Source organism: Pieris napi, chromosome 6 (assembly GCF_905475465.1).
Source record: "Pieris napi chromosome 6, ilPieNapi1.2, whole genome shotgun sequence".
Classification (NCBI taxonomy): Eukaryota; Metazoa; Arthropoda; class Insecta; order Lepidoptera; family Pieridae; genus Pieris; species Pieris napi.
Window position 1 is genome coordinate 10,931,155 of NC_062239.1, and position 288,358 is coordinate 11,219,512.

General features: G+C 34.6%; 8 protein-coding genes and 1 non-coding gene across 15 annotated transcripts; 4 read left to right on the forward strand and 5 right to left on the reverse strand.

Annotated features, from left to right (window-relative positions):
* The first annotated feature begins 856 nt into the window (after window positions 1-856).
* On the forward strand, window positions 857-8,813 carry LOC125050718. Of its 5 annotated transcripts, none has more exons than XM_047650754.1 (8): window positions 857-978; window positions 1,445-1,786; window positions 3,883-3,948; window positions 4,616-4,759; window positions 5,081-5,173; window positions 5,449-5,595; window positions 5,678-8,020; window positions 8,607-8,813. In XM_047650754.1, exons 1-8 carry the CDS (start codon window positions 918-920, stop codon window positions 8,729-8,731), a joined length of 3,321 nt encoding a protein of 1,106 aa, XP_047506710.1. In that variant the 5' UTR covers window positions 857-917; the 3' UTR covers window positions 8,732-8,813. The 5 variants fall into 5 exon arrangements, 4 of the variants coding, with proteins under 4 accessions (XP_047506710.1, XP_047506709.1, XP_047506711.1 ...); XM_047650753.1 differs by lacking the exon at window positions 1,445-1,786 and adding an exon at window positions 1,925-2,296 and having other exon boundaries at window positions 891-978; XM_047650755.1 differs by lacking the exon at window positions 1,445-1,786 and having other exon boundaries at window positions 891-978; window positions 8,607-8,812.
* A 1,602-nt stretch (window positions 8,814-10,415) lies between these two features.
* LOC125050039 lies at window positions 10,416-17,760 on the forward strand. The gene is made up of 8 exons (XM_047649592.1): window positions 10,416-10,538; window positions 11,122-11,326; window positions 11,902-11,966; window positions 13,499-13,567; window positions 13,928-14,011; window positions 14,089-14,775; window positions 15,008-16,423; window positions 16,502-17,760. Exons 1-8 carry the CDS (start codon window positions 10,496-10,498, stop codon window positions 17,428-17,430), a joined length of 3,498 nt encoding a protein of 1,165 aa, XP_047505548.1. The 5' UTR covers window positions 10,416-10,495; the 3' UTR covers window positions 17,431-17,760.
* A 2,586-nt stretch (window positions 17,761-20,346) lies between these two features.
* LOC125050465 lies at window positions 20,347-39,543 on the forward strand. The gene is made up of 6 exons (XM_047650349.1): window positions 20,347-20,530; window positions 26,815-27,828; window positions 28,320-28,526; window positions 29,023-29,185; window positions 37,221-37,373; window positions 38,552-39,543. The coding sequence occupies exons 2-6, from the start codon at window positions 26,826-26,828 to the stop codon at window positions 38,634-38,636; spliced, it is 1,611 nt and encodes a 536-aa protein (XP_047506305.1). The 5' UTR covers window positions 20,347-20,530; window positions 26,815-26,825; the 3' UTR covers window positions 38,637-39,543.
* Window positions 39,544-41,254: 1,711 nt separating this feature from the next.
* Window positions 41,255-168,948, reverse strand: LOC125050094. 3 transcript variants are annotated; one of them, XM_047649692.1, is made up of 15 exons: window positions 168,825-168,948; window positions 141,397-141,485; window positions 124,116-124,179; window positions 119,521-119,651; window positions 69,002-69,361; window positions 66,009-66,318; window positions 64,887-65,121; window positions 57,510-57,676; window positions 55,008-55,140; window positions 54,297-54,421; window positions 52,618-52,709; window positions 51,729-51,906; window positions 46,842-46,977; window positions 46,126-46,258; window positions 41,255-45,638 (listed from the first exon to the last, which is right to left on the reverse strand). In XM_047649692.1, exons 4-15 carry the CDS (start codon window positions 119,641-119,643, stop codon window positions 45,564-45,566), a joined length of 2,067 nt encoding a protein of 688 aa, XP_047505648.1. In that variant the 5' UTR covers window positions 119,644-119,651; window positions 124,116-124,179; window positions 141,397-141,485; window positions 168,825-168,948; the 3' UTR covers window positions 41,255-45,563. The 3 variants fall into 3 exon arrangements, with proteins under 3 accessions (XP_047505648.1, XP_047505646.1, XP_047505647.1); XM_047649690.1 differs by having other exon boundaries at window positions 64,887-65,124; XM_047649691.1 differs by lacking the exon at window positions 168,825-168,948 and having other exon boundaries at window positions 64,887-65,124; window positions 141,397-141,605.
* Window positions 93,132-94,526, reverse strand: LOC125050095 (gastric triacylglycerol lipase-like). The gene has a single exon (XM_047649693.1). It carries the CDS (start codon window positions 94,503-94,505, stop codon window positions 93,252-93,254), a length of 1,254 nt encoding a protein of 417 aa, XP_047505649.1. The 5' UTR covers window positions 94,506-94,526; the 3' UTR covers window positions 93,132-93,251.
* Window positions 99,648-99,766, reverse strand: LOC125050735. Its single transcript, XR_007117189.1, has one exon. It is a non-coding gene; the product is annotated as a 5S ribosomal RNA (ribosomal RNA).
* A 6,380-nt stretch (window positions 168,949-175,328) lies between the features above and the next one.
* Window positions 175,329-197,024, reverse strand: LOC125050212 (non-canonical poly(A) RNA polymerase protein Trf4-1-like). The gene is made up of 9 exons (XM_047649902.1): window positions 196,494-197,024; window positions 189,666-189,859; window positions 183,271-183,410; window positions 181,309-181,371; window positions 179,435-179,722; window positions 178,874-178,978; window positions 177,280-177,522; window positions 176,531-176,714; window positions 175,329-176,130 (listed from the first exon to the last, which is right to left on the reverse strand). The coding sequence occupies exons 1-9, from the start codon at window positions 196,829-196,831 to the stop codon at window positions 175,913-175,915; spliced, it is 1,773 nt and encodes a 590-aa protein (XP_047505858.1). The 5' UTR covers window positions 196,832-197,024; the 3' UTR covers window positions 175,329-175,912.
* Window positions 197,025-197,530: 506 nt separating this feature from the next.
* LOC125050211 (DNA ligase 1) lies at window positions 197,531-210,692 on the forward strand. Its single transcript, XM_047649901.1, has 16 exons — window positions 197,531-197,859; window positions 197,932-197,985; window positions 198,120-198,197; window positions 198,338-198,707; window positions 199,133-199,387; window positions 199,791-199,994; window positions 201,032-201,116; window positions 202,358-202,502; window positions 203,379-203,569; window positions 204,182-204,313; window positions 205,159-205,279; window positions 205,831-205,993; window positions 207,117-207,280; window positions 207,570-207,811; window positions 208,534-208,680; window positions 210,496-210,692. The coding sequence occupies exons 1-16, from the start codon at window positions 197,650-197,652 to the stop codon at window positions 210,629-210,631; spliced, it is 2,697 nt and encodes an 898-aa protein (XP_047505857.1). The 5' UTR covers window positions 197,531-197,649; the 3' UTR covers window positions 210,632-210,692.
* An 845-nt stretch (window positions 210,693-211,537) lies between these two features.
* Window positions 211,538-287,761, reverse strand: LOC125050270 (prolow-density lipoprotein receptor-related protein 1). The gene is made up of 62 exons (XM_047649997.1): window positions 287,233-287,761; window positions 282,146-282,409; window positions 281,114-281,260; window positions 279,197-279,307; window positions 278,819-278,947; window positions 277,958-278,099; window positions 267,437-267,552; window positions 265,941-266,103; window positions 265,026-265,251; window positions 263,876-264,050; window positions 262,929-263,241; window positions 262,411-262,508; window positions 261,278-261,413; window positions 260,119-260,280; window positions 259,181-259,323; window positions 258,665-258,793; window positions 258,156-258,336; window positions 257,506-257,594; window positions 256,887-256,973; window positions 256,321-256,485; window positions 255,227-255,477; window positions 254,315-254,552; window positions 253,417-253,662; window positions 252,051-252,460; window positions 251,284-251,673; window positions 250,397-250,553; window positions 249,210-249,820; window positions 247,648-247,789; window positions 247,177-247,353; window positions 246,399-246,527; window positions 245,831-246,091; window positions 244,969-245,105; window positions 244,168-244,322; window positions 243,867-243,966; window positions 243,496-243,655; window positions 242,847-242,949; window positions 242,532-242,662; window positions 241,599-241,803; window positions 240,526-240,730; window positions 239,935-240,121; window positions 239,321-239,584; window positions 238,424-238,565; window positions 236,891-237,276; window positions 236,236-236,330; window positions 235,850-236,141; window positions 235,225-235,386; window positions 233,060-233,231; window positions 232,667-232,749; window positions 231,901-232,596; window positions 231,345-231,472; window positions 230,773-231,111; window positions 229,591-230,642; window positions 229,422-229,507; window positions 229,126-229,215; window positions 228,861-228,995; window positions 228,299-228,767; window positions 227,199-228,225; window positions 226,756-226,933; window positions 215,708-215,923; window positions 215,268-215,463; window positions 214,875-215,049; window positions 211,538-214,161 (listed from the first exon to the last, which is right to left on the reverse strand). The coding sequence occupies exons 1-62, from the start codon at window positions 287,324-287,326 to the stop codon at window positions 214,093-214,095; spliced, it is 13,917 nt and encodes a 4,638-aa protein (XP_047505953.1). The 5' UTR covers window positions 287,327-287,761; the 3' UTR covers window positions 211,538-214,092.
* Window positions 287,762-288,358: the final 597 nt, after the last annotated feature.

A 288,358-nucleotide genomic window follows, 5' to 3' on the forward strand; every position in this document is an offset into this window, starting at 1 on the left:
ATTTTACAAAATATCAGTATAGGAATTTGTAAAGGCCAGACTTTAAAGGCCGGCAAAGCACCCACTAAAAATGGGTGTCTATGGGCTGCGTAGACTGCCCTTTTTGGTCGTCCCGCAAGCTCGTTTGCCCCCCTATTATATAAAAAAAAAAATAATTTAGAAAACAAATTTACTTTTATTAATCAAATGGATTTTTATAGACTGTAACAGTTTTAGATTTCCTGTAAGTTATCATAATTGTTTTTTGGGTATTGCAGGAGATAGGTTGATGCAACTAATAGTAATTTGCGTTTTTTGACATTGCGACAGGTATATCCCCTTATGCCAAATGGCATTCAGTCTTAACAAAAATGTTCGACACAAATACTAGTACTTTATCATCAGATTGATGTCGAAAAGGCGATCAAAAAAATATTTTTAATTGATCTGCATCACTCAAACTTAACGAATCACAGTGAAAACTTAAAAATTCAATGATCCGTTGGATAAGAAAAGCATATCAACATGGGGTGATAAAAACAAGAAGATAGCGAATGCTACCTAGCTTCGTGACCATCATGAGAAAAACATGAGACAGCATCTCCGAGATTATTTGATGACTTAATTATATGCCTTTTTGTAATGTATCTGCCATGAGACAGCTATTTCCGAACATTTACTACTTGGGGGCCTTTAAGAGAAGGGTTACTTTAAAGGCCGACAACGCACTTGCAAGCCACTTAGTGTTGCAGGTATCTAAGGGCGGAGGTTAGTTAATTTTATGTGACCCACCTGCTGCTTTGCCTCCTGTCATAAAAAACTAAGATTTTTCATAAATTTACTTAAGTTCGTCCCTGTCTTAAAAATAAAAATTCATCAAATCAATACATGCGAGTCATATAAAGTGCACAATTCTTAACATAAAATAGTGTTTAACCATGGACAAGAGAGTGCTATTGATCTTTGCATTACTAGCTTTGCTTGGATTGGCACAATGCGGTAAGTTTATCTTATAATCTATCCTTACGTAGGTATATTTTGAAAAAGTGAGTTTCATTAAGCATCTATTATTAAAGTATAAACCAGTTTAATTTTAGTTATCGTAGTGGACACAAATACGAAAACAATAATATATTGTTACGAAATCTACGTAGGTACATAAATGCTTATAACAAAGACATGCTTAGAAAACCAAATAATATAAATTTCTTTTCAATTATTGTTGTTCCTACTCGGAATAACAACGTTGCTATTAAAGTACGACAGGCTGTAACTTTTTAGATTATTTGTTATTTAAGGTCTCGAATTTCAGGAGTTTGCATAATGTTTTATGCTGCGCTGTAGAAAATTACGAAGTTAAAAAGTGCGATTTTGTGGCTGTTTCACAGATAATGACTTAGTAGACAACAATTTGCGCCTTCAAAATAAAATTATTAGCTTAAGATATTCTGTAACGGCTTTATAGATGATACTTACAAAGAACCGCCTTCTGAGATAGACGAATCCAAACATGAAGTTCTAAAATGCAAGCCCGGTAGGACAGTAATTAGAATAGAGCAACCCAAAAACAAGACCTATTATTCTGATGAAGAATATGAAGAAATGAGACGAACACACATGAATACAGGCGTAAAAGATGAGACCTGCCAGATTTGTGTGTGTTCTGCTGAAGGGAAAGACGAGTACTGCTCTCAAAGACCAGCTAAAAATATAAATGAATGCCTTCGACTAGCTCTAATAAGAGAAGATATGGCTAAAGGGCTGCCGTACGCTCATGACAGAACTTTGGCTTATCGGATTAGGCGAGGTTTGTGGTCATGGACAGTGCAGTTGAAATGTTTCTCGGATTACAGAAAAACAGAGTTACATATATTAGAAATATAGCTTAGGGATCTACAATAATGGTTTATAGGTATCTAACTTTACTTCTTTTCTGTGATATTAGATTACATCTGGCATAGAGATGAGATTCCATACGAGGCGAAGTCCAAATGTTTGCGAGGCACTTCATACTACAGTAACAGTTTGACCGCCAACGACACGGATATAGATGTCCCAAGTGAAATCGATTCACTTTTGGACTACGATAATATTGATGTCTGTTTCTACTGCGTGTGTTCCGTTGATGCTAAAGCCGCGAGCTGTATAAATAGAGACCCTTGGTTCTGTGAATATTATAGGGTCATTAAGGAACCGAACGCAATGAGAGACAGATATGCGACGTTGTTTAAACAGGATAGACCTGGCTACTTTCAGCAACTCTCTTATAGACTACGCAGGACGATGGATGATTCAATGTTTTCTTTGCTAGAAAAGGGTAGGATTTGCTTGGGCTAGTTCTTCCATAAACACTTGATATCTCCAATTGACTTTAGTTTTTTCGTGTTCGGTTTCGGTTTTTTTATATTTTCAATTTTGACTTAAGTCGACGTTAGTTATATTAAATTTTACCAAATAGTATTGTATTATAAAAGATACCGATCAAACAAACCTTAGATTGGGTCACGGCATTGTTCTGCACGTTTTCTTTGTATTCGTTTTTTAACGTACTACCCGGGTGTTCACATGGTAGATTTTCATTCGTGTAAAATAAGAATAGCCGCGATCTCCACACAGTTGTCTCAGTGAGCGAGGCAGAACTATATTATGTGACCCTCTATACGAAATTAACGTTAAAGTTCATTCGATTTGCTTGACAAGTCCGTTGAGTATTCGTTTGAACGTATAAACGGTGTACGATATTTTGCAGTACAAACGCCATGTGAATGGGTCTATGTACAATATATGGGCCACTATCTATTTGTTAAGACGTATACTGCAAAAAAACGTGCAGGACAATGCCGTGTAAACCTGGCCTTACTTCACACGCGTGCTTAGCGACAACGTTTCGGGAGAGTTTACAACAATTATAATGTGAATTAGTAATTTTTTTTTGTGTTTATTAACTCCTGTTTCCAATCTTGCAAAACGGTTTCCAGTTTTCGCATGTGTTTTTTTGGTTTCTAAATGTAAGATTGGTTGCAGGAGGAGATACTTTGTGCTGCAACCATCCGGACGGCCACCGAAGGAGTATGCATGCCCATGTAAGAAGCAAAATACGTCAGATGCGAAGAAAGATCCCAAAGGAGAACATTCTTGGAGGCAGTCCGCTTGGGGACTATGCGGACTTTATTGTCAATAATGATTGAATTTGTCGCATTCTGTCGCATTTTATAATTTTGAATAGCGAAAATAAGTGTTGTGTGATTTTTGAAATCTGTGTTTAAATTACCGTGTCTATTGTTGTCTCTGAGATGTATAGTTTCCTTTTTTATTTTTTTATTGAATAAAGTTTTATTACATACAGAATAGTTTTTTTTCCCACTTTCGTCGATTGGAGATATTGCTTTTTCACAAATAGCACTTGATTTAATGAGCACGTTTATTCTCACCGTTTTTATTTATTTTCAACTGCACTGGCACCATCACGATATTTTAAGAGATTTTTTTTAGTATTTTGTTTTATAGTTTATAGCTGTAAGATAATCCAGATTAATTTTGTAACCCGAGAGCAGACCTACCGCTATCGGTATTTATTGGGAGTTGACAGTGTTTAACCAGATACTCCTGAACTGAATGAATTAAATAATCATTTTGAAGAAGTCTAATCTTCTAAACATGAGAAAAATATCAAACAGGCAGAAATATATCTGTTTCACTTTAAGATCGTTATAAAAGACTTTAAATAAGAGCCCACTATTTCTTAAAGTCTCATTTTGTAAGACTGATAGTTTTCTTTTCTGAAGAGCATTAAATATTCTAAAACTAACCAGGTTTTTTAACCATTCTTTAAATCAGTGACAGATACAGGCAATTTATCTTGTAGGAGTCTTTTTGTTTCCTTATAACAATTGATAATTTTAGTTGGAGACAAAGCAGATGAGGATAAGTGTGTTCCGTTTGTGTCACAATACTCGGACTGTTCAGATGGTAAGCTTTTTTTGTACAAGTTACTAATTTTATCTGAAATGTATTCTAAAAAATCTACATAAATTGTTATCAAATTTATTAAAATAATATTAAAAGGCGTATACTTTTATTGCATACATATATTAATAGCAGAATTATTAGTTAATATCTTCTATTTCAATGTATAATTGGATCGTTGATCCCTTGGAGGATGGGACGGGCCTTGGTATAGGATGATACTTGTGTGGACACGTTTACCCCGTCTCGCCTTCCTCGGACAAGCAAAAAAGCTAGGGCGGCTGCAGAAGAGGCCGAAAATGATACGAGTCTTTCCTCCAACTTCGATTTTGTTCCCTTTGGAGTACAGACTCTTGGGCCATAGGGTTGAAGTGCATAGGCGCTAATTAAAGATATAAGTTGGCGCCTGGTAGATACTACTGGTGACCCCAGAGCTGGTGCTTTCCTCGCTCAAAGAATAAGTATCGCAATACAGCGAGGAAAGCCAGAGTTAAAGGTAGACGGGACTAAACTTTTCAAATTTGTATTACTTTTCTATTTATTCATTTCTAATTATTATTATGATTAATATGTATAGGTTAAGAAAATTGTGAATACATACAGTATATTTGTTTAGATAAAATACAAATGATTTATATTTTCGAAGTAATATTGTGTATATTTCAATTAGAAAACATGTGTGGTGGTTGCACAAGATGCAGCTGTACTGCCGAAGGAAAGTGGTCCTGCCAGGAGGTCTTTGAGTGCAATGATGTAGATGATAATGATGATAAAAGCAATACCATCACTGACACGGTCAACATATTGTTTTCAGGTGAGATATAAATGAAACTTTTAATGTATGTGTACTGGGTTATCGGAGTGCTTTAAATTATAGAGGATTTTATTTTCACTCGATATTAACCACTTGCGCACAACAGAATAAATGAAGAAATATATTAATGGATGTAATCTAAATGTTGAAGAGAGTGCTTGCGTCTGGGTATACTCTTGAAGCGTGACTATTTAGGAAATCACTGGGCTTATCAAACTTATAAAATCTGAGTGAACAAAATGTACACGCTTGGCTCGTTAGTAGTAGATCAAAACATATAAGATTATAAGTCATTTAATATTAACCATGTTTGATTTATAGAAGTAAAAGAAAGACAGAGGAAGATGAAGGAAAAACGAAAATTACACCGATTTGCTCCTCCGCCGCCGAAATCTGACTTTGATACTCTGATAGGTAATTATTTTAAGAAGGTTTTTACTTCCAATTTCATTTAAATGTTCTGCAAATATTGACCAAATATTAAACACACGAATCTAAATATTGTACTGTTACTATTGTTATTATTCTTTCAGGGTATTTAATTGCCGTAAAAGATTAGCACTGATGCACTTCTTTAAATAAATATTGCACTTACGCACTTGTGTATTCATTTCCATAATTTTCAAACACCAGGTGAGCTATGTAAAATTGAATTTATGCGGAGATCAATTTTTAATGTTTCTTGATAGTTCCAGATGAGTTTCCTTATGAAGAAACTTTTGAAAAATTCATGGATAGAAACGAGCGACTTAAAAGATCCGTAGATACGGTTTCTGTGAAAAGTGTAGAAAATGAGACTGTCAAATTTCATAACACAGTCGATGAAATAAACGAAGGTATAACCCTAATGTAGGCCCTAATTTAAGGAATATTTTAGTTTTTCTGTAAATTTGTATAGCACTTTCTGTTACCTTTCAGATACATTAAGAAACTCAAATAAATCTGGGACAATTGAGGCAAGGAAAGTAAATGGGAAAGAGTTATCGACAAGGAGGAAAAATGTCGGTTATGACAAAACTGAGTTAAGCTCATTGCATATTGAATATAATCAACCCCAAGACTATGAACATCACATCGCTGAAAATAAAATTGATTCACCTCCTCATAGCAATGATAAATCAAACTTAAGTAACAAAGAGCAGATACGTAACATAATGGGAAATTATTCACAAGCCACAAAAGATCAAAATTTGTCAAAGATAGTAGTAAATGAATTAAAGAAGGGCAAAGAAATAATTGGCGATAAAAATGCTATTCCAATGTCTAATATAACATTTACTCCAGAAAATGATACCCTGACGGCGATGGCATTCATAGCTGGAAATTTATTAAATAAACTTTGGAATATGGATAAAGATTCAAGCGAGTCTTTTGAATCTGATTCATTGAAACACCAAAAAATAAATGATCTCCTTGAATTGTTTAAAGAACCACTAAATGCGAGACAAGAATTGTTTCTGAAAAATGCACTAGAAAAGCTGTCTCATTCTCTTAATAAAAATAAAAATTTGCGTAATATTACTATATGCGAAACTCTGGAGACCGATGATTTAGAAAATAAGTCAAGTAACAATATTTTTGATGTCAACAAAAAGTGCAACAAAAGTACAACAAGCAAGTCTACAGAAAATAATTTCAACAAACCAAAAAAGACTGATTCAAAAACTGTAGATCATTCCGATGTAGCAGAAAAGTTAACAGATGTTTTAAATTTAATAAAAAAGTTCGATAACACACAGAGAGCACTGAACAGTTTGAGAGAAAAGGTAGATGCAGCTTCAAAGCAATCTTCAGATGAGAATTTATCAGATAACAATAACAATAAGTTTAATTTATTCGGAAAAGTTTTAGAAAAGGTAACGAAACTATTATTACCTTATAGGCACTCTAAAAGAATGATTAACAAAATTAATAAACTTCATCAACTGAAAGATGAACAACAGTTAAAGGGCCAACTATTCAGTAGTTTATCAGTCTCTGCTAAAGATAAAATTATTTTAGATTACTTAAATCATATAAAAAATAATCCAAACTGCTTACTTAGCAAAATAGCTGCTAATTCAGAAATTTTCGACGAAAATCTAGTAGGCATAAAAGGAAACGTAATCGAAAGTATTACTAAGTTGCTTAGTGGTAAATCTTTACTTGATATAGAAAAACTAATTGTACCTCAAAAGACTACTGCATCAACTACCATGAAGCCTACAACTACTAAAGGTTTTCAGCTACTAAGAAAATCAAAAGAACTAGAACCCGTAAAACTTGCTTCAGCTAAAGAAAGGCTTAAAACCCACCTACAATCCATTATTTATGATTTAGCTGAACTACAGAATGAACGTGGAAATCATGGAAGGGAAATAAATATTACAGACATCTTACCATGCATAAGTCATTTAATTGGTGACAATAATAAAAATAAAGAATCTTTAGAGATGTCTCCAACTAAGAAGGACGATGGTTTGCCCATAGATAACATTGAAAAGTTAATAGATGCATTACAAATAGAGTTTAGATCTAACTCCTTAACAAGAAGAAGTGACCTGGGAGAGCGATCAACATCAGCTAGAGTTTGGGAGCGTATATTAAAAAACATGGATTTTACAAGAAGTAAATCACGTAGATTTCAGCTGGATAAATCTAAATCTTACGGTGATTTAAAGAAAATAATAGAAAACATAGAAAAACTAAGTGGTACATATAAAAACTATGCGTTGCTATCTGTTATACCCGCCTATAAAAAAAGAATGTTGTTAAAAACCTTGCAAGCAGATGTAACACGGCATAGTAATGTGTTAACTGAAATAGAAAGATCATTTAGTAGTTTGAAACAAATATCTTCTGAAAATTTTAAAGATGTTGTAGAATTTATAGATAATACAGAAACGAATATAAAGTTAAGCAACAACGTACTTAGAAATTTAAATAAAACAGACAATAAGATGGCAAAGCCACTTCCAAAATTGTTAGAATTGAAATCAGAAAGAACGCCTCTAATCCAACATAATTACATTAAACAGCAAACAAATAGAAATATAAAGTTAACTAGAGAACAGATAATGAATCAACTAATGCTTAACCGTATTCAGCTGTACCTAAAAATAAAAGAAGAAGAAGGGATCAACGAGAATGATCTTAATTATAACATTGGAAAACGAGCTTTGATAGCATTACGTAACGGTAATAGTAGACTTGCGAAGGAGCTATATCAAATCTTAGTAGAAAGCAAATTGGTCATAAATGTACCACAGACAAGACGAATGGGTAAGTAAAACAATGCTTTAACAACAATAATAATAATTATTAAGCCTCATTTATTTCTTGAAACATATTTACGAAAATCCATATTTACGAAAGTTACAATTATGTGTATTGTTTTCAATAGAGTATAAGCCTCTTCCAACTGGCTCTATCTCTCACTATCTTGAGCATTTTTCTCCTAATCTTCAGTCAGTCCATCGTGCTAGAAGGTGACCTCTCTTTCTTTTCCCTGATTATTCCACCTTGTTACCGCCATTCCCTCTTAAGTTTCTTGCAATGGAATAGTGCATCAATAATTTTTGTTTCCTTTCTTATTTCTGTACTTCTTATCTTGTCTTTAGTTTTAAATTAGGACTATAAAGGTAGATAATATGTATGACCAGTGTTTGCGGGAAATACATACCTAAAGTCTAAGAATTCGCCTAATAAATGCCGCTTTTCTACCGAATTTATGCTGGGGCTCAGCCGGAACGTCGAGCTTCGTTTGACGCTTGACCATTAGGCTAAAACTGCTGAAGCATTCAATGCTTTACAGAAGCTAAAGTTTGTTTATTAACTAACGAAGGTAATCGTAAGGGACTTTTTTTAGGGAGACGAAAAGTAAATAACGAAAATACAAAGGTTGCTATTCTCAATGCAATGAAGGAACCCTTGCTTAAAATTGGAGGGAAAGGCTTTCAGGGTAACTCTGAAGACATTATCTTTACAAAATAAGAAGCAAGTGACACTAATTTATTGTTTTGTACTTTTTATTACTAAATAAATTTTATAATGAATATATTTTTATTAAATATTCCTTAACTATTTCACATTTGTCGTACTGTTGTCGTTTTTAAGGTTGTATGACGTTTTTGATGGGGTTTTCGTGATCTGCGCCCTGCAATGGAAATTTATAAAATAAAATTTAATATTTTGAATTAATAAGCTTCAGAAAAATAATCAGAAAACACACACCATGGTGCCTTTTAGTGCTTCTCGACACATTTCCTTTCTTTTTATCAACAACGGGTTTTACTTTTCCACGCAAATAACCTGGTATTATATTTTTAATACGATTGAAGAAATTTTGCAGTTCATTTGCTGATCTCTTTTTACGGGGCAAAACATTCAACTTCATTTGCCATTTTTGCATAATTTGTTCATATTTCAAAGAATTTATCCTTGACATTTCATCTAATTGTTGTTTCTTTAAAATTTTCTTCTCTTCTCTCTTTCTTAAAAGTTCTTTAATGCCTTGTTTAGATTTCTTTATTACTTTTTTCAATTTATGAAAGAAATTGTTATCAATCGCTTCGTCATTGCCATGTACTAGTAACAGTTCTGGTTCGTAATTTTGTAAATATCGGCAACTCCATATTCCTTCCTGTTTGGGCATCGCATTTTGCAAGCTTTCTTGAGACAACACGGCAAGCAGAGCTATAAAAATAAACAAGGGTAATGTACCTACGTATAATACTAATACAAAGACAGGTTGAAGAAAACATTTTCCCGATTTTCTAGGTAAAAGTCGAGGTTTAGGGAGGGCGCAAACTGTAACTCAAGTCAAAATCGTATACGTTCTGGATACTTAGCGCATACTGATTTCGTATTGTACACTTAGATATGTCAAGGTACATATTTATAGGGAAAACATATTGTTGCATCGTTTTTGACTTAACAAGGTAACTGTGTGATGCACTATTTGTGACTTCGAACTCAAATTTTTCAAATCGTTTCGATTTTAAATAGCAACAACTGATCGCTTCAATAATTTGACGTAAATATTGAATATGGGACTCAATAAACGGTGGAAAAGACAAGTGCTCATGCTTTTTGCCATTAGTTTAAGCATTTTTACGAGCAAAATCGGGTGAAAATACTTGTAACTTCCTCACCAGAGATCGCAAGCAGCGCTCGAGCGGACGTGGCCATCGGAACAATAGGCATAACGTAATATGAACGTGTTTACACTCGTTTAAAGGGCTGCTACATTGTATAGACTTTAATATAAGGAAAAGAAAAGGGGCCTTATGTTCCAAATAAATGCGGATAGAACCTATTGCCGTAACTTACATCGCGTAAGTATTAGTTTCGATTTGCTTATTTTGTTAAAAAAGACAGGTTATAATAATCTTAATTAGTGATTAAGTCTTTTTTAATGCAATTTATTAAAATGATTATATTATACTGCATTTATGAAATACTATACTGCGTTTTATTATCAATTTACACATAGTGGTTGCTCAACGGCATTTTTAATTAAAATTAAGTCAGGGTACAATTACGCTAAAGTATTTTAATTTAAAAAATTATTGTATTTAATTTATTTTATTTTTAAAGGATATGAATGCAAATTTCTGACATATTCTATGGGAAGTTTATTACGTTATTATTATAATCTAATTTTGGAGAAAGTTCACCCCTGAAGAAACATTAAAATGCAGTGTTTACAAACACGCATTGAGCTATCGATTGGCGTGATTTCAGTTGGTTACAAGTATGTTGCTACTACTGCTCTTGTTCCAGCAATCCACCGCTACTGGTAAGCATATCAAAGAGTAATCAGAATATTAACTAAGCAACTAGAAAGAAATAAAACTACGGCCTGGATTCAATACTCTCAGCCGTAAGCTATCCTTTACGCCATTGTTAGCTCGTCTACTGAAATAGGAGTGAGAATTTGAAAGGCCGGCAACGCACTCGCGGCCCTCTGGCATTGAAAGTGTTCATAGGCCGGTATCACTCAACATGAGGTGAGCCCCCTGCCCGTTTGATGCCTGTTCTATAAAAAAAGCTTCAGTTTTTTTGTGCCCTAACGAAAATTATGGAACGAAAACTAATTCATTAACTCGGCGTGATAAATTAAAAGGAAAGCTAAATATTGTGTGGAAGGGTGGTATAATTGAAACCAAAAGAGAGGATCTTCAACCAGTCTAACCATTGACTGGAGCCTGAATACCTAATGGCTGGTGGCTACGGTCGGTAAGATGTATATTATCCTTAAATCGCAATTTGATATATAATATATATCAAATGATAATAGCGCGGATTGTATGTATCATCGCTATTATGTTATAATCGTATGATGTTTTGATTATTCAGTATGTTTTTTTACTTCTTCAAAGAAGTACCACATCAGGCAAAACATATAATCAAGACCATCGACTCCTGCCCCGATGTTGGCTACTTTTTCCAACGTGATCCGGTGCCAAACGCGCTAGAACCTGGACCCTGTCTGCTCTGCTTCTGCAAGGAGAACACCTCAGCCGTCTGCTGGAGACGAGACAACAGTAGATGTGATCACAAAGACTATCGACATTACGGAAAAAGGTAAATAATAATTAATGTTTTACTTATAAAATTACATAATTATAAATGATTTAGTTATTCAAATGTTTTCGAGTGTTATCTATCGTGTATAATTTTTTTATATTATAATATTATAACTATATAAACTTCATTTTACACCTATAAACATATATTTACATATATTTAAGTACTTAATAATTAGATGGATAAGTAAAAAATTAAATGATTTTAATCCAGGTGTCTATCAAAGAAAACAAGTTAGTAAAATTAGTCGGCGGTACAGCCTCTTTAGGTCTTGGCCTCAGATTTCTGAATCTGTTTCATGATCATTTTTAAATCTAATATGCAAGTAGGTAATCAGTCTCCAGTGCCTGACACACGCCGTCGACTTTTGGGGTCTAAGACATGTCGGTTTCCTTAAGATGTTTTCCTTCACCGTTTGTGCAAATGTTAAATGCGCACATAGAAAGTCCATTGGTGTACAGCCGGGGATCGAACCTATGACCGTATGTATGAGATTCGCGCGCTGAAGTCACTAGGCCAACACTGCTCTTTATTACATGATACTCAAGATTTTGTTATTCCAATTTACTTAGGGAGACAAGACAACGTCGAAGTCCAGGTTTTAGCGACATTTTCTTTCGAGATGCGACCAGAGATGGTAAGTTATTTGATCACACATTAGCCATTAAGCAACCTTCTAGACACAGAGTTTTAAAGAAAAAATAACCTACCTTGACTTTCTATCTTTTAAACACCGCTCAAAGCATTGCAATGTACGTCCTCTCGTTATTTTTGCGCAAGATCCTTGTAAATTAACAATAATTATAAGTTAATTAGCGATTTAACTTCACACCCGTTCTCCATTACGTAAAAAGGATTTACCTTTTGATTATATAATAAACTAGTAGACCGGCCAAGCGTTGCTGTGACTAAGGTTTTAGTTATATTACATAGTAGTAAACTATTCAAGGGAAACGGTAGGAGAACACCAGTCATGGGGACCACCATGCTTCATGGTGGTTATGCCATTAAATTGTAGCATATGTGAAACGTTAGAATTGTGACTATTAAATAAGAAACAAATATTTTGCAATAAAATAACATTGCGGGTATAAATTGAGATGTAAGCTATCCTATCTTTTAAGTTAGATCTAACTGCACACCGTGTGCAAATTTGATTGATATCGGTTCGGTAGTTTAGGAGTCCATAGCGGACAAACAACGTGACACGTAATTTATATATATTTAGATTTCGGCAAAATACAGTATATCTTTTTAAACGTAAATTTATATAAATTGTGTAGTGTGACTTGGCATTAATGGTATGATAAAATTGTAACGAGTAAATACTATATTTGTATAAAACAGCGCTACCGGCTCCCTAAGTTACCTTGAACTCCTTGTGTTAGGCCAGCCTAGGCTTGAATTAAAAATTATAAAACTGTTAAAAAAATATCGGTTGTCTGTAAAGTCGGTTACTGACGATAGTTGAACGTGACAACGTCATAAGAAAATACTGATGGAGTGGTTGCATTCTTTAAAAGAAAATTTTAATTGTTAGATAGATATTTTTTATGGATATAGAGAAGGAAGTAAATGGAAATCACAATTGAATTGATCAAGTTACATTTATTTGTACGCATAAATACAATTATGTCAATTTTTGTGTGCAAGCGAGAGCGCTCTTCAAGCCTTAATGGAACGCCTCAGAGCGAGGTAACGCCGCATGAGTCATGTTTTTACGTGCGTGCAGCCGGCTCCATCGAATTATAAGACGTTGTCACGTCAAAAAAGATAATAATAATCAATTTAGTGTTACAAATTAATTGAATGAATGAGTGTGTGAATGGATGTTTATGCGCATGTATTTGAGAGTGTAGCTGAAAGTTGTTATGATCGTGCACTTTGTCTGTGTTAGTTTTGAGACCTCAAAGTCATACCAAGATATGTAGTAACGCCTCTGTAGATTCGAAATCCAATTTGGCTAGTGTAATTTCCATGTGACTTGCGAGTTTATATCTGGATAGTTTAACGATCTCAGAATCCATAGATTTGGAAATTTTCTTATTTCCCCCTAAATGTAAAAGAGCGTTCACCATCACAGTCCTTATATATCCGGCGAACTTTCCTCTGCCACGCAAAATCTGGCTGTATTATGTACCGAGACTAATGTGTGATTAAAAATTTCAGTGTTTGACAGACGAACGCCGGAACAATGCAAGCCTTACGAGTCGAGTTTCAGTGAAGGATGTCCACCAGGTCCGTTGTTGTACTGCATACTTTTTTTTTTTTAATGGCTCTGGCACGATTTGTGCATTAGCCAGCGTCAGTATATTTCTTTTTTTTATAATTCGTGCTTGCCTTTAGAAATTAGACCGTGTCCTTCTTGTACGGTTTAAGCACTCGCCCGGTACCGCACAACCCTCCCAAAGGCCGAGAACAAATTTAAATTAAATTAAAACTTGCCCTCGAACCGGGAATCGAACCCGGTACCCCTCACCTAGCTGCCACTTAATAAGACCGCTAGGCTATGAGGCCCCCAAAACTGCATACTTACTTACATATAAAGTATATGTTCGTTTTTAAAGCACTTATTGAATACATTTCTCATATTTCTAGCGGACTGGTGCATCGGTTGCACAGTATGTGATTGTGACGCTAATGGGAGGTGGGATTGTCATATTTTAAGCTTCTGCCCTGACAGTAAGTAATATATAGGATATAAAATGATAATATTATTAAACTCACGAAATAAAGTTGTAAATTATATTTATTTACAGAAAAAGGCAATAAGCAATTAAAAAAAAGGAAGAGACCGTATAGAAGCAAAAATATTAAGAGAAATAATATTAAAGAAGAGAAAGCAAAGAAGAAAGATATTTTCAAGAAGATACCACCTGAAAAAATCACACAAAGGGGAAACACAACTAAAAAGTTTATCAATAAAACGCACACAAAGAAATCTTCTAAAAGGTCGCCTAATTTAAATGGAAAGACCATACAAGGAAAACAGCCTACTCAAATTAAGAAAACTACTAAGAAAATCCAGAAAGCAACAACTAAAAAGGCAATCGACTCAAAAATTATAAAAAATAAATCAATAACAAATCAACAAATGAAAAGGAATGCGTATAAAGAGGTTCTTCAGAATGTAAAAGAGAAAAATGATACCTATAAGTTAGCTGAAGCAATTGTGAAAAAAGTTATGTCTAGTGTGGAAAAGCTTATGAATGAAAATCAGAAAATACTGAATACTATGAAACCAAAGATAGTACAAAAACGACAAATGCCTAAACGAAATGATATAAAAATGAAAAAAAGCACAAATAAAACGGACAACAACTTACCAAGGAAACATTGGATAAAAAAAATTAAAGTAAATAAGGAAAAAGATCACCCGAAATACAATACAAGGGATAAAAGAAGCATTACCACATCAGATTCAAATACAACAGTAACTACCGTTGGTAAGTTTAAATCATTCTCACATATTCATATATCTGTAACTGTGAAAAGGGTAAAGATATTTATGCAGATGGGTGTAGTCGGTGATTTCTACTCAATTAAGTAAAATGTATTTAATCTTCACAATAGTGAAGATTAAATACATTTATGTTTTTTGTATGTTTGTTGTAATAACAAGAAACATACATTTAGCTACATCAAAAGAACTATAAAAATGTTTATCTCTATTTACAGATACGACAACTATAACTCTTCAACTTAGAAATGAAACAAAAGTTAACTTGTTGGACGCATCAAATATTACTGCTGCTTCAACCAAAACACTTTATTACAAATATGAGCTTAACAATAGTACTATGGCCCCAAATCAAACTAAAATTGAACCTTTAACCAGTAAAATAGACATTAATCATTCAATGAGAGAGGCCAACGTTAGCTTAAATCACTCAATTTTTAATGACACAGACAAGGATTTTATAAAACAGCTTCATGATTTAAAAATAAAGCACAACAATTTTATTGCTTCAAGAATGAAACTAAATGATAAGTGGAAAGATCTCCACTCGTTACTATCAAGAGAGTATAATAAACGTATGTACAAGAAATATAAAGAGAATGCAACCGAATCTAATATTATCAATGACAAAAATCAAAATACTTCATGTGGTAAAGTATGTACATTCAAAAAGGTATTTAATAAAATTATATATGGGACAGATTCCAACAGTACAGACATAAACAAAGCTAAGATTAAAAAAATTAGTTTGGTAACAACATTGAAAAACTTTTTTAAGCCTTTGTTAACCAAAATTAAACCTCGACCTAAAAAGTTTATACATGCGAGAAATAACAAAAATGTTCTAAGTACTCTTTGCAGGAAATTTGAGTTATGTAAACCTGATTTAAGTGACAAACTGCTACGATTTAAATTAACAGAACTGAATCGTGAGACACAAAATATTTTTAAAATTGTAGGTAGTATTAAAGGCTTGCTACATTTATTAAATACAACTGGAAACTCGTCTGAAACTGAAATACCTGAAGTTGAGAAATTAGATCAGATTTTGAGGGATTTGTACATGATTGATGAGGATAAAACTAATATTACTGAAACTAAACGAATTCAAATAAAATATGTAAAACGAAATACTCAAGAATTCGTTAAATCATTAGAAAAGTTTGCATTCACTCTGAAAGATATAATTCATATTCTTCAAAAACAAAACAAAGCTTCAAAATTACATAATATGAAATACCAAAGAAATATGAGATGTGCGAAGCACTCAATAAACCTAAAACCAAAAATCGACGATAAATTAACGAAATTAAAAAAATTAATACTACATTATAACTTACTTCAAAATAGGTTTATGTCAAAAATGTATGATGTTTTAACAAGTTCGGAAAGTCACGAAGATGGTGTAAAACCAAAAGTAAGTGAAAAAAGGGTATTTAATAATTCTTCTGAAATAGAAACATATTCTAGAAATATAATTGAAAATCTTAGGAAACTTCAAATAATAGGACAAAAACTGAGTTCTAGATCGAGAGTTAAACGTAACGCTATGGGTGATGACGATGCTATTGACTATTTATTAGTACTTATGGAATATTTGTTAAAACAGAACAAACCTGTAGTAAACCCTCAAGGTAAGTGTATATTTTTGCAATTCCGTCAAACTGTATGATTATGAAGATAGTTAATATTAACTCAATATTTTTTCGCAGTGAGTGATGGTATCGATTTATTAATAGACGCAATAAAAAATGCACCTGATATAAAACCTATTACATTTAATGCAGTGCGCTTTACAACATTTAGAACTCCTACAAGAACAACCGATTCTTCAGAAAACATATCATTTAGTAGTAGAGCAAATAATAAGAATAATAAAAGCAAACACTACCAACATACAAAAACAGAATCATTTGATGATACTTTTTACGACCCTGATGAAAAAAATAGTTTAAAAGGAAATGAAATGGATGCTACCCCCTTTAATAATAATAAAATAAAAGAAAATCATATTGAAAATACAGAAATCGTTGGTGAAGAAATTATAAATTCCGCCAATGTTTATTTTAACAAAAACCCAGCCGACACGGCAATAGACACATTTTTAAAGGAAAAATCAGGCAACAAATCCTCTAAAAATAAGTACGAAGTCTATAATGCTGATGATGATGAAGAAGATGATGATATCGATGTCACACCTAAGAAATTACACAGAAATAAAGAAGATGTTTACATGAAAGCTGAAATCGATTTAGAAAAAGAACGTGAAAAAGTTCTTAATCGCCTAACTGATGTAGTTGATGAAGTTAGTGATAGTAAAAACAAAAATGATACAATCTCACACCAAGATTGGGAAATCGATAACATTGATCTAGACTTTAAAGTTGAAACAACTACAAAAGTGACACCTAAACCACAGCAAGTAACACGCACTGCTAGAAGGCATGCAGATAAATACACTAATCCAATAAGTGGTATGTCTAGTGAAGAGTTAGAAAATCATTCGAAGCCAATAATCCAGTCTACTAGAGAATTGAAGAAAATAGACATTTTCAATTCGTTCGATTATAATATAGAGAGAACAGATGTTGACTCTGAATCAAAAGAAGATAAAAACGATGCGTTTTCAGACTTTGTTTAGAACAAGGACATCTTAAATCTAGCATAAGATTAAATTAAAATACGATTGAGATTAATTAGATTTAATACGACTAATTTCGGTCACATAATATTATTTTACTATATAATTATTGTTATGTCATTGTACCTAAACGTTTAGATTGAAAATAGTTATTACGTTTCGCTCATACAATTGTATCAAATAATTATTTTAAATGCTAGTTCACCTTGCTCCTATTTCGTGATCTGACAATCTCTTGGTCCCTTTAGGGTCGCGTTTATGTGAATACATCGTGTGATTAGATTTTTCTAAATTATTGTAAATACAAAACATATGCAGTGTTTACTTTTATTTTCATTTTAATATATCGTAATTTTAATCATAGTTACTGGCATTAAAAGATAAGTCTAAGTGATTTTATTTATTAAAGATCGTACTGAAACAGGAAAGTTATTTTTATCTAACATCTATAAATCCAGTCGTCAAGCAAACAAAGTTGCTTTGAAAATAACCAAATTTTTTGTACTCAAGGATACTTGCTTCGGGAGCTTTGCTTTGGGAGGCTGATAATTACGAATTTACTACAGATACCGGCAAACTTCTTGAGCATTAAACAAGGGAATGTGGAAAAGCTTGCACATCGTATACATACGAGCAAAAAAGTATCTAAAAATTTTTTTTTACGTAGATAACTTTTAAAAATAGTTTACCAATCACGCGATCGACACGTCGAAGTGATACCTAAAAATCGCTTCTGCGCAGGCAAGGACATTTGTTTAAGATGTTTGCCGGTATCTATACTTCGAATTGAATTAAATCAGGCAATTTATTTATAGTGTAACCGTACTATGGCATTGGGTTATGTTTGATTTAAATTAGTGTTTTAAATGTCAATGTCAATTGATAAAGACGTAATGACTTATTAGCACTAACGTAAGGTAAGTATGCAGCACATCCGCAGTGAATGTAATTTCTGTTACATTACATAAGATTTTAATTGGAACTATATATGTCCCCGACTTAGTACTGCTGCTAAGATGAATAAATTTATCATATGAATTAATTAAATTTATCACACAAATCTCCGCAAAAAATATAACCTATTCTAGAACCTATCTTATATCTGTGCTTAGTTATCTATAATACAGTTTCTTGCATTGGAGCTCCAAATATAATTATAGATTGTAAGGAATTGTTCCCTTTTTTAAAGTCTGCATCTGTCCTTTTTTCAGTTGAACAGGTGCAGAAATGTACGACCTAAGCCCAATACACGACTTCACAGAAACGGCTGTGGTAGCCGTAATCTAACCGCTGAACCAATCATACCATGTTCTCTAAAGAATGTTGTTAACGTAATTTAACCCCAATAGAGTCGATTCTGTATTGAACGATCGCAGTTTCTAGATCGTAAGGCCTTCGATGTCGAATCACTGTTAACAAAATCAAACAACGCAACATTCGCTTGGCCCTTGTTAAAAAACCCAGCGATATTCATTTTAAATTATTAATATTAAAAAAAAATATTAATATAATATACATATAATGTAATTTGTATTAATTTTCGACACTTTAATGACAGTTAAATTCCTAACATATCCTCCTTTTTCCCTACCTCTAAGCCTCGGAAATCTAAAGTTTTGGATAAATATGAATAAGACTTAAAAATTAGTTTGCCAAAGAAGTTTCACTGAAATGTGTACTTTGTCGCACGCCCTTTTTTTACATTTTACATATTAAATATGGAAGCATATTCCTCATGAAACAATAAAATAAGAAGACTTTTAAAATTATTTAGTTATTTTAGACAATATAACAAATAGTTATAAAGTATAAACCAAATATTTAATGGCTTCACTATAACATCAGTTTCAATATTGTTTAGTTAACTATTTAAAATGGTTAAATCTTCATACTTTTTTTTTTTTTATAATTTTATGGCCTGGTAACGAAATCTTCATACTCAATTCATTTGATAGACAAAAAAATTTTCCCGCTTCAACTCATAAAATGGAATCTGTGGTAAATAGCTGCCGGCGTCGTTCCGCCCCGCTGCCGCTGCCGCCTATGTTTCCGCTTATAATTACACCAAACGACGCAAGAACCGTAATACTTTATTATTATTTAAATAGTTGTTTTCATGTTTTCTATCAATATACCAACTATTATGAAGCGATTGGTGCCGTTGAAGTTTTCGCAAAATGATTTATGGATAGGAGAAAAGAATATCCTGATAGCTGACTTAACGTAAAACGTTAGTATTAGCAAAGGTCTGTGGTAATTTAAGTGTATTAGAATTTCAATACGTACTATAACTTTATATTCATGGAAAAAATTTATATGATTTTATAATCATGGAAAATGTTATGAAGTTTATCTCTGACAGATTCAATTAAAAGGCTCAGATAACCTAAAACAATTTTTATTTGGTTATTAATTTCGTACATCGAAAACTAGACAAACGCTTGCGGTGATTTTTATCCAATATTCGGTATTCGCTCCAGTTATGTGTCCTTGTAAGTAATGTACAATACCCGATTAAAATTAACTATTCAAGGGCTGTCAGATATCTGTTTTTTGTCAATATTTTTGTTTATAGGAAGTGGCATATTTGTAGTACAAATTGAAAATATGTATTTCCTTAAAGGTCTAAAATGAAATGAGTTAAAGTTAAAAGTCATAAAAATAACAAATATAAGGTAATCGTAGTTACAGCCAAATAAAATTAATTTTTTAAATCGAATTTTTCTATCTCCTTTATAAATCTTGGTAGCTTAGTAAAAAATTTAAATATAATTAATATTACATACTTATTACATAACTTAACAAAATGTTAAGACAAAGTTATAAACGAAATTAAAAACGTGATTGTCAGTTTTGGCAACCCTGCTCCCCGCCAAAGTTCAGTCTCACCTGCAATCTCGTGTTTTGACATTTCACCGGGTTTTGGCGCAAACACCGCTCGCTGCCACAGATAATTTATACAAAAAAGTTACGCGACAGTTAATTTTCTATTATAATATTTTAGTGAAAAGGGGAAAGTTTCGTGACTTTGTGACCTGTGTTAAATCGGTTTATTTTAGTGTTGCGGCGTGACAATCTAATTTTAATACAATTATTACAGGTATTATTAAATTTGATAATTATGGTTATTATTGTCGAGTGTACCATGGTATATAACGTATATTTTTAGGAATTAAGCATTAAGGCTAAATAAGCATTTAAACAATCTTATCGTTTTATCAGTACTAATTTGAAATCGTTGATCAACGTTTCCGAACGATATTTTGGGAAAAATGGGTAAATAAAAATAAACCCAACGTCAAGGATCATAGCGAATTCTGCTATAATATTATATTTATATAATGTCTAATGCTATGAAAAGTAATAATTCCGGTGTCATTTCTAATGCGGAAACGGAAAATGTGGCAAAAAATTACATCTAGAGACGCAATACCATATTATTCTTACGTTAAAATAAATTATTATCTATCATTGTTTGTCTATATTTCGGTTTATTATCTATGTAATATTTTGTTGCTGGTATTTCATAATTAAAAAAGAAAATTTAACTTAAACCAATATGAATGTCGTCGTCTTGTGTACATTAACATTGTACTCTTAATATAGGAACTATTAGGCCTATTCCGAGTACTACTTATAAAAATATGTACTAATTTATTGCGATTTCTTAAACCTGCAAGTGTTAATAATGAAATTGCCCAACTTCATCGCTGCAAGATATTTTAGAGTCCATTGTTCCGAGAATTACAACACGTAAAAGTTGTCTGGAGGTCAAGAATTTTAGATTTTTATCGATAAATATAATTATTCTATAGTAAAAAAAGAATAAAACAGTTTTAACGATTTGTTCTATTTATGCTTCCCTGGGTTCGTTTTCCCGTAAAACAATCATCTCGTTTTAGTTTAATGCGGAGCTAGGAAATGCCTTTAAAGAAAATTATCACTATATGGTAGAAATGTAGAATCAGTACGTCGAATACATTATTAACCTAACAGCTAAGAGTCCTAGGTTCGATTCACGATGGAATATAAATTGCTTCAGGTTCGTAGGACAAAGATATCTGATAAACACTACCATATTACAACAACGGCGGGTTACGTGTTTCATACAACAAAAAATCTTATCATGAGAATTTTTTTAAAATAATTTTTATAATAATGCCAGTCTAAGCTAAAAAAAATAAAAAGGAGCGGACGCAGGTATTGGTACCAAAGCTCTATTTAAAAGAATTGGTTTAAATTAATTTCGCATCTATATACATAGTCTATTTTTAACTGATATAGAAATTGATAATTTAATAAATAATATAGCGAAATAATGGATAATCAGAAAATACGGAGTGTATGTCGAAAATATAAAAACAGGATTAAAAGTAGCCTATCAATTTGATTCCATATAGGCAATTTATGGTTTGATTCATGAATAATTCTTCTATAATAAAATTATGAATTTGTAATCAATCTTAACCACCATGGCCCCAATGTCAATAATTGTCCCCGTCAGTTAAATGTCAAGGCAATCTTGACCATTATTGAGTGATTCTCCTAACTTCGATTGAAAAAATATAGTAAAGTTCAATGGCTCTGCACGAACTTTATGGTAATTTGACCTCGTATAAGGCGCTTCTTTTTTATCATCTACTAGCGGACCCGACAGACGTTGTCCTGCATGATATTTCAATCGATTAGGATATTAAACAAAGTATGAAAGTACCAACTGCAGCGCCATCTGCCGGGCTAATTTATGAATCTAAACCATCCAGGGATCCACCCAAACGCACAAAAAGTCATTCATATTTTAAGTTCCGTTAAAGAGGAGTTCAGTGACATACACATTACACATGTACAGTAGAATTATATATATATATATATGTAAGCTATCTTTTAAGTTAGATCAAACTGCACACGGTGTGCAAATTCGATTTAAATCGGTTAAGTAGTTTAGGAGTCCATAGCGATTTAGATTTCTTGAGATAAGGTTATTGTTTCCTCAGTTAAGGATCTAAAACGCAGTATAAGGTTAGGTTAGTTAGTTAATTAAAAGAAACAAATAAAGTAAAAGTAACGAGGAAACAAAGAACCACAAAAAAGAAGAGAAGCACGATGGAGTTTCACCCCTTCGTTGTTGACATCCGTGGCCGTACTCGATTTGAATCGTCGTTTCTTGTAAAGACAGCAGAGGAGAGAAACTCCTTTCCCCCTTACATCTTCCGTAGAGAGTTTAATATGGGTTCATTCAAAACGTTGAATAGACATCTTCCTGGACAGGCCTCCAATAGGCCGCATCTCACTTAACATCAGGGATTGTGGCCAATCGTCTGACCAGTTCTGTATAAAAAAACAAAATTATTCTACAGACTAATAAATATATTATTTTATATAAAGTATTAACATCGCCTATATTAACAATTGACATATAGAATATAAAAAATGGAAGAAGTAATCGCTCAGATAGAATGTAAAAAAGTGAGAATAATTCCGACGCAAAACGGATTTTGATTTTACAAGTAGCAACCAACGATTTTGTAACTAAACAAACAATATAAAACAAATATATTACCACACTTTGCAAAGGTCGGTTAGTTTTGATTTGTCAATCACCTGCGATAATTTAACAAAAACATAGAGTTATGTTGAAATATATTAACTGCTTTGTTTGGTCATCTTCTAAAGGTCAATATCAGAATCTGGTTTGTTTTTCACCGACTTTATTAATTTGACATCTATTTTTGTAGTTTAGATAGAGGATTATCTCAGAAAAGTTTATAATTTCTAAATCCAATCCTTGGCCCATTAAACCATAGATATACGTCTTTACTGTAATAGTTCCCTTATTAAGTCTTTTTTAAAGTGAAATTTTTAAATTAGCAATCTGCATTGAATAGGGTTTTTTTTAAATTCTCCTGTCACATGCAAGAGTTAAAATAGTTTTTTCTTTTCCCATACAAAAGCTTACATTCGTTCAATCGAAGCGTTTCAAACATTAAGCGTGTTACTTTACTATGAGAATAGTCAATAGAGGAGAGAGATAATTTTTTTTTGTTCCTAAACTAGCGATACTATCTACTGATTAACTAAGGATCTAGTCAATTTGACTACGAGTTACGACTAGAATAAGATGTTATGCCTATTTGAATGTATTTTAACGATGAATAGGTAATGTTGTACTCTATAAAAGCTATAATGCAAGAGAAATAGCTCTAATCTAAAGAATGTTTAATTGAAAATCGCTGTATATTTAGTTGCTGGTGACAACTCAAAGCTGGGTTAAGCCCTTTGGTTAAAGAGATTGTGTTTTTGTTAGGAGAGTACGGCACCAGCCGACCTCTTTACGGACTCCTGTCAGGTCTAATGGTACTCTGTATCTGAGACATACACATAGAAATAAAATTTATTACAAACAAAAACATACACAAAATAACAATAATCAAAGAAAAAATAAAATGAGAGATATCAAAAACAATAAAGAACAATGCCTTATCCCATTCGGTTCGTTTCAAGCGTGTAATGCGTGTGTGATGTGGATGTAATTGGCTCTGGCTCAGCATTTTGCTGATGAGCGTACTGTTCCACAGCGCTGGTAATTCTGCCTGAGAACACAGCAGCTTTTTTGCGCCACAGTCACAAAAAAGAAAGAAAAGGAATGTAATAAATACATAGTAGAAAAAAAAAAGTTACCAGTTTACGTAATGAAGTCTTGTGTAAAGGTGTATAGTAAAATTAATAAAAATGTAAATAAAATAAAATTATAAGTTTTTTAATAAGAATAATTGTTGAGAAGTAGATAATTTTTTTTTGGGCGGATCAAAAACTAGATTTCCTGGTTTTTTTTTTGAGTTAGTAGATGAATCTTATATCTTCCAATAACACAAGCAACAGCTTCTCCGATTATGCAAATTCCCGATGTCCCAAACTACAGAGGCTATTCCCCTCCTTGTCTATACATAAATGTATCAATGAAACAGACATAGAAATGTCTGTGTTATCCCATAGGAGGGTTATGGGAAATACAAAAAACCTTTAGGCTGTAATCTCGGATATATTTTCGTCATACTCCCACATGTATAGCTTTCTTGTTATTCCGACATTACTCGGATTAAGTAAGTATCAAGTTTGTAACTTAAAACAGGTTATTTACGTAAGTTATCTACACATACCCTTACATAAAACTTAGTTATGAAATACAGCCCTTTATAACGGAATGATAATAAAACACACTGCCTGGTTCATTTTATTAATGGCATCAGTATTTAAAAAGCGTTAGTAATTACAGGCATACTAGTGGACCCGACAGACGTTGTCCTGCATGAAATTTCAAGCAATTAGTAAATCAAAGTATGAAAGTACCGACTGCAGCGCCATCTGGCGGGCTGATTTGTGAATCTAAACCATTCCCAGATCCCCTTGAACACACACAAAAAATTTCATCAAAATCGGTCCAGTCGTTTGAGAGAAGTTCAGTGACATACACATTCACAGAAGAATTATATATATAAAGATGTGAGAAATCTCTATTATTGTGATTGCAATGAGACAATTCTCAATAATAGCAATTCCCGGCCCTTTTTTAACACACCTCTGTTGACTTTTCGAACCTGGTTAAACCTGGTAAAACCTTTAAATAAGGTTCGATTCCAGGAATTTCGATGTTTACCTCTATAATTGGGACTTACTAGCTCAATTCTCTGTATAAGACAGCAAATTTATCAGGTTGGGATAGGTTTCGACACGTTTTTTTTACAAACATTTTAATTTCTTTCGCGCCTTCTTTGTTTGTGAGTTCTCTCTCAGTGGTAATAAAAGTGTATAAAATGTCCAAACCAAATATTATCAGTATCTAAAGATTGAAGCTCAATCAGGTTATAATTGTGGAATTCGGTATATTTTGGCCTCTATAAGGGCCTCTGTAAATGAGACAACTATAATGTAAACCGGTCTAATTTGGAAACTGGATACATAACCTATTTAAATGATACGCTTGGACACTAAGATCCATTAAAATCCCTGTTCAATCATGAAGTAAAGACATATTTATATTATTAATAAACAAGTCTTTTTTACCATTTAAACTATGGACAAAAGTACATAATAATATTTTAACGAACATTGACGAAATGAAACATTTGTTTCGTTTCCTGTAATGTTTGGTTCTCTGGACATACGAGGTTATCATTCTACAGCATTGTTATTTCAGTTTTTCATTTTATGTTATTTCAGTTTTTCATTATATTTTTTTAAATCTACTTTTTTCTCTACGTTTCGTTAACAGTTTACAAGTAATTTCTTCCTAAACCTATAATTTAAGTTTCTTAAACTAATATCGAAACTTAATTTCTTAGCAACTCAATTTTATTATAATACATTATTGTATGTTCCATTTGTAAAAAAATTAGGAAGGCTAAGGTGCCATGCTTCCAGGCACAAAATAGGTTGGGAAACACTGGTTTAGATTGTTATTAACGGCAAACATAAGTGTATCAAGGCAACGTTGTATTGTAAAATTTACATTATTAAATAGTAATAAGGACACTATTCACGAGAATTCAATGAAATAATCTTGCTACATGAACCAAACCGGTTTTGTCAATTGTATTTTTGATTTTACGTCATTTAATATTTATAATGATTATGCTAATAGTTATTCTTTTAATTGCATGTAAACACGGAGGGCTAATTATATTCACTAAATTACAATGCAAAATAAATGCTTATGCTCGGTCATTGGACTCTCTTAGTATAGTGTTTTTTTTTTCTTTGATTCAAAGTGGCGTTTGTGCTTTGGATGAGCTTATCAGCTAAACAATAATATTACACAGAAGGATAAAGACGCAAGGAAGAAGTAGCTATTTGATGCTTTCTTCGTTCCTTGCATCTTTGTTGCAATTGCTATAAATTAAACAGAGTCAGTGATTTTAATTTAACAAAATATGTTTGACGTCCTAACCTGTAGTCTCAGTTCAGTAGTAGTACTTAGTTTTTTATTTTTATTTAAAAAAAATGTGTGTATATGTCGCAGCCAACTAGCTTAATTAGCCGTTCAATTAACAGCCTAGCCTTTTAACTTAACGGCGCCATTTAACTTGCCGTAGCGTTTGTTACAACATTTAATAAACTGGCTGGCTAATGCCATTCGTACAATAGAGTCATTATTTGGCAGAAATAAAAAAAGATTAACCCGTTTGATCAACTGGCGCAAAATATTTTACAAAGCAAAATATAATGCTTATTCATATATGTATAAGCATTATATTTAATTTGTATACGTGAAGGTCAGAAACATTAACCAGAATTATAGCACAGATTAACACTAAAAATGCATTTAAGCAACATTAAGTAATCATTCAGTCCAATAGCTTTGTAGTTCAATGACGAAAATATTTTCAGATGGAATCGAGATGTACCACAAGGTGAGGCGAAAAATGTACTACATTTTGGGAGCCATTTTATTTTTAATTGGTCTGTCATTCGCTCTGCCGATAGCTTTAGACATACCTGAGTCTTCGAAAAATGATATTGATAATGATATCATTGATTTCGATGAAGAATATTCAATGAAATATAATAAACAATATGGTATTTTGCCATGGAATTCTGCTGAGTTTAATAAGGAGTCGAATAGATATGACATAGACAATGTGACGAAAGATGAAGACGAAATAAATAAAACAGAACTGATTACAACAACAGGAAAGGATGAATTAAATGTTATACCAATAGAACTAATTAGTACTACTGAAAGTTCACGAGACGAGACAACAACGGAAGACTTGACCGTAATACCTCTATCATCTACTGAAAAAAGTAGTGTTTTCTTTAATGAAACTGAAATCATAGTTGTATCAACTGAAAAGTCCGAAGATTTCAATTCCACAACAGACTTTTATGAATTGACTACAAGTGATAGGCCAGTTATAAATGATAGTTTAAGTTTAAATAATAATCCTGTAGAAATAACCACCGAATTTACATCGACCAATAGTACAGAATTTATAAAAGAATCAATAACAATGACGACAAATACAACAGCTACAAATGCAGAAGATTCCATAACAAGACAAACAAATTTAACTGAAACAAGTAATGCAACAATCACTGACAGAGATATAGAAAGTGCAGAAATACCGGATGTTCCCCTGTTCACAGAATTAGATACCGAAGAACAGGAAGTACCAGAAGATTACTATGACAATAAAGATATTGTGCCAACTCCAACACCGAAGACTGACGCTCTTTCAGTACTCTTTGGATTTGCTGGTAGCGTTGTAGAAGGAGTTGTAGATAGTGTGGCGGAAAGAATTTTCCCCAAGACTTTATATGATCTGTTAAAGCGAATGCAGAAACAGAATGAAGCGCTAGAAGCAGAAAGATTAAGAAGTAGAGAGGAGAATGGTGGAATTGGTAAGTCTACGTATATTTGTTGTAATATTAGATTTTTGATTGCTTGTTTTCTAAGATGTCTGATGTTTTTAGTTTTGGGACTTACATAAGTACAACCTCACGATATTTCCCTTTATAAAAGATAATTTCACACATCAAACATTAATTCAAAAAATTAATAACAAAATTAAATAATAACTAACCTTAAGATATAATAATTAAAATATATTATGAAAAGGAGTCCCTTTAGATAAGGTACCGAAGAACCTGGCAGCGTTCCCCCTTTCAATAGCTAGACTAAATCTTTATCCGAGTTAGCTGCCAGCTCTTCGGTCTTCTGTGATGTTGACTAACCTTTTTGATATTTCCTTAAAAAGCCTAATAGTGCTAGGACCCCACGGACCAAGGGTCTAGACACCGAATGGGACAAAATCATATTCAGAGCTTAGACCCCTGTATTTGCATGCTTTAATAATAATTCACTCTTTGAATGCGCTCATGATCGATTTCAGGTCAATTTACACGGGGCGTCATTAAATCCATATCCAATGGTCTCACTAGGCCGTTGAGTCAGCTGATGGCAGGTGCCAGAGACATAGGGTCTTTGGATAGTGACCGTGGCTTCGTCAGTAGTCTTGCATCTGGTGTAACCAGCGTGGCAGATGCTGCTAATTCTATGCTTGATACGTTCAAGGATCGAGTACAAGCTATTTATCCAGGTAAACATTATTTAAGTCTTTCAAAACTTGCACAGACTATAAAAACTTTAGAGGTGTCAAGTGACACCCGGATGGAACGAAATTCCTTTCGATTAATTTATATGTTAATTGGTATCATAACAGTATGATAGATTTTCTCGACACCAATCTTACGACGAAAAAAAAAGCCAACATCACGAGGTGTTCCCAGGCGGTCACCCATCCAAGTACTGACCTCGCCCGACGTTGCTTAACTTCGGTGATCGGACGAGAACCGGTGTATTACAATAGCAAATAGAAAAAAAGTGTCGTGACAACTTTTCGTAAGAATTTTTTCCGTCTAGCCCCCTTTCACAACGCGCGATAAGGAACTTCGTTCCAATAAATGAAAGATATTTATATCAAACCTCTTTCGTTTAACTTCTAGGGGATACATGACGCTGACTTATTATAAATTACAAAATATACCTAAACGTGACGTTTCATCCAGTCCTAACCAACTTTTGTCCCTTTTCAGGGACTCTTTGGTGCGGAGACGGCCACTCAGCCCAAGCTAGGTCCAGTGATCTGGGGCTGTTCTTCTTTACGGATACCTGCTGTAGACAGCATGATTCCTGTAAGCTATACATTCCTAGTGGAGAGACCAAATTTGGATTGACTAATACTGGTCTATTTACGAGGTCAGTGGAAGATTTTTTTCATATCTATGCTAAGTCATGTTCGTAAGAGGGAAGTTCCATAACTTCCTAATAGGGTAGGCACTGTTTTTTACCATTTCAATGATTCTCTATAATATTGTATGCGTGGTTGTTGTATGAAATAATTATTAAAGTCAAACTTACTTAATTCGAAATTTTTGTTCATTGATGATATCATTGGTTTAAATAATATGTAACCAAATGAATTAATAAAAATTTCAGAAGTTTTTAAAAGATATTTAAATATTCATCAATGGGTCCAACCCTATTCCGAAGAATACAATAGAAGAATATTCCCAACGCATTGGGAACTAGATCGTATGACCAGGTTATGCGCACTGTAAACAACTTGTTACCAACTTCTCCACAAATTTCGTCTATTAGTGATGAGTAATTGAATAATCAGAAAAAATATAGTAAAACAATGAATAAAACGGGTATTGCAATTAAAAGCAATAAGTAATTCTAAATCTTAACGTAATTGCATCTACGTTTTTAAGAAAAAAATATATTTAATTAATTATAGATAACAATATATTTAGAACAAAGTTGATTAAAAAAAGCAGACTTTCGAATAAAATCGCCTAACATTTACTAACAAGGTTAATGACCGCTTCCTAGTAAAAGATTGCAACTTTTAAACCATACATTTTATTGAGCATAAAACTACATTTAAATTTGTTAATATTTTACATCACTTCTTGCATAAAGGTCATTTAACAATGCCCAAATCTCGCTTTTTAATCTAGTGTAATTTACATATGTTTGCTAAACTGACATGATATAACATTGACCCACTTATTTAAGTTTCATTCAAGTTCAAAATTCTTCCACTATTTGGTATTTCCTGATACAATAGACATTTTGTAACTGAGTTGGACCCTCAGGGAACTGCTAAATACAATTTACAGGGCTGTGTGACAAACGTTCGATGACAAACATTTATTAAGTTCTACTTACTGACGCGAACCCTAGATTCGCTTTTGTCTCACTCAGTAGCTGTGTGACAAACGTTCGATGACAAACATTTATTAAGTTCTACTTACTGACGCGAACACTAGATTCGCTTTTGTCTCACTCAGTAGCTGTGTGACAAACGTTCGATGACAAACATTTATTAAGTTCTACTTACTGACGCGAACACTAGATTCGCTTTTGTCTCACTCAGTAGCTGTGTGACAAACGTTCTATGACAAACATTTATTAAGTTCTACTTACTGACGCAACACTAGATTCGCTTTTGTCTCACTCAATAGCTAAGAAATCATTTTTTAACTCAGGACTATATAACACCTATACTATTGTAATATTCATTATACACAATAATTGATATTTATCAACAAGTTTTAATCCAAGAAGATTATCATAGTGTAATGTAACAATGACAACACAACACTATGTTCACGTCGTGAATCAATTAACCTTTGTATCTTTTATTATTTTATTAAAAACTACCTCCATAAAGATCTAAAAGGATTCGAAATAATTATTTATGGCACAATATTCTAACGCAAGTTTTCCGACCTATGTCAAGGATATATAAAATATGTTTAATTAATTTGTTATATAATTAAGCAACACCTTGTTATTTGCAACAGTTGCCAAAAACAAGTAAATGAATTAAATAAGATCAGTTTGGCATACTTTCACTGACGTTACATAAGTTGTTATATAAGTTACAAGCGTTGCACTTCCGAATAACATTGTCAACGAGAAATGCCGGCAGATCTTTGTTTATCGTCGGTTTCTACTGTTATTTAAATATGTTTAATCTTTGAAAATGTTGCGGTGTCAAGCAATATCGAAGTACCTACGCATAATTGTGCTAAAATGATTTGCATAATTGTTATAAATAACATTACATTTACAGAAATAGGTTTATAGATATTTAGTCTCAAAAAAGATTCCAATACACTCTTGTATGAGATTACATTAAAATTTAAAAAGTAGTTATGTTATACCGCGAGCTCGCTCCTATTTTTTTTTTCGTGGGGAAATGCGTTACGCATACCCTCCCGCGGCATGGTTGACCTGGTGGGGAAGGGTTATGTGGGACTCGCTGTTGTGCATACCCACTAAAACCCCACGGCGCCACCAGCAATCTCCCGGGGCAGGACACGGTAACAGGGTAGCCTTGTCCGCATGAGCTCGCGCCTATAGGCCAACCATATATTCTCAATATATAGTCAAGAGCGGAGCGAGTACTCGTGAAGACGTGCTGTCAATCACTCCTGGATTTTTATAAAAAAAAAAAAAAAAAAAAAAATCTACGCGAAAAGTGGAAAATAAAGTGAAATTAGATAGTACTAAATGTAAATAAACGAAACTAATCCTGAGGTTATACAAAGTCATTTCAAAGACAACAGAAATCAAGTGCACCAACAGTGACATATTACGTTAACATACATTGCTCGTTAGATATTCGCGGTACATTGCGCGCTCTGAGAATAGACTACTCAAGGCCCAAGGGTACCAACAATGACATACTGACGCTTTGGCGTACATTGCTCGCCAGATTTTACAGTACACTGCGTGTCGGACCAGAGAAACTGTAGTAATATTGAAAAATGTTTGGGTTGCGCACACCGACAAAACCACACTCCGCGACCATTGTGGAGACTAATAAACAAGATAAGCTTAGTGTGCAGACATCCGTAGTGGCCGCCGGTGTCAGGAAGAGCATTGACCAGTGGGAGGGGGTAACAAATGAGGAAAAGAAGGTCAGAACCTACTCAAACGCAAAAACATATAGAAGCAAAGCTGCTGAGGCAACAGCCGTTCAACAAAGTGCCCTCCTTCAACTAGACGCTGCCCGTACTTTAAAGGGTGAAATTAAAATAGCTGTGACCACTGCTATCAAGCGACTCTGTGAGCTAGTTAAAGAAGCAGAGGCCCAGACAAGGGAGGGAAACGAGAAAAAGAATGACAAAGGAAACGAGGAAGAAACAGGAAAAGACAATGATAAAATAGATAACACACGACAGGTTAAATCAAACGGGATGGAGGAGCAGCTGATAAGACTAGGGAAGGAGACTAAAAAGTTAGAAGAAATTACCAAGCTACTCCAAGAAAATATTAGTGAGCAAAATGGAAAGGAAAAGAGACTAGAAGAAAAAATAGAAGAACAGACAACAATGATGAGACAAGTGTTGGAGGGGAGACGCACCTATGCCAAGGTAACGAGCGGCCAAAGAAGAGATAGGCCACCCAACCCAAAACACGGTGTTATCATGGAAAACAGACGTGTAGAGCTGCACTCCATGATAATAGCACCACGAAATGAAAAGGAAACGGGAGACCAAGTAATAAATAGAATTAGGGAAGCCGCAAATGTTAAAGAGGGAGGCATTAGAGTGGATAGGATTAGAAAGATCAAAAACGGAAAAGTAATAATTGGATGTAGAGATCTAGAAGAAAAGGAGAGACTCAAGCAAAACTTAGTGAGTGTAAATGAGCACCTGGAAGTAAAAGAAGTCGAAAACAAAGACCCACTAATCATCCTAAAGAATTTGCTGAATTACAATACAGAAGAGGATATAAAGCAGGCAATACGAACACAAAACAGGAAAATAGTAGAACACATAAGAGAAGAAGACTGGAGGATAACAGAAAAATACCGTCGCAGAGCGAGGAACCCATATGAGGGTCACGTCATTCTTCAGGTCTCACCAAAATTATGGCAAGCGTTGACTAGCGCAGGAAAAGTGCATGTGGACCTTCAAAGGGTGTGGGTTGGAGATCAGTCCCCTCTGGTGCAGTGTATGAAATGTCTGGGCTATGGCCATGGGCGAAAGCACTGCAAAGAAGAGGACGATCTGGTCTGTTCCTGTGCCCACTGTGGAGGAACCCACATGCGGGAGAAGTGCCTCAAATATAAAGCAGCTGAAAAACCCACCTGTATAAACTGCAAAAGGATGGGTTTCGAGAGACAAGACCACGGAGCCTTTGACGTTCATTGTCCAGTAAGGAAGAGGTGGGATAGCCTGGCCAGAAGCAGAGTAGCTTATTGCTAAGGGCCAGCCAACGGTAAAATCGATAAAAATAGTGCAGATTAACCTGCAAAGGAAAAGACTCGCAATGAGTGAACTTATTTGTGAAGCACAATCGAGGAAAATAACAGTCGCTCTAGTACAGGAGCCATACATTGGAGCCCTGGGTAGGGTGAAAGACTATAGGGGAGTGAGAGTGGTGCAGTGCCAGAATCCTCCGGCGGGTAAAGTAATAAAGGCAGCAGTGTTAATTTTTGACGAGGATATTGGTATTACCCAATACCCCGCACTAACAACAACTAATGTAGTGCCTATCAAACTGAAGACCACGGCACAAACTGGCATTGCACTAATCTCATTCTACATGGAACCAGACCCAGCCTGTATAGAACCCTATCTAAAGCACCTGGAAACGACGGTGAATGAGCTCAATAGTAGAATAGTGCTAGGGGGTGATGCAAACGCCAAAAGTCCGTGGTGGGGAAGCCCAAAAATAGACAATAGAGGACAAGCCTTCGGAAGTCTGGTAACAGAGCTTGGCCTGCACATACTGAATGATGGGAAGCAACCAACATTTGAGGTTATAAGGAGAGGAACCAGAATAGTCAGCCACTTAGACGTAACAGTGTGCACGAGTGACCTACTGGGAAAGATTGAAGATTGGAGAGTAGACATAGGAATGGTTTCATCGGATCACAATGCCATATTATTCAAAATTAATGCAAAAATGCATCAAGGAATCCAGAGAAAGAGTAAAACAAAAATTTACAACAGTAAAAAAGCTGATTGGGTAAAATTCAAGGAAGAAATGTTAGGAAATATAGAAAATTCTCAGTTAACAGAGGACGTCGTAACAAAGACAGATAAAATTGAAGACTTGGAACAAATTGTAGAAAAATTCACAGATGTAGTAATTAAATCAAGTGAAATAGCAATTCCAAAAATTAAAACCGGGAAGAAAACAAAAATGGTTTGGTGGACCGAAGAACTACAGGTGCTCAAGAAACAGGTTGAGACTAGAAAGAGAAGGATAAGATGTGCCGCAGCACGCAGAAGGCAAGAGGTTGTAGGTGAATACCTTGCATTAAAACAAGAGTATGAAAACCGGATCAAACAAGCCCAAACTGAGAGCTGGAAAAAGTTCTGCGAGAAACAGGAAAGAGAGACAATGTGGGAAGGTATATATAGAGTGATAAGAGGGACAGAGACCAGAGTCCAGGATTTACCACTTCGCAGGGACGGTAGATACATTAGCGAAAGGGAGTCAGCGGAGACCTTGGCAAGAACCTTCTTCCCGGAAGACACTAGTGAGGATGAAACTGAAGACCACAAATTGATAAGAAGAAGAGCAAACACAGTAAATAAAGAGGGACATAACTTAGTCTATGATCCCCCTTTTACAATGACTGAACTCGAAACCGCCGCTCTCAGTTTCAACCCGAGGAAGGCCCCCGGAGAAGATGGCATAACGGCGGACATAAGTTGGCACGCGATAAACGCGGCGCCTAACTTATTCCTCACCGTCCTAAATAAATGCCTGGAGCTAGGGTACTTCCCCAAATTGTGGAAAAAGGCTACAATAATTGTATTGCGCAAACCTGGTAAGACAGATTATACAAACCCGAAGTCTTACAGACCCATAGGCTTACTACCTCTTCTAGGCAAAGTATACGAAAAAATGATAATCGCTCGGCTAAAGTGGCATCTAGTCCCGAAAACCTCGAAAATCCAATACGGATTCATGCCCCAGCGGAGCACTGAAGACGCCCTATATGACGCAGTCACACATATACGCGCAAAGCTGAAACAAAAGAAGATACTAACAATCGTATCACTCGATATAGAGGGCGCATTTGACAGCGCTTGGTGGCCGCAAATTAGAGTCCGACTGGCAGAAGAACAATGCCCATTAAAACTAAGGAAAGTAATGGATAGTTACTTACACGAAAGACAAATAAAATTAACCTACGCTGGACAAACGGTTGAAAAAGTAACTAACAAAGGCTGCGTTCAGGGTTCAATAGGGGGACCAACAATGTGGAATCTAATATTGGACCCGCTCCTACAGGACTTGCGAAATGGTGGTGAGTACGTCCAGGCTTTTGCGGATGACGTCGTTTTGATAGCGGAAGGAGAGACCGGTAGTGAGATCCAGCAGAACCTCAACCTAACATTGAACCGGATACATAGATGGGGTATCCTAAACAAACTGAAGTTTGCGCCACACAAGACCAAAGCCATGGTGGTGACGCGCAAACTGAAGTATGATACCCCACGGCTAAATATGAATAATGTACCGATACAGATGGATAACCACATTCGAATTCTTGGAGTTGATGTGGATGCTAGACTCACGTTTAACAGACATGTGGAGAGGGTATGCCGGAAGGCCATCCAGATATATAAGCAGCTGGCCAAAGCCGCGAAGATCGAATGGGGACTAAACCAGCAAGTTATCGCGACCGCGTACACTGCCGTTATTGAACCAATCGTAATGTATGCGGCCGCGGTGTGGGCTCCCGCGACAAATAAAATCTGTGTACGCAGAAAACTAAATCATCTTCAAAGGGGCTTTGCCCAAAAAGTAGCAAAAACTTATAGGACGACATCATTACACGCAGCAACCCTACTGGCCGGGATACTTCCACTAGACCTCCGTATTCAAGAAGCCGCTGCCTTATACGAGATAAGAAGGGGGGTCAGCACGGAAATACTGGAGGGCGAAGAATTAGAGAGGAGAGTGAAATACGTAGATCTCCCACACCCGGCGAAACAAACAAAACTGGACTACAAGATGCTCACCAATCCGGAAGAAATCGAAGGACACGGCGGCACACAAATCTATACGGACGGCAGCAAAACAAGTATAGGAGTGGGTGCCGCTTGGACGGAATGGAAAGATGGAATGGAAATAAATAGCAAGATGATTAAGATGGCGCCCCACTGCACAGTTTTTCAAGCTGAATTGACGGCACTACGAAACGCGACTAGCCACATAAATAAAAATAAGCGTGACGCTAAAATATACAGTGATTCTAGGTCAGCATTAGATGCTATTGTGAGTGGACGATCTCTCGATCCCCAGGTAGCCGAGATCCGCCGGAGCCTGGAAGAGTGCCGCAAAAGAGGAACTCATATAAGCCTCTTCTGGGTAAAGGCTAGAATATTAGCTATTATAAAACAGTGCTTCATTGTAAGTTAGTCAAACTTCTTCGACAACGCTACCAGCAAAGCCAATAATAACAGAAAATGTCAGTCTTCGGGGTTGGAGTTGGCACAATATCTTCTTTATCATAGTAAGGGGGCGTCCATAAATTACGTGAGGTGTTTTTTTCAATTTTCTGACAAAAAGAAACGGTCATTTCATTCAAAAGTTATTGTGGTTTGAAAATTCACAAAATAGTGCATAAAGAGAAATATCTCTTTGAGCTCGGAGAACTCAAAATAACACAGAAATCGTACTTTTGAGCTTGAAGAGCTCAAAAACAATATAAGTGAAATGTTGAGCGTTTAGGTATGGAGTTAGCGGGAAGTTGTAGAGATGGCCTTTAGGGTCAACCGTTTTCCTAATTTTTTTTCAATCAGAAAAAAAATTGCGTGATTTTTGCCGAGACCCCCCCTCTCTCCAACGTAAGATTAAATGAGATTTGGCTTGACCCCCTCCCCCCCTTAAACACCTCACGTAATTTATGGACGCCCCCTAATCTCCGGGTACTTCCTGCTCTTCCGTATCTAATTCGAGAACACGAGAACATCTTTGTCTTTTAACCATAGTTAGTTGTCCTATCTATTCGACAAAATTTAATATTTATCTATATTTATTTATTTATATCTAAAATAACTGTTATTGTAATATAATATGCAAGTCAACGCAGACTATTTCAGAGTAATGAACAATATTAGTCTATATTGATACTGTTATTCTAGGAACGGGGAACGTGGAACTTTGTCTGTACACAATGTGAGAGAGATAAATAGGTTTTTGGACTACATTTTGTCGCTGTTCTATTCTATAAATTATGTTCCAGATCGCACTGTAGCTGCGACGCCAAATTCCGGGAATGCCTAAAAAAGACCAACTCGCTGGTTTCTTCCCAGATTGGACTTACATATTTCAATGTGCTTGGCCCACAATGCTTCAGACGAGCTCATCCCATCGTCAAATGTGTGAGAAGGACCAGGTAGGAACTCTATCATACAATTAGTACTGTGTTCTGTTCCAAGCCTATAACACAATAATATACAGTGTAATCTCTTTATAACGCCATTCGTTATGAGTTAAATTTGTTTGGTTTAACACAAACTCATACATTAATTCATTCTTTATAACGCAACAGCTATACTCTATTACGAAGAAATATTTTCACATTTACACATCAAAAACATACTTAAGTGTAATTGTTTTTATAATCAGCTTACAAAACTAACCTTTTTTGGTCTCAGTTACAAAACGCACCATTGTCACCTATCGACTAGTAATAGAATTAGAAATTATTGTAATTGATTAAATTTGGTTAAGTTTTGTCTGCGCTCCGTATAACGAGAACTCTCTATAACGATAAAAAATTCTCGGTCCCTTGAAATTCGTTATAAAGAGTACATATTCTTTATAGGTTTAAGAAAAAGTTTCATTTCACTTACATCAGATAAAAGTAAAAATATATTATGTACGCTACACTTTATCAAAGCCCATTTACCAAAAGACATTACAGGCGTTTTCGGAACGGTACTGTCTACGAAATCGGAGTCGTGGACACGGCCTAATATGAAAAAAAGGGTGCGTGTACTTATGTACGCGCGTAAGAAGTTATACTTCTTTGGCATTATTAAAAATAGTTTTTGATTGCATGCAAATAATTAATTACAATAAATAATCAAAGACCGGAAAAGGAGTCATTATAGTCAATAAAGTGCAGTTTACATTTGAAAAATTAAATAAACGAATATTTATTATTATTCTCTTACATTAAGTGTAACATAAATTCTATTATTATTCGAATGTTGTTTTTAAATTATGTCCAATGCCGTAGCATCTTCCGTGGGCAACTTCATTCTGTTAATTTTGTGTCATGCGCGCGCACATCGTAAAATTTCACTCTCATATATTTTTCTTAATGCGCCTAAAGAAGTATAACTTCAAAAACAGGCTTTATCGACACTAACCTAATGGGGTCCAGATTGCATGTGTCAATTTGTGGACGAGTAGGTGATCAGCCTTCTATGCCGAACCTATCGTTGGACTGCTATGCTCACGATGTTAACATTACAAGCAAAATTGCAGAGGAAAATTTACAATCAGGCTTTCTTCTGTGTGTTCTGTGTCCATCTTTCGTCTCTCTAATACTGTCTTTGATTATAGATTGACCGGTCAAAAGTGTGAAGAATATGAGTTGGACTTCACCAAACCCAAAATGTGGCAGTGGTTTGACAACGAGAGCTATTAAAAGATACAATTTTTTGTGCATGAAAAATCAAGATAAATATATAATAATCGAGATGGATATAAGGTAAAACACAAACGTTGTAGATTCCAAGGAACTAAATTTAAATATCAGCACAGCAGTTGCTTGGTGTGCAAGCAGTAATATCTATGTTGCATTGGATTCAGTGACCAGTGATAGATATTGCACCACCTTTATGCCAACCTTCCACTGTGAGCGGAACGGACCCATTACGGACTCCGCTATACTCGTGACGATGATTTTCATACATTTTCATTTCCGTGGGAAGAATTCGATTGAATATTAAAGTCGATTAGTGCACAGCCGGGCATCGGACCTACAACCTCAGGGATGAGAGTCGCACGCAGAATGAAAGAAATGTCATTTGCCATATGCTTCCTTAAAACTGTGAATAACTAATCTGGTATCAAATTTCAGAGACATTACTAATATAATAATAATAATAAAGTCCGTTTAATTTCCAATTGAACTCCAACTGACGCTGTCCATGGCAGTCTTTCTCCATTCGCTTCCTGCTATCGCTTCTATCCACCTTTTTTTAGGCACCTTCTTCTCCTTTTCCATACAGTTGTCTTTAAAGTTCACCTTTTATCTGTGTATCTTGCTATATGCCCCGCCTATTTAAGCGCGCAAATAAGATCAAAGTAACTCCAAAACAATTAGATCAAGATATCAAAACAGAAGTCTTGCTATATTAGAACTTTGATCACATTTTTACGTTGTATATGGTTTTCACGTAACCTCTAATGAATTAAAAATGGAAAAGTACATGTATTGAATAATGGGTCAATAAGGCGGACCCATATGAATTTACTTTAACAATATTAATTAGTGTGTATTAAATTTAGTCTTTTTTTAATACTGATTCGTGTACAAACTGTAATTAATAAATAAGAATTTAACTCTTACAAATAGTTTCATTTCAAACTACCTTTATGTAAAGTATAATAATATCAATAACACAATAACACAGAATTAGCTATGATAGCCATTGCTTTAGACGAAGAAGAAGAAGAGAATCGAGGAAAAAAAAGAAAATGGGTACATGAAGCATGGAAGTTAAGAGAAACAGAAGGAGAATTCGTGACATTATACAAATAATTAATTAAAGACGAAAGAAAGTATTTTGAATATTTTAAAATGCATAACATTTTTTATTTCGATGCAGCGGCGTCAGTGATCCGTGATAAAATATCGTCGTCGCCGATCACGTCCGTGATGGCTGGTGCCGGCACTGACACTGACGGTACTGAGACGACACTGACACTGACAAGTGTGAATACATCCATAGAGAATGTTTGAAAGAATAATTATCACTGATGCGGTACTGTGCCGGAACTGTGGGCTCACTGATATGTGTGAATCGACCTTTAGTCGTTACGAACTAATTTAGTATTGCTGAGAGTATAGTATAGAGTTTTTAGTTTGCTATAATTTGATTTGGAACAATATCTGAATCTGACCTGACAATATAGCGAAATGCAAAATAAAGAATATGAAATGATGGTGAAACGAAATGACTGTCGAAGATAACTTAATTTGAACCATAACTACTAATAAAGTGCTGTTAAAGCCAGTAAGGATAGCAAGATTAGGTACTAATTAATAGTTAAATATATACCAATGGCTTTAGGTCTGGGCCTCAGATTTCTGTATCTGTTCCGTGATCATTTCTAATAGGCGAGTAGGTGATCAACCTTCTGTGCCTGACACGCACCGTCGACTTTTTGGGTCTAAGGCATGCCGGTTTCCTCACGATATTTTCCTTCACCGTACAAGCAAGTCCGCACGTAGAAATTCACACAGTCACAAAGATCACACGTTGAAACCACTAGGCCAACACTGCTATTAATAGTTTCACCTTGTCGAATGGATGGCGTTGAATTCAACTTCGTGCTCTATTTGTGGTCAAAATGAAACAACATTTCCGTTTTATATGAAAACATCAGAATATATTTCGAAATGTCACATTAAAATTACAGCGATACACTATAAAAAGGAAATTCTAAAACGAAACTGCTCAAAAACAGAGCGACTGTTCTACAGAAATTGTGCAACTATAAATTTATCAGAATTTGTATAAGATATGTTGTATCAGTTATGATGGATGTATAATATTAATATAACTATTATGGAATGAGTACAAAACTAGACAGTTCATGTATTGACTGTATATAACTTTAGATATTTGTGATAACTAATTTTAATGTTATTTCCAATCATATCTCCGAGCTGATTTTTCATGTCAAAAAACTCTCTTGTCTTTGGTGAGCTTCATATAATGATAAAATTAACTGGTATAGTCAATGAATGAACTGCCGCACGGTTAGTGAGTCAAGCAAATTGGATTTATAATTCTTGGCATAGTGGTAACCAATATTTAGCATACCGATAATGACAGGCAGAGGTTGAATTACGAAATTTAGGTCTTATAAATAAAATAGTTAGACGATCGTAATTTTTTTCACAGAAATAAATGTATTATGTCAATTTTTTGTAAATGATTCTGTCATTATCGATATTTAAATTGTTGTTTTACAACTGCGCACTTAATTTATAATGTAAAATGTACAATGTAATAAAATTTATTATTAGATGATTAATTGAAAATGTTTTAGGACATTACATATAATTAGGACATTACATATAATTATGACTTAGTTCAAATTTATATTTTATTGTTTATTTTACCAAATTGATCAAAGCGCCATCTACAATTGGTAATTAGAACTAGATTTTTCCAAACTCAAAATTAGTCTTTAAACTGATATATTTTGACAGCTCTTGAAACTAGATGATTTCATTTATGTTCTACAAGATGGCAACTCGTTCCATAAGGTATTCTGAGGACCTCAGGTACTTTTGAAAATATAAATTTGTACTCAGCCCGGATACAAAAGTCTAAGGTAAGCTACGCCTACGTTTAAGACAATCTATGCCCTACACTTACAGGTATTGCTTTACATGGTCCAATGGGATTACTTTAGGCTTGAACTTACGTTAGGTTCAGACTTGGGGACCTCGTTTGAAGCTTAGAAAAGCAGCAGTAGTTGGAAAAGATGCTAAAAAACTATGGTGAATTCAAATTTGTCGACGAAGAGATTTTTTATCATAATTCTTAAGAACAACATAAGCTTTGGTCTTGCCTTTGCGCATCACTGCTCTATTTACCATAACTTACGATGATGTGACTGAGGTATTGGGAAGTACCTGCAATGCATTCTTTTATAGTCGGCTGTGACAGGATTGTCACCTCTAAGATGTCCTAATACTGTGAAATTGTCTAGAGCAGTGTTTCCCAACATTTTTGTCCCTTTCTAAAATTCTTATAAGTACTTTTAATATTACAGAATTGGATTGTTTACTTAAGTTACTTAAATTATAGGTATGAGAAAAATGACTAGGAAATTGTTAACGAATCACAGTAAGTAAATTTTCAAAACATAATGAAAACCTTATTAAAATTACTTGAAGTTTCGAAAAGCCAACAATCAAATTGCCATTGGGGCGTGGGCCCAACGTTGGGAAACACTGGTCTACAGATTAAAGTATAGTTTAAGATTATCAAACCGAAATAGCTCCGGTTCTGTGTTCCTACAGTGACTGCAAAAGCCATTTCGACATGTTTATAAGCAATTTCGATTACTAATTTTCGATTTTGATGGATAGTTCTCTGAATATCCGATACCTTCGGTGAAAGGTACGCTATAAGGATCGTTAGTGGGAGTTACAGAATACCGACGCTGTCATAGTTTCTTCTAATGATATGTAGTATCTTAGAAATTTATGTAACCAAGCATTTTAGCATTGGCTATTTTAATGTTCGTAACGTTTGATCGAAATTCCACACACGGATTCACAAATTATAAAGTTCTTGATATACCTCTGTCACATCATACAATCATTATGTCGATTAATGTTTACATTCCAATGTTAGTGAATCGGATAAAAGTACGAAAATCTTTTAAACAATTTGAGTTCTTCTGAAAACCGTTTTTACATTTTTAAACGTTGTTCGATTTCTAATTCTTGAACATTATTGTCTCATCCCTGAATCTCTAACCTTTGCTATCGATAGAACCCGAATTCTAAAACGTGAATAAAGTTATAGTTCCATCTGCCAAATTTGGTTATGGAATGCTTGAAACTAGATTATAGGGTTTTGGAATACGGGTATTCTTGGTATACTACTGCTGATGATAGATGAGCCAGGAAAGTCCAAGGGTGAAAGTGGAATTGGTGTTTAGTTTGGACCCTGGGTTTAAGCTTTTATATGATTAAGGATAAATATTCTTTGATAATTCCTGATCGAATTGAATTAAGGTCTACACTAAAGGACCTTGTTCTTTGTTTTGTTTTGTTGAAATTGTTCAAAAAAAGTGTGCCTTTTTACACATTTTTTGAACAATTTCGTGACATTGAAATCTTAAAGAATTACTGTAGGAACTAAAACTTTATTGATACTTCTTTATACGCCATATGAAGTGCTATGAAATATCAAAGTATATTTATCCTACGTGACTTAATATTAAATTGTTCTTCAATAGACATTTAGATACATTTCAATTTTCAAGCAGCTCATAGCTATTTTAATGTATTAAAAAAAGTGTCAACGGTGGGAAAACACTGGTTAAAATCTCATAATAGAAGAATTTTGGGAACAATATAAGCCAGTATTAAAATGATAATCAAATTAAACAAATACATAATCGGAATAAACTGCTAATTGTCATAAGTATTATTTTGAATGTAAAAGCAAATGTGCTTGTGTACTCAAAACGTCGGTAAATAATTGTAATAATCAGGCGTTTTAAAAATTATTTTACAGTTCGATACTCGCATAAATAGTAGATCATTAGAGCTGCTTAGAAAAATATTAAAATACATTGACACAAATTACTTATATCTACACACATCAATCAAAGCCATTAAAATATACCTCAAGTATATTTTAATATTTTTGGTATTATTCAATCTAGCTTCTATTACACACGCATAAAGGAATTCTATTAAAATAAGGCAAACAGGTATTTCGGAGGGATTAACAAATTCACTAATTGAGGCACTCAAAAATGTCTATTACGAGTACATCTATCCAGATGTTAATGGTGTATTTTATTACTGGTATGGTACAGAATATAGCAAAACCTAATTAAATAGAATATACAAAACCATACATGGGAATCTGCTTCCAAATTTAAAAAAGGTTGAAATAAAAAATAAAACTTGTCAACTTGACAGAGAAAGGGCCAGAATTTTATTCCAATTTTAAAAATTTAAAGAGGTTTTGCTATATAATGTGTATAGGTATTCAAAACATTTATACCCTTCACAAAGGCTTATAACGCCTATAACTAATTCGTTTAATTGTTTTCGTGGACCCAAAACTGGTTTACCAAGAATGAAGCTGAAGGTTTTGGCTAAGATCAAGCAATCACTATTTTATATTTGTCAAACAGTATATAGTGCCACAACCACATTTAATCTGCCTTAACTCTGGCCATAAATTTGACAGTTAGTTGTCAATATCGCTATTCCGTTTGAATAATTGCAGCACTATTTTCGAAAGGTTAATAAACTTGATAAAATTTGTATTAACAAAAAGAGATTATAACGACTCGTAAAATTCCATACATTAATTGTATATTATATTAAATAGGTCCTATTAATACTAATTGGTGTGAATGAACATTACATTTAGGAGACACGGGGATCACATATAATTTCCATAATAATACATTTTATAAAATAGTATTTTTATACTATACAGTGTAAAAATAATTGATTCACGACAAAAAAGGGAAAAATACAAAAATTCAGTTGTATAAAATACGCAATTATTTTCACACTGCAATGATTAGTAACGCATCCACTACTCCTACTAATACTTTCAAATTCCTCTACCAAGCCTATTCATCATTGTATAACCTGTGGTATAAATTTGTTATCTATGGTGACAAATGATATAACCAAAACGAACAATTCTTGAATTTTCAAAATGGGAATTGTGAATTAGATTTTTATAAAAAGAACAGTATCACCATAGATAAGATGCCAGCCGCCATTTTGAATGCATATTTATGTCTTATGTCAACATTGCGCTACAAATGTTAGCAATTAGCATGCAAATTTATTATTTCACTCTTATTTGAAGCTTAAACTGATTTACAATAAGATATCCGTTGCAAGTTGTTTTGAGCTGTTGCGTCGACAGCTTAAACGTTCATGTAACATATAAATATATGCCAAATCATATTTGTGTGTACGGCCAATGTGTGCCAAAGTGCGCCGACACTCTCATAGTACCAAAATTCGTAACTAGATGGCGTTGTAACCATATTTTCGTTCACTAACGATACAAAATTTAAAATTCATCTCTCACCGGCCCGTCTTCCCCCAAGAATACAGCGTGACGCCTCCTCCTGACTATATTAAAGAACTATATTAAAGAAATTAAATTAAAAAATTAAAAAATCTACTCTAAATAAAAATTATTGCATTTGTAAAGAAAATACAATATGGACGCTTAAGTAATTTTGGACGTTAATTAATATTTTTAAATTAAATCACTAATTTGATGGACCTCAATGGGACTTAAAATAGGGGCGATAATTGGAATCATACATTAGTACCAAAATGGAAAAACTTACTAAAAGCTGTCCATTTTAATACGAAATGTATTATGTTTACAAAAACTACTTGTGTATAAAATTGAATATATCGTATATACTCAATTTTAGATATCAATATTGCATAAAATACATATGTTTTTAATGATCTTTTTTCGTAAGAGGTCGCTACGGTTTGATAGGGGTCAAACAGAGGTCACGCTAGGGGGCTATTTCCCTAAGAATAAGTGACAGCGCAGTCAAAGAAGGGGAAACAGGCGACGGGCTCGGCAACCGAATGCTAGAGTACGTGGAGATTCTCGCATGATTTTGATTTTGAGTCGCGCGCCCATACACGACCAAGGAGACCACGGACCTGAAATAAATATAATATTAATATCTGTGGGTATAATAAAATAATAATAAATATAATATAAATACAGAGCCTTTATTATTGCGATGAGGGTGTCGGAGCCAACTAGCTTAATTAGCCGTTCAATAACCAGCCCAGACGTTTAACTAGCGGCCTGAAAGATGTTCAGCCAGTTGATTAAACAGCTACGCAAATTACTTGGATCAATGACGTTTCATTACTTGCCTAGCCTGTTGAGCCTGTGTTTTATTTATTTCTGCCAAATAATGACTATCGTACGAATGGCTAAAGCACTAGCCAGCCAGTTTATTAAATGTTGACACAAACACTACGCCTGAATATCTTTCAGGCCGTCAGTCAAACGGCGCCGTTTAGTTAAAGGCTAGGCTGCTAACTGAACGGCTAATTAAGCTAGTTCGCTGCGACAAGGGCATAAAGACGTCACGATACTCAATAATTTATTGATGTTTATTAAGATTTTTCGCATTACCTTAACACTGGCAGAGAGGCGAGTTCGTTTCCGTGGCGTGCTGGAAGCGGACGAGGGAGCAGCGGCGGGGGCAGCAACATCTTCAAGAGGAGAGCGAGCGCGGCTCCTATTCTTGCGGGAACTGCTTCGCTTTCTGAAGGTTTAATTTTTTTTCATATGCCTCTTTGTCTTTTGTTTCCATCTCCCATGAACGATACATGTTCTTTATAGCAAAACTATTCACAGTATTGCTTCAAAGCAAAGTATTCTTGCAATTTAAGTTTCGTTACGTCTTTTAGGGACAAAGATCTCTTTGTTCTTAAAACCATTTAACCATTAAATAATTTTGTCTATGTTAAACGATGTATAAAATGGTAGTGTGTGTTGAAATGATTAAAATAAAACAGTGGCGCTACAACATTATTAGGTTTGGGCCTCAGATATCTGTATCTGAGGATCATGTTTCATGATCATTTGTCAATCTAAAAGGCAAGTAGGTGATCAGCCTCTTGTTCCTGACACACGCCGCCGCGGCCGTCAACTGTTTGGGTCTAAGCCGGCTCCCACACTGTTTTCCTTCACCGTTAAAGCGAATATTAATGCATAGACAGAATATCCTATTGTGCACAGCTGGAGATCGAACCTACGACCTCATGGATGAGAGTCACACGCTGAAGCCACTAGGACAAAACTGCTTATTTTAGTAGAAAATTACTTGCTTAAAAATTGTCTTGTACCTGACACGTTCGGCGTGTTGCTGTTTCAAACGGATCTGAGTGAGCAGACCCACCAGTAACTCGTCCACATTGTGGTTGATGCCAACAGATGTCTCTATGAACTTGCACTCGTATGACGTAGCTAGAGTTTTGCCCTCTGAAACATTTTAAAGACAGATACAGCTCTCGTTCTGTTACTTGTATGGGTTAATACGTCAGGGTTATAAAAAATGTCAATGGTCTGGACTTCGTAGTGTTGTCAAATAAAATAAAATATGTCTCTATTGCATTTAATTTGACAACACTCTCTATCACAGAGCATAGTTATAATGTAAGCAGATTTATTGCAATTTTTCCCTCCCCCCCTCCTCTTGTCAGCAAAAGTAAGCAAAGCTCTCAATTATGGTAATGATTTACATAATCGTTTTAATTTTTGTAGGAATCCTCGAAAAAGCATTTCGTTTTCAAGCATAGATAATGTGTGGGTAAGGATAAGTATGTGTAAAAGAGTAAATGATCACCAAATAAGAAAATCAAAAACATACACCCAAATAGTGCTTACGTAATACTTGAACGGCCCCATATACTAAAAAAAGCTAGATTTATCACGTTTAATTCATTCATTTAATTGCTTTTTATTTCGGGGATTTTTATATATACCGTCAAAAACCCTAACGCGGTGAGGGTTTTCGACTTTAAAATCAAATAGAAAATAAATCTGGCAAGTACCTACAGACAGTAAACTGAACTGGCAGTACAGTACAGTACCACTGAAGATTTAAAAAAAAAATCAGCGGCCCGCCTAGTTATAGTGTTTCCTTATATCGTCGCTGTAGAATGATAGCTTCGAAAAAAATTTAAAAAATCCTTTCGTCAATCTTCGTTAAAATATTATTATGTGTTTTTGGCCATAGTTTTAGATGGTAAAAAGGACTTATTTATTAATAACATAAAAAAGTCCTAACTTCATGATTTTATCAGTTAAATGACAAAAGGTTTTTTGACATACGAAGTTATCATTCTACAGTGACGATGTTTCAATTTGTACTATAATAAAATTATGCCTAGAACATTCTGTCTATGAGCTGGTCAGCGGAAACTAACAAATGGAAATGCAAATAATAACTGTATAATAATATTTTTTTTCTAATATCGTCAAGACACAAAAGGGCGATTGTATTAGACATCCAAGCCTTTATAAAAGCTAATCAAGGACAGTTCTTTGATTTACAATTCAAATTATTTTCCAAAAATAACTTCGCAATTTAGGATTTTGCATTGAGATCGGTCGCAATGGAATTTGTAAAGTCAAGATATTATTTAAAATGTATTCGTATTTCGTTTCTAATTCAGAAATACATTAAAGATTTGGATAAAGTTTATTACCGTTTTTGTCGTCATGGTAATATAGTTTATAAATCTCCTTAATTCCTATTTTTACAATAACTTAATAATAATACAATAGAAAACTTCTAATATATAAAATCTCGTGTCACAGTGTTCGTTCCCATACTTCTTCGAAACGGCTCGACCGATTCTTATGAAATGTTTTATGCTTATTCAGTAAGTCTGAGTAACCCTTAAGTATAAGGGGGGACCACCCCAAAATTAATTTTATTATTTTTTAGAGAATTATTTTTGTTTTTTATTTTTTTATGATACAGCGTACAAAAATAAATACACCCCTCTACGATCAAACCCTAATTTTTATTTGTTAGTTAAGAACTTATAACTTGAACTCTGAGGTTTATATCGAGAAAAATAACAGAAAAACCTAAAAAGTTTTCATTCCGGAAAACTGAAGAATCTCTGGGGTAGCATATCAAAATGTTCCATGTTGGTATGTACTAAAATGATAGGCATTAAGGAGAAACGAAGTTCGCGGGGGCAGCTAGTCTTTAATATAAAAATTAAACTAAGAACGAAAAAAAACAATATATGTATTATATTGTATAAATACCGAGGGTAGGACGTAAGAATACGTCGATACATGGTTTACCGGGAGCATTTCCACACGGACGAAGTCATAGGAAGCGGTTAGTAAGCAATAAAGTGTCAGAATTGTTCTGTGTAGAAGGAGGTTACGACATTAAAACCTTTCATAAACTTTGTAATTATTTTGTAATAATGGGCTCTTATAACTTCGTCCGTCCATTAAGAAATTAGTTGTAAATTTAATTTTGTTCTTTTGTTTCAGTGTTATTTTTTCGTATTTTAGACACTGACAGTTGTAATACGCTTCTACGATATTTATCAACTTATGCCGGGTTTCCCGGGCATTTGTGCGTCCTCACGATGTTTTCTTGTAACACACGTAGTAGTTGGAGGAAAATGTATATTCGAAAGTTTTAATCTAACGCTATTATTATCAGAGTTTTTTTATGTAATAGGAGGCAAACGGGCAGGAGGCTCATCTGATGTAAAGTGATACCGCCACGCCCATGGACACTCATATTGTCAGACGGCTCGCAAGTGTGTTGTCGGCCTTTCAAGAATTGGTACGCTCTTTCCTGGAATGACTCTAAGTCAAATTGGTACGGAAATACTTCAGTGGGCAGCTGGTTCTACATAGTGGTGGTGCGTGACAAAAACTCTTCTTAAAAAACGCTCAGTTGCGGAACGATAGACGTTGAGGTGATACGGATGGTATTTTCTATTCTGTCTTCACGTCCGATAGTTAAACTCAGCTGCAGGTATTAGTCCGAACAACTCCTCTGAACACTCTCCATGGTAAATGCGGTAGAAGATGCAGAGAGACCCCACATCTCTACGCAACGCCAAGGGATCAAGCCACACGGAAAGTGACTGGTCGAATCGCTCTTCGTTGAATACGATCAAGCGGAAGGAGCTAGTACTGGGGAGCTCCCGCCCAGTGTATGTACCTTTTAACTCTATGTATAAAAAATTGTTGTCTGCAATATAAGTGTGTCTGGAATTTTAGGTCGACCGTAAGGGAAAATTATATGTTAATTGTATTTTATTAAAAATTATATGTCTTTTCTATAGACTGATTCATTTACAAAGCGCCTAAATCAAAGCCTAACTAGCTTTTCAATAATCAGAACTTTATTGACGTAAATGAAAAAACTCAACTCAAAACCCACAATACAGAAATTGTGTGGAGGCTAGCGACTGAAATATTTACAACTTTTTACTAATCAATGTGAAACAAGCTACGGAAGGAATAAATCTCATTTTCAAAGAAAACTTTAACAATGGTGCATTTCTATGTGATTTTTAGACGTAATTATAATAGTCCAGTGGGTAATGCCCTCAGATTGCATCTGTATCTTGATTTTTCATTTCATAGACAACTAGGTGATCAGACAGGAGGATCATGTCTTCGAGCTACGGATTTCACTTAAGATGTTTTCCTTCACCGTACGAGCGAGTGTTAAATGAGTACTTAGACAGAAAGCCCTTCCAGTTTCATTCGTAAACAGTCGGGGTTCGTACTTCAGGGGTGAAAGTCGCATGCTAAAGCCAACACTATTGCTACTGATTTTTTATGAAACAATAAATATGCGCAATTTATTATGGAATTAATTATAAATGTAATTCGAAACCAGTGAATGAGCAATTAATTGATGACGCGTAACTAAACGAAATAATTCATTACATTTTGTTAAATTTGATCGGCATTTTAATTAATTATTTAAGCTCAAACGGCTTAATTTGTTTTTGGGTATTCAACAAATATTTATGCTTAAAATGTATATAAATGTAAATAGAGAAAAGCAATTGATATTTTGATTTGATTAAAAAGTTATTGTGTTTTTTGGTAAATTACTTCTACAAGTAAATATATTACGTCTTCTATTATATAAAAGAAACAAACTTGAAAAGGCGAATAAAAGAAGTAACATAGTATAGTGCAGATAATATATGGATACAGAGAAACTTATAAAAGGGTTCTTGGTTATCAAGGAAAGTATACCATGCACATATATTATGCTCCGACCCAATCATACTCAAATAATAAATACTATTACAGTAAGCAGTTTCTTAAAATTTGTCAGCAATGAAAAAAAATAGCGAACCGTCAAAACATAGACAATAAACGTGTCCGTTTCAGTCCGTGTCTAGAGTCATCAGCCCTGCAATTCTGTAACTCACTTTTCGAACTCACACAGCGGTTTTCGCATCGGCGGTCGCTCTCAAATCAGTCGTGAAGCAGTCATTTTATGATTTGGCATTCTGATAAACAATAAACTACAAGCTCCCACCTTTTCAGAATGCCAAATCATAAAATGACTGCTTCACGACTGATTTGAGAGCGACCGCCGATGCGAAAACCGCTGTGTGAGTTCGAAAAGTGAGTTACAGAATCGCAGGGCAGGTCGCTTTAAATAAAAGCGAAATATTGAAATGTTTATTGCTATGTAAGGAATGAATGCAATGTAACTGTTGAAGAGATAACCTGCGTCTGGCTATACTCTCGGGGCGTAATTCGATGATTTAGGAAATCGCCACGCTTATTAAACTAAGAAAGCCTGAGTGATGAAAATGTACAGCCTTGGCTCGTACAATATTTTTTTAGTATTTTTGAGTCTTATTAAGATTCTTTGGCATTCTTTGCATTTTTCGTACATCTATAAGAATCTCCTAAAACTAGAATGAAATGAAACATTTTATACATAAACTAGTGGACCCGACAGACGTTGTCCTGCATGATATTTCAAGCGATTAGTAAAGCAAAGTATGAAAGTACCGACTGCAGCGCCATCTAGCGGGCTGATTTGTGAATCTAAACCATTCCCAGATCCCCTTGAACACACACCAGTCCAGTCGTTTGAGTGAAGTTCAGTGAAATACCCACTCATAGAAGAATTATATATATAAAGATAGGGCCACCAGTGTTCTAGTTATTTGTCCTTATTTTTAATATAAATATCTGTAAAAGCTTACCGTCCGTGGGCACAACCCGCGAGCGCGCCAGGTCCGCCTTATTCCCGACTAGTATCACAGCCCGGCGTGCCGTATGTCCCGCCGCCCATAATACCTGAAGACGCCGTTCCGCTTCAGCAAAGCTGGCTCGATCCGCAGTCGAATAGACTACGCAGTAGCCATGTGCGCAGCCCTCAGACTGAAAAAACAGTTTCTTTATTTTCTGGCCACACGCCGTAGATTTGTGGGTCTAAGGAGGCGCGGATTTATGGTATAAGGGAGTATCAAAGAAAAATCCATTGGTAACAGCCAGCGTACGAACGACACGTTTTCAGCGTTGAATCTAATATTATTTTTTTTTATGTAAAAGGAGGCAAGCGGGCGGGAGGCTTGCCAGAATTGGATATTGCCAGATTTGGACATTGCCAGAATTGGAACGCTCTTTTCTTGAATGACCCTAAGTCGAATTGGTTCGGAAATGAGGACAACAATGGTTATTAAGTTGCTCTATCCTGCCGATGAATTGATTTTTAAGCCTATATGACCTTTTACTAAAAATATTTTGTTTTCCCACGATCTACATATAATAATATTAAAAAGAAAAGATTTGTATATTTATAACTCAAAGACAGATTTGAAAAATTCCTTCATAGAATGCTACATTATGCCTGAGTAACATAGCTATATTGTTTCCAAAATATTTAAAATATATGCCCACTTGCCAGTCTTGAGATTTATATCAAAGTAAATATATTGGGAGGAGGCCTATGCAAAGCTTGGCAAACTGATGGGTTATCGGTGTCGACTCACTAGAGTTTAAGATTAAATTTATGTAAAAATCTGTCTGGCTAAGTAAAAGCTTATATTATTATATTATATATATATAATAAATTGTTGTTATCAAACTTACAATAAGATTGTCTGGTGGTGAGTCCAAGAATGTGATCTCCGACTCTTCTCCCGCTAGTAGCACACATACTGACTTCTCGCCTGACTCGTCATCTGTAGTTAAGTATTTTTAAATTTTTTAATGTTAGTAAAAGGTATGATTATATATATTTTATGATTCAGCGATGTGACTGCTTAAATAGGTAATCTCTTCTTGGAATTTTCTTGCTTTCTTGCCTTGTTGACTTCGTAATAAGTTTGTTCTAAGCTAAAAGTTCTTGAGTTCAATTCTTGGGAAAAAAACACTTTGTTTGAAATAGCACAGAACAGGCTTGTATAGTATTTAAACTTCATCTACCTCTATGGGAAGTTAAAATAAATGAAACAAATATGTTGTGTACAAAAAGATCGAGAACATTGACAAACATGGGTTTCAGTTCTATTTAAATCGGTAAAATTCCTTAATTGGTTAAAAACTGATTTGTTTATACGAGTATATTTGTATGGTTATTATATATATATATTAGTTTAAATTGGTTTTGGTTGATAGCCTCTACTGGCTATCGGAGTATTGTAGCTCAAACACTGTTTGATCTTTGAGTGAAGGATCGCGTAGCCATGGTAACAGGCCCTTTCCTCAACGTGTTCCAAATTCAAACGTTATTAATTTGCTTTAGGCGGACGTTCTCTGAAGTGAGCACTGAGGGGCGAAATGCTGCGAAAATGGACTAAATTAAAAACATTTTGTCTTCTCGATTTCGTTGGGTTTTGTTAATTGTTTACGGTTCATTAAATTGCGTATCATCTTGGTACTTAGGGTAAGATACAGAGCCGGGACTTAGCGCTCAACATGATTGAAGCCAGCCAGCCAACGTAAACTTAGATTATCTGTTTAAATCACAGCTATTTTTTTTGTTAACTTCCGGAATATTGCATTTCGCTGCATTAAAGGCGTCTTTCGTATGTCAACATGTCAACATTCCAATAGATTCCAATTATATATATCAAATCGTTATTTGTCTCGATGTGGCAGTCTTTCACCGTGGATTGCTAAAGCACTCGAAATGCCGATTTATTTCAGTAATTAATTTAAGAAATATTATTTAAATACTAGATTTGAACACTGTATTTTATATTCCTAAGGTTTCTGTAAGAATAGTTTATTAGAATAAATAAGAAATAAAAGAAAAAACTAAAAGTGCACTATCCCCACATTAGGTATCCCTGTGTCGTGGGCCAGTCTTTTCCATTTAACATATTACCGGTACTTAAGTCAAAGAGTAAATTTAGTTTTTAATAAAGTATTTTTTTAACTTTATTATCGTACAGAATACCCAGGAAAAAGTAAGCATGGTCGCCCTCTTGCACGGTGGGCCGACGAGCTTAAGAAAGTTGGTGGAGAGGATTGGGAGAAAAATGCTCAAAACAGAGAGAGATGGAGTCAATTGGAGGAGGCCTATACTCAATAAGAGGTCCTTGAAAAAACCGAATATATATATATATATATATATATATATATATATATATATATGTATGTATTTTGTGTGTGTGTGTATATTTTGTAACTTTTTGTAAATTTTATTTTGTAAATTTTTCAAGGAATAAATGAGGCTTAATTATTATTATTATTATTATTATCGTACAGAAATGGCTAAAACTTTTATATAAACTCACGTATTTTTATGTGTTGCAATAACTAACCTATACTAGTGTCGTAGGCGTGTAAATACTCCGAGGTCATGAACTGTCCCACAAGGCTTGATTTTCCTACGCCCGGCCCGCCCACCACCACCACTCGGTATGAACTGAGACCAGCAGACGAGTCCCTGTTTACAATACAATTGTATAAACACAATTTATTAAGCAACATTGTATTGATAAATATTCTATTGAACACCGAGTTTAAGCTAGATTTAAAAGTAAATATATTCAACTTTAAGAACTACTCGTACATGGCTACAAATGTATTATAAATAATATTAATAAAATATAACGCTATTAAAAAAATGTGGCGCTATAACCTCTTTAGGTCTGGGCCTTAGATTTTTGAATCTGTTACATAATCATTTTGAATAGTATGTGATCAGCCGCCTGTGCCTGACACACGCCGTCGACTTTTTGGGTCTAAGACATGTTGGTTTCCTCACGATGTTTTCCTTCATCGTTCGAGTGAAAGAAAGTCCAATGGTGCACAAGCGGGGATCGAACCTACGACGCTATTTGAAGGTTAGGTAAAAACATTACTGTAGCTTTCTAAGGCACATAATTAATGAAGAGTTCTTGAATACGATTTTTGCCAAAACAAAATTAAAAATCTCTCAATGGTATGGCTGTTCATTTACCATAATGGTAGTATAATTAAAAATCAAATAATATTATGTTGTTAAACCTAGTTATTTTTTTTTGTTTAACCTGGAAGATGCCAGCGAACAAGGAGCAGACGCTCTGGTTACAGCTTCCGTACTGGAGGCGCTGGATGCTACCGATGTGTTTGACCTGGACCTTCTGGATCGCAGAGAGTCTCCACGATTCACCACTCCCTTACCTGCGAATTTATTTCGTCCTATTGTAATGGCAACACACAATACAAAAAAATTAGTGTCCTATAGTTTTCTGAATATTTCACATAAAAATACAAACTTACAGTGTCCGACTAGCAGTGTGTAATATGTGTTTTCTTATGTGCAAGGATTTAAGTATATACGAGCTCGTATAGCAGGTATTAGGAAAGTTGTCTCAGACCTTTGATTCCATATTAAGGCGTAATATATATTGTAATGGAAGTAAATGAAGAAAAACAGTCGTGGATAGAGATATTTGGAAAAAGCTGGAGGAAGTCATTGAAAAGGTTCCGATTGATGGTACAGAAGGAAGTTAGGATGTGGAGTAGAAAAAAAACCAAATTAAAACTGTATTATTCAACAATTGTAATAGTTGATATAGGAAATTGATTTTTATAAATAATGCTTAAAGTATAAAGGATAGTAAGAATTAAACCGGCTCTATTGTCAATCAACTCGAAAATACTGTTTCTATATCGGTTTTGTATATTATCTTAAAATCTTTTTAACGACAAAACATCTAAATGTTTAATCTATGTATAATATATTAATTTTGAGTGAAAAAACAACTTAAACTTAGACTGTATAATAGAATTGCTAAATTAAAAAAGATGTTAAAAACGGATTAATAAGTTCACTAAGCAAACCTAACCAACAACCAGACATAAAAATTACTGCCCAATAATATCGTAATAACATGCCTCCACTATTTTAGCGTCAACTTGTTTAAGCTATCGCGGTATATGTTTAAAAAAAGTATTAAGATTATCCATAGCGCTAAATCACCTGCAACGCACAACGACCAATTTTGAGTATAAGTGCGGAAACTGAGTCCACCAACCTATAACCTATAACCCTGCATCATGAGCATACCCCTCATACACCTTCACGTACATACACTCACTATTACACCATCACACCACATAGCCGAATTAGGTATTACTTAGTTAAATGTAAATAATATTTTTTACTGATTTTGCCTTTTGTAAATGTGTGAACCTTTTTGCATATACAGTAGAACCTCGATAAGATAAAGTCCAAGGGAAACACAAAATATTTTATGTTATAGAGGTTTTAAGTTATCAAGGTTCCATGTTAGGTAAAGGTTAATATAGAGGTATGTACATGTTTCTATGTACCCTTGCTCCCATTTTTACTTGAATGCATCAGAAGGATGGAAAATTAAATATGTAATCATATTTATTCACATTACTTACATTACATAAAAATAAAACAACAACTAAAGGTTTAGTCTACTTAAAAAAATCTGTGATTTTCGTTTGTTTTAAAAAATTCACTGTTTCTAAATCGATTTGATTTTCAATGACAAATAGAGTGGAGAATACATTAACACATTAACTTATGATGCAAGTAAGTCGTTGTCACAAAGCTAACCGCCGCAAAGCTTTGAAGAATTTAGATAAAGCAAATCCATTACCTATTGTATTGTTTACGTTAACAATACATTAGTAAACACGTGCAAGCAATAAATACCGAAACCATTTGTTTTGACACCCTTTCAAAATGACTCATTCACAAACAATTTTATGTTTTAGAGGTTGTGGAAACATTTCTTTTAGTTACTGAGGGCCTATACAGAGATTATTTATTTAAGTTATAGAGGTTGCGTATTTTAAGTTATAGAGGTTTTGGGCTCTGATGGGAAGGGAACATAGTATTTTTTGAAGTAACAGAGGTTTTTATGTTACCGAGGTTTACGTTATCGAGGTTCTACTGTATTATGTATTCCATGTTTGGCTATATCTTTAGTATAATTGTGTTTTCTTATATTATATTTATACTAGCGACCCGCCCCGGCTTCGCACGGGTGCAATGCTGATACTAAATACACTACAGAAAAACAGTGAACTAAGGGTATTAAATATATAGCACTGAAAGAATGATTAAAATCGATCCAATAATTTTCATTTATTCATTACTGCCCGTGGCCCGCACGCGTTAAATTTGGATATTTTAATAATTCTCGTAGGGCCTGCGTTTGCAATGTGAGCGGAAAAAATTTAATAATTTACGACATCACATTAGAAACCTCAAAAATAACGGTATTTCTCCACTATTTAGTGGATGTTATTATACATAATATAAACCTTCTTCTTCAATCAATCTATCTATTAAAAAGAAACATCGAAATCCGTTGCGTAGTTTTAAAGATTTAAGCATACATAGGGGACATAGAAAGCGACTTTGTTTTATACTATGTAGTGATTATCAGTAGGATTACGAAATAAATAAACGTTTAAAAACTATTTCTACAATAAACGTTTAAGGTGAAATTATTATATTTCAGTCAGAAGTAATATATTTTCGTATCCATTCTGAATTAACGAGTTACCTGTAATACTAAAATGCCGTAACCGATAGTATTCCTCTTCGACACCAGTGTTTGGCATAGATGCAACCCTGGCCCTCTGTTGTGGCAGCCCAAGGAGTTGTCTTTCACCAGTGCGTGACCTTGCTGCTTTGACAGACTGGGATCTTGAGTGGTGGGGACTGCCATACCTAAGGAAAAAATATACTAATTTAAATTTTGATACAACGCCGTTCCAATGGACAAAAAACAATAGATGCTAAAGATATTATATTTAGTTATATGTAGACATGGAAAAATTAATCTGGAATTGTATAGGAAAAACACAATTGTATGGCAATCAAGGCTTATAATAATTTACCAAAAACATTAAAAGATCTTCCTACTAGAGTTTTGTACAAGGTTGTAGTGATGATCTGGTAAACTTTGTATCATCTACATATACTTGTGTCAAAAGTTAATACAAAATTAAAAACAGACCAAGTAACAGTTAATTTCAAAAAAATATGATTTATGATTTTAGAAAATACAAGAATAAATTTCTGAAACACAAAAGATATGCAAACACAAAAATACTTCTTAGTTCGGAACAGTTTTGATTGAAAAATTCAATTTTCGTTTTAACTTAATTATTATTTATATTTCCCATCGATTAAACCTTTCCTGAACTTCCACAAATATTTCAAGATCATAATTAGTTAAATCGATCCCCGATCCCGAGTTTTAGTAAGACAAGCGAACAGCAATTCATTTATATACTCGTATATATATATACATAGATATCCGATATAATACTTATGAAGATGATATTTCTGATAGGTCCAAACATGTCTCGTTTATTTTCCTTTAAGACATTTTAAGGTTATGTATGTATTAATATTTAAATATTGTGTATTAGTACACTTGAAAGGAAATTTAACAAAAATCAAAATTTCTTTGACAAAAATGCAAAAATTTCCACGTATCACGTCGTTTTTAATTTTAATCATATTCCGTCGCTAAGTAGCCCTTAGCTATAAAAAAGGTTATTTTTATACCTACTTATCTTTGACCTATTTTTAAAGATTTCTTGATAGTTCTGATAAGACGTTCATTCTTGACTTTTTGAGACGCTATAAATTGTATTGAAAAAGTGTTTCAGTAGATTCATAATAATAAGGACCGGTAAAGCTGATATTTTATAGGTTTCATCAATAACGTAATGCCTCTTTGTAGAGACTTGTAGGAGTAGACTGTCAAGACGTTTCGAGAGTTCATTTTTAATTTGTTGGTTAAAACTTATAATAATAATGAAACAATATTTACTTTGTAAAGTATTACTTATACTATTTTTAATTATTGTGAATGTGAAGACTACGTGGATCATTGTTTTTTATTTATTTTATCCTTTTCTCAGTTTTAGTCATAGTCTGACAGTTTGAGTAATTTATGCGGCCTACCCAAATGTATTTTCTTTGGCATTGTTCGTCGAATCGTTAAGCTCCTTAAGTTTTGAGTTGAGCTGCACGATTACTGACAAATGCGTGCACTGACTTGACAGGTCCACTCAATCTGTGTGGTTCTTTCCTCAAAAGACCATTTCAGACTGCAGTCTACATGGTCTTCACATAATCTTGTTATGTCTGGACTTTAAAAGAGACTGTGACCTCTGAGTTTGTTTCGGCGTTTCTTCTCAGAGTAGTCAGATAGGAAACATCGATCACATCTAGTTAAAAAAAAAAATATGTTTGACGTGTAAAAGTGTTTGTACAAACCTACTTACAGGAATAAATCATTTATCATTATCATTTAAACGTGCACAGCGTACAGCCGGTGGATCGCCAGTGCCCTGTCTTGAGACCCTTCAGAATAAAGGCACTTAGGTCCCCATTTATAATTTTATAATTATAATTATAGTCTATGTATTATTCGTGTCCTGTCACTGCAGCCCTGCGATTCTGTAACTCACTTCACGAACTCACACAGCGGTTTTCGCATCGGCGGTCTCTCTCAAATCAGTCGTGAAGCAGTCATTTTATGATTTGGAATTCTGATAAACAATAAAGAACAAGCTCCCACCTTTTCAGAATGCCAAATCATAAAATGACTGCTTCACGACTGATTTGAGAGCGACCGCCGATGCGAAAACCGCTGTGTGAGTTCGTGAAGTGAGTTACAGAATCGCAGGGCTGTGGTGTAGTGGTTCGATGTTGGAATACTCCATTAAAGTACTATAAGAAATCCCACACGCGAAAAGTAATCAAGAAGTTTGGGTAAATTGATATATGTAAGAATGTTTCAATTGCCCTAAACGCCATTTTCTTAATGAATGTCTCGAATAAGAATCGCGTGACAGGGGTGAATTTGTATTTGTGAAGGGGTTTATTGGCTATTAAAGTAATATTGCATGTCAACAAGTTTGTTACAACGAGCACGGCAATTCGACACTTGTTCGAATCGTTAGTGTTAGTTTATTTTTGACTTCATTGGAATATTATGGGCGCAAAGTGTAGAAATAGATAAAAATATTTTAAAGTTCTTATTATTATAAGAACTACTTATATTTTGTTTTAAAATAAAATTCTCTCAACTCTAAGGTTAAATGGGGTTAATTTTTTTAAACAAGTAATAATTTATTTGTGTAATTTTTAATTCCGTACAATTGTGACAGCTATAATTTTTTGACATATTAGGTTACAAAACTTTCTGGCCGGGCACATTTTTCAATTTCAATACGAGTCTAAACATCTGAGTCAATACATACATTTTATTTGTTACTGAATGTATCCATTTTATTAAGTGCGGTACTCCACATTAAAAGTGGTTTTACGGCAAATAATAAATAATTACTTCCCTTTTCATCACAAACAGTAAAAAACGCACAAGTAAAGATAACATTTTTTTTAAAGGTTTACTAAACCTGTAATTAGTAGACAGTGATGCAAGCTAAAGAATAAAATAAAGTAACTAAAGTTAATTCGATATCTTGTTTGTGATATTGAAATATTTGTTATTTTTGTATTAGGTCACTTGTGTAAGTTAATATTTAGCTATACCTTTTTGTAGGTAAAACATAAAAAATACGTAGCATTTTATTTTTTATTGTCCTCAAATGGGTCGAATTTGTCCCTTTTTCGGTGAAGAACTTTTTTATTGCAATACCTATGAAATGTCAGAATTCTATGGAATGAAAAATCAGAGTTTAGCATCATCACGTGAACGTTCCTCCCTCCTTATTAAAAAAAAATTGAAAAGGCCTGTAGCAACTCAAAACTATTTAAATAAACATTTTCTTAAACAAGTTTTCGATGTCAGAATAATGCAATATTCTAACAAAATATGTCAAATTACTTTAACTGTATTATACAATTTTCCAATCAATTTTATACAAAAGTTTTACCCTCAATTATGGGACATACTTATGAGTAAGCTTGTATTGCTACGCTTGAATTGAATTAAGCACCGATATACCAAATGATTGATGTGAGACAGATTCTTAATCGAGTTGGGAGTTACACTAAACTCCGAAGCTCTTTGATAAGCTTTTGAGTTAGGGAATTAATGCTGTGCGCCCACGTATGGGATAATACAAGCATTTAGTATATTTTCTTATAGGTAAAAGGCACATAATTCTTAATCCAGATATTGGAAACATTGCAAATTTAATTCGTTTAACAAATGTGGATGTGAAACTCCACCATGAGTCATTATAATATATATGGACTATATAAGGAAATCGTTTATTAAAACCTAAACATAACAATCATATATACAGTATATACAATTTTCTTAACCTACATAGTACTATTAAAAATAATTAAAAATTGATAAATAGAAAATTGTTTTTTTTTTAAATATTGATCCCTGTGCCAGTGTACCTTTAACGCTATACTTATTAATAAATTAGTAGAGTATATTAATTTATTTACTGTTTTTTTTCATATTAAGTCTATATTTATCAGTATATTTCTGTTTGTATTTCTACTATATATTTTTTCGTATCTGTGAAGCAATTTAAGGAATCTAATTTACTTGGACCTTTTATATGTATTGTATTTGTGATACGTATTATCCTTTTTCTTCTTAAATAAATATTAATATAATGAGTTAAAACTCAAACTCAAAAAACTATAAATAGTTAATGATTTTAATTTTTTATACCTACTTTATCTTCCACCATAACACCAACTAAACATTTCGATAGAAAATATGAAAAACAACCTAAAACAAATAATGGACAATGCAACTCTGAATATGTATGGTGTGCAAAGTATTACATCTGTGGGCAAGTCATGTACATAAATCGTACAAACCAAAAGATCATAATTATCACGCAACGAGCTATATTTTTCATTGCAAGCTTTAGTAGGAGACTCCCTAATATAATTTAACACATTATTTCACAATAGAAGTAGATATATATGTAGTACATATATATAAGGCCGTGCTCTCTAATTGAACGAAAGTAAATAACGCCTGCGTAACTCGCAAGTAATTAAATGTTGGGGGAAATAATTACTTCGCAATTACGACGTTAAATGATTTCATTCAACAAATACACATGGGAATAATGGTCTTGTTATTGTGTATATAAGAAAGTACAGCTTTGGAAAAGAAAAACACAGATACAGAATACAATTCAGAGAATAAAGAAACAGGTTGCGCATGGTGATAGAGCGAAGGCGAAGTTTTTGGTCTAGACTAGACTGGACTAGATCCAATTATAGACACGGATGGCACGAATGTAAAATGAAAGGATTTTAAAAAATCAGTTTTTATGGACTAATTAGATAATGTGTCCCAAATATTTGTGCTTATACCAAGGGCGGATTCAGAAGAGATTTACCTCGCACCCTGAACGCCCGCACGACAGACTGATTTATTTAATCGCACACTGGTTGAATTCACAAGGATTGTATCATTTAAAATTTGCTATAAAAAGGTTTAGGTTTTTTATTTTTTGCTTTGGTTATGTTTGTATGTTCTAAGTTTAAATTTTGTATTAATAAGTTTTTTGTTGTATTAAAAAGATTTGTTGTATTAGAAAATGAGCATTCTGATGAACGAGCTAGGTCTGGATGTCCATAGTTGCTCCCCTTACACTTTAAAAAACAATGTCTAGTTTTTGTAATTTTAATTGTTTTGTTTGATATTTGTATTATCTCTTCGTGTATGACATGTTTACCTATAAGTGTTTGTCACATTAAAAATTTAATTTAATTTTCTTATACCAATGTATCAACCTTTGGATAGCTTTTATCAATAATTAAAAGAAAACGTTTGTATACACAATCTAGAAAATCATAAAAAAAGCCTTTTATCCATATCTCCATATTTCCTAAGTATATTAAAAAAAGTGCGTGCGGACAAAGTACACATGTCAGAAGTGAAATTTATTTGGAAAACTATTTGTTTTTTAATTTATTTCTTCGATAATAAAAACACGTGGCGTTTTAATTTACAAATCGTTCACACTAATTTTTCAAAAATTCTCTTCACGAAATTTTAATTTTAAAAATAGAATTTCTATAAGGTAATTCGCCCTTCTCACTCTCTTTCAATCGGTCTCAATCGCTCTTACCCTTTTCTTCGACAAAAACGCTGCACAACTTCGTGACGTTTTCGTCAAAATTTACCCTGATGCGCCTAAAGAAGTTTCACTTCAAAATAATTAGACAGCTGGACGCGCCTATGTCATAGCATGGTTGAGACTACTTCCGTATATCACAATTAAATATTTTGACGTACGTAGTAAGGAAGCGCTGTCTCATATCTGTCATACCCTTAGCACTATGAATCACTCAATATACAGTCGTGTAAAGTATCGACTCTGATACAATACTCCCACAAATCGAAGTGTGTCTCAGAAGTATTTATGTTGCAGCAAAGACAACAAACACTTGCATATAGCAAAGGTAAACGATTACCAATTATAAACTGCCTGCGGTCGTTGTTGTTTATATTAATTGAAATCCTCGCAAAAGCCACTGAAATCAACAATAAACGCTAATTATACCTTTAACAAAAGAGATTAAAGCTTTTATTGAAGAAAATTGTATAAACAATTTTCAGCACATTTTCACGTTGATTAATTTCGTTGGGACCGTAAATTGCGTATATTTAATTCATAGTAAACAAGCAAATTGAATATGGTAAATAAGCTTGTTATGAACAGTGCCTATGGCTAGGTTTCTTGTTTACTACGATTTCTGAAAAGTGTGAAAAACATAAGGAAATTTAATGTAAATTTCGTTGCAGTAATATGAAAATACAGAATCACAGTACAATTAAAATAGTTAAATAAAAAGGAGGGCAACTAGCAGCCTTATCGCTTTAGAGCAATCTCTTCCAGGCCACTTATTATGTTATGTTAACAATGAAATTGAAGGGAAGAGCAGCGTTGGCCTAGTGGCTCCAGCTTTGACTCTCATCTTTGAGGTCGTAGGTTCGATGTGCACTAATGAACACGAACGGCGAAGGAAAACATCGTGAGGAAATCGGCTTGCCTTGAATCCAAAGTTGACGGCGTGTGTCAGGCACACGAGGCGGATCATCTATTTGCCCATTAGATTGACAAATGGTGATGAAATAGATAGATAACTGAGGCCTAAACCTATAAAGGTTGTAGCGCCGCTGACACTGACAATTTTTTTTTACAATGTAACTTAATTCATGTTTTTACGTGTATACGTTAAAAACGTAATGTAATAAATTTTTATCTACGAAACGCAAATTCGAATTACTTACAAAAGGTCTGTTATCTTTTCCTTTTTCTCTTTATCTTTTTCTTTGTTTTATTTAACAATTTGTTTACACCTCTGAAGTATTCAGGATTATGGGGGCGAGATAAAAGGTATTTTAGCCTAATTCAACATATAATTTTTTCGTGAAATTTTTGTGATATATTTTGTGAATTAAAATAAATACTTAAATTTTGTATAGGTATGCCGCGTATGAGTCAACGTATCCAGTTCTTGTGAAGAAAGAAGACAGGTAGATAGAGAGATATTTTTATAGAAGATAAAAGATATAAAAAAAGGCTTTATTATATACTACTAGTTAAATCTTTAACTAATATACTAAATAAATAAGGTGAATTAAAAAAAAACCGCACAATCAGCCATATCAAACTAGCATGCAAGTGTGTTATTATAATTAAAAGCAATTCAATTATTTATTGTGTAAAGTAAGTATATCTAAGTAAGTATTTCAGAACTTTTAATCTAAGAACTCCCTCAAATCATAGAAGCAACGTGACAAGTAATAATAAGAATATATTACTTGATAAGTATTACAACGCAAGTTACAAAGATGAAAAACTTGGGTTGTACAGTTTCTGTCTCCATTCTATCATACCTTTCCCAAATTATGTAATAATTATAGCTGCATTTTCAAAAATAAATTCACATTTACCAAACCTACCTTTTATCAAACTCGTGCAAATCTTCCGAAGTGAACTGACTGGTAACGTCTAACAACTGCTGGATGTGATCACAGGCCCTGCTATTCCGTCTAGCGTCTTCTCCGTCTCTGATGAGGATGGTCGAACATCCACCGTAGTCTAGGGAGAGGGAAGGCTGCTGCACGACGATGGTGGTACGACCAGCCGGCATAGAAGATGCTGAGTCCAAAGGATTTGCCGTAACGTGGACTTGAGCTGCTAGAAAATGATATGTATCTTGTATTAGTAAGATGGAGTAGCATTATTTTTTTAAAATAAATAATACCTATTCTACTCCCCTCTGCCATTGTGTCCAGGAACTTTTTCTATCTCTAAACTTCACGTCACACGTCTCGCGAAATACGCCCCGGCTACATCGGTAATATTTTTATTTACAATATTAGGAGTAGTATTATTATTTAAGCCGAATTTACGAAACTAGTGTTATGCATGTTGGAATGAGTTTCATGAAAATAGTTGCAGCACGTGTGAAACTACTTTAACAAAAAAAATAGTGTCGTGAAATCAACAGTATCACCAACGACATGGCTCTGTCAACATTAAAGCTTCATTTTGCGATGCAGAACGTCGTGGTACAGATGTTAATATATAAAATTCGAAAATTATATTTTTATCAACTGACCAACGTTGGTTTGCCATTTTGGCGGTCATTTAGCTGCACGATGCACTCAAACACACACGTCTGCCCTGTGCAAATGCTTTCGCGACACTAGTTTCGTGTCGCGTTTTCATCGTGAAAGTAGTTGCGTGACATTAGTTTTACAAAAAATATGCGCATGGCACGAAATTTATCCAGTGTCGCGAAACCGATGCATGCATTATGAAACTGTAAATTTACACGTGAAATTGTTGATGAAATTTATGTCATAAAACTAATTCCGAGCCACTAGTTTTGTAATGTAAATTCGGCTTTATTGTATAGTTTTACTTGGATAAAAATGTAAATAAATATTTTTAATATGGCTAAAATATACCAAATAAGTTTTTAGGTAGAAAAAAAAAAATCATTTTAAGTAAATTAAAAAGAATGTCAGCCCAGATGGACTGGCAATGTGCGCCTGAGATTTCTCGACTTAACATACCAGTAGATTGTCGTCTTGAAGATGCTGGTGGAACGGAATGCTGGTGGGTTGATCTCCTTCTGGTAAAGACTTCTGTCCCCTCTAGTTGCTTCCGCAGCCTCGCCACTTCATCCTTATAATATTCCTTGTCTTTCTTGACCCTGGGCTCACTTCCTCTCCTTACAGCTTCGGGTTCAAAATTGAAGTGCGTTTCGTATTTTGTTTGTGTAACTTTTGGACTTTTTGGTGGTTCTATTTTGTCATATTGCATTGACGTAGAGGGCGCTGTTAGGTCGGGATTCGGTTGGCTTACTTGAGTTTTATTACGGGGCTGGGAAAATAAGATAAATGTTAGTTTTGATTTGAATAGTGCAAAGCTAAGAGTGCAATTCTCTATTATGATCCGCGTTTAATTCCAATCTGAATCAATAAATCAAATCAAAGTTTAAAGGTAATGGTATACGAAATATATATAATGTTCTTTAAACGTCAATAAATATACATTTACAGTCAATTGTCAAATAAAGGGGGCGACTTACGAACTTAAGAGAAGAACTGGTAAAAATCTCTCCGTCTCTGTTTTCAATGCTTATTCAAAGGAATTTATTTTATTAGGATATAAAAAAGGAAGGTCTTAGAACCTTTAAGCTAATAAAGCGTCTGCTTAAATACCTACGCTGCTTTAATGAGTACTATTAGAGATTATACTGTCCCATATACTGGCTGAGCTTAGTTTTAAAATTCGGTTATTTTTATGCTCGCTAGAGGCACTGGCCTAGATTCCCACGTAAGCTACCACGTTCGTCTATGAATAATAACACATTATGTATCTTAGGTGATATCAGCCCATTGCTTGGTATAAAGCGAAACATTTAGTTCTTATCTAACGGGCCGAGGGCACGTAGAAAAATCACCTTGATTATTTAAAAGTAACTAAAATCATATTTCGAGTTTTATTATATCTTGCTAAAAACCTCTGAAATACATTTTTTTGAAGACTTAGACCGGTGTATTAAAACAAATATATTTCTGACCTAAATCACGTTTATTTAATATTTTATGATATTTATTTATTTCGTAATCCTAACAAAAAGTATATAAAAAAGGGTGCGTGTACTTATGTACGCGCGTAAGAAGTTATACTTCTTTGGCATTATTAAAAATAGATTTTGATTGCATGCAAATAATTAATTACAATTAAATAATCAAAGACTGGAATAGGAGTCATTATAGTCAATAAAGTTCAGTTTACATTTGAAATATTAAATAAATAAATATTTATTATTATTCTCTTACATTAAGTGTAACATAAATTCTATTAATATTCGAATGTTGTTTTTAAATTATGTCCAATGCCGTAGTATCTTCCGTTGGCAACTTCATTCTGTTAATTTTGTGTCATGGTGCGCGCGCATCGCAAAATTTCACTCTCATCAATTTTTCATAACGCGCCTAAAGAAGTATAACTTCAAAAGCATATAATTACAATAAAAATATAGCCAAAGATGGAATACATAATATTTACGAAAAGGTTCAAACATAAGGGAAAATACAATAAAAATTATTCAATACATTTAACTAAGTAATAACTTATTTGGTTGTGATGTGTGATGGTGTAAAAGTGAGGGTAAGTACGTAAAGGTGTGTATGTGGGATGTGCTCATGTTGCAGGTGATTTTGCGCTATGGATATTCTTAATACTCCTTTTAACCATATTCCGCGATAGCTTAAACAAGTCAAGGCTTAAATATTGGTCGTCGTTTGTCTGGGCTGCGTGATACAAAATTTTTGAATTTTTTGCATAGTTAGTGTTTATGTGATATGATATATGTTATATAATAAACTTTATTTTAATATGGGAATGTATAATTGTTGAAAAACATTCTGTATTGTTAATATTTTATTACAAAATGAAATACGATCAAATTTATCAATTATAGAATATTCTGTTTTCGAATTTAAGTTCCCATTTTCATAGGTTAACCGTAATATGGCCGATGTTATAGGCATTTCGCTCCGACTTTTATAAATTAGAACATTACTGAGCCAAGATCAAAGGGGCTTCTAAGTAGTCATCGTTAGACGCACGCTACAGCTATTTACTTCAGGATCAAGTGACTATGTTCAGATGAAAGCTTCCTAAGGCTTTTTATCTTGTTCTTCGTTACAGACCGAGTATTCTCTTACGAAGTATAATTAATCAATAGGAATTCTTTAAATGAGCTAAGAAATTAATTATTACTGTGCAGAAAAAGGTGAACGGTTTCTCCAACCTAACGAGAGAATATTTTTTATCGCTACAATATTAATAATTAACTTATTGTCTTTTGAGTAACAACTCATAATTACGCCTACACGTGTTGCCTTTTAGAAGGCTATTTTTTGTTTATTTATTTAAAAAAGCTTGCCAACGCTCGGCACACTGACACAAAAAAAATAAAATAAAATATTTCATATGACAAGCAATAGGCAAACATAACAAACACGAGATAAAAAAAATAAACCAAAATATTAAATTATAAAAACTAAAGGATTTCGAAGTGTAAGGGAACTATGGATATCCAGACCTAGCTCGTTTATTATGACGTAAAGATGCGCGATGTATTTTTTAGCACACATGCCATGCTCTATTTCCAGGTAAAGCAAAAATTTGGGCGATGCAGTGTTGGCCTAGTGGCTTCAGCGTGCGACTCTCCCTGAGGTCGTAGGTTCGATCCCCGGCTGTGCACTAATGGACTTTCTTTCTATGTGCGCATTTAACATTCAGAAGGGAAAACATCGTGAGGAAACCAGCTTACCTTAGGCCCAAAAAGTCGACGCCATGCGTCAGGCACAGGAGGCTGATCACCTGCTAACAAATGATCATGAAACAGATACAGAAATCTGAGGCCCAGACCTAAAAAGGTTGTGGCACCACTGATTTATTTTTATTTTTTAACAGATACGCTAAAAAATACTGATAAATAATTGCAACGGTATTAGACAAGATTTTTTACTAACACTCGCGTTCTCACCTTTTCAGGTTTCTTGTGATTCTGATGAGGTTCTGGCATAGGTACATCGAAGATAAACCTCGCTGGTCCAGGCCTAGGTGAATCCAAGGTGTCTGTGGCTGACTGGGGAATAGCGTAGGATGGGGGGTCAAATTCTCCGCTGTCCTGCCCCCTGTGGTAATGTGGGGGTGCTGTAGAGGGAGGGTTTCCTTGGGGGTTGGGTGGAGGGGTGTCGTCTATAAGGTTTTGGAGTTCTGGGGGGTCGGCTTCTGCGTCCATGGAGTCATCGGTCCCGGTGATGGAGGTGAGGGCTGTGGCTGCAGAGTCTGTGCTGGTGTTTATGGTTTTATCGGATGTTGTGCTGCTGCTCATCACCACTACCTGTAATTAAGAGACTAATTTGTTTCTTCTTTATAAAATATTTTTTATGTTACTTTAAGAAACATGACATACAACATATCTGCTAGCCAATAAACTTAAGCAACTCTATCTCTAACTTAAATCAAAATCAAAATTGGTCGCACAATATAAAACTTATAATGTCAGTCAACAAAATCAAATGTTTTTAAACCATTTCTGGTTCAGAAATTATTTCTTATGTACCGTAAGAAATAATTTCTGAACGCAACTTTATTCACTTATTATCAATATCAAGCAAGTGTTGTCTAAGAAGTAATTATATTTTCTTGATAAGCACCAAGTTATTGCGATTTGTATTGATTTGAATTGACTTCAAAGAAGGAAAGAGTTGGATGTTTTTTTCTCCCCTTTAATCTGTCTAATTGAATCTTTTACTACTCTCTCGTCTGTTTCTATTCAATTGTAATTACGCTGTAATGAAAAGAGATAGATAATCACTTAAGTTCAAACCCTGCAAAGCCTGATTAATTTTATATAAATAAGGGGGGAAATGTCTTTGAATATCAGTGATAACATATGATAAAATATCGCCTTAGAATCTCTGTCATTTTTATATATCATAGTTAATACAAAAGTTAAACCGATAGTTATTATTTTTATACATATACATTTGGAAAAAGGCTATTTGTAGGTACATGAAGAAAAATTCGTAAACGTAAAACTCTTTTACTATTTTCTACACCTACTTGACTAAAGAATTTGGGAAAGTTGAATTTATTTAAATAAACGTTTCATTTTAATTCATGCTTACGAAGCACTTAAATACTTTTGAGTTCTTCAAAAACTAAAAGAGTACTTTGAATTAAAATTTGCTAACTAACGCCAAAAACTTTCCGTCAAACGTTAATAGGTTTAGATTTATGTTCGAGTACATAGAGTATAGTACAGTGGCAGAACTTTTTTGCATGTATTCACTTGATAAATATATTTAATTTTAAGATTTTCAGCAAGTGTTCAAAGCGCACATAAATCCATTGCCGGAGTAAGTCGGAAACCAGAGCTGGAGTTCGAGTAATTGTCAATACCATATTTTTAATGAAGTCCATTTTTTTTGTATTAGAAATACCGAAGCATTATAAAGGGAATTGTTAATATGTTTGACATTTGTCAGTACAAGAAGAGGAACCAGAGGAAGAGGAGGAGAGCTTAAATAATGAAAAATTTAATACCAGTTCTATTTATTAGTTTGTCTGATATGATTGTTTTATTACCAAAGAGTACAGTGACACTTTTTTTTTTAGTTAGTTAGTAGAGTTTCTAATATAAATATTAGTATTACTATACAGCAGGAGCAGTGTTGGCCTAGTGGTTTCAGCGTGCAACTCTCACACCTGAGGTCGTAGGTTCGATCCCCGGCTGTGCACTTATGGACTTTCTTTCTATGTGCGCATTTAACATTTGCTCGAACGGAGAAGCAAAACATCGTGAGGCAACCGACATTTCTTAGACCCAAAAAGTCAACGGCGTGTGTCAGGCACTGGAGGCTGATCACCTACTTGCCTATTAGATTTAAAAATGATCATGAAACAGATTCTGAAATCTGAGGCCAAGACCTAAAGAGGTTGTAGCGCCACTGATTTATTTTTTATTTATAAATATTATACAAAAAGTTGGTAAAAGAGACAAGTAGTGCTTGATCATCCTAGTTACTAATGCTATCTACTTAACGTAAGATTTTTAATATCTTAACAATATAGTCGGGGAATTATCTAGAAAATAAATTGAAAAACAAAAGTGACAAAGTCAAACATTTGTTAGCGAAATGCATGTAAACATTTTGAGAGTAATTGCGAAAAAACACAAAGAAAGTTACAAAGCTTTTATTGAATCAGTGAAGTAGTCGTAACCATTAACATCCATTTTTAAAAGCTAAACGTTGCCGAGAGCCAACTCTGTATTGTTCACAGGGAATGTTCCCGATGCACTTTCTCAGTCTGCAGTTTGTTGCAACATTTCATTTTAAACATTCTATATCATAGATCCAGTGCTGTCTTTTTTATTGTCTATAGATTTTAGTGTCATTTATGTTTGGTTATGTTAGTTGCTGCAGAAATCTTAGACACGTAATAGGTATTTACGCTGATAATTCAAATTCAAAATTCATATAGGTAACAAAATCTACACTTATGAATGTTAAAAGATAAATATATATGAAATGCTTCTAATTTTATATTTACTGCCAGTTCTCAAATCAAGGGCGTAGAATGGAAGAGAAGAACTGTCAATAAACTCTCCGCCACTCTTTTTAATCGCCAAATCTTTGTTTTACACAATGTTTGTAAGGAACTGCAACCATTACACCATGTTCTACATGACATCTTAAGTAATTAATAATAATAAAATAAATAAAAAACAAAGATTTGTCCTCTATCAGCAGGAGACATGGTGAAATAGGAGCACGCACTTACATTCTCGTGTGAACAACACGCAAATCATAGTAGAAATAACTAACATCACCGCAAACCCGAATTCAAGTCCGACCAGTCACCACAAATAGCACCCGTTCATGAGTATGACGCATGGTCAGCCATCGGCCAATTAATGAATACTAAAATTAATAAATGGAGTTCAAAGGTTAGATCTTAGATTTTATTATTTAAATTAAGAAGGACTGTGTTTGGCCATCGCTTCTCTGCTTTGGCTCTGTCGGCATGACTCTCTTCAAAAACTAACACAGACACAGCGCACACTTATAACAACTCTCAGCTACACTCTCAAATACATACGCACACACACCCATTCTCGTGAACTCACACATTCACGCATACTTAATGTCTACGACTTGTGTTTGGTAAGTTGTAACACTAAAACTACTTTCATGTACCATGGTACCACGAAATAGTTATCTAGTTACCCACAACAGGGACTCCCTAATTCTGACATGAAGAAAGGTTTTATTATTTATTTTTGAAATATCAATCAAGAGTGTGGTCCGATTCTACAATCAAATCATAAATTTACATACATTACTATGCTTAGTGAGACTTCAGAGCCTGTCTTTGCTTCGGAAGGCCATATTTTTAGAAATATTTTGGCAATAAATGAAGCATTCTAATGATAAAGAATTTTTATAATCGTTCAATTACTCTACGAATCTATTGTATTATTAAATATGGTTTTTGTCTTTATACATTTATCGATCATTTGAAATTCTATGACTAAATATATGAATGGAGCTTTCATATATGCGTCGAATGCCAGTTACATATTACTTTGTAAAATTCGATAGACCATGGAAAATGAGGTAATCAATGACGCGGCAGAAGGGACACACCTTTGTTGCACAAAAGCCGCATTGCGGGACTGACACAAAATTACTATTGACATCACTTGAGGCAATATACTTATGAATGGAGTTACATAGACATAGAACCGTAGAGATCTCCGCAATTTTCTGCTACCAAAGCTTTGGTCGGTACTATTGTTTTATTATGTAAATTTATGGAATAGTAAAATTATTTTGCTATAATTTTTGCCTGTATCATCGTAGCTCATAAATTAATGGACTAATTTTGATGCGTTGTTTTTTGATACAATCTTACGTGATCGAGACTTTTAACTATAATAATTATAATAAGACCTGTTCAGGCGTCTAGGTCATCGGCTCGTTTTTTTTATGTAACAGGAGGACACTCACATTGTCTAAAGGCTCGCAAGTGCGTTGCCGGCCTTTTAAGAATTGGTACGCTTTTTTCTTAAACGTCGAAATGGTTCGGAAATACTCCAGTGGGCAGCTGGTTCCACATAAAAAAATCAGTGGCGCAACAACCTTTTTAAATTTTCGGTCCGGGCCTCAGATTTCCGTATCTGTTTCATGATCATTTGTCAATCTAGTAGGCAAGTAGATGATCAGGCTTTTGTGCCTGACACACGCCGTCGACTTTTTGAGTCTAAGGCAAGCTGGTTTCCTTACGATGTTTTCCTTCACTGTTCGAGCGACTGTTATAAAGTCTATTGCTGCACAGCCGGGAATTGAACCTACGACCTCAGGGATGAGGCCCCCCCTCTCACTTTACATTACACCGTAAACCCCATTTGCCAGAAAGAGACGAATCACTTTACCTAAAAGAGTGGAATTAGATTGATTTATATTTGATTTTTTACAGAGAGGAGTCAATCTTACGACCTGATATGCAAGGATTATTAGCTAAATATATGAAGGACAGAACGCGCATAATTTTGTGTCAAAAATGAAATAAATTATCATTCAATATGTAAGGGTCAAATTTGAATAAAACCTTTTTATTAAACGATAACTAACTTTATGTCACACACAATGATGTCGAAAAACTCTCGAAAAACCTTTTGAATTCCGAACGCAAAACTCTAAACAAATATTTTGTTTAACGTATAACAATGTCAAAGCTAAACCGCTTTAAGCTTAAATTTTGCTGTAATATAGAGACACCTGCCCACGCTTAGTTGCCAACACACAATATACTTAAACCATAACTACCTCTAGAATAAATTAATTTTACAGCTCTGAGTTGAAATTGTTTGTTCTTTGCAACAGTTAAAATGGTTTATTAAAATAACAGGATTGTTAAGATTCGTATAGCCTATACGTTTAAAAAAATCAAAAGTTATTTTTTGTTTTTAATTTTATTAATGTTATTAATTTGAACTTATCGCCCACAACGGCGACTGCTTAAACAATTATTCTTTCACAAGGAATCGTGCACAGGTTTCACACAATCTTGGTAAAACCGTTAACCACCAAGCATTTGATTTTATTCACTTTACAAATTAAAACACCTTTGCAATCAATGTATAGATTTTAGTGCACATTTAAAATCGGGTTAAGCTAGATTCAAAATCAATAAATTAATCCTGAAACTATCAATCAGTTGATATGCCAGCCGATTTAATTTCATGTATAATTGGAATTAATTCACCGACTCTCCATCACTTTAATCACACATTAATGACTGATCAATTTTTATGCGAAAACATACTACGTAGTTTATCAAAGAGACACTTTAATTTGCCTGCATAAATGATGAAAGGCAGAAGTAATAAAATTTACTATATTATGATTTTATAAATAAAATCTTAATTTAAATAAATAAAATCTAAATTGTGCAGCATTATCGCTTATGTGATAAAAAAATCTATAGAATATAAATACATAATTGGGTGTATGGTTGTAATTTATATTTTCCATTTCTATGATACGAAGTCGCTGGTACGACCTAAGAGTGTAATCGCAAGCAATTTCAAAATGCATATCAAGGTATTTCGCTATGCCAAGGCTACGCCGTAGCGTGCTGCTTACAAGGCCCAATAGTTCTTTAGCATAATGCCACTATGCACAGATAATATTATCTTTAATTAAAACTGATGTTCTTCACACATTCCATCCCATATAGTTACGTGTTTTCGAAATAGTTTTGTATATAAGAATGGATTAGTTACTTAAGTACAACAGCCTATACTGGCTAGGAAGAAACTCGAGACTTTCTCCAGACAATAAACTCCGTATACATAAAGTCCATTTGGACACATGGCCTGCAACTGTAGGGGGGGGGGGGGGGCAAGTGATACCAACATAAATAGACTCAACCGAGAACAGAACAAGATCCTAAGAGCAGTTGCAAAAGTACAGTGGTACATAGCCAACGACGAAGTTCACGAACACCTTGAAATGAGAACAATCAAAGAGGAAATCCGGAGACTGGCAGCTAAATACAAAGAGCGGTTAATCTGTCACCCGAACGAACTTGTTCGCCAACTCACCATGGGTCAGTATGTGAGACGACTAAAACGTCACCATATTTTGGAGCTAGAAGAGCGGCAGTAGCTCTTACCAGTAGACGAGTAGATGCTTCCAATAGGAAAGGAGGTTGCAAATCCGCGTAGAAGAAAAAAAAAGAATATGTTAGCAATAATTTCATTACATTTTAAAATTATAAAAAAAACATAATTTTGTTCAAAACTGGTTTGGTCTTAGAGAACTTCCTTCTAGGTAGTGTTAAAAGATCATTTTATTTTAATTTTACTGTATGCATATTTAAGCTAATAAACAGTTAAAGTCTAACAAAAAAAAAACTTACACTAGTTTTGTTTTACTTCATTTTTTAGTTAATTTAAAGTTCACTCACTTACAAAGAACTTATAAACTTAGTAGTAAAGTTCACAGTGTATACTATCTCACATAAATAATAAGAATTTAAAACTCGTCTTTGTCAGATTGAGACAGAACAACCAATGTGTTCAGTATAATTGAATATTGTGTAAAACCTGTCGCAATTCAGTAAATTAAATGATGTACGCCGCTCGAACACATTATTCTTAAAAAGCCTTTCAGCTTTCATTATTCGAAATTGAATAAAAATTTACCTTCGCATACCTTATTTTTTACATATAAGGAACAATAAGAACACAATGGTTTTAAAAAATTGTATTGGTAAGTCGTGTAAAGCTGTCTTTTCGGAGTACGAATAGTTGTGGAATACAGATTTGTCTCTGCGTACAAATTTGCATTTATTACTTCTGCCTCAAGATCCAATAGAGAAAAACCGTGGTCGTAGAGAGACCGTTTTTAACGTACTTCTAATAACTCGAGAGGAGTGTTGGCCTAGTGGCTTCAGCGTGCGACTCTCATCCCTGAGGTTGTAGGTTCTATCTCCGGCTGTGCCCATTGGACTTTCTTCCTATGTGCATTTAACATTTGCTCGAACGGTGAAGGAAACCGACATGTCTTAGACCCAAAAAGTCAAAGACGTGTGTCAGGCACTGGAGGCTGATCACTTACTATTAGATTTAAAAATGATATTTAAACAGGTTCAGAAATCTGAGGTCAAGACCTAAAGAGGTTGTAGCGACACTGATATTTTTTTATAACTCGAAGAAGGCTTAGGCCTCAAAAGAGGAGAACATTCAGACTACATCATAGGATTCTCAAACCCTTAGTAAATATACTAAATATCACTTAAAACATTTAGTAGTACCAATCAATACAATCAAGAAAAACTATATGCATTTTACAGTCGAAGATATCCTTTAAGGAATTTTTCCATATCATTAAATTTCGGTGTAACCGCATTCCGGAACACTTCATTCTGTTTATCTTTCATATAACGTTCACTTTACGAGATCGTAAAGCAGCCATCCATTTCGTAGCTCTCCACTGGTTTATGACCACACATACTACGAATTTAAGTATATTTTTATTCCTTCAACAATCAAAAGCAATTTCTTGTAAAATTAAAAGTTCGTGGTTTATTTGCTAAGAAGATGTTTGGCAAGATCTTTTACATTATTAAAGAACTTCGTGCTCAGAAACTAACAATAGATTTGTACCCAATTTCGATTTAGTATAAATATCCGTAGCGCTGATTTCGTAAGCTTCGGATCGCGTTATACAAAAACTGAATGTTTAAGTCGGTGTTGCGCTGAGCTCGGAGATTTAATACGTTTCGTTTATTGGTACGAGAAATGGGAGTTTAGAAAGACAGTCTTCTCAGAGCTTCTCTTTTATCTAAACTTTATAATAATAATAATAATTTATTTTTTTGCAAGAATATGGTAGGTACAAAATGTTTAGGTGATACAATCATAAATCGTTCGCATATTCTGCCACACACGATGGCGCGCAAATTTGTCTTAAAGTATTTCACATTATTATTCAAAGTCAATTCTTTGTGTGCATCTTGCATCATCTTCAGCGAAGACTTTTTGAAGGTCCTATGTTGTTAAAAAATTATAATAAAAATAAAAATTCATATAGAATTTTTAAATTACAGAAAAATATTTAACAATAAAAAAAATACATAATCGACTTTTTATATAACAATACTTAATATTTATTTAAATAACAATCTTGAACTTTATTATTAATAATTTTCTCAACTAAAACCAATAACTAACCTTAAAATATAATAACTAAATATATCATTAAAAGGAGTCCCTTTAAATATAATATAAAAAGCGTTTTTTGCAGTTAAGCTTAGTTACTAAAGTAAAATAATATTTATTATACTTATTCTATCAACAAACGGTTTTTTATTTATTTACAGATTTTCCCTTGACAAAAGCTTCGTCTAAATTTTTCGAATCGTGGCGTTCTCTAGCGGTTTGAATCCACTTTGGACCCGCTGCCTTTTTATATCGCCCTCCCATCTTCCTATCTACTTAAAAAATTATTCGTGACACAATAAATGTCAAAAGTTAGAATATTTGAATCATACGCTCTTAATATTATCATAATTGTTTTTTTTTAAATTTATTTGCAAGAATATAGTACAAAATTATGGTGGTACAATCTAAAGTTCGCATATTCTGCCACACATGCATGCAAATTTTTCTTAAAAGGATTTTGACGTGATAACGTCTTTAAAATCGTTTTAGTCGGGTGACATGTTCAGAAACTTGTGTCACACCAAAACCTCACGAGCGCGATCGCAGGTATAACGAGAGAGAGACGGACCGATCTCCCGTCTCATCTCGAGCGCTGCCAGTCATTCCGTGAATGTATGAAGAAAAATTTATATCATAGTCGAATAAGTAAACTTGTCATTTTACACCCGAAATTTATCATCAAAAGTGTGAATAAAACGATAGATGTAATTTAAAATTTGAAAAAATTGTTATCTTCATTAATTCCTTACTTCCCAAAAACTTATATCACCAATAAGACGTTATCACGTAAACATCTCGATCGTAAACCTATTTTACAAACAACCAATATTTTTTTTGTTATAATTTAATAACTTGTATATACAAAATACTGAAGCTATAATTAATAATAATTTTATTGGTTACTTAATTAGTTAATTAGCTACCAGATATAAGTCTCCTTTATTATACCTATAGTGATGCTAATTTCTGATGTGAATTCAGGAAACCAACAAAAAAATTACCCTGTATGTTCTAGACAGAGTAAAGTACACTTATGTATAAGATTTTCAGGTGTACCTACCAATCGATTGCCCACTACAATACTTTTGGCATGAAAAAAGAAAATAGTTCAGTCAACGGCTTTTGTCTAATGACATGTATACATGATACAATCCATCTTTCAGTTGGGCCTCACAGGACCAAACGAAACGTAATGTTTCACGTTAACGATTGTGCGCTTCGTCGTAACATGATTGGTCAACAGCATGTCTAGTCAAATACGCGTGGACTCTTTCAGCCAATCACAATTGGACGCAACATTTTGTCTCGAACTTTTGCATTCTCGTAACCAGAACCTTGTTAAATAATTAATGCACATCAAAAGGGCACCTTATAGACATATTGAGTATATATAGATACAAAATTTGTATACCTGCCCTAGTTTCGCGAAAGTTCTGAATACCTGTTATTGCTATGCCAATATACCTAGCAAGAGTTTCTAAAGCTGACGCTGACGTCACTAATTTAACTTTTCCATTCGTATGTTAAACTAGTATTTACTTTTAAGAGGGAAAACGATAAAAGCAAATAAACTAATAAAACAGTATAGCAAAAGTTTAAATACAATATAGATTTCATAATTAACAAGTGGTACGTTCAATGAAAAGTAACGCTCAGGTGTTATGTTATTGTTTATAATTACTAGCGGCATTTATTTTTTAAACATTCATTTTCTATTAGTGTGGAACACAGTACAGGGTCAGTCTATACCAAGCAACATAAGAGTAGAACTCAAGTCGAGACTTAACGCTAAGTAATAGTTCTGTCGTGTCAAACTTGACTCCCGTTTGTCAAGACGTATAAGATTTAGAAGAAGAATATATCGCGAAGTCTAGACTCTGATTCTGGGATAAAGAGACACAAAAACTATACAACTCTACTGTACTCACACGACCAATTTCACCATTAAACATAGCACACATTTTCTTAGACATAAACTAGTATTATAGATGGAACACGGATTTGGAATCCATTAGAAGAGTACCAAAGATGCTGTAATATTAATATATCGGTGTATAAAATAAACGAGATCTAATATTGTTAACACAGTGTAAGTAAAAACTCTGTGTCAATATACATTTTTAAAAGCCTGGAAATATTAAAAGAGAAAATTCCTAAAAGATTTTCTTTTGAACGTCCGAGGTTTTCGAACAAAGGCGATGTTTCCCTCGGACAGTTTTTCCCAATAACAGCGAGCTATTAAAAGCCGACATTATCCCATACTGCTATTCAAGGTACGCGTAACTACTTGCAATGAAATGTAAAAATGAATTCAGGTAAGATAAAGGAACATCTACTGAATGTTACGATAATTATCACTTTATATATTATGAATCCTTTGGAAAATCAATACCATTTATAAATAGTTATTTTTCTCCTTATTTCGTGAATGTTATAAGTATATATTATTTTTATATATATAGTAGGTATGTATACATAGATAAAAGTAAATTAAGTAAAAAATAGGCATTATTAATATTTTTATGAACCGTCGTATACGCGTAAAACTTAGATAAAAACTATGACTTAATAATTATTTCTATCAATGAAATTAGGTTTTTAAATGTACTGAAATTGCCTTAGAAAAGTCGACGCAACTTTGCTACTACGATTCTAAAAGGCGCTTCTGAAAATATAATATAAATAATATTACCAGCAAAGTCGATATTATAAGTTACTAGACATTCAGTTCCCTCCACCACAAATTTAAAGCTCTCAATAGCTACAATTGTATCCAATAGAGGCGCTGTATGACTTGTACCTCAATTTAGAGCTACATAACAAAACATAAAACAACTAAAACAAAAACAGTTATTTTTGTTTTGTGTACAAAAAAATATATCAATTAATTAAAAAACAATTTGCATTACCTAGTATAAGAATTAATATATTAGTTTAGGTACATAGAACTGTCCAAACCAGACTAAATTCATTATAACTTTTCACCCTCAACACTCTATTTCGAATCTACAAACAGAATTTAAAAACTTATAGATTCTTACAGCTTATTTTTCGGTACGACAAAGCTGAATGTATCCGTACACCTGGTGGACGATACTGGTAGCCTCAGAGCGCCAGTACTTACCAATAGCGATTTCAATAAAGAGTGTGTACCACACGATCCCAGTATATCAAAATATGGTTACAGAAAATCAATTATTGTCTATTGGAAGTTACAGAATATCGGTGTAATCCTTTTCTCGTGCAACGTATACCATGAAATGCCAGCATGAAACCTACAGCCATTTGGAACATTTTAGTTTTACAGTAATTACAGCTTAAGTTAAGACTCTACGTCTCATATTAATCATGATTATAAAATATAGAATGTCTGGAATTGACGAATTGACTACATAAAAGGGCTGCGTCGACGGCACCATTTTAATTTATTTAGTTTATTGTATTAGATATGGCAACACTGAAAGGGGCTTTTCTAGGCTTAATTATGTTATAAACGTAGCAACATAGCAACTTAAGTAATATTATAACTCTCAATAACAGTTTACAAGGATTTTTCTGTCCGAAATAATTATTTTTATTAAAATATTACCCGCGACAATAAACTGCACTAATTTCTACAGTTTGACGTGTGTACTAAAGGCGTAATAACAGTGGCGCTACAACCTTTTCAGGTCTGGGCCTCAGACTTCCGTATCTGTTTTATGATCATTTGTGAATTTAATAGGCAAGTAGGATCAGCCTCCTGTGGCTGACACACGCTGTTGACGTTTTGGGTTTAAGGCAAGCCGGTTTGCTCACGATGTTTTCTTCGCCGTTCGAGCAAATTTTAAACGTGCACATAAAAGAAAGTACATTGGTGCTGTGATCGAACCTACTACCTCAGGGATGAGAGTCACACGCTGGAGCCACTAGGCCAACACTGTTCTTTCTTATTTTCACCATATATAGCTATATTTTATTGCTGTATTAAAGGTGTATTGGACAGAAATCTACAGAACATACTATATACTAACCGTAATTATGTTGAGTTGAAAAAAGCCTAATTAATTTTATAATTACCATCATAATACTTTTATTGTTCTTTATCACCCAACCTGTGTTTTAACCTATTTTTAAGGCTGTAACTGAAAAAAGTTAGGTTTAAAGTTAATAAATAAAGTGTCAACGCGGTTTTATTAACACGCGAACGCTGTTTTGTATGAAGTAATTTATCACCTAGTTTAAACTTGGTTCAACACGCAAGCTTAACTAGGGCGGGTTAGGTTCTTTGCGTATAAACCCAAGGCTCGGGATTCAATCCGTGGCGAAATAATTCACGCAAAAGGCCTTGTCTTCAAGATACTGACACGGAAATGTGGAAATTTAGAGTTGGTTATAATTGTGGTTAGATATACTATTTATTAGTTATTTAAGCTACTTGAAATCAATAATATATATTTCGCCAACAACTATATGCCAAGCGCGTTAACTCTGTTTACAAGTAGATCATATTTCAGTAGAATTTTTTCAACCATTTCAAAAAACAAAGTATTTGATTTCAGAAAAAGTGTCAAGAAACTCTTACAAATTCTCTATAATAAAGTGTTTTGTTTTACAAGATGTGTACGGATCCTGTGTCATCAGGGTGCTTTATAATAGAGGATTTTATTTTTACGCTATATTAACCATTCGCGTACAACAATATTCATAAGTGAAATAATGAAATGTTAATTGATATGTAACGAAAGAACGCAATGGAACACTTGAAGTACCTACGTCTGGCTATACTCTCGGGGCGTAACTCCGACGATTTAGGAAATCGCCACGCTTATAAAACTAAAAAAGCCTGAGTGAGCGAAATGTACCGCCTTGGCTCGTACAAGATGCTTGTAATCTGCAACCATAACACCATAATAATAATAATAATTATTATTATTATTATCATTACTTACTCCACATTATTATTAAAGCAATGAATCATAACAAAATAACATTAACAACAGCGTATAGCCTCTAAGAGAATTGAGAAAGGAAACTTCCGAATGTCAAAATCTAATATTTTTGACGTAGGGAGTCTTAGTTCTTAGTTTGCAAAACAAAAAACATTATCAAGGAACTTCTCTAAGAACCCTTTGAAGCAGAGAAAATCCCTTATTCGATTGATATAAATTCTTAAGTACTTAATCTTCAAACTCGTAGAGTTTAATTAAATTTAAATTACTAGATCTAACTCATTTCTGTTTGTCTTTTAACTGAGCGAGAATTTCTAATAACAATTTGAGATGTTTACGCCATCTTGCTTATGTCCGTTGTCATTCACGATTGTCAATACGTCATTTGTAGCTGAATTAGTAAAATTGGTAAGTTACAAAATATATGTTTACTAATAACTTTAGGTTATTAAACTAAAATAATAAACAGAATATTAAATTATTGTTAATTCATAATAACATGTATTACGACAAAATCGAATTACCTGTCAGCAGTATCAATCAAATCAAAATACGTTTATTCAATTTAGATGCTTCTTAGAGAATGCTTATGAATGTCAACAACGTTTACAAAATTCACGAAAGAGCAGGACTACGCCATCCGTTCGCAAAACTACCAGGAGGCCTTGTTCTGAGAAGAACGGGCAAGAAACTCAGCAAGTTTTGCCCTCCCTTTACATTACAATTATTCAAAGGAAAATGTCATAAACCACAACGTCATTAAAGTTACATAACTAAAAAAAATAAAAATCTGTTCTGTGATTTACCACATTCACCATTACACACATATTCATAACACTTCAAAGATAACAAATCAAATTATAAGAATATAATTAGAACTATTGTCAAGTTTTTATCTTCCAGGTAGTCATTGACTGTCTAGTAACCTTTATCAACTAAGACTCTTGTATTTAGAATATGATACAAAAAGAAACAGAATTTTTTCCATCCAAATGGCAGTTGCCCGATCCGTACAGAGGGTTTTGTAATACAATATAGTTTTCGGGATATATACCCAGTATGCCCTAAGGCTCCGACTTGGGAAACCCACGCCCCACAGGGTGGCAATTTAATTGGTGGCTATTCGAAATTTTATTAAAATTATTGGGGGTATGAATTCATGATATGTTCTAAAAATTAACTTACTTAACTAACAATGTCTCAGTAATTTCATCCTAAAAACTACCATTTAAGTTTCTTAAGTGAACAATTAAGTTTTTATAAATATTAAAAATTATCTATGTTACATTGGGGCATAAGAATTTTAGAAAAGCTATGATTGGTCTTGGCGTAAAAAGGTTGGGAAACACTGCCTTAGAACCAAAAATCGTCGGCGTGAGTGACACCTTATTAAGAAGAAAATATCAAGAAACAACACCAAGGGTTGTAGCGCCATGTTTTCATATTAATTACGTGTCAAACTCAAAATATCTTTATTCATATAGGTAAACAAGTACACTTATGAACGTCAAAAATAAGTTAAATGAATTAATAAATAAGTTAAATTAATAATAAAATATAAACAGTTGTCGTTAGTCGTTTATCTTCTTATAAAACCAAAATTACAAAGCAAAGTTTAACGGTATTTACTTAACGCAAAATACAATTAAAACTGGAATAGGAGAATATGGAACGCAATGTGTGAGGAGATTCCTATCGTATTGCGGGACCTGGAATCTAGATATTGCATTTTAAGCTCGACTGCAGTTTATAAAGTCCATTCATATAAAGAGGAATAAAGTATCATTTTATAGTTGCCGTATATATATAGACCAGGGAATGAACTATCTAATATATAAAATTCTCGTGTCGCGGTGTTTGTGGTTAAACTCCTCCGAAACGGCTCGACTGATTCTCATGAAATTTTGTGTGCTTATTGGGTATGTCTGAGAATCGAACAACATCTATTTTTTATCCCCCTAAATGTTAAGGGTACTCCCCCCAAAATATATTTTTTTAATTTTTCGATATTTTTTTCTGTTTTTATTTTTTTATAATAAAACATTAAAAAATACATACAACCCCTAACTTTCATTCCTCCACGATGAACCCCTATTTTTTTATTATAAATGATATACATGGCAAAACGACGTTTGCCCGGTCAGCTAGTATGATATAAATTCCTACTAAAAAATTATACAAGGGGTTATAAATTAATTAAAGTCAATCCAACCCAAAAGTTGACTACTAGTTTGATTTACCAATTGGTAATCCTTGTGGCTAGACTAACATATACAGCTGGTAGTAACGCCATTGCTCCGATATGGTCCGAACAACACAATTTCATAGGCTAAAATAGAAAAATCTTGTTTGGATAGCTTCCATAGTATTTTTTCGCTTTATTAACGCAAAAAAACATTTTTTTAAATAAAAATTCTATATCTCACAAACATATTGTACTACAGTTATCGAATTTATATACGTGTCTTTTGAAGGTTAGGGCTAACTAAAAACCATATTGGTTAATATTATTTCAATCAATATACAACAACCAAATTACAGAATATAAACGTTGTAATACTTAATAATCTTAAAGTATATTATTAAAAGGAGTCCCTTTAGGCAAGGTTCCGAAGATACTGGCAGCGTTTCCCCTTTGAATAGCTAAATTAATTATTTGTTAATTACTAGTAGCGTCTATGTGTCAACCTACGATTTTTTCGGCCCCCCAATATGCATTGATGATTTATAACGAACAGACTTTTTGTACACGCCATGAAATTTATACTATACTTAGCGCAAGATCTGCAATCAAAAGGATGTCTGAGCCTAAGACATGGCGTTCTTCCATGAACATTCCTTTAAACTGCAAGCAAGAGTTAAATGCATATGGATAATAAATTATTAGTTGGCCCTACCAAGATTTAGACGCAGCAATTCGGCCTAATAAAATAATTTCTTTAAATATGAGTAGGTAATTAACCTTTTTTATAGATTACTTTAATTCATAATAGTATATCGTTTGAAATTGTGTTAATTGCCACATTAACACAACAATGTTAGTAGGTTAATCCATAATCTATATTAATAGAATTTATTTTTAACTTTTATTTCCTAGGTATTGTTTGTTATGCATAACAGACTAGGTACATAATACAATAACCGATGATTATATCTCGGTGATTACATAAATCAAGGTAAATCCATACATAAAAAATGCTGATAGATTCTATCTTAAACCTTTTCTGAATTTTTTGTGAAATTAAAACGCTTTTATAAGGATGATAAAAGGCAAAGCAATTAATATAAAGTTTTTCACGTTTTGGCGCATTTTAATGTAAATTTTTATCAGCATTTCTATTGTCTATACTAGCAGTGGTGGCTTTAGCGTGCGACTCCCATTCAGGGGTCGTAGGTTCAAGCTCCGGCTGTGCACCAATGATTTGTCTAAGTGCGTAAATATTTCTAGCTCGTACAGTAAAGAAAATAGCATCTCTTAGACCGAAAAAGTTAACAGCGTGTGTCAGCTATTGCCTATTACAAAAAAATCACGATAGAAATACAGAAATATGACGAAACATGGTTGTAGCGACACTGACGGGTTACATATTCTGTAATTAAATTTAAAAAAAAAACACAGTTATTAATACAGTATTTACATGATCGTACTTGCACGTGAACTATTTATGAGAATTAAACTATTAATTCACTTAATTTATTTCACTTTATTCATTTATGATAAACGCTAAATGGGAATGTTCGAGAACACTCCTTGGTAATAATGTGAAATGGTTGTTGTCGGTAATGTATACTGTATTTTGTGTGCAAAACGGTTGAATGATATTAATTATTTGATTTAATTCTCTAATTAATCCCAAACTTTTAATAGAAAACAATAATGATACAGGATTACTTTTGGTCATTGTAAAATAAACAATGCCCTCTTCATATTGCGGCGTATTTAATTGTACTCAACAACTGACCAGTATGTTAGTTAATTACTATGTAAATTAAGTCATAATATTTGAAACTGAAGATTTTTAAACATATACAATTATATTATTCATAACATATTTAGATTAGCGCACTGGCGTCAGAACTACAGTTTAGGTAGTTTTTTATATCACGGAAGCTGAGTAGATTTTAACAAATTAAATGAAATCAAAATTCATTTATTATTTTAATAACTATATATACTTTAATAAACGAGAATATAAAAGATGAAGGAACTAATCTTTACATTTACTACCAGTCCACAAATTAAGGGGTTCAATGAACTGAAACGAAAATATCCCCCACTCTTTTTGACCAAATTTTTCAATTATTGGTTAATAACAGCATCTATACCACTACGCTATACTTGACATATTGACAATGAGATAATAATAAAATAACAAACGCTTAACACAGCAGACAAATTAGCTCGCACTTACATTACACTTACAAAATATATATTAAAATAATGTTATTAATTAAACCTGACCGTGAAAACTTGTTTCCTGCTTATATTATGTGTCAAATGTCAAAAAGACACAGATTCAAGGCAGCATTAAAGAATCTTTTCGTTTTTTAATTACACCAATTGGACTTTTGCTATTGGAATTCTAAGCGATTTCAAAGTAAAAAATTTCAAATGGCGGAAGGAGATACCGGTATTTTGTCCTTAATTACAGAAACGACATACATACGGAAGTCAGTTCGACGACTCATTGGTCTAGTGGTTAGTACCATGGGTCCCGGGTTCGATCCCCGGCTGAGGCGAACATCGATGTGATGAGCATTTGGTGTTGTTCTTAGGTCTTGGGTGTTTAAATATGTATTTATATGTATATCTATCTATAATATGTATGAATATCCGTTGCCTAGTACCCATAACACAAGCTTCACCAGCTTAGCATGGGACTAGGTCAATTGGTGTGAATTGTCTCTAAAAAAAAAAAAGTGTGTAAGTAAGACTAAATATGCACACTTTCAGTGAAGATTTCTATGAATTATAATTTGCTTGCATCGGAGTTTTGTTATGTATTTATATGCTTGGATGTAAATTGGTCTCAAATTAAATCCCACATCAGTAGACATAAGAACTAATAAGTCAATCGTAACTTGTATAATTCTTATGTTTCCTTTTACATCACTATTCGCTGTTCATGTATTTGTAAGATCAGCTTTAAGTTTTTAGTTTGTTATTAATATTTTTTTTGTATTACTTTAGTTTAAGGATTCTGCACTTCTCGCACGCATGTTTCTTTTTTATTTAATTTTTTAAGTTTTTCTCTTAACTAGGGTTGCCTGGAAGAGATCGCTTATTAGCGATAAGGCCGCCCGTTGCATCCCTTATATTTTTTATGTATTGTGTTTCTTTCATTTGCAACGAACTGTAAATAAATAAAATAATAATAATAATCAACATTATTTGACTGAATGTCCTATGACCCCTAGATGGGCCAGAGGGCGTCCACAGCGAGTCTCCATCGCGTTCGGTCTTAAGCCTCGTATTTCACCTCGCTCCAAGTCTTTCGGGCTCTCTTTGCCTCATCAGTACGACGCCAGGTTTGCCTGGGACGGCCACGCTTAATCCTTGCGGGTTCCAATCAAGCCCCTGCTTGAAGATGTAATTGGAATCTCTTCGGAGTGTATGGTCTATCCATTTCCACTCTTGATCTGCTGGCTAATAAGTGTTTCTCGACTGCGCTCCCAAAGTTATTTGTTAGAGATTTTCGCGGGCTAGTGGATACCCAGAATAGGCCAACCGTTGACGTAGACTTGAAGCAGGTGCAGTGCCCTGGCCTTCCACGTGTTACAACCACACAGATTTGACGTTGGAATATTTTAACCTTAAGTTGACGCGTTAATTTCCGTGACTGCCAACAGCATTGCGATTCTGTAACTCACTTTTCGAACTCTCACAGCGGTTTTCACAGCAGCGGTCGCGCTCAAATCAGTCGTAAAGCAGTCATTTTACGATTTGGCGTTCTGATAAGGAGGGAAATTGTAGTTTATTGTTTATCAGAGCGCGACCGCCGCTGCGAAAACCGCTGTGAGAGTTCGAAAAGTGAGTTGCAGAATCGCAAGGCTGTTAATCTAAATAAAGCGTTTAATCTTCCACGCTTCCATTACAACTCCACGACATCTATGAACATTGTTTTTTTATTAATAAATCAGTAGTGAACGTAAAATGAAAGACGAAACGACGGCGCGTTCTGCTTGATTGTGATCTCAAGTCAATACGCTTCTCCAATCAAAACGCGTTGACAAACATGATACGTCCGTTTGACGAATCAAAAACAAATATATGGTTTCGACTTCCCCCAGTTTTATGAATATGTTCTACGCAGCTACGAAAATCTCCTTAAATTCATGTAGAGATAGCATAACTCTCATACACCGGGAATGTCAGTCACGACCGAAGGAAAAATAAACAAGAATGTTCTGTATTAATTCATAATGAAATTGAAATTTAAATAAATTTCATGTTACATTTTAAATGTTAAAATATCTTCGTCAAAACAATATTTACACATGTATTTGCGAACCGGTAAATCAGGAATTTGATTTTTTCCTTAATAAAAGATCTTGTCCGGGTCTATTCAGATCTGGTCTTAATTAAGAAGTTCGCCTTAATGTTTTATCTATATTATAGCCTCCATCCGCAACCTTGCCAGCGACTTCTAAAGCCAAAATGAATCTCAGCAATCTCAATATCTGGTCTTGTGTGGATGTCCAATGTGTTTATTTTATGTTTTACTTTATTTTATTGTAACTGTATAGAGATGTATCTGTTTAGTTTCTTTAATAAATAAATCTATTAGTAAGAACCTGACTGCTAGACTGAGATTTTTGAAGTTATACTTGTTTTGGCGCGTTAGGGAAAAATTATGAGAGTATTTTTTTACGATGCGCGCGCACACCGTCACAAAAAACTGACAGCCTGAAGTTATAGTCAACATTTTAGTTTTTTGAAGTTATACTTCCTTTGGCGCGTTATTTGAAGTTATACTTCTTTTGGCGCGTTATTTGAAGTTATACTTCCTTTGGCGCGTTATTTGAAGTTATACTTCTTTTGGACGGTTAGGGAAAAATGAGAGTAAATTTTTTATTTTCTATGGTTCGTGTTGTTTTTTCTACAAACACAGAATAAGGCGAAAGATACAATTTTTGAAAAGATTTTTACCTTGTTACTCCAAAGAAGTATAACTTCTAACGCGTGTACAAAAGTAAACACACGTTTTTTTCATAGAGGCGCGACCTTGAACTTGAAGTTGAAACCTTGTTCAGTTGAACGCATCACTCAATTCGGGTTCATATTGAAATTTTGTTTTCGGTTTTGTGCTACAACCTTTTAAGTCTGGCCCTCAGATTTCTGTAACTGTTTCGTATTCATTTGTTTTTCCTATTAGGCAAGTAGGTGATCAGCATTCTGTGACTGACAAACCCCGTCGAGTGTTAAGTGCGTATAGTTCAGTGCACAGCCGGGGTTCGAACCTACAATCTCAGGCATGAGACCACGCTATAACCACTAGGCCAACCTTGCTCTAGTATATAAATGAAGATTAAAATACATTACCCTTTGACCATATTGCGCGTACAGTTAGTCTTTCAAAAACAACGTTAATTCCGATCACTTCTTATAGTTTGCCGTGTAGATCGGTTTTAAATAATTTATAATAAAATTTTACACGATTATAAGTAAACAGACTACGTCAGACAATTAAATTTAATTAACTGAAATCGACCTTGGAACGTTTATTTCCTTAGGTGCACTTTTTTTTGCAAAAGATTTTATGTAGTAACATATTCATCTGAACTTTTTTCTTCTAATACAAATCTGTGTTCTATAGGTCCTTATGTCCAATTCATTATTGACATACGTGATACGAGAGGTTAGTGTCGATTTTCTCTTATGGCCGATTTACATTATCTTAGTGTTTAGGAGAGTGCTTTAGTACAACTTGAAAGGCAAGTTCTTTAGCGTAGCGTTTACTAAAGCAAGTAGCGTTTACATGTTTCAACTAAAGTACTATCCTAAAGCACTCTCCTAAACACTAATGATAATAATGGCCGATTTACATTATCTTAGTGTTTAGGAGAGTGCTTTAGTACAACTTGAAAGGCAAGTTCTTTAGCGTAGCGTTTACTAAAGCAAGTAGCGTTTACATGTTTCAACTAAAGTACTATCCTAAAGCACTCTCCTAAACACTAAGATAATGTAAATCGGCCTTTACTAAAAGACTCTAAAGCAAGTAAGTAGAACCAAAATGTCTCCTTCCGGTTTTTTGGTTATTTGTAACCGATAAATAATCTTGATATCTTTTTATTTATTTAACGGAATAATATAATAAAATCATAATATGTTACATTAGAAAATCGGTGTGGTTTGTATAAATTATTTTGATCTATGGGTTTTACAATTGTAATAATATATGACTAGCGGACCCGACAGATGTTGTCCTGCATGATATTTATTTCAAGCGATTAGGATATTAAACAAAGTATGAAAGTACTGACTGCAGCGCTGTCTGTTGGGCTGATTTGTGAATCTAAACCATCCAGGGTGCCATCCAAACGCATACAAACTGAAAGACAGCCATCAAAATCGGTCCAACCTTTTAATAGGAGATCAGTGACATACATACGTGCAGTAGAATTTTATATATAAAGATTAGTGGAATAGGCATGTGGCGGTAGGTAATTGAAAAAATGTATAGATTTTATACATGTTTGACTACGTAATATCGAATTGTAAATAATTAACAAACATAAGAAAATAAAATCTGAAAAATATACGAATCGAATCGCGCGAACAAGTTCATGGCTTAGGTGAACGGCCGACCACTTCTTCCGACCGCATTTTGACCATGATACAATCTTACACGTTAATTAAATATTAAGAGTTCAAAAATAAATTTCCGTACTTATAATAGGAAAGGAAAAATCTACAGTAAATTTCCGTGGTTAAAAAATAATTTTAATTTAATTTAATTTAAATTCTTCTGTGCAGGAAGTAACCGTTATAGGTATGATGCAGAGTGGAGACTTACCGCTAAGAATGATTTCTAAATGTCAAGTCCAATTGATTATTACGGGTTATACTTAGAGCTAAATCAGATTATTCTACGTCAAAAATGTATGTTGACATTTCACACTTACGGGTGTACGTGGACAGCGCATTTTGACATGTTTAGAAATGATAAGGAAAGAAAGAAAAAAATTATTACACATAATATATTATTCCCTGTGTTGCCAGCCAGTCTCTTTAGTTATGATTTCTACATAAATAAATAAATAAAATAAAATAAATAAAAAGCCTTTTTATTTCTTGCATTCCCTAGTACAGTTTCATTAACAGTGAGCATCCAAAATAAATTAGACAGAAATTAAAATTAATGTGATTATGATTAACAAATAATTTGATTGTAATAATAATATATTCAAATCCATTACATGTTTGTAGTTTCATTTAAAAAATTTAAATAAGATTAATTAGTTATTGATTTAATTTGAAGTTGATGTTGTAATTGACATAACATAGTAACAATATCTAATTTAATATTTTTTAGCAAGAACCCTCTCCATGAAAGGCAAAGGCCTCCTCCAGAGAAGACCAAATATGTTACTCTCTAGTCTCTGTCAACAAAGTTTTATATATGTATAATATTTTGATGACTGTTTTTTTGTACTGTTTGTTTTTTATTTTCTCTGGAGGGTTTTGGTCGTGATCTTCCACGGTGACCGGCCGGCTTGGAAGATGTTTTTATTCTTTATTTGTGTTCGGTAATTGCTATTGATCTCTACATAGCACAAATTTATAATTAAACTATTTTTGCTCAATAACAATATTTTCTGTATCAGCATAGGAGAGATTGACAAGATATTTTTTGTAAATATATGTAGTGAGAGTATTGAAATGTTAGTGATAATTTTGTTTTTAAGTGGTTAAAGATGAAAGGATATAACAATATGGAAATGTACGTATTGTTTAAATCTTGTCTATATAATAAAATAAAAAAGCCCTTCTATATAAAACCCTACCACTTGTAATAATTACGACTGTTATTTTGCAAATAGTACCCGGAAACATATGTGTGCATACTATTCATTTATTTATTGACTCAAATAACAAGTTAAGCTGTAATGTCAGTTTGTCGTTAAAAGTACACGTTAATGTTATCTGCAAACAATCTTCCTCGTGATGTATTTATGTCAATAATTGACTTTTGAAACGAGATATTCTTTAAAACACTTTATTTTACATCATTAAAAAGAATAACTGAGGTATATGTCACAATGAAAATAAATAAAAGAATGGAAATGGGCGAGGTACATGGAGAGAAGAGAAAAGTGAAGCAAAAAAGTATTAATGTGGTGCACGGTAAACGCAAAAGAGGAAGAAAATTTAGAAGTTGGATGGTCCAGATTAAAGAAATAGCAGGTGGTACATGGCAGCGAGTGAGCAGACAGAAATGGCGGGAATCTGCCTATGCCAAAAAAGGCACGCACATATCAAGGAATGAATGAGATGTAATATAAATATATTTAAATGTTATCTAAAATAAAAGGCTTTTAATTTTGCTATTTTACATGCAATAAACAAGACAGCCTCGGACTCAGGGTTGCAGTGTGCATGGATCTTTATTTGTTTGTGAATTACCCTAACAGTCCAAGACAAGACTTAGCCTAAGATCCCGTATGTCAAACCTACGTTTTTGACATTTGGGAGTCATACTTAGCGTTAAGTCTCGACTCTCAATCTTATCTGAATGATAAGGCCGTGTTCACAGAAGATTTTCATGTAAACCTATAAATCATACTGTGCATATGCGGCGAACTAAGATATAAAATAACATATTGATTAGTTAAATATTTATAATTATCACAGACGATAGGCTGTTATCACAATATTTCCTTATTTATCATATATAATATATATATGTATATAAAAATAATATATATATATATAACATAAATCTAACACAAAATATATAAATAGTATATGTGAATCTTACAAACGAAAGGTCCTTTTATTGATATTCCACCTAACAATATGTACACATTTAGGACTAAATTTAAAAGTTTATTAGATTTTATGTGCTAAACTTTGTTAAGTATTTATTCACAGTCGGAAAAATTAACTCACTGGTATACTGACTATATGTCACGTCAAAGTGGTTCCATAGAGGATCAGTCACTTCCATAACATTAGCCACATTCGGTAATTGTTCCACCAACCAAGCTATATCTTTTGGATCAACCAAATGATCATTCTTCCCATATATTATCACTATGGGCGCTGTCATTCGATTCAAGTTATACTCTGGAGGCATTTCACTACCATATTTCACTAAATTAACATCTTTCCCATAGTCAAACTTCTGGAACTTATCCGTGCACATACTCTGGCCGTACCTCGCCATGTTATGAACAGATGTTCCAGCAGGAAAATGTCCAAACATTACTTGTAGAGTCCTATTTGTTATCGACCCCGGATGGAAGGAATCAAACAACTGTTCAGCAGTACCACAGACAGGTTCCGCGATCGCACTCATTTGACAAATAAACCCAAGAGCTTCCTGGCTCAGTTGTCCCTTTGCGAAAATCTCTTGAATACCAGCACCTCTTATGACACCCTCCATTGCTGCGATGCTTGTAGTTGCTAATCTGTAAATCACAGACTTGGTATACGTTTGTCTCGCAGCCGGGGCTAAACCGATTAAAATCTTCACTTTATCACAATACCCAGGTCTTTCAGAACACATGATAAATAAGCTTCCAGAACCCTGGGAATATCCGATGTAGTTTAATTTTTTAACATTAGTCTGATTTAGTACGTAATCAATAGTCGCTGGAATATCGTAAAGTCCAATTTCGTCGACGGAAAAGTTCCAGAATTCGGCGTCATCATCTGGATTATATGTTAGGTGTCGTCTACCATAGTAATTACCTCTTTGATTTCCGACCCACAGGTCATAGCACGCATCTGCTAGGAGATAGGCCAGCCCGGCGGTCGGGCCTGCATCCAGCCACGCGTCAGAGCTTTGTAGCAATCCATGCATGAGGATCACTGGTGGTGTCTTAATTTTCCCTTTACAATTCCTGCCTCGCACAATCCTGAATACGGTTAACAAATATTCGTCTTCAGTGACGACTGTATGTTCCTCAGTCGCATATCCATATTCACTTGCCAGTTCTGTGAAATTCAGAAGGCTGTCTCTAGGATACCCAAGCGAGAGCTTTGTCTCGTTGTTTATGGGCAGAATTTTGAAACGGATCACATTACTAAAAATCACTGCCACGGATATGAAAAGGACATTAAACGTGAGTTTTACTTTTGACGCCATGTTATCAACTGACGATAAAACTCGTTATTAGTCATATAAAGGATAAAATCTTTGTGTATATATAAATACAGTTGTCGCGATGTCTGTATACAAAAGATATAAGTAATATAAATAGTAATAATAATAAGGTTATTATTATTATTTAAAATTTCAAATTCACGACAAAGTTATGATATATACAGCTTAGATTTTTTTTATTTAAAACATTAATTTTATCCTACATATATCCTATATTCTAGCTATCTTTAGTACCATCGATCGGAACCCCTTCACGGGTAAAGGCCTCCTCCAGCTTTTTCCAACTGACTCTGTCCATGCCTTTCTTTCTCCATTCGCTTCCTGCTACCGCTTCTATTTCTTCTATCCACCTTTTTTTGGGGCGCCCTCTTCTCCTTCTTCTTTCCTTCCATACAGTTATATTTAACGTCCACCTTTTATCTGTGTATCTTGCTATATGCCCCGCCCATTGCCACTTCTGTTTTAGGGCATAATAATAAGTGATATAGGAATTTGAATTTTTGTAGGAAAAGGTTTAGCGAAAGCATTATATTATTGGTTTTATAAAGATAAATCCCTTGACTTTAATACAATGAAGATTGTTAAGGCCAACGCAATGTCCCTTGTATGTAAACACAGCATTGTATGTTACGTAATTACGATAAAGACGACGGTCAAGGTTATCTTTGGATCAAAGTTATTAGTTTGGTATTGAACTTTGTTCGCGGAATATATAATGCTTGGTTTTAATATCTTAACTATTAACGAGTCGTAGTTAGTATCAACAAAAACGGCTGTCAAATGGGCAGTAGAGGTATTTTGAATATCGAAACAGGGGCTTAAAGATATAATTTTATTATTGTTGTATTTTAATTATAAATGGCTATCCTTTAGCTTTGACAACGTTTTAATGAAAAAGATTGAAACTAACTTGATACATTTACGACGCGAACTAATCCTTTTAGTGGTTTTGGATATCAACAACACAGACAGATCAATAAACGTTTACGCTGTCTCTCAGACAATACACTATTTTGGATAAATTTACTAAAAATAAAATAAAATATGTTTATTATGAAATATAAGGTTCTTCGACGTCATTAAATTTTTACGGTAGACATCCTTACTCATCGGCAACGTAGAAAGAGGGCCGAGAGAAAAAGCCGGCGTAAAAAAACTCTCGGTACTCTTTTAAAAAAGCAAATCATCAAACAACACTTATTTTAAAACAAGTATCCCAAATTAATTAGAAGTTGTCCGTCTAGCACTAGTTCCAGGCCCTTTTATCAACTAGATAATGGTTAACTTTATAGTAAGCCTTTTTCCATAGCTTTTCTTTTGTAAGAACTTGTAAGGATAAGTTGGTAATGGTGGTGGTGACTGGGAAATAAAGGCAAGTCCTTCTTATAGGCATAGCGTAATAATTTTTCTAATACACCGTGATACAACATGACACGGTCGGATCCCTCGGTAGATACAGGTAAGTTTGTTTTAATGTTTTTAATAATTTTGAATTTTTTATAGTCATAACTACTTCTAGGATATATATACTTATGTTTATATGTTTGAACTCGGTGCGTAAAAAAATTGAATAAATTTACATTATATTATTCAGAATACATTGTTATTGTTATAAACTAGAGTACAGAAACACGGAAGGTTGTTATTTAATTATCTCAGAACAGGTTCTGTTGTACTTTACAAGTAATGCTTACAAGACTGAACTCTTGTTTATACACATAAACAGTGTTGTAATTTTCCACTTTTTCTGTTGTATCTATGGTGACGGACGATCGGGATTGTCAACTGTCAAGTGGCTAGCGCCATCTTATGCCGCGAAGATGTAGTCTATAGTCCCATAAATGAACAACTATAAAGTCTGGCTAATGAAAGAAGATAACAAAAAAGGGCGGCAAATTAAAAAAAAAATAGTATGGTATCCCTAAAAGTTTGATATATTTTGTGGTTTAAACTTACTTGATACTTATTTTTTATATTGATAGTAACGTATTTAGTCTTTTACTATTGATACTTAAAATGACTAACTAGCATTGCATGGACAACTAAAACTATATGTAGTATAAAACACAACTTTATTCGGAAATAATTAAAACCAGAATCCAAAAAATCTAAATGGATAGATTCATCAGAGTCATTGCTGTTATCACTGTCTCTCACATTGATTATGAAACTTTCTAAATGTTTAGGCTATTATACCAGTAAACTATTCGTAAAAAATATATACTAATAGAAATAAAAATGAGAAATTACATGAAGTATCAAGACAATAAATCATACTAACCTAAGAAATTCAATGACATTCTGTGTTGCCATCCGAAAGTATTCAAATAATTGAATTATCTTCTTTCATTAGCCAGACTCTAAATTCTAGTCTTTTTTGACATAAATTTTCTGGTAAATTGTCAACATTACGTAAGTAAACTGTGAAATTAAACTACCGTTCGCTTGTCAACCTGCCTGTAAGTGTTTTACATTTTTTTTATTTTTATCTAATCTCTTTGATTGGTGAACTAAATAAAATGTCAAGTTACAATTCACGGCGTCACAGATAAGTAAAACTGTAATACGCCATAGATATAGATATTTTGTCCTATACCTAAAATAGCCGCCAAAATAGTACTATATTTATTATTCTAGTTTAATCTGTGAACTGTAGCCGCGGCCATTTTCAAATAAAAGAGCCATTCTAATTCTATTAAAAAACAAACATTTGACATAAATTATACGCTATTGAACACCTAATATATTACAGTGGAAGATATGACATCGCGTTTCAAAAATCACGAAGTCCATTAATATATTGAGCCCATGAAATGGCGAATAAAATTCGGGTATCGCGTCAAAGATACGTATTTACGACGCACCTTCAATTACTTTGGCTTTTGGCAAGTTATAGAGCGCGGTTGTGTACCATTTTTTTTTCTTTTACAACACTCCTCATTCAAATGGAATTGTTTCAGAGGGATCCAGATCACATTTTCAAACTGAGCTCACTGAGCTAAAGTTCTTGGAGTCGCAGAAGGGAAGCGTTACTGCCAAAAGTCATGGCAGAGGCAAAGGGATAACCTGGAGCGGGACAGATTATTCTGGTGTTTTCTGTTACATTTTTCTTAAAATTAAACAACATAACTGTCATTATAATAATTATAGTAATAACTAACATTGATGAAAATATTGACATAATTTTCAACAATTTTCCAGCTTACCGTAACTTTGATTATCGTGCTTTTAATGAGGCTTAAGTTTCTGTTTAGTTTATTATACTTTTTATTGTTGCTTGTTTAATTTTGTCCCTTTCTAATTGCTTATTTCTAATATAATTGATGTGTATGTATGTGTGTACAATTTGTTATATCATATTTTCTTGTATAATTTTATGCATTCACGTTGTTATAATATTTCAACTTATAAATAAATAAATTATAATTTAGTAAAATTAAGTAAAAACGACTAAGGCTTGCGAGAATAATTATGGCATGTGTTCCACACAGTGACAACTGTCACACAATTTTGCCATAATTTTTTTTTAATTGTGACAATTTCTATTCGTAAAAATGCCAGAGCCCGGTAATTAGATCGACAATAAAGCATCAATACATTAATATTTCAGTAGCATAGAAATTATTATTCATATTTTACGCATTAGTCGAACATGCTCTCGCTACGCGCTCTATACATAAACAGTAAAGTAAAATGTATTCCACGCATTCTAGATCCTTGGAAATTAATATTTTTTATATTGCGTCATAAAGGTAAGATGTTTTAGTGACTTGATTCAGGGTTCGCTGTGAAAGATTTGGCAGAGTAATAACTCTCTTGGTAATAATTACGATAGCAAGGCATTAAGAGCGTACCAATCTTAATAGGCCGGCAACGCACTTGCGAGCCTTCTGGCAATGTGAGTGTCAATGGGCGGCAGTATCACTTAATATCAGTTGAGCCTCCTGCCCGTTTGCCTCTGTTATATTAAAAAAATACAGAATAAAATATACATTACCAATGAGTCGACTATATAATAATAGCTATAGGAATACAAACAAGGAATTATATATTACAACTAGCTGATCCGGCAAACATCGTTCTGCCATGTTTATCATTTATAATAAAAAATAGGGGTTGATCGTAGAGGGGTGAAAATTAGGGGTTGTATGTATTTTTAATGCTGTATCATAAAAAAAAATATCTAAAAATTAAAAAATAATAATTTAGGGGTGGACTACCCTTAAAATTTAGGGGGATGAAAAATAGATGTTGTCCGATTCTCAGACATATCCAATATGCACACAAAATTTCATGAGAATCGGTCAAGCCGTTTCGGAGGAGTTTAACTATTAGACACGAGAATTTTATATATTAGATTTTACGGTTTGTATTCATATCTGTTGTAATATAATGCGTTAAATTGTGAGTCAAAAAAAATAGTGGTGCTACAACCTTTTAAGGTCATATTTTTGTATCTCTTACGTCATAATTTGTTTTTTCTAATAGGCAAGTTGGTGTCTTCTGTGCCTGACATACGCCGTCGACTGTATTTATCACATTTCATATATCTAAATGAAATATGGGGTACAGCATGCAAAAACAAAATTTCTAACATACAAACACTACAAAATAAATTAATAAAAGCACTATTTAGATACAATTTTTTGACACAGACTAATCAAATCTACCAAGAAACCAAAATTATGACGATTAAACAACTCTATGTTTATAGCACCTGTATCGTAATTAAAAAATTTAAATAACTCTCTCCATAGTTGCTTATCATTAAAAAAAACACACAGTACACACAATAATCGTCGAGCGAGTTTGCTTATCTTGCCGAAGCCGCGTACAAATTATTTGAAGAAGTCTATTAAGTATGAGGGTGTGCAATTATTTAATCAATTAACGTCTAAAGTTCGTAATATTAGCGCGTGTAACCAATTCATCAGATACATATCAGAATGAACCTAGTAGACTAAAATTGGGATGGCTGATGGCGACTTATTTTAATAAAAAACTTTAGAGGTGTCAAGGGACACCCGGATGGAACGAAATTCCTTTCAATTAATTTATATGTTAATTGGTATCAATAACAGTATGATAGATTTTCTCGACACCAATCTTACAACGAAAAAAAAAAGCCAACATCACGAGGTGTTCCCAGGCGGTCACCCATCCAAGTACTGACCTCGCCCGACGTTGCTTAACTTCGGTGATCGGACGAGAACCGGTGTATTCAACGTGGTATGGACGTTGGCGATAGCTAAATCGAAAATGTAAAATATAACAACTATAGCAAAAAAGTGTCGTGACAAGTTTTCGTAAGAATTTTTTCCGTCGAGCCCCCTTTCACAACGCGCGATAAGGAACTTCGTTCCAATAAATAAAAATACATGTTTTGTAATGAGAAATAAAGCTCTTTAAAAATTATCTAAGGCACAGTTTCCTCACGATGTTTTCTAGTGTTAAATGCGCACATAGAAGGTCAATTTGTTTGAGTAGTGGCTTCAGCGTGCGACTCTCATTCCCGAGATCGTAGGTTCGATCCCCGGCTGTGCACCATACTTTCTTTCTATGTGCGCATTTAACATTCGCTCAAATGGTAAAAGAAAACATCGTGAGGAAACCGACAGTCTTAGACCCAAAAAGTCAACGGCGTGTCGCAGGTACAGGAGGCTGATCACCTACTTGCCTATTAGATTGAAAAATGATCATGAAACAGATTCAGATATCTGAGGCCCAGACCTAATGAGTTTGTAGCGCCACAGATTTTTTATTTTATTTTTAGAAGGTCAATTGGCGCACAGCCGGAGTTTGAACCAGGATCTCAGCGTGCAACTCTTCTCTCTGCCTAATTATTAAGATAAATTATAACATGACATAATGCCGCTTTTTATTAATGATTCTAACATCATGTTGGTACATAAGTTAAATTGTAAGCGAAGCTACGCCTGAACGTTGAATAGAATCCCGGTAAGCCTTCTGCGAGGAGGATAATTTATTCAAGCACCCGATTCCTCTTAAGCGCTAGAAGCTTCTTGTAAACTTGAAGAAGGCGCCCAGCCAATCATTTATCAGTCTTTTGTCTTTTATTACGATAATAACAATAAAATTATTTACCTACGCAGCACGATCCCCCCCACCCCCACTGTTTATAATAAATAGTATATATGAGCAATAGATTCATCTGTCTGTCTGTCTTTCCATCACAGCGTAAACAATTCGGCAGAAAGAGATACTCTATAACGAAGAGCGCGAGCGGTTCGAATTGTCGACTACAAGTCATATTCCGAGCGGCTTGATCCCTTGGCGTTGCGTAGATGTGGGGTCTCTCTGCATCTTCTACCGGCAGCTTGGCTATTTTTATTTTATTAATCAGATACAAAAAATGCAAGATCCTAATATTGAAGTGAAACTTCTTTAGAATCGTTGTGATTTCAAACCGGATGCAACGGAAAAAGTGACAGTAAAAAGAGATAGACGCATAAATTCGTAGGATTTGGCGTGGGAGAGAATGAGATGGGAAGTATTGTGCAGTGTACCTATAAACTTTAAATTATGTGTATTTGTTGATTTTCTGAATTAAAAAACATAGATGTGCAAAAAATTCAATAAGTAATAATCAATTTTTATTTTAGTTTTTACCTAATTATCAATATTAATAATATCAATATTTGATATTAAACTTATAAATTAAAATTTAACATAGTCCTGCATTTAGTTAGTGAAAAGTCTAATTTACATATTATTAATTATAAAAACTATGTGTCTGAAGGTTTCACTTCTACCACGTCTAAATTGCACACATGAGTTTTTTTTTATAAATTTAAACAAAAAAGACTTAATTCTCAGGAAAATTCTTAAGTCAGAGGCGGAAAAAAATTAAGGCTTCAAATAAGACCTGAGGATTGACTAGTCAAACCTAGGAGCGCCGGAGCTTCAAGGTTTGACTATAACATACCTACCCTTTTTCCCTTTCTAAGCATTTCCCTTTTCAAATGAATAACGACATTGATATATGTCGTTCTTGACAGCGCATTTATAATTACCGGATATCCGGCCGTCTTTGATGACGCACTTCCGCATAAGGATAGGTATAAATTATAGCAACGTATAATATGTACTGACAATCTAGGCGTAAGTAGCATTGGTTTCCTAAGCAAAAATATTAGAATTTCTATAACATTTTCAGTTCAGATTCGTTTTTATATGCTACACAGTACATGGGTATAGTTGAGATTTATTAATTTACGTGTAAAAAGTAAACTATGGTATCCTTTTAATCTGAATTTGTTATTGTTTCGACACAACCGAACTTAGAGATAATATTCACCGTAGGTATTGTTTTAATCCTACCGAAATAGCAATACGCCGCGTTGCCGTTTTTAGTATGAATGAATTTGTAATGGTGTATCTGTTACTATAAAAGTTCGAACTACGGTTAATCTTAAGATTTAAGTGTAAGTTTTAAGATTTACCGACATGAGTTGGTAAATGTAAGTATTTCTGAAATTACGACGATTTTTTCGAGCTTTTACCATTCGAATTCATTATATGCTAGGTTTTACCACTGTCAGCTGGTAGATGTTGGTTTTAGGAATAAAACAATGAATAATTCTTAATTATTATTTTAATGTACTATTAGACAAAACAGGTACATAGTATTATAAAGGTATCATATGATAGTAATAAGTACAAACTAATACCAACTTATTTAAATTATTTTGAAAAAACACATAACATATATCTCTGAATATCTCAATCTCTATCATATCTATCTAACTGAATCAGTAGTTCTCTATTTGGAATTTAACAACGAAATACAAACATAATACTTACATAAGCTAGTCTAACTTAATAATTATTTTTGTTTTTCACCATTTACCGTGCCATTAATGTAAATCCTAAGATTTACCAACGGAATGGTGGTAAGAGTTCAAATCGCAAACCTTTTGGGACATTTACGATTAGGAGTTGGTAGATCTTAGGTTTTACTGGAATATCTTAGGATTTACTGCAGTTCGAGCTTTTACAGTAACATATCGACCACTTTTATCTCATTTCGTTTGTACGAGAAAATAGGGGTTTTAATTACGTTTTCCTTAAACCGTTACGTTGCACTAAAAACAAATGGCATAACGTTTTTTCTACGTTGTATAAAGATAATTTGTTCGTGTTTTCTTGTCAATAAATAAAATAATTTCACTTAGTCGTCTGGAAGAGATCGCTTATCGATACGGCCGTTGTGCTCAGCCTTTTGATCTTTGTCCGTGTTCTATATTGTTTGCTTGTGCAAAAACAGTTTTGTTATGATAATTATTAGGTTCCCAAGCTACCTAACCCAACCTTTAAAATCAAGTTTCAAGTCTCTTCAGCAGATTCTAGAAATCCACGCAGTTGAAATACACATACACTTACATAATGTTAAGATATTTGAAGTGAATTTAACTCTCATTACTTTTTTATCCGTCTTAATAAAATTAAGACAGGCTGGTATGTCTATAGCACAGACAGCATGAACTCAAAGACCGGCTGACCTAGTTCCACGGATCGATGCAAGTCAATGACCTCAACACGCCCTCCACGTGCTCGCCATTGATAAACGGCATCCATCATAATCTGATGAAATGGGCCAAACGAAGACTCGCTTGATTAACCGATACGCCCATGGATAATCACATTAGTGCAACTATAAAATTAATTAGTCTAGTAATACTTATGTAACACAACAAAGTAACTCTTGCGAACCACCCAGCTCTACGATTGGCTAATGACACAATAATAAAGAGATAAAGTGAGTGAGATACGGGAGTAGTAGTAGAACAACCAATTGAAAAAAATACGCAAAGGGTTTTTTAATAAATCAGTTGATTTTTAATCTGTGTGCATACGTCAAAATATCTGGAGACATAATACTTGTACATTTAGAACAAAAGACGAGCGACTTTTGTAAACTCCGTCCGGCTCTAATATTAGAACTTTCTAATATAAAACGTCGTGTTTCCAAGTTTTTACTGTATTCTGAGAAACATCACTGAAAATCTCTTTCTTTTACTTTTGTTCTGATTTTTAACGTTTCTTATCAATTAACACTATCTCGAAGTTTCATTTTCAAGGAAATGAAACTAAATGAACATCTAGGGCAATCATTGCATACTAGATAAATAAAACTCAAAAAAATGTAATATCCCAACCTACCAATACTAGGTATAGTTTTTTTTGTGAACGGGGCCCAACGGGAAGTGAGCCTCTCACCTAAAGGCCGATTTACATTATCTTAGTGTTTAGGAGAGTGCTTTAGTACAACTTGAAAGACAAGTTCTATGCGTAGCGTTTACTGAAGCAAGTAGCGTTTACATGTTTCAACTAAAGTACTATCCTAAAGCACTCTCCTAAACACTAAGATAATGTAAATCGGCCTTAATATTAAGTAACACTCACATTGCCAGAAGGCTCGTAAGTGCATTGTCAGACTTTTAAGAACATAAATCTTAAAGGTTTCTTGAATTTGGAAATACTGAAGGATTTTTATTGAGATTCTGAAAGCAATCGTAACATATAGGATAGCAACTTAGACAACCTTCAGTCACTACAGTCAATACAGTCACTTTAAATTGTTTGACAGCCATACAGTCACTTTAAATTGTTAATTTCTTAACTTTCTTAAAACACTTAAGGAAAAGCAAAAATCCAAGTTCAACGACTCTTAACCCACTTTACTGTTTCGCTTTTCCCCAATAATTTAAAAAAAGAACTGTCCGACGCAGCGGAAACTAATCGAGTAAAAACCCGGAATCGGTTTTTAGCGGCGTCGTGAATAATGAAATTAAAAACAATTCACCTAACACGGCTTTGACATGCGCCCGTATATGTAACGTCATTTAAAATTTAGATTACATTTGAATATCACTTTGAGCCTTTGGGTATAAGCCATGAATTTGTACATTCTTATACTCTTGTGTGTTGACTAGTACAATTACTAGCGATCTGTGGAATCAGCTTTCAGTGGAGGTCTTCCCTGGGAGATACGACCTCCAATTATTTAAAAAGAACACCTTTGGGGTGTCATTGGGCTTCGGTGGATGCCCTTTATGGCTGCTCTATTATAAAACAAAATATATTTAGTAGCATGGGGTAGTAAAATAAAACTTACAACATTGTTTTTTTATTTACTAGTGTGTCAACAATTGAGGGGGAGAGAGACTCTTGGGCCGTGGGTTTTAACTTGGCGCCTGGTAGTACCGGTGACCCCAGAGCTGGTGCTTTCCTCGCTCAAAAACTATCGCAATACAGCGAGGTAATGCTGCCAGCATTAAAGGTACGGCCACAGGGACCAAACTTTTTAATTTTCTATTTAACTATTTTTAATTATTATTAGTTTGTAGGTTATGAATATTTTAAATGTTGTATATTTGTTTGTTTCTACGCTGTGACAAAGAGACAGGTGACAGGGGGCCAAAAACAACCAAGTCAACCTCTTTACATATACAACCTCTTTATAAATATATAGGAATTCGCGGAATCTATATAATCTGTTAGCGACCTCGATTGTTAATAAGTTAAGAAGAATTAAAAAAAATACGCGACTACTTGTAGTAGTACTTTTCATACTACCTTAAAGCAAATAATTCTACTATTTTTACAGTACAATTATGAATGTGCGTGTTGAGTAGGGGACTAAATAAGCCGCAATTTCATCCCGAGAACGTGGGCTGAGATCTTATTAAAAATTACGTAATAGAGTGAGAAACGTCAACAATAATTTCTAATTTCGGTGCGAAAATGATATAAATCTTCCAGACAAGTTTAATTGTACTAAAGCGGTCTGTGTTTTATCACTTTAGGGTGTTATTTTTACTTACATTTTTTGAAAATTTAATTTATATTGTATTTTTTTATTTATTGCTATTCAAGGTACGTGCAAGTGCAGTGCTGGGATTTGAAGGTTCGACCTCATGCATGAACGATAAACCAAGAGGCCAACACTGCTTTGCTTGGCTTGCTTGGTAATGAATTAAAATCGCTTATTTATACATTTTAAATTCGTTTGTTTCAGCCTGTTGAAGTTACTGGACAAAGGCCTCTTACGCCCGAACCCAATAATCAATCCACAATCTCTGATTGAAAACAATCTGAGATCAGACCGTGACAGTCCATCGATTTCCTATCTGCATCCCAATAACCAAACCATTTTTGGCGACGGATAAAATTATCTTCGTCGTTCCATTTTACCGAGTTTTCACTCATATTTGATAATCAATGTAAACCAAATAATGTAAATAAAACCGTACAAATAACATTTAAATATACATGTGTATGTTTAAAACATAACAAACAGTTTTTTTAATTATTTAAAAAACTGGTGTAAGTTAAAATCTGTTAAAATAATTAACTGTTGAAATCGAGCTTTCGTCAACTGTCTTACGACCTCCCATGGATAGCTTGTATGGACAGATGGCTATTACAATCCGTAGATTGGTTATTGGCACACTTCTTACAACATTTGGATTAAGATTACTATATCAGATGGTGGATTATGGATTGAGATATGTTATTGGGTTCGGGCGTTAATAATCAGCAAATATCCAGTACGAACAATTCCCCGCGCTTTGCATGTCCTTCGACATGATCATCTTGTGGGAGGCCGTACATGCGTCGCCGACAAGAAGTTGTAATACAGCAAGATTTCTAATTATTATGACCTCATATTAACTTTTTTCACACTGCAAATAATTTTATACAAATGAATTCTTATTAGCTTTATTACTGTTATATAAAAACTAGCTAAACCGGCTAACGTTTGTTTTGCCATGTATATTATTTCTAGAAACATTAAGTTCAATAAAAATAACTATCTACTAATAAAAAATAGAGGTTGATCGTAGAGGGGTGATTTTAATTTAAGAAATTAGAATTCGGAATTTAATTTAATAAATTAACATAGATTTACCGATACTGATGAATCATAATACTTTCCTATACTAAATGAATCCAGCTTTCACCTCGTCCAATTTATTTGATCGGATTCCACAGCGCGATAGGGCATGCTCCCAATTACGGCTCTATCGAAATTTAAATATTACCTCGCTCCAAAAAAATACAGCATTGAAAATTTTACATAATTTTAATAAACTTGTCTATGTTTTGAATTATTAATGTGAATTACAGATTCTTTTAAAGTAATTGTTTCTATATTTTTAATTTAGTAAAATAAAGAAATATAAGAACATATGCCATGCGTATTATAATAATCATAAGTGCCTACTGAGACAATTGATTAAAAAGCCTAGACTAAGACACTATTTACAACTTACGTTGCTAATGAAGAATATATATGAAATATATTCTTCATCATTAATGATGCCCTTCAAATGAAACTAATTTTAATAAAACATTTTATATCACTATGAATGCAAATTTATTAAATAATTTATGCAATAGTGGTCAGAGGTAGAGTCCCACATCATATTTACTATATGTAAGTACACCAAAGTGGACACAATAATTCAATTAAGAGTTCAACGAAATAATACCAACCTCAGGTCAACAGATGGGGTTAATTACAATAAGTTCTAATCACATCAAATATTTATCTATCGACTTGATGTGACGTTCTCTAAAAAAATACTCCAAAAGTATATCTACTTACTCAACAAAAATCCCACGAAATCTAGTTATCTATTTCTTATAGTAGTTTTAGAAACAACTAATTTTTTTATTTACTATATACTTTTAGACACAAATCTTCCAAGAATTCTTTACTTAGTTAATTTTTACTATTATTATTTTTTCTACTATTTGTGTTATTACATTCCTTTTCTTTTTTTGCGTCTGAGGCGCAAAATAACTGTTGTGGTCTCTTGCAGAATGACCATCGCTGTGGAACACGTTACACGTCTGCTCCACATAATGCTGAGCCAGGGCCAGTTACAACCACAACACACACACATTACACACTTAAAACTTACCTTATTCCTCTTTTTCTTTCCAAAAATGTTTGTTACTTTTCTCTTTTAATTATTATTATGTGTTTCTGTGTGTGTGTTTCGGTAGTAATAAATGTTATATCTATGTTAAATGTCGAGTACACAAATCCCGTTTTAACTGTTAATGAACTTTCTTTTATTATAAATTTGTGTAAAGACGAACGAAAATGTTCACGTTCTAATCAATAAAGTCAATTATAAAGCTAACAGTCGAATAATCCCGGTCGCCTTCTAAGTTTATCTCATTACAGTAAGACCAAAACCAGAGGGGCTTAAGACCGAATTAAGTGATGTCTCGTATTAGTAATATATATTTTCATTTACATTCAATTGTTCGTGCCAAATAGTTTGATAAAAATATAAGGTACCGCGAGTAATGCAACGAAATGCATAAATAAAATTGCGTCCTCTAACAAATTTTAATGTTCTGTTTGGCCCTCAAATTGCAACATTTCAATGGACTATATGTTTATGTACTATGTATGTGTATTTACTGTATGTTATAGTAAAAAAGTACTAGATGTGAGAATATAATCCCCATTGCGATCATCGCCGGTAATCTGTAGGTTCAGAGGCTTCCCGCTAAGTTTAATTCCCGTGAGTTGACTGACTTGAGATGTATCCCTTAAATAAGTTTGTTTCATTAAAATTATTAGCATGTTTGTTTTATTATTGATGGGATACGTTTAGGCACTTTTTGCCACTCACCACCTCTTTGCAAAACCAGCTGCCCACTGACGTATTTCCATACCAATTCAACATAGGGTCCTTCAAGATTAATACTAATTCTTAAGCCGCTAAGGTGCTTCTAAAAACACAATTGCCTACTGGCAGTGTGTGTCTATGGGTGGCGGTATCATTAATATTAGGTAAGCCTGCCCGTTTGCCCGCTGTTCAAAAAAAATATTACTTTGAATAACCGTTGTAATTGTTGATTTTGTGGTGTATTTTCCAATACACAAATACATATCTATATAAAACAAAGTCGTGTTAGTTACACCACTTATAACTCAAGATCGGCTGGACCGATGTTAGTTATCTCTTTTTTGGTAGATTCTTCTTCGCTTCGAATAGTAAAATACGTAATAAAATATCGGATAAGTTATCGAATAACAATTAATTAATTAATTAATTTTACGAATGCAAACACCATGTGGTGCCATCTATTGACAAAATAAGAAAGTCAAATATGTCACGAAAGGGAGCGATATGGCAATTTTTGGCATCCAAACTTCTAATACCCACGAAATAAAACATTTCTGTATTTGCAAAAAAAGTTTTATTATTGTTTTACCATATTGAAATCCTAAATTAAGTTTAACTAAAGTTAACACGATATTATTAGACTGTTAGGCGGAACAAAGTTCGCCGGGTCAGCTAGTATATATATAAATAAAAGTTAACTTATCAGCCACGGTCAAAGTTCTGTCATCGGCTATATGCAGACAACGCTGAAAATCTTTCTAGATCTCCTAAATAAACGTTTATTCTTTAGCATAAATAGTTCTCTATTCCTAGACCATCTTATAAATTCGGATATTAAGACCGCCGGGATTAACGAATAATAAATATTTCTATAATGTTTCGTTTTGAATAATTTTTTGAAAGTTTTACTCGCTATGTATATTTATTTTCTGTTGTAAAAGTAACTATTTTTAAACCCCGACGCTAAAAGCGGTATGATACACTTTTTTGTTAGAAATCTAACAAGATCATGATGGTTTGGTGACAAGTAGAGCAGTGTTGTCAGTACAGGCATGACTGTCAACTCTGATCAAACGAATCCCGGTTATTGCCTCATAAATTTTTATTTTTGAGTGCTCGTAATAACTCGTAAATAACTGTCGCAAGAGCTGCGTTCAAGCTTGCCATTTTCCACCCTGATATCGTGGGTTCGAACCCTGGCTGTACAGGGATTATTCGTAATTAACATATACGGAATGAACTTTATCTAAAGCTCTGGATTTAGTAAAATATAATTTTTTGATTGTGTAGATTTCAGAATACAATCAAAGCTTGATTTACGCAAATGCAATTTCTGTACTCATATTAGGTTATGTGTATATATTTGTTATATGTGATTTATAAAGATGAAGCCTTTATAAGATAAAAGTGCCCTTTTCCATGTCGCAACTAATCACCGGTTCCCGGGCGTCGGTTTCCGTTTCCGGTCCCCGGATATGACGGCATCTAATGAGTATTTTTATCCAATTCGACTGCCACTATGTATCCTGTAAGCTATCACTCCACTTATGGGTAATGTAGAGGAACTAATACTTTTGACGGTTTATTTTCTTTGTAATGTTTCTTCCTTATTTCTTATTGCATGAAATGCGTTCAGTGATGTTAAAAGGAACTCTTTTATCTTAAATTAGATGTTCGCTTCCGCAATGTAATAACAATATGTCTTGAATTTCTGTTAGGTCAACCTTAATTAGATATGTTATTAAAAAAACACTTTTTTAACGGATTTGAAGTTGTTTTATTATAAATTTACAAATCCGTACTTCAAATCCGTTAAAAAAGTGTTATTCTATGTCTAAAAGTTATGTCAATAAAAGACAATACTAGATATGTTATTATTAAGATATGTTATTTTAGAAATTCCCCAATTCGTAACAAAAAAAAATGAATTTATTGAATCATTGATAACCGCTGATTCGCCAGAACTAGTTATGTAAGAAAGAAAATTTTATTCATGTAACTAAACATAACAATCAAATACACAGTATTTACAATTTTCTTATCCTACATAATAAAAATAATTAAAAATTAATAAAAAGAAAATTAAAACAAATTTAAAAAGTTTGGTCCCTGTGGTTGTTAAAGGTGAAGTACCTGGCAGCATTTCCTCGCTGTATTGCGATACTTATTCGTTGAGCGAGCGAAGCATCAGCTCTGGGGTCACCGGTACTATTTGCCAGGTGCCAACTTAACTCTTTAATTAGCACCTGTGTACTTGAACCCCACGGCCCAAGAGTCTCTACTCCAAATGGAACTAAATCGAAATTGCAGGAAAGATATAACGGCTCAAATATCTGTTATATTTATTATTTTTCGGCTGCTCTGTGACAAGAAAGAAAGTAGTTAGTACCACTTATCATAAGACCGGAATATATAAATTACGTTAAGCGCAAAAATGGTAACGCTGAATCTTCTTCCATATTTACCACGGAGATTCCACCTTTCCACAACTGAGCTTTTTTTAAGGCAGTTTTTGCCGCGCACCACCACTATCTGGAACCAGCTACCCACTGAAGTATTACCGAACCAATTCGACTTAGGGTCCTTCAAGAAAAGAGCGTACCAATTCTTGAAAGGCCGGCAACGCACTTGAGATCCTTCTTGTGAGTATCCATGGGCGTTACCCGTTTGCCTCTTATTGCATAAAAAATCGTAATTCCGAACCATTTGGGCAACGCAATCGCGAGCCCTATAGCATTGAGAGTGTCATTATCACTTAACATGATTAAGCCTCCTGCTTATTTGCCCCGCCCTTTACAAAATATTCATTTAAAACGCAATAATAAATTAGTGACAATAACGTCGGGTCAGTTAGAACAGTGATGCAAAAGTGCTACGCGCGTTAGTGTAGATTCCCACGTAGCAATAAACGAACGCTACGAAGTAACATGGCTAGCAGATATCCTGAAATTAAGCCTTATAAACTGTTCCGATGAAACAAATTTCGTAAAGGATATTTTTTATTCACAAACGAGAATGAATGGATAAGATCGTGTTCGTGAAAATTTTAAATTTGACTGTGTGATTCTCCGTTGTGATATCTGCATTTATTTACATAAATTTGGTCCTTTTCAAAAGGCGCATGTACAGAGCAAGTGACTTTTTGTACACCTTTAGATTATAACTACAATATAACTATTAGTATTATTTCCTTAATTTAATTTCTTTCCATTTGTTTATAGGAATTCCGACACACATACATCGTATACAATGTCTCGTTATAAACTGATAAACCCATTACACATAATATACAAACAATTTAATTAATAACCTTAAAAATATAATAAAATATATTATTAAAAAGATTCCCTTTAGGCAAGCTTCCGACGATACTGGCAGCGTTTTCCCTTTGAATAGCTAGACTAATTCTTTGTCCGAGTTGCCAGCTCTTCGGTCTCCTGTGATGTCGAACCTTTTAGCTAAAAGGTAAAATAAAATAAATATAAACTAACAATATTATATTATATTATAAATCCCAGGCCAAGGCTGTATCGTCCTTTTATAAGTTAAATCATCCACAGATAATAAATTCAATGTTATCAATGGTCCAGTGGTTATAAGGGGTGGCGACTGTGTTCAGTGAGCTGTGAGTTGCCATTTGAGTCCACGACGTGGAAACATCGACCAATCATCCGGTTACCGCGGTATTTAGGACAGATCTATACCATTGCAGCTTGCTCATAGGCACATAAAAAATACCTATTTGTAGTTACTAGTAGACTCGGCCAAGCGTTGCTGTGGCTAAGATTTGTGTTATATTACATAGTAGTAAACTATTCAAGAAAAAAGGCAGGAGAACACCAATCCATTAAATTGTAGCTTATGTGAAACGTTGGTAATTATTTTGATAAGAATCAATACCTAGGTACGAATAAAGAGCCTTTTCTAGCGGTGGTATTTTAATAAAAAAATAATAATAAAAGGACGCTTATTGTGGCGTAACTATAAAAGATAGAGATATGCTGTCGCGACATTTTTTATAGATAGTGATGCGTCCTAAAAAATTGTAATACATCATTTTGTTCTATCATTAATAGTTTTCGCAGCGCACACGATTGAAGGAGCTTGTTGTTTATTTTTTTACACCGCGGTTTAGATTAAAAAAAAAATGAAACATAGCCTATGTCACTCGGGAATAGTGTAGCTTGCCAACGGTGAAAGAATTTTTGAAATCGGTGCAGTAGTTTCGAAGCCTATTCATTTCAAACAAACAAAAAATCAAACCTTTCCTCTTTATCTATCTTCTATTTATATATATATATATAATGAAAATGGTCTTCGTTTGAGGCTCAATCACGCCTAAACCACTGATCGTATCGACATGAAACTACCACCATACCGTTTATGGCTATTTATTTATTAAATTCCAACGTTCCTTCATTTTTTTATTGCTGTTTTACTTTTATAAAAATTTATCCATACGGACTTCACCGCGGAAACATTCGGGGAGGCTTCCTAGAACCTCTAAACGTCAACATCTGTTAAAAACTCGATTTTCGAAATATTTCAATTTTCTTAGCGGGAAGTTAAAAAGAAGAATAATAAAAATATGAAAAAAAATAAAATAATGAAACATAAAATTTATTTTAATTCGTCCAGCAAAGCGGGCGCGAAACGGCTAGCAATGTATAATAGATAAGAGATGTAACAACAATTTCTATTCCTCTTACTGCCAGCCGAATTACGGCTAAAACCGCAGGACACAGAGTACTAAATATACACATATAGACCCTTTAAATTAGTTTGTTCAACAAATGTTTTGTTAGATCAACAATCAACACTGGCGAAATGTTGAAACTTCGGAGACTATAAACAATATCGTGGCTTCAACTAACCAAATAATTGTCTAATAATAAACGCTTATATTTTTATTATATTACTCAAAAATAATGCAGTCAGAATATTATACTAGAATGGTGAAAGAATTTTAAATTTTATGCACAGTAACATACAAACCCTCTGTATAATATTGGTATAGATTTAGAGGTAGAATAAATAGAAATGGTTACACAGACGTAGCTACATCGTCAGTATGGACGTCAAGTTCCGACAAGGCAATAAGATGGGCGGTACCAAGCGGTCTAACGGATCGGTGGACATGATGAATCGGTCTTATATCTGATTGTAATACGCTTATTAAACACGAACGGATATTGTACACCAAATATCCATCCATCAACAATTTGCGGCTTTAAACGGAGTAGGTATAATTTTATTTTTGACAGCTCTATTAAGAAAACTATACAATATAGGTGTAATACAATTTCATTTTAAAAAGGGCAAAGACGTTTGTCTGTTACAACTGCCACGCAGGTTGTATAGCTTTACAATATTATAGTTCGTTTATATTGAACTACAATTATCGTAAATTAAGTCCGCGATAAATTGTCGCGCGGGCATCCTCGCACAGGACAGACAGTTTTTAGCGTCACTGATCTTCTCAAATGGCGGCCAGTTAATTTTATATTTTCCCATCTAGATTTTTTATTTAATTTTAATATTACACAAAACTCCCAGGCGCGAAGTGCAGGAACATACATTTTAGATTTCTCTTGTTACAAAACTCGCGACAGGCGTAGCACGCCAACAATAGTTAATTCTGCTACCATCAGAATAAACTTTTGGGACTCTGTCATTTTCCAGCCGGTCGAAGTTACTAAAGTTGTATGTAAATGTAAGCCTGTTTGTTTTAAGGGTATGATAGCTCCTTAATCTATGGTAAAAGGAGGACCTTTCGATCTTAATCCAGCTGGAGATAAAGCCCTTGTGGCTTCGTAAATAGAAGCTTTCTCTTATACCCTCAAATCCAGGAAGTGTGCCTGAGAGTAGTATGGAGGCGTTCATTGAAACAGTCCGATAGGACCTGCTTTGATAGATTACATATTGACCTGGATGTTGCACTCATTTTCAGCAGTCGGGTAAAATTTTGTATTATAAAAGCAATCATCAGTCATGTTATATCACGTTTATTCAAGCCACGTTACACTCACACAAATTATCATAATCGGCTCATCGTAGCTGCTAACATTCAAATACAGATTTCATAAAAATATTCAACGAAATCAACGAACGATTTGTACCGCGTTCCTGTGTTAAATGCGAGTGAAATTGGAAAAAATATATAAAGGTACGTACATTTTTAAGATATGTGTCACTTCATTCGTCTAGAAAATGTTGAACGAAACTTTTGTATATAGAGGTCTCTGTTTCTCTAGATGTATCATGTAACTTTAAAAAAGACGAAGGTGCATCCTCTAAATAACATCTTTAGGTATTTTGTATGGTCTACAGCGGTAGAGTACAAGTTATTATTTCTTTTGTTTTCTGCGAATATATTTTTCTGTCTTTGATGCTAAACATGCAAGAATGCTTATTGTAGGATGTTGTTTCGTAGAAGTTTTGAAGGAATAGCTGACGTGCAACCGGACATTCAGATTAGAGAACACACTAAGGTTGAAGTATGTCAAAAACGTTATGGATTTTTACATTCGGGAGCCATACTTGGTGTGTGCACTAAAGTTTTTACAATACAATTTCGGTCCCACATTACTACTATCAACTGAGCGCAAGCGTAACGTTAGCATACGTTGTTTTTCTTTGTTTTTTCAAGATTTCATAAAAATAGTTTAAATCGAAGCTTAAAAAGCTGCATAGATTTAAAAGTCCAAGCCTTATAAAAAATCAATCAAATCAAAATTAAAAAAATATTGGTAACACTATACATTAAAAGCTTTTTTCTGTGTAGCGTGTAGAGTGTTAACGGAGCTGCATAACATGTATGAAGGTTGACACATCAAGTATTTATTTAATTTAAAATTAGAAATAAATTTAATTCGGCGTGGTAAGCGGTAGCAATTGCTGGCAGTGCCTCGGGCGCGTACGAATTTACTCAGAGAAGCACCATTTACGCGTGTTTTGCGCACCCTAAACACTATTGCTTGTGAGACAGATATATTTTGTTGCACACTGGCGGAATTCACAAGAATTGCATTATATATAATAATTAGTTATAAAAAGGTTTTGGTTTTAAGTTTTTACTTGTCATGTTTATATTATGTTTTTAGTTCAGTTTTCTATTGTATAAGTATTAAGTTACTGTAAAAATAGGAAATAAGGAAAATAAATAAATTTAATTAGTTTTTAATATATTTAATTGTGCCCTTTTAAAATTAGCAAATAATATATTCGTATGGTAATTTTTATCCAATACCTGCAGAGAATGCTTGCAAACAGGTCAGACAGCGTGTTAATTTGAAAACAACTCTACGAGCACACTTACGAAACTAAACAAACATTTGTGTTTGAAACATCGCACTCTGTGGCACTTGCTCATTAAAATGAATTGAATAGTACCTTCATTACACGTTTTTTACGTACAAACAACACAGTACAGTACAATTTCTAACGTAATATGGTAATATTTTCTTTCACGTTTTTGTCGAGTCAAATTTTAGTGTTTACGCACAAATACAAAATGTAAGCGAAAATGAAACTCCGACTCATTTACCCAACGTGGGTGACGAAAATGGATCCTTCCTGCAATCATTTTGTACTTTTTGTTTATTGAGTTATCTCTGTTTCTCTTACTAAGAAGTTACTAAGAAGGCAAGTTTCTTTATTTTCGCAAATGTGTATAAAGAAAAATGCAATTTCGTTTTATTGTCAAAATTAAATAAATAATTTCAAAAGATATTGGTGGTCTAATAATTAAACTCGTTTAAATTAGGAAAATAATCCTTCGTTCATAAATCATAATATTACTTGAAAGAAGAAATATTCCTTTCATAAATAAAATAATGTTTGTAAGAAAGTTTCTTATTTTACTTTCTGTTTCACAAAATTTCTTATAAATCGATCTCATTTTAGTTGATTACAATATACAAACTTTAGTACGTTCGAAGTTTCAAATGAAGCCCCGACTTAGACGCAATTTGAATTTTCTAAGTCTAATTACTTTTATTTCGACAACTTTTTGAGCTACAAATTGGAGAGGTTTAATTAATTTGAATAATACCTTAAGAGGGTTTTCTATCTTTCTCTTAATCGCTTACCTATATCTGTGTTTTACGGTACCGGCATTTACATGTGTATATTTTTTCTCGTTCATGTTTTGATAGAAAATAGGCGGAAGGCGAAACCAAAAACGTGTGTCTCACTCACGGCATTCTAACTCATTAATTATAGGTGATGGTGCAATCTTACGCATCATAGCAATAAATTACATTGATTGTTTTTTGTTTTTTATTATCTATAACACAATCGCAGAGGAATTCATACACAGTCATGCACGTAGTCCTGGAATGCGCTTCCAAACGAACAGTTTACTCGGAGCTGACCGTGAAGCCTGCGAAGTGACCAGGAAACTTACCAAGTGGGCGTCTAAGTGCAGAAACTGAGTCTAAACTACATACCGTCATGATCGTAGAAAAATGTCGGATTAAAAAAAAATCCAAGATCCACTTTTTATCATATTTGGATACTACATTGCCTAAATATTACGTCTACATTAAAATAAAAATTCTATGTGTTTAAAATTTCAAATTAATCAGTCGGTAAAGTGGTGGTCGGTGGCTTTGATAGAAACATGTGATTTTTTTAGAAAACGATGTAATTGAATGTTATTATTTTTATTTTGTTTCAAAACACTCTTTTGTATGCCAATTTTCATATTGAACACAGACAGAAACAACAAACAATAACAGAATATGAATTAAAATAGTTATGACAAAAACTAAAATGGTTATATTATTTTAAAATGGCTGCCCTGTAAATTTGACTATTTGTCACTATTCTACGACTATGACGATATTTCAAATCCAGTATGTTATGGTCAAAGTGTCTGTAAGACATTTGTGTTGCCATCGACATTATTATTATTTTTTAAATGGCCTCTCATTAAATTTACCTTCCTAAAAGACGTGTTATACTTTTGTACAACCTGAACAATATCCAATCAAGAAACGATTTAAGTATTTTCCTTTCATTAATCACTGAAGGGTATTTTCGTAATTTTCCTTTTAGAGGGAAAATCGCGTAACAAATATATCAATTGACGATCGGTTCTCGCATCCATCACTGAGTTCTAATTGCCAGTGGTGTTGGCTGTTTTGACATTAATAGCCTCATTCATTTAAATACTCAGGAGAGTACTTAAATAGGAGAGCTTTAAAGGGAAGGAAAGTCTATACAAGTCGTAAACCACTAGTGCACGTCGTAAGTGCTATGGATCGTAAATTTCATTATTAAAAACGGTCAATTTTCTGGCTTTGAAGTATATTTAACTTGGCGTTTTAGTGGCGGCGTATTAATTAATAATAATAAAGCCTTTTTTATTTCCATGTCAAATGTTGTTAGTATATATCTTAAATCTAAGTGATACTAAGTAATAATAAATGTAATTACCAAATATTAAGTAAAATTATAAAAATTAAAATTATAAATTACAAATAAATAATATCAAATATAAGAGTCTTTCCTCCAACTTCAATTTTGTTCCCTTTGGAGTAGAGACTCTTGGGCCGTGGGGTTCAAGTGCACAGGCGCTTATTAAAGATTTAAATTGGCGCCTGGTAGATAGTACCGGTGACCGCAGAGCTGGCACTTTCCTGGCTCAAAGAATAAGTCTCGCAATACAGTGAGGAAATGCTGCCAGCGTTAAAAGTACACTGCCACAGGGACCAAACTTTTTAAATTTGTTTTGATTTTGATTTTATTTATTTTTATTATTACTTTATAGGTTAAGAAAATTGTAAATACTGTATTTGTGTATATCAAATCATCTACTAATCAACATATTATCAACAAATCTTAATATGTAGACAAATTATTTACGTTAAATTAATTAGATATATAAACCTCAATAAAAACAATATAATAAATATTTATTTATTTATTTGTTAGTATTGTTGTTCCTATATACTAGCTAAATGTTAGTCGCCTGTGGATCACTCTTGGGTAAAGGCCTCCTCAAACCCTTTCCTGACTCTATCTTTGCCAATAGTCTGCCAGTGCTCTTGCTACTTCCAAGTCAACGGCCCACCTTCTTTTTGGCCTTCTTCCATTGTTTTCTGTTTAATGTCCACTACAAATTACTTTTTTCCCACACGCAACGTAATTTTTTTGTAAATCAAAACACAATTGTTTTGTTTTGTTTATCAGTTTTTATCCAACGTATGTTGTAACTATGGGAATATTTCAACTGAAGAAAAAGTATTCTTATAGATTTATTTTAAAGCGGTTAAAACGTCGTTGGATTGTCTATTATAAATTACGGTTCTAATTCACAGATCCACAAAACACTAGATATAATAATGGCATAATTAAGTTCCTACTCATCCTACTTGTAGTTAAAGGCATGTATAGTAAAAGTATGCAAAGTATTTTAACGCCATTCCAGTAATTTCCGAATCTTCAATATAACAAAAATCGTTCGAGCGTAATTATTTAAACGTCCAAAAACCAATCTGGCTGGTATTAGCTGACTTTTGGACCGTTTAAAAACGATTGAGTGAAAGGGTTTCATCCTTTTCTCTGAAAAACTGTTTGAACGTTGAGATAAAAGATTTTAAATATTTAAACACTGGCGCGGCGGCAAGCATATCTTACCACTAACCACGACATTAGAGTACAAATTACTAAAGTAGTTTATCTTTTTATAATGATAATTAAAAATTGATAAATAGAAAAATAAAACAAATTTAAAAAGCTATGGCAGTGTACCTTTATTGCTGGCAGCATCTCACTGCATTGCGATACTTATTCGTTGAGCGATGAAAGCACCAGCTCTGGAGAGACCAGTACTATCTACCAGGCGCCAACTTAAATCTATAATTAGCGCTACTTGAACCCGCCTTAGTTCTCCAAAGGGAACAAATTTCTAGTTAAAACACTAGAAGTTATGTGATATAAAGGTTTGCCTGGAGTTACGAATTGCAAAGTTGATTCATATATAAGGTACCACATTTCATGTGTATTTATTTTTATAAATAAACTAGCAGACCAGCTAAGCGTTGCTGTGGCTAAGGTTTTTGTTGTATTACATAGTAGCAAACTATTCAAGGGAAACGGTAGGAGAACACCAGTCATAGGGACCACCATGCTTTTTTGGTGGTTATACAATGATATATATTGCGCACGAGGCAAGGCTCGAAGGTTTGATTTCCGGTGAAATAATTCTAGACTTAAGCACTCTCGACGAAGCCGACACAATTCATATGAGCTTTCATTATTTATTTACAGAGGCACGATTGAAGTCGATAATCAATAAGCAAGTGTAAACAGACCTTTGGCGTGTTTGAGTGGTGTCGAGCGGCAGCTGAGTGGGCACGGCGTGTAGCTCTGTAGTGGAGGCGCCGTAGGGCTCCGCCCAGCCGCTCTGGGGATTCCTCACCGCGGGCAACCGTCATACTGTCACCTGGGGTTATCACTAAGATTATTTCCAAGACACTGGACATGCGGTATTTGTCACCGACACTACTCTATAAGTAACCTAAAACATTTGTTTATTAAAAAAAACAAAGTCCTAACAGGTGACCCTAAATCGACAAGAATGCATAACCAATGAAAAAAAATTACACACGAAACAAAAAACAAACATTAGATTTTAATTAGGAAAATAAAAATTACGTACCTACTACGAAAAATTAACTAACTACTAAACTACAATAATGTTTAAAGAACTTTATTTCTCATTACAAAAATTATTTTTTATTTACATGAGAAATTTAATATTAAGTATATACGAACGAGATACACGTCGTCATCAGCTAACCCAATTTTAGTCTAATGGGCCCATTCTGATGTGTGTCTTTAATGCCCTTTTGAACTGATCAAACACGCTAATGTTACGAACCTTAGACGGCAACCGATTAAACAATTGCACACCCTCATACCTAATAGATCTCTTTAAATAATTTGTGCGCGGCTTTGGCAAGATAAGCAAACTCGCTCGACGAGTATTGCGTGAAGTGGTGTATTTGATTTTATTAAATGATAAGTTACTATGTAGAGAGTTATTTAAATTTTTTTTGAATAAGGATACAGGTGCTATAAACATATAGTTGTTTAATCGTCATTATTTTAGTTTCTTGGTAGATTTTATTAGTAGGTGTTAAAAAATTGTATCTGAATAGTGCTTTTATTAATTTATTTTGTAGTGTTTGTATTTTAGAAATTTTGTTTTTGCATGCTGTACCCCATATTTCAATTAGGTATATGAAATGTGGCTTGACTAAACAATTATAGATCAAATGACGTACAGATTGCGGAGTGCATTTAGATATTGACCAAAATCTGCCTATAAGTGATTTTAGTTTGGTAATTATGTGTGATATATGAAAGTTCCATTTTAAATTTGTATCCATTCTAAGACCCAGATATTTCTCCCATTTTTTGTTATTGATTTCAACGTCTTGAACTTTAAGCGGTTGAAAGATAGGAATGAGTTTATTTGTTGCCTTGAATATTACATAAGATGTTTTTGAAACATTAATTGTTAGAAGATTTTGTTGAAACCAAGAAGATAGAACATTTAGGCCTGATTGAGCTTGAGCAACCATAGTCTGGATATTTGAACCAAAGTAAAATAAGCAGGTGTCATCAGCGTAGAGAGTGATTCGGCCGTGTAAACCGAGTTCGTGAATGTTGTTAATATATATTAAAAATAACAACTCGTTCGTATATACTTAATATTAAAAATTTCTCATGTAAATAAAAATAATTTTTGTAATGAGAAATAAAGTTCTTTAAACATTACCATAATAATAATAGCCTTTATTACCAAAACTTAATTATAACGTTTTTCATTTATATGGATCCTAAAAAAAACAGTAGGTAAAATAAAATGTTACATTTAGGAACCATCATGTGCTTGCATTGTCAGATTTTGGTTTGTCCACCATTGGACATAGGCCTACTCCATCAGGTTGCACTTGTGTCTGTCGTGGACCAGGTCAGTGGCGTAACAATAGCGTGGCAGGGCAGGCATAGTGCCACGGGCCCCCGACCCCAGAGGGCCCCTGCCAGAGATTTTTTTGTTCTATGGATGAATGTGAAATCTCCAATATGCATTGGGCTAGAGTGGGGACTACAGACCATTCCCACTCGCCTAAGAGAGGAGGCCTATTGCCATTAGTGGGACATATAAAACGTGTAATTGAGTACGCTGAAAACCTCGAAGTTTATTAAAAACATACTGAGTAGGGACTATTTTTACTGATAGGGCCCCATCAAAAGAATTGCCACGAAAGGAGATTTGCCACGGGCCCCAGGTGGTATAGTTACGCTACTGGGCTAGATGACTTTTCGACACTGGTTTTACTTTGCTGTATTATGTTATTTTATTGTTCTTGGATATTTTTTTCAGTGTGCTGAACCGATAAAAAAATTCTTGAGTGATTCTTGTTCTAGTGGCTATTTAAGTTAGCAAAAAAATATCGATGTCTTGATTTTGCTGTGGGCTTGAATTATGTTAAAGGGCATTTTAAGTTTTGCTACTCTGTTCTATATATAACCTATAGTTACAAATAATACATGATCCTCCTACAATTAGGTAGGTATATAAGCATTGCACGTGTAATGGTATCTTATTCAAACGTACATAATGAAAAATGCCCAAAGTAACAATGTTTCACTACAAAAGCCACTAAGACACGGTGATATAGCAGTTTCGCATAGTGAGTGATTAAGCAGTTTCTAATGAAGTACATGAAGAGTTTACCGACAAAAACAGTTTGTCACAAAACGTTAACTATTAGGGAACACTTCGTTATTCCGAGGCCTACCACGGACTTTTTGATGGCTACATCGAGACGTCAATACGTTAATAAGTTTTTCGGCTCGGTTTTTAATTCAATTTGGCTAATTTCTATAGAAATCTAAATTCAATGAATGTCTTGTAACATTCATTGCTAACCTTGAACAGTAACGGTATTTATAATGGTCAATCTCAGTTAAAAATATTTTTTAACAACGACTTTGTTTAATAGGTTCGAATTCAAAAATATTCGAGCCTCATTACTTAAAAGCTGATTGCTGACGTTGTATATAAAACAAAAGAACTAAAATGGAAATGGGCTGGACATACCATAAGAGGAGCAAATAAATGGAGCAAAATTGTAACATTTTGGCAACCAAAAGGCTTTATTAGAAACAGAGCTAGGCAATTTAAAAGGTGGGCCCATGAAATCATGGAAATGGCTGGAAAGACTAAGACCAGGACGAGATTGGTATACAATAAGGAAAAATGGAGGACTATGGGGGAGGCTTTTGCCCGTAGGCACACAGAATCAGTTATCGTAGATTAAGAAAAACAATCGTTATAATGTATGTATATATTTTGTATTTCTGATATAAGGCTATAAATAAATAAATAAATAAACTTAAAAGCTGACAACCTACTTATCGGAAACTGTAATTGTCTATGGGTTGCGTCACCTATATCGGCTGATATGCTATTTGTGAAACAAAATAATAAAATAAACCAGTCTCATTTCATTCTTTCAACTAAAATACTTTCGTCTCTTTCTGTCAAATTATATTTATGCTGTGATGAAAAGAGCCATGAGTACCTACTGTAGGTAAAACAGTGCAGTGAGAGTTTTGTAATATTTGTGTCGAGTTCAGGAATAGTGATATTGTATGAAATTTCTAGGACAATCTAAGAGGCACTTGAGAAGGGCAAGGTCAGGAGCACGTGCGAGCGTGAATGCATGAAGCGTGACAAGATGGTAGCAGCTGTGATCTCGTGGAGAAACCTTGATTTAATATTAAAAATAAAATATGAAGACATAGTAAGAAACAGCCAATTAAAATGTCTTGATGAATTTTCTGTTAATGGTCACGTCAGTAAGTAAGGACTTACTCAATTTTAAAACTGTTTCTGATAACATTATTTATTTATAAGTAATCTTAAAGCTAAAGAAAGGACTCGGACAATATACAAAGCCAAAACATATTACATTGTTAAACAAAATATATGTAATAGAAAACATAAGTAGATACTTAATATACTAACGACTTATTTATAATTTATAATAATTAAGTATATTTTAAAGAAAAAACTTAATTGTTATTACTGCTAAACAAAGATATTCACGCTTCTTAAAATATTTCTTCACATCCACACACATACACATCTTTGAAAAGGTGGAAAATGTCAACATCTTCATAATTTGTGTTATAGATAGCTAAAACCCGAAACATTGGCGAATTATGCAGATAATTTGTGTTCGTACGAGGCACATGGAACAATTATTGTGAATATCTTGTCCCATTTGAAAACATAATTATTGAAACATTTCGCTTATATAAATTCTAATGTTATATTTGGGCATTTTAATACAAGGTGAACTAATATTCAGTCTATTATAAAAATTCGAAGATCCCTCTGAATAATCGAACACGTTCGGACAAAAAACGTTAAACATGTCTGGACGTGCACAGCTTACATAAAGCAAACATATATTGACAGTTTTATACGAAGTCTCTCATATTAAAGAAAATATCTTTAATGTGGGAGGCTTTCGTATAAATCTTTTTACTTTGGGTAAGTGGTAGGCCTGTTTTGGTTTGTTTTTCCAGACGGAATGCAGATTATATTGTAATATTTCCCACTGCAAATTTCAATGGAAATTAAACTGTCGTGGAAAGGACACAAATCAATGAATTATGAGGCTAACGTCGCAGTCCCTTAGGTATGCCTAGCTTATCCTGAAGGACAATCACACCAAATATCTGAACTATATAATTAGTATTCAAAAGTGTATATGCATGAAGTCATGAAATAAAAATCAAATCTACAAGACGATTGGATGAAATGGCTCTACGCAATAGTGAAGTTAAAAGATAACTTAACTTGTAAAAAATGAAATGATATTACCTGCGGCAAGTTCAGGGGAGGGCCTAGAAGATTGGATTTTGGGAGATTGGTTGCGCCCATCCGCCTGCAACAAAAACATACGTTATCTGTATGTTTATAGGTAACTCCTTAATGTTTATAATAAAATTGTAATGTATTATGTTAGTTTTTCTATAAATGTAACGAAGTGTAAATAAATAAATATTTCTTATATTAAACATTTTTTTGTTTACTTTTTTTTTTTAATATAAATTTTATTTACTCAAATACAGTATTTACAATTTTCTTAACCTATAAAGTAATAATAAAAATAAATATTTCTTATATTAAAAATTTTTTTTGTTTACTTTTTTTTTCTTTTTTTTTGTTTACTTAATTTATACATAAGTAATGATAAATAATAAATAAATAATGTTAAGTTATTTATGTTCTCTTCTGAGTGATATAGTGTATATTATAGTGGAGCGCGATAAGAAATGCAAAATTAAGATTACACCCCGAGATAGATTTGAACATGAAAATAGGCAAGTTTTTTTTTGTAACAGGAGGCTCACACCGGGTGTTAATTGATACCGCCGCCCATGGACACTCAGATTGCCAGTAGGTTCGCAAGTGCTTCGCTGCCTTTTAAAAATTGGTACACTCTTTTCTTGAAGAACCCTAAGTCGAATTGGTTCGGAAATACTTCAGTGGCAGGTGGTTCCACATAGTGGTTGTCCGCGGCAAAAACTGCCTTGAGAAACGCTCAATTGTGGTTCGACGGACGTCGAGGTATTTTGTATTGTGCCTTGACGTCCGATGATGAAACTCAGCTGCAGGTATTAGTCCAAACAACTCCTCTGAACACTCTCCATGGTAAATGAGGTAGAAGATGCAGAGATACCCCACATCTCTACGCAACACCAACGGATCAAGTTTTGTTCGTATACTCATGTGATACGATTATTAAATGGAATAAAAATTTAGATCCCAAATTCATAGAATAAAAAATACTATCTAAAAAGCAATGTATCGAAACCAATTTTATATTATTGTTATGGTTTCGTGTTATTACAGAAATAGGAATAGTAAATGCTTCTAGCCCCCGAAGGGTTAATGTTATCGTTCGCATACAAGGGCGTAGGAATGTTTATTGATAATGATTTTGATAACGATAACAACGATTTAATTTGATACTTTAATACGTTCACAGTAATTTATCTATATTTTTATTATAGTACTTGAAACTGGCATAAAGTTAAAACTATTGCCATAATATTAAAAATAATCAACAAAAAAATAAAGTTCTATATCTCAGTTGCATATATTTTAATTATTTGACACCAGAGTGTCTTTCTTTAATGACCAGGGATGTCACTAAGATATTTGACACAAATTGGTCAATTTCAGTGCCAAAACTGAAGCCTATTTTGAGGCTAAAGACTCAGATAGATAAAAATGGTATCGAAAAATATATGACCGCTATAATTGTTGTATCGAAATAAACTAATATAATCAAATCAAATTTTGTCAAAAAAGTGTTTTTTCTATGAAAGCCTAAAATTTGTCATCGAGACATCGATTATAAGTAATTAAATAGAGCTATTTAAAACAGATTTACGAAAATATTCATATATTTACCAGAATGAAGTTAATTTAATAAATAAATCTTACATCAGTTTCGAATATAATCCGTGTATTGTTAATATTATTGAAGCTAATAATTGAATGCGGTTTAATTCAAGCCAGCCCTGCGATTCTGTAACTCACTTCACGAACTCACACAGCGGTTTTCGCATCGGCGGTCGCTCTCAAATCAGTCGTGAAGCAGTCATTTTATGATTTGGCATTCTGAAAAGGTGAGTTACAGAATCGCAGGGCAGGCATAAATAAATAATAATCATGTTATATTCCCAAAAACTATTGTCAATTTATAAAGTTAATCGATTTTTTTTATCTAACCAGCCAGCTGTATAAAAGCTAAAGAGGTTTTACATAAAAAGGTTACATATATTTCATTAAAACGTATTATTAAAAGACAATCTAACGGGTCAGTGTATCACGAACAGCGCGATGTTATCACTAGTTCAGGAACCCGTCCCGCCCTAAGGCTATCTGATAAGCCTTTTAGCTGCCAGCTTAACCTATATGGATAACATTTATTGCTGTTTATCTATTCTCTCTATAATAGGGTTAGTTTAGAAAAGGCCTTCTACCTCGACTGGTATGTTTGGGTTCGTTCGCAAAAATATAACATTTCAGTATATGATTATTATGATTGAATTATATTCAATGTATGTCTATTGTCTTTCAAAAAAACGCTCACCTGGAAAATCAATATCATTAATTCATATAGGTAACACAATGTACACTCATGAACGTCAAAAAAGAAATATGTATTAAATGCTTCTAATTTTACATTTACTGACAGTTCTCAAATCAAGGAACGGAAGAGAAGAACTGGCAATTAACTCTCCGCCACTCTTTTTAGTTCCCAAGTTTTTTGTTTTAAAGAAAAAAAAATAATAGAAAATTACTTCTAAACACATTACAAGATGTAAGTAATTTTTTGCAGCGAATATAAACTTTATGCTACAGATCTTTGGAGGAGGCCTAAAAAGTTAGTAGTAGTCTCATTTGTTAGTTACGATAGACCAAGGGAAAGTAGCCCAATACCATTGACGAACTAAACTATTCACCATGATGGAGATCGTTGGAGATGGAAGCAGTTCTTGTAAGCCAACTGGGTCGGGAGCATTACGACGCTAGCGGCCTGAGTGAAAGGTATCTTCATAGTTATTTAGTTCTCATTTAAAAAAAAACGTGTGTGTACTTATGTACACGCGTTAGAGGTTATAATTCTTTGGCGTAACAAGATAAAAATCTTTTCAAAAAGTTTGTAGAAAAAACGACACTACAATAGAAAACACTAAAATTTTGTCTATAACAAACTTACTTAGCTAACTTCAGGGTGTCGGTTTTTTTGTGACGGTGTGCGAGCATTGTAAAAATTTACTCTCATCATTTTTCCCTAACGAAAAAGAAGTATAACTTCAAAAAAATGTTCAACGGTAAATCGATTTTTTTTATCTTGTCTTGTATATCTACAGATAAGGTACAATACAATTGCGTCCTGCCTAATCTTGTAGACAATTTTCTTCTGTAATCTTTCTTATATTATCTCTTATTTGGGTAGTGAGTGTGGTAATTTTTTCTTAAACATACTAGCCTATCAGGCACACAATCAGGCAGACATGTGACCGAGTAGCTAAGCAGGAGGGGGAGTGTCGAAATGTCCCCTTTCTTAAAAAGGGATTATTATTTATTAAGTTAAAGTCCAGGGAGTATGGTAATAAATTATCGTTTTAAATAGCGTTCATTAAATTCACTTTCACCCGAGACTTGGACACCCATCCTCTCCCTAACATCAATGGACGTCCCTTAACCGTAGTTCATGTAGGTCAGTGGTCACCATCGATCCAATAAGTGCGTCGTAAACCCGCGCCATTAGCTCAAGATAAAAGGCGTGTTCACTACCGACAATAGCGACGTCATGAAAAATTTCTCTTAACACACTGTTGTATATCTGGGGCCGTTCAAGTATTACGTAAGTAGATTTACTGCAATTTATCCCCCCCCCCCCCCCCCCCTTCCTCTTGTCAACAAAAGTAAGCAAAGCTCTCAAAAATAATCTCCTCTCTAGCTCCCAGAAATAATATATGTTAACAAATCATTCAACATTACATATAAGTAGATTTAAAAAGCAAATATTCATGGTTACTAGCTGATAGAAGATAAAAAGGAATGACCATTTTTTAAATGTCGAGACTAAAGGTATGATGCAGAGTTCAAACTTATTCAAAGAGACTTTATTTCTCAAAGAATGTATCACGTAGTGAGTAAATTTAAATTTAAACTAGGTTAGTTGTGTGAAACCTTTGCGTGTTGTTCCCACGAGAATGTAAGTGGGTGCTCCTATTTCACCATGCCTCCTGCTGATAGAGGACAAATCTTTGTTTTTAATTTATTTTATTATTATTAATAAATACACATGTCATGTGGAACATGGTGTAATTGTTGCAGCTCCTTACAAACATTGTGTAACACAAAAAACTTATCGATTAAAAAGAGTGGCGGAGAGTTTATTGCCAGTTCTTCTTTTGATTTGAACACTGGCAATAAATGTAAACTTAGAAGTATTTCTTTTTTGACGTTCATAAGTGTTCATTGTGAGACATACATGAATAAAAATATTAGTTGCTCTGCATGTCTGTTGCGTATCGCGTCCAAGTTACTGATAAACTTATCGTTAAGTACTCCCGTAAAAGTATAGGATTATGACGATTTATTGTAATATACGTATTACAATACATATTTGACGGTAAAATTCAGAAGGGAGTCCGAAGGTGTGGTGTTCTCAATTATCTTTTTTCGATAACGTAACAAACAGACATGAGGCTCACCTGATGTTTAGTGATACCGCCGCCCATGGACACTCACATTGCCAGAAGGCTCGCAAGTGCGTTGCCGGACCATTAAGAACTCGTACGCTCTTTAGGACCCTAAGTCGAATTGCTTCGGAAATACTTCAGCTGATTTCACATAGTGGTAGTACGCGGCAGAAACTGCCTTAAAAATCGCTCAGTTGTGGAACGACGGACGTAGAAGTGATGGTATTTTGTATTCTGCCTTGACGTCCGATGAAGAAACTTAGCTACAGGTATTATTATACCCGAACAACTCCTCTGAATACACTCCATGAGAAATGCGGTAGAAGATGCAGAAAGATCACATCTGTACCCAACGCCAAGGTTCAAGCCGCTCTGATAGTGACTGGTCGCCGGCGCGATGATTCAATTCGATTTCTGTACTAGCTACACATTTACCTATCAGATAAATTCTATAATCAAATCGGTCGACTTTTTGCCTGGAAATAATATTTATATGAATTTTTTTCGTCTAATCCGACTAGGCATAAAATTATTTTAAATATCTATTTTCGCATTTAAATCTCGTGCTTCCGAAAGTATGTTCCGATTGAATTGGTGTAGTTAGCAAAATAATGAGAGTTGCAAATGATGGGACCTGATATGGGTCGGTCCCTCATCACATACAATCATTACAGACCCTTTTAAGATGTGGCCTACCTGTGATATAATTACTGTATATAGTATATAAAACATTTACTTAATCTTAATTAAATTAAATTTATTTAACCTTTTTGGTAATCAGTTTTCTCTCTCTACGATTTCTGCATTAGATATTTTTATTTACGACCAATTAACCGAATTAAGCGGGCAAAATTTGTTAATAAGTTTATCTTGCGATAAATTAAGTTAGATATCCAAAACTTCGCGTTTATTTTAACATATAAAAAGTAAAAGTAAAAAGTACCAACGAATATTTAAAGTTATAGAAGTAAGACGTATAAGACACAAATTTCAAATCAGGGTTATGGGGAGGGCAACCGGGACTACAGACCCGGGGCCTCCAAAAAAAGAGGGGCCCCCACAATAGAGACTTCGGAAAAAAATATTTTAAATTCCGGCTAGTAAACAACTTTTCTTTTGATATATTTTAATGTTTGTTAAATACTTAAAGAATCTACGTATAGTTGGTTACACAATCAATTATTATTGATTGAAAATCTCGACTGAATTTTTGTTTTCATTTTATTTGGAAAATAATGGGCCAGGCCACTTCTTTGTTGCCCCGAAGTCTCCAAATCCGGCCCTGTTTCAAATATAGAAATAAATGAAACTCGTTCCAACTAAAACAAACAATAAAAAATATTGTTGGTTTTCACACAACTTCTAGCTAGCCTATGGCGTGATACAAACCTATAGTAAGTGATATTTTATAACAGGTACAGCCTGGCATTTACTTTTCAAGCCCCAGTAACTTTGAGTAAGTCAAGTGAAATTAATATAATAATATTCCCGGAATCATTTAAGGCTGACTAATTTTATTAAATTGAAAGGGTTAAATTGAAGGGTCAAATTAAAATCAACAGACCATTACCTTCATTAATAATTAATAAGAATGCTTTTAGTGACTAATTTTTACGCGAACTTTCATTGCGCCTGCAGTAAAAGCATAGCTTTTAGCTAGATAAATTGCTATTAAAATTTTCAAAGGCGCACTTTTTTACCTTTCACGGCTGCAGTTAACTTAAACAAAGAGCTTTTTAACTTAAACATACATTTTGCTTTGAATTTTAATTTACAAACATAATATTTTGTGTCGTACAAGACAAATGTATGTTTACATTTGGCATCTCTTAACATTTTTAATCAATTATAACTACAATAAACAATGAGTAGGTAACGGGATATAGAATCCATTCATATATGGTTTATAAGATCTAATGGCAAATATATTTGTTTTTTAAATATATATAACACAGTATTTTCGTAGTGTTTTCTAAGGAACAGAGTTTTGTTTTTAGTGCTGTCTCAAAACCTCATCTCTAAACACCTTAAAATACTGTCATACATTTGACACTATTAGATCAAAGGCACGCTTCGACGATCATACGATGTACCTACCAGGCTTTTTTAATTATTGTAATATTTAGCATTTTGCATACGGTACTAAAAAAACTATTATATTTTTTTGTGGTAGTGTGTAGTGTACGAGGCTACAGTATACAAAATGGAATTTGCATAAACAACGTGAAAAATTCCCTTGCCATAAAAGGTATACATTCGTTAGCATGTAATTGTACTCTTTTTCTTATTGAAGTGAAGAAAATATTTATACAATTCCGAAACTCGTAGAATGTACTGCCGATATAGCGTTTTGAATAACCGGCAAATACTTTATCCTTATATTTTACCCGTCGCGCCTCTATACAAAAATATGATTTTATTATGATGTCAAAGGATTGCACAAAATAGACAGCAAAAGATATCTTGTCGCTATAGTTAAATCTGTTTGGGAAGTAACTTAAATAGTTCTGTTCCTCCAACGTAAGAAAGGATAAAGGAACAACTGATAGACAGGCCCAAAGGTTCCAGAGGCTCACGTCGAACTATAAGCTTTGCGGCCTTGATAGCGCGATTCAGGAGACACAACATTGTCAGTGTGATTATAGCGTGCGCGAGCGAGATATGGGAATAAGACAATCTACAAGTAAAAAGAAATAGAATATGCGTGAAGTTAGCAGCTGTGGCAAGAATTTTGAATGACCATAATGACATTTACCTTATAATTTTTGCAATAGTGCCAGAGCTACAACATACATCTTAGTGTTTGGTACAGATGTTCTAAATATATAATAACATATACTTTTAACTTAATAGAATTTATGTTACACTTAATGTATGAGAATAATAATAAAGATTTATTAATTTAATTTTTCAAATGTAAACTGAACTTTATTGACTATAATGACTCCTTTTCCAGTCTTTGATTATTTAATTGTAATTAATTATTTGCTTGCAATCAAAAACTATTTTTAATAACGCCAAAGAAGTATAACTTCTTACGCGCGTACATAAGTACACGCACCCTTTTTTTTTATAGAACAGGGGGCAAACGGGCAGGAGGCTCACCTGATGTTAAGTGATACCGCTGCCCATGGACACTCACAATGCCAGAGGGCTCGCGAGTGCGTTGCCGGCCTTTTAAGAATTGGTACGCTCTTTTCTTGAAGGACCCTAAGTCGAATATGCTGTAAAAATATATTATTAGTTATAAGATCTATTTTTTTATGTAAGATAATCGGTGTAGCTTGTGTGTCGTTCTATCGCATTAGCAGTAACTATTAAGATTTTTTTTTTTTTTTTAAACAATTCACACCAATTGACCTAGTCCCATGCTAAGCTGGTGAAGCTTGTGTTATGGGTACTAGGCAACGGATATACATACATATTATAGATAGATATACATATAAATACATATTTAAACACCCAAGACCTAAGAACAACACCAAATGCTCATCACATCGATGTTCGCCTCAGCCGGGGATCGAACCCGGGACCCATGGATTCGCAGTCAGGGGTACTAACCACTAGACCAATGAGTCGTCAAGATAGAATAATGATGTGAAAAAAAAATGGTAAAAAGCCGGCAACGCGCTCGCTAGCCTTCAGGAAGTGTGGTTGTCTATGAGTAGCGGTGAAAGCCGTGTTAAATGTTAAAATATTTTTTTTAAACCTATCAAATATAGTTATTGTAGCGAGAATGTTCGATAAATATGCTACATCGGCGATTTCAGTTTTAATAATCAATATTGTTCAACGAGCTTTATTTACCGTAAAGTGAACAGCTATTGTTTGGTTACCTTTTGTTCTCTATAGAATAACATGGTACGGCATAGTTTATCGCCGAATTGATTCCCAAATCGTGTTAGATCATCTAAGTAAACATCGCTTTACCCTTCTGAGAGAACCTTTGATGATATAATCTTCAGTTCAGAGTAATAGATTTTAAAACCCGTATTCTATACTTATGGTTTAAAGGTAAAAATAATACGCAATGTTTTGCAGTATTTGTACGGCTCATATATATTAGCCTTTTAAAGCTAAGGTAACTTGTAGACAAATAAAAAGTGCGTGCGTACAAAGTACACAATATGTCAGAAGTGAAACTTCTTTAGCAAACTAATTTTTAAGTCTTGTCCATATTTATACAAATCTAAAACTTTAGATATCCGACAGGAAAAAGGAAGATATGTTAGGAATTTAATGAATTTAATTGTCATTAAAATATTAAAGGTGTCGAAAATAAATAATACAAATTATTAATATAATTTTTTTAAATTATTTCTTCGATAATAAAAACACGTGGCATTTTAATTTACAATTCGTCATTTGAGATTTCAATAAATTCTTTTGCATAAAATTTAAAATACTAATCTATATATATATAAATGAAACCCGTTTTCCGTTGTCACGACATAACATGAAAACGGTTTGACCGATTTGTCTGATTTTTTTTTTATAATATTCCTTGAAGTACGAGGATGGTTCTTACGGAGAGAAAAAATAAAAAAATTGAGTGAAAAAGTCTAAAAACAACACTTTTCTATATTCCCATACAAAATATTCGTAATAATATTTAATGGCAATTTAAACTTTAATACCATATCATAAAGTTTAAGTGTTAGTGGAGGGGTTCCGGGAAGGTAAAGTTTTATTTTTTGACATAATGTATTTGTTATCTTATCAACTTTATTTTTTTTATCTTAGCTAGACCGGTGTCCCGAATAGCAGAATAAGTATTTAAATAAAGAATCGACTGTTAGGCGGTACGATGTTCGCCAGGCCAGCTAGTATTTCATAAATTCTCTTTACGAAATTTTAATTTCAAAAATAGAATTTCTATAAGGTAATCCACCCTTCTCACTCTCTCTCAATCGATCTCAATCGCTTTCTCCCTTTTCTACGACAAAAACGCTGTACACCTTCGTGACGTATTATTGCGTTTCATCCGTAAAAGATTACAGATATGCGCCTAAAGAAATTTCACTTCATAAATCCATAAATAAATGTCCAACATTACAGCATCCCACTGCAAGATAGGCTTCTAATAAGAGAGACCATAATCCATGTGACCATTCAATAAATGGCCATCTTGGATTATGGAACACAGTCTGGAATTTGAGAACTGGGCTTACGTTGCTCACTACTTATTAATTCATTACTTCGAAATTAGAATTTCAATGTAGAAAGACTAAATCATCTCATATACAAAATTATATCAGTTCTCGTTACACAGCCAAACAATGAGTGCCTTTAAGAGTGCCTCCCAGTCAAGAGAGGTACCCTTGACTGGAAGGCTTAATTTATAATTCAACACTTCGAAAATTTGCCAAATCAAAACGCCTGCCAAAAATTAAGAGCAATGTTGTCATTAGACTTCACTGCGTAACATGTGCATGTGATTTCAATTTATAATTACGTTAGTCTAAAGTGTATGAATAATATATTATTAACATAACAACGGGGATTGTGACATTTAGCTAGTTTAATATTATTGCGATAAACATTTGGACTAACTGTTTTATTGTGATTTTCAGCATTGTATATGAATGAAATGTTATTTAATTTTACAAGTTATTCGAGACACACTATAATTATCAATTTGTATATCATAATCACAAACGGCTCTAGAAAATAATATCGTGAACTTAATATACACGCTGATGACGAGTAACCGGGACGATTCAGGCCTTAAAAGGCCGGCAACGCACTCGCGAGCCCTCTGGCATTGAGAGGGGCTAAAACTATACCCGCTTCATTAGAATGACATTCGTTTAAGCTTACGTTTAGGTCCTCTAATTTTAGTATTTTACATAAATTTTCGGTGATAAAATCAAATCTTAAATGACATGAAAATAAATGAAATACAATTTCAAAGGTGTTTAGAAAGCTGAATGGTCGCAATCAACTTATATATTGGCACAGATTCAATATCTACATTTTCTAAAGAGTGGAAATTAACTGGTGAAATATTGTGAGTGAATATAGGGTATTTAAATTTTATAAATTCAATTTTGTTGATTAATTAATAGGATATTGGAGTCTCGAAAAGGCCAAATACATTTATAAATCTATGAAAAATAAAAGTAACTTTAATAGTAAACTTGTTTTAGTAAAACTAGCGTGTTATTTCTTGAATTTATTTCTTTATTCAATAAACAAATGACTCATACAAAATACATAAGTGTGATTTTTTTATGAAATTAAATATGTATAATAATTAATTGTACATACATAGAGACATTAACGCACAACGGACCAATCAGGAGTCTCATTGCGGAAAATGAGTCCTACAACCCTACACATAGAATCAACAATGATTTTGAAAGGCGCTTAAATGTAATCGGAAAGCACTAAAACATATTAACATTGAATAAGTAATTATATAAAATTAACAGTGTTATGGAAATTAAATAAAGAATTAAATTTCTTAACAAAACATTAACCGACTGAAAATGCTCTAAAAGTATTCGCAATACTTCTTATGTACTGATTGGTTTTTTTATTTAAATTTTTTAAACGATACTTTCTTCCAACTTCGATTTTGTTCCCATCAGAGACTCTTGGGCCGTGCGGTTCAAGTGCACAGGCGCTAATTAAAGATTTAAGTTGGCGCCTGGTAGATAGTACCGGTGACCCCAGAGCTGGTGCTTTCCTCTCTCAACGATGCTACGGGGACCAATTTTCTTAAATTTGTTAAAAATTACTATTTAACCTACATAGTAATAATAATTATTGTTATTAAGAATATTGCGCTGCTTTCACGAGGACAGTACAACGTTGATGGTAGAGATATTATCTAGTCATAAACGATTCTGTCATTTTTAAAGGAAAAACACAGCTGAATATACAAAAAATATAATTTTTGTAGTGCACCGATGCATAATGTCGCTGGACGCACTCCAAACTCATCGAAATGGAAAAAGGCCGGAAAGCCGAAATAACTATAGGCTCGCTTTTTAATTTGGATACAATTTTAAATCTGTACGAGTTCAAGTAGACTGTGTTAAAATGAACGTTGAATTGAAATGTTTATCATCAGAAAACTCCATGGCCCGTTTAATGTTTATAGACTGTAATAATTGCTTGTCATATGCACAAAAAATGGTTCAAATTCTTAGTAAAACTTATTCTTAACTATATGCTGCCAGAATTTTGCGTTAATATAGGTAATAAGTTAGGAAATAAAGAAATAAGACTGCACATTTGCCCCCAGTTCCATAAAAAAAAAGATTTTACAGACTATGTAGGGTTACATATCTACAAATATTTCCTATATTTATAATATTTAGTAGAAGTTTATTATTTTTGTAAAAGGTAGAAACAAAACAAAGAATTAATAAAGTATACAGTTTGCTTCCTAGGAACAAATACTATTATCAAATTATGCATTAAACGATCAAAACTACAACCTTCTTAGGTTTAGACCTAAGAGAGAGCCCTAGGCCTCATATTTCTATATCTATTTCATGATCATTTATCAATCTAATAGACAGGTAGGTGATCAGCCTGACCTGACACACATCGTCGACTTTTTTCCTTCACCGTTCGATTGAATGTTACGTGTTTCTAATGCACATAGCATTAGAAAGAAAGATCATAGTTGCACGGCCGGGGATCGAACCTATAACCTCAGGCATGAGAGTCGCACGCTGAACCCACTAGGCCAACACTGCTCTCCATAAATCTCCAAACGATACACTACAAGCTAATGTATGGAACAAATTAAATGATAATTCTATGGAAAATTTACGCGGTTAATAATGTTACTAGTTCAACCGGTTCGACATTGATATTAACTAGGTTTTCTTAAAATAGTTCAATAACAACCTTCAGTTAAACGTTATTTTACTAGCTAATGGGAGTGTCTTCGCCCGTGTAATAGGTCAGATTCATAGTTTATTTCCTATTGCGATGTCTGTAATACACCGATCAATAACAAACGCCCAAACACTAATAATATTATAAAGAGGTAAGATTTGTGTATAAGAATGTTCGAACGAATTCTCTCAAAACTTACTGGACAGATTGAAGAATTCTTTCACCATTTGAATGCTACATTATCACTGATTAATATAGATTATATTAAAGAGCATATTAATATCTACAAAAAATATTTAAAAAATAAATGCCTTGCGAAGCCGGGACGAGCCGCTAGTTCTTTATAATTAAAGATGAGAATGAAGGGAATAACATAGGTTTTTTTGTTTGATACTCTAACCAACTATGAAATACATTATTTACTATAGTATCAAGGACAAAATTATATTATTATGGGCGCTACGAAAACAATAGATTTTTCTTGGCTTTGGGCATATCATATGAACAACACCAATATTGTATGCATCGCAACAAACTTTTCCATTCACTACTTTGGAACATTGGAAATATCTTTACTTTAAGAATACACTAAAACACCTTATAACACGGTACTCTTATAACGCGAGTATTCAGTATAATTACATAGTATTATTACATATACAGTATTAAGTATACTGTACTAATGATGAACATGTAAATTTATAACTATTTGTACGCACATTTTATTTTTTTTAAATCCCCTTTAACGAGAAAAGTTATAGCACGTTAGACGAGAATACAACGCGTTTCCTATTACGCGGAACCAATGTACCGTGTGAATTTTTGTTTACTTCTAAGCATCTTTATCTGACATACTATGTAGAGTTCTGAAATAAATCAATACAATTACGACCAATAATGCCCCCGTGACTTAGATAACACAAAGATCATGTGTGAAAGTGTTCTAAGTTTTGATAGAAACCAATGTATAGTGTATACCTATTCGTACGTATAGGAACAAGCTTTAGAAAATACATGAAATTGAACAAGTTCAGTCGTGCGGTTAACTAGATTACACAGCCCACCGCCATTGAGTTCACTGCTTCTACACAATTATTAGTTCAGTCCAGTTTTTTAATAAGCTTTTCAGAGAGCCTTTTCGGAAGCCATCGTATTAGGCATACTCGTGACATGCTGAATAAAACTAATTTGACATCAGCTCTTGTTTTTTTTTCATTAATTAGATACATTCTTGCACCACCGTTCTTGGCAACATTATTAGGTACTTCCATTACTAAAAAATATTTTCCATAACGACAGCCATATAGGGGCTGCCTGATAGCAAATGAAGGGGAATCACGTCATCCAGGACTGCAATCTACGGGCAAACATTCTGGACCATCTCCTGTTTGCCTATGATCGCTCCAGAAGGTTCGCTACATGCCAAATGGACGATTGTTCACTAATTGCCGAATAAATACCAATACCAGACTTTATGTGGTGGCTGGCAAACTGACACTGTATTGCAAATAAAACAGATCGATTTTTGAAAAGAAATCAATCTATTTTAAAATTACTTTAATTATGTATTTTTTTCTGAGCCGATCTTTTTTTACAGAGCAGGCGGGTTACATTAAGTTAAGTGTTTATCGTTGCTCATCACACCCGCAGCTCTAGGAGGTTTGCAAGTGCGTTGCCGGACTTTAAAGTGGTACGCTCTTCTCTTGTTTGGAAATACCTGGAATGGCAGTTAGTTTCATAACGAGGCGATGTACGGCAAGAAGTACCCTAATAAATAACTAACAATAAGGTTATTTTTTTACGCTTATCCGATAAATAAACGGAGGTAATTTTAGACTCATATCCTCATATCCCCTTCAGTCTCCTGTTTGCCTTCACTAACTAACCTATAATTTATATCGACATTTTAACTTAAGTACTTTAAGCTAAAAGTTTAAGTTTAAGTACTTTATGGTAAGCGGTAAGAAAGGCGTAAAGCATCTTTCTAAAGGATTTTATATGATATGCATATAAATTTACTAATGATAATAAAACAGTACCGTCATAAAAATGCATATGTTGTTGAGGGGTTTTTATTGTAGAGGAAAATATTTTGATTATGAGAGCGCTTTTACTAGTAATATCTACACAAAGGAATTTATTTGTTAGAGCTTTTGTCTTAAAATCCCTTATGTTACAATATTTCACCTTAGATTCTTTGTTGTGAAACAAAAAGCTCCCTGCGAATAATAACAGGATACTGCGTAGCAAAAATGTTTATTATTATTATTATTTTTTTAAAGACAATTCACACCAATTGACCTAGTCCCATGCTAAGCTGGTGAAGCTTGTGTTATGGGTACTAGGCAACGGATATACATACATATTATAGATAGATATACATATAAATACATATTTAAACACCCAAGACCTAAGAACAACACCAAATGCTCATCACATCGATGTTCGCCTCAGCCGGGGATCGAACCCGGGACCCATGGATTCGCAGTCAGGGGTACTAACCACTAGACCAATATGAGTCGTCAATGATTAATTCCTCCTAAATTATCAAAGTGAGAACTGCCAAAATTTTGGGAAATGTTATTAAAGCAGTTACTTGTATCAATATGTCACAGTCTACAAGCGAATGTATGGAAATTTGCCAAGACTTCATTCCACATTCTCTGCCCAGCAACTATTTGTTAACTTGATAAGTTAATTTAACTTATAGGTACATTTAATATCATACATAATAACATGTATGTGCAAAATCGCGGAATGCCATATGGGGACGACACGATTTTGTATGTTGACTGATATTTAGAAGTCTTTATTATGTGTTTAACACTTTGATACAATAAAATATTGGCTACAGATTTCTGTATCTGTTTCGTGTGTAAATGTGTGTGTAATAAAAAATGTGTGCGTGTACTAGGTGTACACACGTAAGAAGTGAAACTTCTTTATGACCTTATTTTTCGAAAAATTATCTACTATATGCAACTTAACGAAATTGGTTAAATAAAGTTTAACAAAAGGCTTTTATTATCATAGACATGAACACAAATACAATTATTTCATTTTACCTTATTACTACTAAGATTATTACAGAATTTCATTAATTGTAATAGAATTATTACTATCATTGTTATCGTTATTATATATTTTTGTTATTAATGGCTTCGAATCTCTTCGGATCAACCGTGGTAGGGACAAGAAAAAGATGGCGCGTAACCGAAAAACGTGACGATTTGCTACAAAATTTCTTCCATACGTCTATAACAAATTCATTCTAACGCCGATAAAGAAGTTTGACTTAAAAAAGCAACATGGCGCGTAACCGAAAAACGTGACGCGTAACGAAAAAATGTTACACTAAATTTTTTTCCAACCCCGATAAAGAAGTTTCACTTCAAAAATTACTGAAAGCGCCGTCGACCGTTTGGGTTGAGTCATATCGGTGTACTCAGAATATTTTCCTTCACCGTACGAACAAGTATTAAATGTGCTAATTGAACGTCCACTGGTGCACAGCCGGGGTTAGAACCTAGGCCCTCATGGATGATTGACGCAGCCACAAGCCACTAGGCTAACTCACCATAAAAAACTTCTTAAGTAATAAATTAATTAATAATAATAAAATAAATTAAAAACAAAGATTTCTCCTCTATCAGCAGCAGGCATGGTAAAAAAGGAGCACGCACTTACATTCTCGTGGGAACAATACGCAAATCATAGTCGAAATAACTAACACACACGAATTCAAGTCCGACCAGTCACCACAAGTAGCACCCGTTCATGAGTATCTAGTTCTCAATCAGACATTAATTTAACAATCAGAGGACTTATTTAAAAATGTTGTTTAAATGTTTAGTAGCCATGAGCACCTCAAAATCAGGACTGTCAAAGAGGAGAGTATGAAATACAGAAAAGGCTAGAAATACATCCTAATAAGCTTGCCACGCAACTAACCATACCGGACCTAATAAATTGGCTTAAAAGGCGACAAATCCTAAGTCTTGATAGACACGGTTGAAAGAAAGGAGCAGACTCGATGGAGATTTTGCTCTGAACGTCTAACAGCTCTCAACACATCTGCTCATAGTCTAGCTGACTGATTGCAAGATAAAGACTTATATAAAAATAAAAAATTAATGTTTAGTTTGCCTATAATAACGTTGCTTGTGCCTTGGTGTATGTTGGCGTTCCTTGGGCGTCAGCATAACCAGTGGGAGGCGTGCCAAACGACCTTTTAACTAAATATGCAGTGAGCTTATAGAATTAACGGAATTCCTTTACATACTGAATTTAAATTGCACTGTCCGTGCTTAAGTCCGTTTTCAACTCTGAACGCGAGGTTAAACTTTGCTCTAATTTAACTTGAATTTTCCTAGTTCTACCAACACTCGTTTGAGATGGTAGTTAGTGAATTTGAAATTCGAATTTCAAATTTTAACATGGAAGTAAAACTCAAATAGACAAGTTAAACATGAAGTGAAACGTGTTTTGACATACGGGAGTCATACTTAGAGTCTTCTAAGTAATAATTAAAAATAAAAGAAAAAAAATATCAATGGCGCTACAACCGTTTTAAGTCTGGGCCTCAGATTTCTGAATCTGTTTCATGATCATTTGTCATAGGCAAGTAGGTGATCAGCCTCCTATGCCTGGTACACGCCTTCGACTTCGGTCTAAGGCTCGAGAATGTGAAATGCGCACATAGAAAGAAGTCCATTGGTGCACAGCCTATTACCTCGGAGATGAGAGTCGCACGCTGAAGCCGCTAGGCCAACACTGCTCATATAAATGCTCAAAATAATAGAAGGTTTTCTTATATTTGAAGCAGAGTGTATCCTTCCATTTACTAACTTCAACAATCAAAAGACCAAACTTTCCATAGATTTAGAGCCTTTAAGGGTAGCCTTGCGGTCTTATTAGGCGACTGAAACGCTCGGGGTATCGGGTTCAAGTCCTAGTCGGAAGTTTAAATTTAAATTACTATTCGATTTTGCGAATTGTTCGTGAAAGAGACATACGTTTCGTGTGGGCGCGGGGTGCGGGACGCGGCGGAGACGGGCCAGTGCGCTTAGCAGCCCGTCCGTGGTCAAGCGCACGCCACACGCATCTGAAACAAGAGATTGTTTAGCTATTTTACGATCATCGGAGGGTTTAACGTGTGTATAGATAGTGCAATTCACGAAGACGCGCCCCACCAATTTTTGGTTGAGGGGATCGCGGGGTGCGGGGAGTTAGTTGCGAACCGTCAGCTATTCATTGTAGTGTGCGTGTGTACCGATAACACACCATGACAGAAGCTTGCACCATATAAACAGTTAGGAGGAATAGTGGGGCGCATCTTCGTGGATTGCACTATCTATACACTTAGGGTAAATCGTACGCAACGCCTTACATTTCTTAGGTAATCAAATATAGTCCCCAACATTTTGCTTGTCTTTTTGACCTAAACAGCATCAGTTTCATCTCTACCATTTTCACATGAGGTGACTTAGAGGCCAACCTCCTTTCAGTCCTTTTAAATTATTGTCTATTACTCGTAAATGCTGCCGGGAGATAATTTTACAATTTAAAAATCGAATCATTTATAGTATAAAAAAGTTTAATAGACTTATCAAATTAAGTTATCTAAAACTGTACATAACAATAATAAAATATAAAAAGTTTATATACTATGGATATAGGTAATCTTCGAACAAATCTATGGACACGATTTTGTACTTTACGTGTTACGTATGCGACTCTACTTGAAGGCCACTTCTGGCTTATAAGACGTCAAGTATGATGCATTGCAAGTGCATTTTTAACCGTCGCATGTTGAAGCAATATTCTTAGCTATAAGCTTTCCAGGACATCTATTTACGACTGTGAAAGAGGCCTAGGAATCGTAAATTCTTGATTATGAATTTTTCATACAAAATTACTATGAATGCTATCGATGTATATAAACTAATAATAAACCTAAGAAAATTATAAAACTTTTCTGTTTTTTTATTAGTATCGCAATACAGCTAGGAAATGCTGCCATCGTTAAAGGTACACTGCCACTGGGACCAAACTTTTTTAAATTTGTTTTAATTTTATTATTTTTATGAATACTATGTAGGTTAAGAAATTCGTAAATACAATATATTTGATTGTTATGTTTAGTTTTTATTTAAATTAAATAAATGAGTAAAGGTAAAAGGAGTTTACCAGACTTCCCAGGTCCTCTCCTGCTGTAACGATGACTGTTTTTTTTATTAATTCACTTATACCTCTTCCCTAACATGGAAAAGACTATTATAGACATAATATATGTACTTCTATCTTCTGGGACACAGTCAATGGAATGCCGAACCTTCTGGTGTCGCCGCAGGCTGCAACACTGTTTCATTTTATTGCTTATTTGAAGTTGCTGAACTATTGTGTTGTGTCATTAGTCCAATGAAGCTTTTGAGAGCCACGTTTGTTACCCAAGTTCCCCTTACGCCGAACAGTCCAGCAGCATTACTGTTTGTTGGAGGGCGGATCTAATGTCAAGTCTGTGCTGCTCTATGGGTGTGAAGCGTGGAAGGTCACCAGAGACATCTCGCACCGACTCCAAGTCTTCGTCAACCGCTGTCTTCGCCGTATTCTGAGCATCTACTACGAAAAAATCTCTAACGAGCGACTTTGGGCGCGCTGCCGAGAAACCCCGATCAGTCAGCAGATCAAGCGACGCAAGTGGAATTGGATAGGTCATACACTTCGAAGGGATCCCAAGCAGGCGCTTGATTGGAACCCGCTAGGAAAGCGGAAGCGTGGCCGTCCCAAGCAAACCTGGCGTCGTACAGATGACGCAAAGAGAGCCGAAAAGACTTGGAGCGAGGTAAAATGCGAGGCTCTAGACCGAACGCGATGGAGACTCGCTGTGGACGCCCTCTGCCCCATTTAGAGGATATAGGACATTAATGGATCGTCACGTACGAACGAATTAAAACCTTCTTGTTTTTAATTTTAGGTTTTTAATTTTACAAACATTATTCAGTAGATAAAATGAATTCTAACAGTTGCAATCACTCGTATTTCAGTGTCGCACGGCCGGCTGAACTCTCAAAGCTCCTCAACCTCTCAGGTTTATTGCTCACACGGGTAGAGTCTGCTAAATTGCTTTACGATTGCAACAGCATTTCAATTGTATTTTATTGCATATTTCGTCTGTGATTTAGAATTTTGTCAGGTCCAATTCAAGTGTTTTATATTAAAATTAGCCTGTTACAGGGATAATGTAGTAGTTTAATTGTGAATTATTTAAGTATTTTACAAAAAAATATAAATATTTCCTCTTTATAATATAAGTAGACATACTCGTATTAGACATCGTTACTCTTTATCATCAGACTCTTTATATATACGTTGTTTGTCCGCTATTTATGACTCCTAAAGTACCTACTAAACCGATATCAATCAAATTTGCACAGCGTGTACAGTTTGATCTAACTTATAAGATAGGATAGCTTACATTTCAATTTATACCCGAAATTTTATTTTATTGCAAAATATTTGTTTATTATTTGACAGTCACACTTCTAACAGATGGCGCTGTTTTGATAGTACCAACGTTTCACATAAGCTACAATTTAATGGCAACACCAAAAAAACATGGTGGTCCCAATGACTGGTGTTCTCCTACCATTTCCCTTGAATACTTTACTACAATGTAATATAACAAAAACCTTAGCCACAGCAACGCTTGGCCGGTGTCCTAGTGTATGTATATAGACAAGCCCGTGTTTTGACCCGCATTCATTCAGTTCTAACGCCTTTAGCAATACTTAATTAATCTAACGAAAAAACAATTTTTTTATTCGAAATAAAAATGTATTAAAAAAAAAATCTCGGCAAATTACGAGCAAGTGCTTTGCCGGCCTATAAAGTATTAGTACGCTCTTTTATAGACCCTAAGGGGCCGTCTCCACAAGCGAGAGAATCGCGACGATACAATCGTCCTGCCACGCATTTCTATACAATCTCATAGAACGTGTCTCCACACGGCGATCTTAACGCGGCGATGCGACGGGTGGTCGTGTGCGCGCGAAACGTTATTACATCGCTGCGAGCCTGTCGCTACTGGTGGCGCGCACGTCGCGCACTCGCCACGGAACGTGGCGCTCTCGCAGAGAGCGCGCGACGTGCGTGACCATACATCAATAAAAAAAACTTTAGAGGTGTCAAGGGACACCCGGATGGAACGAAATTCCTTTCGATTAATTTATATGTTAATTGGTGTCATAACAGTATGATAGATTTTCTCGACACCAATCTTACGACGAAAAAAAAAGCCAACATCACGAGGTGTTCTCAGGCGGTCACCCATCCAAGTACTGAACTCGCCCGACGTTGCTTAACTTCGGTGATCGGATGAGAACCGGTGTATTACAATAGCAAATAGCAAAAAAGTGTCGTGACAACTTTTCGTAAGAATTTATTCCGTCTAGCCCCCTTTCACAACGCGCGATAAGGAACTTCGTTCCAACAATTCATCCATAGTAAATAATTATTTTATTGACGGATTTAGGCACTACTTATTTCGGTCTCGTCTGGCACCACTGAACTCTAAATGAACACTGAACAAAATAAGAGCACAACGTGTCGTCAAAGAAACGCGGCGATTCCGTTACGAGTCGTTGCGGATACGCTGTGATTCCGTTACGAATCGCGACGATACGCTGGCGGAATAATCGCTCGTTCGTGGAGATTACCCGACGATAAAAACGCGGACTCGTCGCGATTCTCTCGCTTGTGGAGACGGCCCCTTAGTCGAATAGGTTCGGAAATACATCGGTGGGCAGCTGCCTCCACATAGTGGAAATGCGCAGCAAAAACTGCCTTAAAAAACGCTCAGTGCAACAACGGACGTCGAGGTGATACGGGTGGAATTTCATATTCTCTCACTAACATTTCTTTATTATTTTGTACGTATTATTCCTTTCCGGTTATCGCTGTTATTATTAATACATTTGTGTATACTATAATCATGTCTACAATAATAACTGTTATTTAATCATGAACCGTATTAAATAATAATACAAGTCCTTATTAGTTTGTACTGTCGCTCTAACTCTGTCCCTTAGATGGTGACGCATACATTTAGTCTAGTCTAGACTCGGGAAGACAATAATTACGTCATAACGTGTAAAATATACGCAGAATTTAGTCAGCAATATATTGGAGATTTTTTATCTAATGTAATAAAACAAAACACAACCAGAGCAGTGATGGGCTTCAGCGTGCGACTCTCATCCCTGACTCTGGTCGTAGGTTCGATCCCCGGCCGTGCACCATGTTATGTGCGCATTTAACATTCGCTCGAACGGTGAAGGAAAACATCGTGAGGAAACCGGCTTGCCTTAGACCCAAAATGTCGACGGCGTGTGTCAGGTACAGGAGGGTCCTAATTATGAAACAGATACAGACATCTAAGGCCCAGACCTAAAAAGGTTGTAGCGCCACTGATTTATTTTTATTTTCATAAAACAAAACAACTTAGATTAAAAAACGTTTAATAAATAGCAACTAATCTCACATCTTATGGGGAAGTACAACACAGTAATAATAAAATATAAAAAGTTTATATACTATGGATATAGGTAATCTTCGAACAAATCTATGGACACGATTTTGTACTTTACGTGTTACGTATGCGACTCTACTTGAAGGCCACTTCTGGCTTATAAGACGTCAAGTATGATGCATTGCAAGTGCATTTTTAACCGTCGCATGTTGAAGCAATATTCTTAGCTATAAGCTTTCCAGGACATCTATTTACGACTGTGAAAGAGGCCTAGGAATCGTAAATTCTTGATTATGAATTTTTCATACAAAATTACTATGAATGCTATCGATGTATATAAACTAATAATAAACCTAAGAAAATTATAAAACTTTTCTGTTTTTTTATTAGTATCGCAATACAGCTAGGAAATGCTGCCATCGTTAAAGGTACACTGCCACTGGGACCAAACTTTTTTAAATTTGTTTTAATTTTATTATTTTTATGAATACTATGTAGGTTAAGAAATTCGTAAATACAATATATTTGATTGTTATGTTTAGTTTTTATTTAAATTAAATAAATGAGTAAAGGTAAAAGGAGTTTACCAGACTTCCCAGGTCCTCTCCTGCTGTAACGATGACTGTTTTTTTTATTAATTCACTTATACCTCTTCCCTAACATGGAAAAGACTATTATAGACATAATATATGTACTTCTATCTTCTGGGACACAGTCAATGGAATGCCGAACCTTCTGGTGTCGCCGCAGGCTGCAACACTGTTTCATTTTATTGCTTATTTGAAGTTGCTGAACTATTGTGTTGTGTCATTAGTCCAATGAAGCTTTTGAGAGCCACGTTTGTTACCCAAGTTCCCCTTACGCCGAACAGTCCAGCAGCATTACTGTTTGTTGGAGGGCGGATCTAATGTCAAGTCTGTGCTGCTCTATGGGTGTGAAGCGTGGAAGGTCACCAGAGACATCTCGCACCGACTCCAAGTCTTCGTCAACCGCTGTCTTCGCCGTATTCTGAGCATCTACTACGAAAAAATCTCTAACGAGCGACTTTGGGCGCGCTGCCGAGAAACCCCGATCAGTCAGCAGATCAAGCGACGCAAGTGGAATTGGATAGGTCATACACTTCGAAGGGATCCCAAGCAGGCGCTTGATTGGAACCCGCTAGGAAAGCGGAAGCGTGGCCGTCCCAAGCAAACCTGGCGTCGTACAGATGACGCAAAGAGAGCCGAAAAGACTTGGAGCGAGGTAAAATGCGAGGCTCTAGACCGAACGCGATGGAGACTCGCTGTGGACGCCCTCTGCCCCATTTAGAGGATATAGGACATTAATGGATCGTCACGTACGAACGAATTAAAACCTTCTTGTTTTTAATTTTAGGTTTTTAATTTTACAAACATTATTCAGTAGATAAAATGAATTCTAACAGTTGCAATCACTCGTATTTCAGTGTCGCACGGCCGGCTGAACTCTCAAAGCTCCTCAACCTCTCAGGTTTATTGCTCACACGGGTAGAGTCTGCTAAATTGCTTTACGATTGCAACAGCATTTCAATTGTATTTTATTGCATATTTCGTCTGTGATTTAGAATTTTGTCAGGTCCAATTCAAGTGTTTTATATTAAAATTAGCCTGTTACAGGGATAATGTAGTAGTTTAATTGTGAATTATTTAAGTATTTTACAAAAAAATATAAATATTTCCTCTTTATAATATAAGTAGACATACTCGTATTAGACATCGTTACTCTTTATCATCAGACTCTTTATATATACGTTGTTTGTCCGCTATTTATGACTCCTAAAGTACCTACTAAACCGATATCAATCAAATTTGCACAGCGTGTACAGTTTGATCTAACTTATAAGATAGGATAGCTTACATTTCAATTTATACCCGAAATTTTATTTTATTGCAAAATATTTGTTTATTATTTGACAGTCACACTTCTAACAGATGGCGCTGTTTTGATAGTACCAACGTTTCACATAAGCTACAATTTAATGGCAACACCAAAAAAACATGGTGGTCCCAATGACTGGTGTTCTCCTACCATTTCCCTTGAATACTTTACTACAATGTAATATAACAAAAACCTTAGCCACAGCAACGCTTGGCCGGTGTCCTAGTGTATGTATATAGACAAGCCCGTGTTTTGACCCGCATTCATTCAGTTCTAACGCCTTTAGCAATACTTAATTAATCTAACGAAAAAACAATTTTTTTATTCGAAATAAAAATGTATTAAAAAAAAATTCTCGGCAAATTACGAGCAAGTGCTTTGCCGGCCTATAAAGTATTAGTACGCTCTTTTATAGACCCTAAGGGGCCGTCTCCACAAGCGAGAGAATCGCGACGATACAATCGTCCTGCCACGCATTTCTATACAATCTCATAGAACGTGTCTCCACACGGCGATCTTAACGCGGCGATGCGACGGGTGGTCGTGTGCGCGCGAAACGTTATTACATCGCTGCGAGCCTGTCGCTACTGGTGGCGCGCACGTCGCGCACTCGCCACGGAACGTGGCGCTCTCGCAGAGAGCGCGCGACGTGCGTGACCATACATCAATAAAAAAAACTTTAGAGGTGTCAAGGGACACCCGGATGGAACGAAATTCCTTTCGATTAATTTATATGTTAATTGGTGTCATAACAGTATGATAGATTTTCTCGACACCAATCTTACGACGAAAAAAAAAGCCAACATCACGAGGTGTTCTCAGGCGGTCACCCATCCAAGTACTGAACTCGCCCGACGTTGCTTAACTTCGGTGATCGGATGAGAACCGGTGTATTACAATAGCAAATAGCAAAAAAGTGTCGTGACAACTTTTCGTAAGAATTTATTCCGTCTAGCCCCCTTTCACAACGCGCGATAAGGAACTTCGTTCCAACAATTCATCCATAGTAAATAATTATTTTATTGACGGATTTAGGCACTACTTATTTCGGTCTCGTCTGGCACCACTGAACTCTAAATGAACACTGAACAAAATAAGAGCACAACGTGTCGTCAAAGAAACGCGGCGATTCCGTTACGAGTCGTTGCGGATACGCTGTGATTCCGTTACGAATCGCGACGATACGCTGGCGGAATAATCGCTCGTTCGTGGAGATTACCCGACGATAAAAACGCGGACTCGTCGCGATTCTCTCGCTTGTGGAGACGGCCCCTTAGTCGAATAGGTTCGGAAATACATCGGTGGGCAGCTGCCTCCACATAGTGGAAATGCGCAGCAAAAACTGCCTTAAAAAACGCTCAGTGCAACAACGGACGTCGAGGTGATACGGGTGGAATTTCATATTCTCTCACTAACATTTCTTTATTATTTTGTACGTATTATTCCTTTCCGGTTATCGCTGTTATTATTAATACATTTGTGTATACTATAATCATGTCTACAATAATAACTGTTATTTAATCATGAACCGTATTAAATAATAATACAAGTCCTTATTAGTTTGTACTGTCGCTCTAACTCTGTCCCTTAGATGGTGACGCATACATTTAGTCTAGTCTAGACTCGGGAAGACAATAATTACGTCATAACGTGTAAAATATACGCAGAATTTAGTCAGCAATATATTGGAGATTTTTTATCTAATGTAATAAAACAAAACACAACCAGAGCAGTGATGGGCTTCAGCGTGCGACTCTCATCCCTGACTCTGGTCGTAGGTTCGATCCCCGGCCGTGCACCATGTTATGTGCGCATTTAACATTCGCTCGAACGGTGAAGGAAAACATCGTGAGGAAACCGGCTTGCCTTAGACCCAAAATGTCGACGGCGTGTGTCAGGTACAGGAGGGTCCTAATTATGAAACAGATACAGACATCTAAGGCCCAGACCTAAAAAGGTTGTAGCGCCACTGATTTATTTTTATTTTCATAAAACAAAACAACTTAGATTAAAAAACGTTTAATAAATAGCAACTAATCTCACATCTTATGGGGAAGTACAACACAGTAATAAATTCAAGGTAAGGAACCTTGGGAATTTACATAATACGACAAAAAGCGTAATTCATACATTATTTTGATCAATAAACAAAAATAATCGATCAACAAAACAAAATCGAAGAACAAATTTAATACACTATAATATGTAACATTCCACAAAACAAAACAAAGTTAGTATGTATGATAATTATAACATGAGCCATGTCATTAGAACTGATACCGCAACATTTATCAATTCAAAACAGCAATTAATAAACACTGTACAATTTCAGAAGTTAATAATTTTTATTATTTAAACATTTAAGTCATTTTATTTAGTTAATTTACGTACTACTATTAGTAAAGCTTACGTTACTCCATTAGAATACCTATTTTTTACGTGTTAAAGCATTTCACATGGTTTTTGTATATTGTTTATACATACAATATAATATTGTGTAGACAATAAGTTCGCGCTGACATCAACTTGACCTTCAAACCTAAATGTAATCGTTGCACCGGTTATAAATGCGTCATTTTTAAATAGGTTTATTCATTTCAAACCTTTCCATCCCCTCCAAGCGTCAAATGTCCAATATGATAAAGCATTACGCATAATAGTCGTGTTGGATGTCAAAGTATAGCCTAGTAATCCTAAACGCAAAGATTAATTAATAGATGATACCCGTAGTCTGTGGGAATATAACTGTAGGCAGGATATTTAAAACGGTATCTTATCCAAAAAAACACAGTAATATCATCCAAAGAGTTATGCAACAAGGAATGAATTTAAAGTATACATTTATGTAATCCAGTGGGTTAAGTTGTCCTTCTTTTAGTGCAATTTCAAAGCCCCTGTAAATTTTTATGCCAAGGTTATCGGTGCAAGGATTTATTACAATAATTAAGTCATAATCAATAATATAAGCTAGAGTCTGCTGTAACAATACAACAACCAACGAAGCCAAGCAACATTGTTTTCTGTAGTAAACTTTTAAAATAAGTTTTTTCATTAAAATATTCAAAATAAGCTATTTTAATTAAGCGACAAAATCCCATTTATCATTCATGTATATAAGTGGATTTGTGATGCTCAAGTCCATTCAAGTATCAACTTTTACGCAACGATCCGAGCCCACAATCTTCGTCTGTCCCATGGGGCATTTATCACCAGAAATCGCAACTCTGTCTTCAAGATCTGGACCTATCGTAGTAGACGTATAGCTATCTTTGTGTGTCTGGCTTGGTTTGTTTGTAAAAAGCTTTGTGGTTGGTGGCGTAATAATTCCGTTATAAATACTATTTTCTTGATCTTTCACGTCTTGTATAAAAACTATTCTGTCTGGATTGTAGTCTTCGTTTGCCTGTTCGAATTTTATTGGTGTTCTTACGATTTCATGGATCTTTTCCTGATAGAGACTTCTGTTCTGATCTCTTGATGGATTAACAGAAGTAGTGGTTGATTTAACTGCATCATCCTGTTTGTAAATATTATTGTCGCGATCTAATTCGCGTGTTTTATTGTGCCTTTGTTGACTTGTAAGTTGCTTCTTGTTTCTTTCTGTTAACTGGTAGTCATTATTGTAAGCACGGTCGTCAATTCTTCTAGGTTTTATTGCTTTAACGGTAAACTGGCTACGTTGCGGTTCATTCGACACATTTTCGTACTGATTCCTCGATGATTCATTTCCTGTATAACCTGTATCCCTGTTTTGATTAGTACGTAATTTATTACTCTCACTGTTAACTGGTGTTGTTTGTTGCTGATTTATTTTTGGCACTACGAACTTCCCTTGAGAATCAGTCTGGCCAAATGTTATTGGGTCAGTGTGAGCATGTTGCATTTCCGTTAAGCCTGCGTGTCTATGAACACTGGTGTCTACGACATGTCGTGTATGCACTAAGCTAACACTTGCAGCGAAAACCACCACTATAACTTGAACCAACATGTTGATATTTAAGTAAACATATTATTGTCACGCGCGTTCGACTCATGTAGCGTCCGGCAAGCAACTGTTCTTGACTTCTTGTTTTAGTATTTTAATGTAACTAGCTGATTAATTCGCAGATACGGATTTCATATACAATTATACACTGTTATGTTAGAAGTAACATATTAATTTTAATTATATAACAAATAATTTTAAATTTAATATTTGAAGAGAAAATAAGATTCATTCGATTCTAAAAAATTGTAGAGAAATATATTTTAATATGCTAAAAAGTAACTATATCCTCGGGCAAATATCTTTTTTGTTTTTTCTCTACAAATCAGAATCTTACTAAATTAAATCCAGATTTATTCAAAATTTGAACTGATATTATATATGAATGTTACCCATGTATTATTTCTAGTAAATAAGGAGTGTAGAGTCTCTGATGAAGGGATTTAAATTGGGAAAATGAAATGAATGATCTGTTTTTTATATAATCTTTGACGGCCTTGAACAGGTTGTCAATGTAAGTTCACGGGTGGGTTTGCGAATATATTTAATAAAATTGCAGATACTATACTATAAGGTAAATAAAGGCATAACTAAAAACTCATTCAAGAGATGAACGTCATATCAAATATTACTTTGTACTAACACAATTTTTAAGTCATTATTTCCCAATTTCCTTTTTTCAGTATCGCACTAATTGTTCGGCGTTTTATGCACGCGCATGTGTTTATCATGCTACTCATGATAAACAGGTTCTTATGTTTCATTGCTAAGCAAAAATATTACTTGTCTAAAAAAAACTAAAATAATGAAACTATTGTCTAGCTATTGCATTGTCTTAGATATTTTGTTTTCAAAATTTGGTGCTGTTTGGTAACTAAACGTGGAGATGTGTCAAATGGAAAATATATTACATAAAATAAAGGAATAAATAAAATACAAATTTAAGCTTTCTGATGCATTTTTATTCATCTGCTTCTGGTACTTCTAGATGTCATTTCAGTGGGACTAATGCTGTATGGTTTCGTAAGAACATGCGGCTGAGGCAAAGAGTGTGTTGCCATATTAAAAAAATGAAAATTTTGGACAAGTTCGATAATGAAAATAAGCGATTCAATTACTTTATATTGCAAAAATGTTTTAGTTAAGTAACCAAACAGAATATTTATTTTAACAAAATGTTTGATATTTTCTCCATAAAGCTTTTTGTGAAGCTGATTCCGAAGCAATTACTTATTTATCGGTTAGAAATTAGAATACGACGTAATCTACTAAAACATTTGTCACAATCATTAAACCTAACGTCCATTTAATATGTCAAAGGTTACGTAATATCATTACACAAGCTATGATTATTTGATGATTAAATAGCTAATGAACTCATTATAATTAAACTAATTCGTTGGACAAAGACATATTTCTGTCTTAAATTTATTTATATTTGCAGTGAATTAAACTAATATTAGGTACAAAAACAGGATATTATATTTCGCTTTAACATGTGTTGCATTATGTTTATATTAAATTATTAAATTGGGCTATCAAATTTCCATACCAACTTTACATTGTTTTAACTAAAGTATTATTTCGTCCCTTTCTGTTAAAATATGTTTACACTGTGGTGAACAGAGACAGAAGAATTAAATACGCTATTTGGTACGCTCGTAGCGCTCATATGCGTAGACTGAATACGTTCATTTAAACTTTGCTTGAACATGACTCGGCTTAGCCCGGACATCTACTGTCTCAGAAGCTCGCCATCTTCTGCTCCTCCTCTCGTTTAGCATGACCTACTGGATTTTGGCAAACGGGAGTCATAGTAGTAGTGTCATTTCTGAATCACACCCTTATTGCAAATTTATCACTTTGTATGCTTTGCATACGTTACAACCGTGTTAGGTCTTGGCCTCAGATTTCTAAATCTATTTCATGTTCATTTATCAATCAAATGAGCAAGTAGGAGATCAGCCTCCTGTGCCTGAAACACGCCGTCGACTTTTTGTGTAAGCAAGCCGGTTTCCTTACGATGTTTTCCTGTTTTCAAGCGAATGTAAAATGCGCACATAGAAAGAAAATCAATGGATTTGTTGCACTTTGGTGCACAGCCGGGGACCGAACCTACGACCTCAGGGATGAGAGTCGCACACTGAAGCCACTCGGCCAACACTGTTAATAGCTTATATGTAAATAAATATTTCCATTATGATCCTTTCACAGTCTAAAGCCTGTCATACATCCCTTCCATTGTTTACTGTAACAATGGCGGACAGGTAATTATCGTTGACAAATCGTTACGAACAATAGGCTTCAGCGGCAGTGGACATTATTGTGTGTCCGGCGCTCTGGACATACACTACACAGGTATGCTAAGATATCGCTTGACCTACATCGTTGATATTCCTTTAATATTAATTACGTTTAAAACGCTGTCGCACATTTAAGGACCCTTGTAGTGTTCTATGCTAAATTTCACTCTTCATTTCAAAAAGGCTTTTAGTAAAACATTGAAAAATGCATTCAAATGCATCCCCATACATTGTATTATTATTATTAACCCCTAAATTTTGCTACAGAAGTGATTATGTTGATCGATTACAGAAGTTCAATTTGCAAACTCTCGAGGATCGTCGTATGATTGTGGACCTGGTGTTTTTGTACAAATTGATGCACGGCACGATTATTTGTCCAGATATTTTAAAAAGATTTACTTCGTAGTGCCTAGAATCAACGCAAGAAGAAGACAGACTGATACTTTTGTCGTTCCACAGTCCTTAACCAATCTAGGTAAACATGCTCCCCTCAGTAGAATGCTTAGGAATTGTAACCAATGTAATTGTAGACATAGTCTTGACGTGTATTATGACTCACTTCCTAGTTTTAAGAAGAAAATTCAGTAATCTCAGCCATAAGTCATGTAATATTTTCCACGTTTCAATTTATTTATGTTTAAAGATACAAATACTTAAGTAAACTCTGTCTGTCCGCTATCATTTATTAGAGTCAATGTTGTGTACACCTATTATTAGATTGCATGCTAGAATAAAACCCAATATTGTTAATTAGAGAATATATACATGTCATCTGTTGGTGTTCCTTAATAAATAAATAAATTTATTTCGATTTTCTTTTTATTAAGATTCACAGCTTGTAACTTAATTATGTACTGAATATAAACATCTTTTTACGCCAATATATCTTTATATATATTTAAGTACTAATTTCGCTAACTGATAACTAACAAAGAAACCAATAAACATACTGAATTATTTTATGCATTTACTTAAATAGATTCTTATATTTATTGCACTTAACTCGCTTTTAAGCGATCTCATCCTAGCACTGTAAGGAAAAATACATCAATAATAGACCAAAACAAAGCAATTAAAACATAATATACACAATGAAAAAGAACACATGAATCACGATAATTTCAGTAAGTTCAGTTCAATTACTTGAATGTAGGGATGATCGATGTTAGAAAAATACCCAACATCGATGTTTGATAATTATCCAAAACCGAACATCGGTTTTTGCATTAATAATTGACTAAGAAATAAAATACATTGAAATGGTTCAAAACTTATTATGAAACAGAATAAATTATTACATGACTGCATGAAAAGTTATTTTGATAAAGCAGAACCTTTTAATCTATTTCTTTGTTGAATGTAGTGAGAAAGTGTGAGAGAGAAAGAGCGAGCTAGACTACAAAGAACGATCGGAATAGTAGGAGAGCTGTCACCAATTTTTGGGTATCTTTTTATATCTTATTTTATAGTTATAAATAACACTCCATTAAAATTTCAAGCTGACTCAAAAACATTTTTTATGATTTTTTGCAAAAAAGATTTGCACGCGTCTGGTAATGTTACAACCCCGATTAAATTGCCTGGCTTATTTTTTTTCGTATTTATTATTTATTTATTTTTTTATTTTTTTACTAGCTGGCCTGGCGAACATCGTACCGCCTAGCAGTGGATTCTTTAATTTTTTTTAATACTTATTCTGCTATTCGGGACACCGGTCTAGCTCGTAAGATAAAAAAAAGAAAGTTGATAATACAACAAATACATTGTCAAAAAATTAAAATTTACCTTCCCGGAACCCCTTCACTAACACTTAAACTTTATGATATGGTATTAAAGTTCAAATTGCCATTAAATATTATTACGAATATTTTGTATGGGAATATAGAAAAGTGTTGTTTTTAGACTTTTTTACTCAATTTTTTTTAAATTTTTCTCTCTGTAAGAACCATCCTCGTACTTCAAGGAATATTATAAAAAAGAATCAGACAAATCGGTCAAGCCGTTTTCATGTTATGTCGTGACAACGGAAAACGGGTTTCATTTTTATATATATAGATTACACTGCAACATATATAAATTGCGTATTGCCTCAAATATATTTTTGGGGAAAAAAAAATAATATTTTTAAAAATGTAGGGGTTGACTTAGCCCCGCTACTCACCAGCCAGGTCTGCAATTCCGTGTTGGAATATAATAGGAGAGGTATGTGACAAGTTTTGAGCTTGCCTCAAATTCCTCAAATACCCAAAACTTGGTGCCAGCTCTCGGACCAGAACAACCGGGTCCCAGTTCAAAATTTTAATAAACCTGATTTGTGGATGCGTTAATAGAAGACAACTTGTTTCGTAAATTTCATTGGTCGTGCGGGATGCATCATCGAGTATTTGAGTCCTATATAACATAATAGATCGAAAACCAAAAATAGTTACACCGCCCAAAGCCGATTACCAACGTCACATCCTGTTAAAGCTTTTAAAGGATATTGCTTTCGAATAATAATCAATAATCTGACCCTAATGTCTTTCAGCGCCCGCTGTAACGATGCTATTAAACTTAACAACAATATTACTAGATAATACAACCTAAAATTTATTGATATTGTACACGAATTTTGTATACATCGATATTGTCACTTTATTTGAATTAAATATAGCTGCATTTTCAATCTATTGGAGTTTATAACAGTCATAAAAGCTTTTTGATTATACATTCGTGTTATTTTAGTTATTTTTAGTAGAAGTAAGGTATCGCGGAATATGGTTAAAAGGAAGTAGTAAGTATATTTGAACAAAGTCAACCTAAAACCTTCCACCTGCGTCATGAGCACACCCCACATACACATACCCTCACTTTCACAGCATTACACAGCACAGCCGAATCAGGTATTACGTATTTAATCATTTTTATTGATTTTTTCTTTCGTAAATGTTTGAACCTTTTTGTATATGTTATATAAAAACTGTTACATAAAAACTTTTCTTTTTTTCAACTTTTTAATTATTTTGAATTTGGAACACATATTATTTTAAAAACTTCTTTAGATTTTTCGACATTTCACAATTTTTTTTTGCAATATGGAATGGCTTAAAGATGTGTAAAGGCCTGTATTCACTTTGATTAGTGCAGGTGATTAGTGATTAGGAGAAAAGAAGTGTGGATAGCGACTGATTAGTGCAGGTGATTAGTTGGCTGCGAAGTAAAGTGATTAAAGTGATAAAACTGCGAGTAGTGAAGTCGCGTGCGCCCTCCCTTCCCCCTCACTCGCAGCGTGCCTGCCATACTATTTGACAACTGAATTTACTTAACACAGCCACTAAACAATAATTGGACACTACTTGCACTAATCAAAGTCAATTACTAATCACTTGCACTCGCACTAATCAATGTGATTACAGGTCTTTAAAGAAAATAGGATCGCAGTGATCGCCTTGCACAAAGGGAATATGGAGCCGTCGGTCATATTCCAGACACTTCAAAAGCTTGGTATCAGCCGTATGTTTGTATATCGTACTATCAAACAGATTTAACAACACTTCGCCTGTCGATGACCAGAAAAGTTCGGGGCGGCCGCGAGCTGTTAGAACTACAAAGGCTGATAAATTTGTAGGTATTTAAATAATATAGCATTTTCTCATTAAAAAAAAATGCCTTTTCATTTGTAACAGAACTTGGCTAGACTATTATGTATTCCATCTTTGCCTATATGTTTAGTATAATTGTTATTGTTGTATATATTAGGCATTTCTTTTGCGCCTTATGTCATAAGGTATGCTGGTCGTCACTATGTATTAAGGCCTATTTACATTATCTTAGTGTTTAGGACAGTGCTTTAGGATAGTACTTTAGTTGAAACATGTAAACGCTACTTGCTTTAGTAAACGCTACGCTAAAGAACTTGCCTTTCAAGTTGTACTAAAGCACTCTCCTAAACACTAAGATAATGTAAATCGGCCTTTACTTCACCCTTCGATCGAATATTAAATCCACTCACAGAAGCTCCATTGGTCTAAGACCTGCCCTGCGATTCTGTAACTCACTTTTCGAACTCACACAGCGGTTTTTGCATCGGCGGTCGCTCTGAAATCAGTCGTGAAGCAGTCATTTTATGATTTGGCATTCTGAAAAGGTGGAAGCTTGTAGTTCATTGTTTATTAGAAAGCCAAATCATAAAATGACTGGTTCACGACTGATTTCAGAGCGACCGCCGATGCGAAAACCGCTGTGTGAGTTCGAAAAGTGAGTTACAGAATCGCAGGGCTGCGCGATGACAGTCGCGAGCTCGACCACAAGGCCAATACTGCTAGTTTTTATGTACATTGTTCTACATCGTCTTCTGACTCCAATATTTGCTTAATTTTTTTGCCTAGTTTACGGTAATCGAACGCACTATCAATACATATATTAAATTTTAATTCGATTTTATTCTCACTACACTGTTCAATAGTAATTAATACGCCGCGTCGCATCACAACAGTATATCTCTATTATAAGTACAATAAATTAAAAAAAGTATATTCTTTATGGAACTTTTTTATCTAATTCATATAAAATTTAGTAAATGAACATGTGGATCGTCTATTAACTCAATCTCTACACACTTGCTTATTGAGTTCATAAGTAAAACTAATTATAAGCGCTTTATTTATTTTGAACGTTTAATTAAACGTTTAATTTCTAACGCGTAAAACGAAATTTCGATATATTCACACAACGGTAATTAAGAATTTACATACATAACGACCGAACTGTGTAACGTAGTCAGATTACATTATTTATTTCCATGCGGTTCTTTTAAAAATCTATTTTTTATCATTCAGACATCAAAGCTAATTTTTCGACAAATAAAGGAAATCTGACAAATGTGTACGGTGATTGTATACAAATTATCCAGTCATAACAAAAGAAAGCTAGTAATTAATAATGATATTGCTATTTAAATTCTTGCTCTAATATCGAAATCCTGCAGCAGAATATGAGCGGTGCGCCGTGGTTAACACGAAATGCTGGAAGTCTTTGGGAAATGCCACTGTTTAGGAAAACATTAAAAGATCAACCGTACGATACAAAAGGAGATTTCAGCAACACGTCAACCCCCTAGCTTCGGGCCTCTAGGAAACGACAAAAAAATAAAAAATTAAAAAATTAAATAATAATAATATTTCATTAAATATTAATTTAATTATTATTATTATAAAATTATCGGCTGAAAAGGGCAAAACTTGCTGCAGTCTGATAGTTTACGAATTACGGAGGGAAATAAAAGTGATATTGGATTTGCGTCATTGCGTCATATAAGTTATTGCCATCATTTCATAAAATCTGATAAAAGCCAAGAGGCTGATCGCAGATGAATTAAAAAAAATCTAGTTAAAATCGGAGAAGAGAGTGCTATACTCTTGGGCTGTAAACTCCATCGATTTCGCTCCTCACACGGGGGTTTAAACTGGGGAAGAAGTGAGGCAAGAAATGTGCTTGGCTCGTTAAATATTAAAACGAAACTTTCGGTAAATTTTAATGTCTTCATAGAATTAGTACTTATCCGTATTTCCAACAACTCTCTACCAAACAACAAAATGTCAAATTAATTAAAAGTTTCGAATTTTGATAATTTTTAGGATAAGATTTGTATATAGGTTTTGACATACGAAGTCACAGTGTCACAGTACGAAGTCTGAAGCTTTCTATCCAGATATCCTCCAGCCCGCTTAAACGGCTCTATAAAAACTAATGCAAGATAGTTTATGATAAAAAATATTTGATTTACAGATGGCCTCGGTAAACAATGTACGATCATAATACTTCAGTTCCCCTACACTGACCAACTTTCTGTATTAATTAGTGGCCGCTCGTATAACAATGAAGTTGTCTGCAGGCTGTAATCTTCCGTTATTGAAATTTTAATTGATTCGCCAAAACTCAGCCAACTACTGATTACACTCGCTCTACATTGTACCGTGTATCAGACTCTACAATGCTATTACTGCTAATTTTAAATACATAGAAATCTCTTTTATACCAGCTTAAACATATGTTTTACTGCGCTGAACGCTGGCGATAATCAACCCAAAAAGAAACGCCACAGAGGTCGCTATGATGATTCTTTTATATAAACATTAAAAATCAACTGCCGTAGAAATCATAATCTTATTCTAAATCTGGTTTTTAAACTGATTCCATTATAGTTATGTACTTTCCATAAAGCACTCGAATTTAGTAAATTTTTCCTGTGGCATATTTTTTGCGGCCCAAGATAACATCTCCATTGATTTGTGCCGATCTGGCTGATAGTATTATTGATTGTTCCACTAACCCCTAAACTCACTGATAAGCTCAATGTCCCAAATTTATACCGAGAGTTACGAGTACGATATTTTTTGTACCAAGCGTATGTATAAGTAATAACCGAGAATATAGGTATATATAAGTTTTTTTTTTAATCACAGCTGAAAAATCTTTAAATACGAATCTCAACCAATTAAATTAGAATTAACACAGGTAAAGTCACGAGGCACTAGTCATGCATAGCCCATTTTGGTCTTATGTACAGATAAATAAGCGCCCAAAAGCTTATTTACTTTTCCTTTTGGGCGCTTAAAGAAGTGATGATAAGAATACGAGTATGGTAATTACAAGAAAGTTCTTCAGTACTTGTTGACCACCTGTACTAACATAATATGGATCACAAACTTTGACGCCCACTAAAGCGCAGCGTACAAAGCTATAGGTGTGTCAAAGTTCGAGGGAACGATGTATGATTGGGAAGAAAAGAATAGACAACATTAAATAATACAGCTTTAAGAAAAACAACTAAGGTAAGAAATGTGACAATAAAAATAAATAAACTAAAGTGGAAATGGGCACATAGCCAGGGGAACAGAAAAGTGGAACAAAGAAGTACTAAACCAAGGTGCCCAAGTTACAGCAAACGAAACAGAGGGAGACAACTTAGAAGGTGGGTGACTATATTCAAGAAACAGCAGGTGGTACAAGGCAGATAGTGCCACAGTGCAGAGAGGAATGGCGGGAATATATATATATATATAATAAATGTTAAGGTATCTGAATTAAAGGCGATTATTATTATTATTACAGATAACTAATATTGTTAGTCCAGTAGAGTGCTAGATTATCCGTTTTTTTGTTTATCAGGTTTATGTAAATGCGCGGGCGATGTGGATTTTATTGGGGAAGCGGCCAGTGTTTTAAGCTTTCATGTCTAATTACGTTGCCGTGGCTCTGTTGGTCAGCGCATTTAATCAGCTTGTTTAACTAGACTACGCTCTCTGGCATTACATCTTTTGGTTTTATGTGATCGATGATTGTGAGGATAGTTTATTAGTTGTGTACGTGTGGTCGGACTTGAATTCGTGTACCTATGCGGTGATGTTCGTTATTTCGACTATGATTTGCGTGTTGTTCTCACGAGAATGTAAGTGCGTGCTCCTATTTCACCATGTCTCCATTCTGATAGAGGACAAATCGTTGTTTTTAATTTATTTTATTTTTATTAATTTACTATTAATTACTTAAAAAGTCATGTGGAACATAGTGTAATGGTTGTAGCTCCTTACAAACATTGTGTAAAACAAAAAAGTTGGCGATTAAAAAGAGTGGCGGAGAGTTTATTGTCAGTTCTTCTCTTCCGTTCTACGCCCTTGATATGAGAACTGGCAGTTAATGTAAAATTAGAAGCATATGTATTTCTTTTTTGACGTTCATAAGTGTACATTGTGTTACCTATATGAACAAATGATTTTGACTTTTGACTGATCTGAACGAAGAAAGTGTTAGCGGGTACATAATCTTCTGAGGAATTCCTATCTGTCCCACGGGAACAGTATTTATTTGTGTGTTTGTGCCTACTAGTAAAATTAATTTGAATCAATTTTATACAGAATCTATAAAAGTAACATAGGAATCGACAAAAATAACATACAATTTTTTAACATTACGAAAATAGATATAATAAACGTACGTACTATTTCGGGGCGTGTCTATTTTTAGGAGCCTATACTTAAATCTATTCAGTTCATATTCTTTTATTCACACGAGTTCTATACCTACATTTGAATAATTGTAATAATCCCGTAAAAGTAAATCAACATTTTCCTTAAACTGTGACTAAATGAAAAATATTAAGTTCAAAATGTTGAAAGTGTACACAACCCGATTACAATTTGTCATCGCGTAAATAAGCTTTACATTACTATAGCATGTTGTTGCAGACCGATTCGATTATAAAATCGAAACTCTGTGCTCCATGCAGAAAATTTAAATGAATGGGTGCTACCTGGGATCGAACCATGGCACGCCCTTCATCTGTGCGGTTGATGCAACCGCGAGGCTAACTTAGCAATAGTAATTCGAACGAAAATGTATGCTATTATTAACAATAGTTATTGGAATCAGAAATTTTAGTCTGTATTTATTTGGAATGAAATCTCGCTGTTGGCCCATAGGGCCTTAACAGCTCAGCTCGGGCTGTTTTGGCGAGCGTAGTTCGGCCGGAATGGGTTTTTTTCACGGCCAGCGTAAGGGCGTCTCCTGCGAGACTTGGACCTGGGCTTGGACCTTCGAGGGGTGGTCAATCGCCTGAAGGGCAGCACGGAAGCTCACTGGAGGGAGCGAAGTACGAGGGGACTGGAAGGCTGTTTTTTACCCTATTGTCTGTGAATATCTATGTCTGTTTTAACCTTTTTAGCTATAGAGGAAAACTTTATAATTACGAATTAAATCAGCAATCAATATAATATTTTGTTTTAAATTACTTGTAATAAAACGTGAAACTGTCACAATGTTAACCCAATAAATCAGTTTTGCTAAACACAAAACTTATTAAAATTTGTATTGTTAAGTGATAGTCAACATGGTATTAAAAAATTCCAGCTGAGTTTCAAGACCGTTCCCCTTAGAGTGTTTTTAAAATTAGTTTTTATGTATACAGTGATTCGTTTTAAAATATTGTTTTGTGAACTTTCCATTATCGTTTAAGTGTTTCTTATGATGTTAAAAAATAAGTAACGCCTAATATAAAGCTAATGGCAAACTGAATTGTCTAAAGTAATTCATATTTAATAGCTTTCCTAGCATTCATTTATAACCAAAATACTAAAGCTTATATTGAAATTAATTATTAATTCACGTTAATAACCATCTACTATTATTAAATTTTCAATGCGGGTCATGCATGGCTGATCACCAACTTGCCTATAACAAAACTGATAAAAAAAATGCAATCTGAAGCTTTGAAGAGATTATTATTATTAATAGTAGTTTTTTTATTTTTATTTTATTTAGTTAAACGTTTCCAGATTATTCCCCGACTATATAGTCGTCGGAGGTGTTAAAAAGCTTACATAAATGTATTGGTAACCCAAATGTTTACTTTCTATTACTATATTACTACTCTACTACTACCTATTTCTTTTGACAACCCCCTGCATGACCCTCACAGCAAATCCCAAAAAGATGCCCCTCAACCTAACATTGAGCATTATTCCCTTCAAACTCGTCTCCGTTACCCTCATGCCCATAGCTTGCTCAGCGTTATACCTGTCGTATCCATACATGGGACAGTCGGTCAGAACATGCAACACTGTCTCTTCAGTTTAAGACATGTTTAAAATTATATTGAATTATAATATTAATTATTTTTACTAAATTACTTAAAAACACTACAAAATAGACAGTTAAAAATTACGGTCTAAATTAAAGGTTTTTAATTTTCGTATCACTTTTCCGCTACACAATCGAAAACTTTATAATGGATTACGAAAAACTTTTCACTTCCTTCAAAACACAGCGTACAGTTACTTAAAGTTAACAAATTAATTTAAAGATTAATTACGAATATTCTTTCGGTTTCTTTGGCCCGCAAAACTATTTGATACAATTAAATAAAAAACAGTCGTTTAGATTTTTTTAGACTGTGATGCCAAAAGAAAAAGACGTTCACTGACTTATTACAAGAAGGATTTGTTGAGTTGGGTTCGGTATGGTAAAATAAAAATCTCGGTTTGGTATGGCAATTATTCTTGCTCAAAAGTAGGTAATAATTTTAATAAGATCTATGTAACTAACGCCGAATGTGTTCTGGGTAAAATTCAAGAGTCATGGCTTAAATTATTGATTATATACAAAATGTTCTACAAACATTCAGTCGGGATAAAGTATGAAGCACCAGCCTTGCTGTAACTCACTTTTCGAACTCTCACAGCGGTTTTCGCATCGGCGGTCGCTCTCAAATCAGTCGTGAAGCAGTCATTTTACGATTCGGCATTCTGATAAACAATAAACTACAAGCTCCCTCCTTATCAGCAGTATTCAAAGCCTATGCGACTTCTTCAATACAAAGTGTCCCTTCGTGAGTTGTGTGCTGTGATATTGCGGGCTACTCGATTGTAAGAAAGTTGCATGGATCTTTGGGCTGTACCTTCTAAGTTATCATGTTTTTTTCACTTAGTATTTTTTTATTATAATGCAGGTGGCAAACGGGCGGGAGGCTCACAATGTTAAGTGATAATGCCCATGGACATTCACGTTGCCAGGAAGCTCGCAAATGCGTTGCCGGCATATTATTACATCCTTTCTGTAACATATTTTCATAAGTATCTGATTGTTCTCATTTTAACATGTGTGAGGGAAAAATAAATCGAATAAAAATCGAGTATTTAATGAATGACATATTAATTTTTTAAATATTTTAATAGATAAAAAATAATGGTTGCTATTACATGATAGGTAATATATTTAGGAGTTATAAGATATTTTTATGTTTTGTGTCATCATATATTTTTTTCGTAATATTATGGGCTATACGCAAGCTGAGGTAGTGGGAGACACTGGGAATTTGAATGTCATACACTTCTGTCACACGGATTAACTACTTTGTAACGTACTTTTGACAATGAAATTAATCAATATATTTTGTTATTTAATCGTGCACACCCATTATGCGTATAGTACAAAGCATGTAGAAATACAATTAAGAAAAAAATAGTAATTTCCGTGTTTTTTTCTTCACTGATTGGTGGAGACAACTTATTGTAGATTATTATTTTTATATACATAATACATACGTTTATTTGAAAGAGAGATTCAATTATTGAACAACAGTTTGAAAACATTCATACAAACAGTTTCAAAGTTAAGAGTCGAAGCGCAGTTGGAAACCTATCAGCGAGTAATTAAGCAGGAAACACGTTATGCTTCGGTGTATTCGCGATATCCCCGATACAACGATTTAAAACTTCGAATCATCTATTTATAGTATTTCATACCAATAAAGCTAAAGATTGGTTGTTTTAACCCGTTAATCTTACGAAATATAAGGAAGGCAACCTGGCAAAAAATGTTATAGGTTTGGCACAGATCGCAGAATAATTAAGAAGATTGAATGGCATCAATTCTGCTAACAAATTATGCATATGTTGAAAATTATCCACCCAGTAACCTTAAGCGAAAATCTAATAAACGCCTATATAATTTTCTTCTGACTTTAACAAAACATCTAAATACACGTAGTACTGGTAGGCTCAGTAGAGCAAACCGTAGACGTTGAAGTAGTTAGCGTTAATACGTATCCAATTTATGAGACAATCTTCCAATAAGATTCAAGTTTTAAAATTTCTGTAAAGGATATAAAAAAATTACATTATTTACATAACAAAACAGCAGCACTGTTTCGCTTTCTGTTTTAAAGCACGTGAAGTAGTTTTATTTAAATGTACTTTAAATAACGAACATAGATACAATATTTAGTACGAACTGGAGTTACTAGTAACAGAAACGCCTAACGAATAATTTAACGATCACGTGACCAGGCGATGTTATCCCACCCAATTTTAAATTAGTATGGCGGCCTCTGTCTCTTATACCTGAGGTCACACTTTCTATCTATGCGCGGATTTAACACTCGCTCGTACTGTGAAGGAAAACATCGTATATCGGCATACTTTAGATTTTTTTGGAGCTGCGGATTAATGCCATCATCGGTCGTCGGGCAGAATGCAAAATTCAATTATTTCCATGTACTTTTGAAGGAACTTTCTGCCGCGCACCAAGTGTGGCTCTGTGGAACCAGCTCCCAGTAGATGTATTTCCAAACTGATACGACTTAGGTGCCTTTAAGTGAAGTGCGTACTCGTACCACTACCTAAACGGCTAGCAACGCACATGCCAACCAACTGGAGATGCAGGTACCCATGGAATGAAATATCTGGAATTGCAGCATAGAATTGCTTGGCTACCTTTTATCATTACTCTGTTATTATTACGCAAAGGACGTCGAAATTTAATTATAAAATTACACAATTATCCACTTTGCAGGATTCAGTAATTAATTTAAGAAATTTTCAACTATTTAATATTCCGAGCCATTTAAATAGGAACAAAGTTGGAACTTAAATCACAATGGAATGACGAAAGCAATCAGATTTAGAGGAAACATTTAGATTGCGAGTTGAAAAGTAATCAATATTTACATAATAAAAATATATACCTAAGTTAATAAGTAAAGGAAAAAAGTGAGCAAATAACATCGCCGGCAATAGACGGCAATAATATAAGATTATTAAAATAGAATAACAAAAACTTTATTTGTGCTGATAAACAAATTACTGCAATTAAACACGAACATCACAAATAAATAGCAATGGGGAAACAATCGTGGTTAATGTGGCAAAATTTAAATAGACTCTGATTAAATAGTTATGAACTTGATGTGGTAATCAGCATGAGCAGAAACGTCCATCAATTTAAATAATTTATTAAACTCGTCAAAGTTTATTTAAATTTATAGTACTCGCATACAATGGCGTCGCGATGGGCTAGGTAGGGGCAGCTGTAAAAATTTGAAAACCTTTTTTTATATTTGTCAAAACTTATATTTATATAATATTATAAAATGTATTATTTATCGTTGTCGACCACGTTGAAATTATATCTATACAAGTAATGTACCTACCCTTTGAAAATCGGCTGGTGACGCTTTTGCAGAAATAATAGTACATTAACTGTTAAGTATTTCTGCAGACCTAATCTGATTTATTTAATGTCTTCATATCTCTCGAATGTTCTATCAAATTACAGACGGAGATAAGACCAGTTTGATGAAGTGATCAAACCCCTTTGAAATAGAAACTATACAATTTTAATTAAAATTAAATCCTGTACAAAATAAATCAATTTTGCGGGATTAGCTTTAGGTATTTTAATCCTAATAATTAGCTTTGAATTTTAGCTTTTTTACGGCTTATTTCGTTCATATTGTCAATCTTTAAAAATACGCTATTTTGGTGTATTTCAGCAGAATTAACGGAAATTGTATAAATTAGTATTCTAGTATACATAAAAACCTTGGATATGGAGGCCGTGCTGAAGAGTACGAAAGAGGCAAACACTTACGTACTAATATTACGCTGTAGTAATCATTTTGGTTTTGTGTGGAAGGTTGTTTTTACTTCTATACTTATTCATGGCAGAAAATTTGTCCAATGTTATTTGTACATGTACAAGCACTGTTCAAAACAATAGAACAAACAAATCTCGCTAAGACAAACTTTGTTTAAACCAATATAAAGTTCGTAAGGCCCATATAACTGGGTATACCCAGTTATATACCCCACGCACCCCAGACTGTGGTAATGTGGTTTTACCTCGTTGTAGAGGTTTTATGCTACACTAAATATTTAGGTAAAGTACATCGCTCATGATTTAACGTAGCGTATGGAATATATAGATACTTTTTATTGTTAGGGAAAATGTTGGAAGCTGATAACTGGCACGATACTTTGGACCTGTTTTAAATAGATAAAACTCTATATTGTCTCTGTAAATATCAAAAGAAAAACCTTCTTGACACTTTCACAATCGAAAAAAAAAGAATCACGTGTTCAATTTATTTTGACCTAAAGATGTAATAAATTAATTCTAACAGAAAATTAATTTCTGGATTATTTCTGGATTCTGTTAACATTTTCTGATGAGCACGACTGCTTAATGGTACTCGATACGATATATTTTGTAAATAATGAAACAAACTCGCTCAAAGTACTAAATATGATATTTATCATAGATTTAACTAAATTTAATAAAAGTAACATTTTGATATTAAACGCCATACAAATAACAAAGCCCAACAAAAATAATATTATGTAGTTCTAAATGAATGTAGTCGCATAAATAAATACAGCAGTATAACAATTGAATTAACGACATTAAAATAAATCTTTAGGGAAGTGAAATTTGATACATTGAAAAATTATTAATAGGTAGTGAATTTTGTACTTTCTGCTGAAATGTGTTCGGTAACATTAAGTATAATATAATATATACCAAAAATTTAACGCAAAAGAGTACTTACGCTTAACGAATAATAATAATGCCAACCGGATAATTTCTACCCGGCAGTATCATAAACCACGCACAATTTCGACTTAAGATTATACCAGAGAAGATCAATCGAATTTCTAATGAAATTGTATGAGTCACTTTATCCGAAGTTAATAAATAGTTATCGTACATTTTGTGTCCACGAAGAAACCTTTATAAATATTTTCTTTTATACTTTAACTCTACATATTGAGTTTCAAAGGTAAAGCTAATATTCAGTATTATTATATTTACCCCAAGCGGCTCACAACCACACGCATGACAGCATCATGAATATGGAAACAGGACCCGATTCTTAGACATATAAAAATAAATTTAAACATTTCCATCACTCACCTTCTGAACTACTCCGATATTCACTCAGGTATGAAACTAAATCGTACAGTTGAGGAATTCACATGCCATACGTATGCATACGATGCGGTTTCAATACGCGGTGCACCACCAGCTCGCGACGAGACTGTACCAAAGACTGTCAGTTCAGCGTGTTTACGATGGACACGCATGCGCATAAAATGGAACACAAATGGTTTTAAAATTAAGCTCTATTTCACTGTAATAGAGTCTAGCATTGATTCTAAAATTGATATGGTATTAAGGTGACAATAAGGAGTAGCGTAGCGGTTAGTGCGACTCTAAGGGGTATCAAGAACGTATTTTGACACACTAATGCTAAGTCTCAATTTTGATTCTTATCTAAGCCAATAATTTCGATCTATAGCCAATAAAACCGTCATGATTAAAATCTATTGGCGTACATAGAATACTTTTCAATAATGAATGGTGAAACACATTTCGAAGTGCGAAGTGAACTTCCGAATATGTATTTCTATTTGTTTCTATCCATAGTCAAAAAAAATATTTCTTGCTTTATGCAGTAGGTACCAGCGACCTGCCCCACCTTCAAACAACTGCAACCGTGACCTGTAAACCTTGAAAAGTTATTTACCTAGTTTAAAACCGCAATAAATACCGCGCAGTAAATTTTCAGGTAAACAACCAATCAGAAAGACGACGGAGTACTTTTTTTCATATGATACTAGCAGACTCGGCCAAGCGTTGCCGTGGCTATGTTTTTTTGTTATATTAAATAGTAGCAAACTATTCGAGGGAAACGGTAGGAGAACACCAGTCATGGGGACCACCATGATTTTTGGGTGTTTATGTCATTAAATTGTAGCTTATGTGAAACGTTGGTACTTTCAACACAGCGCCATCTGTTAGAATTGTGACTCTCAAATATTAAACAAATAATTTGCAATAAAATAATATTGCGGGTATAAATTAAGATATAAGCTATCCTATCTTTTAAGTTAGATCAAACTGCTCACGGTGTGAAAATTTGATTGAAATCGGTTAAGTAGTTTAGGAGTCCATAGCGGACAAACAACGTGACGCGTAATTTATATATATTAAGATAATAGTAAGACATGTTATCGCTGACTTTTTGTTGGCATTAACTCTACAGCTTTTCTCTAGAACTCAACCATTTATCTGTCATAGTTACGACAGGTTTCGTAAGAAACGTTTTCATTCGCCTGACTTTCCCAAAAAGTGGTAAAAGAATTTTCAAAATCGGTTCATTAAAGCCCGAGATTACCCCCTCAGAAACTTACCTCATCATTATATTAGCATTGACAATAAACTATGAATGCTTGTATTCCTTTGTATCAGCTTAACTAGCAGGCCGCTCCAGCTTATCTCTATTTAGACTGGCCATATATGCAAGAGAAATTTAAGATCGCTGGGTCACGTGACCATTCTACAATTTTCTACTCCCATTTAAATTTAATCGGCCCCAGCGGGTTATGATCAAGTCGAACATGCCTTAGTGCCTTACCAACTCAATAAAATTTGACGTTTAATGTCTAACAGTATATAAATGAACAGGCTTTTCAGGAATGTGAGAAAAACAACATTGTAACTTTATTAATGTGAATACATTCTTTTTATTGATTTCTTTATTATTATAGTTTACGTTCTTCGAAAAATGTTCTCGGAATACTTCCAAAATTGCGAATATCGAGTTGTATTTTAAAGGTGGTGTATAAAAACTAAATCCTCTTTGAATTAGTACCGGACATACAAAACTATAACATAGAAAATATAGTTTTGTTTCTAGATATCTATTACTTTTTAAATTCATTCTAAAAAAACTAAGTTTAGTAAATTGAAAGATTCTTTGGTAACAATCGACTTAACACACTTTAAAAAGTTATTATCAATTATATATAATTGCGATGCGATTGTTCAATTAAATTCAGTTTCATTATCTACAAATTAAAGTTAGTATTAGGCTACTGATTGACAATTGTATTAAAATATATTGTCTCCTATATTTAAATATGACAACTATCAAATATTATATCTACTTACGTTTACGAAGTTCGTGCTAAAGATAGTACTTTTGTTATAAAAGCCAATTTCTAAAATATATAAAATAAAAATCATTACTGAAGTTAAATTTAAAAATCGGGACTCATCAGTCATCACTCATTGCGCCGTAACAAATTCTTTCTTGTTATGGCCGTAATAATACGTTACACCAAACATTTTGTCTTTGGTTACACGGAGAGGATATAAATAAAAAACAAAATTGGTTTTCCACTTCATACTCACTGTATGTCTTTATTAAATTTTTATCTTTTTTTGTATTTTTTAAAAATTTATTTTATTTAAAACGTTCTTTAATTCAAACTTTATATTAATATTAAATATATGTATATCTCGTGTATTTACACAATATATACAAGCGTATGTACATTTGTCTATCCGTATGTACATTACATAACAACATACTAACATACATCGAGATAAGATATACAAAATGACTAAACGCGTCGCGTCACAAAAACATGACAATTCATTTGTAAATGCAATAATTTCTTTTAAACGTAACTATCACACATCATTATATTTCAAAAAGCTGCGCTATAAAATATATTTCCTCCAAAACAATATTACGTACTCGGCGAAAAATATTGCAAATCGACTATTAGAAAGAGAGAACCGTCATTTACAGTTGTAGAGCGTTGTCTCTATCGCACAAACGCCGCTCTTCAAACCAACGACAAATGGCACATTATCTAGAAATCTCTTTTCAAATTTACATCTCTTTCTAAAGTTCGTCGCAATATCAATCGACTGTTAAATGTTTGCAAAAACTTTGTCTAAATTTCTGTGACGCGCAATGCACTTACACTATCATATTTATTTGCACTTATTAAGTTTATATTTTTATGTATTTTTTTATGATTAACTTTTTAAAAACTTTATGAGATCATTTATTTTTTCTGAGCCCTTCAAAGCTACATACATTTGTGGCATTTTGGTATACTCTATGGTTAATCAACAAACTTCATTTACCTAGAATATTGGGGTATTTATATTGTAGGTCTGTACTCTAAAAAGGCAATTGGTCAAAATCTATTATATATTCACAAATTGAATTTCAACATATTTAACAGTTATAATAAAGATTTCACCCGAAAACACATTTTAGAATACGGACTAACATTTATGTTTATATTTTGGGTACAAATTTAATTACTATAAATTTTGACATCACAATAGACACAGTACATAGTATTGCTTGATTATTCATGCTTAATTCAAATCAATTCATAGATTTTACATTATAAACACAATTTCTTTCTTTCAGTAGTTTCATTTTCTAAAACAATATACAGCCATTTCTCGTAGATTTCATTGTTTTTACATATAGTATGGTAGAATGTGTTATATAATGTATGTGGATTATCTATGTACATATGAATATAATTTACTTGGTTATTTAATATGTTATGACCATTGTCTAACAAAAAACATCAATGTCTTGGAATAAAAAAATGTTGCTCTGATGGTCATGTTTTCAAACCTAAGTGAGTGATGAAATATTGGATTTGTTTTGAGTGTTACTGAATTCCTACATTAAGAGACCAAATAAATTTGTATGATCATGGTTATGTCAAAAGATAAAAACCGGTTGTTAGTAAGAAGCCAGCAAGACACAGAACCAAATTTCAAGGCAATAATAGAGATGGTATCAGATAATCTTTATGTTTAAGACTCGTCAAAACAAGAAGCAAATTTCAGTACCCTCTTATTCATAGACATACTTTAGGCCTCCAATAGATTCCTCAACAACCTGTAGTATGTTTATTAATAAGCTATGAGTTTGGTCTATGTTCGACATATTTAACAGCGCTTAAAACAACTAAATATTAATACAGGCCAATGAGTAGTTCAGAATAAAATAAATAATATCACTTTTATACAAATTTTAGACTAGAGTCGCGCTTTACTCGAAATTATACTTTTAATTATATTAAAATATTATTTCTCGAGTATCTTTAGAGTTCATAGGAATGCCAAGCGACACTAATATTTTCATACTTTTCAAAATCTGAGGGTAGTTAAAAACGTTTATTAAAATAGCTATGAACAAATTGGGAACAAAATTTTGACCGTTTTTATAACATATTAATCAGCTTAAAATGTATAGAAGGAAACGCTTCTATATATTTTAAGCTGATTTGAGTTAACAGTAGAATATTTAAACTCATGTTTAGTGTCAAATATTTACTCAACAACTTTTTAAGTTAAAACAATTGCATTGTCTGTGCCTATAACCCAAATAACTAAGTAGTCTGTATAACAAATAAATAAATTAGATTAAATTATTAACCGTTATCAAAAAACAGGTATTTTCTACTTAAAATACTGCGCAAATATGCCCGGGTTCATAAAGTCCGACGTGAAAATGCGCTATAAAAATCTACGCCTCGTAACATTGACAATTGGTATTAATATGGAACCCGGTTCTTAGCCGTCAAGTATCCTTTGTCACTTGAATGATATAAGGCAAAGTTGTGTCACAGAAAAGAAGAGTGTAGACTAATTCTAGAAGGATAAGGTCCCTCTAGAGTTAGAGTCTACACACTATAAAGCTTCCAATCAAGGTATTTACTATCCAATTAAAAGTAAGCTACGAAATATAAAAACGTTTTTTATCAATCTGTTAATTATAAAATATTTTTTCGTATTTAATTATGATTACATTCTGAACAAGTATTGTTTTAATTTACACAGCCCACAATGTTTCAATAACAAATCTACTGTACTATGTAAAAATACTATTGCAATATAAAGTTATTTGGGAACATAACCTTATTTCCATATAAACCGTCTGGCAAAGCCGCCGCAAACTACTGTACTAGACAAAGATCCTTTGCGACATGCAAAAGCATGATCTTCTATTAGTCTGAAAATTTTCACGCAAAGGGATCCCATATCAAGTCCCTTTGTCTAGGACCCGATCCAATAACACTCCGAACCCAAAGTGGCGGCGTTCTAACAGATTCCTGCAACAACCCGTGGCGCTGTCAAATTCTAATATTATTTTTTGCTTCATAACTACGACACCTAACATTAGATTGTATAATATTTGTACACGTTCAGTCACTATTGTGGTTTCATTATTACTTATGTAGTATTGCTTTTTTGGTGTTTTAGTTAGCCATAGTCTTACATAAGGCAGAGTGCAGACGGGGATAAAATCATTCCCCTCAAAGTTTTATGAATTTATATTTAAATTTATATATTTTATGGTTCACAGCCCGTTAATGGATCAAAACCAAAGTGATATTGTATTGCCATGCATCGAACCCTTACGCAACACTAACTACTTTTAGATATGTACAAAGATGATTGATACTGACGATATATGAACACGCGGTCAATGGGCCAACTAATGATATATGAAAAGTCTTTCGACCACACCCCGTCTGCACCGAAGAGATCGGCAGTGCGAATATATTTCATTTAATCGATCTAATTTTGTTCGAAGCTATGACCGAGGGCCTCGATACATTGTGTACGACATAATACGCAACGTTTTTACCTTAGAGAACCAACGGTAAAAAGTAGGGTCATTTTTTTAGAACAATCGACGGCGGAATATCCCTCCACGTCACGTTAAAAACGTTTATGACTTATATCGTGCGCTCGATGAAATAAGACCTCATAAATGTAGGGTCCGTTATAACTCAGAGAAAAGTCTCAACTGTCAGATTTTGACAGATGGAGTTCGTACTCTGTGACTTATGTCAAACGCCTACTTTATTGCTTTTTATTTTTTTTCAAATTTATGTAATTTTATATTTATTAATCTAGCGCACGCAGTTGTCTTATATACAGAATTGGTGTTATTTTCACTACAATTACACTAAATCCTTATCGGGTTAGTCAGCTAAGTCCATATTTTTGGCAGTGTGTTCCGATAAATGGATAATATGTTATTATTGTATATCAGACTGATTTTTGTTTATATATTTTTAGAATTTTCAAATGATTTAAGTATAATAATCAAATGTCAATCAAATTTGGTATTATTTTTTAAATTATTTCATAATAAAAAAGGCTTGATTACCTTGTGATGATAAATTTGTCTTAAAATTGGACTTATTGAAATGGAATTTGAAATCAAACAGTAAAAGAATTTAGTAAGTAATGTGTTAAAAACAGACCTTGATATGCTTCAAATAGCATCAATATCTATTGACTTGTCAGTGTCCCAGATCAAACTAGACATATTGTAAAAACGAATGTCTTAATTTGCAAGTACATTAATCAAACAATTTTAATCAATTTCTTCGTTGTTTTAGAAATATAAATTTTCATAAAGAAAAGCTTGTTTTTTTATGTACTTTATAACTATTTCCATTTCAATGAATTTATGTAATTCCTAATCACTCTGTATTTAATTTTAAAATGGCTACTTCGCATTCATTGGACAACTTCATATTACATTATTTAGGGATACCAAGTCCAATTATTACTAAAGGATATTATTATGCCCCTAAACCAAAAATATTTAATTGACATTTGAGTATTTTCTTTTATTTCTTTCAGTCAACATTTAGAAAAATCAAGGCTTGACAACTTTTTTTTGTATTTTTTATACTTATCTGTAGCTATAACGTGAAGTTATATTTGTCGGTGTATATTTAATTCATGACAATTACTAAATGGTATTCCCTAATTTAGAATCGATAATCATTTTTCTTCTTCGAGTATCTTTTCTTAACCTTATACCAGTTCTAAGCCACCAGCCACAATTAGTACGACAACCGTTTCATAAATCTACGATTCGTAGCAATTACGACTGGTATTTTAGGCGAACCAATGCGTAAGGTCACGTTCGCCAAACCAGTGATGCACATTCAAAAGCATGCACTACATCATAGTGTACATTATAGTGAAGTAATGGGTAACCACTATAATCAATCAGTCCGTTTCACTGTCAGATCACAAACATCACGAGTCACTATAACAGGTGTACGTCACTAAGTGTTTTACACTTCACTATTCTCACTATTGAGTCACTAAGTGGTCCGCGGCTTTCGCCTATGCGTAGGCGGGTATCATCGGGGCTGGGCGAACTGTCGCCTTTTCTTATTCGAACGAGGTTCACGGTACCGTGGTGGTGACGTATATCGCCGCTGTTTGGAGGAAAACGAACGGCTGGACCGCGGTTTCTGCTCCCCACTGCTGGGAGTGGTGTTGTTGTTAGCGTTGTTGTTGCTGTTGGTGGTGGTGTTGTTGCTCGTGTTATTGTTGTTAAAACGCTGCTGCATCACACCTGTAAGAATATTTCTCATGACTTGTGTGTTTTTGTATAAATAATAATAGTAATAAAATATTACATATACACTAGTAGAATAGACAATTTCAAATTATTAATTAGTGATAATAGAACACATTTTTTGTTAATAATTCTATTAAGTATTTATTATTGGCTTTACAAAAAAATTAAATTAGATGTTCATGATTTCAAAAACCAGCCAAAATGCTTCTCTACGCAAGATTGCGCCGATCCAGTCTGTATGACGTACCATGATTAACAAGATATCTTTTTTAATTAAGGGTTTTTTACAATTTCAAACTGTGAAAATTGATTTGCACGTACCCTATCTCAATCTTTTTTTATTACTGTTTTCTTTCTTTAAAAATTTTACTCAAGTGAGGTAAGAAATCTATACCTGAAGGTATATTATTGAAGTCAGAATTGCTAGTGATATGATGAATGATGAGGCTCTGGTGCGCCGAAACGCGTCGCGGCGTCGGAGACGAGCACTGCAGCGCTGATAAGGGCGGCGGCGACGTGCGACGGCCCGTCTCGCCGCCATTTCCACTCGGTGCGCCACCTGATCCATCTGACCACTCCTGTAAACACATTTGATTTTAATTAAAAAATGTACAAACTTGATACATGATTTTAGATTTCACTACACATTTTATTGGATAAATTGTTAAGTTATTTTATCGCGGGCTTTGAGCGCGGCGACCGAATCAAGAAATTTTGTAACGAAAATAAAAACCTAACACACGATGACGTAATATAGGTGCGTACGCGTTAGAGCGGGACAAATCGCATACTGCGTCTCACATCGGTCTGGCGTGATCGGTGACGTAGCGCAGGTGCGTTAGAGTGGGACAGAACGCATACCGCGTATTCACATCTCTCTGACGAGCTCAGTGACGTAAGCGCGGCCGGTTCATCCGGTACGCGTTAGAGTGAGACATACTATATAGGCGTGTTAGACTGAGTCTGGTAGAGTGGTGGATTAAATGAATATCAAATCAAAAAAAATACTGCATAAATAATTATAATTGCATAAGTTGATAATAACTTCTATGCAATAGCTTTACCGCTGTAGTCCCCGAGTGCCACACGTTTTTTTTGGCCTTGTATTAATAAATAACTACACATATATACTGCAATTCTTACCGGTTCGCTATCGCTGGGCTCTGGGCACGCGACGGTGGGCGGAGCGGGCAGGGCGGGCGGAGGCTGCGGGATTTGGGCCGTAATGTGGATCGGGAAGAAAAACGGGTGAAACGTGTCTTGCACCCATCGCCGGTATTGCAACACGTGGTCCGTGACACGCACTACGCGTCCCAGGGCACTGTGGTGCGCCCCCAACGCCCCGCTTATCGCTTGCTGCAGGATTATGTAGCCATAGTCGAATGCCTGAGGATGGTTTTATATCTTAGTGTCACGTTGTTTGTCCGCTATGGACTCCTTAACTACCGAACCGATATCAATCAAATTTGCACATCGTGTGCAGTTTGATCCAACTTAAAAGATAGGATAGCTTACATCTCAATTTATACCCGCAATATTATTTTATTGCAAATATTTGTTTATTATTTGATACAATTCTAACAAATGGCGCTGTGTTAAAAGTACCTAAGTTTCACATAAGTTCTCCTACCGTTTCCGTTGAATAGTTTGCTACTATGTAATATAACAAAAACCTTAGCCACAGCAACGCTTGGCCGGTCTGCTAGTAAACAATATATGTATAACAAATATTTTGTAATTATCGTGCCGCTAGGAATCGAACATCTTCTTGAAATTGTTTGTAAAACAGACGGAATAACTTTAATTCCTATACAACTATATATATTTTATTTTTCAGGTACTACATTCATCACAAATGCCGCATTTGGTACATGTTTCAATTTCAGTAAATCCCCCAGGTTTTTGTACCATAAAATGGACTTTAAGACAAAACATTAAACTCCACGGGTGGTTATGGTAGCCATTATTACTTATTGATAACAACAAACAAAACAGATATTATAACCCACTAGAGGATCGGACACACGTCTTACTACAAAAAAAATCATCAAAATCTGTCCAGTCGTTTAAGAGTTTAATTACGAACACATGCACAGAAGATTTAAATATATACCAGCCGTTTATTTGCTTTATAGATAAATTACGTAGATACCGACCGCAGCTCCATCTGCTGGGCTGATTCTAAACCATTCAGGGCTCAACACAAACGCATACAAAAAAAAATGTGCGTGTACTAGTGTACACACGTTAGAAGTGAAACTTCTTTATGACCTTATTTTTCGAAAAATTATCTATATGCAACTAACTTTACAGAAATTGGTTAAATAAAGTTAAATTAGATAAAGTTTAACAAAAGGCTTTTAATATCACAGACTTGAATACAAATAATACAATTATTTCATTTTACCTTATTACCACTAAGATTATTACAGAATTTCATAAATTGTAATATAATTTTTAGTATCATTGTTATAGTTATTATACATTTTTGTTATTAATGGTTTAGAATCTCTTCGAATCAACCGTGGTAGGGACGAGAAAAAGACGCGCGTAACGGTCAAATGTGACGCGTAACCGAAAAATGTTACACTAAATTTTTTTTTCAACCCCGATAAAGAAGTTTCACTTCAAAAATTATTCAAATCAGTCCAGCCGTTTAAGAAGTACGTGTGTATGACGTACAGTAGAATTATATTTATATAAAGATATCAAAGTTAAGACTTAGAACATTCCTTACCTGTTTAACTTGTAGAGCGCCATAGCTAGAGCGGCCAATATCGTTACCCGCTGTGAGCGGATCTTCGATACATAATAGTGATGGGCGGTGACCGTCATTCATTTCCTGAAATACATATAATTACTTCAAGACCTCGTTTTAGAGGAAGAGTTCAAGACAATAAGATATAATAAGACCCCTATTTCCGTGAAGGTATTACTTAAATTACCATATATTTAAATCTCTATAAAAGTTAATAACACAACACAATAACCCATTGGGGTTAACCATATTTATTTAACTAAAATTTAAGTTACTACTATATCTCTTCTACCACACAGCGGTTTTCTAATATAACATATTATTATTTTATTCTATAAAACAAAAAAAAATAGTAACTTAAAAACCCTACGATAAAAATAATTTACATATGTTTCCGTTCTCAAATTCGCGAAGAGTACATATTTTGTGTTTGTGAAGATTCTTAATAACCTCTTAAATAATTTATTACAAAAATCTGTTTAGTAGATTTTCATCATATAGCGACACAATTTTCTTTAAGTGGATTTATTTGAAATATACCTTCTGTAGTTCATCCTTAGACAAATAACTGCCTCCATTCTTAACCCTTATCGCTGTCTTCACATAGTTGAACTTTCTTCCATATAGCTCAAAGAACTCTATTAACAACACCCCAAGGTTATGGGTCTGCCGAAGTCTTTCAGGCCGTGGATGGAGTTGGAGAAAGCTGATGCACATCAGGATCAGGGAGTATGAAGAGATGCCTCCGGTGAAGACCTCGTTTAGATCTCGTTGGAGAAGGAACTGTTTTAACACCATTACAAGCCGCGAGAGTACTGGGTATTTGTCCTGCGAAAAATATATGAAATTGATTATTTTTGAAGTTAAACTTATTTTGGCGCCTTAGGGTAAAATTTTTACGGAACGCCACGAAGATGCAGCAGTTTTGTCGAAGAAAAAGGAGAGAGCGATTGAGAGAGAGTGAATTACCTTATAGAAATTCTATTTTAAAAATAAAATTTCGTAAAGAGAATTTATGAAATATTAGTATTTTATATTTTATGCATAATAATTGATTGAAAACTCAAATATGTAACGAATTGTAAATTAAAATTTCACGTGTTTTTATTTTCGAAGAAAAAATATAATTTGTATTAATTTTCGACACTTTTAATATTTAATGACAATTAAATTCATTAAAATCCTAAAACATTTTCTTTTTTCCCTCCCTCTAAGTCTCGGAAATCTAAAGTTTTAGAGTCCACACGGACTATATTGACTTGAATGTGACTTCATGCCTTCGAATCACGGTATGTTAGTCACAGATAACTTATAAGCTTATGAAAAAATAAAAATACTTCTTTGGCGTAATAATTTTCTTAGAGCACTTTAGAGGGACGTTTCCCTCTTCGAATTGCATTATCTTGTCCGTTTTAATGGCCACTTCCAATCGAAGCGATATACAATGTACTTATGATATTTTACAATAAACACTATGTTTTTTCTCACATTGGAACGTGTTTTCTCGTAAAGAAATCATATTTTGGTTTAAATAAACACGACTCTGAAAAACACTACGCCATGACAGACAATGCAACATGTCGATAAAACAGAGCAAGCGCCAACTAGCGGCCCAGGCTGTTTTACCGACGTTGGAACAGATATTCCGGCTGTCCGTTTTTTGTGACGGTGTGCGCGCCTCGTAAAAAATTACTCTCATCGTTTTTCCCTAACGCGCCAAAAGAAGTATAACTTCAAAAATATCGGTAACTTTTTACATTTACATCAACACTTAGAAAAAAACAACACAACATTAAACAGTAATAGATTAAAATATTTACAGAAAGACTAACTATTCCTTACAGTATAGGAACTGACATGAAGCAGACCTGTCAGTTCACTCAATGGACAATTAAAAACGTCTGTTATCTATGCAGTTCATTCCTTATTTCCATACATTGTGTCATGTGTTAAGATAGGTTAGTTTTCGCTGAGGGTATAAATGACTGGGGTCGATGTCACCTCCAAAAATATCACGAAACAGATACAGAAATCTAAGTTTAAAGCGCCGCTGGTTATTTTTAATCGAGGCTCGTAAGTTTATATAGGTTTGTATATGTAGGCTATATTCTCTAACAATACGAGGAAAAGAGTAGAAATTCACGTACAGGAAGTAATTGTTTTTTTATTTGATTTAGTAAATTAATTTAAGTAATAATTTACAGATAAAAATGACAGTTAAATTCTGGTTATCGGCTAATTTCATGCCTAACTTGAATGTCCTATAACTTAAAAATCTACCATCTAATATAAAATATATGATGTTATTTCTTCACTGTCTATGGTTATTTGTAACGCAATACTCCGAGTAATTGAATTAAACAATCTAAGTGTTCGACTAAGGCACAGAGGCGGTAAAGCAGGGGATTCTTTACCTTAAACTGTTTTATCAGCTCGGCACTCTTCACTCCACTGCTCATGTTGAACGAAATATCAACCTGAAAAAATATTAAAAAGAAGTGAGTTATGATAAAAAAAATCAAAGTCCGGAGGAACGTCTTCATATGATAAATGTATTAAATGTGACGTACGAAAATACATGGCAAGGTTTATCGACGAGCCTTATTAAAATTAATACGTCTTTACATTAGGAAACATTCAATTAGTAGACTTGTATCAATAGAACAAAAAAAACACATCGTTTTTTTTTTATATACCAGGGGGCAAACGCCCATAGACAACACGTTGCTAGAGGGCTCGCATATGCGTTGCCGGCCTTTTAAGAATTGGTACGCTCTTTTCTTAAATCATTTGATTTTTTTAAGTCGGCTAGATAATGCCCATCAATTCTTTTAAACTTTAAATACGTTAGTAGATTATAAGAACTTCAAAATCCTATTATAGACCACTGCCGATAATTTTTGAAACCTAAAAAAATTACAGTAGGATGAAACCCATTAGAAAAGCTGGGGAATATGATCAAAATGAAAGGAAAAATAAATTACGGTCGATCTGAGGTCGGGAAGGGGAAGGGGGGGAGTTTTAAGGGTAAAAAACGGTTTATCTCGATTTCCGGCAAAACTACAAGTCCTATCGAAGAAAGTTAAATGGCAAAGTTGGAGGTAATAAAAAGATCTAAAACTTTTGTATTCACACATTTTACACATAACCTCAAAATTTATGTGAAAATTTCAATAAACCAAGTTTTTGGTTTTTTATTTTTATCTTTAACAAAAGTTATATTTTTTTAACGAAATTTGGTGAAAACTTACCTTTCTATGTCCCAAATACACTGTTATTTATTTGATTAAAAATATTTATTTGTTCACCTTATTTTGAATTAATATCGAAAAAACACCCTAATTTTCAATCGAAAATTCTGACGTCAAAATTTCAGCTTTTTTCAAAAAGTTGGTGTGCTTTCAGTTCGTTGAAATCTCTACTTTCCTATGGTAAAAAAATATATATATATTACCATATTAAATCTTCTCAGAAAACGCAAAAAATCGTATGCAGTAACGCCCAGACCTGTCATCCCCTTCCCTACTTCTCTATGAATCTTCTTTAAATTATAATCAGATGCCTATTTATTACTATTTAAAGATAATTTATATATACCTGAGTGACTTAAAAAAAAATTTAGCCTTTAGATGGGCTAAAATTTTCGTATTTCATAGAGAAGTAAGGAAGGGGATGACAGGTCTGGGCGTTACTGTATACGATTTTTTGCGTTTTCTGAGAAGATTTACTAGGGTAATATATATATATTTTTTTACCATAGGAAAGTAGAGATTTCAACGAACTGAAAGCATACCAACTTTTTGAAAAAAGCTGAAATTTTGACGTCAGAATTTTCGATTGAAAATTAGGGTGTTTTTTCGATATTAATTCAAAATAAGGTGAACAAATAAATATTTTTAATCAAATAAATAACAGTGTATTTGGGACATAGAAAGGTAAGTTTTCACCAAATTTCGTTAAAAAAATATAACTTTTGTTAAAGATAAAAATAAAAAACCAAAAACTTGGTTTATTGAAATTTTCACATAAATTTTGAGGTTATGTGTAAAATGTGTGAATACAAAAGTTTTAGATCTTTTTATTACCTCCAACTTTGCCATTTAACTTTCTTCGATAGGACTTGTAGTTTTGCCGGAAATCGAGATAAACCGTTTTTTACCCTTAAAACTCCCCCCCTTCCCCTTCCCGACCTCAGATCGACCGTAATTTATTTTTCCTTTCATTTTGATCATATTCCCCTGCTTTTCTAATGGGTTTCATCCTACTGTAATTTTTTTCACTTTTTATTTATTTTAAAGGCTATCTGCACTGGTCTATTATAGTGAAAACACGATAGATATATTATTGCCGTAGCTAAAGCAAAACAGTTTATATACCTTGACATCAGAGTATTTGTCTGTCATCTTCACGATGGGCACTGTGGCCTTTTCCAGCACTTTGATGCTTTCCTTTTCTGCGATGTCCTGGTTAACCAGCTCACGCTCCAGGGTCCAAAGAGGCAGCTTTTCCCATTGACCTGGAATTATTATACGTTGAAGATTATATTTAGGGTTTACCTTGTAATAACAAAATAATCTAGAAGTAATCTTTGGCATCACTAACAAAAATACTATATGGAGTGTAAAATAAACGATTTAATAATTCTCTTCTCAAATAACATATTTATTTAATTATTAAGTATTTTTATATTATTACTACAGACGTTGTCCTGTACACATACAAAAATAAAATCTAATAATGTAAATCATTCTCGACTCCACTTGAACTTGAACAAAAAATTTCATCAAAATCTGTCCAGAAGTTTAATTACGAACACATGCACAGATGATTTATTCCAGCTGTTTATTTTATATATATATGTATCTTAATTAACCTCATAAACACATCTTAGCAGTTTTCTTCGAAAACTACCTGAGATCTCGAGATTACCGAGATATGGCGATATTGTAGATGTTAATCTCACGAGATCTTAAATTCACGATCTCGGCTCGAGATTTTATTCCCTACATCAGACACACTCCCGCGCATGCTGTTATATCGGCTAGTATTGTATAAATAGACCAACTGTTTATGCACAAAAATAACATATTCGTCACCGATACGGTAACATTTAGGGACAACCATTGTTTACAATAGTAAATAGTTTATATGAAAATTCACATTATTTATCTTTGGTATACGCTACATTAAAAGATACCTTATCAACTGTTTTTTGCTTATCAAAGCATAAATAAAACATTCCAATCCTTAAGTAATGTAGTAAATTCGCATTTTAAGCCGTTAAAGTCTTAAATTAGCAGTCTTTAAATATTAAATAACTCAATAGCAGTACTTAAATTAGTGAAGAGGTAAAATGGTTATCAGTGAGTAATAGTTTAAACAGTACTAGCTGACCCGGCGAACTTCGTGCCGCCTACGAGTTAATGAATGTCGTGTTACAGATTAGTTAAACATAATTAATGATTTTCTGAAAAGTCATTAATTAACTTAAGTAAAATTTATGTTAATATAAGAATGTGTTAGCGTTCAAGTATTACGTAACGAATTTTGGGAGGAAGGAAAAATTATTTAATTAATTAAATAATTTTTAATAACACAAATTATATACATATTCTTCTAATTTAACGTCGAACACTTTAATATGGTCAATGAGACCCAACAAATACCTAAACAATACGATTGTTTTTTGGAAGCGGTTCGGTTAAATCATAAAACAAAAACCCTAATATGATTCGATTAACATAAAATTGTATGTACAAATCTCAAACCTGCTGTGAGGACTCGCCACAAATCATTTATGCATTAATAATACATTCTTCAAGTAAACAAAGATAAAGGACGAATAGACAAAAAATCCCTAATTCTTAAAAAGCTTGACCTTCTTAATATAGCTATGATATATAGGAGAGCTTTTTAATCAATAGAATAACAAAAATCTGCACTCGATTATAGCATTCAAAGACAAACGAATCAGGATGCGCACTATGCGGTAACCAGTGAAGCTTGCTATATTGACACCATAGTGTAACGAAATTAATGAAATCCTTGTTATATTCATTATAGTACGTCTATTTCAAGTAACATTGTTATAGTTAAACATTCATTAACCACTGTAAATGTAAGTTTTTTTCGTTATTTGTCAACACTGTAACGTTTTTCGTCAGATAAGCTTCTTAATTAAGGAATAAATTAATATGACTTCGGCATCTATAATAATCTAGCCCTATACAATCCCGTATGGGCCTTGATCTTAGGTTATTTCTGATTCTTTGATAATTTTATTTTATATTCAGGTGTTTAGAATACTAAGAGCAGTTAACAACGTATCAGACCCTATATACAATCAGTACATTGGAGTCGAAAGATTAGACAAATGCGGATTATATTTGCGTGATTAACTTTATAATTTTTGTAATAATGGAGGATAACTTTGGAGTTCAGTCACTGTTAGATTCAGTCAATTGTTGCGCACGACGTGTTAGCAAAATTTATAGGGGCTGAATTGCTGAGCCATGTGACAGACAGAATTGATGTTATGTTGCCAGAGAGCACAAAACAAATAAAAACGCCTTAAGCATTCTCAAGTTATATCATCCTTCGTTACTTCAGGTTCAACATACAAAACCAGACTCTTCAAACCTATTTTTTTTTATTGTTACAGGAGACAAACGGGAGGTTCACCTAATGTTAAGTGATACCGCCGCCCATGGACACCCACACTGCCAGAAGGAGCGCAAGTGCGGTGCCGGCCTTATAATTGGTACGCTCTTTTCTTGAAGGAGCCGAAGTCGAATTGGTTCGGAAATACTTCAGAGGGCAGCTGGTTCCACATAGTGGTGGTGCGCGGCAAAAATTTGCTTTAAGAAACGATCAGTTGTGAAACAACGGACGTCGAGGTGATACGGATAGTATTTTGTATTCAGCCTTGACGTTCGATAATGAAACTCCTCTGAATACTCTCCACGGTAAATGCGGTAGAAGATGCAGAGAGATCCCACATCTCTACGCAACACCAAGGGATCAAGCCGCTCGGAAAGTGATTGATCGTAGACGATTCGAACCGCTCTTCGTTGAATACGATTAAGCGGAAGGAGAGGTACCTACTGGGGACCCAGAGGTGTGAACAGTACTCCATTTGGGGCCGAATTTGCGCTTTATAGAGTTACAAGCGGTGGCCCGTCTCGCCTTGCTGAGCACACCAAGCTTCTTAGAAGCTTAAGCTTAGCTAACTTAGCAGTTCCTTCCAAATGACCGCGAAACTGACTATTTTAAGTTAGGTAATAAGTGTGGTTCATAAGACCTTCATTAACTATTAAAACTTTTGTTTGGACTCGATTTCATAGCGTATATTGTAACTTTACGTTACTAGCTATGTTAGTTATTTAGTCTTATTATAAAACAAAACATATTAACAAGTTTCAATAGAAAAACGCGAAAATGAAATTCTTGAAGACGGCTCACGACTAGCAGAAGCCCGTCATGGCTTATTAACAGTAATCTCCCGCTTTTTACTTATATATTACTAGGTTAACATTTTCTTTGATTTAGCGCTCAAATATTGTTACTTAGTGTTTACATTAAAGCAAGTCTTGTACTCTTAAAAATCCTGAAGGCCAATACGGACATCTGAAAGAAGAAAAATTGATTCTCAGGAAATGTGGTATTGAGGGCGGAGGTTACAAGTAAACATCGTCTTTCTACACTTTGTTACCAGCGCATCTTAACATGTAGATGATCCAGAAAGCCTAGAAAAACTCATTGTGACTGGCAGAGTGACCAGACCTCGAGGCCAATCCCCTACTTGCTGGACCGATCAAGTAAAGGCCATTACGGGTCTTACCATCACCCAGACGCAGAGGCTTGCCGAAGACAGAGTACAGTGGAGGAAGTTGTGCGCCTCACTAACACGACCTTCACGAAGAAGAAGTCTTAAAAACTGCCAAACTGATATATTTTCCAAGGCATATGTAAAAAACTGTAGAAAAATTTGTCTCTGTACTAAAATGCTGTAATCACACCAGTGCCAAACAGATCCTTTTTAGTAAAATAAAGTAAGAACATTTCCCGAAACCATCAAATAAATACCTAAAAAAAAATCACGACTTTTATGTAAAAAATATTTTATTTATAACAAGTATGTGACCAAGAGACCCACTGTTCTACTGATAAGTTGATAACATATCGTTACATGGGTTATCTTTAAGACAATTTAATAATACTACTGAATTTTTATACATATACCATATAGTGGCTATATAAAGGTAACAAGAAGAGTTGAAAAAGCAATCCTGCCAAAGTGAAGAAAAAGACAATTTTTTTTTTATCTTGAATCTATAAAATTATTTCGATTAAGTTCGAGTACTAAGTAAGTACGTAGTAATTCCTAAAGGATTTTAAGCTACAGCGGATTCCATAAATTGCAGAAAATACCCAAGTATTGTCGCGGTGTCATTGAACTCGTCTAGAGACAGGCTATCTAACAAATCGTAGGCCAGACGCAATCGCCATTTCATCCTCTCCACGCCTGATATTAGATACATATTTACAAACCTTTGCAAAGCAATGTATTGGATAGTAGTGTTTTTAAAGGCATTTATTTAAAATTGAGGAGTGCGGAAAATACGCAGTAATATTGAGTACGCACCTCTATTAGCCTCATGGCTGATCTTTTCTGTATTTTGTAATAAATAGGTTGGCTGAAAGTTCGTAGGCTGAAACAAAGATGGCGCTACTAGTATTGAATAAATATAATTTTTAGTTAGCCCTAACCTTGAAAAGACACGTGTAAAAATTCAACAACTGTCGTACTATTAATTTGTGAGATATAGTATTTGGAGTGAAGAAACTTTTGTTTGTTTAAAAAATGAATAAAAAGGTGTTCTTGGTTCCTATATTCATACAGCAGCGTGCTTGTTGCCATACATCAATATATATTATGTTTATCATTTAAACATATTATATATGGTATATGTTTACATAAACAAATATTCCTGGACTATTTTAAAAAGGGAAAAATCATCAACAGCAACTATTACGTAGCGCTCGAAGGACAAAATCGCGGGCCCCATTTGAGCAAGAAAGTGCTGTTTCATCACCGTGTCACATATAAATAAAAACGATATGAATAAAAAAATTATATGAATTGCTTCCGCATCCACCGTATTCTCCAGATTTGACCCCCAGCTACTTTTTCCTGCTCTCCTCAAGAGAATGCTAGCTGGACTAAATTTTTTCGCTGATGAAGAGGTAATCGCCGAAACTGAAGCCTTTCTTTACTTAATTTATCCGTAATGTTAATGTTCCCGACAAAAATTAACAGATTTTTTTACACACTTCATATTAGCTTCACCTGTATGTATGTATGTAACCGACTCATTCGGACTCGATTTTGACCCACTTTAAACGGACAGATTTTATTCAAATTTTGCGCACCTGTCAAAGATCGATGACAATGCAATAATCCGAAAAAATAACTAAAAAATTAACTCTGTGCCATATTTTTCGTCTATAGAGCAACCCACGCTTTTTCACAATAATACCAGTATTTTTTGTTCATTACCAATTTCAGCCTAAATTAGAAATTATTCTTCACTTTTTAGTTTGATGTGCTTTAAAAGCGTGTTTTTAGTTTTGTTTAACTATTATTTTTCCTATATCAGTAATGTAAACATTCCGAAATAATCTTGATGGTACTTCGTATCTGGCCTAAAACCGCTTGCCCCGTGTATAACAATTTAAATACACATTTCGCTGAATACATAAATATATTTTACGGGATGTCGAAAAACCTTCAAACACGCCTGAAAGTCGAGCATCGAAATGGGGCATAGGTCAGACCTTGATCTTAATTAGCAACACTCGACCGCTGTGCGATTCAAGAGGTCGCTGTAGTAAATCAATCTATATAAAAACGTTATTATATCATTTTCGTGGTTCTTAATTGAGTTGATTTTATTTCTAGACTGTATTCATCATAACAGATTCACATATAAAAAAAAACATTAATGTTTAAAGGTTACTACACAGTTAATGACTACCTAGAAGACAAAAACGCGTGGCAATAGTTCATAGAACAGATATATTTTTTAATTATGTAACTTTAATGACGTTGTGGTTAATGACATTTTCCTTTGAATAATTGTAATGTAGACGGAGGTTGAAACTTGCTGAATTTCTTGCCCGTTCTTCTCAGAACAAAGCCTCCTGGTAGTTTTGCGAACGGATGGCGTAGTGTTGCTCTTGCTTGCGAATTTTGTAAACTTTTTTCACATTCATAAGCATGCGCTAAGATGCATCTAAACTGAATAAACGTATTGTGATTTTGATTGACAGAACTTGCTCGTATTATGTTAAAATTTCGTAGCTTGCATTAGGTACCATTGTTTAGAGAGACAAATATGGTTTTGGTGTAAATGACTGAATAACGGGTTTATAAAAATAAAATTAACGGCCGCATATTTGAAAGATTTATGAAGAAGAGTGATTTAGTTTATGCCAATTTCAATATTTCTTTTTTTTTCAACTTTTATTACGGTCCATTATTAAATAAAATATTGAACCATCACCACGTACTAATTTTAATCCAATTTAGGGCTGGAAAAGTTTATACTGCTATATATGAGGATGAAAAGCTTTATTTTCATTACCCCTTTGTATCACCACAAAGTATGTTAAAAAGCTGTGGCGCCATTTCTCTTCTACAAATTGATTCTTCACAAACATTTAACATTTTATCCTATTAGAGCTACTAATAAAATGTAACATAACTTACCAATGACAACAAGATCTATGTCGCTGGTGGGCAGGTAGAGGCCGGTGCGAAAAGAGCCAAATATTTCTACACGTGCTTGAGGCCACAGAGACAGGATCGCGCTGCGTATACGAGACACAACAGTAGATCGGACCAGGTGTTCCGTCTCCGTCGGTGACATGTACATGAAGAAGTGTTCGATCTCTTCGTGTAGCCTGGAAACAAATTTAAAATTTGAGTCTTCCTTGTCTTGTGGGAACGGTTCTAAACACTCTCACGTATGTCTTGATGGACTGCGACTGAAACTCAGCGCTTAGAAATTCTTAATGTAACACAGTTGCATTGTTAATATAATTTTAGCTAGTCATTGTAATTATTAAATTATCTTTATTGATTTTAAAGGAGTTAGTAGGTATTTTTAGCGAATACAGAGTAATAATCAATTAGATTTAGATTTACCTCTTGACAACAAGAGAGTCGTGTGAAATGTTTCACACAAGTAAGTATGGCTCTTGAGGATAACATGAATTGAGTAAAATCAAACAAACAAGTGGCTTATTGTTGGAAAGCAGATTGCCATGAAGCAGATACAACAAAAAAACAATTAGATTTAGCTTTTCAATCAATAATAAATATACAGTAATTCATTCAGTGTTTACGCGCATAAGTAGCATAAGCGCGCGAATAAGTGATACCTGTATCTTATGTTCCATAATAAACATATTTATATGATCTGTGCTCGGCGTGATATTTTTCGTGACCTGGTTTATCATATCCTTTCATTTTTTTGTAAGCTTCATCATAATTAATAAACTAAATGACTAAAATCCCCTTTAAGTATGCATACCAATTTTACCCTGTAGAGGGCACCGACATACGATAGGCGGGGGCTTGGTGTTCATGGACCAAAAAGTTCTTTTAACAGTAAAATTTATAGGCATATTATGTTGTTTTGTCATAATCCCTATAAGACAAGCATTTTTGTAATATGTTGATACTGATATTTTCTACGCAATTTCAAGCCTTACCGGCCTTGGCCAGATTGCATTTGTTTCTTTAATAATAATTTGATCATATGTCTATTCATTTAATATAAAGGTCAGCCAACAGATTTGCAAATTAACTTACATATTTAAACAGATTTTGCTTTAATAAATAGATGCAGGCCCAAATACAAGCTAACACAGCTTGCGCTTAAGCTTAACCTACTCAAAGAAACGACCCTTCTATTTGAGATAGTGTCAATAATTTTTTATGTTATAGGAGGCAGACGGGCAGGAGGCTCACCTGATGTTAAGTGATACCGCACATGGACGCACGCACTGCCGGTCTTTTAAGAATTGGTACGCTCTTCTCTTGGAGGACCCTAAGCCGAATTGGTTCGGAAATACTTCAGTGGGCAGCTGGTTCCACATAGTGGTGGTATATCGATACAGAGCCGGGGACGATCACCCATTTGCGTTTAGTCAGTAAAATAATACAAAATATTTTTAAACTTTTATAAACAGCAAAAATCTACAATCTCATAGACATAGACAAGATGTTTCCATAAACTGGTGAATGCATAAAAGTGGACTGTAAAATTTAACGACGCGTAAACGTGTTGATAAAAGGAAGACTAACAGAACTCGTTTCAGATCGAGACATCAGAAGAATAAGTTTTGTTACTAGGCACTCGATATATATATACATATATATATTTAACACTTGATCGAACGGCATGCCTTACACCCAAATGGCGTGTCGGGCTCAGAAGGCTGATCACCTACTATTAAGCAAAAAATATCACGTAACAATTACTGTCATCTGAGGCCGAGTACAAGGGTTGTTGTTTGGGTCACAGAACGCTGATCACCTACTTGGGTATTCAGAAAAGAAGTATCACAACAAATTCAGACATCTGAGGATGAGACCAAGGGTTGTAGAGTCACTGTTTTTTTTAACACAGCTAAGTAGTTGAAATTTATATCTTGAATTCGATCTCTGAAGTCATGTGAAACTGGATTTGAGTTCTAGATGACACTAAAAAGTTTAAGACAAACAGCTTTAAGGTTAAATTGTGGTTCTCTTCTTGCTATACAATTAGCGTTTCATGTTTACTAATAATATGTTATTAATTTGGACTTCGTTAAAACACATACATTTTAGATATTTGTTACTTACTTTATTTATTAACACTTCATTTCATGTAAAGAAATATACACAATTGACTATTGAATTATCAATTAAAGGAGGGCAACTGGCGGCCTTTTCGCTTTCGAGCGATATCTGCCAAGTTAATTAGATAAGGAAAGCGCAACAGCAGCAAAAATATATAGACATACAGTTTTTTAGACAAAACTTATGGAAAAACCAGATGAATGGACAAAACAAAGCAATTAAAACATATGTTAACAGAGATCAGGACAATATAAAAAAAGAGACACGAAAAAGAAAAAGTGCACATAATTTTAGAACTGTTATTACGTAGTGATTTACGAGAAATACTATCTTGCTTTTGCATACCTAATAATTAATCAATAATAATGCAAATAAAATGTTATTTGAATTTTTGATAACACAGATAAATATTCATGATTACGTCATAAATATACTAGTTTTAAATAATATTAGTATCCACTTAGTAATAGGAATGTAAATAAAAATTCAAGTATCAAAAGATATTATTGCGGAAATTGTTCGTGCCTCATAGTTTAACTTAAACAGATAGTTTTTAGGAAATATATCAATTACAATCTCAAGGCTATGTATGAGATAAGCGTCCATCAAATTATACAGTACGTAACGTAAGCGTATTCCGGGTGTGCACGCGTCATTATTGCGTAACTAGATTATTATGGAGAAAAAACCAGTAAGGCTACTCTGTAAATATGTTATACATTAGACAATTGATTCATAATTTACTGGAATTGACTAGGAAGTGCCGTATATCTTGAATTATGTGGTACGATAATTTAATATTGAAATCGGAATTGGGATCACCATTAAAGTCGTGTGGTAACACTGCTGGGTCCTAAATATTTACGTAAATACGGTTTTTCAAGTTTCCCGATGTTGACTGCCATGTCAAATTATTGTAACCAAATAATCCGTTACAGTAGTCTCACTTTTAGTTTATATTATTTTGTACGGCTTGGTAACAATAAAAAACGTGGTATGTTGTCTAAGTTCTGTTTATCTTTATGTATATCATTCTTCTGTGAGTGTGTATGTCACTGAACTTCTCTCAAACGACTGGACCGATTTTGATGAAATTTTTTGTGTGTGTTCAAGGGGATCTGGGAATGGTTTAGATTCACAAATCAGCCTGGCAGATGGCGCTGCAGTCTGTACTTTCATACTTTGCTTTACTAATCGCTTGAAATATCATCCAGGACAACGTCTGTCGGGTCCCCTAGTATTATTTAAAATATGTACAATCAAAATCTGTTATAACGACATCGAAGGGACTTACATTTGGTCGTAAAAACCGATAGTCGTAACAGCCGATGACGTTATTAAGTACCTAATACATAGAATTCAGCCGGGACCTTTGATTTTGGTAAATATAGACCGGTATGTTGTTCCAAACGATGTTGGCGTAAACGGTTTTGACTGTACACAGATAAATAGTCATCTTATAAGAATTATCGCCATTCTACGAAACTTTTCAAGCGTCACACATATTACTTAGATATTACAAAGTAAATAAAAAGTGTACCAAGTCCAACCAAGCGAATGTATTAAAACAATTTCGGCATCTCGCCTTGGAGATTGGTCTATATTGGGATCGGTATGTGAAGGTTTGCAAGTGAATGACCTTTGTCGCGGACCTTTCTCGTAATCATTACAGAATTATTACATGAGAAAATAATAACAGGCTTTTGTAGGCATACATAAAGGTACGATATTATATACATTTGGTTATAAATTACTTTACATTGTTTTAACAATCGTACTTAGTAACAAAGATATGTAATTTAAATAGAAAGTATTTTACGTAATTACCATACATTTTAATGACACACCGTCTTAACAAGATAGTGACTTTTACTAATACAAAAACTAATTACACGAACAAATTATAGGAAACAACTACGGCCCACTATTTTCGTTGTAGTAACTGATTACCAGCCACAAAGCTCCAATTCAAATTAAGTAAACGGTAGACAGTAATAAAACCTGTCCCGAACCGCCCGGATGTTAGTTTCGGACAGACAAAATGGTCTAGAAACTAGAATACCTAGACACAAGTGACCTCGATCGCTAGGCGTGCTAATGTTCTTATTTACGTTAGGAATATCAGTCTTACTTGCGATTAAAACTATTTCTTTATTTTTCAAGCCGCAAATTCTTCTATAAAAAAATATCTTATTATACGTAATATAGTACTGATTTTTTTTTCAACATCATTTAAGAAAAATAAGTAAACTTAGCTCTTTATAATATTAATGCAAAAGTCGAGGCGAAGCTACTACTCAGTGATATAATTTATAAGTTTATGTAACTTTCATATATATATATATAAAATATATATCTTATTAAGTATACTTTCACCGGAGTCAAACATTCACGTTATGTCCGACCGGCAGGCAGGGGCACTGACTCGCAAGGCCGTCGTACTCCATCGACATACAACGCTGGATATTCCACAAAATGTGAAATCTCAAGATGTTTCTCCTAAAAAGTGGAGGTTAAAAATCCCAGCAGCCCTATACAATACTGGTATGAATTACCGTTTTGGAGATACAAATTGTTCCTCATATACGTCAAGGGGGCTTGAAGTCTTGCTGTGCTAGCGGAAAATACAATCAATATGTTGATTTTGGCCTAACGTTATTTAGTTGTAATCAATATATTAAATAAAGACCATAAGGTACTGGAAGAGTTATACTATACACTTGAGTTTTTATTACTCAAAGGTACTTGTTGTAACTACCCACATATCCTTTATGAAATTATTTCAGAGTTCATAATAATATTCTAAGTAAAAACACTATAAGCTTATATTTTGCACATGATATTAGTTTTATATGAACATAACGCTTTCTATAAATATATAGGTAGGTATATACCTTCATTTCCAAATAAGTAGTTTAAAAAATTGTAAATAACACAAAGCAGTGTTTTTTAATAATTATTTGTGTACCATCTAGCGCTTTATAGAAATTGCGCGACGCTCAGATGTGACCCACTTATTGCTTTTGAATGATTCATGTTTTGTCTGTACATTAAATTAAGTGCTTACTTTAAGTCAGGCTTAGAGTATAACATTTATGTTGTTATAGAATTGTAGTTGAAAAACAATTCATTGTTGTAGCAATGAAAATGGGAAAAAGAAGTTATCATATCTTATCTGAATGAGATAATTGTGAGGTTAGGAACTTAATATGGTGGAATCATTATTACATGACTTTTAGAAATAAAAGCTGTCAACATTTGACACATTCACAGCAAAAAAGCACCAACAATTTATATTACAACTATTTACCTATGCAACTATTTAGTTACACAGATGCACTTGATTTAGCTTTTAAATTTACAAAAAAAAACCTTTTATTAGCTGAGCAACAAATCATTTTTTCATTTATTTAACTAACAACTTAGTAAACAAAAATTCTATAAATACTGTTTGCAGTATTGTACAAAGTTTATTGTGTGTTATAAATAGAAAAAAAATATAATAAATACTGATTGTTGACAATTGAACAGTTATTTGTTCACCATTATATTATTGAAATTTAAAACTACATATTATGTTTCAGTTAAAACAAATTTATCAAAATCAAAAAGAATAGGGATATAACAATGCTATTAAGAACATTTTTAAACTTTAATTAAGTGCTTAGAAAGTTTTAATATGTATGTTAATTATCTTTTAAAACGTAAGGATTAATTTTTGAGAATTCAAAGCAAGAAATGTATAATAATAAATATAGAACTGTAGTTAGAACATTTTTCTCATGTCAATTAAAAAAAAAGATTTTACTTATGGTTTACTATAATTACGGGTTTATGTATCAGGCATTCTTAAAAAATTATAATTCATTTACAAAATAAACACATAAATTGCATCTATTATAATAAAAAGAAAGTGGTGCGAAAACCCACCACCCTGCATCTAGGCTACAAATATTAGCATGTGATTCTTGGATCATTTTTTATAGGCAAGGTGATCAGCTTTCTTTGCCTGATGCATGATGACTATTTTAGGATCTATTATGCCCTGAACAAGCAAGTATTATTTGTCCATGAACTAAGAAAATCTTATTGTACATCTAATTGTAATAATTGTAAGCACTGCCAACACTGTTCATTACCTCTGATATATTTTATTATTAATCATAGCAGAAAGGAACCTATTAGTGGCAAAACAAAATGTCATTTGATTTATACTTATAATAACAAAAAAATTTAGTTAACTGTTCTTTAACTAATTTCAATAATAAAGTTTGGTAACATAGTATGCAATTTTATGTATTGTTTTTAAATAAATATATCAACAAGCTATTCTAGTTAAATAATCTAATACTGAGATATCATAGACTCAAGGATTTCTTATTAGGTGTTGATGCATAATGCATATAACTTATAAGCATGTTCTGCACTTTTTGGTTAGTAAGGAGGTATTTGTAAAGATCTGTTTGTAAAGTTTCTAAAATTTTATCATATTTATAAGTTCCTAATAAAAGTTGTTATATTTTATATGTGATTAAAGAATATTATTATTTTATTATCAGAGGGTAAAGGCGGTAACAAATTGCCCGCGCTGTCAACACCACCACACCGCGCCATCGGGGCTTAAACTTTACACGCTCGGCACGTCAATTTTGCTGACATATAGATTACCCATTTCAAAATATGACTTACCCGAGTATCCCGGGCTTATAGGTGTAGTTGGGTATCCGCCAAGGGCACCCTCCGTATTCGCCTATTAGAGCATCGTGGTTCTGATTCAGGTTAAACGTAGATGCGCGGTTATCGTTCGCTTTCCTTCGCGTAGGATTAAAATAATTATTATTCCTAATTTCACCATTCACTTCATTAATTTGTACTAAGTCTTGGGCTTTATTCACATTTGGATTAGAGTTTTCTAAATTTTTGAGGTTCATTTTGTCTGTTTCACTTTGGGTTTCCCAAATACGAAGCCACAATCGCTTCGCGGGTCCTTCCTGCTCGGGCTGATACCACCCGACGTAGGGATCCATTCAGCCGGAGCGACGTTCCACTATATGGGATAACACATGTTTTATCATTTCACATTGGTAATTAGAATACGAAAAATTAATACAAAACAAAAATAAGTCACACCACATTCGGAACATGGACGACACGCGGTTAGTTGACAGTTTATTAACTAGAGGGCGTCGTTGTAGCAAAATACGTTCTAGATGTGAGTCAACACATATTTTTTCATTTGATAAAATGAAAATTGTAATTAAAAAATATTTTTTTCCATTTCAGTTTATATACAATTTTAATATAAATGTTTATTACTTATTTTTATTTTACTTTTAGTACATTGATTATTAGTTATAGTTATTAAGTGCTTCAATGAAAACTACTTTTTAATTGAAACATGTTTGACACTAGCATTTTGAAAACGTCATGAAAACGTCGTAGTGAATTGTCAAATAGATCTACAGACTGAGTAGTGTGAATGTTTATACTTTATAGCTTTAGCTTTTGATTGATTTACGACTTGCTTAGATTTATCGTTTAAGGGAGATCCAAACAAAATCAGTTAAATAAAACACAGGTAATTTTGTTGACTTTGATACTAACTGATAATTAAAGAAAAACTTTATGATGGTTTATTGAGTCCAAACTGCAATGCAATATTATCTGGGATATATTGCAGTATCTATAAGTTATAGGTATTTTTATCTACAATTTTTTGGCGCGAGAAATGAAAATTGTCAGTGTAAATAAACTGGCGAAAGACGAAAATTATAAATTAAAAACAATAATATAAAATTGAAGAAAATTTTAATTTCTCTAATGTAGTTATATAAATAATCGTTACATGTATCGGTACAACCTTTTCAAGATCAGTAGAATAGTAACTAATCTTGTAAATTGCTCGCTGTATTGTAACAATTCCAGGACCTCTCACAGGTTACCTGTTTCTTTTAGAAGTATATTTTTCCTACGAATTATGTCTCAATCTAGCATTCGGTCTTTCTTTACTGTAACTCCCAAAAAGCCAATAGAAGTCAAAACGGAAGAACAAACAGTAAGTACAGTTTCGTAACCTTAAAACCTGACCACTTGTAGATTGTCTTATATGGCATGAATTTTGTTGCAGAATAAGTCTTTTGATAGTGATGAAGTCTCTCCACCAACTAATGGAAAAGATAAGGTAATAGTTATTCTCTTTAAAATGTAATATATAAATAGGTAAGCTTCTTTTATAAGCAAGTTGAAGTGTGTATTGCTTGTTAAGTATTAGCCAGAGACAGTTGTGATAGTTTTAATAGTTTTAATACATTTTAGATATCAAAGAGATCAAGATCTACAAGTACTGAAGACGAGATAAATAGTAATTGTGCATCACCAGAGTTATCTGAAAAGGTAAATGATTTTAAGGCTGGTTGTTCCTTCACACATGTTCACTGAAATCATAAAACCTCGTAAAACTGTTGTACAATTTTTGCAGTTAAGAAATAAATTATTTAACAACAATTTATAGCAAATGTTTATCATTTTTGTAGAAAAAACCAAAGCGCAGGCGCATTGTTAGTTCTGAAAGTGAATCAGATTCAAAATCAGACCAAGAAATAAAATTAGATAAAACCAGGCAGCCTAAAACTTATGACTCTCCCAAGACAAAGAAAATTAACAAAATCAAAACTGAAAAGTTAAGTCCAGTAAGTAAAAAATCCAAAGAAAAATCTGAGAGTCCTTCTGCTAAAACAGACAGCCCTAAAGTCAAGAAAGAGACTGTTAAGTCACCTAGAAATAAAAAAGAAGAAGTAAAATCGCCTCCAGATAAAAAAAAGATAGCATCACTCTTTGGGAAGAAGACTGACCTCAAAGTGGAAGATAAAGAAAATAGTAAAGTTGAAAAAGATAAAACTGCAGGTTTGTCAATCAGACTATTCTTAATATCTACATTAAAAACAAGAATCAATTGTTAAATAATAAAGTTTAAGACCATATCTATGTGGCATCTTTACACAGCTGCAACAATTTTTCTTAATATTTTGGAAATAAATAAAGCCTATGTTACTTAGGGATATTGTTGCATTCTAATTGTAAATAAAATTTTGATCTAGGTAGTAGAGAGATTAGTAGATTCAGGATAGAAATATTCCCTCTTTATAATATTAGAATAGAGAAAAGTAACTAAAGCAGTTCATTATAAAATTCATTTAAAAAAAATTACTACACTTAAAAAACTGCCTGTGTATTTGGGTGTAAATAAACACCAACAACACTAATAATACTGGTTCTTTAATAAAACAAATCACTTATTCACTATAATTATATGTATATTTCCCGATTAGAGGTGGATTACAACCCAGCAAAGCCAAAATACCATCCCATTAACGATGCATGTTGGAACAAAGGTCAAGAGGTCCCATACTTAGCATTAGCCAAGACGTTGGAGAATATTGAAGGCACATCGGCTAGACTGAAAATGATAGATATTCTGAGCAATTACTTACGGTCTGTGATGCTGCTCACACCTGAGGATCTCCTGCCCAGCATCTATTTGTGCCTGAATCAGCTGGCACCCGCATATCACAGTTTGGAACTTGGTGAGTTTTAATAGTAGATTAATTATTATAATTTGAATAAGATATTGATATATAGGTAAAGTTAAGTTTGACAACAATTGATTATAAATAATTTATTAACTTATATGATACTGTTGGTAAATATGGAGAGAAATATGGCGTATAGTTTGATTGCGATATCAAATTTGGTCAGCCAACCTGACGGTCACAAGTCCTTACACTCTTCTCGGTGTCTAGCTTAACATTGCCACATAGGTCCATCTGCTTTTATATCTTCCTATCTTTTTATTTGTCTCCCTCGTTTTCTTTTGTTATAGCGAGGAAGCGATTCCGTCGCTTTTTTCGTCCACTTTTGTCTATACATAAATAGCATATAGATATAAAGATGTAGAATTTTTAATTAAGTATTTTATAATACTTCAAGGTATGGCTGAGACGTATATAATGAAAGCAATAGGCCAATGCACTGGCCGGACGCTAGCCCAAGTAAAAAGTGCTGCACGCACTACCGGAGACCTGGGACTTGTCGCGGAACAGGCGAGAGCCACACAACGAACGATGTTCCCTCCACCGCCCCTAACGTTGAGGAAGGTCTTCGCTGCCTTAAAAGAAGTCGCTCAAGCCACCGGTAAGTACACACGGCACGTAAATAAAGAGGGATCCTACAGAATGCAAACCTAGGCATACTTTTGGACTAGAAAATGTATGTATGTAAGTACTACTGGAGTATGAGGTGGTAGGTTCGAACCCCGGTGCATTTTTCTATGTGCGTATTACCACTTGTTCGGTGGAGGAAAATAGTGAGAAATAGGTACGACACGCCTTAGGTCAAAAGTCGATAGCGACTAGGGATGCATCCGATACCGATATACCCAAAGTGGGTTTGCCGATACGATACTTTTGAAATTCCGCGCTTTAAAAAAGTAATGTAAACAAGCATCTTGTTCGCTCGTCTAGTTGGTTGCAAACGAGGCACGGACTATCTATGCCTGGGGAATCCCCGCGATTTATTCAGTATATTGTCTATCTCACTCGCTTTGTCCTCGCGTAATCCATTTCGCGCGTAGTATTTTTTCGATACCAAGTTAAATAAAATACAGAATTAAAAAAATCTTATGAATTTTATCAAGCATCCCTAGCCAAGACAAAGACTTTTTTTTAAATACGAGTATAATAGGGGGCAGGAGTCAAACCGGATGTGTAGGTGATACCGGCGCCCAATGGACACTCACGTTGCCAGAAGACTCGCAAGTGGGGTTATTTATTTGCTTATCAGTATTCCTACAGTTACTTAATAGTTAATATACAATATCTAAACAATTACATTATACACAAAAGCTAAAAACGGAATAATGTGTATTCCGCAAACATAATAAAACACAAGGAACAATTATTACCTACTTATACAAAAAAGTACATATATAATAAATAGAGGAATACTAAAACCATTATATCTAATAAAGTATACCAGTTTTTATATTTTTAAGCATTTAAGTTTTAAATATATCAATTTTTCCATTGCATTGCCGAAAGTAGTTGCGCCACTGGTTTTAAACGTATATAGACTATATACTATGTGGCTGGATCGAAAGTAAATTTTTCGATAATAATAGTAACTGAGGCGCGCCAAACAATGTTTTTCCAATTATTTATAATAATTTACAGGCCAGGCATCTGTAAACAAAAAGATAGGCAAAATACAATCGCTGTACGTCGCCTGCCGACACTCCGAAGCACGCTATTTAATAAGGTCAGTTATTTATACTTACTTTTATGTTTTATATATTTTTGTTTTGTGTTGGTTTAGTAGCTTCATGCGTTGGTTGGATCCCGGCTGTGTACCAATGGACTTTCTATGTGCGCATTTAATATTCGCTTGTATGATAATGAAAATATCTTGAGGAAAGCGGCCTTAGACTCTATCTAATGCCGCATTTACATTCAGCCGTAGTGAGCAGCTGCCCACTCCCCTGCCCAATTTTGCTGTCCACTTTCCTGCCCACTCCCCTGCCCAATTTTGCTTTCCACTTTCCTGCCCACTCCCCTGCCCAATTTTGCTGTCCACTTTCCTGCCCATTCCCCTGCCCAATTTTGCTTTCCACTTTCCTGCCCACTCCCCTGCCCAATTTTGCTGTCCACTTTCCTGCCCACTCCCCTGCCCAATTTTGCTGTCCACTTTCCTGCCCACTCCCCTGCCCAATTTTGCTGTCCACTTTCCTGCCCACTCCCCTGCCCAATTTTGCTGTCCACTTTCCTGCCCACTCCCCTGCCCAATTTTGCTGTCCACTTTCCTGCCCACTCCCCTGCCCAATTTTGCTGTCCACTTCCCTGACCACTTCCCTGCTCACTACGGCTGAAAGTAAATGCGTCATAAAAGTCGACGGCGTGTGCACAAAACGCTGATCACTTGCCTATTGAAAAATAAATGATTACGAAACAGATACAGAAATTTGAGGCCCAGGATCTTTTAGGAGATAGTATAGTCCTCGAAACTTTTAAAGGAAATGTTCCGTTCTCAATGTGTTATTGTATATTGTCAGCGTCATGGATATTCAGAAAACTAAATTTAACTTGCATAATGGACAAAAACGTGTTCGCTTTCGCTATTTCTCTATTTGCTACAGGGTAAGTGTCAGGTCTGCTATTCTCTCTCCGGTAAGTCAATTTCAGATTATGTTTGAGTACACATATATACTAATAATAATATCTCATATATCATAATAATATCCTAATGAACCCAACTAAAACTCAAAATAACTCATAATCATATAGGTAAACAAGTACACTTTTGAACATCAGAAATTTTAATTAATTCTAAATTTACATTGACTACCAGTTCGCAAGTTAATGCCATAGAGCAGGCAAGAAGAACTGGCAAGAAACTCTCCGCCACTCTTTTCTATCGCTAAGTTTTGAGTCATACAAATTGTTTGAACTGGAGCAAATCAATCCCAAGGATTAGAATCATTTAAATATTCTATTATATTTCAGATCTCTGGAAGGTAAGTTACGTATAGGTCTAGCTGAGCAATCAGTCCTACAGGCACTCGCTTGCGCATGCGCTGCGTCGCCTACAGCTGGTCCTCTCGCTGGTACTGTAGACGTCAGTGCGGATATGAGTCAGGAGAAATTTAAGGTATTTTAAACAATTAAATATAACTTTATTAACTAACAGAAGAGTATCCTCCTTACCTTATATGTTAATGAAAGTGAACTAAAACTAATAAATGCTACAGTTTTTAAAGTTTCCGTAGACTTCAAATTCCAATGATACCTTGGGAGCAGATTTATTTCTGTTTAACGGAAATTGAACTCTGGGTTATACCGCATTATGGACTTTCCACTCGTAACAAACCAAGGAAATTCTCAATTGAAACGTCAAAATAAAGGGATTGGTTATTTGGTACACACTATCATTTTCGAATATTTAATATGTGATCTGTACTTCCAAAGATTTGACTTCTAAGGTGATTGAATCCGATGATAGGTATTCAAAAAACGGGCAGAAATACCAATCTTAATATATATAAACATTACATCTCAATTTATACCCGCAATTTTATTTTGTTGCAAAAGATTTGTTTATTATTTTATAGTCACAATTCTAACAGATGGCGCTGTGTTGAAAGTACCAACGTTTCACATAAGCTACAATTTAATGGCATAACCACCAAAAAACATGGTGGTCCCCATGACTGGTGTTCTCCTACCGTTTCCCTTGAATAGTTTGCTACTATGTTATATAACAAAAACCTTAGCCACAGCAACGCTTGGCCGGTCTCCTAGTAGGAGTATATAATTAATGAATTTATTTGCACACTGGCTGAATTCACAAGAATTGCATTATTTATAAAAAGGTTTAAGTTATGTTGTTTTGTTTATATTATATTCTATTTTTATTAATATTAAGTTACTGTAAAAATAGAAAATAAATAAATATTATTTATTATAAACGCTCCTACTCCGGTTTTATGAAAACAATGTTATACTAATTAATGTTTTTTTTGTGTAGGCGCGCGTAGATGAATTCTCGCTAATAATTAAAACGACATACTGCGAGTGCCCCAACTACGATTCAATAGTAGATATATTACTCAAATATGGGGTGGAGGCTTTGCCCCAACACTGCAAGTTGACCCCAGGAGTCCCGCTCAAACCTATGCTGGCGCACCCTTCGAGAGGAGTAGCTGATCTTTTTACTAGGTAAATCTTGCGATAATCTGAAGTTGCATGGATTTGGTTAGTGCCGCGCCTTCTTAAATTCTAATGTCATTTTCACGTATCCTTATTATTAGATATTTTCATAGGTGATTTTGCTCATTTATCACGTGTGATGTTTGAGGGCATAAAAAAAACTTACAATTGCGATTCAGACGTTTTACTATTAGTCAATTGAAATGTTATATTTGAAGAAAAAATGATTTTTTTTTCACTTTTCTACTTATAACTTTTTGAATTTTGGATTTATTATAAAAAGTCACAGAAACATTATTGTAGGCAAAGCTATTTTCTACAAAATAAGTCCATACAATTTTTTTATACGATGGATAGTTTAGGAGATATAGCCAAAATCTTGTTTTCACCCCTTTTTCCAAGATGGCGGCCGGGGGACAAGGGCGCCAACCCCACAAACTTGGCGTTAAGCTTGTATTGACCCCCCTACATGTCCCATAAATAAAATTGCGTCCTCTGATAAATGTTCAGTAAAAGTAACATTTCAATGGACTATATGTAGTTTCGATGTATATCTCTTAATATCCGAAGCGCTGATCGCCTTGGGATCGTGTCGTAAAAATATGTACAAAATTCTTTCAGGTTTGATGGCGAGCGATTCACATGCGAATGGAAGTATGATGGCGAACGAGCGCAAATTCACGTGCCCGGTACGGACTCACCTGATCTCACAAAAGCGTCCATCTTTAGTAGGAATCAGGAGAACAATACGAGGTATTGTTATAAATTATTATCTGTAAACTTAATTATTATGAACGTCAAAAAGAATGATTAATTTACATTTACTGCCAGTTTGCAAAGGGCGTGGAACGGACGAAGAACTGAAAATGAACCAGTTACTATTTTAAATGACATTTTTATTACAAAATGTTGCATGTCTAAGTTCGGTCCGATGTTTTATAAATATAGTAATCCCGAACCAATTCGACAGGGACCTTCAAGAAAAGAGCGTACCAATTCTTAATAGGCCGGCAAGGCTTGCGAGCTTATTTTATTAATAAAAAACAATCCTGTCCTAACAGGTGACCCAAAATTTACAAGAATGCACAACTGCAAAATTTACACACGAAATTTTTTATGGTAGTGATCAAGTCTTTGACCCAACACTGCAAGCTGACTCCTGGAGTCACTTCAAACCTATGCTGGGTTTCTTTATCGGATAGGGGGCAAACGATCCATTTTAGTGGGTGCGTTGCCGGCCTTAGGGAGCGTTCAAGTGTTACGTAACGAATTGGGGGGGGGGGTCTTTTGTAAAACATTACGATACGGGGCGGGGATTGAATTACGCGTTATTGTTAATATTATTTTTGACTTAACACCAGATAATGGTAACTTTTAGTTATAAAGAATCACTAGGTGGTCACTAAACGTTTAACTATACTTGAGTACAGAAAAACGTTACGGCGCGTTACATGGGGGGGGGGGGGGGTCAATAATCTCTTGAACGCTCGCTTATGTGTACCGTCTTACCCACATTACGGTGGTCTGTTTTTGGTATTCTCTACGAATTACAGCTCAGTTATATATTTATAATGAAAAGGTAATCTCTTTATTTCCAGTAAATACCCGGATGTCCTGAGCCGTTTGCCCAAACTGCTGAAGGGATCAGTGCAGAGCTGTGTATTGGACTGTGAGGCTGTCGCATATGACACCGCAAATAAACAGATTTTACCCTTCCAGGTAAATTCATTTGCATTGGCTATTTGACAAGCTTTTAAAAATCAATTCCATTATTTATTAGTGACTATAGAACCTTTATTGTTATAATTACTTATTCTAGTACATAAACATGTGAAATACTATAAAATAACATAAAAAAAATACTAATAATTAATCGGCAAGCCGGTTAATTTCTGTTATACAGCTTGTCCTTGGACATAGGCCTCCTCTATGGGCTTCCAAACTCTGTTTTTAGCTTTACGTACCCACATAGGGCCAGCTACTCTTCGCACATCATCTTCCCATCTTTTTATTTGTCTTCCTTGTTTTCTTGTCTCATAGCGAGGAAGCCAATAAAGGCTTTTATTATTATTATAGAACCTTTACGAAGGTTAAGTGTGCACATAGAAAAAAAGTTCATTGGTGCACAGCCGGGGATCGAACCTACGAACTCAGGGATGACAGTCGCACGGTGAAGCGACTAGGCTGTAGTCTTAGACCTAGATATATTTATTTCGCCAGGGAATGAACTGGTAATACACACTGAAAATAAAGAGAACATCCCTTTCTAGATCCTGTCAACTCGTAAACGCAAAGATGCGCAGGCGTCAGAAATTAAAGTACAAGTGTGTGTGTTCGTCTTTGACTTGCTTTATCTGAACGGATCGCCTCTTGTTCGGGAATCTTTGGAGAGACGACGGGCTCTATTGAGGGAAAACTTCAATGAAATTGAAGGTATATATTGCTGAATATTACTTTTTTAAATATATATAAAAAATGAACTAAAACTAAAACTCGAGAATGGCTGGACCGATTTGGCTAATTATGATCTTGCAATATTTGTGGAAATTCAGAGATGGTTTAAACGCTACGATACAAATAATAAGTGAAGGAAAATACTAAAAACAACAGTTGATCTTTCCAATAAAAATGTTCCTTGGAAATATTTGATGGATTTTTAGAAATAAAAAAATTTCACTTGGTTGTCATATATATATATATATATAGCTTCAGAAATTTGTGTTTCATAGCTGAAGTATGAGGTCCGATCTCTTTGGTTTTAAAACTTTTATTAAGTTCTGACACAAATATATGTAAGTGATACGAAGTTCACCGGGTCATCTAGTTTAAAATAGAAATAAGTATATAATAAAAATATTATATTAATTATTTAAATTATTTCTAAATTTACTTCTCAACTCATGACAGTTAAGGAGAAGAAGGTCCATATTTTATTATTCGTTTCTCATGTCACAATGTCGTCTTGAGCGCTGTCAAATACGTCAAAATATATACAGAAAAAATGGTTTGATAGCTCTTTGAGTGACGTGTCGATCACGTGATTGGTCGTCAGTTGCCGTTTGTATATTGTACGATGCGCAAACTATCCCCCACACCCTTGTTAAATGCTCAAGAATTTTGACGGTATCTGTACCCCGTAGAGACTTCGCTTTTCTGGAGTAAAAATCATAAAACAATTTATATTCCCCCAATTTAATCTAATTGGTCCAGTCGTCTTCGAGTTTTGAGCTTAGCTACATATATTGCTTTTAATTATTTATTATATTGTAAGCGGACTAACGCCATCTTGTAGCAGAAACCTATATAAAGCGTGGCACAAACACCGGCGTTGACTCACTTTTATTTCGAGACTTCGTGCGGAACGGACTGGTTACTAACCTAACCTCAGTAGATTTTAAAAGTCTAAAGTACCTACACGTTCTAATCTTTTGTGTTTACTAATAATATATTTATTCTAATAAAGATTGAACACTAAAATTGTATACGATTTTTTTTATTTAAAACGGGAGTACGTACAACAATTTTAGCTTTTTTGTAATTCTGTTTCACCCATTAGGTGAATGGGAATTCGCCCGCGGTCGAGATTGCAGTAGCCCCGAGGAAGTGGAAGGTGAGCTGGCGGAAGCGTTACGTGGAAGCTGCGAGGGTCTCATGGTGAAGGCGTTGGATGGGGACAAGGCGAGATATGATATCGCTCGTCGTTCGCATAATTGGCTTAAGGTAAGAATTAAAAAAAAAAGATTTATGATATAATTTCCTCGTTTAGAAGTGAACCCTTAGATTTAGAGTCGAGACAAATACTATATATGCGGAAGTGGCACTTAGCTAGTCCCTGGATCAATTATAGCAAAAAAATATTTCCAGCTTGAAAAATAATTTCCAGCTTTAAAAATTTATTTCCTACTTTAAAAATAATTTCCAGCTAAAAAAAAAATTTCTTGGTTAAAATTAATTTACAGCTTAAAATTAATTTCCAGCAAAAATTTCCACCTTAAAAATTACTTTCCAGCTTAAAAAAGACTACCTAGAAGGTTGTGGAGACAGCATAGATGCAGTGGTGGTAGGTGGATACCACGGGAAGGGCAAACGAGCAGGACATTACGGCGGATTCCTGCTCGCCTGCTACGACCCCGAAATGGATGCTTATCAGACCCTCTGCAAGATCGGGACCGGATTTTCTGATGAAGACCTTCGGACATTTAGTGAGACATTGCAGACGCATGTTATTGATGCCCCCAAAAGTTATTATAGGTGAGTTTTTAACCGGCAAAAAAGAAAGGTGTACGAGCCAAGGACATACATTTATTGTGGTACGCAAGTGGTTAATATACCCCGAATCCGGCTCGAAGGACCAAAATGTACTGTTCCTGGATGATCGGGGTGCTTTAAATAATAAAGGATTTTATTACTCTATATTAACCAGTCGCGTACAACGATAGAATATACGCGAAATAATGAAATATTAATTGCTATGTAAGTAACAGTCAAAGAGAGTGCCTACGTCTGGCTATGCTTTTGGGGCGTAACTCCGATGATTTAGGAAATCGCAACGCTTATTAAACTAAAAAAGCCTGAGTGAGCAAAATGTGGCAATGCTGTACATCGTTCAAAGGTTATCGCTTTTTCTTGTATTTAACAATACAAAATAAAAAAAACATTAAATTTCAAATAATTATGGAATCCACTTTAAACATTTCATCAAATTCGATAGCTCTTTAGGAGGACTTCAATTACAAACGAATTGAATATTATTTATTTTTGCAAGTAGGTGTGCTAAAGTTCGTTGTTATGTTCACAAACTCGGAAACTAAGTCATATCCAAATGATTTTTAGTTCTGAAATTAGAGAATAAAGTTCACAATCGGTTCAGTCGTTTTTGAGATATTTATTTAAACATGTTTAGTAAAGTGATACTTCAAAAACTTTGTATTTTTAAATTTTTTATCTGAATAATAAAACCATACAACTTTCAGTTATGAAAACAGTATGAACCCGGATGTATGGTTTGAGGCGGCGTGTGTATGGGAAGTGCGTTGCGCTGACTTGTCTCTGTCGCCTGCGCACAGAGCAGCTCTCGGCTTAGTGGACCGGGATAAGGGCATCTCACTTAGGTTTCCCAGGTAAAACTTATATATTCCATTTTGGACCAATTTCTATTAAACTAATTGTATAAGGGAGCGTTCAAGTATTACGTAACGCAATTTGGGGGGAGGGGGAGTCTTTTGAAACGTTACAGTACGTTACATGGGCGGGAGGGGGGTTTTTTAAACAACGCGTTACGTAACATTTTTTATTTTAATAAAAAAACTGGGGGATTAATTGGCAACCCTTTTCGTTTATGTTGTACGGTGAATCCCTCGACTGTGTGTACGTGATTTTTATTTTATTAGAGTTTACACAGAAGCACATTGATGTTAAAGATTGAGGAAATACCGTATTGTCCTCGAAAGCGGGACATTTGCATCATCAACTGTTCATGGCATATAAAAGCTGTCATATTAACTTGCCAGTACAATTGTGCCAAAAAATTGCGTACGAAATTTGGAAAACGGCTAAAGAAAAACTAAAAAACAACGAAAAGTTTTTAGGACATAAGGATGTTATACATATAACTTAAAAATCTCTTCTTTTGTTTATTACAACTGCAAACGCAATTAATACAATAACAAAGGTTTAACATGATTGTCTTTAATGGTCACTTAAATGTTACGTAACGTTAAGGGAGGGGTGGGGCGGTACAGAAAAACGTTAAATTGCGTTACGTAATACTTGAACGCTCCCTAAGATTAACCAAACCAAGTCGCTTGCAACAGTATTTAATGGATCACCTCAATTAGCAATAATACCGTAATTAATTTATTTAAAGTCTTAAATTACAAAATAAAAACTCCATTAAACATTTATTAGATTTTACGTATAAAGTGCCGGTATATTCCTAAATATATTTTAATAGAGAGAGAGACGATGGCAATGGAATGTCATTGATCCCTTGGAAAATGGGACGGGCTTTAGTATGGGATGCTACTTGTGTGGACACATTTGCCCCGTCTCACCTTTGGACAAGCAAAAAAGCTGGGGCGGCAGAGCAGGCAAAATAATAAACGGCACAAACAAAAGAGTTTTACGGCTCATTGGTCTAGTGGTTAATACCCCTGACTGCGAATACATGTGTCCCGGGTCCGGATTTTTTTTATCCCCGGCTGAGTCAAAACATCGATGTGATGAGCATTTGGTCTTGTGCTTAGGTCTTCGGTGTTTAAATATGTATTTATATGTCTATCTATCTATAATATGTACGTATATCCGTTGCCTAGTACCCATAACACAAGCTTCACCAGCTTAGCATGGGACTAGGTCAATTGGTGTGAATTGTCGAATTAAAAAAAAAAAGTCTTTCCTCCAACTTCGATTTTGTTCCCTTTGGAGTAGAGACTCTTGGGCCGTGGGGTTCAAGTGCACAAGTGCTTATTATAGATTTAAGTTGGCACCTGGTATGGTGTATGATCCTAATCCTAGGGATGGTTTTCCAGTTCAAACAATTTGTATGACTCAATACTTGGTGATTAAAAAGAATGGCGGAAAGTTTCTTGCCAGTTCTTCATACCCGCTCTACGCCCATGACTTGCGAACTGGTAGTAAATGTAAATTTACAATTAATTTAACTTTTTTTTCGACGATTCATAAGTGTACTTGTTTACCTACATGAATAAAGATATTTTGACTTGGTGCTTTTCTCGCTCAACGAAAAAGAATCGCAATATAGCGAGGTAATAAAATAAAAAAATACCACAGGGACCAAACTTTTAAAATTTGTTTTAATTTTCTTTTTAATTATTTCTATTACTACTTTCTAGGTTAAGAATATTGTAAATACTGTATTACTTAATTGTAATCAATCATTAGCTATTTTTAATATGTAAGCTTTTATATTTCAGGTTCATCCGTTGTCGTGACGATAAACGGCCCGAGCAAGCGACGAGTGCACGGCAGGTGGCTGATATGTACCTGGCCCAGGATCAAGTCAAAAACACAGCCGGAAATAAAACTGCTCAAGAAGACGACTTTTACTAAAACAGTTTAAATGTATTATGATAAAATGTTATATTTTCTATTATATAATCGCTAAATATTATCAAGCAGTTTTTTTTTCGCCACCTTTAGAAACTTCTAGAAACCTATCACCTTGACGTCCGTCGTTTCACAACTGAGCGTTTTTTAATTCAGTTTTGGTCGCGCACCACCACTATGTGGAACCAGCTGCCCGCTGATTATTTCCGAACCAAAACGATTAGGGTCCTTCAAGAAAAGAGCGTACCAAATCTTCAAAGGCCCGCAACGCACTTGCGAGCCTTCTGACAATTTGAATGTCCATGGGCGGGGCGCTATCACTAAACAGGTAAGCCTCCTGCCTGTTTGACTACTATTACATAAAAAAAATGTTCAAGTATTACGTCACGCAATTTTTGGAGATTATTGACCCCCCCCCCCCCCCCCATGTAATAGTAAGTACAGTAAAACATTTCGTGGCCACCTAGTGACTCTTTATACCAAAAGGTGTATACCATTATGTGGCGTAAAGTACTGGAAAGTCGAAAATAATATTAAAATAACGCTTAATTCAATCCCCGCCCCGCATCGTAACGTTTTACAAAAGGTAACGTTTTTTTTTGCTTTTTCCTAAAGCTGTATTATTGGTCTATTCTTTTCTTCCCTATCATGCATCTCTCAAACTTCATCTCAAACTTGGATGCCCTTGGTGCCCAAGGGCACCCAAGTTTGAGATCCACAGGTAGTATACAAGTACGCTAATATTGTTGTGTGAAAGTTCTTATACGAGTATATCATGCGTTTGTCCTTTTCTAAACCAAAAAAATCCTGTAAACCCCTTCTTAAATTAAGAGTCATATTTTCTATTCTGTTAGATATTTCAATCTTTGAACAAGATTTTATTTGTACTAAGGATAATAAAAGTCGTGATATGTAAGTATTCATTTATTTACTATAATTCATTTAAAATCAGCTACATTGGAGTCACAGGGGTCGACGCTTAACCTAATGTGTCAGATGAGCTCTAAAAGAGGTTGAATGAGCTCGATTTGTGATAAAATCTAAAATTATCGTATAATACTAATTTTAAGACAATATTTTACTATTAGCTGCCAAATTTCGCTAGGAACATTACAAATCAATAAAATAAAACTATGGCACATTCACAATACAAGAGTATGCAACGTTTGTTCTGATAAATCTAACGGTCCGTATTCCGAAATGGGAACCAAGTTTTAATGTTTCATATTATCTATAATTTGAGTCATTGTTTACAAGTGACCATTAAGTGCTTGCTAAAGTGTTTTTACATAGGCATTTCCCGTCGCAGCAATGCATTTTGCAAATATCTGTTGTATGCAGTGAGAAAAAGCACTTGAAAAAATAATCTTAAATTTATCTATATTTTGAGTCATTGTTTACAAGTGACCATTAAGTGCTTGCTAAATTGCTAAAGTGTTTTTACACAAGCGTTTCCCGTCGCAGCAATGCATTTAGCAAATATCTGTCGTATGCAGTGAGAAAAAGCACTTGAAGAAATAATCTTAAATTTATCTATATTTTGAGTCATTGTTTACAAGTGACCATTAAGTGCTTGCTAAATTGCTAAAGTGTTTTTACACAAGCGTTTCCCGTCGCAGCAATGCATTTAGCAAATATCTGTCGTATGCAGTGAGAAAAAGCACTTGAAGAAATAATCTTAAATTTATCTATATTTTGAGTCATTGTTTACAAGTGACCATTAAGTGCTTGCTAAATTGCTAAAGTGTTTTTACACAAGCGTTTCCCGTCGCAGCAATGCATTTAGCAAATATCTGTCGTATGCAGTGAGAAAAAGCACTTGAAGAAATAATCTTAAATTTATCTATATTTTGAGTCATTGTTTACAAGTGACCATTAAGTGCTTGCTAAATTGCTAAAGTGTTTTTACACAAGCGTTTCCCGTCGCAGCAATGCATTTAGCAAATATCTGTCGTATGCAGTGAGAAAAAGCACTTGAAGAAATAATCTTAAATTTATCTATATTTTGAGTCATTGTTTACAAGTGACCATTAAGTGCTTGCTAAATTGCTAAAGTGTTTTTACACAAGCGTTTCCCGTCGCAGCAATGCATTTAGCAAATATCTGTCGTATGCAGTGAGAAAAAGCACTTGAAAAAATCCAATATAAACTTTAAAATGTGTTAAAAAAATAAAACAAGGTTAGCTAACTTTATCAGCACTTAACTAAAGAATGGAATACAGGCATCCATGTGAGATCAATCACTTGTACCCGAGACAAAAATTCGCTCATACATTTGTAACAGGTGAAAAATAGCAGCAACTTATGTGAAATCACATGCTATTAAGTGTAAATAAAAGCAATATATCACACGAACTTTGTAAATGGGCAAGACTACTTGTACTTAACGTGCAACTGAAATAAATTCATTGCTGGATATTAACTTACACTTACTTAAACTAAAATATATATACAATTACTGGTCTTAATTCAAAATAATTTTGGCACAATATGAGCATGAAAAAGGAACAGGATATACGCTTTTAAAAAACGAACAATGGGTTCGCGTTTGTGATTGGTCTAGAGATAACCAATCACAATCAAGTTACCCAGTCATAAATTTTCAACTGTAACCCGGATCGTATCGAAATTTTAAATGTCCCAAAAAATTAACCTAACCTAACTGTAAAAACTAAGTCCGAAGATTTATTTCATTTAAAACGTGTACGATATGTATGAAAGATATCAAAATACACTAGTAAATAGATCATTTAGGCCTGAGATGTACCTACAATATATGTATAAAATATATAAAATTGGTATACAAGATATTTATGTCAGATATGTAATTCAAAATTGTGCCTATAAATACAACACGTATAAAGAATGCGAAACAAAAACATCGCATTTAAAATAAATCTGTAAAATATGAGTGTATGACATTTGGGGCTGAGCGTGATTTTTGAAGGTTTTAAATGTCACAGACAATCTTTGTCATATTTATGACTTGACAAATCTTAAAATTAATTGAAAAAAAGATCGAAACTTATAAAAACGTATTGTACTAGCAATTATCACATAATAATGGCTGCCATTTTCAAAGTCAAAACTCCACAGAGACGTAAATTTCAGAGACTCTTGTAACATTCACAAAAACGTCACATTGATGTCAAATGTCAACGTCAGATGTCATTTTTTTTTACATAAAACTACTCCATGATCGCTTATAAATTACGTCACACTGACAGATGTCAAACGAGATGAACCATAGACTAAATATACGTTAGTCCAGTCTTTTTTTTTAAATAAAATAGTTTTTAAATGCGCAACGTATAGAAATCTTAGGATAAAAGCTGTTACATGGTTATTATTTTTTTAGTAATTTCGTGTGACGAATTATGGTAGGTATCGATGCATTATTCATTAGGTACGAAGTATTTCCAAGAGCTCAATAGTATTTACGTGTCCTAGTAGTGGTCCGAATGTCAGAGTAACGCAGCGCCCTCTGCGGGCGGCGGAGATCCATCGGCGCGTTCTAGCAGCGTTGCATCTTCCTATAATTATTTATATTTATTTAAAAGGTGTATTATAAACTTTAAAATACAAATTATTCTCTAAATAGCGACGCTTAAACCCACAATAAGACAAGCAAAAAAAAAGGGTGCGTGTACTTATGTACGCGCGTAAGAAGTTATACTTCTTTGGCATTATTAAAAATAGTTTTTGATTGTATGCAAATAATTAATTACAATTAAATAATCAAAGACTGGAAAAGGAGTCATTATGAAGTTCAGTTTACATTTGAAAAATTAAATAAACGAATATTAATTATTATTCTCTTACATTAAGTGTAACATAAATTCTATTATTATTCGAATGTTGTTTTTAAATTATGTCCAATGCCGTAGCATCTTCCGCGGGCAACTGCATTCTGTTAATTTTGTGTCACGGTGCGCGGGCATCGTAAAATTTCACTCTCATAATTTTTTCATAACGCGCCTAAAGAAGTATAACTTCAAAAAAAAATTGATTTAGGGAATTTGACGTAATCGTGAGACGTTGCAAGTCACTTTATACAGAAAATATAAAATAAAATTAATAAGTAAAAAAGAAATCAAAAACGGTATAGAAGTTGTGCAATAAAAAAATTAATAAAAGGAAACATTAAGGCACTCGACAATTGCAAAATGTTCCGTCTTACGGAATTAAAATAATGTGGTTTAAAATATAGGCTGCAAATGTTGGGACAAAGTATCTAAATTCTAACCTCCAATGGGATCTGATGCGGCTCATACATAGTTTCATATACGGGGTTGGCGAAGTGGTTCCGTGTGCTGTGTGTATGTCTGTCTGTGCGCTCCTCCTCGCCCGCTAAATACATCGGGTTATTGATCTCCACATTGTCTGAGAGACGCGCGTGTACGAACGCGCCATTTCTTCTCCTAGAATATTAAAAATCCATTAATTATTCATATAACTTCCAAAATAACTAGTCTCTGTTTGTCAAAGCGTGAAAATACATGCAGAAAAGAGAAGAATAAGTAGGTATGTTAGTACTCTGAATTAAAGGGCTAGATTCTCCCTAAGATACATTGCAATAGGACCAAGTCGAGTTTATATGCTCAAGGAACATTTTTAAATTGCACTAAATATATATTACCTATTGATAAGGAACATCGCTATAAGAAGCACTCCAACTATAACGAGTAGGGCAAATAGGCCAGCGACCCATGCAGATGCATCTGAGCCTGAAGCCAGTCCCCCGACGGGGCTCGTCGTGTCTGCAGAACCTGGACGAGTACAACTCGCGCCGGCTAAACATGCACAGTACGCTACTCCCACAGTTGATATATTATCTGAAAAAACAATCACACAATTTTAATCTAATAAATTTATATTTCTCGTAATTAAAATTAAAAAAGCTATAATAAGATTTGTATATCAGAATTACCCTGCTAAGGATGATCATCTGTTTGTTTTGGAACACTTCTAAATATCTAGGAATGAATATGTAGATTGTTAGTAAATTTATAACACTGTAATGTGTATATCCTGGATATTCGAGAGATTTATATAGTGATATAATAACTTTAATATTACCTGTAGGTCTCCACACACAAACGGCAGGTGGGGGGCAAGCGAGCGCTAAACACGCGTGATCGTGTCCAACGTACTGTCCGCACGCGGGACCGCCCCACGCGCCCGTACACGCACACGCCCACGACTCGCTCGCACCCACACTTGGCCCTCCAGAAATGGACACGCAGCGGCCACCATGCAGACATCCACCGTGACACCACGCTGTACCTGCAGCTTCTGAAAAAAATAAAACCACTTGTTTAAGCTATAGTGAAATATCGTTATCTAGAATACGTCCATGACAAATGTCTGTATAAAAGTTTGTCAAAGTTACGGTAAAACAATGGAACCTAAAATTAAATTAAGCAAGCAAGGTAGAGCCTCTTGCTACATTAAATTGAAGAAAACCCGCAATAGAACAGTAAACTTCGTAACGTAAGCTAAATTAAATAAATATCTAACGTGGCATTATATGAAGCTAATTAATTATTATTTTTACATATTTATTTATAAGTTCTAAAACAACGAGTATGCATAAAATTATGCAACATAATATGACATAACAAATTTTACACATCATATACACAAAAGGCACTGGAGGCTGATCACCTACTTGCCTATTAGATTTAAAAATAATCATGAAACAGATCCAGAAATCTGAAGCCAAGATCTAAAGAGGTTGTAGCGCCACTGATTTATTTATTTATTTAAACATACACATTATATTAGAACATAAGCAAGCTAGCAAGGAAAACATTAAACAAAGGCCCACGAAATAAAAAACTAAAAAAAAATTAGAAACTTAAACCTCATTAAGTTTGGAAGCTTGTTGAAAAATATATAATAAATATTTTCATCAATCTTTGTAATGAAGAGCGAGATACCCTATTCTCTGGACCATTAATAGTAGCAGATAAGCTAGCCGTAGGTTCGTATACTTATAGTTCGAGTAACTCTAGGATTACAAAGAAAGAACCATTTTGCAAGAAGTTTAGTATGAGTATTGAAGTAAAATCTAATATATAAAATTCTCGTGTCGCGGTGTTTGTGGTTAAACTCCTCCGAAACGGCTTGACCGATTCTCATGAAATTTTGTGTGCATATTAAGTATAACTGAGAATCAGACAACATCTATTTTTCATCCCCCTAAATGTTAATTAAAAAAAAAAAACCTAATTTTTTTTTTTTAATTTTTTGATAAAAAAAAAAATTTATGATACAGCATTAAAAATACATACAACTCCTAATTTTCACCCCTCTACGATCAACCCTTATTTTTTATTATAAATGATAAACATGGCAAAACGACGTTTGCCAGATCAGCTAGTCTAAAATATAAAATTCTCGTGTCACAATGTTCGTTCCCATACTCCTCCGAAACAGCTCGACCGATTCCTATGAAATTTTTTATGCATATTCAGAAAGTCTGAGGATCGGCTACTATCTATCTTTCATACCTACTTCTAAGACCTAAGTGATAAGGAGTGTCCACCCCAAAAAATTATTTTTTAGACAACATTTTTTGTTTTTATTTTTTTATGATACAACATAACATACAAAACTACATACAACCCCACATTTTCACCCCTCTACGATCGACCCCTATTGTTATTGAACTGAAAATGTTTCCTAGAAATAATATACATGGCAAAACGACGTTTGGCGGGTCAGCTAATATTTTATAAAAATACACTAGGTCAAATTGTGTTCTTGCTAAAAATATAGGTACTTTGTCCACCCCTGATGCTATAATACACTGCCGATACGATACTGACAAGCTCATTATTAACGAAAACGTATTGCAATGTATTGGTAATTATAATTAATGACCTTGAAATCGTGTTCGCTACACGTTTGAAAATAATTAGTATTTGTATTAAACACAATTTGTTCCGTGTAATGAGAACTTTAATGAAATAAAACAGTCAACGAATGTAGCTTTTTAAACTTTTTATAAGCGTTATAAAATGAATTTGAAAACCTCTCAAAGGCCGAGGGAGGGTGGTACGGCGAGTGCTTAAACCGTACATGGAGGGCACGGTCGAATTTCCAAGGCAAGCAGTGAGTATGCTACTTAAGAAAATAGACTTAGTAGTTAGTAGTGTAGGTTTAGGATGTATGTATCAATACGTTCTAGGCCGAGGATGTAAATTACAAGTGGTCAGTAATTCAACATTCCTTTCTGAATTATTCTCAGAAGTTGGGCTCGCACAGCAGACGCTCCAGGAGACACGGATTAAGGGAAACTGTTACCGCGCCTCCCGTCCATAGCGAACAGGTGGGGCTGATGGGTTAGTGGGTAGGGGTCCATTTCACCACACGGACCGACCCCTACACTCCCCGCGTCACTTTTAAATCGTTGCCCCGGCGCGGAGTCAGTAAATTGATTTCCCAACAAAAAAAAATGGATTTTTTTATTATTATTTTTATTCTAAGCGGCGTTTGTGATCAGGTTAGGTTAGTTAAAAATTTGTACCTTCTTTCATTCATTGTACAAATCATGTTTTATTTAATTTCTATGGGGTTAAAGACACGCCACCACATTATTGGACGCCACACCATTGAGTGATGAAAATATTTAGAATAAAATTTGGAGGCGTTTTAAGTCCGAGCCGAACAAATTTACCGAAGTCACAAAACTAAGAATGTGTTAATTCTCAGTTCAAGGTGAGGGACACTAGAAGTGCATACGAGACCGTTATGTCATCCCAGCTCGAAATTTTTCGTAATAGACCGTTTATTATAGAGTTTATATTGATTAATAATGATGTAACCTTTGAAATTTCGTGTCGATAGCTTTTTGGATCGCCTTATTTAATCAATACTTAAATATATAAAATTAATTCAAAACAATCCAGTATTGGATCATCTTATTATTTAATAATTATATTTAACCTTAATATTTAATAATACACTCACCACTACGTCTTTTACGTGCCATTTATTAAAATATTTTTCACGAGTTCACTAACGATCAATTGTTTTACACTAATACGTAACATATATATATATATATATATAATATATATATATATCTAACTTAACTAAACAGTTCGCGTAAAGTACGTCATTGTAATACACGTCCTATTGCCTACAGCCTTCACGTGCGACTAACTATTACAACTATAAAACTATCAGTTCTCACAGCATAAGAAATATGTGTTAAGAGATTGATGTTAAATATAAAAAGGCTGTATTCATGATTATTAAATTTCATAAGATTAAATGTTGATTTCGTTAATCTGAAACGTAGGCCTTAAATTGCTATTAAAAAGACACAAAATTTTTCAAGTAATTAAGGTAATTAGTCTTTGATAGCTAAATAAATGAATTTTCGAAATAATTTGTATAGTTCACTACAGAAATTCACCAACGTAGCAGTTCTCAAGTTTTTCAAACAAAAATCCATCGTTATGTTAACGATTTGATTTTCTGTTACTTCAAACAATGCTGCGAAGCCTCCTTCAAGGTATATAAAAGGCATTTCTTAGGAAATTCAAACGAATATAAAAAAATGAACGCAATAAAAGAGCCTAGTATCCAGTCGATAGTGGCGAAGCCGCAAGGGCAAAAAATCTCAGTTGAATAAGATTTTTATCATATTGAACATTGTTTGACTTTTAAAATACATCCGGAAGGCGATTACTTCAGACAGAGGTCATTTTAAATGAGTTATAGACATCTTTTTTAAGCGACCGTGACCGTGTTGCACATGACACCGGCTAATGATTATAATATCTACAATATTTAAAAACTTACGACAGTTCTCAGAGTTCTCTGTTAAAGTCTTTCAGGTCAATTAATAATTTTAATTATTAATCTAGTGAAAGGCCAAAACATACGCCACACGCCATGATATTATCAGCATTTCACATTTAAATTGATTTCTATCTTCATAACAACATAATTCAGAAATTTAATGCCAGATTATCTAACGACTAACTTAAGGTACCATAAACCGGAGACCACTTTTAGCTTCCGAATAGCTACTATGAACTACTCCAATATTATTGAATAGCTTAAGTAATTGTTAACTTATAATGAGCTACACAGGCTTTTCGAATTAAAATATGTTTTTATTAAATGCCCGTTGATGATTTGATTACTTTTATTGTGATTATTCCATAATAATAATTCATTTATAGCAAGAATTTGGTACAAAAATGTGTAATAGTACAATCGTAAGTTCGCATATTCTGCCACACACAATGCCGCGCAAATTTGTCTAAAGGAATTTTACATTATTAGTCAAAGTCAATTCTTATATTATTTGTATCGTACATATTATATCACACTTTATTAAATTTATTTCAACTACAGTGTCTTACGCAAATATAAATACACTACATTTTGTTAGTCTTAAGAAATAGGTTTTAAAATCGAGACATCTTTCCTTTGAGGATGTTTCGCCATGTTTCCTTAAACTGTGTGAAATTTAAAATAAATGATTACATGTCAAACCTGAATTAAGAGTACGTGGGATTCACCTATATACGAATGTAGTAAATGTCACTTACGAGGAAAATTAACGATTAAGAAATAGAAGTGACGTCAACATGCTCGGAAGGTTTTGGGTTTTTCATAAGGCTATGTTGCGATTACCCGAGAACAAAATCAAATATTTAAATAGTTACTTCACATTACGTCACAGATTTTCCTATTAATAACTTATAAATACGGACTTAAGTTTCCTACTAAAAATATAAAGATTTTATAAAAGAAATAAAAAAGACCTAGTGGCGCTACCACCGTTTTAGGTCTGGGCTTAGATTTCTGCAAACGGGAAAGAGGCTCATATGATGTTAGGTGACGTGCCCATACACTCACGTTGAGGGCTTGCAAGTGCGTTGGCGACCTCTAGGTGGCTTATGTAGAAATAATAAAAGTATTAGAATCTTAGTCTACAAGCGTTTAGTATAGATTTTTTAATTAAAAACCGGCTAGCGCTCTATAGAAAAATCGACGACTCGTAGTAGATACCACTTGTGATTCATCAGGACCTAAACCGACCCGTTCAATTAAATACATAACTATACATTTTGTCAATTTGTAAAGTATTATTATTAAAAACCTTGAACTTGGCTCGGGCCGAGTACTTGCTGTAAAGAAAACCCCCCACGTAGGTTTTCACAATGAGTCATCATTTATTTCGAGAATATGTATTAGTTTTAATATCTCAAATGTTTATAAAAACACATTTAATTATAATAAAAATTATTTAAAAGAATCTTAAATAAGTAGTCTCTCAAATAATAATGAGTTTTACTAAATTTTATCCTGGTTAATTTTGCGTTAACGCGCAGAATTTACCTTGTTATAGTTTGTCATATGTATAGATAAGAACTAACATAAGTGAAATGGTATATTGTCAGGTACTTCATGTTAATGCATATTTTTTTTTTCTTACAATTAAATTCACAAAAGAGTGCGACTTTACATGACTTACAAACCTATAAAATAATTATGGCTAATAAGTAATATTATGTTGACCTAATTTACTTCAATACTAGTGAGTATCTTAAACTAAGGCAATGTTCATTAACAGTCTAAGGGTCTGTTTCACAATGTACGGATAAGTTCTACATAAGTTCCAAATTAGCTATTTATTACTTATTGGTAGGATAAACACTATTGTTGCGTTTCACGACTGTCAGATAGCGCTATTCGTCATATAAAGTCCATCATAAGTTATGAGTCCGATGAAGTGTCAAGTAGCACAATTTATCTTCCAAATAATTTATGTGTTGCATAGCTATTTGGTACTTTATCCATACATTGTGAAACAGACCCTTAGTATTTCATAATGTTTTGACACTTTTATCGCGTCTTCGAGGTACCGCTACACTATGTTTATTAACTCAACCTTGTTCTTGTGGTACCTATCACAAGTTTGATTGTCTTAGTGGCAATAAATAATTAAAACTATTCTTTAATAGCATTTTAATAATCAAATATTAATATTACTATTAATATTTAATACGTATCATGGAACCTCAGATTACTGACCACAATCCGTGGAGATTATAATTTAATCATTTAAGAACCTTCAATTTTCTTAATTGATGTAATTTCAATATTTCTTGTGACGCAAGTATCTCGTCGATAAAATGTCATAGTTTTTATAAAAATGATAAATTGATTTCTAAGGTCCTAAGTTGGACTTGACCCCTTTCAATGTTATTAAAACGATCACAAAATAACATTAGCAACTCAAATGGCTTCTATTTCATGCATTATTTTTCGTACCACAGATGAAAAGTTACCAGTACAGTTACCGTTCCAGTACCGACAAATAAGTATAGAATATATAACAGGCTGCAAGTATGCGTGATTTTTTTTATGTAATAGGAGGCAAATGGGCAGGAGGCTCACCTGATGTTAAGTGATACCTCCGCCCTTGGTAATACTTGGTACGCTCTTTTCTTGAAGGAGCCTTAGTCGTATTGGTTCGTAAATACTTCAGTGGGCATAGTGGTGGTGCGCGGCAACGACTGCCTTAAGAAACGCTCAGTTGTGGAACAACGGACGTCGAGGTGATACGGATGGTATTTTGTATTCCGCCTTGAATAAAACGTTTCTTTTTTATATATGTGAAATGGCTCTACCAGTACTCTGATCTACACTTCTATAACAAAATATGACTATATTAAATTTTCATTTACAAAAACAGACGAAACAATTTATCTGCTACCTCACTTTTGCTATCCGTCCTAGTTCGGGAATATCACCTGCATCGCGCTAACCGTACCTACTTCGTAACGAGGTCACAGTGTGAAGGTGAAGAGCTTTACTTCACAAGCTTCGCTAACAAATTATCAACCGTTATAAATAATCGAGACAGGGGCGCTATGAAATTGACGTATTTTCTAGTGGTAAAAGTAGGAATTATTTAGTAATTACATAGCACACTTACTACTGCATTTTAATTGAGCAAATAGGCAGGAGGCTCACCTGATGTTAAGTGATATCGCCCATAGACACGTAATGCTACAGGGCTGGCATGTGCGTGCCTTTTAAGAATTGGTACGCTCTTTTCTTGAAGTAGCCTAAGTATTGGTTCAGAAAAACATTGACAGGGAACACGTCTATGTGGAACCCACTATGGTGCGCAGCAATGCCTTAAACAACTCTCAGTTGTGGAACGACGTACGTCGGAATACAAGTGGAATTTCATATTCTGCCTCGACGCCCTAAGTTGGTCGTAGCGTGATGTATATCTCGATCTATTCGTATTGATCTTTCTCTTCTAACAAATTATATAAAACCTTAACTTTGGTCAAAACTCAAAATATGTAAAAAAAATTTGGTCCACAACATTCAGCACAATTTAATTCATCCATTTTTGAAACTATCCGGTTTGTAAATGTAAAGTCTTAGTCATGTCTTGTAAAGAATTCGATACTCTCGTAGTGTATATATGTATATATAGTGTATGTAAATATACGTACATATCTAAAAGTTATTAAGTACTTACATTTTAACTCACGTTAGACGGCACGTATTTATCGATCACAATTTAACAGTCAACAAATAATTTCTACGTATTGGCACTTCGAAGAACCTGACCACTTATAATATTATTCACGGTCAGACGAACAAAAAATCTATGTCTATATTTCTGTTATTAATTAATATTTAAATGTCGCATCTTTCATCTATCAAGTTCCCTAGAGATAAATAGACTTCGGTGGAATTTTGTAATGGAATTCCGCTGTTGTGTTTGTAGCATCCAGCAAGACCTTAGCTTGGGCCTGAAGGGAAGACTAGAATCTTACTGGAGTGAGCGAAGAACGAAAGTACGCCTTCCAGTGAAGGCAGTTCTTTACCCTAGTCTGAATTGGCTTTGCCGCAAGAGCGGATTTTAATTTGTAGTTAGCTAAAAAATATGTTTATTATTGAAAATAAGATACAAGTTTCACTCATTTCACGTCATTAAATTTGTATGTGTAGACATCCCTACTCATCGGCAAGGAAGACAGAGAGTGTAGGCCGAGAGAAAAATCCGGCGTAAAAAGCTCTCGGTACTCTTTTAAAAATTTTATTGGACCTTTCAGATCCGTTAAAATTGGGATGGTATTTAGCCTTGTGGAAGTAGAGTGTCACCGCCAACTAATCCTATCCATTGTAGGGAGTAACAATTTAGTAACCAAGATAATAGCGCGATATGAATGCAACAACCGCCATCTAGTAATCGGCATGAAAATAAACGAATTCATTAACTTTACTCATCTGTGCGTAATTGAACTTGAAATCATATTAAGCGAAAATAAACAACTACAGAAAAAACATACTTTTAAGACTGGAAATCCCAAGACAAAGGTGGGAAAAATAGTAAGGAAAACAGATATTCTCATTTTCCTATAAGTTTTCAATATTACACTAGATTTGTAATTAAACAGATAGCGTCAGTGATACATTAACAAGGATTTTTCCTCAACTCCCAACACGGAAACATTCGACCAAATTATTTTTAATTGTTGTATTTGACCTTAGATATATTCTTTTAAGATTGATAATTTTAATTTGTATATAAATTCAATATTTATATATCACAAAAGATGTATTTTTATGTTAAATTTGTAAAAAATACGTAACAGAGCTTTAGATATAGTTTATGGTAGGGGAGCCCACGATGCTAAATGGGGATTTACTCGAGCGTCGTAGAGACCTATTGGGATGCAAAGCTTAGATAAAAAGAAAAAAAAAAGGTTATATGATAAATTCCTTTTCATCGGTGGGGGAAGCGGCTATAGATTGTTAAATATGTAAAAAAAAACTGTTGCATGGACATCCTCGAGCGCGTCAGATATTGATAGCATCTATGCCCTACGTATTTTTAATAATGTACGTATGTTAATCTGATCGTTTGCATGATGCGGGTGGTTGTATTTAAGGGTTGAAAATTAAAAAAAAAAAAAAAAAATTATCGAGCGCGTCAGATTTTCTAAGGGAGTGTTAAGTGCACCAAAAAAAAGCTCTCATTCACTAATCTGACGATTTCGATGGGACGCAAACCCACAGCCATTTTCTTAATTTGCAAAAAAAATCGCAATTTTGAAATACTCAAGCGCGTCAGATTAAGATATATGTGGTTCATCTTTATGTTCTAAACGTACTGTCTCATAATCTGACGATTATCTAGAGGGATTCGCCTGATCTGACAAAAAAAAAATAGAAAAACGGTTCACCTAAAGGGCCATCCCTGCAACTTCCAGCTAATTCCATTCCTGGGCGCTTAAAATTGATATTTTGAGCTCGCTGAGTTCAAAGAAATAACATTTCTATGCATTTGAGCTCTCCCAGCTCGAAAGTCTGATAGAAGTTTCATAGAACACTATTTTTGGAATTTTCAAACCGCAATAACTTTTGAATGGATCAAGCAATTTTCACGCGGTTGGCGGCATTCGACGCAGTTTTATCATCCTCATAAATAATTTTGCAATTTTAATTGATCGAACCACAAATTTCGGAGTAATCCCGAAAAAACACTTTTTCGGGTTTCTTTCGTGTACGATATCTCTCGAACGAATCAACCGCTTTTGACCAGCTTGGTGGCGATCGACGTGGTTTTTCAAGCTCAAAGGCGGTTTTTGAAGTTGATCGATAAAGAAACCACTTTAAAAAAAAAAATTCTTATTTTTTTAAGATTTTTCAAAATTTCTCAAAATCTATCGGTCCGAATCGGTTCAAATTCACAGGAAATGTAATTTTGAGGGAAATATTTAGAACGCCGTTTAGTAGATTCCGATCGGTTTAAGGAAATGTAGGCATCACGCAGCTGCACGCATTTAACTTTATCGACGAATTTTTGTTATTTCGGCTTGCGGAAATCGTCAGATTATATATTTTTCATTATTCTTGAATTATTTCCTTCAAAATAAAAAAAAAAATTAGCTACGCTCGAGAATGTCGAGATGACGTTTTTTTTTTACAACTTTGTTGCCCTCCCCTTTTTTTCCGTCACTCTCAAATTGTCAGATTAGTGGAATATACACTTTTTAGGATGTAATTAAGTCACCCTACCTTAATCTGACGCGCTCGGGAATTTCTGATGGTCAATTTTTTTTTACTAAACTGATTCTGTCTCCTTCACGTGCGGCTTTATATATGGGCCTCATATTTTGTGGAGGTACTTAACCGGGTACAAGGTATCCCCCTATATATTAATCTGCCGCGCTTGAGTAAATCCCGAAATCCCCTCTTGGGCTCCCCTACCATTAGATTTATAAAAGATTAGAAAAGTACACATACATTAATCGCTAACGCCAAACCTATAACAACAGCCTGGGGAGCGTTCAAGTATTACGTAACGCAATTTGGTGGGAGGGGGGAGTCTTTTGAAACGTTACAGTGCGTTACATGGGCGGGAGGGGGGCTTATTTAAACAACGCGTTACGTAACAATTTTATATTAATAAAAAATCTGGGGGATTAATTGGCAACCCTTTTCGTTTATGTTGTACGGGGAATCCCTTTATTGTATTGTAAGTTGCTTTTATTTTTGCAGAAAAACGTTATGGTGCGTTACATGGGGGGAGGGAGCTTCTAAAATCTTTAAAAATTGCGTTACGTAATACTTGAACGCTCCCCTGCGACCGTACTTTATAAATTCCTATAGCGATATAATCCCAACCTTGACATCGCAACCTTGTTATCGCACCAGGTACCAGCCGGTACCCCGCTGGCTCCAACTTTATACGTTTTATTTAATATTTTCCCCTATCAAAATACTCAAACTCGCGTATTCTAAAGGCATTAATACATAGTACAATAAAAAAAAAAAAAGAACTGGCGGTCTTATCGCTTTCCAGCGATCTCTTCCAGGCAACTACTATTATAACTTTATATATGATTATTATAATTTTAGATTAAGCAATAATAACTTTAAAAAAAAACTATATAATTAGTAGTATTGGTTAAAGAATAATTTCACTGACGATAACACAATACAATCAAATTTAAATTCATGTAGGAATCTTTTTTATTAAATGGTTTTTTATAAGCTTACATCAACGTCAAAAAAAATTAAATTCAAATTTACATTTCTCAAATTAGTAGTAAAAAACTTACTATGTGGTTTGAAGTCATGATCGTCGCCCCCAATAGCGTTGTTGCGGTGGTCAGTCCTCGAGTCGTGGTCATAAGTGACGTCATGATCGTGGTCCCTCAAAGGTATTTCACATCTCTCACCGCGCCATTCGTCCACACAGGAACACATCCATGCGCCTTCTAACACGTGGCATACACCCTGGTAATAAATTGATTTATATCAAAATTTAATATTGATTATTTGAGCTTCTTATTCTTATGTAGTATTTTTCTTGAGCCAAATTTGTCCAGCCATTCTCGAGTATATATATAAAAATATTATTTACAGTGTTACTTTACAGATCGGATATTTGGTAATTTCTGATACAACGTTTTTTATTGTATCTTGATTATAAACTTTATAAGTGAAGCTAATGTACAAATAAAAATACACTTTCAAGTTATAATAAAGAAAAAATATTTACCCCATTTAGACATTTTCCCTGGCAGAGACAATCTTCGTATCCCATATCCAGGCAGTGTTCGCAACGCGCACCTGTGTATCCCGGTGCACAGGCGCAATGGGCCTCGTGCGGTGAATCACGGGCACACACACCTCCAACCCCACACTGAAGGGACGTACACGGGTCTACGACTTGTTCGCACCGCGAGCCCTCATAACCCGCAAAACACGTACATTTGAGCGGGGCCAATCCCTCTCCTCCGTTGTTATCAGTGTCCAATTCACACCGGCCGTGCCGATTGCAGTGCGTAGCGCATCTGTAGTGTTCACAGTGTTCCCCTGCGAATAATGGTGGGCACACACAGCGTCCCGCCCCGCCCTGTGTAACGCACGTGCCCGGTCCGCACGAACGCGGGCACGTATCATTCCTCCGCGTACCAATGGCTGATATTACGCATTGGCGCTGCTTGTCTGGAGCGCTCGATGTGGGCTGTAAGCCGTCCGGGCAGAGACAAGCGGCCGCCGCGCCTCGTGGCCCTCGCACGCATTCCGCGCTCTCGTGACACGCGGACTCTCCCTCCAATACGCACGTGTCACTCACAACACGGGGCGATTGGACGAGCGGGTGCAGAATAGTGAGGGCTGAAACTGGGGCTCGATGTCTATAGAGCGGTGAAAGGCGCGATCCCGGCGCGGGACGGCGCGGTAAAGCTGCAAGTCCTTTTGCTCCAGCGCACCAAACTGATTCTTCCCAAATCGCAAGTCGCGCACATCCTCGTTCCAAAACAACAGCGTCATTGGGATCTGCAGGTGTCGAGGCGTCATGAGGCCGGAACCAATAGTGTAACGCGCGATCTGAGCCGTCGAGAGCTACACTTTCGAGTGCACCTCTGTATGGGTCAAGGAAGTAGAGTCGGGCGGCGGGGGCGTCTAGTGCTAGAGCGGTGACGCGACGGACACGTGCCCGTACAATGCGGCGGACGTCCCCACCCCACAAGGCTGCACAGTATACGCCGGGCTCCGCACCGCGGTCTGACCAGAACATTTCCCTGTACAGAACATTAGAACAATGTAGTTTTTAGGAGAAAAATGCATTTTTTAATTTAATAATAATATACTTACGCAGTATCAGCTGAAACGACAATATCGTCAGGCTCCGCTCCGCGTTGTGCCCATAGTGTGACACGGCGACGGCCATCCAAAGCAGAGCTAGCCACGGCACCCCGCGAGCCATCTACTGCCGTCCAGAAAACTCGTCCAGAAACAACATCTATGGCCACACCGCGGACTTCACCGGTTATAGTAGCTACAGTCTCGCTCTCCGAGCCGTCGGCTGGTGTGTCCGGCCACGGAAGTAATGGATCGTGACCCGGCCCGGCCGGTTGTAATGACCCCAAGCGTAATCGGCGCACGCGACCCTTATTGTCCCCCCACCAGGCCCACCAAACGCCTTCCACGGCGGCAGCTGTCACGCAAGTCACGAGCACGGTTTCGTTGTTTGTGTGCGGTGTGTCGTATGGCGGTTCGTGTTTGTGTAAATCCCACACACGTAAACGACCGCGCGACCATACTGCGACTCTTGCTGCTTCACCTAAGAAATAAATTTCAAAAGTAAAAAAAATATCTAATATACTACTAGTAAATGCATATAAAATGTTCATAATATTTTTTGTTATAATCTCACCTTGAGCCTCACAAGTTACAGTTTTATCGGCCAGTATTCGTTGTCGGTAGCCGTAGGCGCACTTGCAAGTGTGGTTGTGTGCGTGTTTGTGCATACACAGCTGCGAACACGAGCGCCATGTACAGTCCCCGCGATCTAAACACATAAAATGGTCTTGTATTATCATAAATATCATATTTAATACGAAACTCAAACCAATCTGATGTGAAATCTTTAAAAAGTTGAATAACGATCATAACAATAATAAAAATTGGGAAAGTATTACCTGGGTTACAGGTTTCGTCTGTGGCGACACAACGGCCATCCTCGCAAAGGAAGCTATCCTCATCACATAGCTGCGCATCTAACGTACGACCTACAAGGCAACACAAAACATATCCTTAAAATAGAAGTATATAATGTACAAGTATTTCCAATTAGCCCGTAGAGGCACGAATAATTTCAGCACGTTTTATGATTACAATGACTAATGTTCCAACTTCAACTTGCCCCATGTAATTAATATTTTGATTCTGCGAATATCTAAGTTACACTAAACTTAACAAAACTCAAGATACTTACAGAGTTTATCTTCATCAAAACCGTCGGCGCAATCAGATTTTCCGTCACAAAGCAGATTAGGAGGTACACAAGTGTTGTCACCACATCTACGTACGAAACATTATTTTTGACATTATAAAGCCTGTTTTTTAAATAAATGAAGAAACATATTGAGTTGAATTAGTCTGACCTGATCATTGGAGGGGTGCAGGCCGTATTCGCGCAGAGCTCTGGCCGTTCATCGCTGCCGTCGGGGCAGTCTCGGCGTCCATCACAGCGCCACGCTGCGGGCACACACCGCGATCCGCACGTCAAACGCGCCCCGCACCGGCCTAAGTCCGCTCCTACCGTCGCGTTGCAGCCCGCTTCGTCGGCTCCGTCGGGACAATCGGGTTCCCCATCACACCACCATTCGGCAGGCAGACACTCTCCTCCGGTGGGGCATGCCCGAGCGCCTTCACCGCATTGCGGAGCGCAACCCGCTTCGTCCTCGCCCGAGCTACAATCCGGCGCCCCCGAGCAGCGGAGCGCGCCACGAATGCATTCTCCGTTATCGCAGCGGAACTCCGACTCGCTGCAAGCGCGCGGCACGCACTCCAGTTCGTCGGAACCGTCCGCGCAGTCCTCCTCGAAATCGCAGCGCCAGCGACCCGGGACACAGCGGCCGTCCCCGCAGCGGAAGTAGGTGGCGTCGCAGGCGGCCCGGGCCGGGCACTCGTTTTCGTCCTCGCGCGCTGGACAATCGGGTTCGCCGTCGCAGAGCCACTCGCGCGGGATGCATCGCCCGGACGTGCAGCGGAATTCGGCCCGGCCGCACTGTCGGGCTTCGCACACGGCACCTTCGTCCGACCGGTCTTTGCAGTCAGAGTCTTGATCGCAGAGCCAAACGAACGGCACGCATGCTCCGTCGCCGCACGTGAAGTGCTGCGGCGGGCAAGTGCGAGGCGGACAATCGAGCTCGTCGTCTCCGTCCGCGCAGTCGGGGCGACCGTCGCATCGAGCGGCGGCGGGAAGGCAGCGGGCGGTCACACCGGCGGTTCGGTTCCCTCGACACTGCCACTGCGAGGCGAGGCAGGTGAAGCGGTCGCAGTCGATTTCGTCGGATCCGTCGCCACACTGTTGCACACCGTCACAGATGTGCGCAGGGTGCACGCAACGCCCGTTAGTGCATTGGAACTGCCCGGGCGAACATCGGAACGCCGGGCACGAATCGGGTTCATCTGATCCATCGCCGCAATCGTCCTGGAGAGGTTAAAAATAATCAAAATTGTATTTCTATAATAATAAACAAATAATAAATAAATAAAATGATAAACACACGACAGTAGTCGACTGTGAGGAAGTAAAAAGAGAAAATCAGAAGAAATCTTACCTGCGTATCACATTTCCACCAGAAAGGAATGCACTTGAGTGCCTTTGCACACACAAAGTGCGCAGAGCTACAATTAGGTCGACAAGAGCGTCCATCCGCTTCTAGCGCCCAGTGCTCGGGACAGGCACAGCGGGCCACTGCCCCTTCGTCGTCCTTTTCAGCTGGACTCAGAAGACATAAGCCGGAACAGTTGAGTCGCTCACACGCCAAGGTCAATTCGGGTGATAGTGGTTGACGTGCCGGATGCAGCACCCGCAAGTCCATGGGTTTGTGAACGGCACGCGCTTCAGTGCGGCATCGCCAAGCTCCTCCACGCCACGCCGGTTGGTCTCCCGTTTCCTATAGGCAGAACGACTTCATGTCTTGTATTCCAGGTTTAAAAGAAAGCTCCTCATTCTAGTTAAATACCAGAATAACGGATGTTTAAGTGAGTTCGTAGAAAACTTGAGTAAAAAATAGTGTATACATCACTTTATTGTGATTTATCAATGGCGGGTCTGGGACCCGATATTTTAAGCCCTCCGACGATTCTCCAGACCTGTTTTGAAAAGTGTATAGAGTAGTTTGCTTACATTGTAGTTCATGTCAGGTCTACGACGGCAACTTTCAATAGCCCGTGTCTCCCAGTCACTCCAGTACACGCGGCCTGCCCACGCCGCTATCGCGAAAACGTGATGGAGACGAAGCCATGGCATACGATCTGTCAAGTGATACGTAATTTGAGAAACAAAATTCATAAGTAATAAATTTATTATGTATTTAAAACAGCTTGAAAGTCGTAAATTGAAAATACTTCTAAAGGCACTGTGAAGTTTGGTTTAATTAAAAAATCATGTTTGTGTGCTTATTTATATATAAAGTTTATTTAAATATCATAAAAAAATTATTTCTACATAATTAAGGAAATGGATATTTTGTTATTAAAAATGTTGACTATGCTATGCTAACTCCAATTTTTTGTGACGGTTTGCGCGCGCATCGTAAAAATTTACTCTCATTATTTTTCCCTTACGCGCCAAAAGAAGTATAACTTCAAAAACTATAGAATATTTTGATTTAAATCTGTACAACTATTATTTAATATATTGTAATTTTATAAATTTATAAATCATTATTAAGAAATCTTACCTCGAGAGAGCAGTATCCTAACATGGTTTCCATCCAGGTCTGCAACTGCAATGTAATCTTCACGCGCATCCGCAAAGTAGAGCTCTTTAGAGGCGTACGACACGGTGAGGGCATTGGGCCAGCCGAGGTTCGTCGAAATGATAATTTTACGCTGCGAGCCGTCCATCCCGGCCCGGCCTATATGTGGCTCACTGCCCCAGTCGGACCAGTACAAGCGGCCAACGGCTGGGTGTAGAGCCAACGCCCGCGGCTCACGCAACCCACTGCGGATAATCACACGCCGGTGTAGTCCATTCAACTTTGCCGCTTCGATCGTGTCCGTACCCTTATCGCACCAGTATACGTTTCCCGCGACCCAATCGACGGCCAATCCGTCCGGATTTTGGAGCGTCGCGCCGGCTACCACGGAATACTCCTCCGGGCGTATCGCAGTTGGAATTGTAGGTGCGGGGAAAAATAATGATATAAGGGGAGTGTGTATGGCAGAAGGTCGACAGACGCGTTTAATGGAACTTCCGAGGCGGGTCACGTCGCTCCAGTAGAGACAACCGCGTACCCATAACGCGTCCAGGGCAACGGCGTTCGTAAGGTTATGTACGAGTAGTGATGTGCTGGCCTCGCTTACGTCGTTGTCCAAGCGGATGGCCGTACGGCGGATGTAGTACCGGTTCGTGAAGATCAGGGTCGCCTTTACCGCTGTTGAGAGAAAGTTTATCATACAATTCAAAGTTAAGATGAATTTTTAGATTGTTAGTAAATTACTCACATGATATAGGAATGCAGCTGACACCATCTTCCATAAGGCGATAGCCTGCCGTGCAAGAGCATTTGAAACTTCCGATGGAATTTCTGAAAGAAAAATCAATATGTACTAACTTATTATTTAAGGGAAGAAAGCATTCCAGTTTTTCAATTTGTTTTGCTTTTAACAAGGCACTCTTGGACCAAATCAAAATGTATGCAAAAGTTGCAACCCAGGCCCTTAAATGAGTTGAAACACAAATGTGTTCAAACCATAAACTACTTTTAATTCTACTCAAAACATGTTTTATTATTTCAGTATCATTATCTCAATTGGGTGATCGCAATCAACATAACTATTTGAGAAATAACAAATCACGTAGAAAAAATATTTTAATCAGAAAAACATAAGGGCTACCTGCAGCGATGTTCACAGGGTTCATCCTCAGCGCACTCGTCTACATCCTGACATTCGGCTCCCCCCGCTCCGCTTCTCCTCCACCCTGGCTGACACCAACAGGCCCGGCCGACGGTTAGCTCCGAACAGTTGTGAGCGCACCCACCATTGCCCACTTGGCACTCGTCTATATCTGCAAAGGAAATGATATTCTATCTAACCTCTTCAACGGTTTAGAAGCCCATACAAGATAATTTATGTTTAATCACACTTTATGTCCAAGCATAAAAATATTTTGGGGTAGACATGATCTGTCGCAATTTGGAAATAACCTTAGCACACATTACATACAATTTTATTGGCTAAAGCGGTCGGAAATTATTTGTATAGAGTCATTGTGCCTACACTAAATATTCATAAATTAATACAGGAGATATAAAAAAACATACCAAAAAACCTTATGTCATAGTTTATTCATTACGAGTGCGGAAAGCCTGTCATTGCAAAGAGTTCCGACAAATGTCTAGACATTGACAGTCGGAAGAAGTTGCAATGTCGGTTCCGCACGTGTACTGACCAACTATGTTTAATACAGTTTCGAAAAAATTAAGCAATTTAATAAAGGACATTTTTGGAAAATGGCACCAACCGTAAAAGAATAAGCAGAATTTTATTTTGTTTCCTTCACCCATTCTGCGTAAGCAAAGGGAAGTAAAAATTTTTGATTGATATGATGAAATGAAACCTACCTAACTCATTGAATCAAATCATTAAATCTGATATGGAAACAAATTATTTATTTATTTATTTACACTTTGTTGCTTAATGATATAAAAATTTAACAAAATTACAAGTAAAGGAAAGGCAACTGGCAGCCTTATCGCATTCGAGCGATCTCTTCCAGGCAACCACTGTGAGAAAAGAAAAAAAAGAAAATGTATTAAATTACATGAGGTAGGCAAAAAGTGCAAAAATACATGTATTACATATACTCATTGATATACAAAAAACCCAAGATGCACAGTCTCGAATAAAAGTAACGCTCGAAAGTGTCCCGAAACACTATTTCTATCCCTTTCTATAACAGTATATGTTACAAGCATATATTATTGCAAAATCAACCTTACGCGAATTGCTTAAAGTTGTTATTACAACGCAGTGTATATGTACTTTAAGCAATAAAATTTTACGACCGACCGTGGTCGGTAGGACAAGGTATTGAGTAGAGTCGAACATGACTTTTTTATTTACAACTATTTAACATAATTTTAAATTTATCTGACTTTTCAGGTGCTTTACAGCGTGCGTGGTCACGGTGACTGAAGACAAAAGGTGTTGGATGTTAAATATTTGTAAATTTATAATAATACATAACTTTAATCCGGTTAAAAAGTTTTTTCTTTAAATTAAAAAAAAATGTTAAATTGGCTACCTCCTGACCTACACTTTATATAGCGTAAATATATTTGTCAAAAACTACATACAAAAAAGTTCAAAAGTACATAAATTTATTTATAAAAAAAAACAAAAAAATAACATCGACTCCACTTATTAGACGCGAGACTATTTGAAATGAGCGCACAATTTAGAATGTTGCGCTTATTTTTTGACGTTGAGTGTGCATCTTGGGTTTTTGTATATCAATGCATATACTTGTAAAATAAAGAAACTAAACAAGAACAAAAAAAAACAATCTAAACTAAAAGGATACATTAAAAAAAACAAATTATACTAATAATAATAAAAAGTGCACATGAATCATTTTAATTTAATTTACGATCAGTCTCACTTAGTTAGTATTATTAAAGTTAGGGATACAATGTGGACAGGTAATGTTTGTACAGAACAGATTTAAAGGAAGACAGAAATTAGTAACCTTTTTAGAAATATTTGCATGAATCATTTTTGTAAAACCTTCGTGGTTGTTTTTTTTCTTTTAAATAGACATTATTTTGACGGTTGGGAAAGAGAACGCACGAGTTCGGATAAGGTAAAGATAAATCTCGAGTATGTAATAGCTCACATCCCGAACGCTATACGTCCCTAAAAGTATTTTTAAAACAAGCAGAGCGTAATGGATTAAAATATTCAATACATATGACCTCCAAACTCTTAGTAAAATCCACTCGGCTCCTCAATCCTTCCCTGTTTAAATACCCCCACTTTTAACGTACAGATCTACGTACTACAATGTGTTTCATCCGTAAAATCGCCGCACGAGTCCAGGCCGTCACAAAGTGCGGTTTGCAGAACACAAGCACCATTCCCACATCGCCACTCGCCGCGGCCGCACGTCCCGCGTGATACCGCCGCTTCTGCCTCGGAACCGAATTCTCGAGCGTATGATGCTGAAATAATATAGGTTTTTATCTGCTGATTTAATATATTTTATAGATATATGAAGCGTTGTACGGTGTGTACGGTTTCTGGATGATGCTTTATATAATATAGAATATTATTAAAATATATTAATCCCTCGCATACAACATTTTAATGCTAATTAATTAATATTAATGAATTTTTATTACATAAATTGCTTCTGCTTCTTCTTCTACTTGTAGTGCCTCTCCACTACTGAAGGTTGGCGGTCAGCTAAAAATTGCTATGCTTATAAAATGCAGAAGAGAGAGCCTACGTCTGGCTTTACTCTCGGGGAGTAACTTCGATGATTTAGGACTTAGATAATTAAACTAAGAAAGCCTGAATGAGCATGTAGCATAGCCACAATACATAAATGTACATGCCTTGGCTCGAACAATAATATTAGAAAAAAAAAACTTCCTGAATAGCATATTGTAAATGTTTACTTACAACACATAACCGGATCTTCATCAGAGCCAGCCCCGGATCCACCGTTGTCGAGACAATGGTCCCGCCCATCACAATGCAATGCGGGTGGGACACACCGGCCTGAACAGTAAATAGCGCCTGGTTCCACACACATAAGAATCGCTTCAGATTCTGTTACGTTATCTGTGCCATTGATCGGATCTGGTGTACCCAATGGGTCTGGAGTACCCGAGACGGGAGTTGAACGAGCTGAACAACCCGGAGGCTCGTCTGATCCGTCTTCGCAATCCGCATCTCCATCGCAGTATAAACTCTGGTAATTATTTAAAAATGTATTAACAATAATTAAATTAAAAAAAAAATATCATAATTTATATATAATGTTTTTATGTTAACAAATTACTCACGGCTAGCAGACAGACAGCGGAATGTGCGCAGCGGAAGGAGCCCGGTGCGCATGCGCAGCGTCCACCAACACATTCTGAAGTTACGTTACGGCTTCCTAATGTAACATACGATCAAAATGTTAAATACACGTTTTAGAAACAAAATTCATATACACATATTTATATACGATTCTCACATATATTTGGAAGCTTAGTTGTTTTTGTTGTTGTTATTTTAGTAATGTTTACCAAATATTGAAGAAGTCAATCAAACAGTTTTTAAAAAGACTACTAGGCTATAAGCATAAGGATATAAATTTACGAAACTTCATAGTAAACAAAAAAAAAATCTCATAATTGTTCGTTATAATACCTAAGTCATAAATCCGACAGAACTACATAATAACAAATAACAGAAGAAATAATACAATACAGCGAGTAAAGCACAGCCAGCATCAGCATTGCAGCCAGCGTTTAATATAGCCACAGGGTCCAAACTTTTTAAATTTGTTTTAATGTTCTATTTATTCATTTTTATTACTGTGTTGTTTAAGAAAATTGTAATATACTGTATATTTGTGTGAAGTCTAAAAAAATTAAAATATTTTACAAAATTAATGTATATAAAAAAAATAACAAGAAAGAAGAATCAGAAGAAATTCATCAAACAACTTACTGCAATGTGAAGCCTCATCTGAACCATCAGTACAGTCCAGACGTCCATCACACACCCAAGCAAGGGGAATACACTCCACGGCCCCCGCACCGCCACAACGATACTGGGCGGAATGGCACCCCAACATCGGCTGGGTGTCAAAACCCTGGTTTGATTCGAAGGATATTGTACTCCCAGCTGGACAATCGGCTTCATCGCTCTCATCTGCGCAGTCGAAGTGGCCATCGCATCGGGATGACGGTGGATAGCAGGTGCTGCCAGAGAGACAGCGCAAAGAGCCAGATCGACAGGTGTCAGCTCCGCAGCCGGCTTCGTCTGATCCATCCGCGCATTGTGCAGCACCGTCGCAACGTGCAGATGCAGATACGCACGCACCATCAGCGCATCTATTAATATATTTTTGCAGTTGTGAAATGTTTCGTACCCAAAAGTTTAACCATAATTTATGTATTTTAAAAAGGCTAACGAAACTACATAGATACACTTATAGACAACACACGACATACTAAAACATAATACATACATGTGCATCAATGAAAAGTACGTATACACAACATTTAATGGGAAACATTACAATTAATATAGAAAAAAAATATTGGTTGTTTGTAAAGTAGGTTTACGATCGAGATGTTTACGTGATAACGTCTTATTGGTGATATAAGTTTTTGGGAAGTAAGGAATTAATGAAGATAACAATTTTTTCAAATTTTAAATTACATCTATCGTTTTATTCACACTTTTGATGATAAATTTCGGGTGTAAAATGACAAGTTTACTTATTCGACTATGATATAAATTTTTCTTCATACATTCACGGAATGACTGGCAGCGCTCGAGATGAGACGGGAGATCGGTCCGTCTCTCTCTCGTTATACCTGCGATCGCGCTCGTGAGGTTTTGGTGTGACACAAGTTTCTGAACATGTCACCCGACTAAAACGATTTTAAAGACGTTATCACGTCAAAATACAGTAAAAAATTAACGACAATACATCAAATTAAGATTTACAAATATTAAATCAATGTTTAGTAGGGTTTTATGTATCTCATACATTTTGTATTGCGACAAAAAACTATCAGCCACTGATGTCAGGAAATGCTCGGACTAATAGGGAAATGATTAGATCGAGTCCATTTATCGTTAATTGTTATTGTTGCATTGCTTAATCATTGAGATTTAATTTATTTTGATTTGTTATTATTTGATTGTTTCATAGTTTGGAACCTTTACCTCACGAATAATAATAATATTGATTGAGTATCCAGTGGAGCATTGTGGTGATGAAAGGTTGGACCGAGTTGGGTCTGGTAGAATGAGATTGGTGCCCTGAGCCCGTTGCTATTTATAATTTAAGCGAAAGTGTTATTTGTAGTGTTAGAAGAAATCAATCTAAATTAAATATTGTACGACAATTATTCGTGTCTTTTGTGCTCGCACTTTACCCACATGCCTACTAAACCCGCTGTCGATATCAATATTGATGGAGTGACGATATTTCTCCGACATATACACATAAAAAGGCTATATGCTCACTTGTACTGATCAGACGCGCAGTCGCAGTCCCGCTCGTCGGCTGCGTCATCACAATCAGCGTGCCCATCGCAAACACGTGACGCGGGAACACACCGTCCACCTGCCCCACATGACATTGTGTCCTCGGGACACGTTCGGGATGCTGGATGAAGTTATACATAGATAAAACTTTAATAGATAGAACATGTTGAGCGAATATGATTAGTATAACAATTCCTTGGCCTAATTGCACCCTGCTTTAGAGTTATTAAGCTATTGGATAGCTTCTATCGCGGGCTTTGAGCGTGGAGACCGAATCCAGAAATTCCGTAACGAAAATAAGCTAACACACGATGACGTAACGTGACGTGAGGAGGTCTGGTAGAGTGGTAGATTATGGAATGAATATCAAAGAATAAAAATACTGCATACATAAAAAAATAATAAATAATTATAATTGCATAAGTTGATAAAAAATGCTATGCAATAGGTTTACCGCGGCAGTCCCCGAATGCCACACATTTTTTTTTATTTGAATGTCGTCTTTATTGCATTACGCTAAGGTTTATTTTACAATGCACAACAATTTTAAGTTATGTCTTGCCTGACGGTCATGATCATGAGGTATGATAATAGTCCGAAAGAGGCAGTGAGAACAGTGGTGTTAACGATTGGATTTACTTTCGGGGCGGAATTCCGACGATTTAGGAAATTGCCTCGCTTAAAAAACTATGAAAGCTTGAGTGAGCAAAATATACAGCCTTGGCTCGTACACTACGTATTTTGTAGTTTTGCCGATTAAAGAGGTCTAGTACAAACATCAGTTTGTTAAGTGTAACACTTAAATGAGTTCAATGACATTTTACTTAAGCGAAATCTTTAAATACAATTGATTTGAACTCGTAAATTATCACTTACTGCAATAGTAAATATCTTCATCGCTAGCATCAGCATCGGGGCTGCAATGGTTAACGCCATCGCACACAAGTTGAGCAGGCAGGCAGGCACCTTCAGCACAGGCAAACATATCGTGTGGGCAGACGTCAACAGCAGGATGACACGCACGTCCATCGCGTGCGAGTACGCGACCGTTTTCGCACGCGCACGTAGCGTGTCCGTTAGCTGATATCTCACAGAGCTCTGCGCATCCACCATTCATTACTGCGCATGGGTCTAATGAACCTGAAATTATATAGAGACCATAGATGGATGTATTTGAAATAATTGTATTGAAAACCTGGAGGAATTCGTGGTGAATTTTAAAGTTCTTTTAAAAATGTTTTACAAAACGAATGTATAATTATTAACTAAAAGAAAGTTTATAATAGTTCGCTAATAGATTTACACTTGACATTAGATTTTAATACTACATAATCATTGAACTAAAAAAATTGTTAAAGACACTTTACTTTTAATTAATATCAAAATTAAACTTACTTTTCTACCTAAATAGAAACAAGACTAAAACTTTTCTCATTTCTTGATAATACACCATCTAATAAAAATAAATACATCTGTCTTGTAATACGTACATTGATGGTGATTAGGAGCTATGAGCACTATCCCACAAGGTCTTGGAAGGTCACGACGTAGCGTACGTGCAACTCCGGACCGTCTGTCTGCCCTTAACACGCTGCGTGACACCCAATCTGTCCAAAACACGTATCCTCCCCCCACTGCTATAGCGTACGGGTGTTCGCTACGGGCGCGTGTCACTATCTGTTGTTAAATGAAAAAGTGATTGTTTATTTAGAAAGTTTTATAAAGTCCGATTCGACACGACTAATAGGACCAAGATTTTTTTTAAATACTACTATTATTATTTATTACAATAGTAAACTTTAAGCTATAAATATTAATTTATAATAATAACACCCTCGATCGATAGGCATTTGAATCCGATAATAAAATTCCGAACAAAGAAATGATTAGTTAAATAAAAATCGTCATCACGCTGTAATTTCCAGTTTATCTCTGTGAAGTTTGTTTAGAATTAGCTTACTTACTAATTACTGTTGGAGAAAATTAAGTGAGAATAATATTACTTATTAGCTATATATGTTAGAATTAATATATATTTTTCAATGTAATAGTTACGAAAATATTTACAGGGTGTAACTTACCCGTCGATGCGATCCATCATATCTGGCACGTTCAATCTTATCTAAACGTGCATCGGCCCAATAGAGTAAGCGTGCGTCGTGTTCGAGTGCGAGCGCGTTGGGCATCAGTATGTCCGTCGTTATGACGTCTGAAGCGCCACGGCCGGTTGAGTGCACGCGAGAAATACGCGGACGCTTTTCGTTCCAGTTTGTCCAGTACACACGGCTGTAACAGGGTATAGTTAAATGCTTATTATAAAAGTTAGTTTTAGTTTAAAACGCGTAGATAAAATTTGATCTGTAATAATTCTAGTAAAATTTACGTCATATCTTAACTACAATGCTGATAGCATATTGATTCTTGCTTGCATATATTTGCTTAAATAATTAAGTGTTTTAAAGCACTCATGTTTGCCAAATGAAAAAAGTATATCAGAATATGAAATAGACATAATATATAATTTATAAGCGAATTCGACAGGCGTTGTCCTGTACACACGTCTTACATACATATAATATCTAATAATGTAAATTATTCTCGACTCCACTTGAACACACTAAAAATAGCTTCAAAATCTGTCCAGCCATTTAGGAGTTAAATTACGAAGACGTGCACAGAATAAGATTTATATATATAACAGCTGTTTATTTGCTGTAAATATAAATAACCTAGATACCGACTGCAGGGTCGTCTGCCGATTTGTGAATCTAAACCATCCACCAAACGCATACAAAAAAATCATTCAAATCTGTCCAACCGTTAAAGAGAAATTCAGTGACATACACACGTACATTAGAATTATATATATAAAGATATGTTAAAGTGTTTGTCAGCTTAGTTGAACGCACTTATATCAAGAAGTACCAGTTTAATTTAAACTTGTTTTGCGTATTATTCTTAACTAGTTATTTTAATGAAGGTTTGAGTAAAAATTATTTAAATACAACAAATATACTGAAAAATTAAGACTTTATTTTAAATAAGTAAAAACCATACTATTGAAACAACTATATGAATATTCATCATCAACCTTTATAAGTATCGTCCATATTTACGTGATTGACGTTGTTTTTAAAAACAAAACTTTACATACTGTTCGCAAGGATCGTAATCAATAGCTCGTGGTCGATCAGCAGTCGTCAATTGCAATAGTGTGCGTACGAGGGCAGGTCTATGTGCTGGTGCAGCCTTTCTCAATTCTGCCAACTGCGCTGAACGTATCGCCCCGCACGACGCGCACGTCCAATACAACGTACCCGTCGTCAATGATACTACCATGCCTTCAACAGCTCCACATTCTGAAATTATAGGGCTAATTAATAAACAAATGTATGAAAGAAATAGGAAATTGCTTATTGTTTATGCTTAATGAAGCTAATATGTTGTCTATGGTAAATTGTGTTTTCTTGCAATCAAGGTCGATTTATTACTCTTTGATATTTTTCTAAGTGATCACGTATCTATTGGGATGTAGTACTGGTAGTACAAATAAAGTTTTTAATAGTTGTGAACGTAAAAAGTCTATGGAATGAGTAGGTCTATTTTGATGTATTTATCTACTAAATGGGCGGGGCACATGGCAAGAGGAACAGAAAAGTCGAGTAAAAAGTACTAAACTGGTGCCCAAGGTACGGCAAAAGAAAAAGAGACTTAGAAGGTGGATAGACCAAATTAAAGAAACAGGAGATGGTACATCGCAGACTGTGGTACAGAGAAGAGAGGAATAAGTGGGATTTGAAGGAGGCCTTTGCCAAAAAAGGGCACACAGATACCTAAAAGAAGATGTTTAAATGTAAAAGTATCTGAATTAAAGGGTATTATTAATATATTAAATTATCTACTTAAAACAATTTAAAGGTTCAAAAATGTATTAAAAAATAATTGAATCAGAGTTGAATTATCTTTTATAGAATAATGTTATAAATTTTAATAAGATGGTATACGCATTTTCAATAAGAGTAGGTATTTAAAATATTAACGCAAGTAAATTGTGACAATTTGTTAAAAGATAATAGAAGGTACTTACTGTCAAGCAATACGGAATGTCCGGAACCGTTGAAATGGACAATATTGATGGAGCCACGTTGTATATCGGAATATAGCAACGTTTGCGTTTCATACTCGTACGCCAAAGCGATCGAATTTCGCATGAGAGTCCTTAAAAAAAAAACAATGAATATTAATAAAAGAAACAATCTATAAGACGACGATAGTGTAATATTTGAAATCAATTAATATAATATGTTTCTTACGGAGTTCATTTGAATATTCTCTAAACAAAAGAAAAGTAGACTAGAAACAGGTTTCAAAGGTATGGACCATAGTAACAAAGATTACTAACTTGTTTTCAATAGGTGGATAGGGCGAATTAAGATTGTTCTCATCCTGAAGGTGTATGCTGTCTATCTTGGACACGCGTGCGTACATTATAAACGACGAATACGCTGAAACAAAAACATACAAAATTAAAACCTTGAAGTGTTCGTTGACGATCAATTTATTAATTCATAAGGCAGATTAATACGCTAATAAAGACACAAAGAGAAACTAGTTGCATCAACTAGGATTATTACAAAAATAGAAAAAAAAAAAAGAATAAGAGCAATATTTTTTTTATTTCAAATAAATTTAATAGATTAGGTTTTTTCACAAAAAATGTGTCATACAAAAAAGTTACAAAAATAATAAGTTAATAAACAGGAAATACACAAAAACATTGTGCCCCAAGAATAAATAAATGTTTACGAACACTATAAAATATATATTAACCAATATAAGCAAGATTGTTTTATTTGTTTTCCCGTGAATTGTACTTTCATCTTTATAGCTTTGTGTTTTAATGTATTAAGTACGTAAATTTAACTAATATCAATTGTTTCTAGGTACAAACAAATCCATAAGGATTGTATGTACGGCTTTTCTGTTGCAAAAATACTAGTTGTATGCGGACAAAAAATATCTCAATAAAAATTATTAAATTAAATACTCACGCTTGCACGTCTTATTGTCTGAGGCCAGATCTCCGTGCGGACACGCACAACGCGCCCGTGATCCGTCCCATAGACAAAGCGCCTCGCAACCACCGTAACCAGATGACATTGCGCATCCATTTGTAGTACTCGATACGCTTTGGTTCGCACTTGACCAAATCTAAAATAAAAAAAAACACATAATTTTATATAAGCTAATTTCAAAATACGTGTGAATACGTAAATATTTTACACTTGTAGAAGTGTTAAACTCGATACGATTCGACGTGTTTTTCTTTTAATTTTACAATTTTTTTTCAAACAAGGTACTATATATACTTTTAAGTATTAACATTACATTTCTATAAGTAAATTAATTAATTTATACTCACCACAAGATCTTTGAGACTGTCTTTTACATTGTCAACCAGCAAAGAGTAATTATTCAAGTTGGAGATCGGCGCTCGCACAGCGCTACCGTTAGCTAATGTCCTGCAATTAAGTTTAGTATTTATATTACTATCAAAAAAGCTATATCTAAATTAAAAACCTATACCCATAGGTCATTAAATTATTTTCCCGTTTTCCTAATTTCAGTTGTTTTACTACATTAAAATTTTATTTGTCACTAAAGTTTCTTGTCCAAAAAGCTATACAATTAAAAAAAATGACGTATTAAAATTAAAATCTCACGTGTCAAGCCAGTACAGATGTCCAGCAGTAACTGCTATAGCGACTGGTCGATGAAGAGGTGCACCACGCCATACTCTGCGTCGAACACCACCAGAATATGGTACGCACCATACTGACGGTTCATCCCACCATTCCACCCAGTATACCATCTCGTTCTAAGGACATATTGTAAATGTTGTGCATTACAAAGTAACGTAGAGGAAATCCGATGGCAGAATATTTTAATAAGATTCAGGGGCAAAACTTAGCACTATGACATACGTTAAACAGAAATAAAATTTTGACAAACGGATCTAGTCTACGCGTTAAGTTTTGACTTTTACGTTTGACATATTAAAAGCTCAATGATACAGATACGAAAAACTGTAATTTGTAAATTAATAAACTTGTGTTAGTCCATGTTTTACAAATTATAAAAACTTTCTTAAACTCAAACTGAAACCCAAAATAATTATTCATTAACGTAACCAACACTAATGAACGTTGAAAAGATGTTCAATTGATTCTAAATTTACATTTACTACCACTACTACAAGAACTGGCAAAATCTCTCCGCCACTCTTTTTAATCGCTTAGACGATCATAGTAAACATATTTCGAACCAAATAAAACAAAGCCTAGTCATGATCTATTAGCAAAATCATTTTAAAAATGTATTCGTTCATTGCATTGTCATCGCTATTGCAATTTGTTATGGTCTATTTTACCATGCAGACCAATCTTGCTGTCGAAGTAAATGAAATGAATTCGTATTAAATGTTTCGTGTGTGTGTGTGTGCGTATGTTCGTTATATGTTTTACCTCAGTATCAATTGCAATATGAGCAACGGCGGTCCCATTGTACAGCAAAGCGGGATCTGAAGCGTCAGGTCTGGTCCGTTGAATCCATCCTCCTCCCGACATGAAAAGCCAGCCACGAGCCGCGTCAACCGCCAAGGCTAATGGACAATATTCAAAATTAGAAACATCTTTTAACATCTCTAGAAGCTTAATTTGCAAATGTTTTTATTAAATCGTCAGTTACGTCTTTTTTTTATGTAACAGGAGGCAGACGGGCAGAAGGCTCACCTGATGTTAAGTGATACCGTCATGGACATTGCTAGGAGGCTCGCAAGTGCGTCGCCGGCCTTTTAAGAAATGGTACGCTCTTTTCTGAAGGACCCTAAGTTGAATAGGTTCGGAAATACTTAAATGGCAGCCGGTTCCACATAGTGGTGGTGCGCGGCAAAAATTGCCTTAAGAAACGGTCAGTTGTGGAACGACGGACGTCGAGATGATACGGATGGTATTTTGTATTCTGCCTCGACATCCGATGACTCTTCAGCATTTTCATCACATAGAATTACATTTCATAGTAACATTTAATTACTTAGCATTTATTCTTTTGCTGTCCGTGACTGGTTAATATAGAGTGAAAATAATATCCTTTTATTATTTAAATCATCCCATTCACAGGAACCGTACTAACGTCTATAATCTATTAATCAATCATATTACAATATGATTTACTAATATACAGTTTTTTAAACAATGGAGACGTTCACGTTGTCTACAACCATACCAGTTGATTCGTAAACTGGCCTTTTACAGGCTTTATCATGAAGACTTTTCTCAAAAACCCATTTTAAGACCCCCCAGATTAACATAAATATAATAAACTTACTAGTAGCAACAAATGGGTCCGTATCCTTTAATACATATCGATGTGACCCATCAAGCCGGGCTACCATTAAAAGCGCTCGTGCTGGGTCACTCCAATACAAGTTCCCCGCTAACCAATCCACGGCCAGCGCCGCTAAAGAGTCTCCCCCTTCTTCATTCCCTCCTTCCGCCTGCTGAAGTACCCTCTGGCGTTTGGAACCATCTCGTTGGACCCTCCACACCGCCCCTGCTTCTGGGTCAGCCCAATATAACCACTCCTCCTCTGCAAAATGGTGAGTACAAATAAACATTATTTCTTCAACTAAATATATTAAACAATTGTTTATTAGAAATATTACCGTAGCGTACCTTATTGAAGTTTTTAAGTAAAAATATGTTTCATTTGTTATTGAAACATAAATTGCCACGGTTATCTAAATAATTGTTTTGTGGGCTATCAATAATCGAGCAAAACCATTCATAGAGAATAAAAAAGCATTTATATTAACATAGGGGCACAGTAAAAATATTTCAAATTTTAACAAAAAATAATAGTTTCAAAAGGTGCTTCGTTCTGAAGGTATACGTACTAGCGTAATAGGCGATAGCGGCGGCTGATGTGACCTGTGGCAGAGGTGTCAGGGCATCTTCAACTGAACCCGTCAGGGAAACACCTCGCAGTTCCCAGCTTAGTGAGTAAATTAATGCAGGTTCGATAGCTAAAATAAACATTTCACGGTTGTTAATAACGGCCGCCTTTACGGTGGCCAAGCTGTGGTTTCCTAGAAAGTACTGCGACCGTATTTTCGAAGTGTTATTCCAATTTCTTTCCACAAATTGTGCTTCATCTGAGCTTGTCTGTACTCTTTGGATTTAATATTGTACAAAGCTTCATGATTTTTAACAAAATCAAATAAGTGTTTATCATTTTCGCTCGTCCAAGTCATTGTATTAATTAAATATGCGCACCGCTACACGCGAAAAACGTTGAACTAATGTTTATCACACTCACGAAAACCTACTCCGATGTTATTTATAGACAACGTATGTGTGACGTCACCCAACGTTACATTACGGCCGTTAGCGTAACGGCACCGCTTTTTTTCTAGGAAACCGTAGCTTAAACTACACTTTCACTTTACTGTACTTAATATATTTTACAATTTATAAACAATTTTAGTAAGAAATAATATAAGTTAATTTAATGAAAAGTCTTGGATCTAAATCATTATATATAACAAATAATGTTAAAAAAATGTAAATTGCAGATCCTAAGAGAAAATTGAGAATCGGAGGGATTCTCAATGATCTCTTAGGAAAATAAAACAATGTCTAAAATTTAAGGTGATAGAAACCCCAAAAACTTACGTGTACAAGTAGTTCCGTTCTGGCGATATCCCAGAGCGCAGCGACATACTGATTTAGTGCGCGACACGGGCAAACACAAGTGCGCACATTGTTCTTTCGGTCCGCGATTCGCGCACGCACTTTTCGAGCTTATATTTTGCGCACTCGCATCGTATACGCGCAGTGATATCACGCCATCTGTATAACATGAAATGGTTCAATCGCGTGATAAAAATATGCTTTTATATCGATAGAACTATCCTCAGTAAAAACTGACGAGTCATACGTACTGTTTCAATTGTCTCAACACTATTAAATTTAACATAGTATAAATATATATACTATAGATAATTTAGGTAAAACAATAGGATCAAAAAATATAGCGGCTAACATGCATTGACAATAATAGTGTAATAATAATATAATTGATTTTGGAGAAATACAAAATGTATTCTATATAGATTACGTAATAATTTCACTTAAACGACATACCAGTATTATTCCGGAGTATACGTAATTTTGCACAATCTCGTTGGGCACAGGCTATAAGTGCGCCCGTAGCCGAATCCGCCCAAATGATTTCGCCCGCGTACACCTCTACGGCAGTTGGACGTGCACCCATCGGTAGCGCTAACTATAACGTTACAAACGTAATACATTCACTCTATTTCTATCAGAAAAGAGATAGATGTGTTTTATAATGCTAAAAATTACAATATAAAGAGAAGATAAACTTATTGTGTTTCAAATAAAAAATGTTCTTCGACAAAGAACATAATCTAACTCTTAGTACAAAGATGTTTGTTCAAGTTTAAATTAATATTAATGAACAATGCTTTGAAGAGATGCAAGCTTGTTTAAGGGATTGTCATCAATAATTGTATGCGGCAATTGTTTCGGAACTGATATAAATGTTTAAATATATATATATATATATATATATATATAATACAGTAGAACCTCTATAAGTCGAACATCAAGGGAGACGCCAAAAAATTCGAGTTATAGAGTTTTCAACTTATGGAGGATTTCGACTTAGGCGGATTTTGATTCGACATAAAGAGTTTGAGGTTTATTCTTATAAATTGAACACCTGACACAAAGCAAGCAAACACGTGTTGCCATGAGTCATAAATTTATTATTGTATACTCCTAAAATGTTTTCTAAGAAACAATAGTGTACTCACACTGTCGGCAAGTTCTTAAAGTCGGTAACTTATTTTTGTTCGAACCATAGAGATAATAAATTCCAAATGATCAAGTTGTAAAGGTTGTAAAATAAAACGTTCCTATGTTCGAGATACAGAGGTCAAATTTAATTTTTCGAGTTATAGAGTGAAAATATGTACCAAAATGGCTTGGAGGGACTCGGTGATTATTTCGATTAACAGAGGGTCAAAATTTCAACTAATGGAGGTTTTGGTGTTTTAAGGGAAGGGAACAAAACATTTTTTCGAGATTTGGAGGTTTTTGACTTATCGAGGTTCGACTTAACGAGGTTCTACTGTATATATACTAGCTGATCCAGCAAACGTTTATTTTGCCATGTATATAATTCCTAGGAAATTTTTTTTTAGTTCAATAAAAACAACTATCTACAAAAATAAAAAAATAAAAAATAAAAAATAGGGGTTCAGACTAGAGGGGTGTAAGTTAGGGGTCGTATGTAATTTAGTATGCTGTATCATAATGTATATGTTACGTAAAAAAATATAAACAAAAAAAATCTAAAAAATATTTTTTTGGAATATAAAATTTTATAAGAATCGGTCAAGCCGTTTCGGAGGAGTATGGGAACGCACATTTTGACACGAGAATTTTATATATATAGATTTTATTTAAATTTTTTCATTTATTTTTTTAATGATTGTTATTTTATGTTATTTTTCTTAAAAATCAGAAGAGATATTAAGGTTAGTAAGTACTTAAGGTATACGTACGAACGTGTCATGCATACCTGAACAATATGTTTAACAATTACAATATTGTTCCGAAGATTTAGTTTAAATTTTCGCTGAATAAATAAATAATATAGTAAACTATAAAAAACTAACCGTTATCGCCTTGTTTGTTTTTAGATCCAAATACTGTATACTGGCGGATGCTGTATTCACCCAATACAATAAATCCTTATCAACATCTAGGGTCATGCTTGTAACGCCTGCGAGGTGGGCATCGTTGTTAGAGTCGATCAACACACGACGCTGGCTGCCATCACCCCTAGCGCTCTCGATACGTTCACCGCCGTTAGCCTGCGCCGCCCAATAGATGTCGCCCGTGTGCGGGTGCGCTGCTAGGGCACTTACGTTAAACTGTTCAGCGTATAAAGGCGTAAGTCGCTCACCACCTAGACCGGCCACAGCGAGCGTATTACGTGCACATAGGTACAAAATCCGCGCTGACCATTGTACTGCAAGCGCACGCGGCTGTGATACCCCACTATCGGCGATAACAACGACGTTACCGCCTCGCACGTCGGCTCTTTTAATCTCATTTGTATCTGTGTCTGCCCAGTACACGGCGTGATCGGGAGTGAAAACTTGTAGGGATGCGGGCGTGGTTAATTGCGGCCCAGCCAATGTGGGCGCTACTTGTGCTAAGGCGCCTGCTAGAGCAAGACCGCGTACAGCCCCGCTCACACCTACCAGCAGGAGTTGTTTTTCCGCTGGAAAGAATAAAAATCATGAAACACGGAGACCTAAACTAATAAAACAAGACGCTCTTAGAAATACGGCGGACTCTCGGTAATTTGAATTTATTTTCCGGTTCCTTGAAAAATACTTGATAAAAAGAACAAAATCGATATTAATTGATCCCCATAATTTAAAGTTGAAGGAAGAGTATCTTGCTCGCCAGCGTGCTTTAAATTGTAGTCCGTATAGTATACTCTGCAGTTGAGCGGTATAATATTATTATTTTATTGTATACATAAATGAGATATGGGTAAGTTCGAATTCCAGTCTTCTTTAAAACAGTTAATAAGTGACATCATGACAATGATAGACTGAAGTCGCTCAAAAAAAGATTACGTACTTCTTTTCGAAATAAAAAATTGTGAACAATTGTGTTATTGTATTTAATTGTTAACACATAATAATGTAGGAATAACAAATCCCGAATTTTGATCAAATTCTTATTTATTTGAGTCGCCCCCTTATCTCTGGTCTCCTGAATGACATTATCGCAAGGCGACGGTATATTAAATGAAACATTAATATAAAAAAAAAACCATGAATGTTACCTTCACACGTAAGATTGTCAGCAGTGAGTCTCATTAAGTGCGGACATGCGCAGACGCGTTGTTCCGGTGTGTCTATGAGACAAAGGTGAGAGCAATTCCCGTTGTTGACGCCGCATGGATTGATGAGATTAGCCGGCTGCCTACTGGGGTGAATCACCTGTAATAATTTATTTTAGATTCATTAAGACTTGCAGACGAATCTAACTTGTTAAATATCACACCATTTATATCCTGAAATTCCAGAACTGATTTCTACTTTAGGGAGATTCATATTAAATAGTATCATTACTTTAGGGAGCAGGGCCGGATAAGGAATTCTGGAGGCCTCGAGGCAACATAATCGTGGTGGCCCCAAATTATTCTCCAAATAAAATGAAAAAAAAAATCTCGAGTTTTGAGTTCAATAATTTATTGAGAAACCAAGTAGATTCTTCTAGAATTTAACAAACATATAAAAATATATCAAAAGAAAAGTTGTTTACTAGACGGAATTTAAAACATTTTATCCGAAGTCTCTATTGTGAAGGCCCCGGAGCTGTAGCCCCGGTTGCCCTCCCCTAAATCCAGCCCCGTTCAAGTGTTACGTAACGATATTGGGGGTCGCGTAAAATGTTACGAAGCGTTTCATTGGTGGGTTTGAACTACGCGTTAGGTAACATTATTTTTAAAAATGTTGACGCGTAAACAAATCAAACAACATATTAAACAATCTTTAAGCGAATTTCTAGAACTTTACGCCACATAATTGATGACCACGTTTAACGTAACGTGACAACGTTTCACTAAGGCAAAGGAGTAGAGAAAAATATTATGGCGCGTGACATGGTCAAAATCACCATAAATTGCGTCACATACTTGAACGATATTTCAAAAAAAAGTAAACCCACCTTAAGGTCAAAAGGCTGAGTAAGAGTCCGCTGCACAACGGTAACATCAGACCCGTTCCACTTATTGGCACGCACGACGCTGTTACTTCGCCAATCAGTCCAATACACGTGCGATTCAAACACGGTGACCGCAAATGGGTGTGACAAGGCCCCGTGCCCGCGTAACACTTCGCGTATGTCCTCGCCCGCGTACGTAACCGTATGTATGGAGTCTGAGCGTGCGTCGATCCAATAAAGTCTCTCTGCACGGTGGTCTAGAGCGATTCCGTTAAGCCATGCGCCCTCGCCCGTTGATTCGACGCGCACTATACGTTTGCGATCGCGTCCGGCTAGAGTTGCACGTTCGATTCGCGGCGCACTTTGTTCCCAATCGCTCCAGAAGAGAAAACCCTGGAAATTTCCGATATGTATCTGATTTAAAACTAATAATATAAACCAGTAAATTATTTTCAGTGTTCTTAAGCGTGATACTCTGAATCTAAGGCCGGCTGTGCACTTTTTGGAAAAGACTCGTGAAAGCATCGTGAAGAAATCGGCATGCCTCAGATATAAGAATCGGTGGCGTGTGTCAGTCACTAAAGGCTGATCACTTATTTTTCTATTGTATATAACCTTTCCATAATCAAAGGAACGAACAAATTTCTGCGGATATACCATTAACCATTTGGTGATGAAGTAATGATGTACCCACTTCTGTCCACCCGAACTATTGTCCCCCAGTAAACAAAACTTAGAACTTTTTGGTTCAAAGTGGCACAAAATAATACCTTAGTAGGATCGAGCGCAATAGCTCTGGGGCTATCCATATCACCGGCGAGCAGAGTCCGTCGATGCTGGCCATCAGCTCTTGACACTTCTATTTGATGTAGACCGCTTTCCACCCAGTACAAATTACCAGCCACCCAGTCCACAGCCAACCCTTCAGCCGTCAACAAACCCCTCTGGACCACTGGTGTGATGTCTCCAAGTGCATTGTCAACTATAGTTCCCCTGTATATAGTATCGTCAACCACGTCCGTCCAGAAAAGCTGAACCCTTCGTTCTGGTCCCGCCAGTCGCCAATCGAGGGCTATAGTATTCTTTAGAGCAGAGACAAGCGCACGTGACGCTAAAGAGCCAAGTTCTACCGCGCGCAGTTCGTGCCGGTTGCTGAAGACTAACATAGCGCTGGTGCTCTCTGCGAAATGGAAAAATCATCAAATAAATATTAATTTTACTATCTACTTATGAACGTCAATATTAAAAAAAAAAAATATTGGTTGTTTGTAAAGTAGGTTTACGATCGAGATGTTTACGTGATAACGTCTTATTGGTGATATAAGTTTTTGGGAAGTAAGGAATTAATGAAGGTAACAATTTTTTCAAATTTTAAATTACATCTATCGTTTTATTCACACTTTTGATGATAAATTTCGGGTGTAAAATGACAAGTTTACTTATTCGACTATGATATACATTTTTCTTCATACATTCACGGAATGACTGGCAGCGCTCGAGATGAGACGGGAGATCGGTCCGTCTCTCTCTCGTTATACCTGCGATCGCGCTCGTGAGGTTTTGGTGTGACACAAGTTTCTGAACATGTCACCCGACTAAAACGATTTTAAAGACGTTATCACGTCAAAACGTGTTGTGTACTTATGTACACGCGTTAGAAGTTATACTTCTTTGGCGTAACAAGATAAAAATCTTATTAAAAAATTATTCTACGTTTGTAGAAAAAACGACACTAACAATAGAAAAAGAGTATTTAATACATTGAAAGTTTTATTATAACGCTAAATTATAGCTAGTTAAATAAAGTTTATTTAAATATCACAAAAAATAATTCTACATAGTTAAAGAAATAGACATTTTTTTATTTTAAAATGTTAACTATGCTAACTTCAGGGTGTTGGTTTTTTGTGACGGTGTGCGCGCGCATCGTAAAAATTAACTCTCATCATTTTTCCCAAACGCGCCAAAAGAAGTATAACTTCAAAATTTTTAATTTTAAGTTGGAATATTCCTGACTTTTGAAATGACAAATTCATAAATAAATATTAACATATTACTGAACGTAAACGAACAACCATTTTTTTTAAGTCGGTAAATATTTGCATAGGTGATAATTTCCATCTTCATTAATCATACCTGTACTTTTACACGTAAATCCATCATCAGCTAGCCGATATCCCTCATAGCAGGTACAGCGGTATCTGTTCTTCTGCGGCTGACACGTCTGACTGCAAACGCCCCACTCTTCGCACAAGTGGTTAGGCGCACATGTCCGTCGGTCACGTTGTAAGTGCAAGTGAGGTGGACACGTACAAGCAGGCCCACTGGGTGTTGGCTGACAGGTATGGGAACACGGGCCGTTCGCCACACACATTGGTTCTCCTAAATAATTTCATTAATAATTAAGTATTTGATGCGTTGCGATGGGGGTCTTTCTGCATCTTCTACCGCATTTAGCATGAAGAGTGTTCAGAGGATTTGTTCGGACTAAAACCTGCAGCTGAGTTTCATCATCGGACGTCAAGGCAGAATATAACATACCATCCGTATCACCTCGACGTCCGTTGTTCCACAACTGAGCGTTTCTTAAGGCAATTTTTGCTGCGCTCCACCACAATGTGGAACCAGCTGCCCACTGAAGTATTTCCGAACCAATTCGACTTAGGGTTCTTCAAGAAAAAAGCATACCAATTCTTAATAGGCCGGCAACACTTGCGATCCTTCTGTCAATGTAAGTGTCCATGGACGGCGGTCTCCAATCAATATTTATATTAATTTTAGTAGCCTAATCGTTATCTCATGTTAAAAAACCCCTTTTAAAATAACTTACAAATCCAGTTCCTGCGTTTTTCAATTTGTTTACCTATACTATATGTCTCAAAAATGCTGGTTTCCTTTTCATTAATCAGCAGGAAATTCGTTCGTCATAAAATCTTGCTCGCAATAATTATAAACTTATAGTCAATCCTTTACAATTTTGAATCGTACGTCAATATGTAAATAAACGAATACTTAGATAATAAAATATATTTACCGCATCGATCAGCTTCATCGGCACCATCAGCGCAATCGGTAGCATCATCACACAATTGTAAGAGCGGCACACATCTTGTCCCATTATCGCATCGCAGAGCCGGCCAAACGCAATCATCTACCGGGGTTGCCATGGTAACCGAGGTTGTAGTCACTACTGGAGCGGGTGTAGACATCCCCCCGCAGCCCGCTTCATCAGAGCCATCGAGACAATCTACGCGAGCGTCACATCTAAACTCCTGCAATTGTTAAAACGCTGTTCATAAAAAACTTAAATGTTTAGAAGAAGCGTCACTCACATATCTGTGAATATATATGACTTGATTTCATGTTTGTCTTTGAACATTTACTGTTCACCATGAAACACTGGAGAGCTCATAGGAGCTGATAACTATATTATTTTCAACAAAAAAGCAAAACAGTAGCTATGTCTCTTTTCATCACAGCGTAAACAGAAAGAGACAAAAGGTGGTTACTATTTACTATATGACTCTATGAGGCTCATAGGAGCTGATAACTGTTTTATTTTCAACAAAACAAGCAAAACAGTAGCTATGTCTCTTTTCATCTCAGCGTAAACAGAAAGAGACGAAAGATGGTTACTATTTACTATAGGACTCTCTGAGGCTCATAGGAGCTGATAACTGTTTTATTTTCAACAAAACAAGCAAAACAGTAGCTATGTCTCTTTTCATCACAGCGTAAACAGAAAGAGACAAAAGGTGGATACTACTTATTATAGAACTCTCTGAGGCTAATAGAAGCTAATAACTATGTCTCTTTTCATCACAGCGTAGACAGAAAGAGACGAAAGGTAGTTACTATTTATTATAAGACTCTCATAAGAGTGGATACCTATATTATTTTTCAATAAGAAAATAAAACATTTGTTTTACATTAACATAATCCTAACCTGTCGAATACACTCTCCATTATTACACTGGAACTCATGAGGCTCACATAGGCCGCCGCGATCTTCCTGGCCCGTGTGACCCCTGCGTCGTGCGGGCGTAGCGGTCGTGGTCGTCGTGTGGCGTGCTGGTCCGCGACAGGCGACCTCATCAGATGCGTCTGCGCAATCTGCGTGTCCATCGCAGTAGTACTCCCATGGTACACACGCCCCATTCGTACATTTGAACATTACGCTTGAACATTCCACGGATTCTGGGAAATGACAACATATGTTTTAAAAAAGTAAGGGGAATTTTAACAGCGTATCCTGTAACGCTATAAATGTCAATGTACAGAACTTTAACGTGTCAAATCCACGCGTTGTATGGGGGAATACCCGTGAGTAGGTTATAAGGGGGTTTACAGTATTAAACATAATTGATATCGCGTGTTATTTGGACCGGCAGCGCCATCTCTTGATAATATTGCTTTCGGGTTATAATGAAATAAATATAATTCCGATATTAAAACTATACAGAACATTCCATGTCTTTATGACGGCACTATTCGGGCTATTTAAAAAGTTTTAAATCATATGCATATTCCTAGTCATATAAGTTTTCATGAAATGCGAAATTGGAATATTCTGTTGACACTTGGAAAGTTAAAATAAATATAGCTTGATTTTAATTAAACTTCGGAAAGATTTAGTTTCAAATTTTGCTTAATATAAATAAGTGGAACATTTTACATTACAGTAGCTTAAGCGCCCTTAATTAGGTTCAAAGATACTTTATTTCTCAAAGAATTACATTCACTTAGCGAGAAAATTTAGAGTAAGTTAGTTATGTACATCGTGTTATGAAATTATTTGAAAATACACTATATAAAATAAAATATTAGTTCCTAACAATATGTACCATATTTGTTACAAAAGTGCAGGTAGGTCGCATCGATTTCGTTTTGCATTCTTTGAGCTTCAATCGATGTGTAATGGGTTTATAATTCCGAAATATTTACGTTATACTTAGCTTACAGCTAGCATCCATGTTTATTATTATAGATATATATAAGAGACGTATGTTTGAATTTCAATTAAATTTCTCGTATAAATACCGCAATTTTGCTCGTCACTGCGATCTTGTGGGCCACAATCTGGTGCGCCATCACACCGCCAAGTGGCAGGGAGACAGCGTCTCGAACGTGCGCACGCGAACTGCGCGGCACCGCATTCCACGCGTGCGCACCATGCACCGCTTTCGTCAGACCCATCACGACAATCTAAATATTTGGGTAAAAACACATAAAAATAAGAATTCAATCTAGGAAGCGATATACCTTATATTCATAAACTATAAAACTCGTCTATCTCTTTTGTTCACATCGTAAACATAGTTTAACAGAAAGAGACAAAAGAGTAATTTTTATGTGAGCATGCATGTCAATGTCATCAAAGTGAATGAAGGGAGAAAGGTAAGTCAGGACCGTCGCAAGTGGAGTATCGTGGTCTCTGCCTCTCCCTTCGGGAAAAAGTCGTGATGATATAAATATGTATATTAAATAATAAATATTAAAAATACTGAATGTTTTAAGACTATACTAGACTAGACAATATATTTTCCAATACGAATTTAGCCCAAGAAAAAAATAGGCATTTGTCCCGATAGAAAATAAATTATTACCTTTAAATCCATCGCAGATCCAACCTTTAGGTATGCAACGGTTCGCATCGCACTGCATATAATGCTCGGCGTCGCAGGTCATGTTTGCTAAAAAATCAATACAATAATTTTACCACGTCCTCTCTCATTTCATCAAGTCTTCTGTGCCTGAAACGCCGACGATTTTATGATTGGCCCACGGCTGGGGTTCGAATTTACGTAACTCAGTAATTTATCGTATACCTTCTGATAACACAAATTACCACCAAATAGATATATTTAATGTAACTAAAAAATGTTTAAAAACTCTGGTATCTTTTATTAATAATGGCGTTATTATTCTTCCTTTATATTAAATATATATAATAATAATCAATGAATCTTAGAACTTAGAATTTATTATATATTTTGTTTTTGTTTTATTTTTTTGTATAAATAGGTAAAAAATGTTAACTGTGCTTTATGTTTATGTTTGAATGTGTATTCCGTTTTTGTGTATAATGTAATTATTTGGATATTGCTAGTGAGTAGCTGTAGGAATACTGTTGAGCAAATAAATAAACAAATAAAAAAATAAATAAGTGAATGTTCATTGAGAATACTATGGAACCAAGTACACAACTTAGATATGGCGACTTACCACAGGGTCCGGTAGGCGAAGCATTTTCATCCGATCCGTTTGGACAGTCGGCGTCGCCGTCGCACACAAGTGATCCGTCGATACATCGTCTATTTAAAATAACGTCTTATTGGTGATATAAGTTTTTGGGAAGTAAGGAATTAATGAAGATAACAATTTTTTCAAATTTTAAATTACATCTATCGTTTTATTCACACTTTTGATGATAAATTTCGGGTGTAAAATGACAAGTTTACTTATTCGACTATATACATTTTTCTTCATACATTCACGGAATGACTGGCAGCGCTCGAGATGAGACGGGAGATCGGTCCGTCTCTCTCTCGTTATACCTGCGATCGCGCTCGTGAGGTTTTGGTGTGACACAAGTTTCTGAACATGTCACCCGACTAAAACGATTTTAAAGACGTTATCACGTCAAAAAAATAAGGTTAAGTTTACAAATTCAAATATTTTTTATATATATATACTATATTTCTCTGAAGAAATATAGTATATATATTATCATTTTGGGGAATTAAGTATCTTCAATTAAAATAATATTTCTTACTGTATTTATCTGTTTATAGTGTAAATGTAAGTTTTAATGCTGTGTAAAATTAAAGATTTTATAGGTATATAAAAAGCAGGCAAATTTTGAAGATATTTACCCTCGGCCGCAATGAAAATGTTTAGGGGGACAAACGTGTGCTGTATCATGAGGCGTGGCCACACACGTACGCCCGTCCGCGGCGAGCACGCGTCCGGTTCCGCACGCGCACGTATGTTCGTCCTTCTGGGCCAGGCATAGCTCTAAACAACCTCCATTGTTGTGCGTACACGCATTGGATCCTACGATTACAATTATACACTTCAGTTAGAAATTAATAAGTATAAATAAGACATTTCATATATAGCATTGCTTAACACGTCGTACGGTTCCGTAAAAATCCCGGCTGAAGTCTATGTATTAGATTCTTAATAACAACGTCATCGGTTGTTTCGACTATCGGGTTTTACGGTTTGACTGTATATGTAAATTTAAAAAAAATCCTTGATTTAGGTATGGAATAATAATAAAACAGGAACTTATTCATTAAGTTGAGATAGTTTGGTCAATAAATATGTAAAAGGTTACAAAAGGCGTCATACTTATGACTGTATTTAGAAAAATACATACCGGTCCTCGTGGTATTTGATACAAAGCGTATGTCATACAGAGGTGGCGGGAAAGCTCGTACAGTAATCGCACCGTTACCGCGCAGCTTACGCACTAGTCCAGTGCCATGCTCGCTCCATATCACTTCGCCTATATGGAAACACCAGTGAAAATAAATATCCAAAGAGGACACGGTTAAAAACAGTTCAAGCAAATATACATAATATTATTATAATATAATGTATATTTGCTTGAACTGTTTTTAAATTCAAACATAGCTCATTTTGAATTTTACTATTAACATTTTATTTAAGCTAGTTTTTCTTTACAATTAAATTCATTTAATTTCTAACATATCTCCCTTATTCCCTTCCTAGTCCCTCTAAGTCTCGGAAATCTAAAGTTTTAGATTTGTATAAATATGAACAAGACATAAGACATTTAGTTTTCCAAAGAAGTTTCACTTCTGACATGTGTACTTTGTACGCACGCACTTTTTTTTGGACATGAATTACGCTACGCTTTTTTAATAAATACCTGATCGCAAAGCCAGGCCATAGGGTTTTGACAGCGGCAGTCTGGCCGAATGCACTGCTAACAATTCGCGCGTTGTCCCCGTAACCACGTCACCTGAGTTAGCGACGCGCACGCGTTCGATCTTATTCAAGTAAGTGTCGCACCTGTCATAAGACAACACGTTAAATCTAATATTAATAATAACAATAATTTTTGTTCCCAGCGCTCCGGATTTGAGGTTTAAGTGAAAAACTTTTGGCTGCAATCTGAATGTTCCACGATTTTTTTAAGAAAACATAAAAATTTAGTTCAAATTATAAGCCACATACGAAGTCTGTAGATTTTTCACTGTTACTATTGAATGTCTTAGGACCAACTATACTCTGATTTTTTATTCCGTTGAATTCTGACATTTCATAAATGATGCTACCAAAAAAGTTTTCCACCGAAAAAGGGACAAATTTGACCCATTTGAGGGCAATAAAATAAAATGCTACGTATTTTTTATGTTTTACCTAGAAAATCTTAATATTAACTTACTCAAGTGACCTAATACAAAAATAACAAATATTTCAATATCACTCATCAATATATAGAATTCACTTTAATTACTTTATTTTATTCTTTAGCTAGCATCACTCCCTACCAATTCCAGGTTTACTAAACCTTTTAAAAAAAAGTTATCTTTACTTGTGCGTTTTTTACTGTTTGTGATGAAAAGGGACCAACTACCACTTTTAATGTTGAGCACCGCACTTTATAAAATAGATACATTCACTAACAAATAAAATGTATGTACCTACTCAGATCTTCAGACTCGTATTGAAATTGAAAAATGTTCCCGGCAAAAAAGGTTTGTAATCTCTGATATGTCAAAAAATGATAGCTGTCAGAATTCTACGGAATTAAAAATCAGAGTATAAGAAACCTAGAATTAGTAATGAGAAATGAAGTCTTACCAATAAAGAAATTGAGTATTGACATCGTACACCAATCCGTTAGGCCAGTGCAGATCAGTATCTATTATTACACGGCGTCGTTCACCGTCCATATACGCTGTTTCGATACGTCCGCCACGTGTTGCGCTGGCACTACCCTCCCATACGGTCCACCACATAACACTATATAAAAATAAATAAGCCATGAAGATGTCCATTAATCAATCGTTACACGTGAAGTGTATCAGCATAGATAAACAACTAGACCCGAACACTACAAAGTATTATTATGTACGGTTCCTGGGTCATCAGGGTGCTTTAAATAATAGAGGATTTTATTTTTACTCTATATTAACCACTCGCGTACAACAATACAATATAAGCGAAATACTATTTACTATGTTACGAATGAATGCAATGTAATTGTTGAAGAGAGTGCCTACGTCTGGCTATGCTTTTAGTGCATAACTTCGATGATTTAGGAAATCACCACGCTTATAAAACTAAGAAAGCCAGAGTGAGCAAAATGTACAACCTTGGCTCGTACAGATAAATAATGACAAATTTGATATAATCATTTCATTATTCTGTATAATAAATGTTCAGACATGAGTTAAACACATTCAACAAAGCATCTATGTCTATTTGTATGCTTGTGTGCGTATATCGTCGCACAAACGTTGGCAGAAACTGTTCTACTATTATGGTTATGTCGCTACCATATGTACGTATGTATATTTTATTTGTTTTATTGCTTTTCTTGTACTATTGCCTGTGTTTGTTCTAATTTTGTGGTCCAAATACAAAAAAAATATGTGAAAACCAAGGTTTTTATACCGATTTTAATTCTTAAGACCCACATATTTTACTAGAGTGGAATCTTTATAAAACTCATGATAGAGGTATTGATATCTAATTCTTATGTAATTTACTTTAGTTTAACCAACGTTAATTGATAAAAAAATACTTTTAAATTAAACGCATATTTTCGTTTGAATAACCTTATAACCAAAAATCCTATCCCAGTATGGAATAACGAGTCACCTAACTTTTTTTTAAATGTAAACAGGAGGAAACAGGCAGGAGGCTCACCCGATGCTAAGTGATACTGCCGCCCATGGACACTTACATTGCCAGAAAGCTCGCATGTTGCCATAAATTATAAAACAGTAGAACATACCCATTAGACGGGTCTAAGGCGATGGAGCGAGGATTGAAGTCAGAGTCTGCTATAAGCACAGTGCGCGTTTTCGGTGAATCCAATCTGGCGACGCTAACTCTACCAAGTGCGTCATCCGTCCAATATAAGTTGCGACCTGGCGAGAATATTTAACACATGAACAGATTATTAAGCATAAAATACAGTGCATAATAGTTTAGTCTAAGAGGTTTTGAACAAGTGCATAGGTAAGAAGTGTTGTAAGTTTAAAACTAATAATACCGTGTAAAACTCTTTATAACGAACTAGCAAACTCGGCGAACTCCGTTTCGCCACCAGATGGCTTCGTTTTATGTAACATTTCGTTTGGTGATCCCGCTTTTCTGTTGAAGTTTTTCCTGAATTTTCTTTGCTATAAACCTCACGGAGCCCGAGACCTTTCCAACGAATGCAAAACCGTGGAAATCGGTTCGTGCGTTCTGGAGTTATAGCGTCAGGAAGGAAAACCCGACTTATTTTTATATAGTAGATTTCAAGACCCTAAGCGTTGTTTTTACCATAGAGAGTTTTCGTTATACGGAGGAAAGAGAAAAAAAACAAATTTAACCAATTACAATAATTTTTATATATATATAATAGATAGGTGACGATGGTGCGTTTAGTAACTGAGACCAAAATTTCCTACAGGTAATGTAATCTAAGAATAATGGCACACGTGTTAATGCAATTAAGAATAACAAGAAGGCTTAGAAATTTCTACACCTCAATAGGTTAGTTTTGTAAGAAGATTATAAAAACAATTACAATTAAGTATGTTGTTGATGTCTAAATATGAATATATTTCTTCGTAATAGAGGCTGGCTGTTGCGTTAATATAGAATTAATGTGTGGGTTTTCTATTAAAATTTAAACCAAACAAATTTAATTCATTTTTACGTTATAGACAATATTACGTTATGACGAATGACGTTATAAAGAGTTTATACTGACGCAGGAAATCTAGTTAATCTAACCAACATATTACATAAACTTAATACAACCCAGTAAATTTTGTGCAGCTTCAAGGCTTATATCGCTGAAGAAATTGAAATTAAATATAAAGAAAAACGCGAAAATGTTTCTTAAGAAATTAAACTAGACAAGAAAAGTCTTACCGAGCCAGTCGATAGCAAGTCCTTCACAGTTGTCGACGTCTTCACCTACGAACACTTCACGTCCGCTGCCGTCCAGTTTTTGACGGACTATCTCGTATCTAAGGGAAATTATTTTTATTAATATTGAAAAAATCTATGGTACAGACCCTTGTCTCCATACTAGGGACAGCATAGGGTGATATTAAATCTGTGGTACATTTTTAAGTGTATTAAATCGTAAATGGTACACACAAAGAAAATTTATATTTTCGTTTAATGCATAAATCAATAAACAACAATCGGAAGTATGAATGTGTGTATATTCTAAATGTAAATTTACATTATAAATAATATGTATTTAAGTGGAATGTAAATATAAAAATAAATACAATTAATAATATTATTACTTTGATTTAAAAAATCTAACATTGTTATTACAAAATAATTGACATCATTATTTCTCCAATTCTTTTACTAATTGAATGTTGTATGAATAATATAATAATTATGAGATTTTGAAGCAGTTTCAAACACAATACCTATGCACATCACAGTAATACAGCATCCCAGCAGCAAAATCAACATCCGCGGCTGTCGGCCGAGCCGCATGCGCTGCAGGTGCCGCAGGTTCCCAGAGGGCCTCACTATGGGGCTCCAGTGACACACTTTGGACTAATGGTGGGGCTCCGCGACACACTAACATCCACTCGGGTAGTTGGACCCTCTCGCAGGTACGACCGACTAGTCTGTACCCATGTTTGCAAAGGCACTGAGGGTGTGCTGTTCCGTCCCGATATGCCGTGATGCAAAGGTGATCGCACCCGCCTTTCTTTATCGCGCACGGGTGTTTGGCTGAAACATTTCAATAATAGTGAAATAGCTAAATTTGCGTTTTTTATTTCTGTCCTAATATGTATTTTCCTAGTTATTTGTAATATATTTATTTTTTATTTGTTTCCCCTTTCTTGGTCTGCACGGTTTGTGCGTCAGCCATGCAAATATATTCATTTATTTACAAAAGCTTGTCAACGCTCGGCACACTGATACATTGGTACTTCAGAAAAATAAAATATTTAATGTTACAAGCAGTTATAGGCAAACAAAAAAATGCGACGAGAAAAAAAATCCCTATATGATTTGTGTGTATTTCTAAAGATGGTACGTCATATTTTCCTGCTTTTTTAACCATTCATGTTTGAAAACTTATAATTAAGATAAATATGGTTGGAATCACTTTATACCTTTACATCAAACTAAATGCCTTTTCAATTTTCGTTTAAACCCATAGAAAAAATAATAAAAATAGCGTTGTACCTAAATACATGACTCGGTATAATTAAAATCGATAAACCTAGAGAAAAAATAATAACAAAGATACAAAATATTATTACATGTAAAGAGATGTTAAAATTTGTTAAGAAACAAATGACTGTTCAGTGTTCAATTTTTTTTGGACTATTACTAATAAACACATTTTCAAACTGACCTAATGGCTGCCGTTGTCTATGAAACACCACGACCCCAGTAGGTCGAGATCCTACGGGAATGGGAGCTGACGCCGGCGTAACCTTATGAGGAGCAATCCAGGTAATTGTATTGTTTGCCCAAATGGGTAGATATACACGCTCTTCCAGTACTGCAATGTGGTATAACTTCTGGCTCTGTAAAATATATTTAAAGCAGGATATAAAATAAACAATTTAAATAAAACTTCTTTCGCAAAAATTATTTTAATTTTGACTTTATTACAATATTTACGAAACGTTTTAGAGTTATTTTCTTTGTTCTGTTTCTGGTAGTGATAATTAGTTTTTTTCTTAAGTAGCTGATCAGCCTCCTGTGCCTGACACACACCGTCGACTATTTGGATCTAAGCCAATCTGGTTTTCTCACGATGTTTCCTTCGCCGTACGAGCGAGTGTTACATACATAGACAGAAAGTTCATTGGTACACAGTCGGGGATCGAAACTACTCAAGGATGAGATACCACTAGGCCAACACTGCTCTTTCAAATTACACATGCACTAGCATGCTGGTGGTAATAGCGGTATTAACGTAAGCACTATAGGGTATGGGGGGTTTGTCTTTGATTTTCCTATTTGGTGATTACGTCAACAGTAATTAATTACTTTTTCACACGAATTACCAACACATTGTCTATGCTTGAAAACGAAATGCATTTTCGAGGATTCCTACAAAAAATTAAAACGTTTATGTACTATTATTTTTGAGAGGTTTGCTTACTTTTGCTGAAAATAGGAAGGGGGGATAAATTGCAGTAAATCTGCTTACGTAATACTTAAACGGCCCTAAAGGCCATTGCAATGTACCGCATGTGCCCACACGGTAAAAAATGTATGTGGTTTGGTTGCGGTGTTTCAAAACAACCATGGCGATTAAAAAGAGTGGCGGAGAGTTTATTGCCAGTTCATCTCTTCCCTTCTACGCCCTTGATTTGAGAACTGGCAATAAATGTAAAATTAGAAGCATTAATATGTATTTCTTTATTGTTCATAAGTGTACATTATGTTACCTATATGATTAATTGTTTTTTGACTTTCGACTTTTTTGTTGTGAATGAAAGGTAATAACACATAAATATTGTCTGTGAAAGCTAAATATTTACTATACTTACTGAGTAACCTTTACGTAGAGTCATTCTCCCAGTTCCATCATATCGGATACGTTCAATTGTATCCAGATACGCGTCAGCCCAATACAACAACCGCGCTGCGGGTTCCATGGTAAGTGCTGAAGGGTATACAAGTCTGCGCGATGCTACACTGCGCCGCGCTTCACCACTTAAAGAACAGGCTTCCACTTGCGCAGGAGACCCGCCCCATACGGCCCAAAACATTTCCCTATATAATAAAAACACATTATTGGACTAGCAACACTAATTTTAGCTCTCACTGTTAAACAAATGAAGATGTTGCGACGAAGTTTATTTAAAATATAAAATAATTAGACAATTTTATTACTACACTAGTAAATTTATTTTCAAACCAGTGTTTTTCGAAGTTGTAGAGCCTGGGAAAAGGTTGTAAACTATTTTTTATCACCTGTTGTGTGTGTGGGTTGTGTTTGAGTGGTAAGGTTGGTCCACCCCAAAAATTTTTTTTTTATTACTTGACACATAAAAAATATTTTGATTCATTGATATATGATCACAACGCTTTCGGGTCTGCTAGTAATATATATATTCAGAGTTAGTGTGTACAAATATATACCATGCCAAAATATGTACCAAGGCCTCCGCAGAATCAGAATCCCAGTCGGCTAGCATAATTTGTATGCGTTTTGTGAGTTTATATCTTGATAGTTTGATATTATATATAGATAGGATGGCACAAGGAGATAAGTATTTTTTGAAGTGAAACTTCTTTAGGCGCGAAAGTGGTAAAATTCTCATTTTTCCCTCCGTCTAAGTCTCGGAAATCTAAAGTTTAGATGTGTATAAATATAAACAAGACTTAAAAATAAGTTTGCCAAAGATGTCTCACTTCTGACTTGTGTACTTTGTACGCACGTACTTTTTTTTATTACTCACCCAACAAGTGGATCCACTACGAATCCATGTACTTTACTAAGAGCAGTGTCGAGTAGTAAGCGACAGGCACGAAAATCGTGATCACACACGTAGATCACTTCGCGGGCTTCGTCTGACAGGTACCAGTTTCCAGAGATCCAGTCCACAGCCAGGTGGGACACCGCTGTTTAAAAAAAAAAGAATTATTATATAACTGATGGTTTATCCGCGGTTTATAAGAATTCGAAAGCAACTACAAGGGTCTCTGAAACGGTGCTGTTGAAACTACCTACTGGACTGAGCCATGGTCCACCTGGTTCTCTGATTAGTTTTCACATATAAGTTACTAGCCGTTTCGCGCCCGCTTTGCTGGACGAATTAAAATAAATTTTATGTTTCATTATTTTATTTTTTTTCATATTTTTATTATTCTTCTTTTTAACTTCCCGCTAAGAAAATTGAAATATTTCGAAAATCGAGTTTTTAACAGATGTTGACGTTTTGCGGTTCTAGGAAGCCTCTTTTGTTTTTATTAGCGGGAAAAAATTTCATAAAAGTAAAACAGAAATAAAAAAATGAAGGAACGTTGGAATTAAAAAAATAAATAGCCATAAACCAAATTTCGCATCGAATAGTGGTAGTTTCATGTCGATACGATCAGTGGTTTAAGCGTGAAAGAGCCTCAAACGAACACCATTTTCTTTTTATATATATAGATAAGTCTCTACTAACAATATATGGATTTATAGTGGGCTGAATTAAATGAATTTTAATTTATTTTTATTTTATAATATATATTTATAAATACACATTGGCGTTTTCATCTTACATACAAAAATTGACATCTATATAACTCGCTGCATAATTATTATTGATATCCACAGCGGGACAATTATGAATGAAATTAATTATTTATTATTTTCGTATTCCTAAAGCTAACAAAAAATATATATACAAACAATTACACTAAATATATAGCCAAAGATGGAATAAATAATATTTACAAAAGCTTCAAACATTTACAAAAGGGAAAAAGCAATAAAAATTATTCAATACATTTAACTAAGTAATACCTAAATTGGCTGTGTTGTGTGATAGTGTGAGGTGTGTATGTGGGGTATGCTCATGATGGAGGTGATTTTGCGCTTTGGATATTTTTAATACTACTTTTAACCATATTCCGCGATAGCTTAAAGAAGTCAAGGCTTTAATATTGATCGTTCTATGCCCGGGCTGCGCGCTAAAAAGCTGAGATTTTTGCATAGTTAATGTGAGGAACATGAAACACGTCTAGCGGTAAAGCAGTCTGAACTCTGAGGCCCTGTATTCACTCCCTAGCTTGCACTAATGTGTGAAAACCCGTTTTTCTTACATCCAAAGTTAAATGCATATGACAACGACAAGACAGAATGACTGAACTGAATACTTGGTAAAAATAAATGAACAATTAATCAGATGATCTGAGCGTAAAACCCAAAGAGGAATGTCTATTGGATGTATGAATAAATTTCACTTACATTCCAGATCGGGAAATAGATCAGGTGTACGTAGATGCGTACGTTGCGAGAAGTTATCAGCGCGTGCGCACACAATGCCCGAACGACTCACATTGTGGTGAATGTAACAGATCGATCTGAAAAAAAATACGATTTCATTAATAGACTACCAGTGCATAGCAAATAAAAAACATTACAACACTTTTTTATGTAAAAAGGAACAAACGGGCAGGATGCTCACGTGATACAATCGCCCATGGCCACTCACGTTGCCAAAAGGCTCGCAAGTGCGTTGCCGGCTTTCTAAGCATTAGTACGCTCTTTTCTTGAAGAATCCTGGTTCCACATAGTAAAAACTGTCTTAAGGAACACTCAGTTGTGAAACGACAGACGCCGAGGTGATACGGAAGGTATTTTGTGTTCTGTCTCGACGTCCGATGATGAAATTCCAAGTTTCAAGTATTAATCCGAACAATTCCTCTAAACACTCTCCATGCTAAATGCCATTGAAGGAGAGTAAGCAGAATGCTAACTCTATTTTCTATAACACTTTTAAACTAAAACAACGCCATATTAACATTGTCGAATAATTATTTATTTATTGTATACATAATCTGGGATAAAAAAGAAGTTTATAACAGTGTTTGAAACAAACTGAACACAGTTTTTTTGTCCACCACGACGTCGAACAGAATTAAATAATTAATTTATATACTAAGACCAATGACATACACACCATAACAAATAGTCATTAAATTGCGCCAGTAGTATGGATTCCCGGGCACTGCCTCACCCACTGCTTCGGTAAAAAAAAGCTGTTTCGGAGGCAGCGCCCGCCTAAAAAAAAAAAAAAAAAAAAAGTTTGTACTCTAACCCCACTAAACAGGACGTGTGGAGTCGAATGCACTCACTCCCGAAGTGATATTTCGCTCTGTTTCGAAGTTAGGTTTTTCTGTACGTTGCTGATCAATCTATTTACTAATCACCTGTCTAATGTCTCGCCCAATACGTTACCCTCATTTACTAATTACCGAGTCAGTTTCGTACCTATCATTAGCTAATTATCATCTGCATTTACCTGCATTGCACCAGGAATGGACGGGAAAAGGATTTGATTGAAAATTAAAAATATGATTACCATGTTTTATGTGTTTATTTGCATTACGTTACAGTACAATTTTACTAGTGCCATGTCATTTCTTGGTGAGTCATACGAAAAGTTTCTGAGGTAATCTTCCAAACTGAAACCCCAGAACTTGTAGTACAAATATACCACACAATACTCCCCACATAACGCGGAATAGATATCCTGAACGCTAGCTGTATTATAGCTCCACACCCGACAATTTCTTCTTAAAAAATCTGTTATTACTCTGATCGGTTTACGACCAAAGGAATCAAAATATTCTCCAACTTTTTCGTGGTTGATATGAATAGCTACCCAATGAGAGCCTGGTTGTGAGTCAGGGTCGAGATTGCATATAATAAATGCGGGTAAGTGTATGTGCATTGGTAGGCGATTCGAGGGGTAAACGCTATACTGGATGCTGGGATGTATTCTATGGAGACTCATTTGCAGGTTTAATGTATTCATTTTTACTCCAACGCGTTTGACCTTCTACTCTTATATATTGCACTAAATACAATTCCAATTCCTATCAATCATCCACCTCAACTAACATCACGTTGTATTGACATCCCAATATATGTAATATCTTATAGGTATGCATTTATTTAGAAAAGTAGGGAAAGTATAAATGAGAAACCATTTGTTATTTATTATATTTCATTCTGTTTATTTTTCTCAATTTAATTATAAGTACATAAAAGTCATTTCTTAACTACTATAATCCACACATACATTTCTGTTCTTATCTATTTCTATAATATTTGAAAACTCTGCATAAACTACACAGTTAATTGTTTCAGTCAATGCGCTCTCGAATCTTACTTCCATTCTCACACTACCATGACGAATGAGATTCCAATGAATATTAGAGTTAGCTGATAAGTCGGGGGTTAAATCAAAGGCTAGTAAACAATATCCATCTGAGTATTGTTCCCTCGATATCCCATTACCTTCGTTAAGAAAATGTATACCGGTGCCTGAGTACAGTGTGTGGTATGCGCTGGCAAATACATCGTTTGGGAATGATGGTTGTAATGATGTTTAATTGAGATTTAATTTGTTTTTAATGACAACATTAGAATGATAATGAATTTATAATTGTTTTGTAAATTCTTGAGGTAACCATCGATTTTTTATCGATTAATTTCTTATATAAATACAGATATTCTTAAGAAAAATATAGTTTTGTGGTACGAATCCATCCACAGGTCAACGTGAAGAAATTTATTTGTATTATCAAAAATGGAGGTGAGTTATTTATATATATATATATTTTTTTTTAAATTTGGTTTCAGTAAATTCTTTAATAATTCTTATTTATTTTTAAAACACATTTTGATTTGTTTATATTATATTTCAGTCTTCATACAACCTGAAAGATGTGGAAAAATGTTTTAGGCCCTATAATTATTACGTATTATCTGATGAAGAAGAGGTTTCAAACATACATACAGTAAATAAAAATAAGGGGACCAGTCGTTTAGATGACTTTTTTCTTCAAGAGCCTGACCGAAAGAAGAAAAAAACTAAACTTTCTTCAACTGTTGGTCGTGCAGGGAAGGAGGGAAGCATTTCATATATATCAACAGATAAAGATGATGGAATGGACGCTGATATACTTGTGAAAATTGAATTATATAGTTTAAAAAAGTTGAAAGAAATCCCGGCCTCCCAACATTGGAAAAATACAGATATTCGTGTTAAATATTACATGAAAAACGATTCCAATATTGATCTTCAGATAAAGGATATTGTATATAACATAACAAAAGAGATATCCGAGGAAGATAGTGTAAAACATTACAGTTTTAAAAATTAGATTTATCTTTAGCTTCTTAATGAAAAGCTTTATATACTTATTATCTTAGATGACTTTATTAGTAATTAATTAACTAACTACCGGATTCCAATACCATATGTTAATTATAATTAAGTAATGTTTCAGCTATCCACTAGTATAAATACTATGTTGCATTGTACAAAGACAATCATTGTGCTTTTTGTTGAAGACCTTTGCGCATTAACGTAAAAAGTGTGTGATAAAAATATTGTTGTGAAACGAATACATATATATTATATATACAATGTCTCAAGAATGTGTTAGTGTTTTTTTTGATGAAATGGATAATGAATTTGAAAGCTTACCCGTTGATACAAATGAACTTTTCAAAATTTGTGATGAAGTAGAAAAAAATGATTTAAATCACTCATTTTATGATCAAGGAATGATGGTGCTATGTGATGAATTCGAAGGGAAACTGTGAGTATATTAAATAATCATATTATTTATTTATCTATTTTTTGTTTTGTTATGAGTTCTCTTTTCGCATTTCTAACAGTTAAATAATATAAAATTTTATTCGATAGGGTTCATCAAATGGGTCGCGGAACCAAAAGAAAAGCAGATGGTGATATTAACTCAGCTGACATCAAAATAATAAAATCTGGATCAAACATGGAACTGTCACGGTCTCAAGAGCCATCAACATCGAATATAGGTAATAATTCGAATACGAAATTTTGCAGTACATGTAATACAAATGTTTCCAAAAAATATTTCGCTTGTCATCTAAGAAGCAATGCACACAAAAATAAGGTAGATAAAATACAGCATTCAATAAAACCTAATGTTAAGATAATTGAGACTGCGTTCGGTAATAGAATAATAACCTATAGAGTAACTTCAGAAAATCAAAATGATTTACAGTTTGAGACCCCAGATTTATTTCTTGCGTCAGTTAAAGATACAATATTTACAATAATAAACAAATCTATAGAAGATCACACAATTTTAAAATAAATTTCATTTTATATGGTGATTTTGTTCAGGAAACAAAAAACATAAATAACACTTTTGATTTCCAATCAATGAATTTTATTATTTGTATTGGTGATGATTTAAATATATTTTATACAACTCTCACAAAATCTTTAATTAACTATATAAATTCATTTGAGAGAAAGGATAGTGGGTGGAGTCTGAAAAAAATTTTACATTTGGATATCAATTTGAATCAATTTAACCCTTTAAGAGGAAAATCCTTTATAGAGTTACCACATGATATAAAAACAAAAAAAGCTGTTATAAATGTCAAAAACACTGATGACGCCTGTTTTAAGTGGGCACTGTTATCTGCTCTGTTTCCAATTCATAAAAATTCGGATAGAGTATCATCATACACCAAACACAGTCATAAATTAAAGTTCGGTAATATAAAATTTCCAGTTAAATTAAACGATATACACAAAATTGAAAGTCTTAATAATATTAGCATTAATGTTTTTGGATTAGAATATAATGAACAAAGAAAAAAACATTGTATTGTCGGGCCTTTGTATTTTACAAAGAATAAAATGCAGACTCATATAAATTTACTATATTTGACACAGGGTAAGATCGGTCATTATTGTTATATAAAAAATATGTCACGATTAATAAGTAGTCAAATTTCAAAATCCAAGGAAGCCATATATCTATGTGACTTTTGTTTACAATATTTTTCAACACCTGAACGTTTAAATAACCATCAAAAAAATGATTGCAGACATATTTGTACACAAATACCAAGCGTAGATAAAAATAAAAAAAATTGGTGGGGCGATATTGTATCTGAAAATAAATTAAGTTTTGATAAATTTCAACGTAAATTGATGTTACCTTTTGTTATATATGCGGATTTTGAGGCTTTTTTAAGTCCTTTAGCATCATGTTCAAACGATCCTTCAAAATCACATACCATAAATGTACAAAAACATAATGTATATAGTTTTGGATACTACATTAAATGCTCATACGATGATAAATTGTCTAAATATGTAACATATACTGGAGAAAATTGTGCTTTAAAATTTATGGAATCACTGAAAGATAATTTGACAACAATTGTTAAAAAAATTGGTTTCCAAAAAGTCACTGATAAATTATCACCAATACAGCAAGATATAGTTAGCAAATCTAATCATTGTTATATTTGTGATAAAATTTTGTGTGGGGATTCAATGATTTACCACGATTGGTTTACGGGGAAATTTGTTGGGGTCATACATAAACTTTGTTCAGAAAAATTTAGAGTACCTTACACTATACCAGTCTTCTTGCACAATTTAAGTCATTATGATGCACATTTTATCGTACATGCCTTAAACTTTGATGAAGGTCAGGTAGAAGTTCTCCCGCAAAATAAAGAAAAATACATATCATTTTCAAAGGTTCTAAAAATCAATAACAGTAATGTTACTTTACGTTTTGTGGATTCCCTAAAATTTTTACCCAGTAGCTTAGATACTTTAGCAAAAAATTTAAACAAGGATAATTTTAAAGAATTATCAAAATGTTTCCCAATTCAGAAGACTTTAAACGGCTTACTAAAAAAGGTGTATTTCCATATGAATTTATTAAAGATTTTGATACATTAAACTACAATCAACTTCCAGATCTTCCACACTTTTACAGTACTCTTACAGATTCCATTATTTCTAATGAAGATTACAACCATGCCAAAGATGTTTGGAACCATTTCAATTGTAAAAATATGTTGGATTATTCAAATCTTTATTTAAAAACGGATGTTTTACTGTTAGCAGATATTTTTGAAAATTTTAGGTGCGTTTGCATTCAAACGTACGATTTAGATCCGGCTCATTACTATACAGCACCTGGATTAAGTTGGGATGCTATGTTAAAACAGACTAAAACAGAAATTGAATTACTTTCTGATATTGATATGATTGCTTTTATTAAATCAGGAATTCGTGGTGGTGTTTCGCAATGTAGCACTCGCTATGCAAAAGCAAATAATGTTTACATGTCTGACTTTAATGTGAAAGATAAAGAGTCATTCTTAATGTATTTCGATGCCAATAATCTTTATGGTTGGGCAATGTCGCAATATCTACCTACAGGTGGTTTTGAGTGGGTTAGTGCTGATACAGATTTTAATGTTAGTTGTTCATCAGATATAGGTTTTATCTTAGAGGTAGATCTGGAGTATCCGGTGGATTTACATAATAAACATTCAGATTTACCTCTTTGTCCAGAAAATATACCAGTTGGGGACGCTAAGGAAATTAGATTGATTCCAAACTTAAGAAATAAATCCAAATATATTATTCATTATCGAAATTTAATTCAATGTTTGAAAATGGGTTTAAAATTATTAAAAGTTCATAGAATATTAAAATTTAAGCAGAGTCCATGGTTAAAGAAATATATAGACCTTAATACACAATTAAGAACTCGAGCTAATTCTGATTTTGAGAAGGATTTCTATAAACTTATGAACAACGCTGTTTTTGGTAAGACTATGGAAAATATTGAGAAACGAGTTAACGTTAAACTGTTAACCCACTGGGAAAATAGGGGCAAAGTATTGGGGGCTGGGGATCTAATTGCTCAACCACATTTTCACAGTGTTTCAATATTTTCTGAAAGTCTTGTTGCAATTCAATTAAACAAAATGAAATTAATTTATAATAAACCTATTTATCTCGGGTTTTGTATATTAGATATATCTAAAACGCTAATGTATGATTTCCACTATAATTACATGAAAGAGAAATTTACTTCAAATCTGAAACTACTGTACACAGATACCGACAGTCTCATTTATCAAATATTTACTAGTAACTTTTATAATGATATAAAACCAGACATTTGTACACATTTCGATACATCAGATTATGATGCAAACAATGTTTTTAATTTTCCTCAAGTAAATAAGAAAAAATTGGGTTATTTCAAAGATGAAAATTGTGGTAAAATCTTTACAGAATTTGTGGGTTTGCGATCAAAAATGTATGCATTACAGGTGGATGATAAAATTATTACTAAGGCGAAGGGTGTTAACAAATGTGTCACTAAAAAATTAACGTTAGATAATTATAAGTCATGCTTATTTAATGAAAATGTTCAATTTTGTAAAATGTATCGATTTAAATCATTAAAACATACCATTTTCACACAAGAAATAAATAAAACATGTTTATCTTTTAATGATACCAAGCGATACATTCTACCAAATAATATAGATACGCTACCACTGGGTCATTATAAACTAGTTAACAATTCCAACTAAAAAAAGAAAAAAAGAAAAGTGGACTAGATTATTAATAATATGTGAATGAAATTTAGTTGTAAATTATTATTTATTGATAATGTGTTTTGTAATTGTAAGATAATGTTTTCTTATTATTATTCTTTATTTAGATATTACCTTATTTATTTTACTGTAACTTTTATGTATAAATAAAATTTATAAGACAAAAATGTTCAGTTTTATTGAGACACCCAAAGTAGAAAGAAGTATAAAAAATGATTCATTTTATTCATCCATTTGCTGCCATCATAGCAGGTCCAACAGGATGTGGAAAATCAAACTTTGTTGCACAATTCATAAAACACAGGGGTAGTGCATGTAATGATTTTTTTCTGAAATTACATGGTGTTATGATGAAATGCAGCCACTTTATAATATACCTGGAGTAAATTATCATCAAGGGCTGTCTGATTTGCATATGTTTGATGGTAAAAATCCTCATTTGATAATCATAGATGATTTAATGAGAGAATCTGACGGTAGAGTTGTTGATATATTTACAAAAGGAAGTCACCATAGAAATTTAAGTGTTTTTTATATAACACAAAACTTGTTTGAAAAAGGCTAGTTCTAACCTTAAACACAAAGTTGATACCAAAATTGATCAACTTATGACTGGATCGGGTGTTAATAAAAGATGAAAATATAGTAATGAGCTCATTCGAGTTTCACCACTCAAGGTGAAAGGCGCTTCAAAGAAAATAAGGAACAAAAATATTAATATTTCCAAGGATATATTTTCAAACTTATCATAATGTCATTTATTCATAATCATTCTTGCGAGTGTGTTAAATCTGAATTGGATCTGTTTGCTCTTCCTTCCACACAAACAAGTATCGAATATGGACACTGGATACACTACAAACCAATTTCTTCATTAAGTGATGATGGACCTATCGAATTCCAAATCCCTGGTACAGGAGATGACTACATAGACCTTTCACATACTTTACTCCATCTCAAAGCCCAAATTAAAAATCAAGACGGTTCTGTGGTCAATGCAGCTAATGTAGTGGCACCAGTCAATAATTGGTTACATTCTCTATTTAACCAATTGGATGTTTACCTAAACCAAAAACTTGTGTCACCCCCAAATAATACTTATGCATATCGTGCTTTCATAGAAACTCTTTTAAATTATTCATCATCCGCCAAAAAATCACATTTGACATGTGGTTTGTGGTATGAGGATACAGCTGGTAAAATGAATGAAACTAATGAGGCAAATAAAGGTTTTTACAAAAGGCAACAACTTTCAAAGGATAGTAAGGACGTTGAAATGATTGGACATTTACATGGGGATATATTCAATCAAGATAAATTCCTCATTAACGGGGTCGAATTATCTATGAAATTAGTTAGATCGAGAGAAACATTTAACCTCATGTCACAGAATGCAGATAATAAGTACAAAGTCTGTATAACAGAGGCAAATTTAATAATACGCAGAGCAAAAATTAATCCGTCAATACTAATAGCTCATCAAAAGGTTCTTGCTACTACTACAGCTAAATATCCTATAACAAGAGGTGAAGTGAAAGTCCTGACCATACCATCTGGTGTGCAGGGTAAAACACTGGACAATATATTTTTAGGACAGGTTCCTAAGAGATGTATTATAGGTTTTGTTAATAATACAGCCTTCAATGGTAGTTACAATAAAAACCCATTCAACTTTGAAAACTTCGGTATTTGCTCTTTTAGTTTATATATAGACGGTCAACAAATACCATCAAAATCATTACAACCATCATTCCCAAACGATGTATTTGCCAGCGCATACCACACACTGTACTCAGGCACCGGTATACATTTTCTTAACGAAGGTAATGGGATATCGAGGGAACAATACTCAGATGGATATTGTTTACTAGCCTTTGATTTAACCCCCGACTTATCAGCTAACTCTAATATTCATTGGAATCTCATTCGTCATGGTAGTGTGAGAATGGAAGTAAGATTCGAGAGCGCATTGACTGAAACAATTAACTGTGTAGTTTATGCAGAGTTTTCAAATATTATAGAAATAGATAAGAACAGAAATGTATGTGTGGATTATAGTAGTTAAGAAATGACTTTTATGTACTTATAATTAAATTGAGAAAAATAAACAGAATGAAATATAATAAATAACAAATGGTTTCTCATTTATACTTTCCCTACTTTTCTAAATAAATGCATACCTATAAGATATTACATATATTGGGATGTCAATACAACGTGATGTTAGTTGAGGTGGATGATTGATAGGAATTGGAATTGTATTTAGTGCAATATATAAGAGTAGAAGGTCAAACGCGTTGGAGTAAAAATGAATACATTAAACCTGCAAATGAGTCTCCATAGAATACATCCCAGCATCCAGTATAGCGTTTACCCCTCGAATCGCCTACCAATGCACATACACTTACCCGCATTTATTATATGCAATCTCGACCCTGACTCACAACCAGGCTCTCATTGGGTAGCTATTCATATCAACCACGAAAAAGTTGGAGAATATTTTGATTCCTTTGGTCGTAAACCGATCAGAGTAATAACAGATTTTTTAAGAAGAAATTGTCGGGTGTGGAGCTATAATACAGCTAGCGTTCAGGATATCTATTCCGCGTTATGTGGGGAGTATTGTGTGGTATATTTGTACTACAAGTTCTGGGGTTTCAGTTTGGAAGATTACCTCAGAAACTTTTCGTATGACTCACCAAGAAATGACATGGCACTAGTAAAATTGTACTGTAACGTAATGCAAATAAACACATAAAACATGGTAATCATATTTTTAATTTTCAATCAAATCCTTTTCCCGTCCATTCCTGGTGCAATGCAGGTAAATGCAGATGATAATTAGCTAATGATAGGTACGAAACTGACTCGGTAATTAGTAAATGAGGGTAACGTATTGGGCGAGACATTAGACAGGTGATTAGTAAATAGATTGATCAGCAACGTACAGAAAAACCTAACTTCGAAACAGAGCGAAATATCACTTCGGGAGTGAGTGCATTCGACTCCACACGTCCTGTTTAGTGGGGTTAGAGTACAAACTTTTTTTTTATTTTTTTTTTTTTTTAGGCGGGCGCTGCCTCCGAAACAGCTTTTTTTTACCGAAGCAGTGGGTGAGGCAGTGCCCGGGAATCCATACTACTTGCGCCATTAAAAGGTCACAAACCAATTGAAACATCGACGATTTTCGACTTCTCATTCGTATACTGGTTGTATTCCTGTATTCGCATAAGAATTTAATAAAGTCTGATCAGTATAATTGTTGGTTATGCATAAATTATAATTATTTATTACGTGATAAATCATTTTCCTCACCTATTCGAGTAAAGTATGTCAATAGCGCGTACGTTAAGCGCTAACAGGGACGTATTGCCAATCGATTTGTGCCCGTCAGCCCAAACGCGCTTTACGTCACTCTGCGTCACTGCTACCAAAGACAACGCCTCACCCACAGGATCTAAAAAAAAAATTGTGCATTTATACGCAATAAATATATAGAAAAATGTTACAATTACAATTTGACTTGCTGCTGTTGTTTATGTTTCAGTCATGTTGTTTTGTTTATAAATAAATAAATAAATCAGTGGCGCTACAACCTCTTTAGGTCTTGGCCTCAGATTTATGAATCTGTTTCATGATCATTTTTAAATCTAATAGGCAAGTAGGTGATCAGCCTCCAGTGCGTGACACCCGCCATCGTCGGGTCTAAGACATGTCGGTTTCCTCAAGATGTTTTCCTTCACCGTTCGAGCAAATGTTAACTGCGCACATAGAAAGAAAGTCCATTGGTGCACAGCCGGCGATCGAACCTACGACCTTAGGTATGAGAGTCGCACGCTGAAGCTCAACACTGCTCATTTTAGTATTTACCCGAAAATAATAAAACTTTATTCATGACAGAAATATAGTTGTAACAAAATTCATCTAATGCTAAATAGAAGTATGATTATTGTATATGTATATCTTCAGATTATTCTTCTTTATCAGTCCTTAGTCAAAGAGACATTGCACTAATATTATAGCCAGTTAAAAATAACCTAATACTTAAAATGAAAGTCCGATATTTTTATTCTTTCATACAATTTTGACTTATTTTTACCATATCTCTATACTGTTTAACATTTATGCTACAGCAGTTAGAACAGCAGAAGACTAAAACAAAAGTATAAGCCTCACCATTGGTAGCAACACACGAGCGATGGTCACTCTTGAGCGTATACCCTGTAGCGCACGCGCACGTATACGCGCCCGGTGTGTTATGACATCTCTGCGAGCACAATCCAAGCCACTGACATTCGTCGCTATCTAAAAATACAGACCAATTCAATATAATAAAATCAAAAGTAAAACATCAAAATCCATCAGAGTGGCTTTAGCCAGTTATTCTGCTCTCTGATTAGCAGAATCTAGTTGGTTAAGGTTCACATATCTCAGTGATATTAGACTGTAAGAGTTTCTTTATTAGATGACGTCATATTAATCTGTACTTTGAATGGTTATTATTCTATAAGGAAATCAGTACATACATACAGGCGTTAAATGATTGGTACTTACCGACGCAGGTTCCATTCTGTGGTTCATACCCAGGCGCACAGTAGCAGGCTAGGCCTTGAGATGTCGGTCGGCAGTCGTGACAACCCGCTTTCGCACAATCGCTTGTCGTAACTGGAATTAAAAGATTAATTTAAAAAAATCGTCACATACTTTTCTATATTGGACCTACTCGGAGCTCACGATTGCTGCTTTTTGAAGTGAATCTTCTTTAATCGCTTCGTAATTTTTTTACGGATGAAACGCAATAATAACAATATTACCGTCACGAAGATGTGCAGCGTTTTTGTCGAAGAAAAGGGAGAGAGCGATTGAGACAGATTGAGAGAGAGTGAGAAGGGCGAATTATCTTATAGAAATTATATTTTTTTAAATAAAAATTTCGTAAAAAGAATTTATGTGATATAAGTATTTTATATTTTATGCAAAATAATTTATTGAAATCTCAAATGATGAATTGTAAATTAAAATGCCACGTGTTTTTGATATCGAAGAAATAAATTTAAAAAATTAAATTTATTATTTGTATTAATTTTCAACACTTTTAATATTTTAATGTCAATTAAATTCATTAAATTCCTAACAAATTTTCCTTTTTCCCTCCCTCTAAGTCTTGGAAATCTAGAGTTTTAGATTTGTATAAATATTAACAAGACTCAAAAATTAGTTCACTTCTGATATGTGTACTTTTTACGCACGCACTTTTTTATTTATTTATAGAAGCCCTTGCAGAAAAACCTATTCATTTCATATGTACAAGGATATTCTATAATGTACGTGTCGCATCATAATTAAAAACCTCCGATTGAATTAAACGCAATAACACTACAACATATAGGAAGTCATACCACGTATACAAAAGATGACTGACTTAGTAAACATTACGATAATTTATATGCAAATTAAGACCGTGATGAAGAAACGAGTAAAAGAAAAAATCAGACAAATACCTACCATTGCCTTAATAGAAATATAATAGAACTGCTTCTTCGGGAGTTCTTAAATTACAAATTTTTACATACTGACGTAGTAGTATTATGACAAAAATAATGTATATTGTTACTAGTTGATCCGGCAAACGTTGTTTTGCCTTGTATAATATTGCTAGGAAACATTTTTATTTCAATAAAATTCGATATCATAAAAAACAAAAACAAAAAAAAATTGGGGTGAACACCCCTTATCACTTAGAGGTTTGAAAGATAGAGAGAAGAGATAGTAGAAGATTCTCACACTTACTGCATATGCATTAAAAAATTTTATAAAAATCGGTCGAGCCGTTTCGGAGAAGTATGGGAACGAACATTGTGACACGAGAATTTTATATTAGATATATTCTGATTGACAGATTGTGCGGTTTTTGTAAATAACCCTTCGTATGTAATTCTTTTTGGAAATAAATTATTTATTTAATAATTATCTCAAACGAATTCGCTATCCGAGACACGATCCTGCGACTACTACAACATTTATATGGGTTATATATGTTGAAAACAGTATTTGCCTAGTGTTTTCTAGTGTCGGAGATTCGACCCCCGGTTATGCACCAATACTTGTGCGTATTTAATACTCGTTCGTACTGTGAAGGAAAACATCGTGAGGAATCCGGCATGCCTCAGACCAAAAAAGTTGACAGGCACAGAAGGCAGATCACCTGCTTGTGTATTAGAAAAAATAAACGACCACGAAACAGGTTTAGCGCCAATGGTATAAATATGTTTAAAAAACCATAATAGATACTTATATATGTCGCCAGGACGTTCATTTTTTTTTTTTTAAAGAGGTACGAATTCTTAAAAGGCCTGCAACGCACTCGCGAGCCCTCTAGCATTGAGAGTGTCCATGGGCGGCGGTATCACTTAACATCAGGTGAGCCTCCTGCCCGTTTGCGACCCCTGTTCTATAAAAAAAAATACGTACAGTTATCACAGAAATCCCACTCATCACTTCCATCTGGACAATGTCTGGTGCCGTCGCAGAATTCGTACACAGGCACACAGCTGAACCTGCCATCTACAGGTGTACTGCAACGCGCCCTGTTGCCCCAGCACTTAAAGTCTTTCTCGCCTGTAAAGTACACTGGTGTTAGAGATATATTGAGACTTATTTATCTGAAAAACTCGCCTAAAACACATATTATGCTCTATTGTTCTAATGCTTGGGTTTAAGAATGAGGCTATAATCACCGAGCGTTATTGAATGATTTTTGAGACCTATCGATCTATTCACTCGTATTATGTGAAGAGGCAAATAAATAAACTTATTATTACCATATAATGTTGCAAATGAATAAATGAGAGTTCCTATTCGATAAATCAAAGTCAAAATTAAATCAACCTAACTTTTTCTTTACAAAGTTGAATGAACTTTTTCAAAGTAATTAGGTATGATGTTCCCTCAGATACGTTTCTATATACGACTGTAGTTTATTTTTCTCCAAAAATAACATTAATGTCTTAATGCGTAAGATATTAATAAAAAATAACGCGTTTCTCTTATTATAAGCTAAAAATAATTAATAGTGATTTTTTCTTTCTTCAAACTCAAACTCCAAATATCTTTATTCATATAGGTAAACAACTACACTTATGAACGTCACAAAAGAAGTTAAATTAATAGTAAATTTACATTTACTACCAGTTCGCAAGTCAAGGGAGTAGGGCGGGCAAGAAGAACTGGCAAGAAACTTTCCGCCACTCTTTTGTATTGCTAAGTTTTGAGTAATACAAATTGTTTGAACTGGAGCAAATCAATCCCAAGGATTAGGATCATTTAAGTATTCTTCGAATTTATAAAAAGTTTTATTGAAAAATTTCCGTTTAACAAGGGCTTTGAATTTATTTAATGATAATTCTCTAATTTCGCTTGAGAGTTTGTTGTAAAAACGAATACAATTCTTCTCTCAGTGATCACTGAGAGACTTATTAAAAACAACCCATCATACAAACTTACACATATAAGGATCCTCATCCGAATTATCATTTGGGCCACAATCAGCATCTCCGTCACACCGCCAACTGGCAGCAATACAGAGGGCGGATCGTGCGCATCTGAAATGCCCAGCTGCGCATGCGGCGGATGTACAATTGAGTTCGTCGGACCCATCAGCGCAATGGGCGCGTCCATCGCAACGCCACGCGATTGGTAGGCAGCGAGACCCATCAGCGCAGCGAAACGAACCTACACTACATGCATCATCTGTTTCACCAGGCACGCCTGCAAATGATAAGACATGATGAGTGAGTATATTCCATTCAAAATTAAATCCGATACATTTTGACATTACCCAAAAATATCGCTATCTGAACTAGACTAATTCAGTTTATTTTCCTTCGTATACAGTATACGCAATTACCAAATGATTTACTAATACATATATTATGTTAGGTTAATATTTATGTTAGATGAGTAGCAAAGCAGTTAAATAGAAGTGTACCAGTCATAATAACCATAACTCTGTTATTAAAAGTGACCTTCGCATGATTGATTTCTTTAGCTTAGCTTAACTTAGATATTACTTATTTACTTCAAAGGTGAAAATGTTTGGGAATCATCCAAAGTTTTTCAGTTTATTCGTCACAAACATACAAAAATAAAACTTCCTCTTCACTATAGCGTTTGTATAGTATACTAGCTGACCCGGCAATTATTTGTAGGAAACATTATTTTAGTTCAATAAAAATAACTATCTACTATAATAAAAAGATAGGGGTGGGTCGTAGATGGGTGAAAATTAAGGGTTGTATGTTTTTTTGTATGCTGTATCATAAACAAAAAAAAACAAAAAAAATTGTCTAAAAATTTTTTATTTTTTTTGGTGGACACCCTAAGGTGGTTGAAAGATAGATAGTAGCCGATTCTCAGACTTACTTTATATGGATAAAAAATTTCATAAGAATCGGTCGAGCCGTTTCTGAGTATGGGAACGAACATTGTTACACAAGAATTTTATATATTAGAAGATATATCATTAATGTATCTTTGGCATAAAGCCTTTTCCAAATAGCCATCAAACTTTTACCACAATTGTTTACCAACACTATTAAATATTATCTTGTGATTAATAATGTAAATTAATACACAACAGTAACCATACAGTAGATGATAATAAAATTATTGTATCGCTAGCTTCCATTTCAATGTAATCGGCACCATACAGTGAACCTATTGACATTGCCGCATTGATCACTGATTACATAGTATTTTTTTGTTTATTTAAAAAAAATTGTCAACGGCATTACAATAAAATCTTAAATCAAAGGAACACACAAAAGTAACAATAAAAACTAATTATACACCCTTTAACAGGCAAACACAGCATGCTTTATACTCAATAACTATTGCTTACTTACAGGATCCTTAAAATAAATAAATCAGTGGCGCTACAACCTCTTTAGGTCTTGGCCTCAGATTTCTGAATCTGTTTCATGAACATTTTTAAATCTTTGGACGGTTCTGCGAACTGTTCTGTGTTTATTAACTTTAGTATAGTGTATATATTATTTGATAGGGATCGGTCGTAGAGGGGTCACAATTAAGGGTTGTATGTATTTTTTTATGCTGTATCATAAAAAGTTTTGTCTAAAAATTAAAATTTAGGGGTGTGACCACCCTTGAAAAGATGGATGGGATGGGAGGATGAAAAAGGATGACAAATATATGTTGTCCGATCCTCAGACTTACCGAATATGCATAAAAAAATTTATAAGAATCGGTCGAGCCGTTTCGGAGGAGTATGGGAACGAACATTGTGACACGAGAATTTTATATATTAGATTTTGTATTCATTTGAGTCACATAACGAATATTTAAGTTCTGTATCTATCCAGCTAAAGTAATGTGATAAGGTGTGTCATTACTCATTATCGTAGCGTTTGGGGTCACCGATACAAACAAACGCCTTCATCTGTTAACTGCATTTATCAGAATACATCATTTACTTTATCATTACTTGGAACCCCTACATAATCGACATTTATTTGACTCTATGATAAAATAAAAGAAAAAACAAAATGGCACGAACATGTTTAAATTTTATTTCCTTAATTTATCGTTATTCCGCTAACCGGTGTAATAATTTATTTCTGACTTTTGGGACTGGAGACGCGTTGTACAAACTCTGGCGCATTACGGAAGCTCGCTATGTAATATTGGTGCCTTGTTACCACCATACCTAAAGGTTAAATATATATGAAGTTGGAAATCCGATATGTATCGCAAAAGGCCTCGACTTGGTTGCGGTGTGTGACGGTCACGCAGGAAGCGTTAACGAGATCAAGTGGCATGCGCGCGCCAACCCCTCATAACGCGCATTGCGTATTATGTTGTGTACGCAATGCTACATATAATATGACACTACACACAACAAATTATTTAGCAGGTACCCAAGTTGATATAGATCTACGGGTCGCTTGAGTTCAACAGATATCGTTAGTCTCATAGCCTCTGGCGATATAGTATAATGGTTTTCTTTGAAACCAGACACTAATTTTTGAAGTTATACTTCTTTAGGCGCGTTATGAAAAATTGTTGAGAGTGAAATTTTACGATGCGCGCGCACCGTTACACAAAATTATCAGTATGAAGTTGCCCACGGAAGATGCTACGGCTTTGGTCATAATTTAAAAACAACATTCGAATAATAATAGAATTTATGTTACACTTAATGTAAGAGAATAATAATAAATATTTATTTATTTAATTTTTCAAATGTAAACTGAACTTTATTGACTATAATGACTATAACTTCTTACGCGCGTACATAAGTACACGCACCCTTTTATGTTACACTATGTTACACTAGCAAACTCGGCGAACTCCGTTTCGCCACCAGATGGCTTCGTTTTATGTAACATTTCGTTTGGTGATCCCGCTTTTCTGTAGAAATTTTTCCTGATTTTTCTTTGCTATAAACCTCACGGAGACCTTTCCAACGAATGCAAAACCGTGGAAATCGGTTCGTGCGTTCTGGAGTTATAGCGTCAGGAAGGAAAACCCGACTTATTTTTATATAGTAGATGAGGGCAGGAGGCTCACCTGATTAAGTGATACCGCCGCCCATGGTCACTCGCGCTGCCAGAAGGCTCGCAAGCACGCTGCCTACCTTTTAAGAATTGGTACGCTCTTTTCTTGAAGAACCCTAAGTCGAATTGATTCGGAAACACTTCAGTGGGCAGCTGGTGTGCAAATGAAGTATACAGTACGGACAGAACTCATCACTGCGAAGTACTCTTCGACCTGTTGCAAATTCCAATATTATGTACTTAATAAGGAAGAAAAACAACCCGTAATTAAAAAGTCATCTAAATATGCCGATTCCTACGATATGGTGGAGGTGAGACGTGCAATCTCGGGGTTATCACATGCGCTACGGATGGAGGTATCAATCAAGTTCAACAATCGGCAAGAAAACTTTCCGTTTAAGTTGTGAGCACCTTTCCGTAGACTCTATACTTTGACTACCTACCTATACATGGTACAAGGGTTCTGAGTTGTACCATGTGCAACGACTCGCAGTTATCTATACATATATTATCGTAATTGAACAAATCAATCACATAATCGTTTTATGCGGGGTCTCAAGATATCAAGCCGAGACGTATTAAGTAAGTAAGCTTTCAAGTCTCTGGGGGTTTTAAATCTTGAGAACTTGCCAAATACGAGATCGATGTCGAATTGTTGGTAAAGCTTCCCAGAAAAAAAATATTAAAAAGAAAATTTATAAAATGTTACACTGCCATTGCATTGTTATCTTCTCGATATTGAAAAAAAATGTATCACGAAATGTTTTAAAAGCTGCACTCAAAAAAAGGTACTATTATTCTACAACGCGCGTTTATGAAGGAGTTTATTTTCAAGTCATTATCGCTAGTTAAAAATCTAAAGAACAGTCTAAATAACATAAGAAAGCAAGAATTTTGTAATAATCATTATTTTCGAGACTGCATAAAGGCAGTATAATTACTAATACTGGTTAAAGCATTTTCCAATTAAGAAAACCAGAAAAATGAATAAAATTGGTATAAAGCAGATCACAACATATTTTTTATAAGGAATGTAGTTTTAAGTCACCATCATCATAGTTTCATTCATATGCTTTAAACTGAACACATGCATTACTTATACTTTGTTTAGTAAAACAATTGGACACTTAAATGGTAAATAAAGAATATTATAGTCTAAAATATAGATTTCACTTATCCAAATTGATAGATTTATATAAATTTGTCAGAAGTTGTGCATATACTTTTAGTGGGATCATACAACTTAATCTCAAAAGTAAAATCCATGTAAATATGCATGCTTATATTATAAGTAGTAAGCATGCATATTTAGTATAAGTAGTTTTCATCTAAAAGACAGTATTCAAGTATTTATATTTTCTTTCCCTTAATGAGAATCTACTTTTAGATCAACAATAGTGATCATTATTTGTTTTGTCCTTAACATTAATAGATTCATTAACAAGCTAATTAAGTGATATCTTTCTTTATTAAATAAGTGTTTTTATTTATCTTACTATTAATTTTATACCCATTTAAGTACTTGTCTTAATACATATTAATAATAATAAGCCCACAGGGCAACATGTGCTGATGTCGAGGATGCCTGAGTGCTCCAAGGGAAAATGCCATTCCTCACCTCCAGCTTGCCCTAACTGGCCAACTGAAGAGACACCTGACAAGGACACACCTGGCTAGCCTTCATTGGCTGTCCAGACTGAAGTCACTAAAGCTATATGGTCAGGAGTGGAAGTATATAATGGTGGGTCCATTCACTAATTGGAGAGTCATCATCTGCCAAACGACCCCCAAAAGACTGCTTATTAATATATTTCAGAATACTACTAAATACTCTTAACAAGAAATGATATTTCATACATGCATCCAATAGGCATGCTAACACCATATTACCTTAACAAAAGCTTCTTAAAAGCATGCATTACGATTTTAAGTAATCCCAACATGCACAGGTGCAGAAATCTTGAGTGCATTATTCAACATTGGTAGTGCCTCTTCTTGTCCCCACTAGTGGCTTACCAGGGAGTGTAGGTGGATCGGCGAGGGCTGTCATCGGCGTCCAAAGCGCCACAGCCACAAGAACTACCCAATACATCTTTCGCGCAAAATACATTTTACGCTTTGCGCCAACTATTGCACTTCCTAATCATTACGCACTCGACGATAATAATGTACTTCCAAAAACAGTAGTGTTTACTGGTTTTTCTATTTATAAACACATAGTATTCATTTTCAAAAATGCAATACACAATAATTAAATCAAATACCGAGCAGCACAACCGGCTTCAACAGTAAATATTGCACACATTAAGCATACAGCACCCGCTTTAAGTATCCTTCTAGTAATTATAAATAATTGCTTAACATTAACAATGAGAAACCGGTTCAGATAAATGTTAGTTATAAGCCGATTTAGACATTTGGTAACATTTTTTATTTTTAAAATACATGTCTTGAACAGCACAAACAACACAATACCACAACACAATAAGCTTAAAGCTAATTTAAAAGTATTCTGTGCACTAATCGCTATTGACACAGAGAAACATTAAAATCTCAATCGATGTGAGCATCAACTATCAAGTATATACTATAGATGAGGTAGCACCACAGACCTGTTTGATAAATTAAAACTTATAGTACTATCGCAGCTTACTGCATAGTACTTTCGTAATAATTTTGAATATTATTCTGTAGTCGTCAGTCTATATTGGAAAGGGTTTGTAATCTTTATCTACATATTTACTATTTTGACTTCTTGTTAATCACGAAAAAATATATATTTTTTCTTTTTGCTTTGATAATTGCAACCAAATTTGATATTTACTACATGTAAGTTATGTAGCAAGATTAAGAAGTAATTAAGGCTTACTTCTCTTCAAAAAATAAAAAATTATGTAATATTTGTCTGGGGTTAGAACTTTGTTTTGACAGTTTTCTAATATCAATACAGATATTCCTACAAATATGGGTGGGCACGGTCACGGAGCACCTTACACAGTTCCGCATTACTCACAGTTCAAGATTGATGGTATTCGTGAGCTCGAGGAGGTTCAAAGTGAGCTTGCCAAGAGGGGGCTGAAGGATCCATGGATTCGGTAATATACCATATTTAACTAACCCACCTGATTTTTTTTATTTGGTG

What these genes read in the sequence shown, in the direction of transcription:
- LOC125050718 (XM_047650753.1), top strand. Translation starts at nt 918, where the DNA reads ATGGACAAGAGAGTGCTATTGATCTTTGCATTACTAGCTTTGCTTGGA. An exon ending in AGTCGATGAAATAAACGAAG is followed by an intron (nt 5,596 to 5,677) that starts GTATAACCCTAA and finishes GTTACCTTTCAG; the next exon opens with ATACATTAAGAAACTCAAAT. An exon ending in ACCACAGACAAGACGAATGG is followed by an intron (nt 8,021 to 8,606) that starts GTAAGTAAAACA and finishes GACTTTTTTTAG; the next exon opens with GGAGACGAAAAGTAAATAAC.
- LOC125050039 (XM_047649592.1), top strand. Translation starts at nt 10,496, where the DNA reads ATGTTGCTACTACTGCTCTTGTTCCAGCAATCCACCGCTACTG. An exon ending in TCGAGATGCGACCAGAGATG is followed by an intron (nt 11,967 to 13,498) that starts GTAAGTTATTTG and finishes TAAAAATTTCAG; the next exon opens with TGTTTGACAGACGAACGCCG. An exon ending in TACAACAGTAACTACCGTTG is followed by an intron (nt 14,776 to 15,007) that starts GTAAGTTTAAAT and finishes CTCTATTTACAG; the next exon opens with ATACGACAACTATAACTCTT.
- LOC125050465 (XM_047650349.1), top strand. Translation starts at nt 26,826, where the DNA reads ATGTACCACAAGGTGAGGCGAAAAATGTACTACATTTTGGGAGCCATT. An exon ending in AATACTGGTCTATTTACGAG is followed by an intron (nt 29,186 to 37,220) that starts GTCAGTGGAAGA and finishes ATTATGTTCCAG; the next exon opens with ATCGCACTGTAGCTGCGACG. An exon ending in AAATGTGTGAGAAGGACCAG is followed by an intron (nt 37,374 to 38,551) that starts GTAGGAACTCTA and finishes CTTTGATTATAG; the next exon opens with ATTGACCGGTCAAAAGTGTG.
- LOC125050095 (XM_047649693.1), bottom strand. Translation starts at nt 94,505, where the DNA reads ATGGCGTCAAAAGTAAAACTCACGTTTAATGTCCTTTTCATATCCGTG.
- LOC125050094 (XM_047649690.1), bottom strand. Translation starts at nt 119,643, where the DNA reads ATGACGGTTGCCCGCGGTGAGGAATCCCCAGAGCGGCTGGGCGGAGCC. An exon ending in ATCACAAGAAACCTGAAAAG is followed by an intron (nt 66,319 to 69,001) that starts GTGAGAACGCGA and finishes TTATTTTCCCAG; the next exon opens with CCCCGTAATAAAACTCAAGT. An exon ending in TGTTCGCTGGCATCTTCCAG is followed by an intron (nt 54,422 to 55,007) that starts GTTAAACAAAAA and finishes TATTGTAAACAG; the next exon opens with GGACTCGTCTGCTGGTCTCA.
- LOC125050212 (XM_047649902.1), bottom strand. Translation starts at nt 196,831, where the DNA reads ATGGATCCCTACGTCGGGTGGTATCAGCCCGAGCAGGAAGGACCCGCG. An exon ending in TATAAGCCCGGGATACTCGG is followed by an intron (nt 189,860 to 196,493) that starts GTAAGTCATATT and finishes ATTTGTTTCCAG; the next exon opens with GCTACACGAAGAGATCGAAC. An exon ending in CTTCAATAATATACCTTCAG is followed by an intron (nt 176,131 to 176,530) that starts GTATAGATTTCT and finishes ATATTCTTACAG; the next exon opens with GTGTGATGCAGCAGCGTTTT.
- LOC125050211 (XM_047649901.1), top strand. Translation starts at nt 197,650, where the DNA reads ATGTATCGGTACAACCTTTTCAAGATCAGTAGAATAGTAACTAATCTT. An exon ending in TCAAAACGGAAGAACAAACA is followed by an intron (nt 197,860 to 197,931) that starts GTAAGTACAGTT and finishes ATTTTGTTGCAG; the next exon opens with AATAAGTCTTTTGATAGTGA. An exon ending in TGAGTCAGGAGAAATTTAAG is followed by an intron (nt 202,503 to 203,378) that starts GTATTTTAAACA and finishes TTTTTTGTGTAG; the next exon opens with GCGCGCGTAGATGAATTCTC.
- LOC125050270 (XM_047649997.1), bottom strand. Translation starts at nt 287,326, where the DNA reads ATGTATTTTGCGCGAAAGATGTATTGGGTAGTTCTTGTGGCTGTGGCG. An exon ending in TAGACAACGGCAGCCATTAG is followed by an intron (nt 263,242 to 263,875) that starts GTCAGTTTGAAA and finishes GAAATGTTTCAG; the next exon opens with CCAAACACCCGTGCGCGATA. An exon ending in AGATGAGGCTTCACATTGCA is followed by an intron (nt 236,331 to 236,890) that starts GTAAGTTGTTTG and finishes ATGTTACATTAG; the next exon opens with GAAGCCGTAACGTAACTTCA.